The 277,342-nt window shown below is 35.7% G+C and overlaps 8 protein-coding genes across 9 annotated transcripts; 6 read left to right on the forward strand and 2 right to left on the reverse strand.

Moving 5' to 3' along the window:
• The first annotated feature begins 7,007 nt into the window (after positions 1 to 7,007).
• nos1 (nitric oxide synthase 1 (neuronal)) lies at positions 7,008 to 74,939 on the forward strand. The gene is made up of 28 exons (XM_059336785.1): positions 7,008 to 7,551; positions 11,107 to 11,925; positions 17,722 to 17,824; positions 24,517 to 24,654; positions 32,186 to 32,331; positions 34,156 to 34,318; positions 35,115 to 35,206; positions 41,004 to 41,145; positions 41,232 to 41,371; positions 44,247 to 44,421; positions 46,228 to 46,329; positions 47,449 to 47,643; positions 48,850 to 48,935; positions 50,748 to 50,892; positions 51,841 to 51,945; positions 53,432 to 53,490; positions 53,592 to 53,708; positions 57,210 to 57,384; positions 58,511 to 58,649; positions 62,196 to 62,274; positions 62,458 to 62,651; positions 64,602 to 64,771; positions 66,755 to 66,965; positions 67,942 to 68,029; positions 68,519 to 68,640; positions 70,409 to 70,557; positions 71,775 to 71,969; positions 74,817 to 74,939. The coding sequence occupies exons 2-28, from the start codon at positions 11,201 to 11,203 to the stop codon at positions 74,937 to 74,939; spliced, it is 4,278 nt and encodes a 1,425-aa protein (XP_059192768.1). The 5' UTR covers positions 7,008 to 7,551; positions 11,107 to 11,200.
• Positions 74,940 to 82,231: 7,292 nt separating this feature from the next.
• lrrc74b (leucine rich repeat containing 74B) lies at positions 82,232 to 104,225 on the forward strand. The gene is made up of 10 exons (XM_059336786.1): positions 82,232 to 82,427; positions 84,825 to 84,984; positions 86,336 to 86,478; positions 90,156 to 90,288; positions 92,684 to 92,890; positions 94,968 to 95,077; positions 99,046 to 99,161; positions 100,460 to 100,538; positions 103,113 to 103,208; positions 103,301 to 104,225. The coding sequence occupies exons 1-10, from the start codon at positions 82,329 to 82,331 to the stop codon at positions 103,415 to 103,417; spliced, it is 1,260 nt and encodes a 419-aa protein (XP_059192769.1). The 5' UTR covers positions 82,232 to 82,328; the 3' UTR covers positions 103,418 to 104,225.
• A 1,480-nt stretch (positions 104,226 to 105,705) lies between these two features.
• nipsnap1 (nipsnap homolog 1 (C. elegans)) lies at positions 105,706 to 124,138 on the forward strand. Its single transcript, XM_059337888.1, has 10 exons — positions 105,706 to 105,861; positions 109,219 to 109,346; positions 111,018 to 111,063; positions 112,306 to 112,400; positions 113,642 to 113,712; positions 114,742 to 114,882; positions 121,025 to 121,056; positions 121,658 to 121,752; positions 122,232 to 122,315; positions 123,559 to 124,138. Exons 1-10 carry the CDS (start codon positions 105,785 to 105,787, stop codon positions 123,621 to 123,623), a joined length of 834 nt encoding a protein of 277 aa, XP_059193871.1. The 5' UTR covers positions 105,706 to 105,784; the 3' UTR covers positions 123,624 to 124,138.
• A 2,453-nt stretch (positions 124,139 to 126,591) lies between these two features.
• castor1 (cytosolic arginine sensor for mTORC1 subunit 1) lies at positions 126,592 to 161,923 on the forward strand. The gene is made up of 9 exons (XM_059337186.1): positions 126,592 to 126,961; positions 137,784 to 137,854; positions 144,410 to 144,603; positions 145,821 to 145,956; positions 149,246 to 149,369; positions 150,545 to 150,661; positions 150,906 to 150,988; positions 153,067 to 153,161; positions 160,870 to 161,923. Exons 1-9 carry the CDS (start codon positions 126,816 to 126,818, stop codon positions 160,939 to 160,941), a joined length of 1,038 nt encoding a protein of 345 aa, XP_059193169.1. The 5' UTR covers positions 126,592 to 126,815; the 3' UTR covers positions 160,942 to 161,923.
• An 18,541-nt stretch (positions 161,924 to 180,464) lies between these two features.
• spring1 (SREBF pathway regulator in golgi 1) lies at positions 180,465 to 189,816 on the reverse strand. The gene is made up of 5 exons (XM_059336307.1): positions 189,190 to 189,816; positions 186,708 to 186,864; positions 184,832 to 184,983; positions 183,423 to 183,536; positions 180,465 to 181,024 (listed from the first exon to the last, which is right to left on the reverse strand). The coding sequence occupies exons 1-5, from the start codon at positions 189,283 to 189,285 to the stop codon at positions 180,941 to 180,943; spliced, it is 603 nt and encodes a 200-aa protein (XP_059192290.1). The 5' UTR covers positions 189,286 to 189,816; the 3' UTR covers positions 180,465 to 180,940.
• Positions 189,817 to 190,345: 529 nt separating this feature from the next.
• rnft2 (ring finger protein, transmembrane 2) lies at positions 190,346 to 207,090 on the forward strand. The gene is made up of 10 exons (XM_059336302.1): positions 190,346 to 190,464; positions 190,597 to 190,674; positions 192,961 to 193,475; positions 194,902 to 194,978; positions 196,192 to 196,292; positions 196,603 to 196,756; positions 201,953 to 202,102; positions 205,282 to 205,347; positions 205,467 to 205,568; positions 206,543 to 207,090. The coding sequence occupies exons 2-10, from the start codon at positions 190,628 to 190,630 to the stop codon at positions 206,675 to 206,677; spliced, it is 1,347 nt and encodes a 448-aa protein (XP_059192285.1). The 5' UTR covers positions 190,346 to 190,464; positions 190,597 to 190,627; the 3' UTR covers positions 206,678 to 207,090.
• Positions 207,091 to 213,792: 6,702 nt separating this feature from the next.
• fbxw8 (F-box and WD repeat domain containing 8) lies at positions 213,793 to 254,605 on the forward strand. The gene is made up of 11 exons (XM_059336298.1): positions 213,793 to 214,488; positions 216,381 to 216,485; positions 218,141 to 218,305; positions 220,722 to 220,810; positions 226,519 to 226,676; positions 227,234 to 227,430; positions 228,432 to 228,674; positions 243,659 to 243,786; positions 250,330 to 250,503; positions 251,800 to 251,916; positions 254,192 to 254,605. The coding sequence occupies exons 1-11, from the start codon at positions 214,042 to 214,044 to the stop codon at positions 254,355 to 254,357; spliced, it is 1,989 nt and encodes a 662-aa protein (XP_059192281.1). The 5' UTR covers positions 213,793 to 214,041; the 3' UTR covers positions 254,358 to 254,605.
• Positions 254,606 to 254,700: 95 nt separating this feature from the next.
• On the reverse strand, positions 254,701 to 274,823 carry tesca (tescalcin a). 2 transcript variants are annotated; one of them, XM_059336306.1, is made up of 8 exons: positions 274,688 to 274,823; positions 270,937 to 271,006; positions 269,699 to 269,779; positions 267,379 to 267,518; positions 259,977 to 260,038; positions 256,215 to 256,322; positions 256,079 to 256,126; positions 254,701 to 255,993 (listed from the first exon to the last, which is right to left on the reverse strand). In XM_059336306.1, exons 1-8 carry the CDS (start codon positions 274,752 to 274,754, stop codon positions 255,901 to 255,903), a joined length of 669 nt encoding a protein of 222 aa, XP_059192289.1. In that variant the 5' UTR covers positions 274,755 to 274,823; the 3' UTR covers positions 254,701 to 255,900. The 2 variants fall into 2 exon arrangements, with proteins under 2 accessions (XP_059192289.1, XP_059192286.1); XM_059336303.1 differs by lacking the exon at positions 274,688 to 274,823 and having other exon boundaries at positions 270,937 to 271,480.
• Between the last annotated feature and the right edge of the window lie 2,519 nt (positions 274,824 to 277,342).

Below are 277,342 nucleotides of genomic sequence, written 5' to 3' on the forward strand. Positions count from 1 at the left end.
GGGACAAAGAATGGAGAAGTTATAACAATCTCGTGTTTTATGGCGAGACGCCATATTTTGCCGCCATGCCACGCCCACATAGTGTGACCGACGGTAAAGATTTATACAACTTTTGATCCCAAAGGCCTTGTGATGGTACTGACCAAGTTTGAAGTCAATTGGATAAAATCTGTAGGAGGAGTTCGTTAAAGTATGCGACCTGGAAATGGCCAAAAACGATGACAAGTGCGATATTCAATCCAAGATGGCCGTCTTCCTGTACGTTTTCGAGTATGGGTTCTTGAGGCTTTTTGGTGTGTCTTCCCATGATACACGTATGTACCAAATTTCGTGTGTCTACGTGAAAAAAACCTATATTGTGAGGATGTTTTGAAAATTTCAAGGGGGCGCTACTGAGTCATTTTGCAAGGTCCATTCCCGCGAATACCAGAATACGTAAATTTCAAATCTGATTTATGTATATTCCAAATTTGGTGACTTTTTGAATATGATAAAGCCCCCAAAAAGGCAATTCATTTGGGAGAAGAATAATAATAATAATAAAAAACGGACCAATTACAATAGGGTCCTTGCACCGTTAGTGCTCGGTCCCTAATAATAAAAAACGGACCAATTACAATAGGGTCCTTGCACCGTTAGTGCTCGGTCCCTAACTAGGACTGCGCGCAGTACTGAACGGGCCCTCGCAGTACGCGCGTGTCGGGGCATGCTGCCGTCAGGGTGCGTGCGTTACAGGGGCCAGTCTATACCACCCCTACGAATTTCATTGCCTTAAGTCTTATGGTCTGGGCACAGTGGCATTTTTAAAATTAAACTGCCGCCAGAGCGCCACCTAGGGGCCGATCAATAAAACCTTCAAGGGTTATTGTCAAGAGGGCATTGACAATAAGTATACCAAGTTTGGTGTTAATCCGACCAACCGATGTAGAGATATAAATTACTTCAATTTAAAGAGCGCCACCTAGTGGTCATCGGCCAAAATTTTGCAGCGAGCCTCAGGGGCTCATGGGGAAGTAGTAACCTGAGTTTCATGTCATTCAGACACACCAATGTGGAGATATGCAACACTTTGTGTTTTGTGTTGAAAATAGCCCCACCTGCAGGAAGTTGTTATTTAATAACTTGAGTATTCTTTGGGTAATCAAAATTATTTTAATAACTTTTTGTTATGAGGGTCCATAGATGCTGTGTGCAAAGTTTGGTGCAGAACGATGAAATTACCTAGGAGGAGTTCGAAAAAGTAGGTTTGCGACATTTCGCGAATTTGCGAAAAAAAACGGTAGGCGAAAATGGGCGTGGCTTATATCACGAGATTCAGCACGACTCAGTGAACGCGTGGATATAAGTTTTTTGAATGTGCGATAAAGTATGTGGGAGTTATTTGCCTAAACGCGCTTTCCTTTATTATAGCGCCACCTAGTGGTGGAAATTCAGGATGACAATAGATTATAAAATTTTTCACCATGTGTGACTTATATTTAAAGTTTCATGAGTTTTGGGGTATGTTCAGGCAGTGAAATATGCGATCATTTGGGACAAAGAATAATAAAAATAATAAAAAAAATACTTCAATTTAAAGAGCGCCACCTAGTGGTCATCGCCCAAAATTTTGCATCGAGCCTCAGGGGCTCATGGGGAAGCAGCAACCTGAGTTTCATGTCATTCAGACACACCAATGTGGAGATATGCAACACTTTGTGTTTTGTGTTGAAAATAGCGCCACCTGCAGGAAGTTGTTATTTAATAACTTGAGTATTATTTGAGTAATCAAAATTCTTTTAATAACTTTTTGTCATGAGGGTCCATAGATGCAGTGTGCAAAGTTTGGTGCAAAACGATGAAATTGCCTAGGAGGAGTTCGAAAAAGTAGGTTTACGACATTTCGCGAATTTGCGAAAAAAAACTCCAGGCGAAAATGGGAGTGGCCTATATCACGAGATTCAGCACAACTCAGTGAACGCGTGGATATAAGTTTTTTGAATGTGCGATGAAGTATGTGGGAGTTATTAGCTTAAACGCGTTTTCCTTTATTATAGCGCCACCTAGTGGTGGAAATTCAGAATGACAATAGATTATAAAATTTTTCGCCAGGTGTGACTTATATTTAAAGTTTCATGACTTTTGGGGTATGTTCAGGCAGTGAAAAATGCGATCATTTGGGAAGAAGAAAAAAAAAAAAATAAATAAAAATAAATAATCATTCGAAATACAATAGGGACCTCGCAGGTCGTTGCCTGCTCGGGCCCTAATAAATAATCATTCGAAATACAATAGGGACCTCGCAGGTCGTTGCCTGCTCGGGCCCTAATAATCATTCGAAATACAATAGGGACCTCGCAGGTCGTTGCCTGCTCGGGCCCTAATAAAAGACGCTGAGGGCCAAACAGGAAGTGGGGAAGATGTATAAAAAGAAACCCATGTCATTTTAACCAGGGAGTCTTAACTCTGGGCAATGTGCGACGTAACGGGGCTAAGCAGGGGCTTTGCACAGTGATCCACATGGTGTGTGGCTTTATGAGAGGGCAGATGGTACCACTCAAGCAGGAAGTGATTGACATAATGACATGGCCGACCGTGGAATGTGGGTGTATGTGTGTCCTGAATGCATGTGTCTAAAGATACATCCTTAAAGTGGATTCAAAGAAGTCTCTCTCTCTTTTTTTTTTCATTAATTCCTGCTATTTTTGTGCATTCGTGCGTGTATGCGCGCGCATTGGTGTGATATCCAGGAATTGCACTCTGTTTTGTCTGCATGTCGACACATCAAGTGATAGCTGATGCAAGGCAAAGGCCAGCTTCATCTCACAGACCATGCATGAATAACAGCACACACTTTGAACTCTCTCGCCGTGCCGCTAAATAAACGTGAGGTTCAGTTGTGCTCGCCGGCTCCATATGTAACCACCTAAAGTCTGTGCGTCATCTGCTAGATAACACAGAACACAAGGAGGAGGACTCCACTCTCAGCCGTTATGATAAATGGAGGTAATTATTTTTTTCTATTCTGGGGAGAACCTTAAGAACTGCTGGGGGGGAAGAAAAAAAAGGCTCACTTAGCGGTCACATGCAGAGAAGCGGAGCAGGAATGTCTGGACTGACACCATTTGTTACCTCTTGGGTACCAAAGTTGTTTCTAGTGTAATGGAGAATTGAGCCAAATTTTAGTAATTGGTGGTTGAAGTCAAGAGGGAGACTGCCACTTATGATGATTACACAAGGTGCTCTGTGAGCAAAAGGTCAAAGTGTGTCCATCAGCTGTCACATGTGACCCACAATCCATCCTCCGTCACACACTAAGTGCATGTCTATTCACTGGTTTTTATGCACATTTTAGTTTTTCGCTTTCAAAAATGCAGTGGAAGCACTGGAACGTCGTAATCTTGCAAAAAATATAAAGACTAACATTATTGTAAACACATTAATAGCAATTAAACAAGGCATGTTGATGAAACAGCATGTTTTTTTTGTAACTCAAAGATACAAAAATAAGCAAATAAAATCATCACATATGTCCAACCTAGTTTCCCCAATGCAAGCCACAAATAATTTTGAATCTCTCCATTTTTGACCCACAAATTCATGTATAAATTTGAATGTTTCTGAACCTCTGTAACACGTGATGTCCACTGATTTAAACACGATGCAAACATGTTACGTTACCACCAAAACCACTTGGTTAAGGGTAGGTTTCCAACAATAGGATGTGAGCATCTGGCGTCCTGGGTTTGTTTATGAGGGGCCATATAGGTCATAATTCATTCTGCATACACAAAAAAATACCTCACATGCATGAAAAATACCTCTCACATTCACAATTTTACCTCACATTCAAAATTTTACCTCTTAAATTCTCAAAAATACCTCTCACATTCACACAATACCTCTCACATTCACAAAAATACCTCATACATAAAAATACCTCTCACATTGACAATTTTACCTCTCACATTCACAAAAAATACCTCGCATACATAAAAATACCTCTCACATTCACAATTTTACCTCTCACATTCACAATTTTACCTCTCACATTCACAAAAATACCTCATATTCACAAAAAATACCTCTCACATTAAAAAAATACCTCTCACATTCACAAAAATACCTCTCACATTCACAAAAAATACCTCACATACACAATTTTACCTCTCACATTCACAAAAAATACCTCACATACACAAAAATACCTCTCACATACACAAAAAATACCTCTCACATTCACAATTTTACCTCTCACATTCACAAAAAATACCTCACATACACAAAAATACCTCTCACATACACAAAAAATACCTCTCACATTCACAATTTTACCTCGCACATAAACAAAAAATACCTCACATACACAAAAATACCTCTCACATACACAAAAAATACCTCATACACAAAAAATACCTCTCACATTCACAATTTTACCTCTTACATTCACAAAAATACCTCTCACATTCACAAAAAATACCTCACATACACAATTTTACCTCTCACATTCACAAAAAAAACCTCATTCACAAAAAATACCTTGCACATAAACAAAAAATACCTCACATTCACAAAAAATACCTCACATACACAATTTTACCTCTCACATTCACAAAAAATACCTCATACACAAAAAATACCTCTCACATTCACAAAAAATACCTCATACACAAAAAATACCTCTCACATTCACAATTTTGCCTCTTACATTCACAAAAAATACCTCGCACATAAACAAAAAATACCTCTCAAATATATAAAATGTATTTCTCTGATACTGAGGATGGCTGTGTTAACCACCCCAGAGTAAAACATTTATTATTTTATATTAAAAATATATTTTGAATAAGATCTTGCCTTGTCATTGTATACGTCAACCAAAAGAAGCAGTTACGTTTCCAAACAGCGAGGTGCTGCCATGACGAGGGAGAAAAAATATGATAAAGACCAAAATGATGTGATGATTACAAAATAACACTGAATATGATAACCACTGGGAGGTTTTTTAGAATAGATTTATCCTATTTTTAAGTGGTTTTATAGACTCTGCAGCTATTCAATTGCTTCTAACATCGCAGCTTTTAAATAATGGCCTCAGCATGGGTCGGCATCCCACAAGCAACAAGTAAGACAAGAAATAAAGACTTTAACAACTTGTTTAAAAAAAAAAAAGAAGAGTATTTTATGAATGGCTTTAAGTGGATCTGCTTGTGTGACAGAGGTTTGCAGGCTGCAGGAGGACTGTTTGTGTGTGATTCATTGTTGTTTTTTTTCTTGTGCCACACAAGGAGCTGAACTTGCAGTTTTACCTTGAATGTCAAAAAAATGTAGGAACAGAAGCAGTAAAAATAAAGTCTGGCCAGATCGGATATGTCAAGTGCACTTCTAAAAAAAAAAAGATGAAAGTACAGAATAACCTGTGGCTTACATAAAAACATAAAAATCCAAATATTACGCACAAAAAAACAATATTAAATCATCCCATTTCTTGGAAAACATAAAGAAAAATTGTCATCACCAAGCTCTCTGTATTCAACTTCAAACAAAAGTTTGAAACTGCTGTTTTACTTTAAAATGCTTTTTTTTTTTGCACTTTAAAGTATTTTTTATTAGTTTATTTTATTACCGTACGTCTGCAGAATGTATTTCAGAGCTTGAGGTCTTTGCTTTTGTAAACTGAACCACATAGACAGACTTGAAATCACTTACTCATCACAGTTTCACAAACCTGCCTGGACCTCTCCCTCCTCTTTCAACTATAGTTCAATTTAATGCATGCATTTTTCCCCCCTTACCTTCCTTATATTTTACTGCCAATACAAGTCTGGCTAAACTACCTTTTAACTTGTTTGCATATAAAAACAAAGGAAGCTTCTGTTTAAAGAAACTCAGCACAAATTACCTGAAGCCACAATTTAAATAAAACCTGTAACTCAGAATACCTGCTGTCTTTTGTCTTTCCAGGCTAAAAAAAAAAAAAAAAAAAAAAATCCCTAAAAGCTGGGCTTTAACCCATAAGAACCCAGATCCAGTAATCCTTAAAGGAAAATTTGGGGGATATACCACAGACCAAGTGGACCACATAGAACACATAATGATGGTTTTTTTTTTATTATTCTACCCCTAAATGTCAAAGATCTGTGAAGTGACATATATGATACATTGGGTGTTTATGGTCTTTATGTTTAAGATATTTCTTATTTTCAAATACAAAAACTAGACACATTTTCTCCTCACAGAGACACAAATTTGCCTTTTTCTTTGCATCTTCACAACATTTATCAAAATTGTGACATTAATAGTGTTGTTTAACAAAACATTTTTTGTCAGATTTGTTTTTAAGTCACAAAATAAGAATAAATCACCACTATTTAAACCACTATTTTCCGCTTTGTTTGCATCTCCATAACATATATATATATATATATATATATATATTGTGACTTTAATTTGTTCAGGAAATATGGTCAGTAACAAAAATAAGCTTTTTGAAATTAGCTACTTTTTCACATTTCTGTTCTGAAAATGGGTAACACTTTATATTAAGCTCCTTGTAATAACCATTAATTAACAAGTAATAAGGCCCTTGTAAGTCCTTACAAGATGCTTATTAACATTATTGTGTGTTTATAAGCTTATATAAGTGTTAATAATGGCATTATAAACACCCATGACCCACCCATTATGTCTTTGCCATGCCTTTATTCATCTTATTTTGTTTGCTTATTGATATTAAAATATACTTTATTGCTCATCTATTATAAGTTAACTATAAGTTAACTATGCTTGTTGCAACTACCGGATCTAAAGCGAGAACAATGCCTTATTACTTGTTAATTAATGGTTTATAAGGACCTTATTATAAAGCGTTACCAAAAAAATGTAATCACTTTTGTGTTCAAGCCTCTGGCTTGTTGTTCATTGTCTTCTTGTGCTCATTATCTCTGTGCTGAGCAACAGGAATTTGGCACTAGTAATGGATTCCTTCTCACAAATGCCAAGCTTCTGCCAAGGTATTTGTAGTACAAGCCGTGCTGTTTAGTGTAGCAGTGTTTTATTGAGTTTACATTACAGATCAGGGCTGAAATCTTTATCCCCTGCAGACTAATCCGACTTAAACAGCGAGTTCAAAAAGATCACAACTTTCTCTGTGGTACAAGTGGCATCTCCTCTTCTCCTTGGCTCCCTCTGAAGGCCTACAGTAGGCTCCAGGAGGAGTGTGAATGTGCAGAGACTCTGCTGTTGCATGCTGAGTGATGACGATAGCCGAAACCCACCCACAGTTGATTTAAATGCCCGCGCACGGCTCTCTCCCATCTCGTCACTGTGTCTCCCGTTGCTCTGCATTTATAAGGCGCCCCGGTGCGCGGAAAGGCACAAGCATGCCTCGTCTCTAGAGAGGCAGAGCGCGGCGTTCACACTTGGAGACGGCTTTTTTTTTCTCTTTTGGATGAGAAGACTTGTGCTGCTGCTGCTGCTGAAGAAGAAGAAGAAGAGACGCGGGAGCGCAGGAGTTTTACCCCAAGTTCACTGCAGCAGGTCGTAGTGACAGCAGCGACCTTGTTCTCAGGGGTGAGTTGGTCATTTTTTATTCATTTATTCTTCGTTTTTTTTTCTGTGGAGAATTACGCTGCGCGCTCCCCTGCTGGATGAGGATGCAGATTATTGAGCATGGATGGAGCGTTCCTCAACTAATGTGCAGACCTGTGGCTAACAAGGATGCATGTTATTTAAGAAAAATATATTTTATTTAAGTTTCCAGCCTTATTGGTGGTGTTGTAATCTATATTTTAGATGCAAAAAAAGTGTCGGTAGAACTTGTTGCTCTGGGAAATATCCATTAAAATCCAGCTCGATTGGAACATCTTGTGCATTTTTGTCGATTGCATTGAAAATGATGCAAACTGACACAAAAATATGCATTTTAATGATTCGCTTTATCCTTTTAAAATGTGCTTTGCATTTCCAATATCCTATTCTGGTGAAATAAGAATATGGATGTCCAGTTTTCTTTGCATTTTGTAACTGTTTTTCTCTTGGCAACACGCAGTTCTGTAGCTGCTATGTTTGGAATTGGCATGACAAGAGAAATCTCAAAGGAGAATCTTGTTTTTTTAACGTCAAGTCACGTAGACATGTACAGGAATCTGATTTTATCTCCTTAATTAGACAGAGTACAATAGTGGATGTGTGAATTTGAAACCTGTTAGTGAAAGTTATGTGATTAATAACCTGTTAGACAGGTCACACTGACTAGACAGACTGGTCAGGAGATAGTATGATCACAATAAAACTGGAAAAACTGGATTATTTTGTATACACAAGGCTCCTGTATAAGACATGATCTCACAAATAGCTTGTTATGGGATGCATATTATAAGCTGTGTGCACACAGTAGGAAAACTAAATAGTTCAAAGTTTACAATAAGAAGAAAATCTAACTAGATACCACAGAATAGCTAACAACAAGTAAATAAATTATATTTTTTACGTTTTGATGCACAAAGGTGTATCTGCATGGGTACAATTTTCCTTTTGAATCGTCTATTTAGCTCTAAATCATCAATAATTCACCTTTGCTTGCTTTAGCCGACAGCCCTGTAGTTAATATTTATAACATTATGATAGAAAAATCATCCAATCTAAGCCAGACACCTCAGCTCCCCCCCCCAAACCAAAAAAATCTTCATTATAGTCTTCATATTCAGAGCACATTTCCATCAATATTCACACCCGTTATTGGCAATTTCTGATCTTCGTAGGGTGCAGCTACAAAGAGTGAGGATTAAAGGGCCGCTTACTTAAGTTATTCCTGAGCCTCAGGTCACTTCAGACACTATTTATGAACGTGCGACACTTTTTTTTTTTTTTTTTTTTACCACCTAAAGCCACGGACTTGAGACCTGCCGACCCCTTCTATGTGCCATTTTTATTGAACATTTCCATCCCTGGCTCAGTGGAAGTTGGTTTTAAATCGCCTTATTTAGTTTCTAGAGTTAAAAAAAACAACATGAGTTGCAGAAGGAGCAGGAATACCAAAGTATGAGTGTGAAAACGGAGCATTGAGAGGCTGCTGTGCAGGCGGAGCGCTGACCTTGGTGCTGAATTGTTTGCTGCTCCGCGCAGAGCAGAGCAGAGCAGCCTCAGCTCTCTGTGTGTTGTTGTTGTTGTTGTTGTTGTTGACATACTGAACGTTTCGAGAGACGCATCCCAGATGTTACGACTTCAAAATGACTCATTTGGAGGAGCGGAGGCTCGGTTGCATGCTCTGTTGTTTCATCAAAAGTTGAGTTGTTTTTACGCAAAGTACATCATTTCACGCGTAAATAAGTGCACATGAAGTGTTGGTGTTCTTTTCTGCACTCTGAGTGCACTTAAGTACAGTGTTAATGGGGACATTGCTAGTAAAAACCCGAGGGTCAGCTCTTATTAGCCCTGTTTATGCTCATTATTACAAGCCAGACAAATTTTATACATGATATGCATGGTTTCAAAGGCTAAAATCTAAATCAACCAGACACTTTTTGGAGGCTGAATGGTTAAAAAATGTAGAAAACGGAATCTTCCCTTCTCTGGAGGCAACCAAAGGTGATTGAAATACTCAAGTCAGAAAAATGCATTGAAACGAGCAAAATAAAAGTATCTAAATGCTCATTATTACAAGCCAGCCCACTTTTTGGGAGCCTCAATGGTTAAAAAATGTAGAAAACTTGATGTTTCCTTCTCTGGAGACAACCAAAGTGATTGAAATACTCACAAGTCAGAAAAAATGCATTGAAACGAGCAAAATAAAGGTATTTAAATGCTCATTATTACAAGCCAGCTAATTTTTATACATGATATGCATGGTTTAAAAGGCTAAAATCTCTCAACCAGACTCTTTTTGGAGCCTCAATGGTTAAAAAATGTAGAAAACTTGATGTTCCCTCTGTGGAGACAACCAAAGATGATTGAAATACTCACAAGTCAGAAAAAAATGCATTGAAACGAGCAAAATAAAAGCATCCAAATACTCATTATTACAAGCCAGCGCATTTTCTACATAATATGCATGGTTTAAAAGGCTAAAATCTCTCAACCAGACACTTTTTGGAGCCTGAATGGTTAAAAAATGTAGAAAACTTAATGTTCCCTTCTTTGCATGCAACAAAAGGTGATTGAAATACTCACAAGTCAGAAAAAAATGCATTGAAATGAGCAAAATAAAAGTATCTAAATGCTCATTATTACAACCCAGCCCATTTTCCTACATAACATACATGGTTTCAAGGGCTAAAATCTCTCAACCAGACACTTTTTTGGAGCCTTAATGGTTAAAAAGGTAGAAAAACTTGTAGTTCCCTTTGTGGAGACAACCAAAGGTGATTGAAATACTCACAAGTCAGAAAAAATGCATTGAAATGAGCAAAATAAAAGTATCTAAAGAAAAAAATGATTAATTATGCATGGTGCGCCAATGATATTGGGCTATATTGTTTATTAATCATTATCATTCATGTATTAACATGTCAACTGCTTTATATACTGTAAAGTTGTTTAATCTATAATTATGCATCATAATGCAATGAAAACATGTTTCTATTTCTATTCAACTGTTTAATCTGCTGTAACTGTAGCTTCTAAATGAACATATCTTAGTTGAAAAAGTACAATATCACCATTATTTGAGTACAAAGTTGCCTAAAATTGGAATATCACAGAGCTTCACTCGGGTAGATACTTGACACAAGTGTAGAAAATAGCACTGGCTCATTAGAGAAGCCAGTTCTGAATGCTGTGTACCTGTTCCAGTATCATGTAGTGCAGCTGAGCCATTATTTGCCTTTGAAACATTTCAGTTAGATACAGCGCTTAGTCACTGTGATGCCAATATTGAAGATCACAGAGGTACGAGCAGGTCTGATCACTTGGATAATAGATTTTTCACGTCCAGGATGATATTTTGCATCCGTAGCTGCACAGCTACTTAATGATCTGTGTAATATTACACTGTGCTTCAATGACTCATATACCCTCTTTGACTTATGTTAAATCAACACGCTATAAACAAATCATGCAGGGAAGTTAATTTCCTGTAAAACTAATACAACTTCTATTTCCCCTCCTCCTCCTTCTGTTGCTTTTCAGAAACATCCCTGGGGACGCACACATATACTCACACACCCAGTCACACACACACACACACACACACACACACACAGAGTCAAACACACACAGCACCATGGAGTCGGAGCCCACAGTGTGCCAGCTGCAGCCCAACATCATCTCAGTGCGTCTTTTCAAGAGGAAGATTGGAGGTCTGGGCTTTCTGGTGAAGCAGAGGGTGTCCAAGCCGCCTGTGATCGTGTCCGACCTGATCCGTGGCGGCGCGGCGGAGGAGTGCGGCCTGGTGCAGGTGGGCGACATCGTCCTGGCCGTCAACAACAAGCCCCTGGTGGACCTGACCTACGAGCGGGCCCTGGAGACGCTGAAGAACGTGTCCCCCGAGAGCCACGCCGTGCTGATCCTCCGCGGGCCCGAGGGCTTCACCACCCACCTGGAGACCACGCTGTCCGGAGACGGGCGCCAACGCACCGTGAGGGTCACGCGTCCCTCCTTCCCGGCCTCAAAGTCCTACGAGCACTGCTCCCCTCTCAGCCCGTTCAGCCCCGGGCAGCAGCAGCAGCAGCATGTCAACAAGGAGCCCCAGCTGAGGGCCATCGAGAACCTGTCCTCGCCGTCCATCACCCAGTCCATCCTGCAGAGGGGCGGCGTGCAGGTCCAGGACCCCCTGCTGATGAGGGACGGGAGCCGCGGGGCGCTCCTTTGCAACGGGCTGGAGGAGAACAACGAGCTGCTGAAGGAGATCGAACCGGTGCTGCGCCTCATCAAAAACAGCAAAAAGGAGATCAATGGGGAAGGACAGAGGAATGCTGGGAGGAGAGACGCCGAGATTCAAGTGGCCTGGTAATTTGTGATGAGATACTTACCTTATTGTTCCCCTCCATAGAGTATAGAGTTAGAGCCAAGTCTCGATTTAGGTTGAAATGAGAAGAGAGAATAACCAATAAAAACCCACAGAAGACACAAAATGACCAAAAAAGACACAAAAAAGACACAAATGACAAAAAGACACAAAATAACTAAAAAAAGACACAACAACAGACACAAAATGACCAAAAAAGACACAAAAAAACATAAAAAAGACACAACAACAGACACAAAATGACCAAAAAAGACACAAAATAACTAAAAAAGACACAACAGACACAGGAAAAAGACACAAAAAGACACAAATGACCAAAAAAGACACAAAATGACTTACAAAGACACAAAAAGACATGAAAAGGATTTAAAAATCGACAAAATAGCCCAAGACGCCATAGAGTTAATCTCATCAAAAACAGCAAAAAGGAGATCAATGGGGAAGGACAGAGGAATGCCGGGAGGAGAGACGCCGAGATTCAAGTGGCCTGGTAATTTGTGATGAGATACTAACTTATTGTTCCCCCAGTTGAAGTGTCTTTGTGCTTGTTCCCCTCCATAGAGCAGTAGTTCTCAACCTTTTTGAGTCGTGACCCCCAATTTAACATGCATGTTGTCTGCGACCCCCGCTCACTGAACACAATCTCACACACACAGTTCAGATCACCCAAAAAAGAAACAAAATGACCACAAAGACACAAAATGACTAAAAAGACAAAAAATGACCAAAAAAGACACAGGATGACCAAAAAAAGACACAAAATGACTAAAGGAAGACACAAAATGACTAAGAAAAGACACAAAATGACTAAAGGAAGACACAAAATGACTAAGAAAAGACACAAAATGACCAAAAAAGGAAACAAAATGACAAAAAAAGACGCAAATTGACCACAAAATGATCAAAAAAGACGCAAAATGGCCAAAAAAAGACACAAAATGACCAAAAAAAAGACATGAAATGACAAAAAAAACCCTGAAATAACCAAAAAAAAGACATGAAATGACCAAAAAGACTAAAACACATGAACACTTTAACACAGTGGAGACAGAGCTGACTTCCAAAATGATTTGGGGACCCCCAGAAATCATCTCGCGACCCCAATTGGGGTCCCGACCCCAAGGTTGAGAATAGCTGCCATAGAGTTAGAGCCCAGTCTGGATTTAGGTCAGGGACCTGTCAGCCAGGCGGTTATTGGCTTACACAAGAGCCTACACCTGCTCCTCTGATTGAGAGGAAGTCCCCCCACTCATTTCTCCACCCTGCAGTCCCTAAACTACCTGACCCAGCTGCATTGCATTAGCAGCAACAGACAGGCTCCCATTCACCTAATATGACTCAGTGTACAGTGCCAAGTAATTACTGTCTGCACGCCGGTCTCTAGCAAACCTCAATTAAGATGACATCTCTCACTACATTCGTCATGACCATTTTGCTTGCTATTCTTCTATTACTGGAGCTCTGTAGTTCACATAAACTTCACATTGCACAATCAGTGTAATCAATGTTTTAATCAATGTGTGATATGAAACTTTCTCTCCCTGTTTGGGTTATTAACCCTCGGGAGTCTCCAAAAGCGCCAAAGCGCATGGCTTCTTCATCACATCCAGACGTAAAAACAAAGCAGACACAAAAAGACTAAAAAAAGACACAAAATGACCAAAAAAGACACGAAATGAGAAGATAGAATAACCAAAAAAAACTCCACAGAAGACACTAAATGAGAGAAAAAGACACAAAATGACCAATGAAAGACACAAAAAAACTAAAAAAGACACAACAACAGACACAAAATGACCATTAAAGACACAAATGATAAAAAAGAAGACACAAAATAACTAAAAAAGACACAACAACAGACACAAAATTACCAAAAAAAGACACAAGAAAGACACAAATGACCAAAAACGACACAAATGACCAAAAACGACACAAATTGACCAAAAAAGACACAAAATGAGAAGACAGAATAACCAAAAAAACCCACAGAAGACACAAAATGACAGAAAAAGACACAAAATGACCAAAAAAGTACACAGAAAAAACTAAAAAAAGACACAACAACAGACACAAAATAACCCAAAAAAGACAAAAAAGACACAAGAAAGACACAAAATGACCAAAAAAGACACAAAATGACTTACAAAGACACAAAAAGACATGAAAAGGATTCAAAAATCAAAATAAACAAAAAAGACACAATATCTCAAGACTCCATAGAGATAATCTGCAATTATTACTTTTGATTTTCCATAAAATGAATAGCATGTATCAGTGTTTTTGCCTCAGTTTGATGCTGCTGTTCACGTCTAAATGTTGGGCTTCACATTAAACAAAGTATTTGATTCACTAGTATTGCAGTCAATTTCCATATTAATGTGACATAATTGACCCCAATTATCACTCTGCCACACGAAGCTTGTCTCAAACTTATCATTAGACAATTTGTTATCAGCTCGCAAGAGAGCAGAACCTCTTCCAAACAATCCATCTGGGTTATGGAGGTCAGGTGCAGCAGTGATTCACATAGAGACGTGTGAAATTAGCAACATGTATATTCAACACGTTTTCCTTTCAGCATCTAATGATGAAGATTGTTGCGCTTAGATTGCTTTTGGTTTGTTTTAAGTGTTGACTCTGGACCGGCTTTTCATAACTTTTCACAGTCTGAGCCAATATTCCTGCCACGGCTCTGTGTAAATGTTGATATTGGCGTCTCAGTTATCTGCTATTGTACTCCTACGACCAGCTGAAATTAAATCGAGGCTACAGTCTCCTTGAATCAATATGTCATTCTTGACCGATCCATGCACCTCCCACTGTCTTTTATGAATGCACTTTGGGTGATTCATGCATTTAGAAAAAAAACAACCTCAAAGCAGGAAGAGTGAAGTCTTGCTAAAATGGCTTTTCATAATGAGGTTTCAGCATATGCAACTGAAAAACATGTTGACATTTGATCAGGAGATAACTGAGTTTTATCCTCTTGTTAGCTTTGGATGAAGCCTTTATGAAAAGTTGAAATGTTACTGTGGAAAAAAGGCAACATGGTCTCACAGGAATCCGTGAAATAGCCACGGATTTGTTTAACTCAAAATCCATGGAATAGCCACGGAATCACTCAAATTTCCGTGAAACTGACACGGATTTCGCTACAATGCAAGTTAATGACAGTCATATCCCGTGGCTATTCCATTGATATTTTTTCCTATTGGTTTGTTCCAAGTCACGTGACTTCACAACACAGACACAAAATGACCAAAAAAGACACAAAAATGACACAAATGGCAAAAAAAGACACAAATGACAAAAAAAAGACACAAAAAAAACTAAAAAAGGCACAACAACAGACACAAAATTACCAAAAAAAAAAAAAAAAGACACAAGAAGACACAAATGACCAAAAAAGACACAAAATGACCAAAAAAAGACACAAAATTAGAAGACAGAATAACAAAAAAAACCCACAGAAGACACAAAATGACAGAAAAAAGACACAAAAAATCTAAAAAAGACAACAACAGACACAAAATTACCAAAAAAGACACAAGAAAGACACAAATGACCAAAAAAGACACAAAATGACTTACAAAGACACAAAAACACATGAAAAGGATTCAAAAATCGACAAATACATTTTTTTTAAAAACATACAAAGTGATTATGTACATTCACTGAGTGAATATTTAGAAAATAAAACGTATATTTCTCGCTAGAAATGTGATCAAAATCCATTTTTATGCAGAAACTAAGTCAAAATATTAATTCTTTTTTTACTAAAAATGAGAGAACTGTCCGCCATGTTTTTTGTTCTGACCGCCGGGACCTTGAAAGTCACGTGACTTGGAACAAACCAATAGGAAAAAATATCCATGGAATAGCCACGGGATATGACTATCATTAACTTGCATTGTAGCGAAATCCGTGTCAGTTTCACGGAAATTTGAGTGATCCCGTGGCTATTCCACGGATTTTGAGTTAAGCGAATCCGTGGCTATTCCACGGATTCCTGTGAGACCAGGTTGAAAAAAGGATAGCCAAGAATGTCTGTTTTTGTCTGAAATAACCCCTTAAATTATTCCTTGCTGACTATTTGCATGGAATTGATTGCACATTATAACTGACAGCTTGTTTTCGGTGCAGAAGCGGTGACAATTTCACCGATCAGCATGAGACGGAGGTCAGAGTTAATGACGGATGACACGTGCGACAACTCCCGTCGTTTCTACGTGTCTGAACGGCGCCTCTGAAAAGTGGGGATAAATATGCTCGTGCAAATTGCGACAATAAAGATATACAGTGTGACAGGGAGTGTGAAAGGGAGAAGGGATGCCTGTGAGGATTTACAATTAGCATGGACACGTGCTCCTGAGAGGGATGGGAGGGGGTGAGAAAGACAGTGGATGGCGATATGTGTGTGTGTGGGCGTTTTCCATCGGAGGAACGCAAACTTGAAATCACACGCTGATGACTTTGCCATGTTTATTCATGTCTTGTGTGGTTTACCACAGCAGCGGCACAGTGATCTCCCTTCCCCCCCGTCTCTTTTAGACTCCGGATCGTATTGTTACAGCTCAGATTGAGATCTCTCACTGTTCATATCCCATTCCTTTTATCTTTAGAGGCTGAGTGTTCCTCTAGTTAAGTGTATTCTTGCATTTAAAGAAAGCCAGACATCCATTCAATCATCTTTTCTTTGTAGAAATACAGAGAAAAAGCCAAACTAGTGACCTTGTGATGAAAAGCCTAAATGTATTTTGGTAACACTTTACAATAACCATCTAAGTGATGTTTATAAACCAATTTTTATTAACCATTTACAAAATTCTATACATATTTAATCTTTAAATGTTTTCAAGCAATTTCTTAAAGGTATATGAATAATTTTGAAATCATTTACATACTTAATATGGTGTTAAAAATGTTATAACGAGTGTAAAGCTATTAATAAACTAATAATTTTGTTTGTTTATGGTAAAGTAATCTATTTGGCATTTATAAATTATAGTTCAACATTATTACATTTTCTATTCACCATTCTAAATGGCCTATATACGGTTTATAAATGATGATTAAACATTAATAAACTATCTGTTTACCATTTATAAATGGTCTATTTACCATCTATAAATGATGGTTATTGTAAAGTGTTACCTGTATTTTTAATTTCCTGGATGGATTAAGACCCTGTAGGCAGGGAAAGTGCTGTAGTAACAGAGTTTTTTTTTTTTTTTCATTTATTCCCTGAGAACCTAAACAATCAAGGTGTGGCTTTAAATTACACATGCAATGTCAATGCACCTTTTGCAATTAACTTTGAAGTCCCTGTCTCCCACTTGTCACTCGCGAGGGGTTTTTCGTTTAAATTGTTGTGGCTTACACCCACTTGTTTTCAGAATGAAGCTGAAGCAGAGCTGTGGCGAGAAATTGCTGAGGCTGACCTACATGTAGGAGCAAGTTGTCCCACTGCAGACAAGAAACAGTCTGATAGATTCCAGCCAAGCTCCGTCTGCACACCCACGGAGGCCTGAACAGAGAAAACACCTATGGGGGTGTGCAGACCCTATAGAAAATAAGCAGGGATTCCTGATTTAATAGCAGTCTGTAGAAGTCCCTGGTTTATTTATTTGTAGAGATGGAAGAAAATGTGGTTTGTTCACTGTGTGTTTGCATGTAAGTGTGTGGTTTGGCTGGGGTTTTTTAGTATGAAATGAAAAAGCTATTTTGCACCAGATGTGAGTACACACACCTGACAGAAAATTGTGTTTGACCTGCAGGGACCTTGGCGTGGGAAATGGCACTTCTCCCCAGCTGGCGTCAGATAACAACAGAATGCTGGAAAACATGCCGGTGGTGCTGCACAACGCTGACACTGACAAGGTAAAACGAAACAAATGTTCAACCCGTGAAATTATTCCAACTGGAAGAGATCATGTGTGAGCATATGTTTGTGCATCTCTACTCTCTTAGATCAATAACTTGTGGATCCTTTTGTCCGTGTGTGCATGTGTTTGCAAGTGTTCAAGAGCGGGGCCTGCTAAGTGAATCCCTGCAGCTGTATAATGCATGTGCATCCATGACTGCCTCTGCCTCGTTGGCTTTTTAGCCTCGTACAATAATCCACACCATTGGCACTTTCCATGCTTTCAGAAAGCGAGCACGCACATCTGTGTTGCTTCTTTGCACATAGTAGTAAAGCCTTTGCTTAAGATCCCATCACCTAGGCATTAGATCCTTCCGGGGGGGAAAGCTGGTGCAGAATTAAATCCAGCTTATGCCTTCCACACAGAAGGGTCTGGTCACAGGTCTAAGTGTCTGTGACAGGGATAGTGTCGTAATCTGCACATGGTCCGCGTTATCCACCCACTTGTGACGTTGCTCGAGCCCCCATCAATGGGGCCGGATGGACGAATGAATACGTGCAGCTGCTGATCATCTCTCTGCATCAAATGTGGCCCCTGGAGAAATGATCCTCAGCCCCTCAGACCTGTAGAGAAGAGAGCGTTAATGTGCATGCTTGTGAGAATATTTGTGTGTGTGTGTGTGTGTGTGTGTGTGATTATGGCTACCATAGGCATGCTTAGCACATGACATCACATTATTATAGATAGATTATATAGACTTATTTGATAGATAGAAACATATGTTTTTGACTTTCAGATGCAACACATATATATATATTAATGCAGATACCTGCCTGGAAGATGAATCCATCTAAAATATGTTCTCTTTAATTGTTTAGCTATTTTTCTCTGTTTCATTCTGATATCATATCTGTCCAACCTGTACAAGTACAACATGTTTTCTGTGTGTGTATGTGTGTTTGTGTGTGTTATTATGGCTATCAGACCATAGGCATGCTTAGCACATGACATCACATTATTATAGACAGATTATATAGACTTATTTGATAGATAGAAACATATGACATTGACTTTGAGATGAAACACATATATATTAATGCAGATACCTGCCTGGAAGATGAATCTATCTAAAATATGTTCTCTTTAATTATTTAGCTATTTTTCTCTGTTTCATTCTGATATCACATCTATCCAACCTGTACAAGTACAAAATGTTTGTTTGTGTGTGTGTGTGTGTGTGTGTGTGTGTGTGTGTGTGTGTGTGTGTGTGTGTCTGTGTCTGTGTGTGTGTCTGTGTGTGTCTGTGTGCGTCTGTGTGTGATTATGGCTACCATAGGCATGCTTAGCACATGACATCACATAAAATACCAGACTTATTTGATAGATAGAAACATATTTTTGCATTCTTTGAGATGCAACACATATAAATGAATGCAGATACCTGCCCGGAAGATGAATCATCTAAAATATGTTCTCTTTCATTATTTAGCTATTTTTCTCTGTTTCATTCTGAAATCACATTTGTCCAACTTGTACAGGTACAAAATGTTTTCTGTGTGAGTGTGTGTGCTTGAGCACTTGTGCGTGTGTGTGTGTGTGTGTGTGATGCATTCTTGACAGCAGAGATGATGTGTATGTATGATGTGGTAACATACCACATGTTTTTGTCCTGGTAGTGGGTGCTCAGACTGAGGAAACCTATGAGAAATAGTGTTTGGAAGTGGAATCAGTGTGTGTGTGTGTGTGTGTGTGTGTGTGTGTGTGTGTGTGTGTGTGTGTCCAGTATATGCATGTCTACTGACTCATGCAGCAAGAAGTTCCCCTGCAGGCGTTTTGCTAGACACTGATGCTAACTTTGATGGCTCATCGTTAAGTGTATAATTCGATAGACTCAACTCAGACACTGCATCATTTTTTGCAGAAAATTTAAGTCCAAAATTTTGTGTGATTAAATACATGGATTTCAAGTGACCTGTCGATGGCCTCCAAATTAGTTTTCTCACTTTGCTGAAGGATTGTCCATGCGCCTGCAGCTTGAGCCACTGCTGCTGCTGCATAATTAAATGTTAAATAGGCCTGTTGTAAGAGAATATGCCTTCTTTTCCCTACATGCAATGGCTTAATCTTCACTGATTAACCCTCTGAAGTCCATCTATTTATTGAAAATACATGTTTATTTACAGTAATAACTTTATTGATATATCATATGTAGACAAGCTGATAAAACTAGTTAAAAGTGCAATCATAGGAGCTTTCACAGTGTGCCATTTATGTTTCTAGACCATTTTTAAAATGTGAATTTTCTTTCAACAATGAAAACTATTACTATTTTTAATTTACATGCAAATAGACTGTTTTGTTGTTGTATTATTTATTATTTTTCTTCTGTTCCATAGACACTTGTGTCTTTTGGTTGTATTTTTGGTTCCTTGCAGCTTCATACTTTGTTAATTAAAATAAAATGAAAAATCTGATAGCCAAGTTTGTGTAGAGAAAAAGGAGCCATGCATGTGATGTAAGGACAAACAGAGACAGAAATTAATGCATAGGAAGTTGATAAATTTGAACAAAAATCTCCTGGACTTCAGAGGTTTAAGGTAGTTATTAAACCATAAATGTACATGACTAAATCATAGGAGCTATCAGTCTCACTATCTTCTGTCTCTTTTCCCATCAACCCCCCGTCTTGCACTCATAATCTCCATTTCCCATCAGAAGTTTTAATTGATGGGTGAAGTTTTACTGCACAACTGCATTTACCAGAAAGACTTTGGTCATTACGCCCCGTTATGAAATTATCCTCATCAGATTATCTTCAATTATCTCCAGTCCCAGCTCCGTGGATGCTCCCTTCTGTCCCTCACATCCACACCTTGTTCTTGACATTGAGTCCTGATTCATGATGGGATTGATGCTGTAAGTGTATGGGTGAGCCAGCAACCTCCCCCAGCAATATGGACCGCAAATGTGTCGTTAAAATATGCAGGAATTAGAGATAAAGAGACGAAGAGTGATTATCTTTTTGATGTTGTCCCTCTGTTTGTCACGGTCATAGACCTTTCTGCAGAATATCTTTCAGCCATTGTTGTGACTGCAACAGTTGCCATTTCACTTATTGTTCAAAAAATAAATTGGCTATTTATTTCAGACAGCGGTAGACGGAGGCAGACTCATTTGTAGCAGGTGACCAGTGATTGTAGACTGAAGTGACAACTGTTGTGAATGGGTTAATAATGTTTCTAGCTTACTTTGTTAGTCATCTGACTCCTTACAGCATGGGTCTCAAACTCGCGGCCCGCGGGCCAGTTGCGGCCCTCGTGACGATATTTTGTGGCCCCCACCTTGATATGAAAGTTTAATGTGAGTTTTATATGAATGGCACTTTACCGTGTTGTGTGTAGAAGGTCCCTTTATTGCGCAAGCTGGAGCTTTGTTTCACTTATTTCTATGACAACGTTAACAAAAAGAAAGGCAGCTGCTACCGGACCGTTTATTATCTGCCGTGTTGTTGTTACCGGAAGAAGTGGAAATGTTATGTAATGTAATTTTATGTCTCCCTTTGGTAATTTTTTGTCTTTTTTGGTAATTTGTGTCTTCTTTTTTTGGTAATTTTATGTCCTTTTTTGTCATTTTGTGTCTTTTTTAAGTAATTTAGTTTTTTATTGACATTTTGTGTCTTTTTTTTGTCATTTTGTGTCTTTTTTGGTCATCTTTTTGTCTTTTTTGGTCATTTTGTGTCTTTTTTAGTAATTTTGTGTCTTTTTTTTGGTCATTCTGAATTTTCATTCTGAATAATACTTTTTTAGGCGAAAAAGTGTTAAAGTTTGGCATGACATGGGGCCTAAAAAATGACATTTTCCCCATGGACTTACATTATAAAAGAGACATCTGTAAATCAGCATGCATTGTTTTTTAAGGTGCATCAACTCAACAGGACAAACACTTAAGTAGCCCTTATTATAGCCAGAGGTATTTACTTTCCTCTGTCAATGCAAATGAGCCCAAGACCAAGCAGTTGGTGGGCGGGGCTAAAGGAAGCACTAATGTGCTTGCTTGATGGGCACCACTGAGCAATTTTCATTGGAATGAACAGGGCAATGCAGCCAAGCTGTATCCAGTTGTCCCCTTCACAATACCATGATGCAATATTTGGCTTTTTTACAAATGTGAAGATGACATTGTCTAGAGATGTCAGAGATAGTGTATAACGATGGTGATTAGTAAGTCTCTGAAATGTTAAATTACTGCTGATTATTGATTAAACCACTCTGGGTCTATTATTAGTGACTGATGGAGTGAGTTTGGACACAGCCCTTGACAGACCTGCTGCGCTGGTGAAGCTATTATTGGACACTCTGTGTTTGGGTGAGGGGTTTAGGAAAAGGTCAACTGGACAATTGAATTATCACGACACATAATTCTGTCCCTTTATCTCTTGGATCCAAATCTGTCTTGCCCCAAACCGTTTACTTTGTGAGTGAAAGAAAGCAGTAACTCTGACATTTAAAAAATTACACTATTTACGTATAAATAAGAGGGGGAAAAAATGAACTGACATTTACAAGTTGTTCATAAAAATACAGGCTCCACTGAAACCTGCATATGGCATTAATCGAAAAAAAAAGTTTCCTTTTTAAATGTAAATGCCAGAGCTGTAGCTTCCGGTCAGTGAGTTAGTCTAACATCCATACTGCTCTGCTTTTTCTGTCAACAAGCTTTAACTCTCTGCATGTGATTCTCTTCGCCTGTTTGACTGAGAGCTCTTTACGGTCCAATGATCTTTCTTCCTGTCCACAACCTCAGTGATAATGTGTCATATCTGAGACGCTCAGTGGGGGTTACTGCTGTTGGAGCACGAACACACAGGGACTAAGCTCTTTACTCTCAGTGTGTGCAAAAATCAAATTCAATTCAATCCACCTCATTCCTCTCTCCCGTTTCGAGAGGATGCAAAATGACAATGAGACTCAACTGGCGTGACTCCTTTGGCATTCATCTCCCCGGCGAGCTTGATGATTGTGCCACTGTTGTTCAGAAGATGCTCCACTGTGCGATTAACAATGCCGTGGGAGAAAGTGAAAGAGCTTCCAAGGTGTTGGATTGATTACTCTGATCTTTGGCAATCAGTCGGTGCCTTTCTCCAGGAACGCTTACAGTAAGCTTTTGGGGTTAAATTGCAGGCATTCATAAGTCAATAGCTACAATATTGGAAAACCCAGTGAGCCAGGAGTTAGCTTGCCATCAACCTGCTGTTCAATGTTGATTGCCTTTATCCTGGAGTGGGAAATAAAACAGAAATGGAGAGGGGAGACAATGTGTTCAGTTTTTGTGCATATGTCTGTGCTGGAGAGACTTAAGCACAATCACAAACTTATTGTCCTCAAGAGGAAATAGCTGGTTGTCAACAGCAAAAGAATCCAAATAAAAGTCCTGCAAAAGTTCCTTCTGATCTTAAACTTGCCAATCAATGACCGTTTGTGGTGCTCAAATCCACTTCCTCGCAATGAAAGGCTGCGATTCTTTCTATCTCATCACAACCAACTGGTAACACTTTACAATAACCATCTAAGTGATGTTTATAGCTGGTTTATAAACCAATTATTAACCATTTACAAAGTGCTATACATATTTAATCTTTAAATGTTTTCAACCAATTTCTTAAAGGTATATTAATCATTTCAAAATCATTAACATACTTAATATGGTGTTAAACATGTTATAATGAGTGCAACTAAAACTATTAATAAACTATTAATTACAATTGAATTGTTGTTAATGGTAAAGTAACTATAAACTTACATTAATATACCATCTAGTTGTCATTTATATAGTATCTAGTTAGTTAAACATTAATAAATTATGTATTTACCATTCTAAATGGCCTATATACAGTTTATAAATGATGATTAAACATTAACCCTTTGATGCACAACATATTGACCCCCCTTCTAATGCTCATTTCCCATGTTATTTCATGCTGGCTGTGTGTTTCTGTGCTCTATCTTTTGACATCAACTTATCTTATGATTGAATATTCCAAGTATTCTTTAAATATCTTGTTTTTGATAATAACAGATCATTATTTCCATTTTGTCTCTCATACTTTATGAAGAAAAAAGTATTTGTATTATTAAATAGCTAACTACTTGGCTAATTGCTTGCTAAGCTAACTACTTAGCCAAGAAGTTAACTAAGTAGTTAGCTTAGCAAGCTACTTAGCCAAGAAGTTAGCTAAGTAGTTAGCTTAGCAAGCTACTTAGCCAAGAAGTTAGCTAAGTAGTTAGCTTAGCAAGCTACTTAGCTAAAAAATGGATATGGGTCATTTTCCCCCATGTTGTGCTTTAGAAAATTAGTGATACAAAAAGGGATTTTGTTGAAAAATGAATAAAGGAAAACATAAAATTAGGATGTTTGATGATCAAAAACAAACTAATTGAGGAAAACCTGGAATACTGAATGACGAAAAAAATGTATTGCAAAGATATAGAACATAAAAACTCTTACATATCGGAGACCCATTTAGACCCATGTTGTGCATCAAAGGGTTAATAAACTATCTGTTTAGCATTTATAAATGATGGTTATTGTAAAGTGTTACCAAACAACTTATCCAGCTTGCACAAAAGGTTGTCCAAGAGGTCAAAACCTATTAGCACACAAAGTACAAAGGCGTTAAGTAATGATCCACGTGTCTGTCTGCTCTTTCAGCCCCCGGCCCAGGGCAGGACCTCACCCACCAAGTCTCTGCAGAACGGCAGCCCCTCCAAATGCCCCCGCTTCATCAAGATAAGGAACTGGGAGACCGGCACCGTCTACAGCGACACACTCCACCACAGCTCCGGCAAGGTAAGGCATATGGAAATCAGCTCAATTAATGCTTGGATGAAGCCATCTGCTGCAGCATTTACATTTGTCGCTGAAGATTTCATAAGCCGTCCTATAATAGCCAGGATTTCTATGCCGGTGGTGAATCTTATGAAGGCTGCGAGGTGCTATTGTCTCTTAATGCTCTGAAACGCTTCACTGAAAAAGGAAAAGCTGCTGGCAAGTGACCAGAAAAATAGAAACACCTGGATGATGCAATTGTTATGAAATGCAATATAACAGGTCTGCAAAAATAACTTTAAATTCTCTGAGGCTACTTTAGTTGTTTGCGTGTTTACCCCAGGGCTGCAAGTAACTTTCTTTCCTTCTTTATTGATTATTTAGCTGATATTTTCACACTCAAAGGAGAAAAATCAGAATTTTATTATCACAAAAATCTTAAAATTGCTTGTTTTGTTTAATGCTTAGAAGTCTAAGCATTCACATAACTTAACCCTTTGGAGTTTGGGGCTATTTTGCCTTTTCATTCTGCCTGTATGACCTGATTATTTTTTCATTTTGACTTACTGGATCAACATTTTGAACAATAAAAAAACACAAAAAAATTACAAAAAAACACGTTAAACACATAAAACATGAAAAACAAACCAAAAACACACACAAATTTACAAAAAACACACATAAAAAACACAAAGAAATGACAAAAAACAACCAAAAAAAACTGTAAACACAAAAGATTGCATTACAAATGCTAAATGCACAAAGCTAAATTAGAAAAATCTGAACCTGAAGATTTAGTTTACCATTACATAAACAAAGGCAATAAATCCTCACATTCATTTATAATTAGTCAATTTGTTCATAGATTATCCAAAATTGCTTATTAAAATTAGAATTTTGTGTAAAGTCAGAGGCATGAAAAGCTTTCATCGCTGATTATAGGTCAACAAACAAAGGTGACGGATATCAGATGATATCTGTGCCTTTTAATTGTGTCTTAAAGGCACTGATGAACATCAAATACAGTACACTGGTTGACTGGAAAAACATTTAGCCTGCAGACTTACCAACACATAATTTGCAAGTCAAGTAGATTGAAGAATAATAGCACAGCGTGGCGTGCCTTTTCTCTGTTTCTCACTCACTATTCATACATTAGAGAGCTCTTGCCTGAAATGTTGGTGATTCAGCTCGTTACTATCTAACTAGGAATTGCAAAAGAAGGGGCAGGGGGATCTGGGTTAAGCTTATGAAACAATTCGTCTTTTAGAGAAAAATAAAACAAATCAGGAAAGTTATAACAATTTATCAAGAAAGGAAAATGAATATTTGCACCAAATTTCATGTCAGTCCATCCTACTGTTATAGAGACAGTCCTCAGAATTAAAGACAACGGGTCCGTGTCATCCAGAATGACGCACATAAGCATTTTCTGATCGGATATGACAACAAAGTAAGACAATTTTGTAATCTAATGCCACAAACGTCAAAGCTTGGTTGAGTTTAGGCAAAAAAACACATTGGTTAAGGTTAGGCAAACATCATTATATGGTTTAAAATAACTTCTTGATAAAGGTTAGAAACTCCCTTTATAGGGCACTGAAACTGAACTTTTCAACCCGAAAGTGTTATTGGAGGATATTCCAAGACTTTTGTGACTTTTTTTTTCAAAAGGTTTAATTTTTATGCTGCAAATTAAGCTCAATTTAGTTGTTCTTATTATCATACTGATTGGTCAGGTCTCATGGAGAGGCATGAGGACCCCATTACGGATGTCCGCTGAAGTTACCAAATATGGTTCTTCGCCTGATAAAGGGTTATAGTCACAGCTTTGTTAAGGTTAGGGGACCCTCATAACAAACACTTATACCCCTTTTTGACGGAAAAAAACAGTTTCGGGGCTGGTTCGGAGCCGGTGAGAGTGCTGCTTCGCAGTTAGTTCAACTCGTGAACCAGCTCTGAACCCGTTTGCTTTTCCACAGGCTCTAGAGCCTTTTCATTGCGTCACTAGGGGTGTTTCCACTACAGCCCAATACCCGCAATGAGGCGGGTCTCACTCGCCGAAACGCTCCTAATTTGAATATGAGCCGTCCTGAGAGGTCTTTTGACCAGACTTTTTTTGCCCTGTCAAAGAGCAGGGCCTTTTTCTCCAGTGAAAAAGCCTGGTTGCTGAATGGGGAGAATGCGAAGCAGGATGTGATGTAGTATTCGACGCCACAACAACACGCACCATTTGTAAAAGCTGGCAAAGTAGCGAGTAGTCACAAGCAACAATAAACATAAGCCCCTTTCATCATGTGGGTCCGCAAATCCCCAATATATTGCTGGAGAGATCTGTGCCAGCTGCACAGTAGCACAGTGATATCTGTCCCAGTGGCCACTCTCCCCCCTAAAGGGAACACAGCTACTGTTAACGTCTGTAAGTCTCCGCCCATTCTCATTTTAATCACTATGGACGGCGAATACATTCTTATTAACACTGAACGTAAGATGTTAATGTTGTAAGCTAATGCTAGCCCGCTAACGCTAGCACGCTAACGTTAGCATATCAATCACATTGCAGTTAAACAAGTAAAATAAAATGAATGACATGCCTTTTAGTTTGTCTCTCTCAATGGCACCTAGTTGGTCTTGTTGGTCAGATTGCCCCTGACGTTAGCGGTTTCACGGGTTCAAGACCAGCAAAGAGTTGGTGCCGCTCTGGAACCAGTTTTCCAGGCCAGGAGCCGATTGTTTGGCGGCGGAAAACCAAAGAACCGGTACACAATTGGGCATTGATTGAAAAGCCCTATTAGAGTTAGAGTTAGGTTGGAGTTCAGGAACAATCGCGATCAAGAACCCAACGGTTGGTTGGAAACAGCAAGCAAACAGTCGTCTTCTGTTTCAACAGTTACAGATATTCACTCACAACCAAAGCAGCTACAAGGAGTTTTAACTGGTTATAAAACAGTCTGAGTGCTGATACCCCTGATTTAACTTTTGAGGACTACTATCAACAAGATTACTAATGTCTCGCTACTTGCTACAGCTGTTTTGAGCATTAACCCATTTAGGCCTAAAATGCCTGGAAAAATTGCCTGTAAAATCTCTGGGTGATTTTAAAATAACCCCATAAAACCTGAAGTTTTTCTGGAAATTCAACAGAAGTGTCAACGTCTACTAAATAATAGATTTTTCAGCCTCTGTAGCAGATAGAAATGAAATTCAGAAAGAGCTTATAGCTGTTATATCTGAACTCCCTCCGCTATAGTCGTCTTCCGCCATGATTTTAGTTTTGGAAAAGTCCCATGATGCATTGCGACACTCCTACATGTATTCTGATGCATTTCATTGGCCAAGAGACCGAAAATAGTTGGAAAAAACTACAAATACTACAAAACGACGTATCCGCTTTCCCGGCTTTAGTGGTAGAATAACGCAACAGCTCCCCCGGTTTTAATGGTAGAAATGCTTTCCCGCCTTAAATGGGTTAAGTCCTGTTTTTTTGTGCAAACGACTGATGATAACATTCTGCACCCTCATGTTGGATTCAAAGAGCTAACTAAGGCCATGTCCAAGAACTTTGTCTTAAGGCTACAACAATAAAAAAAAGTTTCAGTTTCATGCAAATTTGCTAAGAAAGGGATCTCATACATTTTCATCTTTGCTCATCTATCAACCTCCCCGTCCATCCATTTTTCTACCGTTTTATAATGCAGCCGATGCTTCTCCCTCTCGTTAGTAAGCCGCTCTACCAGGCACAAGGTGAACCCCGCTGTTTAAGCATTCACACCCCAAAACACAGCAGCCATTCGTAAACAGCAAAACAGCAGCCTAATTACTTCGGTGACTTATCGGACACGGGCTGTGCATCCCAATGAATGGCCTGTAATAGCATCTTCAGATTTATTATATATCACAGACGCTGCTGTATTCGAGGATGATCCGTCTTTTTCGAAAAGGACAGCTGGCTGGCATGAATGCCCAGAGCGGTATGATGAGCGGACGTGCTGGAGCACGAGTGATTCCTTTGTTTTATTTTTAACACTCCCAGCTCTACTCATCCATTTCCCCCTTTTACTCTGTCACCTCTCACTGCTCTGTTGTTTTCTTCTCTTATATGGTAACACTTTACAATAACCATCATTTATAAATGGTGAACAGATAGTTTATTAATGTTTAATCAGCATTTATAAACCGTATATAGACCATTTAGAATGGTAAATACATCATTTATTAATGTTTAACTAACTACATCATTCATAAATGACAAATAGATGGTATATTAATGTAAGTTTATAGTTACGGTAACACTTTACAATAACCAACTAAGTAATGTTTATAGATGGTTTATAAACCAATTATTAACCATTTACAAAGTGCTATACATATTTAATCTTTAAATGTTTTCAACCAATTTCTTAAAGGTAAATGAATCATTTCACAATCATTAACATACTTAATATGGTGTTAAAAATGTTAAAATGAGTGCAACTAAAACTATTGATAAACTATTAGTTATAATGTATTGGTTTGTTAATTGTAAAGTAACTATAAACCTACATTAATATACCATCTATTTATCATTTATGAATGATGTAGTTAGTTAAACATTAATAAATTATGCATTTACCATTCTAAATGGTCTATATACAGTTTATAAATGCTGATAAAACATTAATAAACTATCTGTTTACCATTTATAAATGATGGTTATTGTAAAGTGTTACCATAGTTACTTTACCATTAACAAACCATTGTAAATGGTTAATAATTGGTTTATAAACCATCTATAAATATTACTTAGTTGGTTATTGTAAAGTGTTACCAAATTTTCTTTGCTTCCTTTTTTCTTTACTTTGTGTCCTCATGAACAGTTTCACATATTCCTGCACAATTTTCCTCTGCGTTGACTTTCTCTGATGGCGTGTTTGTTGTCTTGTTCTGATCTTTTTCTGTTTTCGTTGAGCGAGGATTGGATTTGTTGGAAGGGACGCAGGGGGAAGTTTATTTTGGACAGACTGCCGGTCGGCGTCTGAGTGTTTGGACAGTGAAAGTGTGTGGTTCAGCGTAGAAAGCCAATTTTAGCAGCGCTGGGGTCAGTGTCAAATTTCCTCTTCGACAGCACGCCTGCGCCGTCGTTCCTGTCGTCCACTCTTGCTCACTCATTCGATCTCTCTCTAAGCTGGTGAAGGCATTTAGGCAAACCAAAGTGACAGCTGACTTCAACTCTAATCATATTAAACTGACCACACAAGGTTGCTCTGAGCAATGAGCAATTTTCTCTCTGCATCTGTCTGTTTTCTTGTTTTCTGTCTTTCCTCCGCGCTCTTTCTGTCTTCCTGTTCTCTGCTTAATAGATGGATACCAACCCATGACTCACTGACTTACTCATTCATTAACATGCGTGCCAGCCATGGGTGAGCGATACAATGAAAGAAATTGTAAAACATTTATGATCTCTTCTATGAATTGAGTTCAGAACTCAGAAAAAATGTCTTTTCTCTGTAGTGGAACATATCATATACAGTATAACTGGAATTTGAAACTGGATGTGATCTACCAGTGGTCTTTTGGCCTTAAAGTGCCTATTGAAATACATTTTTCATGCAAGTTGTCTTTTTCTCAGAAGTGGAACATAACATATATAACTGGAATTTGTAAATGGATTTGATCTACCAGTGGCCCTTTAGCCTTAAAGCACCTATTGAAATACATTTTTAATGCAAGTTGTCTTTTCTCTGTAGTGGAATATATCATATATAACTGGAATTTGAAATTGGATGTGATCTACCAGTAGCCTTTTGGCCTCACAGAACCCATTGAAATACATTTTTCATGCAAGTTGTCTTTTTCTCAGAAGTGGAACATAACATATATAACTGGAATTTGTAAATGGATGTGATCTACCAGTGGCACTTTGGCCTTAAAGCACCTATTGAAATACATTTTTCATGCAAGTTGTCTTTTTCTCTGTAGTGGAACATATCATATATAACTGGAATTTGTAACTGGATGTGATCTACCAGTAGCCTTTTGGCCTCACAGAACCCATTGAAATACATTTTTCATGCAATTTGTCTTTTTCTCTGTAGTGGAACATATCATATATAACTGGAATTTGTAACTGGATGTGATCTACCAGTGGCCTTTTGGCCTTAAAGCACCTATTGAAATACATTTTAATGCAAGTTTTCTTTTTCTCTGAAGTGGACCATATCATATATAACTGGAATTTGTAAATGGATGTGATCTACCAGTGGCACTTTGGCCTTAAAGCACCTATTGAAATACATTTTTCATGCAATTTGTCTTTTTCTCTCAAGTGGAACATATCATATATAACTTGAAATTGTAAATGGATGTGATCTACCAGTGGCCCTTTAGCCTTAAAGCACCTATTGAAATACATTTTAATGTAATTTGACTTTTCTCTGAAGTGGAACATATCATATATAACTGGAATTTATAACTGGATGTGATCTACCAGTGGCCTTTTGGTCTTAAAGCACCTATTGAAATACATTTTAATCCACGTTGTCTTTCTCTCTGAAGTGCAACATATCATATATAACTGGAATTTGAATCTAGATATGATCAACCAGTGGCCTTCTGGTCTTAAAGCACCTATTGAAATACATTTTAATGCAATTTGACTTTTTCTCTGAAGTGGGAATTCGAAGCTGGATGTGATCTACCAGTGGCCTTTTGGCCTTAAAGCACCTATTAAAATACATTTGTAATGCAAGTTGTCTTTTCTCTGAAGTGCAACATATCATATATAACTGGAATTTTAACTTGATGCGATCTACCAGTGGCACTTTGGCCTTAAAGCACCTATTGAAATACATTTTTATTGCAAGTTTATGTCATACTGACACCTCATTGTCTTATATCCTGGAAAAAGTTGTGCAAAAGACATAAACCCTAAAGCATCTTTAGCTCTTTAGCCTAAGATGAATATATTTTCCCACAGAATTGGCACCCAGAAAGTGTTAGAACCGTCTTCTGAAAGAGGTGTAATAATTTTGGCTCACACAAGAAATTTGCATTGGAAAACAGTTTGCTTTTCTGTTGAATTATTCCATCTGAATAAAGTGTAATTTAAGCATTTCTTAGGTCTGTTTCATATCAAGCAGAAAGCAAGACTGAGCCGGTTGATCTAAAATGAATAGAGAGGGAAGGTAATTTGATAGCTCTGCCTTTTGTAAATTAAGAGGATGCCATGCCTCTCTCATTTTGCTTTCAATCACAGCTCGGAGACGTTTTCATAAACTGTCTCTTGTGAGTAAACAGGAATCCTGAAGGTCACTGAAATACGTTGAAGGATTCTTTGTCCATTTAACACCTGTGTTTTGTGCACCGAGGGAGCTGACAAGCTTTTTTCTGTTAGTGTTAGTCTTTGCTTGAAAGTAAACGTTGTGAATATTTGCAGATACATTACCAGAGAGCTGTACAATACGCCAAGATCACCTGGCTCTTCAGCTGCATTTTGGCACTGAAGAAAAACCAACAAGTGAGAATTGATCCCCGAAAAAGCCTCCCTCATCTGTCACCGTATTTGTCTTTTCAGATGCCAATCTGCACTGAAAATGTGTGCCTCGGCTCTGTGATGACGCCCAACCAGCACGTCCGCAAACCAGACGAGGTCAGAACCAAAGACGAGCTTCTTCCACTGGCCACTGACTTCATAGACCAGTACTACACCTCCATCAGAAGGTGAGCACGGCCGGGGACATCTGCAGACTGGAGGGGAGAGATAAAGAACAACATGTGCAGGGATTATTGGGGTTATTTGCATTAAGATACAGTATTTGTCTTTTAATGCATTTAGGCATAAAAGGCCTGGAAAAATGCCTGGAAAACCTCTGGGCGATTTTAAAATAAGCCCCTAAAACCTGAAGTTTTTCTGGAAATTCAGCAGAAGTGTCAATGCTTCCTACTAAATAATAGATTTTTCAGCCTCTGTAGCAGATAGAAATCAAATTTGCTGTTATACCTGAGCTCCCTCCACTATAGTCGTCTTCCGCCATGATTTCAAAGTTCTGGAAAAGTCCCATGTTGCATTGCGACACTCCCACATGTATTTTGCATTTTGTGTCTTTTTTAGTCATTTTGTGTCTTTTTTTTTGTCATTTTGTGTCTGTTTTTGGTCATTTTGTGACTTTTTTTTCATAATTTTGTGTCTTTTTATGTCTTTTTTTGGTCAATTTGTGTCTTTTTTTTAGTCATTTTGTGTCTTTTTTTCGTCATTTTGTGTCTTTTTTTTAGTCATTTTGTGTCTGTTTTTGGTCATTATGTGTCTTTTTTTAAGTCATTTTGTGTCTTTTTTTAGTCGTTTTGTGTCTTTTTTTGGTCAATTTGTGTCTTTTTTTGGTAATTTTATGTCTTTTTTTGTCATTTTGTGTCTTTTTACACTCATGACTTCACTTGAGAGCCTTCTGACTTTAAAATACTTGATACCTTCCCCCATGCCCAAATATTGAATCACTCAATTTCCCATTAAATCCCAGCAAATTCAACACAATTTGGTGAAAAGCACTTAATGACTTGTTTAGAGACTTGTTTTGGACTTGGGTCTTGACTTGGGACTTGAGAAAAAGACTTGAGACTTACTCTTGACATGCAAAACATTCATTTGGTCCCACCTCTAGTAACTAATAACTAATGTCCCTTTAATGTCTGCTGTGAAAAAGGTCTGCAACTTTATTTCTGCCTCAAATCAGCATTTCTTGTTGTGGAAAACATGAACACTACAGGGCAAAAGTTTGGAAGCAAGATCAGATGTCCAAAAAAAAGATTATAGCCTCATTAGATATACTTTGCAACAAAATAAATATGATTATTATATAAAGAGTCACTTATTACAAGACATTTTGACTATAATTATCAGGTCCTTGGGTTTTTATTGCTTAGACTTTGTGTATCCTTCTTTCCTTTATGTATAAATCTGAACTCTTGTTTCTTTACTCAGCTGCTTCAATTGTAGCCATTTCTGTGGTAGTTTGTCAGAGATATGAACACAGTTGAGATTTATTGGGATTTTTGTATCCAAACTCTCAAAAGCCAAACAGCTAAAGTAAATAATGCAAACTGTGATTTGTTTTTTACTTTTGCACTTAAGCTGTGACTCTTCCAAATCTTCTCAACCCTAGAAAACGTATTTTCTTTTGTTAACATTTATTCAGCAATGGTCTGGTAAGATCAATGTATACCTAAAGGCAAACTAAAGTAAATAAAGTGAATAAAACAGAAAATGTAACTTGCTTCCCAATATATATAACCTGTATTGGCCTTGCTTCCAAACTTTTGTATTTACTTGTTTATTTTCCAGTTTTCTCTTTATTTTTGTGTTGTTTATTCTCATCACACTTGTCAAAGAGGGCTGCTTCCATCAATGTGTAAACAAAGCTTGTATGAGAGATAATTGAATAGATGGCAAAACAAAATGGGACTTACAAAAATGGCACATCAAGTACCTTTTTGGTAATCATGTAATCATGTTCTGACTCTGTTGTGTTTGTGGACCTGTCCTGCCTGCAGGAACGGCTCTAAGGGGCATGTGGACCGGTTGGAGGAGGTGACCAAGGAGATTGAAGCTTCAGGAACGTACCAACTGAAAGACACTGAACTGATTTATGGAGCCAAGCACGCCTGGAGGAATGCTGCCCGATGTGTCGGCAGGATCCAGTGGTCCAAACTGCAGGTAATAAACAGTCATACAGTCTGTCTGTGTGGATGGATCCTTCCAGTATTTGCACTTTTTGTATACAATTGAACCTCAGAAGTGCCTTAAACCTGCATTCTTTTAAACTGCCAGCAGGTGGTGGCTCAACTGGTGGCAAAAAGCTGATTGCATAGAAGTCTATGAGAATCTGACCCTACTTCTCACTTGATTTATTACCTCAGTAAACATTCTCATAATGAGTTTATGATCTCAAACATTCGTTTAAGTCTTCATCAATAGATCATGATCTTCATTTTGTAAATTATGGTCCCATTTAAAGTAAAATAAGCGAAAAAGACGACTGTGCTATGAAGACTATGACTATGCTTGAGGGCGTGGCTATCTTGTGATTGATGAGTCACTTCCATGTTTTTATCTTAGAGCCTTGACCCATTTAACAGTATATTTTCAGCTCATGAAAGTAAATTTTATGATTTTAGACACTAGACACTCAGTCAGCTGTTCATTTTTTGACCTTGCTAACCAGGCTATCTATCTGATAACTTAGCTCCACCCTCTTGTCCAAATATGGTCACTTATGTCCAAGATGGTGATGGCCCAAATGCCAAACTCAACCATGGTGCTGTAAAATCCTCTTCTCATACATAGTTTATGATAAAATCAAATATATTCTGGGACTTTTTCCTCAGTCACATACCAGCGAACACAAAAATATACAAACTATATTTATTTATTTATTTATTTATTTATTATCTTTATGCATCACTGTGCATAAACCTGCTTCTGAGTTTTCATTTTCATATTTGCTTTCCAGGTTTTTGATGCTCGAGACTGCACAACCGCTCATGGAATGTACAACTACATTTGTAACCACATCAAGTATGCTACCAACAAAGGCAACCTGAGGTAAAAAAAAAAAAAACATAAACAAACAAACACACACACACTGTTCAACTTTCCACCAAAGTCTTGTTTCCTTACACAGCAAAAGCGGGAGTGTTGATTCAACTCACAGAGTGTTAAATTTAACACTTTTTCTGAGTTTATATAGTTCTCACAGATTCTGAGTTAAAATTACACTTTGAAAAGTGTTAATATTTTATCTTTTTAATAGTGTTAAATATTTAACAACCTTGGTGTTGTTTTATGACAACACATAAGTGCACTTTTAACTCGAAACTGTGTTATTCCTTTTCACTTTGAGTGTTAATTTTTAACACAAAGTGTATTTTCAACACTAAAATCGTGTGCTGAGTTCTGAGTTCTGCTAAGTTCTGCAATATGTGCTGAATTGGCACGATTGTAACGCCGCTATGAAATGTCAGCTAATGTTGCGACCACAATTTTGAGTTAGCATTGATATGCTAATGGCTACTCTTGTAGCTGTAACAAGCTGTATTGTCCCTTGCTGTGAACCCCAACTTAAAGATATAAGTAACAACAACTCTCAAACTTGTTTTTGAGCAGACAACTGGCTTGCTTTGTTGTGCTAACTTACATTATTGCCCTAAATGTCAATAATTTATATTTCCAAGTTTTACCAACTTAACCCTTTGATGCACAACATGGGTCTAAAGTGACCCGACAGGGTTTTTATGTTCTATATCTTTGTAATAAATTATTTTCATCATTCAGTATTCCAGGTTTTCCTCAATTAGTTTGTTTTTGATCATCATACATCCTAATTTGTATGTTTTCCTTCATTAATTTTTGAATAAAATACTTTTTTGAGTCACTACCCTTCTAATGCACAACATGGGTCAAAAATGACCCATATCCATTTTTTTTAGCTAAATAGCTTTTAAGCTAACTACTTAGCTAACTTCTTGGCTAAGTATTTGGCTAAGTAGCTTGCTAAGCTAACTACTAAGCTAACTTCTCGGCTAAGTATTTGGCTAAGTAGCTTGCTAAGCTAACTACTTAGCTAACTTATTAGCTAAATAGTTAGCTTAGCAAGCGACCTAGCCAAGTAGTAAGCTATGTAATAATTCAAAAAACTTTTTTATTTCATAAAGTATGAGAGTCAAAATGGAAATAATGATCTGTTGTTATCAAAAACAAGATGTTTAAGGAATACTTGGAATATTCAATCATAAAATATGTTGATATCAAAAGATAGAGCACTGAAACACACAGCAGCATTAAATAACATGGGGAATGAATGTGGATCATTTTTGACCCATGTTGTGCATTAGAAGGGGTCTCAATATGTTATGCATCAAAGGGTTAAATCACTGTTTTAGGCCAAAGATACAAGTTGGCTCTTTTTACAGTGTAGACACTCACCAGCTCAAAATTATTAACACTGAAAAAAAACAACACTACAGATTTTGCTGTGTATGTTGTTTTCTTTTGTTCAACTCTGCTCGTGTTCCTCCAACTCCACTGCTCCTCTCCCCATCTGTCGCTCCGTGTATCTCATCACCCCTCTCCATCTCCGACTACCCTGACTTGACCTCATGTCCCATCTGTCAGCTCTGCGCTCCGTCTCTTAGCGCTGTATCTGACACTATCTGCTGCCTGTCTGTCTATCTGTCAGTGTCTCGGCACAAATCATTGCCCTGTTGGTGAGGCGGTGGACCTTGCTAACAAGCAGTCATTTGTCAGACCTGCACAGCGCCTGCTCACTTTCTGCCAAGTCCTAATCACATGTGACACCTCATATTTACTTCTTGGATGATGGATAGCTTCTGACTCATTACTACACTTAGCCTGGCCTTGGGAAGGACAGCTCGGATACACATGTTTGATAAGAGCCAGCACGACATCCTCCCTCAGTCTGGCCCGTTTTAACGTAAATAAACACAGACGCGGAAATAAACATATAGGGCTGTTGCAACATATTGCAATAGTTTTGCAATCGTTTTGTTTGTCTAAAATCACCTGTCAACGTTACAAAATATAAATATATTGTAAGGAAGGGTAGTATTGTTTGCAAGCTGAGATTTCCTCGAAAAAATGTTGTTGTGTCTACAGTGCAGGAATTAAGTGTTGCAACTACAAATTGTGAAAATGTTATTAGATTTCCTTTTAGGAAAAAAATAACACTCTCTCTTCAGGCACCTTTTATAAAAGGTTTGTAGTGTAGAACATTATTAGTGATTAACCCATTTAGGCCTAAAACGCCTGGAAAAAATGCCTGTAAAACCTCTGGGCGATTTTAAAATAACCCCCTAAAACCTGAAGATTTTTGTCAAAATGTTCAAATCAAATGGAGATTTCTCAACCTGATAATGGCTTTATAACTAATCTATAAAGCATAAGTAAATGGTCAGTTAAAAGCCATTAAATACAACTTATATCTTCTTTATAAAGGATGCCATTTTTGTGGTACATCAAGTGATACAGTATTGCTGTAAATGAATGTTACTAATATTTTTTTACAGCATGTAGTCAATTTAGAACATGTGATTTACATTATAATTATTATATTCTATATTGTAAGTATATTGTAAATGCTCAAATTGTTTGAGTGGTCAAATAATGCATTGCCTTCTTAAACCTCCAGGACTTAAACATGAAGCAAAACCAGAAGTGCCTTAAATTTGCATTATTTTAAACAACCAGCAGGGGGCGACTCCAGGGGTTGCAAAAAGAAATCTAATCATATGAAGGTTAATGGGAAAATTACTATTTCTTACTCGATTGATTTGCACATTTTTCTAATAAGTTTATGATCTCAATTGGTAGTTTTCAAGTCTTCAATAAAGCATGATGTTCATTTTGTAAATTTTTGTCCCTTTAGAGTAAATTTGACAATAAAACAGGGAATGGCTAGTTTATGATTGGCAAAACCAAAGTCCACATACTTTATACATTCTAGAGACTAATGATGATGTATAAGGACATGTTGGAATATTTTTGCAAAATCAAGATGGTTCATATAGCAAATCTTTATTTTGAAAAATGATTAGCTACTGAGTGATCCTGACTTACTTGACCAACACTTTGGAAATCGTTTACCCAAACTGTGAGGGACTGAGCTGGCAAACAGAGCTGGATTTTAAAGGTTTTATTTCCCCCAAAATGAAGGAAACAATTTACAAAATATGTAACAAAGTCACATAAACATTTATGGGACTGTTAAAGTGGTCAGCAGAAATGTAAACTAAATAAGCTATGCCGTGATAAACATGGGAAACATGTAAACTGGCTGATCAGGCCATTTGTGAGACAAAGGGGTAACACAAAGACACTATGATATATATACTAGTAAAAAAAAAACACAGCACAATTATCCTGTTAGTATAAATATTTTAAGTTCCAACAAATTAATACAGTCTAAAGAAATTAACAGAATCTCTAAACTAGAAATCCTAATCCCCCCCATCATGAGGCAGGACTTGGTACATTCTGACTGACCACTTCCTGTATTCAGAAGCTTTTTTTATTTATTTAAACAAAAAAAACTTTATTAAAGCAACACAATGCAAGACAATACACTAACAATATACAACAATACAAAACACCATCAGGGGGTCTCAACAATACATAGGCAAGTCCTCTTCCGAAAAAACTGTAAAGTTTACATAAATTCAAAGTTTTTACAGCTTTCAAGTTGGAAGATTTCTTAATAGACTCAATACACTGTTTGGTTTCATTTACAAAGACAAGAAAGAGAGGTTTACGATTAATGTAGCGACATTTAAGGATATGCCATCTGGCCAACTGTATTATAAGATTGATGATATAGTATTGTTTTTCCTTTAATTCGCTTTTAAATGTCTTCTAATGTGTTTTATGTATTTTAATCTTGCCCCTGTAAAGCACTTTGAATGTCCCTGTGTCCGAATTGTGCTATATAAATAAACTTGCCTTGCCTTGCCTGCCTTTGCAAAAGGAAAGTCAGTGAACCAAACAGTATATGTTCAAAACACAGGGACAAATGAGGTTCAAACGAAAAAGAAATCAGGTTACAAATATCTTCCCATAATTTAGCCGAGAAAGGACAAGACCAAAATAAATGAGAAACATCTTCAGGGTGTCCTTCACAGAAAGAGCAGTTAGAAGCTGTTTTAGTGGATGCATTTTTGGCTCAAACCTGCAAAGATGTCCCTATAGCAGCAGCAACAAACCCTCAGCACTGATAAATTTAATGAAAATGGAATGAAACCTGTCATTTGCTATGTATATATAAGTGTGATGGTAGACTGGTTTTACCACCAGTTTCTGGAGTCGAGCTTAGTTTCCTGCAGACTGCGAGCACAACTGGCCCAGATTCACAGCAGCTGCTGTCGCTCCTCAGTGACTTACAACCAGCTTAGTCGTATTAACACTTTTACCCGGTCATGGCATTAAAACACCACTGGGATGCAGAACAAACTAAAGGTAGCTAAGCTTTGGCCCGACTACGAGTCCTCTGACATAACATAACTGAATATGCCTCTGGGCAGATTAAGTGCACAATGCCAACCAGCTGTTAACAACCTTTTGATTAATGTTCTTAGATATTCATTAACTCCATCTCATGCTTTGTTGCAAAGCCTCTTACTCTGGAAGCAGCATGTTCAGAAATCAACATGCTATTGATCTAAGATAATGCTGCGGCACAGTCAAGGTTCCTACTGTAGTTATATTGTTTAAGATTTCCTTTATTAGTCTCACAATGGGGAAATTTCAAGAATTACAGCAGCAAAGTGGATAGCAAAAGAATAATAGATAGTAAACAGCAGTATGAACTAAAAATATAAGAGGTATTAGCAAATAAACAAGTAAAACATATAAAGAAATAACAATTTACAGTATAAACCAGTAGAAATATAAAAAGTAGTAACAATTTAAACAAAAATAAAATAAAAAATGTATGAACATTATATACAATACTAAGGAAGGAAATCTTAATTGTTTCATGTCTGTGTTATTCAAAATTATTACTAATGCAATGATTGATAGTTTATTGTTTTAAAGACAATTGCAACTATTCCATTCACAGATGCATGAATCAGGTTGACATAAAATATTAATATAAAATGGAAACGGTACTAAATCATACAAAAGAGACGGAAACAAAAACTAACAAATAATATATAAATAATAAAATAGTGATGCAAAGATGCATAAATGTTTGCAACAATGTGAATCCATCTCACTCAACATTCATGTTTTTTGTTATTCAATTAAATTATTGATTGTCCGATAAAACAATTAAAACTTGATAAAGTTCTTCTTACAAATAAATCAGTTGAAATGTCACGTTTTTTATTTTATTTTGAAAATTTCCAAAACTCCCCAGCTTAACTTCCCATGAAGAGTTCTTGGAAATTTACCGGAAATTTTCCACCCTTTTGAAACCCTAATCACATATAAGCAAATGTTGAATACTGACATTACACATTATTAACACACTTGTTTCTGTTTGTTTTTTATTTTATTTTGAAAATTTCCAAAATTCCCCAGCTTAACTTCCCATGAAGAGTTTCTGGAAATTTACCGGAAATTTTCCACCCCTTTGAAACCCTAATCACATACAAACAAATGTTGAATATTGACATTAAACATTATTAACACACTTGTTTCTGTTTTTTATTTTTTTTTATTTTGAAAATTTCCAATATTCCCCAGCTTAACTTCCTATGGAGAGTTTCTGGAAATGTACCGGACATTTTCCACCCCTTTGCAACCCTAATCACATACAAACAAATGTTGAATATTGACATTAAACAATATTAACACACTTTTTTTCTGTTTGTTTGTTTGTTTGCAGGTCGGCTATAACCATATTCCCCCAGAGGGTCGATGGCAAACACGACTATCGAGTGTGGAACAGTCAGCTGATTCGTTATGCCGGCTACAAGCAGCCTGACGGAGAGATCTTGGGAGACCCTGCTAATGTTGAATTTACTGAGGTAAACAAGAGGAGCTGCACCCTTAAATCACTGTGTTGGCACTGCAAAACTTCTATTTTGAATAATATTCTGCTCTGTGTCACCAGATCTGCATGCAGCTGGGATGGAAGGCTCCGAAGGGCCGTTTTGATGTCCTGCCCCTGCTGCTGCAAGCCAACGGAAACGACCCTGAGCTGTTTGAGATTCCCGAAGACCTCATCCTGGAGGTGCCCATCACACACCCAAAGTGAGTTCTTTCTCCAGCATGCATAACATATACAGAATGTAGCAACACAAGAACAGAGAGGGCTACACACACATAAAAAAAAAAAAAGACATCCACCCACTCACACGTCTCTTAACAGCACTTCTTAAACAATGGGGGACTTTTAAGCCAAGAAGTCTGATTGGATTATTGTCACATTCCAACTGTGCTGAATGTTCCCAGAAAGCACAGCTAGCAGTGCTTTATCTGTTGCTACGCCAGCTTTTGTGGTAACCATGGGGCTTGTTAGCGAGGTTTCTTCCTGTGTTTACTTTACTTTTAAGGAAACTTTTCTTACACTGGTTGATACTGTGCAAAAACCAAGATAAGATAAGATAAGATAAGATAAGATAGAATCTATTAATCCCGAAGGAAATTCTGGTAATATAAGAAAAACAATGAACAAAATAAGTAACAAACACAATATAAAATATAAATATAACAATAGAAAAAAATAAAGTGTTGAAGGAGTAAAGTGGGTGCAGATGACATGGCAGGATGTAATATACAGATATATTGCAAATGATATATTGCAAATGATAATGACCATAATATAGTCTGTGGTGTTGAAAATGCTATTGCACATGATATATTGCAAATCATCACCCTGTTAAAATAATCGGCTAACTCATTTTTTCAAGTTTTGCAGGAAACACAAAAAACGTCACCAAAAGTGTAACATATGACATTTCTTCCTGTTTACTTTACTTTTAAGAAAACTTTTCTTACACTGGTTGATACTGTGCAAAAACCAAGATAAGATAAGATGAGATCTATTAATCCTGAAGGAAATTCTGGTTCCAGATTGCTCCAAAGTTATAAAAACAATTATAAAACAATTACAAAAACAATCAGAATATACGGTAATATAAGAAAAACAATGAACAAAATAGGTAACAATCACAATATAAAATATAAATATAACAATAGAAAAAATAAGAAATGGAAAAAAGTGTTGAAAGTGCAGATGACATGGCAGGATTTAATATATAGATATATTGCACTAACTAATTTTTTTTTAAAGTTTTGCAGGAAACACAAAAAACCTCACCAAGAGTGTAACACATGACATTTCTTCCTGTGTTTACTTTACTTTTAAGAAAACTTTTCTTACACTGGTTGATACTGTGCATAAAGCCCTAATGCCCTTGAGGTGTTAAGCATTAAGCTGCTGTATTTAATACCTATAATCACAGTAAAGAATTGGGTATTACAGCTACACCCATTTTCAAACACACAGACCTATCGCTACAGATCTACGTGCTGCAGAGAGCATTTCTAAACCCCTTGGCACGCTGATCTCCCTGCCAGACTCGCCCCAAAATTGGCATCTCTTGCTCCGTACCCTGCATCAACTGGCCCTCAGCTCTGGCAGCAGCTTGGCACAGGCTGCGACCACCAACAGCGCCTCATCATTACACCAGATTAGACTCATCTCTGCAAATAATACACTGAAAGCAGTGCTATCAACCCTCTCGAGGGTGTAAGGAGTCAGTGGCGGGAGGTAGATTGAGGTCCTGTCTGTCCTGTTGGGCAGTCAAAAGTGTTTTCTTTGTGTTAATGTTGCTTTTGGCTGCACTTTTTGTGTCTCAGGAATAAATATCTGTGCTCCAAAAAGACAAATTATGATTTTAATGACGTGCATTTTGCAAATATTGGACGTTTACCTGACTTCTGTTGGATGCACAGTAGGGTTGTCACAATACTAAAAATGTTCTACTCGATACTGATACTCAGGAAAATATTCGATACGAGATACCATTTTCGATACCACAAGGATAAAGTCAAAAAGTCAAGTCAAAGTTTATTTATAGAGCACATTTAAAAACAACCTCAGTTGACCAAAGTGCTGTACAGTTATTAAAATAGAATAAAATACACAAATAGTTATGAATAAACAGTAAAATAGTAATAAAAACTCAATCCAAAAACAGATAGAAAAGAAAAATAAAAGGGTAAAAAAAGGAAAAGAAAGCCAAGGATTCTTGCCTAGCTGGGACTGAACGCCAAGGAGAATAAATTTTAATAATACATTTATTTTTTTAATAATGTTGTAATGTATTTTTTAATTATTTTTTATTTATATTTTTTATTTATTTTTTAAATAATATTTTAAAGTGCTCAACAGACTGTGGTAGTGCAATAAATACAATAAACAATAACAATTAGAACAATATTTTCGGCTGTGTGTGTTGCTGTTTGGTTGCAGGTCGACTTTTCTCTGCTTCATTCTGGGAAAATAACACTTTAAAGTCACCAACATTTATGTAAACTTATTAACTCTATGCTTATGTAAACCTGGTCTCACAGGAATCCGTGGAATAGCCACGGAATCACTCAAATTTCCGTGAAACTGACACGGATTTCGCTACAATGCAAGTTAATGACAGTCATATCCCGTGGCTATTCCATGGATATTTTTTCCTATTGGTTTGTTCCAAGTCACGTGACTTTCAAGGTCCCGGCGGTCAGAACAAAAAACATGGCGGACAGTTCTCTCATTTTTAGGGAAAAAAAATCAATATTTTGACTTAGTTTCTGCATAAAAATGAATTTTGATCACATTTCTAGCGAGAAATATATGTTTTATTTTCTAGATATTCACTCAGTGAATGTACATAATCACTTTGTCTGTTGGAATAGCCACGGGATATGACTGTCATTAACTTGCATTGTAGCGAAATCCGTGTCAGTTTCACGGAAGTTTGAGTGATTCCGTGGCTATTCCACAGATTTTGACAGAAAATGAGTATCGTATCTGGATACAACGTTTTAGCTACTTTTTACAACCCTGATGCACAGTGAGGGTGAAATAGCTGCAGTTCCCACCTGTTATTCCCTCGTCTGCTCTGCCCAGGTACGAGTGGTTCAAGGACCTGGACCTGAAGTGGTACGGCCTCCCGGCTGTCGCCAACATGCTGCTGGAGATCGGCGGCCTGGAGTTCACTGGCTGCCCCTTCAGTGGCTGGTACATGGGCACAGAGATCGGCGTGAGGGACTTCTGCGACAGCTCGCGCTACAACATTCTGGAGGTAGTGTGTTGTGCCAAAATACAGAGTCATGCACCATTGTAAAGGGGGAGGGGAGAATCAGAAGCACAGATTGCAGAGAAGAGCGTGCATTGTGTCACCAAATGATCCAATCAGAATGTCATTCTTCTTCTAATTGTGCACACCAAAGAAGAAGCTGATTACGAGACTTCAAGGCTACTTGTGCCTTGTTGCAAACACTCATGAATTATGCATTGTTTATGCTTTAAACCTCTGGAGTCCATCTATTTATTGAAAATACGCATGTTTTATTTACAGAAATAACTTTATTCCTATATGATGTGTAGACAAGATGAGAAAGCAAGTTGAAAGTGCAATCATAGGAGCTTTCACTGTGTGCCATTTATGTTTCTAGACCATTTTTAAAATGTGAATTTTCTTCCTACAATGAAAACTATTACTATTTTTAATTTACATGCAAATAGACTGTTTTGTAGTTTTATTATTTATTATTTTTTCTGCTGTTTTTGTGTATAAATGGTGGGGAAAAAAGGTAAATTTCCATAGAAACCTGTGTCTTTTGTTTGTATTTTGGGTTCCTGGCAGCTTTATACTTTGTTAATTAAAATAAAATGAAAAATCTGACAGATTTGTGTGGTAAGGACAGACTGAAAGATGCTAAACAGAGACAGAAATTAATGCATAGGAAGTTGACAAATTTGAACCAAACTCTCCTGGACTTCAGAGGTTTAGTATTGCACCAAAAATATGTATTTATGCAATCATATACTGAATTATTGTATGTATTTGATTGGAGTAGAGAGGCTTTTCCTTCGAATCTTTAAGGAAGATCACAGCGGTACTGTTGTGATGAGCACTCTGGGAAGATTTTTCTCTCAAGTGAAGTGCAAAATTTTGCTTGGAGTTATTTATTTAGTGAATAAATAGAAAACATATTCCTGACCTTTACATTTATCACTGCGGCACAAAAAATGATCACTTTAACAAGTTAAAAGATTAAAAAGAGCGTCACTTTATTGATGCATAGATGTTGAAAATCAAGCAGAAAATTGTATTTCTTTTCATTTTCAAGCACAAAAAACTGCTGAAATGAGGGACCACCTGTTTGAGGCATTAAAACATACTTGAACCTCACACTTGACATTGACTTTCCTGTTCACTGCAAAAAAACGGAAAGTTGGGTGAACTCAAAATGTCAAGGCAACAAACGTCGATAAAATTTTAAGTTGGACAATTAAACTAAATATTTTAAGTTTTGTTTTTGAGTTTGCTCAACTCTGAATTCAGATTTTTGTCAACTCAACTGTAAATTGTACTAACTTATAATTTTACATTGTAATTATTTAATCTTTACTTCTGCTATGTGCTGAATTGGCCCGATTGTAACGCCGCTATGAAATGTCAGCTAATGTTGCGACCACAATTTTGAGTTAGCATTGATACGCTAATGGCTACTCTTGTAGCTGTAACAAGCAGCGCCGCTAGCGTCAGTTAGCCACTAGCGTCAGTTAGCCGCAAGCATCAGTTAGCCGCTAGCATCAGTTAGGCGCTAGCTTTCGCTAATGACCGAATTTCACAACAAAGAAATAAGAGTTATCAGAACTATTGTCCCTTGTTGTGAACCCCAACTTAAAGATATAAGTAACAACAACTCACAAACTTGTTTTTGAGCAGACAACTGGCTTCCTTTGTTGTGCTAACTTACATTATTGCCCTAAATATCAATAATTTATATTTCCAAGTTTTAGCAACTTAAATCACTGTTTTAGGCCAAAAAATACAAGTTGGTTTTTTTACAGTGTTGTATTTTCTTTCTGTGTGGTGCAGGAGGTTGCTATCAAGATGGCCTTAGACACCAGGAAGACTTCCTCCCTCTGGAAAGACCAGGCACTGGTGGAAATCAACATTGCTGTTCTCCACAGCTTCCAGGTAGCTTCATCTTTATGTGTCATCATTTTAAATAAATACTTTACCAAAAACAGATGTTTTGAATGTCAAACTCCCCGCCCCCCTGTGAGCAGACTCTGAAAAGTTTGCTTTGTACCTCTGAGGATGGCAGCTGAAGTCACCTTGATTTCTCAGCACTTTAAAGTTTTATGGAGAAAAACATTTATGCAAACAGCTCGGTCATTTCTGCAGCAGAAAATCATCAAAAAAAACCATCTCAGTATGCTCAGTATGTCCAAGCAATTACATTTTTGCCAGAATATGGCTAAATATGTCTGTCTGTAGTGCAGGCAACATCTTAGTCACTCAAAAGTTGCATCAAATGTAAGCAGGCATAAAAAATGTTATATTTGGCCATGAAATTGCTCCAATTCGATCTAAAAAACGGCATTTTGCAACTTTAAAGATATAGTATGCAGGATTTTACACTCATATATATGCAAAGAAAGTGGGCCAATTGCGGACCTCATGACGATATTTTGTGGCCCTCACCTTGATATGATTAATTTAATGTGAGTTTTATATGAATGACACTTTACCATGTTGTGTGTGTAAGGTCCCTTAAATTGCTTTTTTTGCTAATTTTGTGTCTTTTTTTGGTAATTCTGTGCCTTTTTTTAGTGATTTTATGTCTTTTTTTGGTCATTTTGTGTCTTTTGGGGTCATTTTGTGTCTTTTCTTTGGTCATTTTGTGTCTTTTGGGGTCATTTTGTGTCTTTTCTTTGGTCATTTTGTTCCTATAATTTTGTGTCGTTTTTAGTCATTTTGTGTCGTTTTTTTAATAATTTTGTGGGTTTTTTTTTAAATAATTTTGTGTCTTTGGTAATTCTGTGCCTTTTTTGGTAATTTTGTGTCTTTTTTTTAAATAATTTTGTGTCTTTTTTGTCATTCTGTGTTCTTTTTTGGTCATTTTGAGTCTTTTTTTGGTCATTTTGTGTCTTTTATAAGTAATTTAGTTTATTTACTGTCATTTTGTGTCTTTTTCTTAAGTCTTTTTTTGCTCATTTTGATACTGCCTCCAGCGGCCCCCAGGTAATTTGAGTTTGAGACCCCTGTATTAGATGCATAAATAAGTACATTTTTTGTGTTCTTTTACTTCAGACATGCAAAGTGACCATAGTGGACCACCACTCAGCCACAGAGTCCTTCATGAAGCACATGGAGAATGAGTACCGGGTGCGGGGAGGCTGTCCCGGGGACTGGGTCTGGATCGTCCCTCCCATGTCTGGAAGCATCACACCGGTTTTCCACCAAGAAATGCTCAACTACCGCCTCACCCCGTCTTTTGAGTACCAGGTGAGAGGCTGTTATAAAGTAATCAAGTGCTTAGAGTGCTTTGTAGCATCTTCCCTCAGGCTGATTTCACCACAAAACCACCAGTGATATTAATATCTGCCCTGACATTAGTTCCAATAAAATGTTATGCAATTTGTGGTTTGTGTTCTTGGCAGAGGGCACCACCATAATTATAGACGTGCACTCATGTTTACAAAGCGGTTAGTTGCTAAGCTATTTTAAGGAAGCCATTAAGGTAAATTAAAGTCGGAAATCATTACCTGGAGGGAAAGTAGGCCACGTTAGAGGAACGTGTGCGCGGCAGATTGTGAATTGCAGCTCTTTGAATACACTGAATATCCCAGATGATGTCTCAGCATCTCGGCATGGATTTTAACCCTTAATAGGGCACTCATATATGAAATACTTGCAAATTATTGGAATTGGAATATTGGAAGATTTTGCATACTGCCAGAATGTGAAAAAAAACAAACATACGGACCCGGGGGAGGGGGGTAGTATTTTGAGAAAAAAAGTTTACGAGATTAAAGTGACAAATCTACGAGGAAAGAAATATGCAGATTTATGAGATTTAACCCTCTGGAGTCCACGAAAGCTATTTGGGCTGTTTTGTTCATGTCTTTTCGTGTCTTTGTAAGTAGTCTTTTTGTGTCTTTTTTGGTCATTTGGTGTCTTTTTTTTAATCATTTACTGTCTTTTTAGGTCATTTTGTGTCTTTTTTTAGTCATTTTGTGTCTTTTTTTGGTCATTTTGTGTCTTTTTTTGTGTCTTTTTGTGTCTTTTTTTTGTCATTTTGTGTCTTTTTTTTGTCATTTTGTGTCTTTTTTAGTCCTTTAGTCCAACATAAAATGTAATTTTGAATCTTTTTTTTTACTTTCAAAACACTATCATGCTCAATTAAAAAATGTAAATGCAACAAAGGTTGCAAATATAACATATAAGAGGGTTCCATCCAGTTCTAACATTTTATACTAAATATATTTGAGCTTGTCTCCAGTTTTACTTGGTATATCATCATCAAACTGAAACTGGCCTCATGGAGTTTACAGCCAGAACTTTAGAGGTAAATTTACAGTAGGGCTCCACGCTGCTTTGTTTTCTAGTCTGGATGTGATGAAGAAGTCTGGATTTGGTGCTTTTGGAGACTCCAGAGGGTTAAACAAAGACAACCTCTGAACTTTATTTTTTTTGTCCCATATGGAAAAGACTGATCCCTGGAATACCTACGTGTGGAAAGGAGTCAATGGGACGCCCACGAAGAAGAGAGCCATCGGATTCAAGAAGCTTGCCAAGTGAGTGTGCAGCCATGCAGAAATATTAGAATAAAACAAGGTTAAATTAGTGATTTTTTATTGCATTTCTGTATTTATTAGAGTCAAGGTTAAGCTGCAGCCTTTAGTCAAAGTCAGAGATAATTTACTGTAGCATGTGTGTAGGATAAGTGACTTCCAAATAGTCAATTTCCTGACAGGAGTTAGACACAAGGGAAGGAAGCTGGAGTACTCAGCGGTGAAATTCATTCAATCAACCCCTCAGGGAGTAATCAAAGCTTTGTAGGTGTTTTGTCTATGCATGCACTCGTGCACGTTCGGCTATTATATTATTATTGCCTCGAGGATGTAACAAGCCAGATAATCACAATTGTCATCTGTCCCCTACCTTGACATAACGCACTGCAAAACAGAGGTGTCTAAAAACAAGATAAAAACACTAAATCTGAGGGACATTATCTCGCTGCATGGACAGATAATTCCACTTGACAAGATTTCTCAAATTAAGATTGTTAAATCTAGAAATAAGCATGTTGAGCACTTAAAATAAGAAATTAACTCTCAAAATAAGATAAATTATCTAACACTTGTAAATCTAAAGTTTTTTTTATCTTGGTAAGAAATCTTGGTAATTTGTAGGGGCAGTTCATCGCTGCTTACAGCTTTAATTTTAATCTTGTTTTAAGAGTTAATTTCTTATTTTAAGCGTACAACATGCTAATGATTTAATAATCTTAATTTAAGTAATCTTCAGACTTTCAATCAATCAGACTTTATTTGTATAGCACTTTTCATACAAGAGAGATGCAACACAAAGCGCTTCACATAAAAAAGGAGAAAATAACAATAATAATCATTAAAAAATAACGAAACATGGAAACAAGCAAACACCATCTCAACATGGAGCAGTGAGGAAACACTGGAGGCAGGTTAGAAATTAATTAGATTAAAAAAATAAAGTAAGATAAGATCAAATAAAATAAAATAAGATAAAAAAATATATATACAATAATAAAAAATAAAAAAGTAAAAGTCAATAATAACAATGGAAAGTTAAAAATATATATAACTTTAAAAAAAAAGTAAGATGAGATCAAATAAAATAAGATTAAAAAACTATATCTAATAATAAAAAATAAATTCATAAAAAAAGTAAAAGTCAATAACAACAATGGAAAGTTAAAATATATATATAAAAAATAACGAAACATAGAAACAAGCAAACACCATCTCAACGTGGAGCAGTGAAGAAAATAATTAGATAAAAAATAAAGTAAGGTAAGAAAAAATAAAATAAAATAAGATTTTAAAAAATATTTAATAATAATAAATAAATAAATAAATAAAAAAGTAAAAGTCAATAATAACAATGGAAAGTTAAAAAAATATATAAATTTAAAAATAAAAATAAAATAAAATAAAAAAATCTAGATAAAAAAGATAAAACAATAAATAAATAATTAAGAAATAGAGCATGATAAAATATATATACCTATAGAAATAGACTAATAAATAGTAGCAAATAATTAAATAAATAAATAAATAAATAAATAAAAGAGAAGATGTTATAACACTAAGATGCATGAGAAGAAAAATCTCTAAAAGTGAAATTATCTGTCCATGCAGCAAGTTAATTTCCCTCAGACTTAGTGTTTTTATCTTGTTTTTAGACACCTCTTTTTTGCAGAGCATGACCCTCAATATTAAATCAGACTTATCAATGATTAAAGGTTGCGAACTTTGCCCTCAAATGTATTGTCTCTGGTTGATTCAACTCCTCAATATTTCCCTGTGCATTGATGATTCCCACCATATGCTTCTTTCCCTCTGCAGGGCTGTGAAGTTCTCGGCCAAGCTGATGGGCCAGGCCATGGCCAAGAGGGTGAAAGCCACCATTCTGTTCGCCACAGAGACGGGCAAATCGCAAGATTATGCCAAAACTCTCTGTGAAATCTTCAAGCACGCTTTCGACGCGAAGGTACGCTTGCTCCTACCTTGCATCATCTTATCCGAAAGTTGGACCCGAGCTCATGTGTCATTGTGGAGACGTCTAATTGAAAAATGAGGAATTCAAAGACATCATTCCTATACACACACACACACCACCCTCCTCCTTTCCTCTCTCTCTGTGGCTGACGAAGCCAAGCAGATGCCAGCTGAGTGCAGGCGACGAGAGGGCAGGAGAAGAAAGTGTGTCTTTTGTCACATTTTCTTCTTCTCTCATGCAGTAAAGTGCCGCGGGTCGGAAGGGAAGATTTAACCACCGAAGCGTTGAGCAGTGCTGTAGTTTAAGACAAGATCCTGAAGCACCCCTGGCTGTGCAAATCTGTTAAGAAAAATAGAGAAAAAAAATGCTAAACATGCTGCTCTCAATCATACACTGCATGCTCTTCCTCCAGGTCATGTCTTAATTTTCCCTTCCTGTTTTCCCAGTGTGATCAATCATACAAGAAGAGATTCGTGCATGCAAAAGTGTGTGGATGTGTGTGTGTGTCACCGAGGAGTGGGTGTCTGGAGATGGATTGCAGGGCAGATGCAAGCGCCCCGGGCCAATCTTTACTGTCGTGGGGCGAAAGCCTGTTTCCTCTTCATGCCTTTTGGTTGTGTGTCTTTGTGTGTGTGTGTGTGTGAAAAGCAAGCGAGTCCTGTGGCAGACAAACACATTCAGGATGAGTGGTATGCATCGTGGTTGCTCATTGTGTGGCAACAGCGTATTATCATCTTGTTAGAGGCGAGGACAGAGTGGTCATTACAACCTCCTTCTCTGCCAGCGGCTGTGTGTTCAGGCTTCATTTACACGCTCAGGTCATCCGTCGTGTGGAGTGTGTGTCTAGGAGACGAGAGCCAGATTAAGGATACACCATGTAAGTGGAGGATAAGATTCCCTCTACATAATGCTCTTTGTTTTGTGTGTGTGTGTGTGCAGGTCACGTCGATGGATGAATATGACGTGGTGGATCTGGAGCATGAGACGCTGGTGTTGGTGGTGACCAGCACATTCGGAAATGGAGATCCACCTGAAAATGGAGAAGTATGTACTTTTTTTTTATGGAGGTGGGAATCAGCAGAGGCCCCACAATACGATTTTATCCCGATACTTGAGTCACAATACGATATTATCGTGACTAGTGCAGTGCCCGTAGGAAGTTTGTATTCGTATAGTGCAAATTGTATTTTGTAGGTAATGCTAATGCCTCTAGTGTAACCTTAAATAACACAGAAATGCTATCTTTCTCTCCGTATTATGCTTAGCTGTCAATAAAGTAGCAGTAGCAGTTAATAAAGTTTTGGTTTTATTGTTTTCAATGGATCAAACTGATGCAGAAGAAAGGGCTTAAATCTCTGCTTAGCATGCTAATTGTGAGATAGCACATTACGCAGTATGCTGCACTAAAAGTACATTAACATGAACCCAATTAGCTGATATACTATAATGTATGTAAGTATTTCATATCAAATGATTATTGGCATTACGCTAAGCAACATGAATGTCATCCCTGAATTACATAGTAATGCAACATAAGAAGTTAATTAAGCTAAATCTCCGCTTAGCATGCTAACCGCGAACAACAGAATTTGCACATTACATGCAGACAGCTACAACGTCTGCAACTCCATAAAACAAAAATAGCTCATAAGAGTTTAATTTAAGAGCTGATATCTAGACATTTTTCTTGGTTTTCTATATCTATATCAAAAAAACATGGAAAATGTCTAGATATCAGCTCTTATGAGCTATTTTTGTTGTTATCATTATATTTGTCCAAACAAATGTACCTTTAGTTGTAAAATGAACAAGAAATTGGAGTAAACAAGGGTGGTCTAATCATTTTTTCCATGACTGTATATGACCTTTGCTCCTATTTTTATATAACTTTTTTATATATATTTGAGCTTCTGTTTAAGCTATTTCTATTATTTAATTTTTAATTTAATTTTTATTTTTTATCCATAAAATCCTGGTTCTACAAGGAACCAGAAGTTTGATGTGTTGACCTACTAACAAACACTGTGATTACCAACACCCCAGTTCGAAATACCTCTTTCAGTTTAGTTTTCATCCTTTGTATATTTTTATTATTATTATTACCAATAAAAGTGTTCTTTTTTGTTTTTATTCTTATTACACCTGACTTATTTTTTAAATTAAATTAAATTTTGTTGTTTATTTTTTTATTTTGAATGTTCCTCTTTCAATTTAGTATTATTATTATTATTATTATTATTATTATTATTATTACTGTTCTTTCTTGTTTTCCTTTGTGTGTTTTATTCTTATTACACCTGACTTATTTTTTTAAATTTAATTTTGATTTTTTTGATTTTGAATGTTGCTTGGTTGAGATTAGTATTATTTTCATTGCATTGCACGTTTAATTCTCTAATAATAGAAGAGAACAAAGTCATTTATAACCAGAAGTTTGATGTGCTGATACTGAAGGCTGGTCTAATATTTTTTTCCATTCCTGTATATTAACAAGCACACATCACTAACTGCTCTACTTTGGTTGATGTAGAAATTTGGAGGTGCCTTAATGGAGATGCGCCACCCAACAAACAACACAGAAGACAGAAAGTGAGTTCAGACCCTGCATGTGTTTGTGTTTGTACATTTCCATGTTTTTCTTTGAGTTAAACATCCGCATGTCTCATCTCTCTCTTTCTCCTCGTGTCCAGGAGCTACAAGGTCCGTTTCAACAGCGTGTCCTCCTACTCCGACACTCGCAAGTCCTCCAGCGACGAGCCCGACGCCAGGATCCACTTCGAGAGCACCGGACCTCTCGCTAATGTCAGGTAAACAAAACCAGACCAGGGGAAACCAAACAGTCAGAACATGAGACGCTGTGAATATATTATCTAATGCAGTGGTTCTCAACCTACCTGGGGGTTTAGACTCCAGAGGGGGTCGGGCAGTTATCTCTGGGGGGGTTACAAAATGGTTGTGGAGAAAAAAAAACCCAAATAACACATTTTAGACTGGGGAATGTTTTTTTTATTTTTTATTTTTTTATTAATTTAAACAAAACACAACATAAATCACAAATGGACAAACACAGTAAAAAAAAAAAAAAGAGAAAAAGAACAACAACAAAATGACAAAACCAACCTAAATAAATAAATGAATAAATAAAATAACAATAATGAATAAGAACTTTAACACATTAAATCACATTAAAACTAGGGGAATGTTTTTTTTATATCATATTGTTATATTGTTTTTTTATATTATATTGTTATTATATCATGTCATATTCAGTGCTTAATTTGTACATCAGGAACACAGAGAGGGTGCTGTTACAATGGGTTAGGGGCACAGAAAAAGTCACAAAACGTGTCAAAACTGTCATCACAAACAAAACATTTATTTACATTTAACCCCTTAGTAATTTTTATTTCAAAGGCTGTAGTGGGCTCTTTGAATCTACAGCTAAGATCAGAAAGAACACTCCAAATAGTCCGACGTGTCCCCATTCTTCTCAAATCTGGTCCTAAGACGTCTGACAAAAGCATCAATTTTTTTCCACATGCTCTCTATCATCATAGGTATTTATTTTTTGATAGGAGCCACTTCATCAAGATTGCAAATCGGACATGGCAGCCATATAAAGTCTATGAGAACCAGTATATCTTCCAAGCCACTTAGAAGGTCAATGCTGTCAAAATCTACATTTTCTGGGTCAAGGAATCATTTAAAGCTATATGTAATATTTTGAGAAAAAAGTTTATGAGATTCAAGTGGCAAATCTACGAGAAAAAATGCGCAGATTTATGAGATTTAAAGTGGTGAATCAGCGAGAAAAAAGTTGCTTTTTTCCACTTTTTTTCCTCGTAAATCTGACTTTTTTTCACGCAGATTTGCCACTTTAAATCTGCGACTTTTTTTCTTGTACATTTGCCATTTTAATCTAATAAATTTGCAACCCCCCCTGGGTTTGTATTTTTATTTTTATTCATACTTAATATGCCCTAATATGCCGTCATAGTCAAGTTCTCCTGGTACAAGTCAATGAAGAATAATTCTGTTTGTACGACTGTTTCTTGCAGATTTTTTATTTTTATTTTAAATTTTTACATTGGAGGTCAAGACCAATAAAGTTAATATTATTATTTTATTATCATACCAATTGGTAGGCTGATCTTTGCTGAATAGCTGGAAGAAATCCATGTGGTTCTACGACCAAACAGAGAGACATGAGGACCCATTTAGATATCCACTGAAGTTACCAAATACAGTTCTTCTCCCGATAAAGGGTTAAAAATGTGTCGAATCCTGTTCTCCACTGTACGTAAACATGTTGCTTTGCAGGTTGCAGCGTGTCCGTCATCATGATCTACTCCAGAATTTAACTTTTATATGTTTCATTTTCATCCTCAACCAGAGTATGCCATGCATGAATGAATGTTGACTTTTGTGAAAACTTTTTAAAAATCCTGTTGCAGTGGACAGTTTGCTGAGCTGTTCAGGAAGAGGAACCCACATAAATGTCACCCAGTCTTGCAAAAAGTGAAGTGAGTTGATCTGTTCAAAGTGAAGCTGCAGTGTGAGGCTCTTGGTGAAAATCATCCTCCATCTAACCAAAAACCAAACACACGTATTAACATCCACCGAGTGTTTTGATTATTTCTAAGAGGGAAGAAAGGGCAAAATACGGTAACGCTTTATATTAAGGTCCTTGTAATAACCATTAATTAACAAGTAATAAAGCCCTTGTAAGTCCTTACCAGATGCTTATTAACATTATTGTGTGTTTATAAGCTTATATAAGTGTTAATAATGGCATTACAAACACCCATGACCCACCCATTATGTCTTTGCCATGCCTTTATTCATCTTATTTTGTTTGCTTATTGATATTAAAATATAGGTAACACTTTACAATAACCATCATTTATAAATGGTAAACAGATAGTTTATTAATGTTTAATCATCATTTATAAACCGTATATAGGCCATTTAGAATGGTGAATAGAAAATGTAATAATGTTGAACTATAATTTATAAATGCCAAATAGATTACTTTACCATAAACAAACGTAATTATTAGTTTATTAATAGCTTTACACTCATTATAACATTTTTAACACCATATTAAGTATGTAAGTGATTTCAAAATGATTCTTATATCTTTAAGAAATTGGTTGAAAACATTTAAAGATTAAATATGTATAGAATTTTGTAAATGGTTAATAATAATTGGTTTATAAACCAACTATAAACATCACTTAGCTGGTTATTGTAAAGTGTTACCAAAATATACTGGTAACACTTTACAATAACCATCATTTATAGATGGTAAATAGACCATTTCTTAAATGGTAAACAGATAGTTTATTAAAGTTTAATCATCATTTATAAACTGTATATAAGTAATTTATAAAGGTAAATATATTATTTATTAATGTTTAACTATCATTTATAAATGGCAAATAAATGGTATATTAATGTAATTGATAGTTACTTTACCATTAACAAACAATTCAATTATAATTAAAAGTTTATTAATAGTTTTGCTCTCATTATACATTTTTAACACTATATTAAGTATGTTAATGATTTTTAAATGGTTCAAATACCTTTAAGAAATTGCTTGAAAACATTTAAAGATTAAACATGTATAGAATTTTGTAAATGGTTAATAATAATTGGTTAATAAACCAACTATAAACATCACTTAGATGGTTATTGTATAGTGTTACCAAAATATACTGGTAACACTTTACAATAACCATCATTTATAAACCGTATATAAGTAATTTATAACGGTAAATATATTATTTATTAATGTTTAACTATCATTTATAAATGGCAAATAAATGGTATATTAATGTAATTTACCATTAACAAACAATTCAATTATAATTAAAAGTTTATTAATAGTTTTGCTCTCATTATACATTTTAACACTATATTAGAAATTGGTTTAAAACCTTTCAAGATTAAATATGTATAGAATTTTGTAAATGGTTAATAATAATTGGTTTATAAACCAACTATAAACATCACTTAGATGGCTATTGTAAAGTGTTATCAAAATATACTTTATTGTTCATCTATTATAAGTTAATTATAAGTTAACAATGCTTTTTGCAACTACCGGATCTAAAGCGAGAACAATGCCTTATTACTTGTTAATTAATGGTTATTAAGGACCTTATTATAAAGCGTTACCCAGAATACTAACATGGGCTTGGTTGCAGGGTTTTACAAACGTCTGTTTATGTTTTGCTACCTGCCTCTCTTTCTTTCTTTCTATCTGCGTCTCTTCCTTCATGAGTGTTTGTGTCTCTGTTTAGGTTCTCAGTGTTTGGCCTTGGCTCCAGGGCCTACCCACACTTCTGCGCCTTTGCCCACGCTGTGGACACGCTGTTTGAAGAGCTGGGGGGGGAGCGCATCCTACGCATGGGGGAAGGAGATGAGCTGTGCGGCCAGGAGGAGTCATTCAGAACCTGGGCCAAGAAGGTTTTTAAGGTCGGTGTCTGAGGCGAAGGGGGGCTTCGTTTGGATCATTTTCTTCATCAGAATGCTTGATTTTGAGGCGGTTGTTTTAGTAACTTTAATATAAAAATGTTTGAGATAGAATCTACTTATTTTGATCACATTAAATATAATATTTATGTGTTTGTAATTCTAAATCAAGAGAATTTTGAATGAATCCAACACAATAGATTTAGTCAGTTTTTAATTGACAGGCACTTCCTGTTAAGTTGTTATTAACTCAACTTGTAACGTAGTTAGATTTAATTAAAAAAATTGCGTGCAATCTGTTGCCTTAATTTTATTGAGTAGCTAGTGTTTATCTTTTTGCACATCAAACCATCTTTTTTTCCAACTTGAAGTTCAACCATGTTGCCAAAAAAGTTGGGATTGTTGTTTGAAATTAAAACAGAATGCAATAATTAGCCTATACTTTGTGACATTTATTTTTATTAAAAAAAGGGTTCTAAGGTTCTAAGTATATTTTATGCCCAAACCGATTAACTTATTTGCTGCACTTTTCTGTATTCCAAATAAATGATAATATAATATAATATAATATAATATAATATAATATAATATAATATAATATAATATAATATAATATATATTTAAATAAATTACATTTAATATTTATTATCCACTAAATTAAAATGTCTTATATATTATAAGTGTTTTATTAATTTTAAAAATAATATAAAATATGAATTAATTAATATTACTGTTGAATATTTATACGTATTTATTATATTTTGTAATAATGAAAAATATATATTTATTTTATATTCATTACTATTATTTTATTTTATTTTATTTTGTTCATATTTTAAAACATGTATTAACATATATTTTAGCGCATTTTAATATCCCAAAATTGAAGCATCAAGTAAACTTATTTTGTATTTTTTTTTCAAAAGTATTACATTAACCATGTGCAAATGGATGTATACTACACACACCTACATGAATTGTACTTCAGTGTATCTTCTTCTTTATACATAAAATGGAAAAATACCTTCAGTGAATCTGTTGTTATTGTTGTGTGAAAGAGCAAGGTTTTCAAAGGGACTTCTGAATAATGGTGATGTTCTTTCCCGTGCTTGTGTTGTTGCACGTCAAGGCCGCCTGTGACGTGTTCTGCGTTGGCGATGATGTGAATATCGAGAAGGCCAACGACTCGTTGATCAGCAACGACCGCAGCTGGAAGAAGAGCAAGTTCCGTCTGACGTACACGGCCGAGGCCCCGACCCTCACAGAAGGTAAACCACAGAAAACCTGCAGGAGCCCAGTGATGCACTGTGGATGGCGTCTTGATGTTAAACAAATATTCCAAATTTCAACCTTAGACAATATTGGAGGATATTACATGCAGCCAGAATGTGTAAAAAAAAAAACATACGGACCCGGGGGAGGGGGGTAATATTTTCAGAGAAAAGTTTACGAGATTAAAGTGGAAAATCTATGAAAAAAAGGGGCAGATTTATGTGATTTAAAATGGTGAATCTGCGAGAAAAAAGTTGCAGATTTACGAGAAAAAAGTGGGGGAAAAGCAACTTTTTTGTCGCAGATTTGCCACTTTAAATCTCTTAAATCTGCAACTTTTTTTCTTGTAGATTTGCCACTTTAATCTAGTAAATTTGCAACTTTTTTCTAGAAATATTACCCCCCATTTTGGATATCCACTGAAGTTACCAAATATAGTTCTTTGCCCGATAAAGGGTTAAAGGGCAAAATAAGTGCTAGGGTTCGAGTTAGGGTATAATGTATAATGTAAGGTTAGCAGCATCATTTATTTATTTATTGGATCTCCATTAGCTCCAGCACATTAGCATAGCTATTCTCCCTGGAGTCCAAACATTAAATCAAATTGTCCATTCTCCGAGATCATCAACAACACAAAAACAACAACAACAACAACAACTGTCAATATAGTCACAACATATATACAATTATAGACACTGACAAACATGTGTAACAAGGAACCTGGTCTCACAGGAATCCGTGAAATAGCCACGGATTCGCTTAACTCAAAATCCGTGGACTAGCCACGGAATCACTCAAATTTCCGTGAAACTGACACGGATTTCGCTACAATGCAAGTTAATGACAGTCATATCCTGTGGCTATTCCATGGATATTTTTTCCTATTGGTTTGTGTCCAAGTCACATGACTTTCAAGGTCCCGGCGGTCAGAACAAAAAACATGGCGGACAGTTCTCTCATTTTTAGTGAAAAAATCAATATTTTGACTTAGTTTCTGCATAAAAATGGATTTTGATCACATTTCTAGCAAGAAATATATGTTTTATTTTCTAAATATTCACTCAGTGAATGTACATAATCACTTTGTATGTTGGAATAGCCACGGGATATGACTGTCATTAACTTGCATTGTAGCAAAATCCGTGTCAGTTTCACAGAAATTTGAGTGATTCCGTGGCTATTCCACGGATTTTGAGTTAAGCAAATCCGTGGCTATTTCACGGATTCCTGTTAGACCATGTTGATCACAAGACATGACGCAACACTTGTACAGTACAATTAAGAGTCCATACACAACATTAAAACACCATAGCATAACATACAAACAGATACCAAAAAATAAATAAAAATAGATAAAGGAAAAATCGGCCTCACAGGATAGGAAGATTGTTTATACAGTTTAGCTACTGCAGCTGCAACATTAAAAGAAACTGTTGAAGCAAAAAATTATACCTAAATGTGTCTGCTGAGGGCTGGTCGGGTTATTGATCAAGAGCTGAGATTTGTGGCTCTGTAGTGGAAAGAAAAATGATAATAGGATGAGATTTAAAGGACCCTTGTAGCCTTGAGGTCTTGAGGTCTAGTGTCCAAAATGTTGGACCAGATGTGAAAAAGACCAGTCACTCTGCTCTCTAATTTACATGAATTAATTAGGAGCTTAATATGAGATAAAGATTGTAATCTAGCTTGACTCTGGGCAGCATGATATTAAATCTGTTATAAGGCTGAACTGTGTCTGAACTGTGTCAGCTCTGGACTTCTACACTTATTAATAAGTATAATTGTTAAAGGAAACTTTTGTATTTTTCAACCTGGACCCTATTTCCCTACATTTTTGTTTCAAAGTGACTAATGGGGACTAGGGATGGGAATAATTAATTGGTGATCAATGAATGGTTATTAAGAATTTGATCGATAACGTGGAATTTTTAATCGATCTGCGTATTTTTTAAATTTTGCTTTTATCTTTGACTGCGTATCAGTACTCACTGAACTGAAACACGGCCGAATACAGGAATATGTAAATCATAAATAAATACAGAATGCATCAAATTCCAGAAGTGCATATTTACAAAAAATTTAATTTCATCAATTTGAACATAAAAAATATTGTCTTCAGTTTTTAATGGCATACATGTCAAAAATAGTTAATTATCGCGACCTGTTTTATACATTTTTTAACTTTTATTGTAATCAGAGTTGTAATTGTAAAATTGCGTCGAAGGATTACATCACAGCTCATTTTCATGGCTGCAGGACTTTTGCTTAATAATGTCTCCATTATTTAATTGGACATTAATTAACAGGAAAATAAGATTTAAGCTAAAAAAAAAAAAAAAAAAGTAATGCTGTCTAATACAACAGCACTGCAACAAATCCTTCCTTCTTGAAGGTTGTAATGTTCTGTGTTGAAACTGTTTGGATTCAACTTAATTTCGGAAGTTGCACTTTGTGGTGCTTTTGAACTCTATTGCATTATATAGAGTTGTTATTTTCTTTGTGTCCTCGACATAAAGGAACAACACAATAACCTGAGGATTAAACAAAGGATTTCTTTATTTAACAAAACTGCCATTAACCAAAACTTTGGAGTTCTGGCCCAAAAAAACAAAAGAATGGAGGAAGTCTGACTCAGAATCCGCCCCAAACTATAATCACAACAATGTTTCAACTAAACTTGAAACAAAACTGTAGCCACCAGACATCCACCCTTAAAAGAAATGAAAGAAAAATAAGGTTAAAAAGGAAGCATCAGGAGCAACTAGGAGCGAGAGAAAGCAGAAGAAACAGGCAGTGATCAAAATAAAAACAAACACCTGCAATAAATCATATAAGCATATTCCCATAAATGATAAACTCATCCTTGATTAAAAGCAGATCATGTCTTTTCATAAAAAGATTCGGTAACATTTTATATTAGGGAACACATATTCTACATAAATTAATTAATTAATTAATTAATTAATTAATTAATTAAAAAAACATTAATTAGTTGCTTATTAGCATGCAAATAAATAACATATTGCCTCTTAATTAGTCATTATTAAGTATTTATTAATGCCTTATTCTGCATGACCTTATTATACAACCAATAAGCCATTAACTAAGAGTTTTCCCTCAATATGTTACTTATTTGCATGCTAATAACTACTAGCAACTAGATTAGGGAACACATATTCAACATTAATTAAAGTATTTCAATAACCTATTATAATTCTTGTTTCATTGCCGTGTTGTGCCTTTGTTTTGTTTTTCTAGTTTCTTGCTCTGTATAGTTATATGTTCTTTTTTATTTTTATGTTACATTAGGGAATCCCACTATTCAAGCCCCATGAGGGGTTTTTGGGGTTTTCCTGGCATGTCTTTATTTTATTTCAATATGTATATGGAATATATAAATTGTATTATTGTTGTTGTTATTATGTTATTTTCTTTCTTTGAAAACTGTGCCAAATAAATCAAATCAAAGTGTTACCAAAGACTCTTGTAGACCAGTTTCTAAATAAAATATGTGATGTAATTCTGTTTCTGTCTGCCAACAGCATTGAACACTATTCACAAGAAGAAGGTTTACGCAGCAAAGATGCTCGAATCGCAAAACTTGCAAAGTCCTAAATCAAAGTAAGTATGTTCTGACACATGAAAGAGAGAAATAATTAGAGTCACTAAACTGAAATAAGATCAAATTGATCTAATGCACTCTGCTTGTGTCGTTATTCCTTTGACTGTGGTGTGTGTGGACTAAACTGAGCAGACTGAAAATGTTGCAGCGCCGTTCCCTAATTCTCTGATCTCTTTTTACAGTCGCTCCACCATATTTGTGCGGCTCCACACAAACAACCACGACAGGCTGAGCTACCATCCCGGCGACCATCTGGGCATCTTCCCTGGCAACCACGAGGACCTGGTGACAGCTCTCATAGATAAATTAGAGGACGCTCCACCTGTCAATCAAATCGTGAAAGTGGAGTTCCTGGAGGAGAGGAACACTGCCCTAGGTGGGTGATTTAGGCTATTAGCGACGTCACGCTACTTTACGAATGCGGTAGGCGTGCAGCCGGGAGCGTCGCAGGTTGGAATCTGGGCAGGATGTCAAAATCAAAACATGAATAACAAACCGCCTCTCTTGCTTCAACAGACAACATGAAGTCACACTTTAGCGAGGTAGCTGCTGCGTGCCCAGAAATGCTTCAGTTGTGGTGACACCATGTGACATAAGTGAGATTTTCACTGTGACTGTGAAGCAAGGTGCTTCTTAAACACAGCATGTGGGCTTGGTCAAACTTTACCTTGACATATAAAGCTCTTCATGGCTTATTAAACTTTCTGCAGTCCTCTCAAAAAATGCTTTTTCCTATCACACTAAAGCGGCATCTATGGAAGTAAATCTGTGTCATCGGAGTTTGAAATAAAAAAGTTGACGTTGAATTTCTAGCACTGAATATTTATGCATTGACATTATGTATCTGAATGTTTTTCAACGTTAAAATTTCAACTGCAAAAAATTCAAACTCAAAAAATTTAGATTTTCACTGTGACTGTGAAGCAAAGTGCTTCTTAAACACAGCATGTGGGCTTGGTCAAACTTTACCTTGACACACTGATTATTAAACTTCCTGCAGTCCTCTCAAAAAATGCTTTATCCTATCACACTAAAGCAGCATCTTCCAGGGCTGAAAAGTGAAGCCAGCGCAAAACTGCAATGCCTCGACTGGCCACTTGAGGCTGGCTGCAAAAGCGAGCAAATCCTCATAGACGCCCATGTTAAAATGCCCAACTTTACAGCAGAAATAATCATGTTTACAGCCTGGTACCAACAATGATTTTGGTCACTGTAGCGAATATGTTGCTACGTGAGAACTGTGAGGGAGGTAAATTTTTAAAGAACCCACCCATTAAATTTATATTAAGGCTTAAAGTTGTGTTAAATTAAGGGTTAGGCATTGATTGACAGGACCTCACTGCTAGCTAGCAGCTGCATTCAGCCCACTTCAGATTGTCCCTGCTCCACCTCTTTGCCCTTTTCTTGGGTTAACCAAGATTGTGACAGCCAGAGCAACACTGTGAGCTTCATTTCAGCTCTTCAGAACTTATCACGGAGATTATTTTCAGATTTTAAACAGTCGATGGTCATGCTAAACTTGATCGTCTGCATGGATAATTTGTGTCCCTGCAGTCTTTTGAACTTTCAACTTGTTGTATTAAAAGTAATCATTTTTTAAAATTCCCATTAAGGGGTTTGTGCCTTTAAGATCTGCTTGTTTTGTGACTTAATTGTGTCTTATTTATGATTTGAACTACATGTGTGTAGGATATATCCAAAACTACCCTAATTTTTTTTGCATTTGCAAGCTAAAATGCATGCAGATATTTCTTAAACTTTTTATTAGAAAACTGTTACCTAGTCTCCTTTTACCACTATTTCGAACTCAACCGAGTAAATGGTTAGCAGTAAATGCTCTGCTACGTTAACCAGATAGTCGCAAACTTTATCTTTTTGCCATTTGGAGCAGGACAGATTGTGAAATATGATTTTATTAGTGCTTTAGCAATGCCTGCTACACCTAGAAAAGGTCGTAAATTGCAAAAAAAAATTGCTAAAAAAAGATAAAACACTGTAGATTACATGAGGTTTTTCCTCCTTTCGAGGTTTTTCTTCCTTTCTTCTCCTTACATGTGCTGTATTTCTATCTCTTCCTCCCTGTCTTCCTGTCCTGTTCACCTCTGTCTTATTGTTTGTGTGTGTTGTATATGTTTGGACGGGATGATGGCTCTGCATTTCGTTGCTTTGTACTTGTGACATGTGCAATGACAATAAAGTTGAATCTAATCTAATCTAGATTAGAGGGTGGCAGCAGATTTGGGTGATAACTTTCTATGAGTTTATTTCCATAAAAGGGTATACAAAATCTGAATTAATGCATCTTTCACCTTCTTCTTTCCTGCAGGTGTGATCAGTAACTGGACAAGTGAGACTCGTAGCCCTCCCTGCACCATCTACCAGGCCTTCCAGTATTTCCTGGACATCACCACGCCACCGAGCCCCGTGCTGCTGCAGCAGTTTGCTGCTCTGGCAACCAATGACAAGCAGAAAAAGAAACTAGAGCTCCTCAGTAAGGTAAATTCACTTAGTGTTCGGCGTTACCATTAACACTGACCTTTAGAGTTATCGAGCTGCTGCTGCACTGAGCGCTTAGCTCGGTTCGTGACAAGACACATAAGGGATTTGCGGTGTACGTGCGTAGGCTACATCCAAAAATAGGCTCTCCCTCTTTTTGCCATTTGCGAGGCAAATGTATGCAGATATTCTTTCACTTTCTATTAGAACACTTTTCGAAGCGAGGTTCTATAAAAAGTTGCCATGTGTTTAAGGCAAAACAATCGCTAACACATTCATCATGTTTGCCATCAAAATACGGGAGAGAGTTTTCTGTTTCTGAAAGCCGATTTGATGCACTTTGCACCGACGGAAATATGTACAGCAGAGGTGAGCTGGCGCCAAATTAAAGCCGTTGATCGTTCTAACCCAGAGCCATTCCCCCTCGCAGTGCCTCCCACAATTCACTCTCCATTTTTGTCAATGTGTGGAAAAGGCTGGCTGAGGCCAAGCAGTGAGTCATATGCTCATCCATCGAATCATTGTCACCAAAGCTGGAGGGAAAGATGGAAGGCTTCAGAAACAGTACAGTAGAATCGGCACTGCAGAGCATTTTTTGTTTTATATGCCCTAAATATCAGGCTTATTTCACAATGAAAGCAGGATTTTCAGACTTTTCTAATCCCCCTTTTTTCCTCATATCAAACATTAGACAACAGTCAAGCTGTCATGTTGGTCTAATTACTGTGTTCTTGCTTTAAAGTTCATTAACAATATCTCAATAAATGAACTATATCAGTCCTTGAAAAGGCCAACAGCCCCGTCTGTGCATCAAGGTTAAATAAAAAGACCAAAAGTACTTTTGCTGTTAAATGTTCACTAATTGTACATACAGAGCTTCAAACAGCGCTTCAGGCTCAGAGAGAGAACCACACCAGGCTTCTTCATGGTCACTGTGTCGCTCATTAGCAGCTTGAGAACAAAGCAAAAAAGTTGGTAACATACCAAAGTTTTTTAGCCTGGTGGCTTTGCTCTAAATTCATCACATCCAAATGTCAGTGATGACACACAAAAACAGTTGGGCAGTGAATGGAGAATGGCCGCCTCCTGCTCTCCACCCAGACATGTTTACAGATCTAAAAGAGGAAACAGAGGACACCTGGTTTCTCAATAACTTAATAAATATATATAGAATAGAATATATATTAGAATAGAATAGAATATATATATTAAAAGTCTGAGAATATATATTGAAACCTGAGAATATATATTGAAATTTGAGATTATATTGAAGGTTTTAACCGAATTCTCAGTTTTCCAATGTATATTCTCAGGTTTCTATATATATTCTCAGACTTTTAATATATATTTTCAGGTTTCAATATATATTTTCAGACTTTTGATATATATTCTCAGGTTTCAATAAATATTCTCAGACTTTAAATATATATTCTCAGGTTTTAATATATTTTCTCAGGTTTCTATATATATTCTCAGACTTTTAATATATATTCTCAGAATTTCAACATATATTCTCAGATTTCAATAAATATTCTCAGACTTTTAATATATATTCTCAGGTTTCAATAAATATTGTCAGACTTTTAATATATATTCTCAGGTTTCTATATATATTCACAGAATTTCAATATATATTCTCAGATTTCAATAAATATTGTCAGACTTTTAATATATATTCTCAGGTTTCTATATATATTCTCAGATTTCAATAAATATTGTCAGACTTTTAATATATATTCTCAGGTTTCTATATATATTCTCAGACTTTTTATATATATCCTCAAGTTTCAATATATATATTCTCAGGTTTTGAATCCATATATATATATCAATTTCCTGAACGGCATGCCATATATATATATATATATATATATATATATATATATATATATATATATATATATATATATATATATATATATATATACCTGCACTATACACCTTCACTTTTATCCCACCTTTTCTGTCTCTGTGCCATCCCAGGGCTTGCAGGAGTACGAAGAGTGGAAGTGGTACAACAATCCGACCCTGGTGGAGGTGCTGGAGGAGTTCCCCTCCATCCAGATGCCCTCCACTCTGCTGCTCACCCAGCTGCCCCTGCTGCAGCCTCGCTACTACTCCATCAGCTCCTCTCCAGACCTGCACCCAGGAGAGATCCACCTCACCGTGGCTGTGGTCTCTTACCGAGCCAGAGGTAAGGACCCTGCTACCCATTTGGGGCTCTTTTTCAGCACTATCTAATGTCTCTCCAAGGATTTTTTAAGGCTGCGTGGGTGTAGCTGCAGGTGGTTTCATATATTTCTGCCGACTGCAGGATGAACTTTAGTGCTCCCATTAGGCTTTTGAGGGTTTGAATTTGGTCTCTTTTTTTTTCACTGGCATTTTGTATGGCCACTTTTTCTGCAAAAACGCATAATAAACTCTCTCATACCCTGCAGTGTCTTGTAAAACTGTATTTAGCAGTAAGCTATTACTCAAAAAGCAGCAATGAGTGCATATCCTGTATATATATTTTGCTTCAGTTCGGTTTATGCCGTGGATAAAAGGCACTGTGGCTGTGGCTCTTTCAAGGTTGCTGCAAAGACTCGAAAAGTCAAATGACTCAGCCTCTCTGAGAACCCTCGGATGGCTCAAAGAAAATTGATTGGAAGTTATCTTGGAAAGCCAGTCTGCTTCATGGGGCAACCAGACCACGACTGTAATTACAACAAACATAGATTTAGAAGCACCTCAGGAAGATGCTATATCTGCACACCGATTCTATTTAGAGATTTGGACACAAACACTAATAAGAGAAAACACTGCAGGTATCCCAGTCCGTCTGACAAAATGCATTGTTTCAATTCAAGTGTAAGAACACTGTTCTTTATATGCAATTAGCATCTATACTATCAGCTGGTCAAGCAGCAAAGATTACCAGATGCCAACGCTACTATTTTCTCTAACATATAATGTGTACTTGTGCAAACATATTATCATGATTGTAAAGGCAGCGGTTGAATAGCTGTAATTTCCCTTTAGAGAAAGAGAGAGAGAGAAAGAAAGAAATGGCCCTAGCCTTGGAAGACGTGTTACGGCCACTCTTCTCCTGTTAGTTTGTGCACGTAAAGAGAGTGGGAGGTGGAGAGAAAAAGGTAAAGTGCTCGCTTGCTAATAATCCTGCTTTTCAGATGGAGCGGGACCTATTCACCATGGAGTGTGTTCGTCGTGGCTCAACAGGATAGAGAAAGGGGAGATGGTGCCGTGTTTTGTCCGGAGGTAAATATCACTAAATTTTGGAGACTGCAGAGGAAGTAGTAGTGTGGCGTGTTAAAAAGAAAGTTTGACATTTTTTGGGAAATGAACTAATAAACAGCTCATGTCTCTTTGGTAAATATGAAGCTAAAACCCAACAGCTGGTTAGCTTAGCATAAAGAGTGGAAACAGGCACTTGGTTTGACAGAGGAAGCAGTATTGTGGCAAGATAAAAAGAAAGTTTGACATTTTTGGGGGAAAATAAGCTAATATACAGTCATGGAAAAAAATATTAGACTACCCTTGTTTTCTTCAATTTATTTTTATATTTTGGTTTAGTTTTAGTTTTTCAAAACAATTGTGAGTGTTAGAGGGGCTGCTAGATGTTTTTTTTGTTACCATTGGACAGGTTTGGCTGTTTCCAGTCTACTTTAAGTGAATTTCTCAAGCTTTGCGGTCCCTTTTTTCGACATTTTAACCTAATTTATTCTTTTGTCTTTTGCATTACTTTAGTGCTCCGTCATTCCAGCTTCCCAAAGACAACCAAGCTCCTTGTATCCTGGTGGGTCCAGGAACAGGGATCGCCCCTTTCAGAAGCTTCTGGCAACAGAGACTATATGACCTTGAACACAACGGTTGGTTTTCTACCCATTCCTTAAAGATGCATTTATTACTACCTTTATATGAGGATTTGCAATGGATTTACACAGCTGCACATCAACCTGCAGACAGAATCTTCAATTTGACAGCTGATTATAATAATATCCAGGACTAGGGCTGGGCGATATGGACCACCAGTCATATCCTGTTATATATTTAGGCTGAATACCAATATATGATATGCAGTCATGGAAAAAATGATTAGACCACCCTTGTTTTCTTCAATGTCTTGTTCATTTTAATGCCTGGTACAAATGAAGGTACATTTGTTTGGACAGATATAATGATAACAGCAAAAATAGCTTATAAGAGTTTAATTCAAGAGCTGATATCTAGACATTTCCCACGATTTTCTTGATAAAGATTTTAATTATTATCAAGAAAACCATGGAAAATGGCTAGAAATCAGCTCTTAAATTAAAGAAAAAGGGTGGTCTAATAATTTTTTGCATGACTGTACATCCAAATATTTTTACCGCAAAGTAAGAGCAAATGTTCAGTCAAAGTCAAAGCCAAATATGACATGTCACAAGTAGTTTTATTGAAACTGTATATTTAAGTGAACATAAATACTGTATTACAACAGGGGTACCTTTTTTTTTTTTTTTTTTTTTAAATCAAAGCCCCATAAAGTTCACATTTAAATAAAAGAAATATCTTAAATAAAAATAACCTATGAAATAAAATAGGCCAATATTTATTCTGAAAAAAATATATTTATGTGAGAAAAGAATAACAAACATTACAAAAGAACTAAATATGACAAACCCTAGATAGGGCAGCATTTATATATAAAAGAAAAAAAATTGAACTATATCGACCTGCTGTCCCCGCGACCCGGCCCCGGATAAGCGGAGGAAAATGGATGGATGGATGAATGGATGGATAAATGCGATGTGGTCTAATTCCATATCGCATTTAAAATTTTATCGATACATTTTTTTATATGGAAATATTGCCCAGCCCTATCCAGGACAAGATGATTAATTTACTTTTGAGTGATAATGGAGTTGAGACTTGAGATTTAGATACGACCTGAAACAGCACACTACAAAAAAAGAAAAGTTGGGTGAACTCAAAATTTCAATGCAACAAACTTCAATAAATGTTTAAGTTGGACAATTAAACTAAATATTTTAAGTTTTGTTTTTGAGTTTGCACAACTCTGAATTCAACTCAACAAATGAATTTTTGTCAACTCAACTGTAGGTTGTACTAATTTATAATTTAACATTGTAATAACTTTTAATCCTTACTTCTGCTAACTTCTGCAATGTGCTGAATTGGCACGATTGTAACGCCGCTATGAAATGTCAGCTAATGTTGCAACCACAATTTTGAGTTAGCATTGATACGCTAATGGCTACTCTTGTAGCTGTAACAAGCAGCGCCGCTAGCATCAGTTAGCCGCTAGCGTTCGCTAATGACTGAATTTCACCGCTTTCCCGCATTTCACAACAAAGGAATAAGAGTTAGCAGAACTATTGTCCCTTGTTGTGAACCCCAACGTAAAGATATAAGTAACAACAACTCACAAACTTGTTTTTGAGCAGACAACTGGCTTCCTTTGTTGTGCTAACTTACATTATTGCCCTAAATGTCAATAATTCATATTTCCAAGTTTTACCAACTTAAATCACTGTTTTAAGGCCAAAAAATACAAGTTGGCTTTTTTGCAGTGCAGACCATTACTTCTACAACACCACTCAGAGCAATAAAATATCTATGCCCATTATCTTTCAGGAATCGAGTCGTGCCCCATGATCCTGGTGTTTGGCTGTCGGCAGTCTGAGATGGACCACATCTACAAGGAAGAGACCATCCAGGCCAAGAACAAAGAGGCGTTCAAGGAGCTCTACACGGCCTATTCCAGAGAACCCGGCAAACCAAAGGTACAAGCACCAAATTGTCGATAGCTGCCGATGAGTCAGCTTGTCACAACTCTCGTCGGGCTGCTGTGTGGGTTTGAAATAAAATCAGTGTAGAGAAAGGGCTGAATAAAAACTCCTGCGGTTATATTCTGGAGTAAGATCACTCCGATTGACATCATGTTTTTCTCATCTCACAGTTTTCTACAGTATTTGTTTTGTCGTCTTTATTTCTCTGCTTTCTTTGCTGTTCTGAAGGATGACTTGTTTTGCAGTGATGTTCAACGACTGAGTTTAAAAAAAGAACAAAATCTACACTCAAGAAAAAGCAAACTGGGTGTCTGTTACCTTATCCTTAGTCTGACATGTAGCTTCTACTAAGTACAATTATGTTTTGTGTTTGAACAGTTTTAAAACATGTAGTTTTAAAATGCAACACTTTAAAAGAACCTGGTCTCACAGGAATCCGTGGAATAGCCACGGATTCACTCAAATTTCCGTGAAACTGACACGGATTTCGCTACAATGCAAGTTAATGACAGTCATACCCCGTGTTCTTCGGTGAAAATATGCATTGCGACACTCCCGCATGTATTCTCATTTTGTGTCTTTTTTTAGTCAATTGTGTGTCTTTTTTGGTCATTTTTTGTCTTTTTTTTGTCATTTTGTGTCTTTTTTAGTCATTTTGTGTTCTTTTTTTACTCATTTTGTGTCTTTTTTTGTCATTTTGGTTTTTTTATTTCATCATTTTGTGTCATTTTGTATCTTTTTTTTGGTCATTTTGTGTCTTTTTTTAGTCATTTTGTGTCTTTTTTTTTGTAATTTTGTGTCTTTTTGTGTCTTTTTTTGGTGATAATTTCAAAGTTCTGGAAAAGTCCCATGTTGCATTGCGACACTCCCACAAGTATTCTGATGCATTTCATTGGCCAAGAGACCGAAAATAGGTGGTAAAAACTACAAATACTAGAAATGCAGTAATGCTTTCCCGGCTTAAATGGGTTAAAGAGGAACATGATTCTGTGAGATTTTTTGTCATTCCACAGCACCGCACCTTGATAAACAAAAGAGAATTTGGCAACATACAGCCTTTCAGCTCGCAGTTTGCAAATTCAACTTCATTTCACTTCAGTTCCCATCTCTCACCAGTCTGGGTTTTTTTCCACATTGTCTCCTTTCCTGTACTTTTCTCACACTTGATTTCTTCATGCACACTCATCATTCCTCCTCTGCCTCCCTGTCAGAAATATGTACAGGATGTACTGCGCGAGCAGCTGTCAGAGACGGTGTATCAGTGCCTGAGGGAGGAGGGAGGACACATCTACGTGTGCGGGGATGTTACGATGGCTGGGGATGTTCTCAAGACTGTCCAGCAAATCATCAAGCAGCAGGCCAACATGACCCTGGAGGACGCTGGCTTCTTCATCAGCAAGCTGCGGGTAAGAGAGAGGCTAGTAACTGGTGCAGCTCATGACAATGTTCACCGTGCGACTGTTAATATTTTAGCTTTTGCATGGCAGAAAAGGCAAACACAAGTAAGTTTTATGGTAAACTGCCCAGCAGATTTTCACATTTCTTGCCTTCAAACAGATATTTTGTGCAATGGTATAGATAGAAAGATCAGGGGGTCACCACAAGCAACTTTATATTAAAATTCAGCATAAAGAGTAAACCAGAAATCGTAGGAATCATCCTGTTGGAACCCTTAAAAGACTTCTCCACTGATTCAGTACTGCACAACAGCAGAAGCAGAGATATTTGTTTTTTCATTCTATGCATCTTTCTTGTCAAAACGCACCACCTCATTACCCACAATGCAACTTGAACGCTGACTTACTGTTCCATCTGACTCACAGTTATGTTTCCTCCAGTCTTTTATTTTGGAGAAATTGATGGAAGTTTGCAAAACCAAAGCATGAAGACTGCCTCTTTGTGTCACATTCAACATTTAGCTTTCACATTTAACTGTGCTGCATTAATATTTTGGCTATTCAATGCTTTTATGGGCTTAAAATTGTACTTTTATTTGTACTTTTACTTTTGATACTTCAAGAACATTTTCCAATCCAATCCACTTTATTTTTATAGCACATTTAAACAACAAAAACGTCTCCAAAGTGCTGTACATAGAATCAACAATAAAACAAACATTTCCATATAACAATCAGCAATAAATAATAAGTGTATACATCTAAAATGATGCTATAAATAAAACAATACAATCAAACAGATAAACATAGTAAAATAAATAAAAGACGTAGTTAAAAGTAGTAAAAGAAATAAAAGAAATAAAAGACACAGAGGACCACAAAACTCACGCAAAGTTAAAACGCCAAGGAATAAAAATTAAAATGATAATAAAATATCCATATTAATTATTTTATTTCCATATAATAATTATCGTGACAGGCCTAAGTACTTTTACTTAAGTAAGAGATCTGAATACTTTTTCCAAAACTGACCAGGGGTTATGTGTCAGACTTTTTCTCAATTGGACCCCAAACTGTATATTAAAGATGGACGACATGACAGCTCCCCAAAAGTGAAGCCAAAACATTAAAATCCCCCCCTGGTGGCTGGCTGCAGTATAACACTTAATGTTAGCAGATGGGGACATTTGTGTTAATTTCTAATAACTTCATAACAATGTTCACCATTAAACCTCCCCTGAACAGCCTAGAGCAGGGGTGGTCAACCTGTGGCTCCAGAGCCTCATGTGGCTTTTTAGGCCGCCTGCAGGGGCTCCCCGTGGCTGAGACAAAAAAAATGATATACATATTTTTACATTAAAATGTTCATTTATCAATGGTGTAGACCAAAAGCTATTTGTATTACTCAATTGTAAAATTGTATAGCCTTTTTACAGCATATTTAAAAAGTTTTGACATTTAAGTCAACTAAAATGTGCTTCATAGCTTACGAAAGTCTCCGGCCCGGCGCCTTAACCTTTACGTTTTGACAACTTTGAGTTTAGTTTTCAGTTCCCCGATATAGACTAGTTTTTAAAATTATATTAATAAATGCTCAATATGACTATCAATAATTTTGGTAGGCTAATTTAGACTTATTAGGCTGTTTAATTTTCACTTTAGGCTCAATATAAGGTTTGTGGCTCCATTCCGCGATTTTCTCTTTTTTTTTGGCCAACAGTGGCTCTTTAGTTAGTAAAGGTTGCCCACCCCTGGCCTAGAGTGTCAGGGAAAAGAGGCTCACAAGTTTGAATCCAAACGAGCTGTGAAAAAAGTGAATAAGAAGTGCTCTCCAGCTTTCAGAGCTGCCCTCGTGCAATGCAATCAACACCCAGTTGAACGGGCGAGGCTCTACAGGGCAGCTTCTCCACATGCACGTATGTAACCGAGTGCTAAGCACGGAGCTGCTGAAAAACAGAAGGCGTGTTGAGTCAGTGTTTCCTGCACAAATGAAGGTTAAAAAAACACCCCCGCTGGCTTATTTTCATTTGTGAACTCAAGGGTAACAAGGCTATAAATAGAAGAGTGACACGTGTCACCAAGCCCACTATTAACACACTTACCTGTGTGGAATACAAACGGAGTGAAGAGTTGTTTTTCAGCACTGTTCAGTGAATCTGTCACAGGCAGACGAACACTCAGTAAACATCTGTTCATCTACAAACGTTTAATCATAGTGCGAAGTCTCAGTATTCTGTAATATAAGAGTAGGTGAAAAAATACACAAACCAAAGAATGTCTAAGAAGGAAAACACCAAAGATATATACAGTCAAAGAAAAAAATATTAGACCACCCTTGTTTTTTCTAATTTCTTGTTCATTTTAATACCTGGTACAACTAAAGGTACATTTGTTTGGACAAATATAATAATAACAACAAAAATAGCTCTTAAGAGTTTAATTTAAGAGCTGATATCTTTACATTTTTCATGGTTTTCTTGCTAATAACCAAAATCATTATCAAGAAAACTGCGGAAAATGTCTAGATATCAGCTCTTAAATCAAACTCTTATGGACTATTTTTGTTGTTATCATTATATTTGTCCAAACAAATGTACCTTTAGTTGTACCAGGCATTAAAATGAACAAGAAATTGTAGAAAACAATGGTAAATTAAATTATAATATTTTCCATGACTATATAGTAAGACCGTTGCTTGCTCTAACAGAAAAAGTTCACTCCGGCTGTTTATATAATCTCTTATTTCTTTCTTGTTTGAAATCAGGCCTGTCATTCACTGTTAAACAATACACAAAACAATATTGACCTCATATTTCCGTCCCTGTCTCTTTCTTTTCACCGTACCACCGTGTCCAGGATGAGAACCGCTACCACGAGGACATCTTCGGTGTCACCCTGCGCACCTACGAGGTCACCAACCGGCTTCGTTCAGAGTCGATCGCCTACATTGAGGAGAGCAAAAAGGACTCAGATGAGTAAGTGGATTGTGTCTTTAATTTCCAGCATTGTCCGTAGTGAGCGCTATCACTTTAACCCTTAATAGGGCACTCATTGAAATACTTGCAAATTCCAAATTACAACCCTAGAGAATATTGGAGGATATTACATACTGCCAGAATGTGTAAAAAAAGAATGAATCTGCGAGAAAAAAGTGTTTTTTTTTTCACTTTTTTCTCGTAAATCTGCAATTTTTTTTGCTCAGATTTGCCACTTTAAATCTCTTAAATCTGCTGCTTTTTTTCTTGTAGATTTGCCACTTTAATCTAGTAAATATGCAACTTTTTTCTTGAAATGTTACCTGAAGTTACCAAGTAGAGTTCTTAGCCTGATAAAGGGTTGAGGCTTTTCCTGATTGCAGATTGAGGTTATAAAAGCACAAAAGATCCCTTATGCAAGTAAATCTGCAAATTTCATGGTAATATTCTTAGATTAGAGATATCTTGCATGCAGTGTTAATATTTTAGCTTTTGCATGGCAGAAAAGGCAACCACAGTAAGTTTTATGGTAAACTGCCCAGCAGATTTTCACATTTCTTGCCTTCAAACAGATATTTTGTGCAATGGTATTGACAGAAGGATCAGGGGGTCACCACAAGCAACTTTATATTCCATTGACTCCTTCCTCCTTTCATAAATAATTCTATGCATCTTTCTTGTCAAAACGCGCCACCTCATTACCCACAATGCAACTTGAACGCTGACTTACTGTTCCATCTGACTCACAGTTATGTTTCCTCCAGTCTTTTACTTTGGAGAAATTGATGGAAGTATATATCTAAAAAACAAGATATAAATAGTTCATCATAAAATGTGGATTGAAACTGAAGATAATTGTCAATTCATGACTTCTGGCAGAAAACTACAATGCTGACGCAGGCATAATTTGGATATGGCACCATTGACAGGCGACCAAATAAAGCAAATCTTGATCTTACAGATTTTTCTTGACATTTGAGATAATATAAGTACACAACTCAACAATATATATACCATAGCTCTAGTTGTTTTTAGGCCATTTTTTAGACCCTTAAAGCTATTTTTTCTTAAACAAAATTATTCCAACTTTATGGCAACCATGTATATAAAAAAGTAGAAACAATATGTAGAGATAATTTGAGTTTGACACCAAGGGTCTACATTTACTCCTTCTTCCTTTCATACATAATTGTGTCTTTAATTTCCAGCATTTTCTGTAGTGAGCGCTATCACTTTAAGGCTTTCCTGATTGCAGATTGAGGTTATAAAAGCACAAAAATCCCATATGCAAGTAAATCTGCAAATTTCATGGTAATATTCTTAGATTAGAGATATCAGCAACGATTTATATTAAGGTCCTTGTAATAACCATTAATTAACAAGTAATAAGGCCTTACAAGATGCTTATTAACATTATTGTGTGTTTATAAGCTTATATAAGTGTTAATAATGGCATTACAAACACCCATGACCCACCCATTATGTCTTTGCCATGCCTTTATTAATCTTATTTTGTTTGCTTATTGATATTAAAATATACTTTATTGCTCATCTATTATAAGTTAACTATAAGTTAACTATGCTTTTTGCAACTACCGGATCTAAAGAGAGAACAATGCCTTATTACTTGTTAATTAATGGTTATTAAGGACCTTATTATAAAGCGTTACCGAGATATCTTGCATGCAATGTTAATATTTTAGCTTTTGCATGGCAGAAAAGGCAACCACAGTAAGTTTTATGGTAAACTGCCCAGCAGATTTTCACATTTCTTGCCTTCAAACAGATATTTTGTGCAATGGTATTGACAGAAAGATCAGCACAAGCAACTTTATATTCCATTGACTCCTTCTTCCTTTCATAAATAATTGTATTCCCTCCTTCACTGGTTCATTGTTAGTCTTTTTGTCTGTGATTTTAGGAGGCGTGGTAACGTCTGTTGTGAACACACATAAACACATAAAACCAGGATCACTCACTTGACTCGTCTGTAACACCACTGATCCGCGTGGGATACTTCAAATCTATGATTCATTTTCTTATTTATCCTTTTTTTTTATTTAACCAGAGATTCTTCTTCTAAGCCACTCAAATTTGCCAACTGGTTAGCTCGTGTGTTTTATCCTTATCTCAGTCGGGGAGATTACGAGAGCAGCTCTTTTTCTCCCGAGAGATGCTCGTATCAGTCGTCCGACTCCAATCTGCAACCTGTAGTTGTGTTGGTGACGCCGATGTGTTATCACCCCTCTCTTCACATGAAAACAGAGTGGGTAACCATAGAAACCCCGCGGAGAAGGGCCTTTAAACTAACAGGATTAGAGTGAACGCGAGTGGGTCTGTTCCATTTCTGTTTTTGTTTCCATCGTCATTTGTGCACATTCAAGATTAGACACTTCATAAACCCTTGCCATGAGAGCAAAACAAGGGCCCTACATATCCACTATGGCTCATTAAGCACCAACATAATGCATCACAGACGATGGCTCCTGTGTGGATTGTCACTTGAATTTCACATTTGGCCATCAAAGCCCCTGTTCGCTGGATGAGTAATGACTGTAACATCTCTATTTCCATGTCTCTGTTCCTCTCTGTCTTTCTCCTTCTGTCTTCTCTCTTTCTCAGGGTTTTCTGCTCGTAGGTCTGTGAATCCGAAGCTCTCTGACGACAACCAGTCTGGAGGACACAGCAACACTGGTTAAAAAAAACATACTGTGCCAATTTTTGTACTGTAAAAAAAAAACACACAGAAAAACATGAGTTTCTTTTCTTTTCTTTTTTCTTTTTTATACCACTTTAATGTTTTCGTTGGGCTCTATGCGATTTTGTCTGTAGCAAGTTGGAAATGTTCTGTTCTCTGAGAAATCTGTTTTGCTCGTTGATGATACTTCCAAAAAGTATAAATTGATCATTTTGATTCATAATGTGTGCACCTAGTGTAATGACCTGCCTCATTGTGAATGCATGACCAAGACAAGAATATACTCAAGAAATATAATATACTCTGTGTTATTGTTACAGTTAAAAGGCTTTTATTGAGGTTTTATATTTATGAGGAAAGACGTGTGGGAATTGATAACAAAAACTCACAGACATTTATGAAGTATGAATTAAGTCGACTTTCAGGAAAGATTCAGGGCTGGGAGAATCAACTGGGCTCGTGTTTTTTTTTATTTATTAAAGGCAAAGGTGGTTTAAGGAAAAGCTCAAAAAAGGGCAGAGATAATTGAAAGATGTACAGGCATGCAGATAGAAAAACTGAAAGAGTGATTTTTCTGTGCGCATTGTTGACAGGTCGCCCTGAATTATGAAAACAGCGATTCTGTCACAGCCTCGACTAACATATTATCTAGCTCTTCACTGGCAGTCCATCAAAATGCATCAGCCTCTGTGCCAGCTCTCTTTTTAGTGGCCTGTCCATTCTCTCCCTAACATCATAATGTTGTGTGTCCCAGCTGGTGCTTGCCCAACCCACAGCAGCTGCATAGGAATGTGAAGGGGCAGCCACTGAAGAAGTCTGAACCAGTGCATATTAAAAATAAACTCTAATTAATGGCACGTCTCTCAGATTTGGAAATATCCAAGTACTGGTGGCTATAATAAGAGATAAATGACATGTCAAGTCGTAATCATAGTGGAGGGACACGGTTTTGAGAAATAATTTCTTGAATTGTAGATGATTGTTCAAGGATTAAATCATTTTGATTTGGGGGGAGGAATTATTCTCTTTCCTGCCGAGAGTTGGATGAGATATTGATAACACCCTCGTGTCTTTATTGCATATATGAAGCTACAGCCAGCAGCCAGTTAGCAGGCATTCAGACTGAAGAAGCCTTCAGGAGGTTGTGTTGGTGGGGGCATCTTGTTTTGGATATTAGCGAGACATGAAATACAATCCTGGAAGTCCAGTTTGAGTGAGCGAGTAACCCTTTTGATGCACAACATGGGTCAAAAATGACCCGCATTCATTCCCCATGTTATTTAATGCTTGCAGTGTGTTTCTGTGCTCTATCTTTTGATATAAACTTATTTTATGATTGACTATTCCAAGTATTCTTTAAATTTCTTGTTTTTGACAACAACAGATCATTATTTCCATTTTGCTTGTCATACTTTATGAAGAAACAAAGTTTTTGTATTATTATATAGCTAATTACTTGGCTAAGTAGCTTGCCAAGCTAACTACTTAGCCAAGAAATTAGCTCAGTAGTTAGCTTAACAAGCTACTTGGCTAACTACTTAGCCAAGAAGTTAGCTAAGTAGTTAGCTTAGCAAGCTACTTAGCTAAATACTTAGCCAAGAAGGTAGCTTAGTAGTTAGCTTAACAAGCTACTTAGCTAACTACTTAGCCAAGAAGTTAGCTGAGTAGTTAGCTTAGTAAGTTATTTGGCTAAATACTTAGCCAAGAAGTTAGCTCTGTAGTTAGCTTAACAAGCTACTTGGCTAACTACTTAGCCAAGAAGTTAGCTAAGTAGTTAGCTTAGCAAGCTACTTAGCTAAATACTTAGCCAAGAAGTTAGCTAAGTAGTTAGCTTAGCAAGCTACTTAGCTAAATACTTAGCCAAGAAGTTAGCTGAGTAGTTAGCTTAACAAGCTACTTAGCTAAAAAAAATAGATATGGGTCATTTTTTACCCATGTTGTTCATTCGAAGGGTAGTGAGACAAAAAGGGATTTTATTTAAAAATTAATAAAGGAAAACATAAAAATTAGGATGTATAATAATCAAAAACAAACTAATTGAGGAAAACCTGGAATATTGAATGATGAGAATAATTTATTGCAAAGATATAGAACATAAAAACTCAGACATATCGGGTCACTTTAGACCCATGTTGTGCATCAGAGCTCACACACCTTTTACTGTTGTCGAATTGGCTGCATTCAAATGAATGAGAGTGATTTCCTTTTTACACAAAAGTCACAATGAATGCCTTAGCTTAGCATAAAAACTTAAAACCTGGAAATGTAACCGTATCACCCTACCACGGCTTTATAACAAATTTGTTTAAACCACTTGCATAAATGTCACTTTGTGGTTTAATAGGAGACTATGTGCCAGACCTTATCTTGACTAAAAGCACAAAGTCACCGCTTCTTTCGAGGTTTAGCGGTGCTGGTAGGTAGATTTTGTTGTATTCTGATAGAGCTAAGTTAGATGTTTCTAGTCTGTTCTGGTCTGTTCTGAGCTAAGCTAAGGCTGCTGGCTGAAGCCTCATATTTACCGTAGAGATGATCGGGAGTATCGTTTCTCATTTTACTGTGTCAAGTATTCCTTTAAATACGACTCTGTGTCTCTGTAACAAAACATTGTTAAATGAAGCAAAACGATCTCTTTCAGCACCCTGCGCTGCCCAGATATTATCTGACAGCTATTGAGCTTTTTAAAAAATTTGCATTTATCAGCATCATTAACTCCTCTGCCTCTTGCCTTACATGAACTCTCTGCCTCTGCCTACTTACAGCACATTCATTCTTTCTTTTGTCTCTCTGCATGATTGTGCGCAACCCTTCGGCTCACATGCCACCCTTTCACTGTGACCTGACACCTGCTCAGTAGCATCAGCATGCATGAGTGTGTGTGTGCGTGTGCGCGTGTGTGTGTGTGAGTGTGCCATAGAAATCATAAGTGTGTGCATGTCTATATGAGTGGGTGTAAAACATGCATGTGCTCAGGTGTATGTTTTTACATAGTTATTCTGTCTCTCCGATATTAAAATAAGCATGATTTTGTTGCTCTGTGAGTCACACAAGCCTGCAAATCTTACAGATGGTGTTTTGGTAAACAGGAAACTGCCCACATGGCTTTTTAGTTTTGATCTCAGCAGGTCAGTTTTGTTGTAATAAGTTCCAGTGAAGTTTTTTTCATTCAGGGACAAGAGGCAGTCACACTGCCGCTGTGGTCATTTGCTGCTTTCCAATGAGTCAGGGTTGTAATTTGAATATAATTGTGCAGGGGCCACGTTGTTTATTGATCACACACTCTGCAGTAACCTGTGGCTTTTTACGTGTCAGCTTCTGAGTCTTGTTTGTTCCCTTTCTTTGTCTCTGATTCAAATTAAAAATTACTGTTAGCATGATTAACGGATTTCAATGTGATTTTCCAAACGTCCCTCACAGCTGCCAAGTTTATTTATTTATTTTTCTGAATTTTTACTGCTGGGAGAAAATGGGCGATTCCCCATGAACCCCCACTTTTGTTCATTCCGGATGAATGTCTCCTCTGTATAATTTGTTTCGACAGATTTAGTTTAATCGGAGTGAGAGCCGTCTAAGAAAATGTCTGTGATGTAAAATGTGCAGCAGGAATACAATTGATACACGATATATAGCTTCTATATATAGCTTCTATAGATATATATTCAAAGACAAAGTATAAAATATAAAGAGTACCACTTTGATCTTTTCTAAGAATGTATTTTGATTATGTAAATGAGCACTATGATTCTGCTTGATTTAAAAAAAGAACAAAAAAAGGCCTATTCTACGGTGTCTCTCGTATCCTTTAGGTATGGGGGATAAAAACGGCAGCGTTAAATAAATGCATGGTGATCTTCTCTCTCCTGTTCATATTTTAAAAGCTCTGTCTATTTACCAGCACTGTGTCAGTCAGTGAGACTGTATTGTGAAGGTGGTCCGGGCCTTTCTCACAGGGCTTTGGATGGTAAAAACATTCTCGAGGGGGGTTTCTTTTTCTGTGTTTGCATATCGCTGCTGCTATGAACAACTCTGATCCAATCAGCCTCTGCTATAATGACCTTTGTTGTGTAATTGATTGAGGATATTCCATTTTAATGCATCAACTGCAAGGACTTTGCATTTACTTACAAATAAAGAGAAACATTTACAGAATATGTCAACACATTTCGCTTGGTTTGTTTTTTCTTGTTTATATAAGAGCCAAGCCGGACTGCCGGAGGTTTATTCCTGCAGCGGGACTTGTTTAAGGTTGAAGCGTTTTAGTTTGAAGGTCAGATTTAGATGTTGATACAGAGTTTTTTTTTTTCTTTCCCTGCAAAACAGAGTTGCAGCAAACAAGCCATTTGCTTCCCCCTCCTCTTGCTGTAAGTGCTGGTCGTCATGGCTGGGAGATTCAGAGCTTAGACATGTCTCTCAGCACCATGGAGACGTGTCAACATAACAAGCCAAACTTCACACTCACAAGCACTCTGATTGGTTCCTGGCTATCAGGAAGAGAAGCACTGGCCTTTTCTAATTAGCCCAAAAAGAAGTGTGACCCTCCTTTTCGAGCAAGATCGGTTGCATGAACACATGCTGCAGTGATTTCAATCTCAAGCACAAATATTTGAACACCACACAGAGTCTGAAACAAGCAAAACAAGGCAGAAATATATTTTTCTCTGTATCAATATATACCCATTACTCAGCGTCAAAGTCATGGTTCATGGGAAGAAGTTGGCCAAGGAGTCACTGCTGCCTTCTGTGCTGGAAGACGATGACGCAGACACAGAAAGTGAGAAGCTGCAGCTGGGAGAGGTAGGAAGCTGACCATCCGGCCAAGTCTGCAAAATGCTCGAGCAAAAGGGAAGTGTGAACAACCAGGTAGGCAAGTACAGATCTGTAGGACCGTGCAGGCAGATATTCATGAAGCCTGAGAGGGAACAAGCAATAGGAGAGGGATTCAAAGCATGTTATTGATTTGAAAGAGCATATTAAGCTTTAGAAATGGAGGTCTTGACCGTAACATCATCTCTAGACACGTCTGAGTACTTTCCCTGCCCCGGGCAGGAAAATACAGACTAAAGACCTGCTATTTTCTTTTTATAGATCGCTCTTTTGACCTGTGTGCGTGCATAAATTTATTAAATAGAGTGTCACCCTGAAAGTCTGTCTCAATTACACTTTTATGTGGTCTAATTACTGCTCCACCGCTCTACTGTAAGTGTCAGAAACACTTTATGAAAGCAGCACATTTTCAATCCAAAACCTGGATAGAAAGTGACGTAGAACATGTGCAGCACCGCTCACATGCCAAATGTTACATTTGAGGAGACTATTTAGTCCTGAGAATAATGATATATGGCACGGCTGACTGGGGAATGTAGTTTAAGATGCCGTAGGGGTAGAAATAAAAGGAGAGGAAGACTAAAACAGCCTCTGGCAAAAGAGGTTAAAGGGAGGTGGGAAGACAAGAGTAGGAGGGAAGGATGTAGTAACAAAGGCAGGGAGGACTAAAGGATACAAGCTCAGAAAGCAACATGGTCTCACAGGAATCCGTGAAATAGCCACGGATTCGCTTAACTCAAAATCCGTGGAATAGCCACGGAATCACTCAAATTTCCATGAAACTGGCTACAATGCAAGTTAATGACAGTCATATCCCGTGGCTATTCCATGGATATTTTTTCCTATTGGTTTGTTCCAAGTCACGTGACTTTCAAGGTCCCAGCGGTCAGAACAAAAAACATAGCAGACAGTTCTCTCCTTTTTAGTGAAAAAATCAATATTTTGACATAGTTTCTGCATAAAAATGGATTTTGATCACATTTCTAGCAAGAAATATATGTTTTATTTTCTAAATATTCACTCAGTGAATATACATGATCACTTTGTATGTTGGAATCATAGACTGTATATAAATAATGCTTTTAGTCACCGTGATGTCACCCATTGGTTTGTGGACTGCCCGTTGGAAGCCTTGAGTTCAGCGTTATACTCGTCGCCATCTTGCATCGCCATCTTGTTTCCGATACGGGGAGCAGACCATATCTGGACTGTGGAGGAGGAGAGGGATCTGATCACTGACTACAGCCTCTCTACACCTCAACCTGACTGAGAGAAGCTGCTGCTAATTCATGTTAGCATTAACTGGAGCATTAACTGGGATGTTAGTTTTGGCAAAAAAAACTAAATGTATGTTACTTACCTGAGAAAACTGAACAGCGACTCCTTGGAGTGTCTGTTAGTCCAACCAAACGCTGAACAAGACTTTTTTACTGAACAAAATGTTCAAATAAACTGTCATTAAGTGAAAATACAGTGAAAGGGTCAAAGTTATGAGACCAAATCGGTAAATGTCCTCTTTTCTGTCTATATAACGTTATATATAACTTTATTGACACATTGCCGTGGATACGCATTGCTCTGCTTCTCTCCTGGTGACGGCTCACCTTGTCAGTGACCTGTCAATCAAAGGTAGCCATGACCCAAATTCTTCTAAATGGGGCCATTATTAGAACTATTGACATCAAATTGTCTTGAAGATCATTTTTAACTAGCGATTGAGACCATAATGTTGTCCCTGAAAAAAAATTCTGAGGTAATAAATCAAGTGAGAAGTTTAAAATTTTGCACTGAAATGAATGGGCAGATTTTTTTTGCAGCCAAACTTAGCGCCCCCTGCTAGAATTTTCGGTGGATTGCAGGCTTTATGCACTTCCTGGTTGGCCTCCCTGCTCAGACAGGGAGATTGCCGCCTGGTTGGAATAGCCACGGGATATAACCGTCATTAACTTGCATTGTAGTGAAATCCGTGTCAGTTTCACAGATTCCTGTGAGACCATGTTGCCTATTTAGTCCTGAAAATGACGATATATTGCACGGCTGACTGTGGAATGTAGTTTAAGATGCCGTAGGGCTAGAAATAAAGGGAGAGGAAGACTAAAACAGCCTCTGGCAAAAGAGGTTAAAGGGAGGTGGGAAGACAAGAGTAGGAGGGAAGGATGTAGTAACAAAGACAGGGAGGACTAAAGGATACAAGCTGAAAAAGACAAGTTAAAATGGTGCATCCACATTGATAGACTCAGTTGTCTAAAGTATAGGTATCGGTTTTATCCTCCTGGCAGCAAATGCATCAAATCTCCTCAGCCAGGCTGCCAGCAGCAGCCAGCTTTGAGGAGTCACGATTCCTTTACTTTCTCATTATCCGCCCAGAAGAGAGTGAGCCGGACAGAGGTCGACGTGCGTGGGCCAAAGGAGCAACACTCAAGTCCTGACGGGGATGTGCTAGACGGAGGTGAAAGAGAGGGTGAAGAGGAGGAAGAGGAGGAGCTGGGAGGAGAGGAGGACTACGACACGGATCTGGAGCTCGGAGGTAAAGAGAGAAGATGGGGTGGGAAAGTTATTACATTTTATGATAAAGGGTGTGATGTTCCCTCTTATAAAAAAAAAAAAAGTGGGGAAATGGATCAGTGAGTCATATGTTTGAAATGAACTATTTTCTGTCTGGGATGATGGTTCATTTTTCTTTCTTTTTTTTTCATTTTCATTTTTATTAATTCTTCTTTTCGAACCGAAAAAATAAACAACATAAACTACAACAGCGTAGGCTAGATCAGTAGTTCTCAACCTTTTTGAGTCGCGACCCCCAATTTAACATGCATGTTGAACAGAATCTCACAGTTCAGATCATTCAAACTCAGTTGATACGACAAACGTTGGACAAATAATGAAGCAGACAACAACTAAAACATCTCTCTGTCTGTGCATTTATATATATTTTTATATTTTATTACTTACTTTTAATCTAAGTCCTTTGCTATAAGTTTAAAGTAATAACTTGCTACTTTGGGATTTGTCAGAAAAGACACAAAATTACCCAAAAAAGAATCAAATCGATTACAAAATGACACAAAATGACTAGAAAAAGACACAAAATGATCAAAAAAATAATCAAATTGATCACAAAATGACACAAAATGACTAAAAAAAGACACAAAATGACGAGAAAAAGACACAAAATGATCAAAAAAAGGACACAAAATTACCAGAAAAGACACAAAATTACCAAAAATCTGCAGTGGGTTCAATTGGATTTACTAAGAAAATTTGAGTAAAATGAACTCAAGATAATTGAGAAAGAATTACATAATATATATATATATATTAAATTTACTTAAAATGTATAAGTCCAGTCAACATAATAAAAATATCTAGATTCAGATACAGTTATTTCGTGCAACCACTTGTCATAGTAAAATTATATTCATTCAACAAAAAACATTTTTTTGAGTGTGTTTTGATAGTGAGTTTTAATTTGATCTTGATCAGAACAAGCACTGATAAAGCCCTCCTTGTCAGGCCATCTGTTAATCCTTTCCCTTTTGCCTTTCCATCTCTAAATGATTTCAGGAAAGGAAAAAAAAAACACAAAACAAAACAGTAACTCCTACACGCGCCTGCCTGCCTGCCCACACATGTGAAGCCCTGTTCTGCATCTTAATGATTTCATCTCAAGGCTTTGTGTCAGGCTTCCTTTTCACCAGAAGTGAAAACCATCTGGTATGAATGAGCTCCCCTGACAGGGCGAAATCAGCCACAAGGGAGTTTGCAATATCACACTCAAAAGGTCCTCCTCCGGGGGAGAAGTGCCACATCTCTCCTTCTACAAAGAGGCATTGATAGCGAACAATTTCAGACAGCTAGTGTCTTTATTCATGTTGCAGATAAGGAGGAGGCGTACGACCCGACGGGCCAGACGTGCTACTTCGAGGCGTGTGAAGCGTTACAGGTGGTACCTGCCTCTTACCTCCTGCGGCACATGAGAAATAGTGAGCTGTCCATGATGCATCGTGGTCTGGGGCCTCAGGTACTTTCATCACAGGTTAGGGATTGCATGGAAAATATTACACTGCAAAAAAAAGAAAAGTTGGGTGAAGTCAAAATTTCAAGGCAACAAACTTCGATAAAATGTATTAATTAATTAAACTAAATATTTTAAGTTTTGTTTTTAAGTTTGCTCAACTCTGAATTCAGATTTTTGTCAACTCAACTGTAAGTTGTACTAACTTATTAATTTTACATTGTAATAACTTTTAATCCTTACTTCTGCTAACTTCTGCAATGTGCTGAATTGGCACGATTGTAACGCTGCTATGAAATGTCAGCTAATGTTGCGACCACAATTTTGAGTTAGCATTGATACGCTAATGGCTACTCTTGTAGCTGTAACAAGCAGCGCCGCTAGCATCAGTTAGCCACTACTGTCAGTTAGCCGCTAGCATCAGTTAGCCGCTAGCTTTCGCTAATGACCGAATTTCACCGATTTCCCGCATTTCACAACAAAGAAATAAGAGTTAGCAGAACTATTGTCCCTTGTTTTGAACCCCAACTTAAAGATATAAGTAACAACAACTCATAAACTTGTTTTTGAGCAGACAACTGGCTTCCTTTGTTGTGCTAACTTACATTATTGCCCTAAATGTCAATAATTTATATTTCCAAGTTTTACCAATTTAAATCACTGTTTCAGGCCAAAAAATACAAGTTGGCTTTTTTTGCAGTGTACATACTGCACACTGCAAAAAAAGAAAAGTTGGGTGAACTCAAAATTTCAAGGCAACAAACTTCGATAAAATTTTAAGTTGGACAATTTAACTAAATATTTTAAGTTTTGTTTTTGAGTTTGCTCAACTGTGAATTCAGATTTTTGTCAACTCAACTGTAAATTGTACTAATTTATAATTTTACATTGTAATAACTTTTAATCCTTACTTCTGCTAACTTCTGCAATGTGCTGAATTGGCACGATTGTAACGCCGCTATGAAATGTCAGCTAATGTTGCGACCACGATTTTGAGTTAGCATTGATACGCTAATGGCTACTCTTGTTGCTGTAACAAGCAGCGCCGCTAGCATCAGTTAGCCGCTAGCGTCAGTTAGACGCTAGCATCAGTTAGCTGCTAGCATCAGTTAGCCGCTAGCTTTCGCTAATGACCGAATTTCACCGCTTTCCCGCATTTCACAACAAAGAAATAAGAGTTAGCAGAACTATTGTCCCTTGTTTTGAACCCCAACTTAAAGATATAAGTAACAACAACTCACAAACTTGTTTTTGAGCAGACAACTGGCTTCCTTTGTTGTGCTAACTTACATTATTGCCCTAAATGTCAATAATTTATATTTCCAAGTTTTACCAACTTAAATCACTGTTTTAGGCCAAAAAACAAAAATTGGCTTTTTTTTGCAGTGTAGAGGGTTTATATTCTTCTTGCTTATTATTATTTTAGTCTGTTGTTTTTATCATTTGGATATCATATCTGAGCTGCCATCTGTAGCCGGTTCAATCTTTCAGTGAGAGAAGCAACAGTTAATTTAGAAGGAAAATTGCTTATTCGACATATTTTTGTCACAACAATGTATCAAATGAAAATGTGAAACATCGCTTGATGTTGAACCTACAGAAAATTATCACCCAAATCCGAAGCTCCTATTGGCTTTTCATTCTTTTCATCATTGAGCTAATCTCGTTTGTGATGGGTAACTTTAACTCCAAATTTCAACACTGACTCTTAATTTCACACCAAAGTTAGTTTCACATCAAAGTTTCACATCAGATCAAAGTTTGGGGTTTGTTTGACAAATTCAGTGCCTCTCCCACACTATGGAATTGGTTTATACCTGAGTTATATTGGAGGAAGCCTGGTGCATCTCATACCATCACAAAGGGGTCGGTATGTGACCAGTTGTTAGTGACACTGGCTGAGTGTTTCTGCCGTCACTTTCGCTCGGGTTAAGGTATTCAAATTGAACCTGCCTTGTTGAAAAAGATCAGAGATCAAAGAATATTTCCACTTCTGTCTCTCTAAAGCTTTTTCAGATCAGCCCAGACCTTTTCTTTCGTGAATGACTCATTAATTCAAAGTCACATTCCCCTCCAGGGGGACCGCACTGATCATGGCCGAGTCTCGGGAGCACTGTGTGAAGTCTAATGCAGCTGAGCTTCAAGGAGTTTTCAGCCGTTTCCCAGGAAATACATCATGCATGTACATATGTTTGCATTGCACTTAACATTTAAGATTGCATAAACCTAGTGCACATATCGATCTAACCGCTACACATTCAGGTGGAGAGTCCTCCGAGTCCTTTGATGAGAGAAAAAGGCTGTTGGCATTGATTTATACGCAGACAGAGCTCGTTATGCAGATGTAAATTTTTATTTACCGCCGGCGAAACATTCTTATTTTTGATCTTAAATGGCAGCTAATGATTTTCACCTTGTGACCTATGCAAAAGCAGCTTTGTTATCCGGTTCTGTTGAGCATTAGACAGCATCGTCAATATATACGTCAAATAAGATGTTTTAGCTCTCATATAAGCCAAAATAAACGCAGACATACATAGATATATAAAGATCTGAGCTGCTTTTTGCACGATTGGACCAAACAGGTAATCCATGATTGCATGATGTATTTAACTTTAATTTAGTGCATGTGTGCAAAACAATGATTTACTTTTTTTTAATAAGTCAAAATAAGCACAGACATACATAGATATATAAAGATCTGAGCTGCTTTTTGCAGGATTGGACCAAACAGGTGATCCATGATTGCATGATATATTTAACTTTAATTTAGTACGTGTGTGCAAAACAATGATTTACTTTTCTCCATATGCTCCATTAAAACATCCTGAACTAATCTGGGAATGTACATCTAGTATTTTCTGTTCTTTTAGGCCTTATATAGGCTGGTTTTAGCCCACAAGTCAATAATAATTAGATGTCTTTTAAGGGCAAATCAATGTGAAATTGCTCTGTGGTTCTACATCTAAGACTGAGTGAAGAGTACATCCACTGCAAATGTGAAAAACTCATTGCCTGAAGCTCTTAGCAACACGGTTTGACATTTTTACAGGCTTCCACTCGTCCATGCTGCTGTAAATGAAAGTTGTAAAAGTAAATCCATTCCTTAACAAGCCATTTCCCGAGGTTTCTGCTCCGGCAACATAATTCAGACGCATTCAATCGGATTTTAAAGAAGTCTTCACCTGTCAATCATAGCCGGTATAGAAGTAAAGTAACAAAGTGCAGCTGCCAAAGGTTCTTTATTTAATGTCTTGCAGATGGATGGGCTTCTAAAATCTTATCGGAAGATACTCTGCATGCATTTAAACACACTCTCCTCTCTCTGATGGGGACGTTTCTGCACTTCGTGTTTTTTTATTTTTTTAAGATCAAGTTAACATAAGGCTTCATGCAGCCAACTTTCTCATTAGCCGTGCTAGAAACTATAATTTTCATGTTCTGCGAGCTTCATTTCTGACCCACGCCTCCACACAGCTCCCTTCTGCTTCATTTGTCTCACACAGGTTTAATATTCCCCTCTCTCTCTCTCTCTCTCTATCTCTCTCTCGCTCTCTCGCTGTCTCTGCCCACCTGCATCAGTACATCTACTTTTTAACTGGAATACAGATAAGAAAATATACTGCAGTGAACAAACAGAAGAATTTCACTTTGAGGGGGGGGGGTTGGTTGTGTGTTTGCAGGGCACCAAAGCACTGGCAGTTCCCCTGGTAACCAACACTTCAATACTGAGGCTGAACCTGCGAGATAATTGGATGGAAGGAATGGGCGGAGCTGCTATAGCCGAGATGTTAAAGGAAAATTGTTACATTACAGGTGGTTTCACTGGGCACTCAAGCATGCACACATTTTCCCTTTCTTTTCCCTCATTGTCTCACTTTTTTTCTATCAAAAGTGCTACGCCTACTCCCACTCGCATGCCGTTCTCACCTCAATTATATTACATGAATCCGGGGACCATGTTTAATATTTGTCAGTCATCTGTGCAGTTCAGGGACCTATGGAGGGATCTATGGAGAATGGGTCCTGTGAGTCATGCAGGCTTTATTCTTAACAGTATGTCATACACCACTATTAAAACTTTCTGGTGTAGGCCCTGATCAAATTTATAGTAAAGCAGATTAGTTGCCAACATATATCTGATGCTGTAGCAGACAATAGCCAAGACAGAATTATAAAAGAAACATCTTTTTCTGAATTTAAAACAAACAAGAGACAACGTCCAGGTCTTAAAGGTAAAGCCAGTGTGGAAGTGCCTCAAACCTGCATTATTTCCAATGACCAGCAGAGGGCGACTTTGTTTGTTCCAAAAAGATTGTATAAAGGTCTATGAGAAAATGCCCCTACTTCTCACTTGATCCAATACCTCAGTAAATATTTTTCTAATTTTGTTTTTTTATCTCAATCAATTGTTTTAAGCCTTCTTTAATACAGCATGATGTTCATTTTGAAGTAAAAAGCCACTACTACGGTGCACTTTGAAAAACAAATTACAACAAAGACAACATGTACCGTGTTGTCTTTGTATTTGTCTTAGAGCTTCGACCTTTTCACAGAGTGTTTTCAATTCATGAAAGTTAATTGTAACATTTTGGTGGCTGAAATCTAATTTCCTGAACAGATTAGTTGCCAAGACAGAATTATAAAAGAAACATCTTTTTCTGAATATACAACAAAAAAGAGACAACATTCAGGTCTTAAAGGTAAAGCCAGTGTGAAAGTGCCTGAAACCTGCATTCTTTCTAATGACCAGCAGAGGGCGACTTTGTTAATTCCAAAAAAATGTCTATGGTCTATGAGAAAATGCCCCTACTTCTCACTTGATCCAATACTTCAGTAAACATTTTTCTAATAAGTTTTTGATCTCAATCACTAGTTTTAAGCCTTCTTTAATACAGCATGATGTTCATCATGGTTTCAAGAACAGCTTAGTTGTCAACATATATCTGATGCTGTAGCAGACATTAGCCAACAAATAATTTTTAAAGAAACATATTTTTCTGATGAAATTAATATACAACAAACAAGAGACAACGTCCAGGTATTAAGAGTAAAGCCAGTGTAGAAGTGTCTCAAACCTGCATTCTTTCTAATGTCCAGCAGAGGGCGACTTTGTTAGTTGCAAAAAGATGTCTGATTGTATAAAGGTCTATGAGATAATGTCCCTACTTCTCACTTGATCCAATACCTCAGTAAACATTTTTCTAATTTGTTTTTTTTTAAACTCAATCACTAGTTTTAAGCCTTCTTTAATACAGCATGATGTTCATTTTGTAAAATATGGTCCCATTTAGATTAAAGTCTTGAAGCAGGGTATGCTTTAGGGCATAGCTACCTCGGGAGTAAAAAGCCACTAATACAATACACTTTGAAAAACAAATTACAGGCTATTTGAATGTAGAGTGTTGTCTTTGTATTTGTCTTAGAGCTTCGACCTTTTCAGAGTGTTTTCAATTCATGAAAGTTAATTGTAACATTTTGGTGGCTGAAATCTAATTTCCTGAACAGATTAGTTGTCAACATACAGTATATCTGATGTTGAAGCAGACAATAGCCAACAGAATATTTAAAAAGAAACATATTTTTTTTTATTGCAAATGAAGAAATATAATACAAGCAAGAGACAACCTCCATGTCTCAAAGGTAAAGCCAGTGTGGAAGTGTCTCAAACCTGCATTCTTTCTTATGACCAGCAGAGGGCGACTTTTGTTGCCAGACTTTTTACTTTTCTAGTTTTAAAATGGTCATTCATTCATTCATTCATTCATTCATTCATTCATTCATTCATTCATTCATTCATTCATTCATGTGCAAACAAAAGAACATAGTAAAATAGCTTTAGTTTTAAGTAATGATGTCAGTCATGGCAATTAAAAGATGTGTTTATCTGAGATTTATTACTTTTCTATTCTTTGAAAAAACATCCAGAATCGATGGCAAGTTTATGGATTTCAGCCAAGTGAAACAAATATTTTGGTTTATTTTGGTTTTGTTCCTTTAAACTGACCGATATATTGAGAATCAAACACATAAAATTAGCTGAATCTACACGTTTGATCCCTAAGTTGCCTCGAGGGTTAAAACAGCTGATATTCAGTATGAAACCCAAACTGAATTGTGTTAAGCTCTGCTGCATTTCATATCAGCTCCTCCTGCCACATATTGTTCCTTTGTCTGGTCTAACCTGTGTGTGCTTTTGTGTCAATCCCAGAGGTAGACCTATCCGACAACAGTCTTGGGGATTACGGGGCCAGAGCCATCGCTGCCATGCTTAAGGAGAACAGCACCCTGGTGAACCTCAATCTGTCAGGAAACCGTTTCACAGACCGCTCAGCTGAACACCTCGGAGCAGCGATCATCACCAACTCCAAGCTGCAGCACCTCGACCTGAGCCACAACGCTCTGGGAGAGCAAGCAGGTAGCACAGCAATTAGTTCTACACAGTAAAGGTCACATGTTTCCTGTGAGACCTCAGCCTTTTTAAAGAATGAAACAGTACCCTTGGTGCCCATTTCAACTAGCCTGATATTAAAGATTTACAAGTGAGATACATATTTTTTTTTTACATAATTTGCATGAGCAGCATCAGATAACTGAACTTAATAAGGACACAGATAATATATGTGTATCAACAGACAAAGGACATTAAAGAGGAACAAGATGTAAATGAGTCCAGTTTGTTTTTTTGCAGGCCATTGTCATACAATAAGTTAGAATATGAATAGAGTATAAAGTATCTTAGAATTCTGCAATTATTGTCAGATATTGTCAAATATTTGTTTAATTTGGCTGAAATCCATAAACTTTCCATCGATTCTGGATGTTTTTTCATTTTCCATTTTATGGTTAATCTAGAACAGGGATCTCAATCTTAAATTACCTTGGGGCCACTGGAGGCAGTATCAAAATGACCAAAAAAACACACAATTACTAAAAAAAAGACACAAAATGACAGAAAAAACTAAATTACTTAAAAAGACACAAAATTACAAAAAATGACACAAATATTACTAAAAATAGACACAAAACTACTAAAAAAAAGACACAAAATGACAGAAAAAACTAACTTACTTGAAAAAGACACAAAATTACAAAAAATTACACAAATATTACTAAAAATAGACACAAAACTACTAAAAAAAAGACACAAAATGACCAAAAAAGACATAAAATTACAAAAAAAGACACAAAATGACAAATTACTAAATATAACTAAATTACTTTTTTTTAAAAACCCAAAATGACCAAAAAGATACACAGAATTACCAAAAAAGACACAAAATTATTTAAAAATACGCACAATTATTTAAAAAAAGACACAAAATTACCAAAAAAAGTAATTAAAGGGACCTTCCACACACAACACGGTAAAATGCCATTGGCCATTTTGGAAAAAAGGGATTTTCTTCTCCATTTAGAGCAATGGAGTGAAAATAAAGTCAGCGAGTTTGAGACCCATGATCTAGAAAAGGGGGGAAAAACCCTGTAAAAAACCCAACTTTACAGTGTCATTGTAGAAAGCATCTGTGTAAGTAAATGCAAAAAGTGATGATAAGTCAACATACATTAAAGCCATAGAAAATTGACCGTTCACCATGACGAGTGCAGAATAATATAATATATCCAATTACTGGTATCTACTTTTATTAGATTTTTTGGGGGAAAATCATGCTCATAAAACGAGTGAGAGTGTGCAGTAATGGTGTCGCCTTATCTATAAGCAGTGAAAGGACAGCAGGCGGCAGCAGATTGTGGCATTCAAAGGTCAAGAACATTTCGCCCTCATTAAAGCCTCTTTAAATTATCATGTGGATGAGCTTTGTGTCAGGCACCTTGTGGAAGAATGGCAGACCAGGATGCAACGAGCATCTGATGGAGGTAATTGAAAATAAATCTGTCTGTGCCAAAAGGGGACACCACCGCGTCTCTCATTGGCATGTGTGCGGCGGCTATGATTCATCCCCACATATTCAATTTTATTTTCATCCTCGTGCTTTTTCTGAGAGCACTCTTTCATATAGTAGAGAGAACCAGAGTGCACCAATCAGATTCATGCTATGGTTTTATTGCTTCTCCGAGCGTCTTTTTCTGTGATTATGAACCACTGAGTGCTGTGCATTATTCTTCTCCTCAAGACAAAGTGGGGAAGTGAGATGATGATGGAAAATAATTAGGAAATAATAAAAAAAAATGTACATAATCTTTTATTGTGTGTAATGCCCGGTGTATCAAATATGAAACAAACAAAAATACATATCTGGCAATAATTTTTTTTTTTAATTTACATTTTGTTAGAGGGCCAAAAATTGATTGTCCATTATTTCTTGGTTCAGGCATTATAGGGTTTTAAAAACGATGATGAAATGATTTATAACAGTTTTGAATAAGTAAGTGTAATTTACTGAGGATTTTAGACATTTTGGGGGTTTTTTAAGATTTAATACTGGAGATTTTTTACTGCCATTTTTTATTTATTTTTACTTTTTTTTCCTAAGGGCAAACCCTGGGTGAGTCTCTGTCGGAGAACACAGGCTTGAGATCTTTAAGTCTGGCCTGGAACTGCATCCGAGGGAGAGGAGCTGTGCTGTTGGCCAATGGCCTCGCGGTAATCCACCTGGAAAGTTTAAGCTTGCACACTATATACATTTATTGGAGCTAATGCAAGACAAAAGAGCATCGACAGGTAATACAGGTAAAGGTTAGACCAGGACAATATTCTGCTGCTAGGACAGCCTCTCATGGAAAGGCTTTCAACAAGCTTTTGGAGCCTGTCTGCAGGGATTTGCTCCCATTCAGACACACAATCCTCAGGGCTGTTGGACACTGAGGCTGGGCAGTAAGACCTGGCTTACAATCCAATCCATCACAAATGTTGGATTGGGTTGAGATCAGGGTTTTCTGCAGGCCAGTCAAATCCTTTAACACCAAACTGGGAAAATCATTTCTTTATGGACCTGCCTTTGTTAACTCTATGGAGGCTATTTTGTCCACTTTTGAATCCTTTCCATGTCTTTTTCATGTCTTTGTAAGTAATTTTGTGTCTTTTTGGTCATTTTGTGTCTGTTGTGTCTTTTTTACTTATTTTGTGTGTGTTTTAGTTATTTTGTGTCTTGTTTTTGTCATTTTGTGTGTTTTTTAGTCATTTTGTGTCCTTTCTTTGGTCATTTTGTGTATTTTTTTTTGTCATTTTGTGTCTTTTTTCATTCATTTTGTGTCTTTTTGGTCACCTTGTGTCTTTTTTTTAAATTCATTTTGTGTCTTTTTGGTCATTTGTATCTTTTTTGTGTGTTTTTTGGTCATTTTGTGTATTTTTTTAGTCATTTTGTGTCTTCTGTGGGGTTTTTTTTGGGTCATTTTGTCTCCAAATTTTGTGTCTTTTTTTGGTCAATTTTGGCAATTATTTCTGGGATAATATGTCTTCCAACAAAAGGTGGTTATTGGGACAGGCCTAACAATTAGCGCCACCTCCTGGCAATACAAGGAAACATCAAACAAGAGCTGACTAACCTTAGAACTCCTGAATATCATTAATCCTCTGGGGTCTATGATCCCGCTGGCGTGATCGGATATTGTGGGGTTTTTTTAAAGCGACGTAACAAAAAATCAGCGCTGCTGTTGACTTCACTCCAAATTACAGACTTGAAACTTTCTCCAGTTTTTTGTTTGACGTTCTGAGGTCATGTAAAACCAAAGATATGATAATTTTAATTTGATAGTACAAAAATATTTATTCAAGTGTAAAAGTAGGATGGGACGAGGCAGGCGTCTAATCATCTAACACTGTTCCTATAAATAAACATGTTTTTATGGTATTTCATAAGGAAGTTTTATTATATTCTAATTTTACCTTTATATGTTCATATTTGTAACCTATGTTTACATTTTCAGGTCTTAAACATTTCATTGAGCATATTTGTAGTTTTTATTGTCATAAATAGTATAATTTTATTTCAGATTTCATGATTTTTGGGTATTTTTGGGCTCAATGTATTAAAAAAAAAGTGGGTTAAAGTGAAAAAATAATTGTCAGATCATGTTGAAGTTGTGCTGTGAAAATACCAAATACCAAACATGGGTATAGTAAATATTATGTGGTATATAAAGGGCAAATATGCTCAGACCCCAGAGGGTTAAATATCATTAATATTTGGTCAGTTATTGATAACAAAGATGCTCTATTACAATCAGATTCAGTAGAATACTACTAGTTTGGCACCAATGATGTAATATTCTTACTATAGCTTGCATTGGAGAAAATGAACACACAGTTTCATCCATTCCTTATGCATTTGCACTTGTGTTTCTGTTTTTTAAAGTCTGAAAAAGGTATTCTCCAAACTCTGGGTACGAATAACAAATTGGCTATAAAAAATTTAAACAAGCCATGGAGGAATTCAAGAACCTGGACTAGTAAATTGACTGTAAAAACAAGATAATGATATATTATGGTGACATTGATTTGAATTGGTCAAAAAAACTTGTGCATTAAGTTTCTGATATGATTCCGTTTTGTTGGTTGGTACTTTATGAACACTGCAAAAAAAGAAAAGTTGGGTGAACTCAAAATTTCAAGGCAACAAACTTCGATAAAATTTTAAGTTGGACAATTGAACTAAATATTTTAAGTTTTGCTTTTGAGTTTGCTCAACTCTGAATTCAGATTTTTGCCAACTCAACTGTAAGTTGTACTAACTTTGAATCCTTACTTCTGCTAACTTCTGCAATGTGCTGAATTGGCACGATTGTAACGCTGTTATGAAATGTCAGCTAATGTTGCAACCACAATTTTGAGTTAGCATTGATACGCTAATGGCTACTCTTGTAGCTGTAACAAACAGCGCTGCTAGCATCAGTGAGCCGCTAGTATCAGTTAGCCACTAGCATCAGTTAGCCGCTAGCATCAGTAAGCCGCTAGCATCAGTTAGCCGCTAGCATCAGTTAGTCGCTAGCATCAGTTAGCCGTTAGCTTTCGCTAATGACCGAATTTCACCACTTTCTCGCATTTCACAACAAAGATATAAGAGTTAGCAGAACTATTGTCCCTTGTTTTGAACCCCAACTTAAAGATATAAGTAACAACAACTCACAAACTTGTTTTTGAGCAGACAACTGGCTTGTTTTGTTCTGCTAACTTACATTATTGCCCTTAATGTCAATAATTTATATTTCCAAGTTTTACCAACTTAAATCACTGTTTTAGGCAAAAAATACAAGTTGGCTTTTTAGATGCTGTGTATCATAACCTGGCCAACTTGCTTATCGTGTTTTATGAAACAGCCCCCTGGTCAGGTATTCATTAAGCATCTCACAGCAGGACAGACAGTGCAGTTCCTGCTTCCCTATCTTAATGACCGAGATGGTCAAGAGGGCTCTAATCAGTAAGACGCGCTGACAGCTTTGATTGATTCGGGTCCTGAGAGGCTGATTACATCAGGATCTATTCTGCTGCTCTCTCACTTTAAATTAAGGTCTCTCTCTTTTGGTCTTAACTTAATCATGTTGGAGAACTTGTCCAACTTTTGCTTGGGTAACACTTTACAATAACCATCATTTATAAATGGTAAACATAGTTTAATGTTTAATCACCATTTATAAACCGTATATAGGCAATTTAGAATGGTAAATATATCATTTATTAATGTTTAACTAACTACATCATTTATAAATGACAAATAGATGGTTTATTAATGTAAGTTTATAGTTACTTTACCATTAAAAAAATATTTAATTATAATTAATAGTTCATTAATAGCTTTAGTTGCACTCATTTTAACATTTCAAACACCATATTAAGTATGTTTATGATTTTTAAATGATTCATATACCTTTAAGAAATTGGTTGAAAACATTTAAAGATTAAATTTGTATAGCACTTTGAAAATGGTTAATAATTGGTTTATAAACCATCTAGAAACACTACTTAGTTGGTTATTGTAAAGTGCTACCTTTGCTTGTTATTGCAATTTAACCCTCTGTGGTCTGAGCCTATTTTGGCCGTTTTTTTTAATACTTTTGTTTTTGCCCTTCATGTACCACATAAAAATGTTTACTATACCCATATTTGGTATCCATTTTTTCTTCACCTATATGATCTGACAATTATTTTTTTTCACTTTAACCTACTTTATCAGCATATTGAGCCAAAAAATACACAAAAATCATGAAATCCGAGTTGAAAAATTATACTATTTACTACAATAAAAACCACAAATATGCTCAATGAACTGTTTTGGAACTTGGAAATATAAACATAGGATGCAAATATGAACATATAAAAAGGTAAAAATTTAAATATAATAAAACTATATACAAAAAGTCCCATAAAACATGTATATTTCTAGGCGTTTTTTTTTCCTTGTTAGCTGCAACTCTTCAAAACAAACTATGTGCAAAATTTCACATAGAGCTACACCAATGCTCAAATATTTTTGTACTATCAAATTAAAACTATCATATCTTTTGGTTTTACATGACCTAGGAATGTCAATGTTGAATGTTTAACGTCACGTGATCTGATCAGTACAGCATGATCATAGAGCCTAGAGGGTTAAAACATTCTTTTCTGTTTTCTAGGGAAACATTTTTCTCAGAACAGTGGATCTGTCATTTAACGGCTTTAGTAAAGAAGGAGCCGCTGCTTTGGGACAGGCTCTGAAAGAGAACACTGTGTTGGAGGAGCTGAATGTGAGGTATGAGCCTTTGTTGTCTTGGTATCTGCTTATCGATAATTTCTTTCATAAATGCACAAATGAAAGCAAATAGCATGTTGAATCCTGTTTGTACTAACTAACCAACACAAAATATCCTTAATGAGACTCCTTGTGGAACCTGGTCTCACAGGAATCCATGAAATAGCCACGGATTCGCTTAACTCAAAATCTGTGGAATAGCCACGGAATCACTCAAATTTCCGTGAAACTGACATGGATTTCGCTACAATGCAAGTTAATGACAGTCATATCCCGTGGTTATTCCATGGATATTTTTTCCTATTGGTTTGTTCCAAGTCACGTGACTTTCAAGGTCCCGGCTGTCAGAAACAAAAAAACATGGCGGACAGTTCGCTCATTTTTAGTGAAAAAATCAATATTTTGACTTAGTTTCTGCATAAAAATGGATTTTGATCACATTTGTAGTGAGAAATATGTTTTATTTTCTAAATATTGACTCAGTGAATGTACATAATCACTTTGTATGTTGGAATAGCCACGGGATTGTCTTGTGAGGTCACCTTGCTCTGCCATTTTTGTAGTTTTACTAATAAATCTTACATTGTAGTACTTTTTTCCTTAACCCTCTGGGGTCTATAATCGTGCCGTCCTGATCAGATGATGTGACGTTTAACAAAAAAACTAGGTCACATGGAGCGCTGCTATCAACTTCACTCCAAAGTACAGACTTGAAACTTTCTCCCAATTTTTGTTTGACATTCCTAGGTCATGTAAAACCAAAGATATGATAGTTTTAATTTGATAGTACAGAAATATTTGAGCGTTGGTGTAGCTCTCTGTGTACAGCTAACAAGGGGGGAAAAAGCTTATAAATATACATGTTTTTATGGGACTTTTTTGTATATAGTTTTATTATATTTAAATTTTACCTTTTTATATGTCTATTTTTTTATCCTATGTTTACATTTTCAAGTTCCAAAACAGTTTATTGAGCATATTTGTGGTTTTTATTGTAGTAAATAGTATAATTTTTCAACTCAATATGTTGATAAAGTAGGTTAAAGTGAGAAAATTGGATACCAAATATGGGTAAACATTTTTTTATGTGGTACATGAAGGGCAAAAAAAAGGCTCAGACCACCATAAACAAAGTTCAGGTTCTTCTGTAAAGCAAAACAAAGCTTGCCTTACATATTTCCAGACATTTGTGCTCCATGGATGAATAATGCCATTTAAAAAATAACACTTTATGATTGCTTCCCTCACACTCCAACACTTATTTTTTTACTGTTCTCTCCATTTGTTTCTCGCCACAGCAACAACCGAATACCCCCTGAAGGAGCTATTCGCCTAGCCATGGGCCTCAAAGTAAACAAGACAATCAAATCCCTGAATGTAAGCTGTTGAAAGATTAGTTCTAGCTTCAAAGGCAATGGGGGGCATCAGTGGATAAAATGGGATAGATAAATGGATCACTGTACTTTGTTTAAATGTCAGCACCCAAGCAGGGTTCCTGAGGACTGTAAACTGTTGGAAACAAGTTACTGATTGAAAAGACGTAATAGTAAAGACTAAGATTGGGTTACAGCCTGAGTATTTAATATTGATTATATGTGCACTGCTGAATAGAAAATAGAGTATTGGGTGCCTGAGAGTCTGAAAACTTACTCTGAAAGGCTACATTAAGGCAGTTGAAGCGATGTGATTAGTTACTTATAGTTTCAAATATACTCTAATTCAGCTATTCTCAACCTTGGGGTCCCGACCCCAATTGGGGTCGCGAGATGATTTCCGGAAGTCAGCTCTGTCTCCAATGTGTTAAAGTGTTCATGTGTCAGTGTGTTTTAGTCTTTTTGGTCACTCCATGGCATTTTGTGTCTTTTTTTTGTCATTTTGTGTCTTTTTTGGTAATTTTGTGTCTTTTTTGGTAATTTTGTGTCTTTTTTTGTCATTTTATGGTCAATTTGTGTCTTTTTTGGTCATTTTGTTTTCTTTTTTGGTCATTTTGTTTCTTTTTTGGGTGATCTGAACTGTGTGTGTGAGATTCTGATCAGTGGGCGGGGGTTGCGGACAACATGCATGTTAAATTTGGGGTCGCGACTCAAAAAGGTTGAGAACTACTTCTCTAATTTACATCAATGTTAATGGCAGCTACAGAAATTGTTGTCACCTGTCTTATTTTGTCTTTTTTCTTTCTCTATCTTGTCTACTTTTGTCTGTTTGGTTTATTGAATATCAACATTAAATCACACAAATGTGTGGCTGTGCTAAATGTAGCCCGGAATAACTAGCTTTTATCTTTAGCCGCTAGTGAGTTCTTAAAGTTATAGTTCAACATTATGTGGATATACTTTATGCTTTTTTCTTTCTGAAACATGCTTACTTAGACGAAAGGATCAATACCATTTGTGTATTGGTGTAAATATGAAGCTCCTGCTAGCAGCTAGCTAGCCTGGCTTAGCATGAAGACTGGAATCAAGGGGAAACAGCTAGCCAATAACAAAATCCACCTAAGCTCATTAATTAGTGCATTATATTTTTTTTGTTTACTCTGTACAAAACTGAACTGTAAAACCAATCAGTGCTCTGATCAGAGGTGCTTTTAGGTTGATTTTGTTACCACTGGACGATGCCAAGCTAACTGTTTCCCTCTATTTCCAGTTTGCGTGATCTTAGCCACTGCTGGATGTAGCCATGTACAGCAACATTATATAGAATTAGCATTTTTCGTGATTTTGCGCGCCCAAAGTTTCAAAGTTTATTTCACTACTACAAAAATGAAAAGCTGTAGGCTACACACACATTTCTTATGATTATATTGTTTAGAGTCGAAATCTAGGCAATAACTTTGCTAACACAGCCAAACATCAAGCAAGTGCAACAACACAAGACATAGCTAGCTAGCTAGCTAATATAATTTACTAGCTTGGTGTCTGTCTTGCAGCCTTTTTTTCTACAAAGTTCTCTTTTCTGAGATTAATTATTGTCCAATTGGTCTTTTAGCCTCATGATGTCATGCCATGATATCTGCAGAAACTGCTAAAAATCTCTTCCATCGGTCCAAAGCTCCTGTACTAGTGGTGTAAGCACCAACACTCCACCGGTGCTTTGAGTAGTCTTGGCAGCACAACAAACTGAGCTAAATAACATTAGCTGGCAGCAGATACAGTTAGCAGCAGTAAATGTTACTTTAGCAACAAGTAAAGTTCACTATACATCGGGAAAATTATAAGTCAGAGAGATTCGAGGCAGAGCAGCCAGATAATATTTTCCCCATAAAATATTATCCAGTTTTATCAAAATCAGTAACATAGCTGGTGCTGTGTTTGTGCTGTAAAGTCACTTCTCACAGTAGTTTGAACCCATTCACCAACTTTACAAAGTGCAAGAGCAGGTACTTAGGGCACAGAAAGGCAATGACTAAGGCACCACTCTTCCTATTACGAGTCCCTGTAGCATCCAAATGATTGTAGCTGCTGTTTGAAGGTAAAATATTTACGTAATGTCACTTTAACTCTGAGTCAAAAAGCAAAATGTTGAACTACTCCTTTAAAAGTGGCTCTGTCCAATAGATAGATAGATGGATGGATGGATGGATGGATGGATGGATGGATGGATGGATGGATAGATAGATAGAGAAAAAGAACAACCTTAGGCATACTTCAAGCAATAAAATATAAAAATACAATAAAAATAAAGTGTCTAAAGAATGTATTAAGTATGTATTAAGGAGTCGAATTCCAGTGCAGAATAAATATGAATATGCAGTATAAAAATGTTGGTGCCGTGAAACAAATAAAAGGAGGATTATTTTGAGATGAAACAAAGGGTTCGAATCAATTTTAAAACACAATAGTAACCCTAACAACTTCTTTTATCACATTTTTAACCCAATGAATCCACAGCAAAGACCTCCTTCTATTGCATTATTGACATATTCTTACGTTAATAATGTGTGTTTTTGGCCAGATGGGTAAGAACCCAATCCAGAACGCTGGGTGCTATGGGATCCTCAAGTCTATACAGGAGAACCCAGATTCAGCCATGGAGACATTAGACTTTTCGGTAAGTCACACATATTCCAACTCTACGTGACTTTCTCCAAATCGTCTCCTTTTCAAACTTATTGACTCGCTTTTCTGTTTCCCTCTCACTAGGACATCACTGTGAACCAGGATTTTGATGATTTGTATACGGCAGTGAAAGAAATATTCCCTGCGCTTACAGTAAATCACGGGGGCAGATTTGGCACATTCAGAAAAGCAAAAGCTTGAAAAGTGTACTGTAATTGCTGTACTTTTATGCCAGAAAAGATGGAAGGAGTCTTGTCAAAGCCCTGTGGACTAAAGGATGGATGCATGCAAGGATATCATTTAAAAAAGATGTCATTAGAAAAAAAAAAAAGTAATGAGAGCATATCCATCTGAATGAAATGTATTTATATCAAATGAAACTTTTTTTAAATACCCAATCAATTAAAAATAAAGATTATTCAGAGATAGTTTGTTCATTTTCCAACAGTACTGTGTGAGAGTTTGAGCTATATGTGTGTATAAGCTATTGAACACAGGCATACAATACAGGTATTGAGTATGATTCTTTTTAGGTATGATCTGATTTGATGTTATATAATGTCAGTGGGTAGAATGATGGAGAGGATCAGAGAGCATCGCATTGTGTATGAAAAGAAGTGAAAGTGGGTTGCACAAAAAGGATTTAAGTACTGCATGACTAGTCTAATAGAGAAACCAGCTTTGAAAGAATGATCCACTGTTAGATAAGAGACCTGTTTACTGCAGCAGGACACCTCAAACAGTGCTAGATACAGTAAGCTGTCATTTGGAGGCATATCCCTCCCACACACCCCCAGTCATTTTACTTCATCTTATTTAAAAAAAAAAACATGAAGTAATATAAGTTATGTATCTCTGTATAAAAAGGCTTAGTCATATGTATAGCCTCGACTTTAAATGCTAAAGAAAGTAGTTAAACATTAATCCTTAGAAGTCTAAGCATTCACATTACTTAACCCTTCGGAGTTTGGGGCTATTTTGTTGGTTTTGGGCTCCTTTTCTTTCTGCCTGTATACAAACCACTTAAAAATCTTTACCATGCCGTGTTGGTATCATTGTTTTTAAGACAATCTCACCTATATGACCTGGTTATTTTTCTCATTTTGACTTACTGGATCAACATTTTGAACACAAAAAACCCCACAGAAAAACACTTTAAAATTGTTTTATTTTATTTTTTTTTACAAAAAAAAACATAAAACATGGAAAACAAACCAAAAACACACACAAAATTACAAAAAAAAATGTAAAAAACACTCAAAACACACCAACAACATAATAAAAATACAAAAAACACACAAAAGTTACAAAACACACACATAAAAAACACAAAGAAATTACAAAAAAACATAAAAACACAAAGAAATTATTAAAAAACCCCAGATAAAAACACAAAGAAATTATATTTAAAAAAAACAAAAATCTCTGCAAAAAAAGTAAAATCATGTGACTTTGAGGTGTTTTTTTTTAATTACCTTTGTTAAAAAAGGGTTGATGCATTAAATTTGACATGGAAACTTCAGGAAAAGCCAAAACTTTAGAGAAAAGTTGACAGCATCAAGTTATATATGTGGATAAGTAAAGTACCTTTAAAATTGTACTTAAGTACAGTACTTAAGTAAATGTACTTAAATGGTATATTCCACCACTAGTGAAAATTCTTGTACTTTTTGCCAGATTATCATCTGTAGTTGTAGTTCCTTTGCAGAGGAAGAGGTTTTTTGTTTTTTTTTAAATAAAAATACATAGAAAAAAAATCATTATTATTATTATTATTGTATGGTGAATGCATGGGGTATTTTTTATGTCTGTTGTTGCTGTTGTGTGGTTATTGATTTGGTCATAAACAAGAACTAACATAAAAAATATGCCCAATAATAATAATAATAATAATAATAATAATAATAATAATAGTAACAACAATATAAATGCATTGTGTATTTATTTATTTATTTGTATTTGTATTGTTGCTCTTTTGTGGTTGACTTTTTGTTTTTTTGTCATAAACGAGACATAACATAAAAATATACCCAATAATAATATTTTTAATAATAAGAAGAAGAAGAAGAAGAAGAAGAAGAAGAAGAATGCATTGTGTATTTGTTAATTTTTTTGTATACTTTTTTTATACCACTTGTTGCTGTTGTGTGGCTGTTTTTTGTTTGTAATAAATAATAAGAATATAAACATTTTTTTTTTTAAAGTAGCCTATATATGTCTGCCTATATGCTAAAAAAATATAATAAAATGAAATAAAAACATAGATGTTATGCAAACCACTGAAGAAAAAATAACATTGCTGTTCACTGCTCATTAAAATGATCTAATTATGTCCTTCAGCTGCAATGTTTAAAAGTTTCTGATTACCAATGAAAGACGCACTCAACTAATCAGGTCTGATCGATTGTGCTGATCGATCCCTGCGTAGCCTACTGCGTCAAAGAGTCACGCGTGTTTTTAAATCTGCGGCGGGGCAAAAAAAAGCATCACCAACCAGCAGCGGGGTAAACATTAACCAGAGCCGTGGGTTTTACGTGTCCAAATCAAGTTTTTACTTTACACAGCAACATGGCGACGAGTAGCTCTGTGTGGTCCAAAGGACGAGAGTTTTACAGGTATTCTGTTCACCTGCACCAAGCAAACAGGTAACGGTAAATCACCTTTTAATGTAGGCTATAGTTAGATAAGCGTTTATTAATCCTCTGGGGTCTGTGATAACGTGGGTTGTTTTTTTTTAAAGCGCCGTAACAAAAAAACGAGGTCACTTGGAGCGCTGCTGTCAACTTCACTCCAAATTACAGACTTGAAACTTTCTCCAGTGTTAAATATGATATGATCGTTTTATTTTGATAGTACAAAAATATTTATTCAAGTGTAAAAGTAGGATGGGACGAGGCAGGCGTGGCATTCTGTAAAAAAAAAAAAAAAAAAAAAAAAAGGGGTCTAATCATCTAACACTGTTCCTGTAAATATGTTTTTATGGTCATTTTTTTATGTATAGTTTTATTATATTTGAATTTGACCTTTCAATGTTCATATTTGTAATCTATGTTTTACATTTTTCAGGTCTTAAACAGTCCATTGAGCATATTTGTGGTTTTTATTGTCATAAATAGTCAAATTTTACTTCAGATTTCATGATTTTTGTGTATTTTTTTGGCCTCAATATGTTAATAAAGTGGGTTAAAGTGAAAAAATAATAGTCAGATCATGTTGAAGTTGTGCTGAGAAAATACCAAATACCAAACATGAGTATAGTAAATATTATGTGAGGGTTAAAAGGCCTGTATAATGTAATTTATGATTAGCTAGACAGCTTTCTAACTGTACATTTTGGGCTCTAACTGTCAAAATTTTGCATTAATCTGCTATTTCCTGAACTTAAACATAATTAAACAGACATTTCTGCCACCTGTACGTTACTTAACATTATTTTAAAGCAAACTTTTTACCGTTTTTTATCGTTTTTTACCGTTATTTTTAACCGTTTTTTCCAGCCAGCATCTTAATAACCCCCATTATGTTAGGCCTATATTTGTCTCCTCTGAAGTGTAACAAATGATATTAGCTAATGTAAAATGATTAAGCAGGGTGACTGTATGCGTGTATTACATTATGCCAAATACCTTTTATGCAAGACATCAGGGTCATTATTAACAAAAACAAACCGGGCAGTTTTCCAAAGCAGCTTTAATCATTTGCTGGACCTCTGAACTTTGTCCTGTAAAGCCACTAAATGTAACCACCACTTGTTGTAAACAGCTTATCAGTGCCTCCACACTGTAGGCTTTGCATTTCCTCTGTGGCTGCCTGTATTAAAAAAAACACATTTCTGGCTTCAACATTACTTTTTATTAAGAGAGAGCCATGGGAAATTCTAATTATAGTTCCCATTTAAGCTGTTGGACCCTAAGGTTATTTAAAAAAGAAGTCCCACTGACCTTGAAAGTTTGTGGGTTTTAAATAAATATATTTTTTGGTGTGAAAGCCTTAGAAAGTGTTTTTTGAAACATGCACAGTATCGCCTCTTAATCCATAAGGAATGCATCCAATTTTTCTCTTCGGGTTGTTCAACAAATCCTGAAATTGAAGTTAATGTTGACATTGATGCAGCTTTGAAGTGGTTATTAAAAGCTATGGAAGTCATTTAAAATGTCCTTGGATTTGATGTGGGAGCTGTTTTTAGCACTATATATAGCTCTATATATGCATATATATATTTTTGAGCGTGCATATATATAGCAATATGCAATTTTTGTTTGTCCCTCTTTCATGGTATAAGTCAGGGGTGGGAAACTGGAGGCCCGGGGGCCGCATACGGCCCGCACCCTCACTTGAAGTGGCCCTCAGTACAACTACATGCATTTGAGCATGAAATCTTAAAAGTGCAGTGTAAAAATGCACAGAATTACTTCTTGCAATAATGTTGTACTGATAAAAAAAGAAATCACAGTAAGTAGTTATTTTTTATTTGCTTCAAACCTTTTGTATTCCTATTTATACTGTTATACATGCATTTGAGCATGAAATATGTTAAGTTGCTGCACTGTAAACATATTAAAAATTGCAGTTTCATCATATCTGGTTAAGTGCATGGTCCTATATGTGGCCCTGTGGTAGTGTAAATGAAAAATTGTGGCCCCCTGCAGCATTTAAGTTGCCCAATCCCTGGTATAAGTGTTTCTATATTTGTGAGTATGCATCTACATATACTTTTTTTTTTATTTTTTTATTATTATAACTTTTTATTAAATTTATTAAATAAAAAAATTTCACTTGCCGCTAAGCTAAGCTAACTGGTTAGCTAGCATGCAATTTACGCTAAATATACGTAAATAAAGTGAAATTTCCTATTGATTAATTAAAATACTCAAATAGTAACTTGTTTGGTAATGATGCCTAATAAACATACTCTCAGATCAGGATGTATAAAACATCAAATTACTTACATATGTGGGCATGAAAAAATCAGGCTACTGCCTCATGCCTGATTGGTCCTCTGGAGCATCTAATTTGCATGCAACAATGTAAGTAACTTTTTGTAAAAACTTTATTGCTCTCTAAAATGTTGAGTGTGATGGTAATGACAGATGTATGAGGGACAGTGATATTTAACTATAAATAAATTGTAAATTGAATAAATATAAATTATATGAATTTAAAAAATGTCTTTTTAAGTTGTTATGAGGAAATGCAAAGTAAAGTTTTAATGAATTTAGCACTTTTTATTGCTTTATTGAAGAGGGGATGTCAAAAAGTCTGGGTTGGGGACAAGCCTAAAACTATGGAATTCTTGCCCATTTCAATTTTCAACACACTGAAAAAGTATTAAAATGTCATCATTGAGACACAGTTATTTTTTTCATAGCTACTACAACCTAACCTTAACAAATACAATAATTGTTTTTCCTAAAAAACATTTTTTTCTTGAAAATCTACCCTGGGGACAGAAAAACTCCCTTAATTGAAGAATCACCCATAAATAAAGTTATTTTTAAAAAATCAGTTTAATCTAATGTAGTAGTATTGCTGGTTGGGTTCTGCCCTGGTTGCTTTAATGGCACTATTGTAGTCCTTTCCAGTTCATTTTCTTTGGTATTTTTCCTTGAAATATAGCCTGAAGGCACAACAGATTCAGGATTTAGTTCTCTGACTTTAAGAGACAATTATTTATGTTCAAACGGTGCCTCTTGGATTGTGACAATAATTCTTAAAGTGAATAATATTCCCATTTTATCCACTCCGGAGTGGGTGAAAAAAACTTTTATGCAGAAGACACAAGCTTTGGTATTCAGCCCACTCACTAATACAGTATGCATGTTTTTTCATATCAAAGAATATTAGCATGACTATCTTTTAGCCCATATGTCACGCATATCTATCATGCTCCTTTTAAGTTTTTTTTATTTTTTTCCATTTTTTTAAAATATGGACAACTTCTCTGTTTTATGTTGTTGCTTTGAGCCTTTGTGAAACTTTCTTTCATCTTGTTTTTTGTGTAGGAGGTTTTCAGAGAACAGTGACAAAAGCTGGTTCCGTTCCTTATTTGTGCACAAAGTGGATGCCAGGAAAGATGCCCACTCCAACCTGCTGTCAAAGAAAGAGACCAGCAACCTGTACAAAATACAATGTAGGCATGAGATCTTTTACTTACTCTCAAGTGGCGCTTTGTCTTCTTTAAGTGTGGGGTTGTGGAGGGCCAAGTGAATGTGATACAGTTGCATCACATTGTAATGAAATGGATTCTGTTCTGAGCCTCAACAGTCTATCATCAATTTGTCTGCGCAGAAAACGACTAAATAATTAAATTCAATCCATACCGGCCTCAGTGACCTCAGAGAAAAGTAACATAGCAGACAAGCACACAGGGTTCGAAAGGCTTGGATTAAATGTTGTATTTTCAAGGTTTAAAAGTGCTTGGATTTTAGATAAAGTGCTTGTAGATGCTTGAATTCCTACTGTCTTTCTCTTGCAATCTGACTATATCCATCTATAGACTATAGATCAGGGGTCTCAAACTGGCGGCCCGCGGGCAAGTTGCGGCCCTCGTGACGATATTTTTGGCCCCCAGCTTGATATGAAAGTTTAATGTGAGTTTTATATGAATGGCACTTTCCCTTTTAATTACTTTCTTTGGTAAATTTGTGTCTTTTTTTTAAATTATTGTCTTTTTTTAAATAATTTTGTGTCTTTTTTAAATAATTTTTATGTCTTTTTTTGGTAATACTGTGTCTTTCTTAAATCATTTTGTGTATTTTTTTGGTCATTTTGTTTCTTTTTTAAGTAATTTTGTGTCTTTTTTTTTTAGTAATTTTGTGTCTTTTAGTAATTTTGTGTCTTTTGGTAATTATGTGTCTTTTTTAAATAATTGTGTGTCTTTAGAAATTTTGTGTCTTTTTTTGGTAATTATGTGTCTTTTTTGGATCATTTTGTGTCTTTTTTTTAAAAAATAATTGTGTGTCTTTTTTTGATAATTCTGTGTGTATTTTTGGTCATTTTGTTTATTTTTTAAGTAATTTAGTTGTCATTTTGTGTCTTTTTTTAATAATTTTGTGTCTTTTTTGGTAATTCTGTGTATTTTTTGAGACATTTTGTGTCTTTGTTAAATAATTTCATTTTTTTCTGTAATTTTGTGTCTTTTTTTTGGAATCGTTTTTTGCTCATTTTGATACTGCCTCCAGTGGCCCCCAGGTAATTCGAGTTTGAGACCCCTGCTATAGATAATCACATGTTCAATGTTAAAAATAATGAGTAGCCTATCTGAAACGAAGACCGTTCCTCCTAAAAGTGTAACACCATCTCTGTTGGTGTGGTTAAGTGAAATCTCCCCCTTTTAGTGCGTAAGTACTCATCTAAAACAGGTGTAAGATACTTTGAAAGCTTGAAAATTTTTCATCAAACAAGTGCAACATACAGTACAAGCAGCAACATGTTACTGGATAATAGTGTGAAGAATCAAGTCTGTAAAGTTTTGCAGGCGACATTAAAACTATTTGTGTGGTTTTCTTTTGAGGCTTTTGAGTGATAACTGTGTCTGTCTCTTGTGGAGAAATCTATCATTCTCTCCGGGCTTTGATCTTTTTTTTTGTGTGGCGTACATCACACCATGTAGGGATTTCAATTTGAACACTCTATCAGCCGTAGCCTATAACCTATTGAAAGCGAATCAGTTTTTGTATATAGAAGTCTTTGCTGAATTGGACTGTGAAATTACTTTGTTGAAGAATTTGATGGTTGCTTGTATTTTTTTTTTTTTTTAAAAAACACCCATTTCTGATAAGTCTCCCTTTTTTTTTTTCAGTTCACAACGTCAAACCAGAGTGCCTGGAAGCATACAACAGTCTAGAGTGAGTGTGTTCACTGCTTTTTAACATTCTCCACCAAAGAAGTTCTGTTTTCAGTCCATTGCTTGTCTTATGGGGTTTAAATTTTATGGGGTTTGCATTAAAAGAAAACTTTTTAAATAATTTTGTCTTTTTTGGTAATTATGTGTCTTTTTTTTTTGGTAAGTTTGTGTCTTTTTTAAATAATTTTGTGTCTTTTTTTTTTGGTAATTTTGTGTCCTTTTTTTTGTAATTATGTGTCTTTTTAAATAATTTTGTGTCTTTTTTAGTAATTTTGTGTCTTTTTGGTAATTCTGTGTCTTTTTTGGTAATTTTGTGTTTTTTTTATAATTTTGGATCTTTAGTAATGTGTCTTTTTTTGGTAATTTTGTGTGTTTTTTTGGTAATTTTGTGTGTTTTTTGGTAATTATGTGTCTTTTTTGGTAATTTTGTGTCTTTTTTTAGTAATTTTGTGTCCTTTTTTTTGTAATTATGTGTCTTTTTAAATAATTTTGTGTCTTTTTTAGTAATTTTGTGTCTTTTTGGTAATTCTGTGTCTTTTTTGGTAATTTTGTGTTTTTTTTATAATTTTGGATCTTTAGTAATGTTGTGTCTTTTTTTGGTAATTTTGTGTGTTTTTTTGGTAATTTTGTGTGTTTTTTGGTAATTATGTGTCTTTTTTGGTAATTTTGTGTCTTTTTTTAGTAATTTTGTGTCTTTTAGGTAATTCTGTGTTTTTTTTTAAATAATTTTGTGTCTTTTTTAGTAATGTGTCTTTTTTGGGTAATTTTGTGTCTTTTTCTAATAATTGTGTGTCTTTTGGTAATTGCCTGGAAGCATACAACAGTCTAGAGTGAGTGTGTTCACTGCTTTTTAACATTCTCCACCAAAGACGTTCTGTTTTCACTCCATTGCTTGTCTTATGGGCTTTACGTCAACAATGCATTAAAAGAAAACTTTCCTTTTATAGAACGTCACATCATAACATTTAGGAAACAATTTATATAAGTAATGCTTTTGAGTCAGGAAGCAGCTAATTAGATTTTGTTCATGATACAACTTTTCAGTTGCCCACATTCACAAAATGGACTTTGTTCCATCGTGTTCCTGCAGGATCGTAAGAGTAATTTAGCGTAAAATTGATGTAATTTCTTTGCTATAACAGCAAGTTGGATAATTGTGGACTTTATGCTCTCCCAGTGCCCTCTAGATGGCCGTTGTGGTGAAGTGTGAAGGATTGTGTATTTTCTTTTATGCTTCCCTTAGGGCCGAGGTGCAAAACAGGCTCCATCAGGACCAGGACTACCCATGTGAGGTGGTGGGGAGCTGGAATACGTGGTACGGAGAACAGGACCAGGCTGGTAAGCAAAGAAAACATAATTAAAAGATGATGAAAACTGTCACCTCTTGTTGATTTGATCACAGTTTGTGCCGAGGACTGTCTCAAGGCCTCATAAACAATCACTTAACACAGTGGCAGCACTTTGGCTGTAAATCTTTTGGCAGAGCATCACAGACAAATGCACAGACACTACCAGATGACTCACTGCCAACACTTCTCCCTCCACATATGATCATTTGCAGTGTTTAACCCTCTGGAGTCTCCAAAAGCTCCAAATCCAGACTTCTTTACCACATCCAGACTAGAAAACAAAGCAGCGTGGAGCCCTACTGTAAATTTACCTCTAAAGTTCTGGCTGTAAACTCCATGAGGCCAGTTTCAGTTTGATGATGATATACCAGTAAAACTGGAGACAAGCTCAAATAGATTTAGTATAAAATGATAGAACTGGATGTAACCCTCTTATATGTTAGATTAGCAACCTTTGTTCACATTTGCAACATTTAAAATTCTTTATTGAGCATGATAGTGTTTTGAAAGTAAAAAAAAGGATTCAAAATCAAATTTTATGTTGGACTAAAGGGTTAAAAAAGACAAAAAACTGACCAAAAAAAGACACAAAATGACCAAAGAAGACAAAATGAGAAGACAGAATGACCAAAAAAACCCCAAACACAAAGACATGAAAAGACATGAAAAGGATTCAAAATGACTAAAAAAACATACAAAAAGACACAAAATGACAAAAAAAGACACAAAATGACCAAAAAATGACTAATAATGGCTAAAAATGACACAAAATGACCAAAAAATGACTAAAAATGACAAAAAAAAGACACAAAATGACAAAAAAAGACCAAAAAAGACACAAAATGACCAAAAAAAGACACAAAATGACAAAAAAAGACACAAAATGACTAAAAAGACACAAAATGACCAAAAAAAGAAACAAAATGACTAAAAAGACACAAAATCACCAAAAAAAGAGACACAAAAAGACCAAAAAAGACACAATAAGAAGACATAATGACCAAAAAAACCCAAACACACAAACATAAAGACACAAAAAGACATGAAAAGGATTCAAAAATGGACAAAATAGCCCAAGACTCCATAGAGTTAATATCCATAAAGAGCATTCAGTGGCATGTTAAAGTGATCACATATTGATGGAGCTATTGTTTCTCTGTGTGTGTGTGTGTGGGTGGCTTCAGCCCTCACACGGTGCTCCAGTGACCTCTGCTGGTGTTTCTGTTGCAGTGCATCTCTGGAGGTACAGAGGAGGATACCCAGCCCTGACTGAATGCCTCGACAAGCTCAACACTAACAAGGTTCACTCAACTGACTTTGATCTCAATTTTGCAGAATTTTAGGTCACATTTAAGCAACAGAAAAACACTTAAAATTAGGGATGCACGATATTATCGGCACGTTATCGGTATTGGGCGATATTTGCTTAAAAATGAACTATAATAAACCAATTAAATAATGCGGTGCTGCTTACTTAATTAAATGCAAAACCTCAGCACCTATATCTGTCATATGTTCGGAATTTTTTATTGTTTGCACATCACCTCTCTGATGCACCTAATAAATGAGTCTGTAGTCATTTCATTTTACTTAATATATTTGATAAAATGTATTAATCATAAATGCGTCTTTGATTTTGAGGCAGTTGTTTAAGTAACTTTAATATAAAAATGTTTGAGATAGAATCTACTTATTTTGACCACATTAAATATAATCTTTATGTGTATGTAATTCTAAATCAAGAGAATTTTGAATGAATCCAACACAATAGAATTAGTCCGTTTTTAATTGACAGGCACTTCCTGTTAAGTTGTTATTAACTCAACTTGTAACGTAGTTAGATTTAATTAATAATATTGCGTGCAATCTGTTGCCTCAATTTTATTGAGTAGCTATTGTTTATCTTTTTTTACATGTTTACTTATTATGTCAATTGTGTAATTGGCCAAATTTGCCCTGATTGTGGGTATTGTTATTGATTATCTCAGGGAGAGCATCATCCAAGTTTTAAGTAGGATCTATCTTTTTGTATTTTATTTGAAATCAGTTATAAAAAGCATCAAATATTTTTCTTATTTTGCACAAGGAATTAACATTACATAACAAATGTGATAAGAGTATGCTCCACAATACTTTATGCTAATTCCACTACATAAGAGCGATGAAGATCTCTGCAATTAATTGTGTGGGAAAAAATATCAGTATCGGTTATCAGCTAAATGAGTAGCAAAAAATCAGCATATCGGCAAAAAAATCCAATATCGTGCATCCCTACTTAAAATATTTGTTTATACTTGTTTTTCACTGACGACATCTTTATTTCTCTTCAGGAGTATATAGAGTTTCGGAAAGAGAGGGCAAAAATGTTGGTTTCAAGGAGAAATCAGCTGCTCCTGGAGTTCAGTTTCTGGAATGAACCCATGCCCAGACCAGGACCCAGCGTCTATGAGTTACGCACCTATCACCTCAAGGTATCCACATATGTTACACATTTTAAAATGGCCTGACCTGCATATTTAAAATATTACTCCTTAGTTTTTATTTGAGTTCTAAGAAACTATGGTTGATTCTCATGAACATGGTACAGCTCATAGCAATAACCCAAGAGCATTGAATACATATTTTCTTTGAGCCTTTATAACATACAATCTAAAGTCACTGTTTAATATGAATTTATAATCTTTTAAAAGAATTTTAAGGTATTTTCTGACATTTTTAGAAAATAAAAAGACACAAAATGACCAAAAAAAGACACAAAATGACCAAAAAAGACACAAATGACCAAAAAGACACAAAATGACCAAAAAAAGACACAAAATTATTTTAAAAAAGACACAAAAGGACCCAAAAATGACACAAAATGACAGAAAAAAACTAAATTACTTAAAAAAAAAAGAAACAAAATGACCACAAAAAAAGGACACAAAATTACCAAAAATATAGAATATATAGAATCTAAAGTCACTGTTTAATATGAATTTTTAATTTATTTAAAAAATGTTACGGTATTTTCTGACATTTTTAGGGACAATGTGAGGTAAATTCATTACCGTAACATATTCTTAAATTTAAAAAAAAAAAAACAACGAAAGGTTTTTGTTTTTTTTTCCTTGGCAAGCACTTAAATATGCTCAAGGGTAGCTGGTATCACCAAAATGTATTTTATTAAAATATACACATTTTTAATGCAAACAATTCTATCATTACAGTAACATTTAACCATTTTTCATCAATTTTCATTCAGATTTTGTTCTTTATAGATTGTCAAAAACCATTATGTTTGATTATATTCTGTTAAATTATACATTTTTAAACAAATGTATATTTATATTTATGAAGTTTATTAAATATTTATTGTATATACGTGTGGGGAAACCATGATATTTTTATCTGGATGCATTACAGTAATGAATTTGTGAATCAAAAATATGTTTAAAAATATAGAAAATATTATTTTAACACAAAACAATGAATTGTGCCTCATTATGGCTATATTGTTCATATAAAAGTGAAATATATTTAGTTTATTACAGTATGTCCTTATAATCTTCACAGACAGAACTTAGACTGGCTTCATGAGAATCTCCCACATGTACTTTCATTACAATGGAATCCAAATGTATTGCCTTTCCACATATTATGAACAACATGCAGTCGTAATCGAAATTATATAACCCTAAGGGTTTACAGATTACTTTCCTGAGAGTCTAGACATAATTAAATTGATAAAGATATGTTTAACATAATCCCTCCGAGTAGACTTTATTGTCCCCAAGGGAACATTTAATTCCACAGCACTGTCCACTGTGAGGCCCAACAGACAAACAACATTCTCAACAACATCACAACAATACAACATATGTGGACCACAGATAAAACTCAACAGGGCCTCTTAGTTAACCCTCTAGATCATGGGTCTCAAACTCACGGCCCGTGGGCCAATTGCGGCCCTCGTGACGATTTTTTGTGTCACCTTGATATGAAAGTTTAATGTGAGTTTTATATGAATGGCACTTTACCGTGTTGTGTGTGGAAGGTCCCTTTAATTACTTTTTTTGGTAATTTTGTTTCTTTTTTGGTAATTTTGCGTCTTTTTTAATAATATATCTTTTTTGGTAATTCTGTGTATTTTTTGGTCATTTTGTGTCTTTTTTTGTAATTTTGTGTCTTTTCAAAGTAATTTAGTTTTTTTTCAGTCATTTTGTGTCTTTTTTGGTCATTTTGTGTCTTTTATGGTAATTCTGTGTATTTTTTGGTCATTTTGGGTCTTTTTTGTAATTTTGTGTCTTTTTTGGTCATTTTGTGTCTTTTTTGTAATTTTGTGTCTTTTTTGGTAATTCTGTGTATTTTTTGGTCATTTTGTGTCTTTTTTGTAATTTTGTGTCTTTTTTTCATCATTTTGTGTCTTTTTTAAGTACTTTAGTTTTTTCTGTCATTTTGTGTCTTTTTAAAGTAATTTAGTTTTTTTTTCAGTCATTTTTGTAATTTTGTGTCTTTTTTTGGTCATTTTGTGTCTTTCTTAAGTACTTTAGTTTTTTTCTGTCATTTTGTGTCTTATTTTTTAGTAATTTTGTGTCTTTTTTTGATCATTTTGATATTGCCTCCAGCGGCCCCCAGGTAATTTGAGTTTGAGGCCCCTGATCAGATCATGTGACGTTTAACAAAAATGTTTTTATGGGACTTTTTTGTTACATTTTCAAGTTCGAAAACATTTAATGCATCTATTGTAGTATATAGTATAATTTGGATTATACTTGGATTTCATGATTTTTGGGCTCAACATGTTGATAAAGTAGGTTAAAGAGAGAAAATAATTGTCAGATCATACAGGTGAAGAAAAAGTGGATACCAAATATGGGTATAGGCAGTATACGGGTATATGGCAGCCATGGCAGCTAGCAGCAGGCTTTTTCCAAAGCGAACCTTTCTGCAGCTCAGAGCTCTGTACCTGCACCCAGAGGGCAGCAGGGTTACATGGTGGTGGAGTGTGTGTGTGATGCTCTGTGCTATTGTGGTTTCAATGTGTGTGATGGCTTTATTGTTAAGTTCTGTAAGGTTGGGTGTGGGGAGACACGATGATTCTGGCAGCGGTAGTGGTTGTGTGTGTCAGTAACAGATAGCATGTTGAAGAAGCAGGTGGAACAGTATAATAATAAAGCAGGTCACAATTATTAAACCCCTGTTTAATTCTACAGTTTTTTAATTGTTTACTGGTATGAAAGGCCACCAAATTGTTACAAAACACCATTTTACTTTTGAAAAAACACACATATCGTCACCCTGTTAAGATAATCACCTAACTCATTTTTTCAAGTTTTGCAGGAAACACAAAAAACTTCACCAAAAGTGTAACATATGACATTTATTGATCATTTTTACTCAAAAAGGATGTAACAAAGGATGACTATTGGCATAGTAATAACACTGTGTGTGAATTATGTAACTTTAGAGAAATAAATGACGTAGGCAATTTTTTTGAACATGCCTTTGTGACTTAAGCAAGATATGGTAACACTTTATTTTGAAGGTGTCTACATAAGAGTGACACAAGCCTGTCAGAAACATGACATGACAAGTATCATGAGCATTAATGTTACTTCAAAGTGTCATTAATGTTCATGACACATCCCATGTCATGTTTATGACACGCTTTTATCCAAATCGACCTACAGGAAAAAAGGGGAACAATCAAGGTGTAAATGTTCCGTTTAATGAACATGTTAAACGGGTTTAAATTAACTGTTTACCATGGCTTAGTTGATATGTTGATCAGTAGAATATCTTGTAGGTTAATGTGGTGGAAAACATTTAAATGCAAGTGTGTCATGTAGCATTTTATATCAGACAGTAAACTCCCTATCAAGTGAATCTGGGAGCCACATTGTATATGTTGCTGAGGAAGTATTGCTATCATTGTCATGAAGAGGTGGGACCCATCTTTGTCATTAAAAGAGGCTGAATTCCTTTTGTAAAACTGCAAATGCATATTTATTCTATGTCTAGTTAGGGCCTCGGGGCAATCGGGGCGAAGCTGGTCCCTACAGCTACTGTTATACTGTGGATTTCTTCTTATTCCTCTTGCGGACGCAATTTCGTCCCGCGAAAAAGTCGCGAAAAACTGCCCAAAATTTTTAAAGTTTTTTTAGATCTCTCTAACAAAGCTATTTTTTCATTTTTCCTAAAAAAAAACATATGTAGATGTTCAGGAAGAACTCAGGACGCTCAAAGTGAAGTCGGATCAATGATAGGTATTATGGTTTTGCCAAAAATGCTTTCTGTTCAAGGCCAGAAATTCCAGTCCACCTCTGGCTGCTGTCACTGTAACAGGTGTCAGTTAATTCTGTTGATTGCTTTGATCTGATTGCCTTTGATCATTGATGTGATTACAGTTACAGATACACACACACACATGCGAGTAAGCGCTCACACTCCTCACATGCATACAGATGCTTCAAAAACACATGTGCGCGCACACACACAGGTAACTTCATGTGATTTTCGCTACACACACACACACACACACACATTTTGAGGTTAAAGGCCATAGTTTGAAATCTCTGAAGAGTCTCATCATAGTGTACACACACCGGCAGTAGCCCCCGTGGCCCTTTCAAAATTTCCCCAGAGGAAATTTTCTAGTTGTATAGTATTATTGTTTATTTACACATGACCTTGAATCATTTTGGGCTGGTTGTGATCTTGACGGAGTAATGCAATCCTCCTCTTATCTCCATTTATCAAGCATGCATATTTTAGCTCTTAGATCAGCTACTGACGTGAAGCGATTTGACTGCATAATTCTTGATAAACAAAATACTGCAGTGCACATCAGTGCCAAGAGGAAGCCTATTGTGTGTGGTATTATTAGTACTATTGACCTAAGACTACCTGTGTGATTTATTCTTACTCATTCATAGTTTGTGTTGAGAAGTGAGCTGTGAGTGTAGAAACACTACATTAATTTCCTTCTTCCCTTGCTCCTCCTGAAGTCCCTGTAGTTTTTCATCCCAGCGAGGGTCTAAGGCAGGGGTCTCAAACTCAAATTACCTGGGAGGCAGTATCAAAATGACCAAAAAAAGACACAAAATTACTTAAAAAAGACACAAAATGACCAAAAAAGACACAAAATTACTAAAAAAAGACACAGAATTACCAAAAAAGACACAAAATAATTAAAAAAGACACAGAATTACCAAAAAAGACACAAAATAATTAAAAAAGACACAATTATAAAAAAAAGACAACATTATTAAAAAAAAGTAATTAAAGGGACCTTTCACACACAACACGGTAAAGTGCCATTCATATAAAACTCACATTAAACTTTCATATCAAGGTGGGGGCCACAAAATATCGTTTTTGGGCTGGTTGTGATCTTGACGGAGTAATGCAATCCTCCTCTTATCTCCATTTATCAAGCAGGCATATTTTAGCTCTTAGATCAGCTACTGACGTGAAGCGATTTGACTGCATAATTCTTGATAAACAAAATACTGCAGTGCACATCAGTGCCAAGAGGAAGCCTATTGTGTGTGGTATTATTAGTACTATTGACCTAAGACTACCTGTGTGATTTATTCTTACTCATTCATAGTTTGTGTTGAGAAGTGAGCTGTCTTTAACCCTCGAGGCCTCTTCAAACACTTTACACCTTAAGGTCCCTAAACGGTCCCTCTCATACAGGTGTCATAAAAATGTGATATATATATATATTTTTTTTTTACTTTCACCGCATCAAACCTTTTAGCAGCTTCCGACCTAACCAGAGATACAAAATGTTTCGTGTTTTTTTTTTCTTTCATTTTTTACGTTTAATGCCCTTTTTGTCATAAGAACCCCTGATTTTCTCAAGGGCAAAAACACTAAATATGCAATATTTTCAAAAATAAGGTGCAAAGTAGAATATTTGGGGTGAGGTTATTACAGCCTTGACTAGGTCAATAATTGATAACTGCTTTTATATCAATCCCAACACACCAAGACCATTTTTATGGTGTTAACCTTTTCATTGCCGTGCGTTTTGCAAGGTAAGAGAACCATTGAAACGCTATGTGATTTAGCTCTGCTGCCTGGTGGTTTGAGGGGGGTCATTGGACCTAAAACCTATTTTCCCTTTTATTTTGAAGGGAGAGGCGTATATGTATTAGGTATTCATAGGAAAACAGTACATTACAGTGTATCAAAAATTTGTGTTTATAATGGGAGTCAATGGGACCAAAACGGGCCTTAAGGGTCAAAGTGTGAGTGTTATGCTGTGTTATGTATCTCCTATTATATAAACCTTGCAAAAGAGGAATTTTGGATTTTTTTAAATTATAATAAAAAACAAACCCTGGCCAAGTTTCATACAGTCAGCCTTTAAACTGGCCGATATATTGAGAATCAAAAACATAAAATTAGCTGAATGTACACGTTTGGTCCCTAAGGTGCCTCGAGGGTTAAACGGAGAGGCGTACCTGATAAAGTGGTTCAAAACATAGCTGCAATAAAAAACTGTGTGTTCTTCCTTCATGTGGGCTCATATTGCACATAGACTTGGTTAGTCTGTGTAAAATAAACAAGTTAAGCCATGTTTAAAACTGTTAATATTTTACCTTCTCACATGTGTTTCAGCCAGGAACTATGATTGAATGGGGAAACCACTGGTAAGTCTCAACGATCTTGATTTACTTAACCCTCTGGAGTCCATCTATTTATTGAAAATACACATGTTTTATTTACAGTACTAACTTTATTGATGTATGATATGTAGACAAGCTGAGAAAGCCAGTTGAAAGTTCAATCATAGGAGCTTTCACAGTGTGACATTTATGTTTCTAGACCATTTTTATAATGTGAATTTTCTTTATATAATGAAAACTATTACTATTTTTAATTGACATGCAGATAGACTCTGTAGTTTTATTATTTATTATTTTTTCTGCAGGTTTTGTGTGTACAAATGGTAAAAAAAAAAAAAAAAAGGTACATTTACATAGACACCTGTGTCTTTTGTTTGTATTTTCGGTTCCTGGCAGCTTTATACTTTGTTAATTTAAATACAATTAAAAATCTGCCATGCATGTGATGTAAGGACAGACTGATAGATGCTAAACAGAGACAGAAATTAATGCATAGGAAGTTGACAAATTTGAACCAAAATCTCCTGGACTTCAGAGGTTTAAAATATAGATGAAATCAGTTGCTTGAGCTTTACGGCTGTTCAGGTGATTATTACCTCCTAAAAAACAACATGTCTTGCGACAGGGCGAGGGCAATCAAGTACAGACAGGAGAACAGCGAAGCAGTGGGCGGGTTCTTCTCCCAGATCGGTGACCTGTATGTTGTTCATCATTTGTGGGGTGAGTATGTCACATTTGTTCATCACCTTGGAGACATTGTTGGGGGAGAAGGCAAACTTTACCACTCATGAAAAGAAATGGTGGCGGAACAAGCTCTCAGTAATGCATTACATGAAAAACTGCTATTTTAAAGTAAAAGCACTGAATGCGTATTTCTTTGTAGAATTTATATAGATGACTGAAATAATAATTACAGGGCCAAAAAATATTTTTTTTCAGTGTAAGTTGGTTTATACCTATTTTGCCTCCTATGTGGCTTACAAAAAGCGGAAACATTTAATTGTGTATCTGAGGTTTAACCCGAACATTTAGATTATTTCTAGTTTTGAGGTAAACGAGGAAAACGATTTTTACAGCCAAAACTGAATTTCGCCTGAAATCAATTTCTTAAGAATATGAAAGCTAAATGTTTTATATGGTCGTGCCGTAAATGTATTCACTTCTAATGTAATATACTGTTTGTTTCCTTGTGTTTAAAGCTTACGGGAGCCTCCAGTCCCGGGAGGAAACCAGGAACTCTGCCTGGCTGAAAGAAGGATGGGATGCAAATGTGTATTATACAGGTAGGGCAAATGCAAAACAACCACATACACACTGTTAAAATAATCGCCTGAGTCTACATCCTCAGTTGATCAGATCATGTGATTTTACCCCTTTAAGATGGCTTTTAAATGGCCTATGTCAAGTGTGTGACTTAAGCGGATTTATTATGCTTAAGTCAAAATAAAATGTGACTTAGGCAATTTTTTTAACCTTCCTTTGTGACTTAAGCAAGATATGGTCACACTTCATTTTGAAGGTGTCTACATAAGAGTGACATGAGCGTGTCATAAACATGACATGGGATGTGTCGTGAACATTAATGACACTTTGAAGTAACATTAATGCTCATGATACTTGTCATGTCATGTTTCTGACAGGCTTGTGTGACTCTTATGTAGACACCTTCAAAATAAAGTGTTACCATATCTTGCTTAAGTCACAAAGGCATGTTCAAAAAATTGCCTAAGTCATTTATTTCTCTTAAGTTACGATACTTTGTGGCCCCCACCTTGATATGAAAGTTTAATGTGAGTTTTATATGAATGGCACTTTACCGTGTTGTGTGTGGAAGGTCCCTTTAATTACTTTTTTTGGTAATTTTATTTGTTTTTTAAGTAATTTGGTAATTCTGTGTATTTTTTTGTCATTTTGTGTTTTTTTGTCATTTTGTGTCTTTTTTGTAAGTAATTTTGTGTCTTTTTCTGGTCATTTTGTGTCTTTTTTTTGTAATTTTGTGTCTTTTTCTGGTCATTTTGTGTCTTTTTTTTGTAATTTTGTGTCTTTTTCTGGTTATTTTGTGTCTTTTTTGTAATTAATTTTGTGTCTTTTTCTGGTCATTTTGTGTCTTTTTTTTAGTAATTTTGTGTCTTTTTCTGGTCATTTTGTGTCTTTTTTTTTTTGTAATTTTGTGTCTTTTTCTGGTCATTTTGTGTCCTTTTTTTGTTCATTTTGTGTCTTTTTTTGTAATTTTTGTCTTTTTTTTTTGGTCATTTTGTGTCTTTTTTTTTAGTAATTTTGTGTCTTTTTTAATAATTTTGTGTATTTTTTTAAGTAATTTTTTTTTTTTAATTTTCATTTTGTGTCTTTTTTTTTAGTAATTTTGTGTCTTTTTTTTGGTCATTTTGATACTGCCTCCAGGTAATTTGAGTTTGAGACTCCTGGTGTAAAGTTACAACTTATAAGTTAGACTTTTTATGTATTTGCATCATTTTCTTTTTTAGATAGAAATTATATTCAACTCCATATTCTTGTGTCTGTCCTCAGTGCCTTTGATAAGAAGCATGGAGTCTAGAATAATGATTCCCACCAAGAATTCACCTTTACAATAAGAAGACGACTGAAAGTGGGAACGTCTCTGACTTAAACTAAATGACCTACTGCCAAAGCAACATGTAGATTCCTTCTTTATCTGCTGGATGATCTGTTCTTCTTTTAAATATGTAAACAACATTTGATTTGCACAACAGCCAGTCAGTCATGGGAAAATAATGATGCAGTGTTTGTGTGCATACATCTTGATAATCCTGAAATGTCCATGTTTCCAGAAGTTTAGGTCAAATAATGAAATGCCAAATTATATCCATTACGTTACTTCCATGTATGTTACGCTAGAGTGAAAAGTACATAATTGTTCAGCGCTAGGTGCCTGATGTTTCCTGGCCTTTTGTTTTTATCATGAATTCTCTAAGTGGACTGTTTGTTTGATGAAGGAAAAGTCTCCACCCAGCCTTTTATGATTGCACTTTTATGACTGGATATGAATCACACTGGATGAGATCACACTGAGTTTCACAGCTGTGACTGTGAAACGCATGTTTGGTAAAATAAAACTTGTCAGACAGCATTAATTTAGATATCTGATCATTTTTGATGATTGAAAATGTAACTGTAAAAGAACTTAGGAGGAGCAAATGTGAACTTCTGGTTTCGAGGTAGTCAATATTTTCAAAATAAAAGTTGACTTAACACACTTTTGTACGGAAGCCCTGAACCGCAAGTGAAGAAATTTTTTTTTGAGATGTTATCTTGTTATTTCGAGATCATATCTCGTTATTTCAAGATAATATCTCATTATTTCGAGATAATACACATATGTAAAAAAAAAAAAAAAAGAATTAAAAAAAAAAAAAATCTTCCAAAATTTTTTTTTTCTTCAGATATTATCTCATTATTTCGAGATAACACACCTATGTAAAAAAAAAAAAAAAATTTTTTTTACATAGGTGTGTTATCTCGAAATAACGAGATATTATCTCGAAATAACGAGATATGATCTCGAAATAACAAGATAACATCTCAAAAAAAAAATTCTTCACTTGCGGTTCAGGGCTTCCGTACTTTTGTGATACCTAGAACAGGTTTAATAAAGACAAAGAATGCCTAAATGGGGAATCTGGAGGTTGGAAGTATGCTATATGGAAGCTAAACTGACCTGAAAAATAACCCATCACACTACCCTGACTGTCAAACTGCAAGTTGTTGTTTTTACATTTCAATTTTTGTATACACGTTTGACATATTTTTGGTCATGTAGTGCAGTGGTTTGCAAACTGGGGGGCGTGACGGCTAGGGGGGCCCAGGGTTACAAAAGGGGGGCGTGGCAAGGCTAAATTGAAATAATTTCATTGTTCTCCAATGCTGCACTGTAAAAAATAATCTGTTTAATTTACGGGAAAATACCGGCAGCTGTGGTTGCCAGAACTTCACCGTAAAAATTACACTGAGTGGGTTTTCTATTCTAAATTTAAAAGTAAGTATCAACAAAAACTGTAATTTAGACTGAATATTCCTGTTATTTTTAGGGTAATTGTGTCATTCATTCACACATCATGGTATTTCTCCATAAATTTTTCATGAAAATGTTATATTTTTACAGCAAAACTGTGTGTTTCTTCCAGTTTATGACAGAAAAAAGTAAAAGTTTTGTGCTATTCTTTGATTTACGGTAATTAAAAGTGTCTAATACAGTGATGTACAATTTTTAATTTTACACCCTATTTCTGATGTATTTGACAGTGTTTTACTGTTATTTCTACAAACATTTTTTACAGTGTGGTAAAAGCTAAATTAGATCATGACTCTACTCGAAATATTACAAATAGTTGATCAGATCATGTGATTTTACCGCTTTAAGATAATGGCCTATGTCAAGTGTGTGACAAAATAAAATGTGACTACATAAGAGTGACATAAGCGTGTCATGAACATGACATGGGATGTGTCATGAACATTAATGACACTTTGAAGTAACATTAATGCTCATGATACTGTCATGTCATGTTTCTGACAGGCTTGTGTGACTCTTATGTAGACACCTTCAAAATAAAGTGTTACCATATCTTGCTTAAGTCACAAAGGCATGTTCAAAAAATTGCCTAAGTCATTTATTTCTCTTAAGTTACATAATTTACACACAGTGTTATTACTATGCCAGTAGCCATCCTTTGTTACATCCTTTTTGAGTAAAAATGATCTATTAATGTCACATGTTACACTTTTAGTGAAGTTTTTTGTGTTTCCTGCAAAACTTGAAAAAAATGAGTTAGCCGATTAATTTAACAGGGTGACATAATGCTAACGGTTACCGAAGCAACACTTGACGTTACCTTGGTGACGACAAGCAGTTTTACCAGGACTCCAAAGCTGAATATTATTCTCTTCATCCGGTGATTGTAGATGTCTGATGAAAAAATAAGTTACACTGTAAAAAAAAAAGATAAACAATAGCTACTCAATAAAATTTAGGCAACAGATTGCACGCAATATTATTTATTAAATCTAACTAGGTTACAAGTTGAGTTAATAACTTAACAGGAAGTGCCTGTCAATTAAAAACGGACTAATTATATTGTGTTGGATTCATTCAAAATTCTCTTGATTTAGAATTACACACACATAAAGATTATATTTAATGTGGTCAAAATAAGTATATTCTATCTCAAACATTTTTTATATTAAAGGTACTTAAACAACTGCCTCAAAATCAAGGACGCATTTAATACATTTAATTAAATTTAATATTTAACATTTAATTAAGAATTTAATACATTTAATTACATTTAATTTAATACATTTAATAATTCAATAATTTAATATGCATTTAATACATTTTTATCAAATATATGAAGTAATATATTAATATATTAAGTAATATATTAAGTAAAATTAAATGACTACAGAATAATTTATTACAGTGTAGGCGATTATTTTAGCAGGTTGACGATATGATATGCACTTTAATTTTAAGGAGGAAAAAAAACATCTTTAAACCGGAAGTTCCGCTCGCACCCTCAAACCTGTAGCTTTAAGAGGAGGGGGCGTGTCGTTTCTGTGGCTGTCCCTTTTATTTGAATATACAGTAGTTCAGCAAGGCTGGAGTCGGATTGCGTCGGATGTTTTTCGCCTTGTGAGACGGTCACAGCGGGACGTGGTGGCTGCTGTCGTCGGTAATGCTCCTCATCCTGGCCTATATTTAACATTTGAATGATATTACACAGCTAGAGAGGCGTTTTCCCCGCCGCATGCACAAACACACAGGAGACTGGACCGACAATATGGACTTGCACATATTGGACCACAGGCTACGGGTCACCAGCATATCCAAGAATGGGCTGGTGAATTTCACACACCCCCTGATTAAACTGATCTTCCTCCGCAACAGGACACGGTAAGAAGACTCATTGATCGGGGTTAGATGTTTGTGTCGCACCGGTGCGAATCACCCTGCTAATCCAGCACGGATATGAGACAACCCACAGCGCCTTTTCATTCACTGGGTGGCCGAGCCATTACTGGGTTATTTGCCTGTGCATGCCCTGCTCTGCCTCCATGAATGATAGAGTGCAATGCATGTAGCTGTTGGGATTTACAGTATAGTTCATAACAGTCATTTAACGTTGGAAATTTTGCAGCCAAAATGTATTTTTTTACAATAGACATAAAAATGCAATCATATGTCCTTATAACCTAGGTTATATTTGCACAAAAGCAAATTTTTTTTGCTGCAGTTTAATTGAAACTGTGCATAAATGCATTAATACTTTAACAGTCATTAACGTTTGTAAATTTAGCAGCCAAAATCTATTTTTTTTACAATGGACATACAAATGCAATCATATTTCCTTATAACCTAGGTTATATTTGCACAAAAGCAAATTTTTTTGCTGCAGTTTAATTGAAACTGTGCATAAATGCATTAATACTTTGTAATCTTTAAAATGCATGCATCAATGTTTGCATTGCATGCTGCTTATGCTGATAAAAACGCCTTATAAAGCATGCAGTGCACCCCCCTTAGCTGTATTAAGGTGGGACCATGTTCCTCCTGCACAAACTTGACCTTTTTACCTCATTTCCCCAAGACCAGCATCCAGTTTGCAAGTTGTCCGGTCCCATGTTGGCATTAGTACCCGTTTTCAGTTAATCCCTGGATATCCTCCCTTTGTTATGTAATTGTTTATTGCTCTGGCTGGCCCACATATTAATGGCTAGAAGAAGAGCTCAACATCTGTCTTTGAGCTGCCCATGATATAGGACAGGCAGTGGCTTAGCCTCTGTCAACTTTCAAAGAAGTTGTAAGCAAATGTCAGGGATGATTCTCCTCCTCTGACTGCCTTTGTGCTCTGTGGCGGCTGAAGTCTAGATAGCACGCTCTCCCTCGAGATTTGCTTATCGTAGCCATCCTGTGAGTATCAGCCACACAGCAGCCCTTTAATGATCAGTTTAAAGGCAGCAGCACTAGCCCCTGTCTGCACGAGGGAATCATAATCCTGGAAAACACTTGCTGTCCATATCTTGTAGGGTTGTCAAAAGTATCTATACTCAAAAAAGTATCGATACTAAAACGTTGCATCCGGACACAATACTCATTTTCAATAATATATATCGATATAAAAGATATATCGATATATTTTTAAATGTAAATGCTATCGATATAGCTAAAAAAAAAAACTTTCTTTATATATAAATGCTGCCCTTTCTAGGGTTTATCATATTTAGTTATTTTGTAATGTTCGTTACTCTTTTCTCATATAAATATATTTATTTCGGAAAAAGATTGGCCTATTTTATTTCATAGGCTATTTTTATTCAAGATATTTTTTTAAAAGTATCGATACTAAAACGTTGTGTCCGGATACGATACTCATTTTCAAAAGCATTGATGAAAAGTGTTATTTTCTCTCTTGAAGTCCCAGAATGAAGCAGAGAAAAGTCGACTTATCAAGCTTGCCTAATGTGCACAGCATGCAAAATATTGTTCTAATTGCAATTGTTTATTGTATTTATTTATTTTTTGCACTACCTCAGACCTGAAGCTTGTTATCATAGTTGCAGTTTCTTTTTGCACAGCTGTTTTTTATTATAAATATTTAACCTGTGGTTCTGTTCATTTTAATTTTTTTAATACTTTATTGCAAGGCTTCTTACTTTCACTAACATAATCAGTCATTTCATTTTCTTTACAATATTGTACCTTGCATTTTTTAACCTTTTTTTCAAGGTATATATTCACAAAGTAAATAACAAAACATACAGTAAACAGACAAACATATATACAAGGCAAACTGGTATTCCCCAAATGAGGATCTCCAAGAAAAAGGAATAAACAACAAACTAACGACACAAAAAAAAATTAAAAAAAATAAAATTAAAGTTTCATGAGTTTTGGGGTATGTTCAGGCAGTGAAAAATGCGATCATTTCGTCACGAGAATAAAAAAAAATAAATAATCATTCGAAATACAATAGGGACCTCGCAGGTCGTTGCCTGCTCGGGCCCTAAAAATAAAAAATAAAAATTTATCCTTGTGGTATCGAAAATGGTATCGAGTATCGAATATTTTCCTGAGTATCGGTATCGAGTTGAAAATCTTAGTATCGTGACAACCCTAATATCTTGTCAACAAACTAACGACAAACAAACTAACCACACAAAAAAAAAAAAAAAAAAAAAAAATGTATCCTTGTGGTATCGAAAATGGTATCAAGTAGAATATTTTCCTGAGTATCGGCATCGAGTTAAAAATCTTAGTATCCTGACAACCCTAATATCTTGTTAACTAACAGAGAGATGAGATTTATTATATCATATCATGTCCTGTCAAACACTTCACATCCACTCACGCCTGGCTGCATCCATCAGCACACATTTGTTTCAGAGTATTGTTTGATCCAGTAGGTTTTGACATGTCCACCAGACAAACTGGAAGTCTTTCACCGCCCCATAAACTACGGCTTAGTTAGTCACTGCAATTGCGTCACTATTTTTTAAGGAACAAGCCAACAGGTAATGAGCAGTTCTAGTGAAAAAAGGTTCAGTGTTTTAGTTCAGTTCCAAAGTACGAGCCTACATTTTCAATTGAATGGGTTTTGTGATGCTTTCAATGTCTGAGGGAAAAAGTAGGCTGGGCCCAGATCGGAGCAGAAAAAGCATGCAGGCTGCACTTCCTCGGCTTTGCAGGCCTGTCTGTTTTTTATCGTGTTGTTATGCATGCTGTAGAGTTATGTCATCATACTGTGCTGTGGATATGTTAGGTCTGGTTTTTCCTGTTATTTTTCTATAGAAGGGCTTTACCCCTGCCCCCCCACTCCCTCCCTCTGGTCAAACTAAAGGCGATGCAGATTGGGGAGTGGTGGTGAAGATTGAGTTCATAGCAACTCAAAACAATGGAGCAAAAACAACCCTGATTGCCTCGCTTGGTTTTAGCCATCTCCCTCTTTCAGGCCCCTGCTATTCATTAGAGAGCAGCTCCCCGAGAATGCGTGCAAAGTGATTTGAAAGCAGTCCTGAGCAGAATTTTAAGGAGGTAATCACTTATAGGAGACGGGCTTATCCCACATTGTAAGAAGGTAGATTTTCCTGTAACATCATCCAACACTGCTGAAGCATGGAGACACCTGTGATGAAGAGGATGAAAGAGGAAATAAAAACTCTTGTTTGATGAGGCACAGCATGCTCACTATCAGCTGCACTGTTAATCCGTCACAGTCAGCAATTTCTAGAAGGGTTGTCAAAAGTAAAGATACTCAAAAAAGTATCGATATTAAAATGTTGTATCCGGATACAATACTTATTTTCAAAAGGATCGATCCCACAACTTATTAAGCAGCTAAACCATACAACCTCAAAATATTGTTCTAATTGTTATTGTTTATTGTATTTATTTTTTGCACTACCTCAGACCTGAAGCTTGTTATCATAGTTGCAGTTTCTTTTTGCACAACTGTTTTTTATTATAAATATTTAACCTGTGGTTCTGTTAATTTTTACATGTTGCATTTTTCTTGTTAATAAAAATATTTCTGTTAAATTTTGGGGTCTTTGTTTTTATCCTTGTGGTATCGAAAATGGTATCGAGTGTCGAATATTTTCCTGAGTATCTGTATCGAGTTGAACATTTTTAGTATCATGACAACTTTAATGTCTAGTCACTCAGACTACGTGTCATCAAGCATGTTGAGGTATTAAAACTGGAGTTGTTCCGATTCCAACACCAGTATCGGAAATTGCTCCGATACTGCCAAAAATGCTGCATCGGTATCGCGGAGTACTGGAGTCCAGGCACCGATCCCAGTAGGGTTGTCACGATACTAAGATTTTCCACTCGATACCGATACTCAGGAAAATATTACCATTTTCGATACCACAAGGATAAAAACAAAGACCCCAAAACTTAACAGAAATATTTTTAACAACAAGAAAAATGCAAAATGTAAAAATTAACAGAACCACAGGTTAAATATTTATAATAAAAAACAGTTGTGCAAAAAGAAACTGCAACTATGATAACAAGCTTCAGGTACTCGATACTTTTGAAAATGAGTATTGTATCTGGATACAATGTTTTAGTATCAATACTTTTTTGAGTATCGATACTTTTGACAACCCTAGAAATATTTTTAACAACAAGAAAAATGCAACATGTAAAAATGAACAGAACCACAGGTTAAATATTTATAATAAAAAACACTTGTGCAAAAAGAACTGTTGAGTAATGAGTATCGTATCCGGACCCGTAACGTTTTAGTATCGATACTTTTTTGAGTATCGATACTTTTGACAACCCTTAATTACTTTTTTTTGGTAATTTTGTGTGTTTTTGGTAATTTTGTGTGTTTTTTGGGTCATTTTGTGTCTTTTTAGGTCATTTTGTGTCTTTTTTGGTAATTCTGTGTATTTTTTGTCATTTTGTGTCTTTTTGAAGTAATTTAGTGTTTTTTCAGTCTTTTTTTTTTTTTTGTCATTTTGTGTCTTTTTTGTCATTTTGTGTCTTTTTAAAGTAATTTAGTGTTTTTTCAGTCATTTTGTGTCTTTTTTGGGGCATTTTGTGTGACGATATGCATGTTTTTTCAAAAGTAAAATGGTGTTTTGTAACAATTTGGTGGCCTTAGTTTCATACTAGTAAACAATTAAAAAACTGTAGAATTAAATAGGGGTTTAATGATTGTGACCTGCTATATTATTATACTCTTCCATCTGCTTCGGAGCTTATGGATGTGGCAATAATCAAGGCCCAGTATCAGCCCGATATATCAGTCTTACTGTACTGTGGATGCAGCCCTGCAGGCTCCACACAGTCCTCTTTTCTTCTCTTCGGCGGCTCACTAACGAGAGCATGGGTTGGAACAATGCCTCAGCTGAGCCAGAAACCCAGTGGGGAGTTTTCCACTTGTCTGCTTCAGCGATCTGTCAAGGTTGGGGCTCTCGCTCCCCTCGTTTAAACAAGACTGCCCCCCACCCACCCACCCATCCCCATGCCTCTCTCTCTCTAAAAACATGCAGGGATTTCAGGAAAAAAAAAACCCTTCCCCATTGTTCTGAAAAAAGAAGAGGCCGTGAGAACGCTACAGATCAGTTCGGAGGAAACTGCAAAGGTAGCAGACAGCTCGGCCGTCCGCTGACGGTAGGGTTGAGGTGGCTGGAGGCTCACTCCTCACACTTCAACAACATCAGTTTGCTCCGCTCTTATCATGTTTCCTCAGCTGGAGCATCAGTTGCAGAAACCCCACCGCCACCGCCACCTACCCTCACTCCCTCAGCGTCACTGCCGCCCATTTCTTTGTGCAGCTGGATCAAAGTCCAGACTCTTGTGTGCTCGGTTTTCATCTTCCCCACTCGGCCGCTCCCCCGCTACCTGTTGCTTCCTCGGCCTTTTTGGTTATTTTCCGTCTCCTCCTCCTTATTTTCCTTCATGCTTCAATAGCTGGAGCTTGTTTTTCAAACTTGCAACATCCAGCGATCACACAAAGGCAGCATGTCACTGCTTCAGAGTGCTGTACAAACATGTTTGATTAGTCAATCGGTCAATCACTGAACATGTGAAATGTTCCCATCGTCAAAATTAACCAACAGGGTGATTCTCATGAACATGGTGCAGCTCATAGCAAAACTCCAAGAGCATTGAATACATATTTTCTTTGACCCTTTATAACATAAAAAACACAAAATTATGTTAAAAAGACACAAAATGACAAAAAAGACACAAAATGACAAAAAAGTATACAGAATTACCACAAAAGTCACAAAATGACCAAAAAAGACACAAAATCACCCAACATGTTGTCCAAAACCAAACCAAGTTCCGTGTTATAAAACCAAATTCTGAAATGACTGGTATTCTCAGGTTGAGTAAGGAAAAATCCGGGGGAAAACACATGTTTTTGTGTTTGTGTCTTTAGTTTAAGATGCTTGTGTATCAAAGGTTGTTCAGAGTTAAGTTGCCAGGATGCTGTTTCAGAGGTGCTTGTCAGATGTTTGAAAAAGATTAGGAAACCCCGGCCCACGCACAATCCTTCTAACACAGGAATCGGCTGTGTCTGACAATTTCTATAACTCAGGGCCGGCTCTAGCCCATTTGGTGCCCAAGGCGAGATCCATTCGTGTTGAACAGCTCCGCTTGCTGTTTCACGGAGGGTGGAACCAGGCTATATAATACAACTGTCTGTCTATATTATTACTAACTTACAAGCAAATTTGCAAAGAAGCACAGCTGGAGACCGCTAACAAAGTTAGAGACAAGAGAGACAATGAAAGTGCAAATCACGCGAAAAATTTGCTTAACCGTGTTAAGCTAGCGTTACTTTATTCCAACCTAGCTAGCAAGCTAATTCAAATGAAACGTCTTCACACAAAACGGCATTTAAAATAAGATGACATAACGTTACCTTTATATTGGGACTTCTCCTCCTCCTCTTTTCTTCTCTTTTGATACTGCGCACCGGAGAGCTTTCATTTTGCAAGATTTATCAAAACATAACGTGTCTGTCACTTGGCATGACCTGACCTCTGACAGTGATCTGACCGTCTAAAGGGGGGCAAGGCAATGACCACACGTCACGTGACTCAGCACCACAAGTGACAAAATGTCATTGTTCATCAGTTTTTTTATTTTGTTAATATTTATTATTTTCAAGACAGAACACAAAGGGAGGGCGACAATGGGCATCGAAAATTATTATTGTTTTGGTTTGTTTCTCCCTCGATGGTGACTGGTGGCGCCCCTCCAGCAGATGGCGCTCTAGGCGACCGTCTATGTCGCCTATGCCTAGAGCCGGCCCTGCTATAAGTTTACAAAATGGACAATCGGGCATTCATACCCAACTTCTCTCTCCTGCTCTTTTTGTCATTCTTTACACAACTATTTATGTCATTTGTCAAGTAAACAGCCGAGTGCATCACTATCAGCTTCTTCAAAAAGAGAATGATATAGCATCTCATCCCTCTCTATGACAACCTGCTTTTCATTATTCAGAGCAACTATTGATAACTAACACATCCAACAGTGATGCACAACATGTCTTAGAGACTCATCCTGTTTGAGCATGACCCGACCCTTACATACTGTGTTTCCTTTGGGCTCTATTTGCCCTCCACTTGTCTGTTTTTATTTGTATGTGTTGATGTGTAGGCTAGGGTAGATGTACAGTAAGGGTAAAGATAAAGTTTTTGTTTCGGGAGACATTTGATGGGTTCCTGGACCTTAGGGCTGGGCGATATATCGGTGTAAATGATATATCGATATATTTTTTATGTGATATGGAATTAGACCATATCGCATATATCAATATAGTTCAAATTTGCGCTATGATCCGTGTTCCAGGCAAACTGCAGCTTTTATTTAAGATCATCTTTTAAAAAAAAGGTACTCCTGTTGTTCTACAGTATTTGTCTACTTGAATAAACAGTTTCAATAGAACTACTTGTAACATGTTATATTTGGCTTTGACTGAACATTTGCTCTTACTTTGTGTTAAAAATATCAGGATATATATCGTATATCGATATTCAGCCTGAATATATCGGGATATGACTTTTGGTCATATCTCCCAGCCCTACTGGACCTCCATTTTTACAAACCTCTATATGCATTTATTCTACAAAGTTCTACTAAGTTTCATCTCTTTTGGAAGAAAATCAAAAGGAACCTTTTATTGCATTTCTGCAACAAGAGATATTTTCTCTGCCTCTTAATAAGAAGCTCAGGGGTGGATTGACGGTAGCTAAAAGCAATCTTCCTTTGACTGTGAGAGTGATAAAGACGATTGAAGTCAAATTAATTTTCCTGTTTGCTTGTCAGTATTCAGTGGTGAAGCTTAGGTGACACATCATATCTGTCTCATCTGTACTTCACAAACAGGAAACCAAACAAGCACAGTTGTCTCTCAGATGGATTTCCCACAGACAACCAATACGCAGCTGTAGGTTTGGCTGCCTTGCAGGTGTAATACAAGAGCGATCGATGTCTTCTCCAAAGACACAGCACATGCGATAAAGGTCCACACATGATCAGCCTCACTGGCAGTATAGATGCTTGGCACACACTACCTGCAGGAAACGGCGAGCTCGGGGAGGTGAAAGGTCAACAGGAAATGAGGGGGGTATTATAACACAATGGGCTGGCTGAGTTTGCGAGCACAGCTGGTAGTTAGTGTTACAGTTTTCTCTCTCCGTCTCTCTCTTTGTCTCTCTCTCTGTGGGGTGATTGTCCCATCTCATGGCAGGGATTACTTTTTGCTGAGTCAGGAGTATTGCGGTCTCACTCAGGCTTCTACTGTAATAGCCTCAGCTGACTGATAGGCAGAGGAAGGGGAAGGTGTATCTCCAGTGAGGCGTTTTAGGGAAACAGGAATATGTGGCGCTTCCTTTTTGGGGATTGAGAAAACAAAAGAGGGGTCATCCATGTAGAAATTGCACAGATCTTCTCACGACCAAAAATGAGTTATACTATACTCAGGGTTGGTACGGGTGCTTGAAATCCTTGAAAATGCTTGAATTTAAATGTTGTATTTTTTTGAGGTTTAAAAAGTGCTTGGATTTTGGATAAAGTGCTTGTAAATGCTTGAAATTCATACTGTATTTCTCTTGCAATCTGACTATATCCATCTATAGACTAGGTAGCTAAGTTGGTAGAGCGTTCGTCCACTGATCGGAGGGTTGGTGGTTCGATCCTTGACCATGGCAGCCCACATGTCGAAGTATCTTTGAGCAAGATATTGAACCCCAAATTGCTCTCGATGCTGCGTTCATCGGTGTGTGAATGAATTCCCAATGGTGGCAGGTGGGACCGTTTAGGGTAGCCTCTGCCACCAGTATGAATGTGTGTGTGAATGGGTGAATTAGCTCAATCTGGAATGTAAAGCGCTTTGAGTGGTCGCAAAGCAACTAGAAAGCGATATATAAGTGCAGGTCCATTTACCATTTAGACTATAGATAATCACATGTTCAATGTAAAAAAATGAGTAGCCTATCTGAAATGAAGACCGTTCCTTCTAAAAGTGTAATACCATCGCTGTTGGTATGGTTCAGTGAAATCTCCCCCTTTTAGTATGTAAGTACTCATCTAAAACATGCAATTTACAACAGGTGTAAGATACTGGAAAAGCTTGAAAATTTACCTTGAAAGTAGAGAAGGCAGACCGATATATTGGCCGGCCGATATATGCGTTCGCTGATCAGTTAGCCCGTTTCACTGAGCCAACAGCAGGCAAGGCTTAGTGCAACATCTGCCATTCTCTGGTGAGCTGCTGCTGATACTGGAAAAAAGAAAAACACATCAAATATGTGGATCATCTGAGGCGCCACCACCTCGATGCAACATACACATTGTTTGCTATCCAACTGTTAATATGTTTTGTTTGTTTTGTTGATAAATGTTTCTTTTTTTGTTTAAATTGGGACTTGTGTAACATTTGTTATCATTGTGTAATTTTTATCATGTAAATGGAGGGAGAAAAGGCAATATCGGGGATCGGTTAAGACTGATGTCAAAATAATCGGTATCGGCATTGGCCTTAAAAAAACCTGTATCGGTCGACCACTACTTGAAAATCCTGAAAAGCCCCTGAACCATTGGTTGTGGAAAGTAAAGTTTTTGTGATTTTCTCATCAAAGAAACAGGAATGTCTCCTAGATAACTCAGGTTCCATAGTTGCCGAACTCATGTAAAATTCACTCTGAGATTGTGAGCTACAAGGTGTAATCTTTAACGTGATGTTAGGTGATTGATTTTTTTCTAACCAAGGTGTTCTTTTCAAGTTGGCTTTAATCCTCATGTTTTCATGAACACATAACTGTGTTTTATTTATTTATTTATTTTTTAAAACTGGAATCTTTCAGTTCTTGGAAGTTCTCCAGTCACCTGACATTGTCTGGGATGAAAATAAACAGGACTTGTTCAAGAACTCTCTTCCTAGCTCTATTATAGAGTTGGGAGTCTACTGCAGAGTCTTGAAGTAAAATAAGTGTCTTCAAAGTAAAAAAAAAAACCAACAACCCTTGAAGCACTCAGGAGTTTGAGTTGAGTATTGAAAGCTCAAAGTCTGGACTGGACACAGAAGATTAAACTCTAACTTGGACATTATTGGCAACTATGATGATACAAAGGTCCAGTCATGTAAAAGGCAGTTCTCAGATCCCAAATGATAACATTTTCTGTCTTTTCTTTGTACATTTTTAATCCCAATGGGCTTAATCTACTGCACCTACTGGTACCTTGTTTGCCATGTAGCAATAAAAAATACACCAAAAACCTGGATTAATCTGGTTAGTCACATTAGACTGCTATTATTTTGAACATTACTGTACATACAACCTTTGAATTCTGAGCCTGAGATCACATTTAGAGCGCTGTTGCCCTGTCTTTCCTTGAATGCAGCAGTTGGTAGCTAAAGCAGTGCCCCAGTTCGGTGCGTTACCCACCATTTGCTGCAGACAAAAGAAGCGACGCTGGCATAATGCTGAGTTTGAGTTTGTGCCCATTGAGTGGCAGCCTGTCCTGAAACCAGTGTGGATTTCAGAGAACCCTATTTATGTGATTCCTGGTAGCTGTTGTTATGAAAATCTGAACCTCCTTTTGTTAGTTTTTAAATGAATAACACTGTTGTTCCTCTCTCTTTCTTTCTCCTTCCTCTGTCCTTATCTCCTCCCTGTCATGTTTTCTCAATCCCCCCACCGCACGCCTCCCTCCATCTCCACTTCCTCTCCTGTTTCAGATGTAAGTTTTTCAGCCTGACGGAGACACCAGAGAACTACACAGTCGTCCTTGACGAGGAAGGATTCAAAGGTAAAACACCCTTGTGCACACATATCTTTCACCAGGCAGGGTTTATCCTACACTCTGACCGCTTTAGTCCCAGTTGTACAACATAAATAGATACCATGAAGTACACACTATATAGTAGCAGCTAGAATACAAGAAATTAATGTATCTTGTCTTAACCATATTTTGTGCAAACAGAATATGATGCAAGGCATGCACTGAAGAACATCAGCCAAACAATGATTTAGGGAAATTACTACAAAAATTTAAAGGGGTACTCCATCATTTTGCACTTAAATATTAGTGGTTAAATATCTGGGTTGTCTTGTATTTGCATTAAGGGATTTTTGGGATATATGGAATTTGGAGCTTGACCCATAATACAAGTTGACTAAAAGTCACAAAATTCTGTTCGATTGAATTAGTTTTGACATTTAAAAAAAAAAAGTTTTTGGAGTGCAAAATGCATTTTCCTTTGATTCAGTACTTCCAAAACCTACCTTAACCCTCTGGAGTCTCCAAAAGTACCAAAGCATGACTTCTTCATGACATCCAGACTAGAAAACAAAGCAGCGTGGAGCCCTACTGTAAATTTACCTCTAAAGTTCTGGCTGTAAACTCCATGAGGCCAGTTTCAGTTTGATGACGATATACCAAGTAAAACTGGAGACAAGCTCAAATATATTTAGTATAAAATGATAGAAGTGGATGTTACCCTCTTATATGTTATATTTGACACCTTTGTTCACATTTGCAACATTTAAAATTCTTTATTGAGCATGATAGTGTTTTGAAAGTAAAAAAAAAGATTCAAAATCACATTTTATGTTGGACTAAAGGACACAAAATGACCAAAAAAAGACACAAAATCACTAAAAAAGACACATCAAGACACAAAATGACCAAAAAAAGGCACAAAACACATGCACAAAATGACTAAAAAAGACACATAAAGACACAAAATGACAAAAAAAGACACAAAATTACCAAAAAAAGATAGAAACAAACAAAATGACAAAAAAAAGACACAAAATGACAAAAAAAGACACAAAATGACTAAAAGAAACACACAAAATGACTAAAAAAAGACATAAAATGACCAAAAAAAGACACAAAATGACAAAAAAAAAAGACACAAAATGACTTTCAAAGACATGAAAAGGATTCAAAAATGGACAAAATAGCCCAAGACTCCATAGAGTTAAGCTTTTTTCTCCTCCAGTCTAATAACACCACTCCCAAAACAAAAAAAAGTCACTTTCTGTATGAACATAACACTAAGCTGAAAGCATGGTTAACTATTAACTGCAACCCCAATTCCAAAACAGTAGGGACATTGTTTAAAATGTAAATTTAACAGATTAGGTATCTTGTCTTTGTATTTAACTGAACGTAGGATGCAAGGAATTTGCAAATCATCGCACTCTGTTTCTATTACATTTTTCACAGCATAGGACTGTGTTGTTTAAGTTGTTTCAGTAGTCTAATAATACTGTATGAGAACCAATATCCATCTAAAAATAAGTTGCATCTCTCTGCATGTCTGTGGTATAGAGTCTCCGAGAGAGCAGGTTGGTGGCCATTAAGGTTCTCTGTGTGTGCAGTTTAGTTGTAGCTGTTTGTCATTGACTTAGAAAGGTCAAGTGCAGCTTCACAGAAAACACTAATTGAATAATTTGTCAGGACTTGAGTGCATTTTGACAGAAAAACTGAAGTCAAAGTCGGCACACAGAAACACCACAAGCTTTTTGGGTGTGGCTGAGAGGGACTTTGGTGGACTCAATAAGATTAATTCCTGCCAGTTTTTCATTATCATTTTTTTTTAGCTGTTTCTGATAAGAATACATGTTATGATAAGACTGTTAATGTGGAGTAAATCAAATATAGCAGTAAAAAGTAGTAAATACTCCAATCACTATATACCTTTTCCATTTATTTTAAACACAACTGTAAATTACCTTTAGTAAGGTTCCTATTGATGTTTTTGTATTATATCGCTTGTTTTTTTATGTTTGTACATTTTCTAGCTGTTGTGATACAATGTTGTGGTGCTTTTATTTTGAAAAGGTGCCGTCCAGTGTGAAACGGGTGCTTTAATTTTGAAAGGTAGCGACAGGAAATAGCAGGTGTAACGGTAAAATTAAAAACGAACGGTAAATAATAACGAGTTCTTCGTAATTCATATAAAGTTGATATAAAGTATGAAAAAAGCTTCTATAGTGGCTGGCTGACAGGACACAAGGTTTGTTAAAGTTTATTTTATTCTGTCATATATATTAGCGGATATATTGGTTGTCTTAACTATAGTAAAAGTGCTTGTTAGCTCAAGTGCTAATGCTAATGGTTGTTAATGTTTTCCCACCTCGTAGCTTTTACGGTGGATTCACAAGGTGACGAATGTCTTATTTTTATTTTCATGGAGATACGATTTTAAATAAATCTTGTGAACCGTCATTCAGCCAGGAATGCTACTAAACATATATTCAAACCACAAAAACAATATAGAGCATGTGTATTATGCAGTAAACCAGTAATTTATTAACTTTATGCAAAAAGCAATACGTGTTTTTTTGACCAGGTTACCTAGGTAACAGTGTATTTTGTGGAACGCGTTTCTTTGAAGGTGGGTATGCATGCAGGCAGATATACGTAAACCGCCTTCAAAATAAAAGCACAGCGGTTGTATTGATTTCTAATTTCTGGGTAACCTCACGGGGCCCGGATGTGGCCCGCGCGCCGCCCAATGCCCAGGTCTGCTCTATTTATTTATTTATTTATTTATTTATTTATTTATTTATTTATTTATTTATTACTATATTTCTATAGCACCTTTCAAAACCAGGGTTACAAGGTGCTTTACAAAGTACATTATCACGGAGGCAGTACAACAGTTAAAACAAAAATAACAGAACATCATCAAAAACAGTGAACAAGCAAAAATAATAGGATACAAAATTAAAATATGTGTAAGACGTTAAAAATCATTGCACAAATGCCAGTCTGTACAAGTGGGTTTTTAAAAGTTTTTTAAAATGATACACAGACACATAATCTAGAACGTACTCTTCTGTCTGACTACACTTCTGGGACTGTGTCACTTTCTGTGTCCATGTTATCTTCCCTTCCTCTCCTCATCCAGTCATTTTGTCTAGTCCTTTTACACAGATGTAGTTGGTAAAGGCATATATCGCCTCGGGGTGCTCTGTTTCTCTCTCTGTCTCCTTTGCTCTCCTTCTAACTGAGTGCCTATTTTAAGAGGTGAAAGCTGGTGTAGCCAAGCCACAAGGGGCTGTCTGTGACAAATTATGCCAACCAGAACAGTCAGGCTCTTTGAAGGAGAGTTAAAGAAAATGAAAAGGGAGTATTCACGGCAGGAGTTAGTTGACATTTTGGTATGTTTTTCATTTAGCTGAATGGTAAACCATAACTCCTCTGGAGGTTTCTGAGACTTTAAATCAGGGGTCTCAAACTCAAATTGCCTGGGGGCCGCTGGAGGCAGTATAAAAATGACCAAAAAAAGACACAAAATTACAAAAAAAGACACAAAATGACAAAATAATGCACAGAATTACCAAAAAAGACACAAAACGATTTTTAAAAAGACATAAAATGACCAAAAGAGACACACAATGACAGAAAAAAACTAAATTACTTAAAAAAGAAACAAAATGACCAAAAAAGACACAAAATTATTGAGAAAGACACAAAATTACTAAAAAAGACACAAAATTATTACAAAAAGACACAAAATTACCAAAAAACACACAGAATTACCATTAAAAACACAAAATTGTTAAAAAGACACACAATTATTAAGAAAGATACACAATTATTTAAAAAAGACACAAAATTATTTTTTTTAAAAAGACAAAATTACAAACAAATAGAAGACACAATTGTATAAAAAAAAACACACACTTGTTAAAAAAAGACACAAAATTACAAAAAAAAGTAATTAAAGGGAACTTCCACACACAAGTGCCATTCATATACAACTTACATTAAACTTTCACATCAAGGTGGGGGCCACAAAATATTGTCACGAGGGCCGAAATTGGCCCCGCAGGCCGCGAGTTTGAGACCCATGCTTTAAATGAAGATGCATCTTTGTTTAGATCTATTTAAGTGACGCACGTAAAAATGTAGGGGTGCACATTTCCCTGACTCATCACTACAGTATCTTTTCTTGACACCTGTTTCCCAGGTAGCTGCCAGCTTCCACTCGTGTCTTGTTTAGTGGCGAAGAGTGAAATATCCTGCTCTTCCATTTTGGCCCACACACACAGTTTTGACTACTTGGTCTGAGGGATCACCCTGTTTGAACTTGACCCCTCCTTACCACCTACTAGGAGGTCTGGGCTAATTAATACATCGGTATCAGGTCACACACGAATAGGTTTTACTTCTGTCTCTGTGCGGTATAAATAGCAGGGGCATTTTAGGTCTCCATGGTGATGTTAGAGAGAGGAGGTGGGGGAGAGGAAGTGTGTGTACATTTTACCGAACAGCAGTCAAGAGGAAGTTGTTTCTTATATCTGCCTTATAGTTGAACATATAGATACATCACCAGTAACCGTTTCGATGAGGTTCTTTGCATTAACTTTATTTTTGTTTCTTGGTTGTTTGTCTATTGTGACAGCTGTTCCTCTGGTGTAGTTTGGCTGTGTTTAGGGTGTTCTGTCATGCTTTTTTTCCCCCCATGAAATATGACTGGATAATTTTGCAATATCTTATTTCATTCTAACATCCATCAAACTATAGTTCTGGCTTTTTAAGAGCTCTGTTGTTTTGTTTGGCTTTGAATACTCGCATATAATGTAAAAGTGGCACTAGCAGTGTTTGCTAGGGTGAGTTAGAAGCCCTTTTTTTTTAGTCTAATGTTTACCAGCTTTAAATCTGCTCAACATACTGTATCAGGGATGGGCAACAGGAAGCCCCGGGGCCACATACAGCCCGCACCCTCACTTAAAGTGGCCCTACATGCATTTCAGCATGAAATCTTAAAAGTGCAGTGTAAAAGTGTACAAAATTACTTCTTGCAATTAATATTGGTCTGCTGTTCTTGCACTGATAAAAAAGAAATTACAGTAAGTGGTTATTTTTTATTTGCTTAAAACCTTTTGTATTCCTATGTATACTGTTAAACATGCATTTGAGCATGAAACAGTAGAAACAGTAGAAAGACAGCGGAGCACCTTCTCTCACAGGCTGCTCCAGCTCCGCTGTCATAGGGACAGATACAAAAAATCTTTCCTGCCACATGCCATCACACTGTACAATAACAAATAGTCTGGTTCATTACATACTGTCTATGCACTTTGTGTTTTTTATGCACACTGTTCATTGCACCTTATTTGTTTCATAGCACCAACGTTTTTATACTGTATATTCATATTTATTCTGCACTGGAATTCTATTCTACTCCTTCTTTAGACACTTTTTATTTTATTGTATTTTTATATTTTATTGCTTGAAGTATGCCTAGGTTGTTCTTTTTACTTAATTGTGTTGTCATTGTCTCTGTGTGTAATGCTGCTGCTACACTGTAATTTCCCACCTTGGGATAAATAAAATCTATCTATCTATCTATCTATCTATCTATCTATCTAATCTATCTAATCTATCTATCTAATCTATCTAATCTATCTAAATATGTTAAGTTACTGCAGTGTTAACATATTAAAAATTGTAGTTTCATCATATCTGGTGAAGTGCACGGTCCTATATGTGGCCCTGTGGTAGTGAACATGAAAAATTGTGGCCCCCTCCAGCATTTAAGTTGCCCATCCCTGTACTGTATCATCAACAAGTTTTGCACCTGCAGATAGAGCTCCTCCTCATGGGAACAGTTTGTTTTCTTATTAGTGCGGCAGTTGCACCATTATTCTTTTTTTGTTAGTATATTAATAAAAAGTTCTTTCTCTAAGTAAAAGGGGCACTTGAGCATTTCACTATTGTACTGGACTTGCAAGATACAGGTAAAAAAAATGGTGAAGCAAACATCAACATATACTGATTTTTTTAAGTCCCTACTGTGGGTCAAGTCCAAAAACACTGCAGCCTACATTTCCCATAAGCCACCTTGTAGAATATTTCATCAGACATCCCCTGCCTGTTAAATATACACAGCTTTCAAACTTAATTCCCCAACTTTATAATGCATGTGTTTTGTCGAATTTAATCATTTAACATGTTAAGCTGAACACAGTTTTCTAAAACTTCAGAAGGCTACAGAATACATTATGTAGCTTTATTCACGGGTTGAGTACGACTGACCTTGTAAGCCTGTGTAAAAATGTGCTAGAATGTACTTTTGAAACAGCATCTAAATTACTTTATTTTATATGTGATTAAGACCTGCTGCACATTTAATAGTCTTTGAAATTCATTTGAAACGATAACCTATATGTCCAAAAATAACTTCGTTTTTCAATTAATTTTAGCCTGTTTTTATCTTCTTTTACCTGCAAATGACAGAATCACCGCTAGTTTTGCATGCTACGCTACCATAAAGCCACTGACATTGAGCCTGTGCCCACTGACTCACTAACCAACTTTTCCTTTCTTGACCCCGCTCAGAGCTGCAGCCCTCAGAGCATCTCAAGGTAGAGAGCTCCATTTGGCTGCCGCTCAACGTGGTCTCCAATGGCAACGCCTCCAGCAGCTCACAGGCTGTCGGCGTGACAAAGATCGCCAAGTCGGTCATCGCCCCTCTGGCCCAGCAGCACGTCTCCGTCTTCATGCTCTCCACTTACCAGACCGACTTTATCCTGGTGAGTCCTGCTACTTTTTACTTTTTACACTGTAAATCAGAGATTCCTGGAGCAATTTTTCAAACTCTGTAAATGTATAAAAAGCTCTAATCTCACAGTGAAGCCTTTCACCTACTGAGCTCTGCCAGACAAAAGAAGCCACAGTGTCTGCATTTTGTCCACTCACCAATTTTGCAGTTAAGGAATTAATTCCCAACTGAGCTGAGGGCACTAAAAAGTTAGTTGATGTATTACATGTGAAAGTGTGAACTGGGCAAAAATAGATAACACCATGACAGATGTTTGTGTCAGCAAGTATATTAATGGTCGATGTTGGGTTTTTTAAACAAAGTATTCCTTTAACTCTATGGAGTCTGTGGCTATTTTGTCCATTTTTGAATCCTTCTCATCCTGCCTGTATACACTACTTAAAAAATGTTTAAATGCCATGTTGGAATTTTTTTTCAGCACAACCTCACCTATATGACCTAATAATAACAGATTTTTTTATTTTGATTTTCTGGATCAACATTTGGAACCAAAAAGAACATTTTGATCATTGTGTGTCTTTTTTTGGTAATTTCGTGTCTTTTTGTGTCTTTTTTGTTCATTTTGTGTCTTTTATTGTGTCTTTTTTTAGTTTTTTTGTGTCTTTTGTTGTGTGTTTTTTGTCATTTTGTGTATTTTTTAGTAATTTTGTCTTTTTGTGTCTTTTTTAGTTATTTTGTGTCTTTTTTTGGGTCATTTTGTGTGTTTTTTTTGTCATTTTGTGTATTTTTTTTGGTCATTTTGTGTATTTTTTAGTCCTTTAGTCTAACATAAAATGTGACTTTGAATCTTTTTTTTACTTTCAAAACACTATCATGCTCAATAAAGAATTTTAAATGTTGCAAATGTGAACAAAGGTTGCAAATCTAACGTATAAGAGGGTTACATCCAGTTCTATCATTTTATACTAAATATATTTGAGCTTGTCTCCAGTTTTACTTGGTATATCATCATCAAACTGAAACTGGCCTCATGGAGTTTACAGCCAGAACTTTAGAGGTAAATTTACAGTAGGGCTCCACGCTGCTTTGTTTTCTAGTCTGGATGTCATGAAGAAGTCTGGATTTGGAGCTTTTGGAGACTCCAGAGGGTTAAAGTGACTGAAACAACATGACATGTGCTGACGTTGTATGGCAAATAAAGCCATCCTTGACTATATGATATTTATGCTTGATGTATATTTTGTGCAGGTGAGAGAGAAAGACCTGTCTGTAGTCATCAGCACTCTGGAGGAGGAGTTCAATATCTACAAGGAGGTGGGAGGAGAGTCTGTCCCTATGCAGTGTCAGGACGTTTCCAACGGCTTCCAGAAGAACGGCAAAGAAGGTAGAGGTCCCAGTCCTGCTTAGGATGCTATCATCAGCTGGTCTCACAGGAGGAAGTTAAGATCCTCTAGCACCACCTGCAGGTTCTTTAAGCAAAGTGTGAAGACAGGAAGTGATCTTAAAACATATTGTGCATTCTAATACCCATACTACTATACTATTTATTATAATTGAGCATATATATAGATATATAATATACACACACACACACACGTATACACACACACACACACACACACACACACACATATATATATATATATATATATATATATATATATATATATATATATATATATATATATACATACACAGTACAGGCCAAAAGTTTGGACACACCTTCTCATTCAATGCGTTTTTCTTTATTTTCATGACTATTTACATTGTAGATTCTCACTGAAGGCATCAAAGGCATACTTTGAGGAATCTAAAATACAAGACATGTTTTCAGTTATTTCACACTTTTTTTGTTAAGTACATAATTCCACATGTGTTCATTAATAGTTTTGATGAATTTACAATGTAAATAGTCATGAAAATAAAGGAAACGCATTGAATGAGAAGGTGTGTCCAAACTTTTGGCCTGTACTGTGTGTGTGTGTGTGTGTATATATATATATATATATATATATATATATATATATATATATATATATTGCACCCTGTGAAGTACTTTGTGCCAATTGTATTGTATGCATACTGCATGCAACAGTACATACTTTGTTAGGGAGCTGGATTACATACTAAACAAAAAAGTGTTATTTGAAACACAGCTAGAGTCACAGGTCACAATTCATTTATGCGATGGAAACATGCATACAAGCAGCATTTTGATGTTAAATTGATCATATTTTTTCATGTTAAATCTAAACCTGGAGTGGAATAAAAAGTACAATATTTGCCTTTAAAATGTAGTGAAGTAGAAGTATAAAGTTGCATATGAGGAAATACTCAAGTCAAGTACAAGGACCTCAAAATTGTACTGAAGTACAGTATCGGATTAAATATACTTAGTTGCATTCCATCACTGTGCATAACTGGTTTTGCAGAAACTTGGGAAAAACATGAGTCATTTTTCTGCAGAAGTTGCTCTGGAACCCGAAGGTCTTCTAAAGTCAGAAATCAAACAACACAAGCGATGTTCTGTGTTATGCATTTTTATATATTACATACAGTATTAAATGTATATGTGCATGTCAGTTATTTAATTTTTACATCTGTCTTTCTGACACAATCGTGATAATCAAACTGTGTGTGCCTTTACGGAGAGTGAAATGAAATATGTATTTATAGCAGGAGGAACCTGCTGTTCAGGGACACCTGTTGTTCTTAACAAAGCCACGTTTAAACAAACATCGCGGTAAATGACATTACATGAAGAAACAATGCAAACAGGCTGGGTCCACAGTAGGTTTCAAACATAAAGGGACATTTGATCTGCATTGAATTCATGCATCCTTTACAGGAAGTTGTTTTTTTGATACAGCACCATGAAGAACAGAACATGCTGTACCAAGAGAGCACATCATGCTGAAAAATGTGTCACAAGCTTTCATATCTTTGCATCTCTTGGAGGCAGCTATCACCCAGCAGCCATGCTGTTTGGTTTTGTGGAATGCAAATGCTCTCTCTGTCTAACTGTGGGCACAATCGTGATCTAAATGCAGCGAACATTACTCAGGGTTCGTACGGGTGCTTGAAATCCTTGAAAATGCTTAAATTTAAATGTTGTATTTTCAAGGTTTAAAAGTGCTTGGATCTTTGGATAAAGTGCTTGTAAATGCTTGAAAATAGAATAGAATGCCTTTATTGTCACTATAGACATGTACAATGAGATTTGAGAGCTGACTCCAAAAAGCAATGCAACAATAAATAAAATATATGTAAAATATAAAAATATACTATTTATAAACATAAACATACATAGGCAAGTAAATTTAAGAAAAATACATACGATATAATGTAAACATAGGCAAGAAAGGGAGGTAAGGTGCACAGTCTTCAATTTAAATTTGCCAGAAGCAGATATGATGCTATGCAGTATTCATAGATATATTGCACAAATTATTGCACATTTCTAGGTATAGTATATTTAAAAAAGAAAGAGATATTTGAAACTGTATTTCTCTTGCAATCTGACTATATCCATCTATAGACTATAGATAATCACATGTTCAATGTAAAATATAATGAGTAGCCTATCTGAAATGAAGACGGTTCCTCCTAAAAGTGTAACACCATCACTGTTGGTATGGTTCAGTGAAATCTCCCCCTTTTAGTCTGTAAGTACTCATCTAAAACATGCGATTTAAAACAGGTGTAAGATACTGGAAAAGCTTGAAAGTCCTTGAAAAATGCTTGAATTTGACCACTGGGTGATTCTCATGAAGCCAGTCTAAGTTATGTCTGTGAAGATTATAAGGCAATACTTAATTAAACTAAATATATTTCACTTTTATATGAATCGACAATATAACAGAAATGAGGCACAATTCATTGTTTTGTGTTAAAATAATATTTTCTATATTTTTAAACATATTTTTGATTCACAATTTCATTACTGTAATGTGTCCAGATAAAAATGTCGTGGTTTCGAAACATAATGGTTTTTAACAATGTATAAAGAACAAAATCTGAATGAAAATTGATGAGAAAAAATGGTTAAATGTTACGGTAATGATAGAATTGTTTGCATTAAAATATGTGTATATTTTAATAAAATACATTTTGGTGATACCAGCTACCCTTGAGCAAGGGGGAAAGAAAAAAAAAACTTTTTTTATTTTTTTATTTATTTAAGAATGTGTTACGGTAATGAACTCAGCTCAAAGTGTCTCTAAAAATGTCAGAAAATACCTTAAAGTTCTTTAAAAAGATTATAAATTCATATTAAACAGTGACTTTAGATTGTATAGGTTATAAAGGGTCAAAGAAAATATGTATTCAATGTTCTTGGATTATTGCTATGAGCTGCACCATGTTCATGAGAATCACCCCACTGCTAAAGTGTACGAACCCTGATTACTGCAAGACTGAAGGAGAAGTTGGAAAACTTGGCAAGCATTTATAAATTAATAAAGTAATTTCCCTGATAGCCCCCCTCTATTATGGTAGTTATGATAAACACTGCTAACTGAACCTAGATTTTAGGCCAGTGAGTCAAATATATTATATAACATGGAAAACAGATGTCTAATCCAGTGAATACACGTCCATAAATCTGCAGCGAAACCAAAGAAAAATCCTCACAACTCCAATCTCACAATCTAACATTGTCCTCGCTCTTCCAGCCATCCTGCCTACAGTTCACCCGGTGCTGATCCCCCAGAACCAGTTCTGTGTCATGTCTCTGGACCCAGACACGCTGCCATCCATCGCCACCACGCTCATCGACGTCCTCTTTTATTCCAACAGGTGAGACACTTGCTCACACTGCTGCAATACCTCTGTGAAACACAAGGCGGCAGCACATGATGCAAACTAGACACCAGCTTGCTGGCTTTCTACAGCCACAGGTCAACATGTCACATCAGTTTAATGTGCACTGTGATTCATGTAAACTTGAATATTGTCACACTGTTAAAATAATCGCCTAAGTCCTTTTTTGTCCAAATTGTTTTTTTTGCCTAAATCATCTCCTCATACGTCCTCAGTTGATGAGATCATGTGATTTTACCCCTTCAAGATAATGGCCTATGTCAAGTGTGTGACTTAAGTGGATTTATCATGCCTAAGTCAAAATAAAATGTGACTTTGGCAATTTTTTGAACATGCCTTTGTGACTTAAGCAAGATATGGTAACACTTTATTTTGAAGGTGTCTACATAAGAGTGACATGAGCGTGTCATAAACATGACATGGGATGTGTCATGAACATTAATGACACTTTGAAGTAACATTAATGCTCATTATACTCATCATGTCATGTTTCTGACAGGCTTGTGTGACTCTTATGTAGACACCTTCAATGTTACAATGCAACATTATGGTATATAACAAATTTTACATAATTTGTCAAAACTTTAGAAAAAAATGGTTGTTTTAAGAATATGTTCTGCTCAATATTGACGAAATGTTCAAAATGAAGAAATACTCCGCTTAAATACACTAGTTGGAAAAAGTTTAATATTCTTTAAAAAAAAAAAAATTTGTGGTTACACCATTTGACATCTTGCCAACCCTTATTTGTCACTGACCCACGTATTCGAAGAAATATGTAATTTACCACAGCTGGGGCGTCCCGGTGGCTCACACTGGTAGAGCGCCTACCATTAAGGCTGAGTCATTGCTGCGGCGGAGCCGGGTTCGAATCCGGCCTGTGCTCCCTTTGCCGCATGTCCTCCCCTCTGTCACCCCCTTTCTATCTGTCACTTTCAATAAAGCATGAAAATTACCAAAAAAATATTCTTAAAAAAAAACTTTTTTACCACAGCTGTAAGATGCTGGAAAAGCTTGAAAATGGACCTCGAAAGTGCTTAAAAAGTGCTTGAATTTGACTTTGGAAAATGTGTACGAACTCTGTGTGTGACTTCATGTATTATAAATCAACCTCTACCTCTTCCACTTCTCTAATGTCTTTTTCTTGGTAGTCCTAAAGAGGACACACAGTCGTCCCCCAGCCAGGACCTGGACTGCATCAAGTTCTTCTCCTTCTCCCTCATCGACGGCTACATCTCTCTGGTGATGGACACGGAGGCCCAGAGACAGTAAGAATCCATGACTACTCTATAATGACCCTCTGTTGCGTAATACAGGCCTTACTACAGAAATTTACCACAGTTTACTCAGTGCCCTTTTATTTGTTGTGTCACTGCTTTGCGGGCGCAGCAGTGTCTGCTTTTGCAAGCTTTTATCTGGTTCTTGCTCTAAGAGGGTATTCCCCTGTCCATCTCTGAAGTGCTCTTGTGTAGGCTTGGTAGAAATCAGTGTTTGATCTTTTTTTTTCTGTAGGTTTCCTGCAGATCTTCTCTTCACCAGCTCCTCCGGGGAGCTGTGGAGAATGGTTCGTATCGGGGGCCAACCGCTGGGCTTCGGTAAGACCACTGAGAATTGAGTAACTTCCCCTCTGCACAGCTTAGAGCACATCAGTCATATGATCTGGCTCAGTTTCCCCAGCTGGGACTGATCCGATTATGTTGGTGTCTGACTGCTGTCATAACACAGATCAGAAATCTTTCAGGTTATACAAATTCTGTCCACTTATGTAAAAAAAATCCATACCTATCACACATAGCAAGCTATTGACTGTTGTGGCGGCTTAGTCTGCATTTTTTTTTTTTTTCTTCTAGTGTGACCCCTCTTACTTGCGCGGGTGCCTCAAGGGTCTATTCTAGGCCCTTTACTGTTCACACTGTACATGTTGCCCCTTGGATCCATTCTCCACAAACATAATGTGTCTTTTCATTGTTACGCTGATGATGTTCAGATTTATCTCCCCTTACAAATGCACTGTAAAGACTCTGTACAAACTCTACTTGCCTGTATAACTGACATCGAGACTAAATCTAAATGACAGCAAGACAGAAGTCATTGTGTTTGGGCGTCATAAACATTACAGCGACTGTGCTGATGCTCTGCCCCCCTCACTGGGTTCAAAAAACTGCTCAGTCATTAAGAGTCTTGGTGTCTCTTTCAACAGTGATTTCAAATTTGACAGGCCAATTGGCTACGTGGTCAAAAGTGCCTTTTTCCAGCTGCAACGTCTGGCCAGGGAAAAACCGTACCTCTCTCCTAGTGACGTTGAGAGGCTATTCATGCTTTCATTTCCACAAAACTGGATTTTTGCAACTCATCGTATGTAGGTTTAGACCAGAGCTCATTGCGACGCCTACAACTTGTGCAAAATGCTGCAGAAAGGGGAACACTTATCCCCAGTTCTGGCCTCTCTGCACTGGCTTCCTGTCCGTTGCAGAATTGATTTTAACATCCTGATGTTTGTTTTTAAAATTTTAAACGGATTGGCTCCAGCGTATTTAGCTGAACTCATACATGTCCATAGACCGACCAGAGCTCTGAGGTCTAAATGAGTCCTACCTGGATGTGCCTAAATGCAGGTAAAAACTAAAGGCCATTGATCTTTTGCAGTGGCTCCTCTAAGCTGTGGAACAGTTAACTGCTGCATGTCCAGAGACTTTGGACATTTTTAAATCTTCTCTTAAAACTAGTTTTTTCTCCCAGGCTTTCGAACCTGTGTGAGAAGAAAGTTGTTTCTGTGTGCTGCATTGTACATCTCATATCATATATTACTGGATGAAATTGTCTTTTTTAATTTTATCTTTGAGTTTATTGTTATTCATTTATGCATCTTTTGGATTTTTTGTTGTTATTCATTTATGTAAAGCACCTTGGTCAACCTTGGTTGTGTATAAGGTGCTCTAGAAATAAATGTGACCTTGATATAAAACAGTGATAAAAGGCATATAGTAGACTGCTCAATGAACAAATGGAAAGGGTTGGGGGGGACAGCTATGCTATGTCAATGAAAGCAATTTGGCTTCATATCACAGGTTTTATTTATCTGCTATTATTGTATTATCACAATAATATAGCCTGGCATAGCCAGACGGCAGATCTGTTTAGTTTCCAGGCTAGAAATGATACAAAATAATATAAATGTGCATGCCTATAAATTCCTGTAAGCATGTCTGTGTGTAATAATACACCTAAAATATGTTTAATCAGCTTTAATTTTTACCAAATGTAATGGCAGGTGTTTTTATCTTCATATTTTGTTTCCCTTACTGTTGCTGCAGATGAGATTTTTTTTTTTAAAAATGTACAAAGTGTTAGTTTTACCTTGCTGTGATTTGCCATTTTTTAAAATAATTTTTAGTTTGTATGAGATTGTGTAGTTTCTGTTTAAATATGTGAATTAGTGCCACTTCTATTGTCTTGTGTTTTTAGTTCTACACTCTGGCTAAATCTCTTGTACTTACAGTTTAAATTTACATGCATGTTGACCTTTTAATTAACAGAACAGACTTAATACAAAGTCACAAGAAAAAGAGGTTCTATATAATCAGGAACTCTATGCAGTTAAGTATCTTACATTTAGCTTAATAACACTTGTTTATGATTGTGTTACTGATATCACCACTTTCTCTGTTTTTAGATGAATGTGGTATAGTCGCTCAGATATCGCAGCCTCTGGCTGACAGCGACATCTCTGCCTATTACATAAGCACCTTCAGCTTCGACCATGCTCTGGTGAGTTCAACATGTTCACGTCATTCATGTTAACACATTGTTGTCATAGATGTCAAAACTTTGATGAATATATGACTCAAAAGTGATAACTCTTAGCTCAGATATTTAAAGATTTCAGGTTTGGTTCTTGTTTCTTAATGTGGGAGACGTAGACAGATAAAGACAAGAATATGTGACATTACCCAGCATTCCTGTGCGTTTTAATCATGAGGAATGCTGACGGAAAATCCATTTCAGGATGTTTTCACTGATCCAAGAGTGTCTGAATATAAGCTCTTATGTTTGGAAGATTAAACAAATTATTCTGCAAGTATGTAATATGTTGCACATTTGTATTTGTTCGTCAGCAAACATAACAAACACAGATATCTTAACCTGACCAAAAGAAGTTGAGAAATTTTTTTAAGCAGATGTCAATTTCTCCTTGAAATCTCCATCCATTTTCCTCCGCTTATCCAGGGCCGGGTCGCGGGGGCAGCTGATATTTTAAAAAATGTGTAAATGTTTTGTTTTAGATTTTTAAAGATGCATTTAATTGACATTATTTATACATTAATAACTGGCCATATTCACGTCATTAATACGCAACCTCCATTGTTGTCATAGATGTCAAAACTTTGATGAATATATGACTCAAAAATGATTACTCTTAGCTCAGATATTTAACAATATCAGGTTTGGTTCTTGTTTTTTAACGTGGGAGATGTAGACAGATAAAGACAAGAATATGTGACATTACCAAGCATTCCTGTGCGTTTTAATCATGAGGAATGCTGACAGCAAATCTATTTCAGGGTGTTTTCACTGATCCAAGAGTGTCTGAATGTAAGCTCTTATGATTGGAAAATGAATCAAATGATTCTGCAAGTATATCATTTTTAAAAAATCTTATAATGCACATGTGTATTTGTTCGTCAGCAACATAAAATTAGGGATGGGTACCTTTCACATTTGAACCGATACGGTACCGATACCCGGTACCAGGGAATCGGTACCGGTACTCAACGGTACCAATTTTCGGTACTTTTGCGTTTGTTTATGGGGTAATAAATGTTAATTTGTTTAATAATAAAATCTATTTTTTTCAATTCAACATATTTATTTCTCAAAATATAAACTTTAAAAAATATATCAAAACAATATAAAATCCAGGATGAGCAGTGCTTTATTGTTGAGCGAACGTGCATTTTGTAACATGAAGGTTGCAGTGTTATCAAAGAATGCAGAGGAGCGCTCTCAGGTGGCAAGTGCACGGAGGAGAAAAAAAAAAAAAGGTTGCAAGTGCACGTGTGATTTGTTGTGATGACGTCGTAGCTGTGCGGCGCAGCACCGGTCAGACAGTATTGTGGGCATAGCATGGTTGGAATAAACAAAGTTGAGTTGGGCTGCTCTGTGAACATATCGAGGATGACGCGGGAGTCCGAGGGATTTAATTTCAGCGAGGCAGTTTGGAGTAAATTGGCAGGTAATATTCCTGAGTTGAAGAGCGGAGTATTAGCGGAGGACCAGAGATGCAGCTGCTAGCTGTTAATGACTGGTCTACAGAAGAATGGAGAGAGCAAACGGAGTAAGGCCAAGCCCGGGTAGAGACATTGGAGAGATAGCAGCTGGCGGCTAGCAGGCCTAGAGTCGGCTGTTCGTCTCTGCGCCGGGTTGGAAGAGGGCAGCTAGTGGCTAGTGGCCGCGGTGAGCAGACAAGACCAGAGGAGGAGGTAAAGAAAAAAAGAAAAAATAGTGCGATCGTCAGCACGCTTGTTAATCAAAGACGTTAAATGAAAACAGGTTGAAATCAATGATCAGTTTAAAGTTAACGCCGTTAAGGTACCGAAACATGGTACCGTTTGAATTTACATGAATCGGTACCTATAAAAGTACCGAATTCGGTACCCATCCCTACATAAAATCATTGCACACAGATATCTTAACGTGACCAAAAAAAGTTGAGAATTTTTTTAAGCAGATGTCAATTTCTCCTTGAAATCTCCATCCATTTTCCTCTGCTTATCCGGGGCCGGGTCGCGGGGGCAGCTGATATTTTAAAAAGTGTGTAAATGTTTTGTTTTAGGTTTTTAAAGATGCATTTAATTGACATTATTTATACATTAATAACTGGCCATATTCACGTCATTAATACGCAACCCCCATTGTTTTCATTGATGTCAAAACTTTGATAAATATATGACTCAAAAGTGATAACTCTTAGCTCAGATATTTAGCAATGTCAGGTTTGGTTCTTGTTTCTTAATGTGGGAGACGTAGACAGATAAAGACAAGAATATGTGACATTACCCAGCATTCCTGTGCGTTTTAATCATGAGGAATGCTGACGGCAAATCCATTTCAGGGTGTTTTCACTGATCCAAGAGTGTCTGAATATAAGCTCTGATGTTTGGAAAATGAATCAAATGATTCTGCAAGTATATCATTTTTTAAAAATCTTATAATGCACATGTGTATTTGTTCGTCAGCAAACATAAAATCATTGCACACAGATATCTTAACCTGACCAAAAAAAAGTTGAGAATTTTTTTAAGCAGATGTCAATTTCTCCTTGAAATCTCCATTCATTGTCCTCCGCTTATACGGGGCCGGGTCGCGGGGGCAGCTGATATTTTAAAAAGTGTGTAAATGTTTTGTTTAGGTTTTTAAAGATGCATTACATTGACATTGTTTGTACATTAATAACTGGCCATATTCACATCATTAATACACAACCCCCATTGTTGTCATAGATGTCAAAACTTTGATGAATATATGACTCAAAAATGATTACTCTTAGCTCAGATATTTAACAATATCAGGTTTGGTTCTTGTTTCTTAATGTGGGAGACGTAGACAGATAAAGACAAGAATATGTCACATTACTCAGCATTTCTGTGCGTTTTAATCATGAGGAATGCTGACGGCAAATCCATTTCAGGATGTTTTCACTGATTCAAGAGTGTCTAAATATAAGCTCTTATGTTTTGAAAATTAAACAAATTATTCTGCAAGTATATAATATGTTGCACATTTGTATTTGTTCGTCAGCAAACATAAAATCATATTAGCAGATGTCAATTTGTCCTTGAAATCTGATATTTTAAAAAATGTGTAAATGTTTTGTTTAGGTTTTTAAAGATGCATTTAATTGACATTATTTGTACATTAATAACTGGCCATATTCACGTCATTAACATGCAACCCCTATTATTGTCATAGATGTTAAAATATATGACTCAAAAGTGATTACTCTTAGCTCAGATCTGATATTCAAAAAATGCTTAAATGTTTTGTTTCTGTTTTTAAAGATGCATTCAATCGGCATTATTTGTGCATTATTAACTGCCCTTTACTATCTGTATGGAATGTAGAATATTTATTGAAAGGTTTATCAATCAAGAATTCTTCTAGATATTATTATTAGTCATGTTAGGGTACATTTTTATGCATCTTGCAATGTAAAAAAAACCCCAACATTTCAGCCTAAAGCACTTTAGGAAACTGGTATATGCTATATGTATATGTTAAACAGTGTGGTTTGTAAATTTCTCAATATTGACGCTGAAACCTCCCACGGTTGCTGCGTAGGTTTCACATCTGAGTATTGATCTTGTTTCCCTCCTTGCCACACGTTGGTTGTCTGCCAAGTCACCATCTCCTGCCACCAAGATTATCTCAGGAATTACCAAGAAATCTTTATCTGGATTTCTTGTTTGCCATTTCCTAGAAACTTATCGCAGAGTGTCTGTCACCGGGTGAATCAGCACACATTGGCATAGACTCACTGGCACTGTCTCTTTACAGTCACTTCACCCTAACCATAAATTAATTTGCGAGTTAGTTTGAGTGTTTTTCCCAAATCCAATAAGGTTTCATCGACTGAACCACATAAAACCACAAATGTGTACTGATGATCAGTCTTGGAATGTAACAATTTTATGGTACTTTACTTGAATATTCCCACAAATGTAACTTTATGGTACTTTTTACTTTCACTGCCACCTTAAGTTACTGTTCAGGTTGAGATTTAACATGAAAAAAACATGATCAATTTAAAGCATAGGTGTCAAACTTGCGGCCCGCGGGCCAATTGCGGCCCTCGTGATGATATTTTGTGGCCCTCACCTTGATATGAAAGTTTATTGTGAGTTTTATATGAATGGCACTTTACCATGTTGTGTGTGGAAGGTCCCTTTATTGCTCCAGCTGGAGCTTTGTTTCACTTGTTTCTATGACGACGTTAACAAAAAGAAAGGCAGCTGCTACCGGACCGTTTATTATCTGCCGTGTTGTTGTTACCAGAAGAAGTAGAAATGTTATGTAATGTAATTTTGTGGGTTTTTTAAATAATTTTGTGTCTATTTAAAATAATTTTGTCTTTTTTTAGTAATGTTGTCTTTTTTTTGTCATTTTTTGTCTTTGTTTTGTGGTAATTTTGTTTCATTTTCTAATCATTTTGTGCATTTTTTGGGTCATTTTGTGTCTTTTTCTTGGTCATTTTGTGTCTTTTTTTTTTTTTTAGTAATTTTGTGTCTTCTTTTGGTCATTTTGTGTCTTTTTTTTGGTTGTAATTTTGTGTCTTTTTTTTGGTCATTTTGATACTGCCTCCAGCGGCCCCTAGGTAATTTGAGTTTGAGACCCCTGATTTAAAGTGATTACACATGTTCATAAATAAAACCACATTAAGGCAAGGCAAGGCCAGGCAAGTTTATTTGTATAGCACAATTCAACACAAGGTAATTCAAAGTGCTTTACATACACATTAAAAACAGCAAGACACAATTGAAAACAGTAAAAACAGTCAATTAAAACAGGGAAATAGAAATAAAAATATAGATAGGATTAAACAAGTATTTTAAAATGTTTTTTAGAAATCAAAAGCTTGTTTAAAACTAAAATGTTATTATTTATTTGGCAAATAACAAACTGAATTAACATTTTTATTCCAAAATTTGAGCTGGCTCACTGGGCTTCTCTGAGTCTGGCGAAGTCTGTTCAGGGATGCAAGTAACTATAATTTGACATCTTAATCAAGAAATAATAATATGTGCTTTACAATATTTACAGGGTTTCTTTTATAAAACAGCAAATTAAAAAATCCATTTTCAGTTTCAAAATACAGTTTGTTAGTTATTCTCATTTTATTTTTATTTCAGTTAACGGACATGTTTTTTCAATTCTAGTTTTCGTTATTTCATTAGTTAAGTTAACTATAATAACCTGGGATATAAACATATCTTCCACCACTGCTGATGATGAATTAGATTATTGCTTAAAAGCGTGTATCTTTCTGCTCTCCCTCCTTTGCATCACTATGAGAAGTATTCATACAACTTTCTAGTCTGACATAGTTGGGCTGTTCAGCCTAGTCACCAAATACTGACCAAAGGTGGACAACATGAATCTTTGGGTATTCCAAGTGTATTCACTGGTTACACACCTTCCTGCAGAGTGATGAGTGTGTAAGTTACTTTCACAGCTTCATTGTGAAATCATTGAGCTCAACATAACCGCCAAGTGTTTTTTTTAGTCACTGAAGGTTGTTGCACTTAAAGATTGTCACGGATTTCTGTTTTTACCGGAACCCTGTTACCATGAGTGGGATCAATGCTAAACCACAATCTGGTCTATTAATAACATAGATTAAATTTAAACTAGCTGTGGCGTCACAGTCGCCTCCGTTTTGGCACTTCTTGGTAAATATATGCAATCACAGGAAGTTGTCTCAGAAAGGACGGTTGGAAAGCTTCCACATATACATTAGACCCTTTTAATCACTCGCAGCAGTTCAAGTCTATGCAATGTCATTGGAAACTGTAGAGGAAATTGTGTTTGTTTAAAATTGCAGCTTTTTTTCCCTCAAATTCGCCACATTATAGTTGGTAATACCTGCTGAGATCATTACTCTGGCTTCTAGTACATTTTAGAACTGATTTTAAAATTCAAATGCTTGTTAGATCAGATTAGATTAGATTAGATTTATTTGTCATTGCACAAAAATAGAACGAAATGCACTCACGTACTGGACTCATAAAAAAAAAAAGCATAATAGTAAATAAGATACAACTCAGTGCCATTGTATGCATTAAAACAGTAGTGTAAATATATAAAGTGCAGAGCATTGTGTTAGGTGTGGATGTCCCTGATTAGTGCTGTAGGACCAGTGGGTTTGATTTCAGCTCTGAGTTGAGTACGGTATAGGGCAGTTCGTGGCCTAGAGGTTAGGAATCGGGCTTGTAGCCGGTTCGAATCCCGGTACTGACAGGTCTAGGACTGAAGTGCCCTTGAGCAAGGCACCTAACCCCCCTGCACAGCTCCCCGGGCGCAGTAATGTGCTGCCCACTACACCTTGCATGGTGTGTTCACTTGTGTGTAAAAAAGGATGGGTTAAATGCAGAGGTTAAATTTCCCCATTGTGGGATTAATAAAGTAATCTTCTTCTTCTATAATGTTTGTGGCATCAACTTCCATGGTAGGCCTTGTGCAGCACAATGTGCTGTCACCTGGAATTAGTTATACGTAATCAATCACGTTTTGGTTGCTTGATGTTTGCTAATGATATCAGCCAGTTGATTTGTTAATCTGTTGCCTTGTAGCTTACTTTCATCATCCTTAGTTCCATCATCCTTATAACGCTAACTTCTTGTAAAGAGGAAGAATGAAAGTCATTTGGAAATCTCTTGTAGTTGCAATTTCAAATAGTGGCGGATATCTCCTTATATGGAACAAGATCATCTGACGGAACGTGTACATATGGGATGATGGGAGGTCACAGTCTGGCTTGTTGTTCTGTGAATTAGTCACTGAAATAATCACATCAATTTATCTTCAAAGGAAGTCAATGGGAAATTCCAGTTAATTGCAATGAATAAATTCATTTCATGAACACACTATGTATGTCATCAGGGTTTGAATTTCAGTTCAGTTTTAACAAAGTCTATTAATCTAGCCCTTGATCACAGCCTTATTGTTTCACAGGCAAGAAAAAACATACAACTGATACTGATAAAAAAAAATGTAATGAACATCGACAGAGATCAGAAAAAGTTAAATCTCTTCCTCGTGCTAGTAGGTCCCCAAGGGAAGTTACATAATACTAATCTAATCTTCCAACTTTGTTGTATATTTAATTGTATTGCGTTGCGTATCATTTTCCACTTGTCTCACTGTGACAATAATATTAGTTTTGGGTTTGTATTGTGCCATTGAAAAAACAATTGGACTTTACATATGGGATGCCACAAGGCTCAATTCTAGGTCTTCTACGTTATTAAATTATGCTGGCTGGTAGGTACTTTCAGGTCACTGTTTTGGTTTTTATGGCAACAACTTTACAGTTCTGGTTCATGCTCGCAGCTCTTTTTGACTTTGTTTAGACCCAACATGCAGCTGTTTTAATAGTTACAGCTCTGAAACCTACTGTACACTACCTGCCCAACATCCGGACAAAGTAAGCAACTACCTGGTGAACAGAAGCCTGTAGTAGCTGAGAAAAACAAGCCTGTAGTAGCTGAAAATGTTTTTCTCAGGAGTTGGTAGGGACGGACTTAAAAAGAGAGTAAAAAGTAAGAAAAGTCTTATTGTGTTCCACATCTGTTGGACATGGTAATAAGCCATGTTATATGAAACTGTTAATATTTTGCATTTACAGCTTATTCTGCTGTCCCAAACTGGCCAAAAAAAAATCGTCTAACGCTGCTTTTAACTTTCTTTGACTATTTTCTAGGTCCCTGAGGAGGACATCGTGAGCGTGACGGGCATGCTCCAGCATCAGAGGAAAGAACCAGCTGCGAGCTGATTTCTGAAGTCTCGTCTGAGCTGGATGATCCTGGCTCAATGTGCCGCCCCCTAACTCCAGCTCCAGTGGCCAAGGGTGGCAGGCCAGCAGGAAAAGAGGCTAACCCTGTGCCTAGACTAGCACTGCATCGCCAGCAGTATTAACTACTACGAACTTGCCATGAACACCAGAAGCGCTTCTCTACGGTGTGCATATACAGTTTGTCTGTGAGGCCTCCTGTCTTACCTTATGCACATCAAAATGCACAATCACTCCTAAACACACACATATCCACACAGACACACACACACTTGCACATCCACAAGCACAAAGTCAGACATTTGATAGACTCTCTTTCTCTAATGTAGGACTGGAGATTGCGTGGTCTGAAGTTAAATTGTTCATAATATTATTTTGATGCAGACAGAAGAACACGGTCATACATTTTACCAGTGTTGCAAACACCGGTAACTTAGTCTTCCAGTAATGTTTATGTCATAATGCCATGTGTCTAAACAACCTTATTATATTTTAAATGAAAGGCCATTTGCAAAGAATTGCAGTTTTCTTTTTTGTGAAACTAAAAGCGTGAAACTTAAACGCAAGGCAGTTGTGAGAATGTTGATCTGAATCATTTCCATGCAAAAGAAAAAACAGAATTTCTATTTTTTTGACAACAGAGCTCACTTGTTTTGGTTTGAGAAGAATGTGCAGGTAGTTCTTGTATATTAAAACTACTACAAATGCTGTCAAGCAGGACGGTAGGCTTGGTCAGTGTTTTTTTTTTTTAAGAGGTCAGCATTTCTTAACTGTAGTATTACCCAAGGTCAATAACACTATGTCTTATTTTTTGTTTTGTTTTTTGTTATTTGCACAATAAACTTTTAATTTAGCTATCACTTAGGTGTTTTCTTTGGTACAATTTTTGTACAATTTGAAGTAAAAGTATTCTGTAAACATTTGTAATTTTTGTGCTGCTTCAATAAAAGTATTCAAATAGGTATTATTGGTTAATTGGGCAATTATTGGCGTGATAAAGTTGAACTGTTTAGACATAAATGTTTATAACACAAGTGCATGTTGCAAAAAAATACTGACCACATGCCAGACAGGTTATATCATAACACCTGTCATGAATCACTTGAATCACATGAGTCAAATATGTATGCATAATAAGTAAGAAAATGACTTCCATTTCTATATAAACTGAAAAAAGTGTGGTGATTAACTAACCATTTTTATTTCACAGATTATTTATTTATTGCATTACAGTGTTTCCCACAGACCAGGTAGCAATGTGTGGTGCTCCACTGACACCTGTGGGTGAATCAAGTGTCACAGTGTGGTGGAGTCGGTCATCGGGTGGATGCAGCGGGCGGCGTTCAACACTTTCTGAAGCTGCCACATGAAAAAACCTGTTTCTATTGTTCTTCAGAGTCTCCTGCTGAGACCACTATAAAGCTACAGCATTTCAGCTCAATCTTAATTCTTTAAAAGTAAGTTATTTAAGAGAAGACAACTAAAAACATTTTTACCAGAACCCTGCCTGGTTTCATTCCTCACCCCAACTAGTTCAATCTTTAGATTCTGTGACAGGAATGATTTGCACAAAACAACTTCAATTGGAGGTTTTTATTTTAAATAATTAACTTAAGACCTACCTCAACCAATAACCTGTTCTAACTGTTTTGGTAAAATAATGTAAAAAATAAGGATACAAAGCCTGATTCAGATTCTGTAGCCTATTTAGTGCACAGCTTCATGTCCTATCAGAACACCTAATTTTTCTTGGCTTCCTGAAAAACAACTCAAGTGCTCTTCATAAGGGACCTCCTTGGGTTCAGGCCCATTTATGGATAGTCTTGCTTGAGAAACAGCAAAAAAAAAAAACACAGACATATCAGAATTAAAATAGTCTACTTTCCCCACTCGTTTTTTTTTTTTTTTTATTTAAAGTCTAAACTTCTCTGTTTCCACCTCACCTGTTGTTTCAGCAGCTGCCTGTCTTACAGGAGCATTTTGTCTGCTGTCCTCTATTTCTCCCTGAGCACCACTGTTTGATGCCTATAGAACATTCAGATAAATCCGTTCCGAGTCCGTTTTTGCCGTGAAAAAAAAACCCACTTATAACAACAACAATAATAATATTCATAATAACTTTAAAAATGTGGTCTATTCTTTTTTATTTGACTGTGGGCATAGTAGTCTACTCTATCCCCTCAAATATTAGGGCTGTAAAGTCCTAAATTCTTTAAATATATCACTTTATTATCATTTTAAACCCTTTTAGGTGAGAAAGTAGCCGTTTAGATCCCCAGTGCGTCGTTAATTTGTCTAAATACCAGCTGTTTACAATTTTGTTCGGACGAATTTGGCGCTACTCAAGCAACGCACTTCCGGTTACATTCACAAAAATAAAACGCCCGTTGCCCTTTATAACTTTAGAATTTGTGCTTTTACTTTGAAAACAGGAAGCGAACCTACCCTCGACGTAGCTAGGTTGAAGCAGCCGCTTTGACTGCTCTCGTCCCGTTAACGGCATTTAAGGAAACCATTAAATATGCCTTAACGTTACCGGAGAGTCTTGACAGCTCTGAGACCGGCCTGGTTCATTGTAAAACATTTATTTATTGATGTGAATGTGGTGTTTTCTGTGTGTTGGCTAACGTTACAGACGTTACAGTTTTTTTAATCCCCTAGAGAGGAAAAAAAAAACAGAATCATTTTGTGGCGGTCGGTCTCTATTCTGTGGCGGTGCTCCACAGAATGGTCTATGTGTGGGAAACACTGCATTATCAGAAAACATGCTATATCCTGATATATATCATTATCAAGACATGAAATGACATGTATCAGGATACAAGATGGTTGAAATCACAAGTACAATTGAATGTCATCTGCATAGAAATGAGATGCACTACTCAACAGATGACGTACCTGAGGGAAAGCATGTACAAGGAAAACAACATGAGACCCAGAATAGAACCCTGGGGTACACCAGAAGACTAATCTCCAGATCTGGAATGAGAGATAAGATAAACTACTCTGCAGGTTTCACCCACTGATTATGAGTCAATTATAGATAGATACAAATGACTGGAAATAAGATATGTTTTAAGGGCACTAGAGGTCGTTTTCGTATATATTTGTGTTTACAAGAAAATGAGACTCACTATGTCATGAAACTGATGGAGGAAACTGTAGGTGAATGAGGGGGGTAATTGTTTTCCATATACCTACGTCTTACCTCTAAAGATGAAGTGGAAATTGTGAGAGAGAGAAAAGGTAACTGACGTAGAAACAGAAAGTATCAAAGAGGAATTTAAAGATTATGACTTAAAAGATTATGTGACGTTAATAAATTACTTTTATTTACATTTTAATGCATTTTATAACCGATTTCTTTGAAGATTTTTTTGAAAATGAAACAACGTGGAGCCTCTAAAGTTCTGGCTTGAAACTCCATACCAGATTTTTTTTTGATGATATTCGGAGATAATGTCAAATACATTTAGTATAAAATATAGAACTAGAGATTATCCTCATTTTACCTGTTATATGTTCTATATGCAACCTGTGTTCATATTTGCAACATTTAAAATTCTGTGTTTTGAAGCATAATTTTCAAGATCAGATTTCATGTTTTCCTTAGTTTCTTTTGGGTTCAAAATTTTGATCAAGTAAGCCAAAATTAAACATTAATTATCAGCACATATAGGTGAGGTAACGCTGAAAAAACTGATACCAACATGGCATGGTAAAGATATATTAACATATATATATACATATAATAATAGTGGTGTAATTTAATGTGTTGATATTTAAAATCTGTTTGTGATGTTTTTGTACACACCCGTCTGGAAGTTATTAGCTGAGGAGGACACAAAGCATGTAAGTCACACCTCTGCTCCACAATGGGCTGAGACGAGCGGCACACATGTCATAAGGTGACTTCTTTTTTCAAAGAAAATGTCATCATGGAATTTTGTACGTGTGTCAGTGTGGGTGGGTGGGTGTAGATGACCAATCACTCAAAATACAGTATATATAGGCCAGGTTACCAGTGATTAGTATGTTATTGCAAAGTTGCATTGGACTTGAGGTGATTTGTTTATCAAGATCTGCTGAATATCAAGAAAACGAATACTCTCACTATGGATTATGAACACCGTGGACTCCTAAGGCTCTCAGGTAAATATCTTTATAATATATATTTAACATGAGATAGTTATTTGATCATCACAGTATCTAGTAATGCAGTTTAGTATTTCGCCACTTAGGCTGAATATCAAAAAGTAGCACATGCAAAATCAAATTTAGTTTTTTTATATATTATATATACAAGCAAGCTGGAATGTTTTTGTTTTAGTTTTAGTAGTTGTGTGAATGTCTAGTCTTTTTTATTTAGATATTTTAATGATTTCCTTTTTCACTCAGAGTGAAAGTAAACAAGCGGCACATACGTAAGCAGCGTTTTTACAGATATGAATAATTTCTCTATTCGTTGTCGTAAAATCTTGTTAAATTCTGTAGTAAACGTCTGCGTCGCTGTTTTAAAAACAGCGACTGCTACCTTTTTAAACTATTTAGCCTAAATTTAAATCCGTCCTACAAGAAGTAGAATTCTTTTGCCTTATATTCTGTGTTGCTTTTTTAAAAAATTATTCACCTGTATCCACATTATTTTTCCATAGTATTTGTCCTGATGCTCCTGGAAGTCATGGTGATGCCAGTTCCTCCCAGCTGTGACCTCGACAACACTATAGAGCTTACAGACCTGTTGAAAGTGGAAGCAGAACAACTTCTGGAGGCATATGTAAGTACCGCAGTATTATTTATTTCTAGCTATGATTATATTTCTGTACACCAGGGGTCTCAAACTCAAATTATCTGGGGGCCGCTTGAGGCAGTATCAAAATGACCAAAAAAAGACACAAAATTACAAAAAAAGACACAAAATTACAAAAAAAGACACAAAATGACAGAAAAAAACTGAATTACTTAAGAAAGACACAAAATGACCAAAAAAATCACTAATAAATAAATATTACTAATAAAAACAACAGAAAATGACCCCAAAATACACAAAATAATTAGAAAAAGACACAAAATAATTAGAAAAAGACACAAAATTACCAAAAAAAGACAGAAAAAAACTAAATTATTTTAAAAAGACACAAAATTATTTTAAAAAAAACACAAAATTACTAAAAAAGACACAAAAATATTAAGACACAGAATTATTTAAAGAAGACACAAAATTATTAAAAGACACAAAATTATTTTAAAAAAATACACAAAATTATGTAAAAAAAAAAAAAAAAGACACAAAATTATTTAAAAAATACACAAAATTATTTAAAAAAGACAAAATTATTTTAAAAAGACAAAAAATTACCCAAAAAAGTAATTAAAGGGACCTTCCACACACAACACGGTAAAGTGCCATTCATATAAAACTCACATTAAACTTTCATATCAAGGTGGGGGCCACAAAATATGGTCACGAGGGTATGAGGGACATTTTTTTTTTTTTTAACTAAGTACACATTTTCTAGTCACTTGATCAGAGCTCCTATTTGAGCTTGATTTGTGACCTATCTGGGTGAACTTGCTGCTGCGGTGCTGTTGACAACATCATCGGCCCATCCCAGTCACTGATACCACAAGATGATTACAAAAATAGCTGTACAACAAATTCTATGCTGAATCAGCAAAATGTGGACATCCCTCTTCATAGATGTGCTGATGTTTCGCCCTAAATCTATCCACAGAGAAAGTCAGATTAAAGCTCCGATTAACTTTAAGGTTGTACATTTGGTGACAGCAAACACTCATTGAGCATCTATTTTCTCAGAATGACAAATTAGTGGAAGTTTAGTGCAGCCAAACAAGCACATGCTTAAATGAAGAAGTCAGTCAATAATAGTTGCAACTGCATAATGGCGGGGTCTAATAAAAATAAATTGCTGCAGAGTTGCTTTGTTGCAAAGAACATTATGAATTGCACAGCCTGTTACTGCTTCACAATAAAAGCTGAAAAATTAAAGCTTTTACTGTGAACTACTATCATGAAGTGTTTGTGTGGTAGAGCTCTGATATGGTGTAAGTAAGTAGTGAGATTTGCATTAACCCTCTGGGGTCTGAGCCAATTTTGGCCGTTTTTGAATACTTTTGATTTTGCCCTTCATGTACCACATAAAAAATGTTTACTATACCCATATTTGGTATCCATTTTTTCATCACCTATATGATCTGACAAGTATTTTTTCACTTTAACCTACTTTATCAACATATTGAGCCCAAAAATACACAAAAATCATAGTTGAAAAATTATACTATTTACTAAAACAAAATACACAAAACTTGAAAATGTAAACATAGGATGCAAATATGAACATATAAAACAGTAAAATTTAAATATAATTAAACTATATACAAAAAAGTCCCATAAAAACATGTATATTTATAGGCGTTTTTTCCTTGTTAGCTGCAACTCTTCAAAACAAACTATGTGCAAAATTACACAGAGAGCTACACCAACGCTCAAATATTTCTGTACTATCAAATTAAAACTATCATATCTTTGGTTTTACACGACCTAGGAATGTAAAAGAAAAATTGGGAGAAAGTTTCAATTCTGTACTTTGGAGTGAAGTTGATAGCAGCGCTCCATGTGACCTAGTTTTTTTGTTAAACGTCACATGATCTGATCAGGAAGGCACGATTATAGACCCCAGAGGGTTAATTTCATGCATAATTTACTGTGAATCCCTAAAATTATGAAGGTTTTTTGAATTTGAGTATGGCAGACTCCGACCCTTGCAATTACAAACCAGTGTGTAGAGAGGTTATTACAGATTATCAATACATTCAGTGGCTATTGCAACTAAATCCTACAATAAATAGTATCAAAAGCATTAAATAACAAGATGACTTTAACTTCAACATCTCTTTCAGTTGCACCGTTTACAGCTAATATCGTAGCATTGTTGCCTTATACCACCAGTTTAAGTTTTTATGTACATTTTCTGGTGTAAACCTATTTATTTTGGTCTGAAGTCATTTATTTTCTGTCCATTTCATGTAAACTTTAATTTCAGATTTCCCTCCCAATAATCCTTTTGACTCATGCTAAATAAAAAATAAAAAAAACCTGCAGTTTCTATCCTGAAATAGCTGCTATTTTGCTCACGTCTGAGTCATAAACCTGCTTTTTTATAATACAATGATCACCTTCAATCTGCACGTTTTTTGGAGAGTTAATCCATGTTTTCTTCTTTTTTTACAGCTCGCTTTTCACTCAGGGAGTGTGAGGAATTGTCCAGAAACAATAGGTGTCCCCAGCTCGGCAGTATCTGGAGGCAGCATAACTGAAAAGCTGCAGGACGTCTACACCAAGAGTGTGCTTTTTAATTGGCACATTTTGAAGGTAGAAGAATATAATACCCATGAGGGCAACGAAACTGTAGCAAAACCTTTGACACAAGTCAAGGGTAACCTCAACAACTATTCACTTAAAATAAAGGCTCTTCTCAAGGACTCTGTGCCACCAACCGAAGCTCCAACAGAGCTCTCCGACAGTGACAGCTTTTCAAAAAGAGAGTATGGATACTGTGTCATATTCAAACTGAAGGAGTGGCTTGCACAAGTGTCTCCAGTACTCGATGAGGCAAAGAAACTGTGCCAAATAGACAACAGGGAAGCAGAACTCCTGTAAAGTTTGAGAATAGACACACTGCAAAAAAAAGAAAAGTTGGGTGAACTCAAAAATTTCAAGGCAACAAATTTCGATACAAATTTTAAGTTGGACAATTGAACTAAATATTTTAAGTTTTGTTTTTGAGTTTGCTCAACTCTGAATTTCTCTGGCACGATTGTAACGCCGCTATGAATGTCAGCTAATGTTGTGACCACAATTTTGAGTTAGCATTGATACGCTAATGGCTACTCTTGTAGCTGTAAGAAGCAGTGCCGCTAGCATCAGTTAGCCGCTAGCATCAGTTAGCCGCTAGCTTCAGTTAGTGACCAAATTTTTACAACAAAGAAATAAGAGTTAGCAGAATTATTGTCCCTTGTTTTGAACCCCAACTTAAAGATATAAGTAACAACAACTCACAAAATTGCCCTAAATATCAATAATTTATATTTCCAAATTTTACCAACTTAAATCACTGTTTTAGGCCCAAAAATACAAGTTGGCTTTTTTGCAGTGCAGCAGAAAGGTGAATTTTAAGATGTAGATAATCTTTTTTTATATTTTTTTTATTTGGTTGTGTGTTGTGTATTTGTATTCGTTGCAAATAATGGCCTTGCATTGAATACTGTTTATTTTGTTATTGCTATTTATGGATATTTATTGTTGTTGTTTAAAAGGTAAAATAATGTAAACTTAACCTCTGTACTGTAGACTTCGATGTAGCTTATACAGGAATTATTGATATATTTATTGAATATTAATTTATAAACTGTTAATGAAAAAATGCTATTATTATTATTATTATTCATTTTATTTATTATTATTATTATTATTATTGATGTTATTTATTGTAGTCCAATGTTTGAGTTAATCTTATTTATTTACTAATATTTACTAATAATTTATTAGTTTTAAGTTATGTAGTTTATTTATTTCCATGTGATGTTTTGCATCATACTGTGTGTGTGTGTATGTGTGTGTTTATAAGAAGCCTTAAATAAATGTTTCTATTTTTTATTTAGTGTGGTTTGATGCCTGCTTACCTTATTCAGTTCAGTATTTTGGACATTTTTTTGTTCTTTTCCTCTTTTCTCTTCAGCTCAAGTTTATTTTCTAAAATTAATCTTATTTCTGAGTTTCACAGTGATACATTTTGCCTCTGTTTTATTACTAGTTTGCAACTAAATGCCACTTTTGCCTGGCAGTTTACCTCTTCAACATCCATTTTCTATTATATTAGATCTATACATATCTATTATATTTTATATTGGGTTGCAACACGACAAAGCATTTTACAGTACAAGCAATTTATATCTGCATAAATTAAGAAATTAGCACAAGTATGATTAAATTTGTTGTTAAAACATGCTTTAAACATTTTTTTATTTCATTTTTACCTCTTTCCGTGGAATGATTGTAACAATGTGATCAATTTCTGACAGATAAAGTGTATATCTTCTCAAAACATTATTATTTAATCTCTTCCAAACATATCACAATGAAAATGAAACCAAAATTAACCCTCTGGAGTCTCCAAAAGCGGCAAATCATGACTTCTCCATCTCATCCAGATTTACCTCTAAAGTTCTGGCTGTAAACTCCATGAGGCCAGTTTCAGTTTGATGATGATATACCAAGTAAAACTGGAGACAAGCTCAAATATATTTAGTATAAAATGATAGAACTGGATGGAACCCTCTTATATGTTATATTTGCAACCTTTGTTCACATTTGCAACATTTCAAATTCTTTATTGAGCATGATAGTGTTTTGAAAGTTAAAAAAAGATTCAAAATCACATTTTATGTTGGACTAAAGGACTAAAAAAGACACAAAATGACAAAAAAAAGACACAAAATGACCAAAATTGTTACGCTAAACACACAAGACACACACACGCTTCTGTTGTAAGTCATTTTATTTTGTGACTAATCTTCTGATGAATAATTCACGGTACTATGACTAACAACTTTATTTGATCACATGTCATAAAAACAAGTCATAAAAATATAAAACCACTGGGTAGTCAATTTAAAGTGATTACTATAAATTAAACCACTTAAAGGAACAGTGCTTAAAAAATTCATTAGACCACCTGTCATAAAAACGAGAAACAAAATATATTAGAAATCTTTCAAAAGCTTGTTTAAAACTGAAATATTATTGTTCATATTTGGCAAATGACAATCTGAATTTACCTTTTTATACCCAGATTTAAGTCAGAAATTAATCAAGTATAACATGTAACCACTAAAAGTCATTTTTCTGTCTGGAATGTAAGTAAATAACTGTAATGATTTTACTTCTTAATCAAGAAATTATACCGTGCTTTACTATTTTTACAGGGTTTTTTTGGTGAAAACTGTAATAATTTTACATCTTAATCAAGAAATTGTAATGTGCTTTACTATTTTTAGTTTTTTTTTGTAAAAACTGTAATGATTTTACGTCTTAACCAATTATTATAACGTGCTTTACTATTTTTACAGGTTTTTTTGGTAAAAACTGTAATGATTTTACATCTTAATCAAGAAATTATAACGTGCTTTACTATTTTTACAGGGTTTTTTTGGTGAAAACTGTAATAATTTTACATCTTAATCAAGAAATTGTAATGTGCTTTACTATTTTTAGTTTTTTTTTTGTAAAAACTGTAATGATTTTACGTCTTAACCAATTATTATAACGTGCTTTACTATTTTTACAGGTTTTTTTGGTAAAAACTGTAATGATTTTACATCTTAATCAAGAAATTATAACGTGCTTTACTATTTTTACAGGTTTTTTTGGTAAAAAAACGAATACTTTTACATCTTAATCAAGAAATTATAACGTGCTTTACTATTTTTACAGGTTTTTTGGGTAAAACAGTAAATTTGAAAATCCATGGATAGCAATAATAATAATATTTTAGCATTAGGTTAAAGAGCTTCTAGATACTGGTGTATTAACCATTACAGAAACATAAAAAATGATATTGGTAATTTAGGACAGCTGTGGCACAAACTGCTGGTCTAATATGTTTGTTAAGCATTTTGCATGCAGCTAAGCATAGTGCAATGCTAAATGTTTTCATGAAAACATAAAAAAAACTTTTTTAAAGCTTTTATGCAAAGGATTGTACCTTTCATCAGTTCACCTGCTGCAATATCATCAAACTCAAACCAGTGATGTGGATCTAGAACATGTAGTTGACATGAAAGGATGTAGTCGAGTGTGGTTGGCGTCACATCTACGCACAGGAAATATTTTGCAAGGAGGGCATCAGAGGAGGAATGATTCAATCGTAGAGTGCACATGTCGTCATAAATGTATGTGACAAAAATTGCAGAATGTTGTTTGTGTTAACCCTGAAATGATGCAAGTTATTTATAGTCGTGTGGATCATGCAAAGTGAATAAAAGCAAGTGATGAAACAACCTGTCTGTTGTCTATAAGGAAATCATTTACAAAATCAAAATTCTAAGAAATGATTCAAGGAGCCTGTAAATGTGACAGTAATATAAAGGTATGCATACTAAATAAAATTCTGTAAAAAAAAAAAGATAAACAATAGCTACTCAATAAAATTGAGGCAACAGATTGCATGCAATATTATTTATTAAATCGACTACTTTACAAGTTGAGTTAATAACTTAACAGGAAGTGCCTGTCAATTAAAAATGGACTAAAAAAATGTATTTTTTTAATTTAATTTGTGTCTTTTTTCAGTCTTTTTGTGTATTTTTTTGTCATATTGTGTCTTTTTTCAGTCTTTTTTGTGTTTTTTGTTCATTTTGTGTCTTTTTTTGTTCATTTTGTGTCTTTTTTCAGTCTTTGTGTGTATTTTTTTGTCATTTTGTGTCTTTTTTCAATCTTTTTATGTGATTTTGTTTCTTTTTGTGTTTTCTATTTTGTTGGATTCATTCAAAATTCTCTTGATTTAGAATTACATACACATAAAGATTATATGTCTTTTTTTGGTCATTTTGTGTCTTTTTTTAATGTATCTTTTTTTGGTAATTCTGTGTATTTTTTGGTCATTTTGTGTATTTTTTGACATTTTGTGATTTTTTTGTCATTTTGTGTCTTTTAAAAGTAATTTAGGTTTTTTTTCATTCATTGTGTGTCTTTTTTTTGGTCATTTTGTGGGTTTTTTTGTAATTTTGTGTCTTTTTTTTGGTAATTTTGTGTCTTTTTTTGGTCATTTTGTGTCTTTTTTCAGTCTTTTTGTGTGATTTTGTTTCTTTTTGTGTTTTCTATTTTGTTGGATTAATTCAAATTTCTCTTGATTTAGAATGACAAACACATAAAGATTATATTTAATGTGATCAAAATAAGTAGATTCTATCTCAAATATTTTTATATTAAAGTTACTTAAACAAGTGCCTCAAAATCAAGGACGCATTTATATTTAATACATTTTATCAAATATATTAAGTAAAATGAAATAATTTCTTACAGTGTACATCAAATTTCATTGGTAGAACTCCAACAGGAATCTTTGTGTAAAATATCCATATATAAATTAAGTTTACTTCTTCAAAATAAATTAATATTTGGCTCACAGATTACATGGTTTAAATATTTGTAATAATAAGTGTAAAATCAGTCAGTAAAACACATTTTTTAAGTAAATCATAAGCAAATTTGCAGTTATATCCTACAAAAATTATATTTACTCAGTTTGTTTAGTGATTTCTACTCAGGTTTGCTATATGGTTAACATAATATTTCAGTTACATTTACTTAATTTATGTGGTAATTGAGCCAATAAGTCAATTCATTCAGACTTGAAAATATTTGATAAATTTCCTTATTACTCATGTTTTGTTTAATCGATTTGAGAGCTTTTAAATCAACTCAATATTTTTAAGTGTAAAAATGTTGCACTGATTGAATTAAGTAATATGCAGTATTAGTTTACTTTGTTCACGTTTGCAACATTTAAGATTCTTTATTGAGCATGATAGTGTTTTGAAAGTAAAAAAAAAAGATTCAAAATCACATTTTATGTTGAACTAAAGGACTAAAAAAATACACAAAATGACCAAAACAGACACAAAATGACTTGCAAAGACACAAAATGACCAAAAAAGACACAAAATTATTTACAAAGACACAAAATGACCAAAAAAGACACAAAATAACTTGCAAAGACACAAAATAACTTGCAAAGACACAAAATGACCAAAAAAGACACAAAATGACTTACAACGACACAAAATGACCAAAAAAGACACAAAATAACTTGCAAAGACACAAAATGACCAAAAAAGACACAAAATGACTTACAACGACACAAAATGACCAGAAAAAGACACAAAATGACTTACAAAGACACAAAATGACCAAAAAAAGATACAAAATGACTTACAAAGACACAAAATGACTTACAAAGACACAAAATGACTTACAAAGACACAAAATGACCAAAAAAGACACAAAATGACTTACAAAGACACAAAATGACCAAAAAAAGACACAAAATGACTTACAAAGACACAAAATGACCAAAAAAATACACAACATGACCAAAAAAGACACAAAATGGCAAAAAAAAATAGACAAAATTACCAAAATTGTTACGCTGAACACACAAGTATTAGTATACAGTATTCGTTTTTGGAGTGTAAGATCATTTACTGAAATCGGAAGTCTTTTTGCAGAATGTGCATAAATGTTTCTGCACTGTCAAGTTATTCAGGATGCAATAAAAAGTGATTCAAGCCTTCGTGACAGTTGTGAAAATACAAATCATCTTCATCAGATGAGATCAGCATTTCCTTCGGTGGAAGTGACAAAAAGCACATGAAAGGTGTTGACCTGCTTGAGGAACACAATCTTGGTTGGTTTTGACGCTTTACTTGTCTTTATCAAAGGATATGGCTGATAGGGGAATTTATCTGCACAGTTTTCACACGCCTCTTTCGAGAGGTTTGCAAATATAATAATGATCATGTGTGATTGGGATTGCATATCGATTCAGCCCTCATCATATTTGAAAGCTTGAGCAGAGTCAGAATGAAATACAGAGCAGGTACGGTATGCCATCATTTAGCATGATTCTTTCTTTTTTTTTTAGCTCTACGGAGTCTTTTTGGGCTATTTTGTCCAGTTTTGACTCCGTTCCACCACTTAAACAATGTTTAAATGCCATGTTGGGGTTTTTTTCCAGCGCAACCTCACCTATATGACCTGATAATTATTGATTTTTTATTCTGACTTACTGGATCAACATTTTGAACCAAAAAGAAACAGAAAAAACAACATAAATGTGATCTTATTGTTGTCGTTGTTTTCTTGTAGTGTGACTATTTTATTAGTGTCTTTAGTGTTTAGCGTAACACTTTTGGTAATTTTGTCATTTTGTGTCTGTTTTCAGTCATTTTGTGTCTTTTTTTGGTCATTTTGTATCTTTTTTTTAGTCATTTTGTTCTTTATGTGCCTTTTTTCAGTCTTTTTGTGTAATTTTGTTTCTTTTTGTATATTTTTTTAGTCATTTTGTCACTTTTTTTATAATTTTGTCTTTTTTTTCGGTCATTTTGTATCTTTTTGTGTCTTTTTTTTGGTAATTTTGTGTCTTTTTTAGTCCTTTAGTCCAACATAAAATCAATAATAGCTCAATAACGAATTTTAAATGTTTCAAATGTCAACAAAGGTTGCAAATATAACATATAAGAGGGTTCCATCCAGTTCTATCATTTTATACTAAATATATTTGAGCTTGTCTCCAGTTTTACTTGGTATATCATCATCAAACTGAAACTGTCCTCATGGAGTTTACAGCCAGAACTTTAGAGGTAAATTTACAGTAGGGCTCCACGCTGCTTTGTTTTCTAGTCTGGATGTGATGAAGAAGTCTGGATTTGGAGCTTTTGGAGACTCCAGAGGGTTAAAATAATATGTTTTTTTAAAAAGCTGTGATTGTGATCTTGCAGGTTTTCTGACGGTGGTGTGCACCTGGATGGTGATTCAGATGCAAAGCTTGGATGCAGGACATGCACCAAGGAAACTTGGTGCAGATTCATGCAATCCCAAAGAACTGACAGACCTCACCAAGAGCCTGGTTCAAGCCAGCTTGACAGCTTTTGTAAGTAATTTACTGTGTTTGTGCATTTCTACTATACAGTCATGGAAAAAAAAAATATTAGAGCACCCTTTTTCTTCAATCTCTTGTTAATTTTAATGCCTGGTACGACTAAAGGTACATTTGTTTGGACAAATATAATGATAACAACAAAAATAGCTCATAAGAGTTTAATTTAAGAGCTGATATCTAGACATTTTTCATGGTTTTCTTGAAAATGATTTTGGTTATTATCAATAACACGATGAAAAATGGATACATATGGATAGAAATAGCATCAAATGACAATGCAAAGGTTTTTTTTTGCCAATTATATTTTTTCAAAATTAATTGGAGCCCTTATTGTTTGCATTAGACCTTTTCCCAAACTGCAATAAATGCTTGCAGCTCTTTGCCCAACCAGTTTATGCACATTTGATCAGCTAACAACAATAAAAAAAATGCCCAAATGAAGATTTAGACTAACTTTTTTTGGTAAAATTTTATTTCTGCAAAGTTTTTGTTACACATACAGTATACATGGAAAAAAAAAAGATTAGACCCTTCTTGTTTTCTCTAATTTCTTGTTCATTTTAATGCCTGGTACAACTAAAGGTACATTTGTTTGGACAAATATAAAGATAACAACAAAAATAGCTCACAAGAGTTTAATTTAAGAGATCATATAGTTATTTTCCATGGTTTTCTTGATAATGATTTTGGTTATTATCAATAAAACCATGGAAAATGGCTAGATATGGATAGATAAAGCATCAAATGACAATGGAAAGGATTTTTTAAAAAGGGATTACTGTAACATTTCTGCAAAATCTACAAAATGTAAAGCCATCATTTGAAAAGCTTACTTATCTTCATAAATAAATCAAAATTATGACAAAGAACTATACAAATAAACCATGCATTACATAGAGTCATGGAAAAAATATTAGCTGATGTCTAGCAATGTTCCATGGTTTTCTTGATAATGATTTTGGTTATTATTATTATAAATATTTGATAAATTTACTTATTACTCATGTTTTGTTTAATCGATTTGAGAGCTTTTAAATCAACTAAATATATTTAAGTTTAAAAATGTTGCACTGATTGAATTAAGTAATATGCAGTATTGGTTTACTTTGTTCACATTTGCAACATTTAAAATTCTTTATTGGGCATGATAGTGTTTTGAAAGTAAAAAAAGATTCAAAATCACATTTTATATTGGACTAAAGGACTAAAAAAGACACAAAATGACCCAAAAAAGACACAAAATGACCAAAAAAAAGACACAAAATGACCAAAAATGACAAAAAGTGATTTACAAAGACACAAAATGACCAAAAAAGACACAAAATGACTTACAAAGACACAAAATGACCAAAAAAAGACGCAAAATGACTTACAAAGACAGTGAGTCAATGTTCCATGGTTTTCTTGATAATGATTTTGGTTATTATCAAGAAAACCATAGAAAATGTAATGAGATAATGAGAAAAAAATAAATGAACTCACTGTCTGTTTCCTCTTCCAGGATAAAGCCAACGGGCCGGACATCGGTACCTGGGCCCCAGGTTTCCCTGAGCTCCGGGTCCACCAGAACACTCCGGTCCAGGGCTCCAAGGTGCAGTGCAGCCTCCTCTTCATGTCTGCAGGCCTGGAGAAGATCCTGGTGGACCAGAGGGACAACCTGAACCCCAACGACACTCCGCTTCACAAAGAGCTCGATAACGCCATCTCCAGCGTGAAACTGCTCGTCCTCTGTCTGAAAGCTAAACTCGGAGGGGAATGCACCCCGAAACCGACCCCGCCCATGATGCCCCATAATCTGTTTGACAGGAAACAGTGGAGTCACACTCTGCTGAAGACAGCCAGGGACTATCTGAACTGGCTGGAGAGCAAACTTGAGGACCAAATTTCAGTGGTGAAAGGGGAAAAAAAGATAAAACGCAAAGCAAAATTTCAGAAGTACATAGAAGGCAGTGGGTTCCTCTTGTAGGGCCAGTTTGATGCAGATTATAGCAGCTATTGTTCAATAAAGAAGGATTTTATCAAGATTTTTAAAAATGCTTATTTGTAGCTGTTAACAGTATTACTCACTTTTCATACTCTGAATTAATGTATGAATTTAATGCATTTTTTATTTTCTATTTATGTTTTTACAGCCTTAAATACAGCCAAGGAAAAAAATATTAGATCACCCTTGTTTTCTTCAATTCTTTCAATTGCTTTCAATTTCTTCTTGTTCATTTTATGCCTGGTACAACTAAAGGTACATTTGTTTGGACAAATATAATGATAACAACAAAAATAGATAATAAGAGTTTAATTTAAGAGCTGATATTGAGAAATTTTTTCATGGTTTATCAAGAAATTGTATTATCAAGAAAACCATGGAAAATCTAGGTATCAGCTTATAAATTAAGCCCTTTTGAGCTATTTTTGTTATCGTTATATTTGTCCAAACAAATGTAAAAATGTAGTTGTACCAGGCATTAAAATGAACAAGAAATTGAAGAAAACAATGATATAATGATATATTTTTTCCCATGACTGTTGATAAAATAGCTGATTAATTCACAATTTTAGAAATTGTGTGACATTTTTGGGAAGTAGGCTTATTCGCTTCCTCTCTGAGAATTGGATGATCAATATCACTCTCTGGCATTAATCTCATCAAACTCCTGAAAAAGGTAGCATCTTTTTTTAATTTTTTTTACAATTTCCCCAAACTGTAAAGCATGGGTCTCAAACTTGCGGTCCGCGGGCCAATTGCGGCCCTCGTGAGGATACTTTGTGGCCCCCCACCTTGATTTTGTGTCTTTTATTAATAATTGTGTGTCTTTTTTAATCATTTTGTGTCTTCTTTGGTAATTCTGTGTCTTTTTTTGGTAATTTTGAGTCTTTTTTAAAATAATTTTGTGTCTTTTTAAAGTAATTTACTTAAAAAAAAAAATATATATATATTTTAAAAAGACACAAAATTACAAAAGTCACAAAATGACTGAAAAAAAATACTTTAGTGTTTTTTCAGTAATTTTGTCTTTTTTTGTAATTTTGTGTCTTTTTTAAATATATATATATATTTTTAAAGTAATTTACTTAAAAAAAGACACAAAACGACTGAAAAAAAACTACTTTAGTGCTTTTTCAGTCATTTTGTGTCTTTTTTTTGTAATTTTGTGTCTTTTTTTGTTCATTTTGATACTGCCTCCAGCAGGTAATTTGAGTTTGAGACCCCTGATTTAAACTATTCCCTAAAAAAAAGCTCCATCAGAAATGTCTTTGTTCTGATAAACTTGCCACATTGTTCCCGTGTGACCGCAATTAATCAAGTTGCCTAATTAAAAGGGGCTCCAATACATTTCCTAATTACGACAGTTTGTTTTCTCAGCCTTCACTATGATTAATTGTTATTCTCCGGCCATCTATCCCTTGTGAGAGCGCCACGTTGCCCGAGGTAGAAAGAGAAGCTGATAGCATCACCTGCAGAGACTCCAGTCACTGACAGATGGACAGAGCAGAGGAGGAAGATAAGTCTGTCACAGTCCCATCAAAGCAATGCAAGACAACAAGACTGTAACAAAGATTAATGTGGGCCTCGTCCTCCTTTAAATGAAGTGATCAATTAATATTCTATTACAAGTTGCAATGTCCTGGATGAGCTTTAAACGAGTCCACGATGTTAAAAAAAAACAGCATTTTTAGACAAAACACAACATTTTGACTGTATTTTCTGTAATAAAACGCTCATTTTTGGCTAATAAAATAAAATCACTGCCTGATCATGCAGCACTATTTCCTTTTTTTGCTTTTTTTTTTTTTTTTAAGCATTTTAACCCTCTTTGTATGCTCTTCGGTCAAATTGATTTAAAAATCTAGAATAATAGTTAAAAGTATTTTTTTCATAAGAAGAAACATAACAAAGTTATAATGTGCATTTTTTTAATGAAAAATAAGTGAATTATCCTCATTGAACCATATTTGAGAACACTAAAGATTGATTGAAATGGTTATTGATGGAGTTATTAATGAAATATAAACAATGTTTATTTGTTTTAGCATATTAATCCTCTTCGTCTGCTGCGGGTCAAATTGATTAAAAAATCTAGAAACAAATAGTTAAAAGTATTTTTTTTCATGAGAAGAAACATTTTAAAATGTAAAGTCAAATTTTAAAAATATCTATGTCATGTAAAATCATTTTTTTTCATATGAAGGTCTTTCCAATGTACATAAAATATTTTAACATGCATTGCGGGTCAAATTGATTTAAAAATCTAGAAAAAATAGTTTAAAGTATTTTTTCATGAGAAGAAACATTTTAAAATGTAAAATCAAATTTTAAAAAATCTGTCATGTAAAACCTGTCATGTAAAACCATTTTTTCATATGAAGGTCTTAACATGCATTTTTTTTAATGAAAAACAAGTGAATTATCCTCATTGAACCATATTTGAGAACACCATTGCACTAAATATTGATTGAAATGGTTAGTGATGGAGTTATTAATGAAATATAAACAATGTTTATTGGGATATTTTAGTTTCTGACACTTTCAAATAACTAAACATGCCTCGGATTATTGCTGTTCCTGAAAAAAAAATCTAAAATAGATTGTATTTTCTTTAAAGCTTCAAAATACATAAATTTTTTTGGGGGCCTTTGATAGCTTTAAAATGATAAACATGAGTTGTTTTGGATAAACTACTCACACACTCCAGTGTTAATTTGCTTTTTACACCCCGAAAAAACAGCTAATGAAAAATATCAGTCACTCTTAAAGAAACAGTACCATTTAATTTCACAGTCACTTTTTATTAAATAGCAGTTTCATATGCATGCACTAAACACAGACGTAATGACACATTCTTTGCTGTTTTTTTTTTGTTTTGACAAAATAATCAACAAAACACAAAACAGCTGTTGTTTAAAAATGAAGCCTATTTAATGACATGAACCGGTTTGAAGCGAATCCTGCTGGATGAGCTGCCTGCTATGTAGACCTGATGATCATCACGGATGAATGTATGAAGCAGTCTATGCACTTATGAAGTGTAAATAATCAAATCACATACAGCATTTGTCCATTCTGAGGTTGGTCTTGGATGTGCTCTTATCTCTGTTTTTGCCAGTATAACGCAAAAGTGTCCAAGACGGCAGTTAATTTAATGAGAGTCTCTTCTCCGAGCACCTTTATTTTCTTTATTTTTATGCTTTAATGGGCCGGCTGCTGCTCCGGTGCTTCCTAAAACCTGGTGGAAAAAGTGAAATCAGACAGGAAGGAGCTCTGGAGGACTCTCTCCGTAGCAGTACTTTGCTTGAGGATTTCTGTAGGTGTTCTCATGTTGAACACTCTGCAAGAGAAGGAATAAAAAACAAGTTAATATGTTTAATTTGTGTTATGAAGCAAGTGTACACTACAGGGCAAATGTTTGGAAGCAAGATCAGATTTGTACAAAAAGAGATCATAGTTTCATTGGTATGCTTTGCGATAAATAAATGTGATTATTATATAAAGCAGGGGTCTCAAACTAAAATTACCTGGAGGTAAAAAAGACACAAAATTACTAAAAAAAGACACAAAATGACCAAAAAAGACATAAAAATGACAGAAAAAAAACTAAATTCCTTAAAGAAGAAACAAAATATAAAAAAAACACAAAATTACACAAAAAAGACATAAAATGACCAAAAAAGACATAAAATTATTTTAAAAAAGACACAAAATTATTAAAAAAAGACACAAAATTATTTAAAAAAAGGACACAAAATTATTTTAAAAAAGACACAAAATTACTTAAAAAAAAGACACAAAATGACAAAAAAACACATAAAAATGACAGAAAAAAAACTAAATTCCTTAAAGAAGAAACAAAATATTAAAAAAGACACAAAATGACACAAAAGACACAAAATTACCAAAAAAGACATACAATTATTTAAAAAAAGACACAAAATTATTAAAAAAGACACAAATTATTTTAAAAAAGACACAAAATTATTTAAAAAAGACACATTACTAAAAAAAGACACAAAATTACCAAAAAAGAATCAATTTATACATTGTTAAAAACCATTATGTTTGATTATATTCTGTTAAAGTATACATGTCAAACAAATGTATATTTATTTTTGTAAAGTTTATTAAATATTTATTGTATATAAGTGTGAGGAAACTAATGAAATTGTGATCATCAAAAAAAATCAAAAATATGTTTAAAAATATAGAAAATATTATTTTAACACAAAACAATGAATTGTGCCTCATTATGGCTATATTGTTGATTCATATAAAAGTGAAATATATTTAGTTTAATAAAGTATGTCCTTATAATCTTCACAGACAGAACTTAGACTGGCTTCATGAGAATCACCCAGAGGTCAAAGTCAGGGCAGAATGAATTTCAACGTATTTATATATATTTTTTTATCTCAAGAGAATCCACGTTTGATATTAAACAATTTCATGTAGAAGATGCTTTTATCCAAAGCGACAAACATCTGAAAGTTCATACAACTCAAGCAGATTCATAAAGAAAACAGCCAAAACTAGATGTTGCCAGTTTTTGACGTGCAGGAAATTGAGGAGACAATCACAGTGAGTCACAGTGAAACGTTAGTGAAAGTGCATATCTTCTAACTGACTCTGACAGGTAGCTGAACAAGTCCTCGGATGAATAATATACGAGTGAAACGCTGACTGAACTCCACTTGTGGTTGTGAATCCTGTCACTCTCAGTTTCAAAATGACGACAATAATGGGACTTTTGTTTGAATCTAATTCTGCAGTAAGAGGAGACAGTGATCGGTCAGAGGTCAGAGGTCAATTTGGTTTATCTCGGAACGCAGCTATTCTCAACCTTGGGGTCCCGGCCCCAATTGGGGTTGCGAGATGATTTCTGGGGGTCGCCAAATCATTTTGGAAGTCAGCTCTGTCTCCACTGTGTTAAAGTGTTCATGTGTTTTAGTCTTTTTGGTCATTTAATTTCCTTTTTTGGTCGTTCTGTTTCTTTTTTTGGTCGTTTTGTGTCTTTTTTTGGTCATTTTGTGTCTTTTTTTTGGTCATTTTGTTTACTTTTTGGGTCATTTTGTGTCTTTTTTTGGTCATTTTGTGTCTTTTTTTGGTCATTTTGTGTCTTTTTTTTGTCATTTTGCGTCTTTTTTTTTGTCATTTTGTGTCTTTCTTTTGGTCATTTTGTGTCTTTTTTTTTTTAATTTTGTTTCCTTTTTTTGGTCATTTTGTGTCTTTTCTGGTCATTTTGTGTCTTTTTTGGTAGTTTTGTTTCCTTTTTTGGTCTTTTTGTGTAATTTTTTGGTCAATTTGTGTCTTTTTTTAGGCATTTTGTGTCTTTTTTGGTCAATTTGTGTCTTTATGTGGTCATTTTTTGTCATTTTGTGGTCATTTTGATTCTTTTTTGGGTAATTTTGTGTCGTTTCTGACAAATCCCAAAGTATCAAGTTATTACTTTCCAAGGAGTCTCTGGCTTGAAGCTGACTGTTACACACTCAGGAGGTCAGAATGGACCTTTAAACTTATAGCAAAGGACTTAGATTAAAAGTGACAATAAAATATAAAAAAATATATAAATGCACAGACAAAGAGATGTTTTAGTTGTTGTCTGCTTCATTATTTGTCCAAAATTCGTCGTATCAACTGAGTTTGTATGATCTGAACTGTGAGATTCTGTTCAACATGCATGTTAAATTGGGGGTCGCGACTCAAAAAGGTTGAGAACTACTGTTGTAACGTACTTGTGAGGAGGTCCTGCACTTGGCCAGGCAGAGCTCAAAGTGATCCTCCACTGCAGTGAAGAGATTCTGGAAACCTTCAGCTGCACGATTCAGGAAACGCTCGAGGAGAGCTTGCTGAAGAAGAGAACACAGATAAGAGAGTGAGTATATGCAACACAACACCAAGCCCAGATTTATATCTGTTCAACTTCTTCCTCTCGTAGTAACTGCTATGTTTAAAATGCAAAGTCTATTATTAACTATGAGAAATACACTACAGGCCAAAAGTTTGGAAGCAACTTAAATTGTCTGTTCACAATGGCTTTCTTAAAAACCAAACAAATTCCTAGTGTTTCATCTTTTCTGAAGCTGAATGAATATTTTATTGTTTTTATCACATTGCTTATTTACCTTTCAAAGATAATCTCTCTTAAAGCTTCACACTTCTCTGTAAATGTATTAAATTGATTGTCTCATTCAGCAGCAGAATGTACACTACAGGCCAAAAGTTTGGAAGCAACTTTTCTGTTCACAATGGCTTTCTAAAAAAACAGTCTGGACTCTTTGGATTTTTGGATGTGTTTACTGCATGATTATACTTTACCTTTTATTGAATTAAACCATTTTCCTCAAATGACCTTTAGGTAAACATTGATGTTACCAGACCATTGCTGAATAAATGTTAACAACAGAAAAGAGTTTTAGTTAGTTTTAGTGTTGACAAGATTAGAAAGAGTCACAACTTCAGTGCAAAAGTAAAAAAAAAGAAAAAAAAAACAGTTTGCATTATTCACTTTAGCTCTTTGGCTTTTGAGAGTTTGGATACAAAAATCCCAATAAATCTCAACTGTGTTCATATCTCTGACAAACTACCACAGAAATGGATCAAATTGAAGCGGCTGAGTAAAGAAACAAGAGTTCAGATTTATACATTACATTATACATTATATATTAAGGAAAGAAGGATACAAAAAATGGTCTAGAGGTTAGGAATCGGGCTTGTAACTGAGTCGCCGGTTCGAATCCCGGTACTGACAGCTACAGGTAGGGCTGAAGTGCCCTTGAGCAAGGCACTCAGCTCCCAGGGCACAGTAATGTGCTGCCCACTGCTCCTTGCATGGTGTGTTCACTTGTGTGTAAAAAAGGAAGGGTTAAATGCAGAGGTTGAATTTCCCCATTGTGGGATTAATAAAGTAATCTTCTTCCTCTTCTTCTAAGCAATAAAAACCCAAAGACCTGATAATTGTAGTAAAAATGTGCTCTAATAAGTGACTCTTTATATAATAATCACATTTATTTTGTTGCTTCCAAACTTTTGGCCTGTAGTGTCTAGTATCTGGATTGGTGTCATCCAGGGTCATCTATTGAAACGTATGCATGTTGTGTTCTTGCAAGATGCAGCATGTGTCACATCCTTCAGTGGAAGTTACCTTATCAGGCTGGAGGCAGCAAGACACGCAGTACTCATAGATGCTGCAGCAGCCGTTGGCAAGGCAGCTTTTACAGATGTACTGTCTGGAGCTGGGAGCGTTGACGTTACAGCAGCCGTTAACCAGCAAGTCTTTCCTCTCACACACGTAACCTGGAAAACATTCACAAAGATAAGCACCACATCACATCAAATTCTAGAGACTGTGTTTTCAACAAAAAAAACTTTTTGTTTCAATTTGTTATATTTGGTGGATCTAGAGGAACTGGAGTGGAGGAATAAAGATAAATATTTACTGAGACTATTACTGGTGGCCTGTAAGAAATCAATAACGAAGAAATGGCTGAAGAGGGAGGCACCTAGTGCAGATGAATGGATTGATATTGTGTACAACATCTTTGTAATGGAAAGAATTACTTTCAATTTAAGAACACAAAAAGAGGTATTTATTGAAAATGGATTACATATGTCTCTTAGGGGTGTGCCATATCGTATCGTTCACGAATATACCGGTATATTTTTTTATGGGTAAAAAAAATGCATATCACGATATTGGCAACATGCCCTACTTCTTGACATAGTGGCATAAGGATTTCCTATTAATTACCTAGACCTTGGCGGCCCGCCAGAGTCTCTTGTGCTGCTCTAACGTCACATTTCAAGCTACTGAAAGTATATCTACACTATTCATAACATAAAGTTATTTTGCGTTGTGTCTCTGCTCAGCAGAGTGTCTGTCACCCGTCAGTCAGTCAAAACCCCGACCCACCTCTCTGTCCTCCTCTGAGACATGCGCACGCATTCACACACACGCACTGAATATACCGAGCTGCGCTTCAAAACAAGCACCTACCTGTCTGTAATGTGTCAGTCCCGTCCCCTCTCTCTCTCTCTGTCTCTCTCTCTGTGCGTCTGTGTGTGCGTGAGCCGATCTAAATACTGTCAACATGTCCTGTCAGAGGTCCAAACGGTCCAAACACACTGTTGCATTGTGCCGTTCGTTAGCCGCGAGCTAACATTAGCTAACAATTAAAGTTGTTTTAATCACAAAAAGCTACTATTACTTCCTGTCGCTATACAAATGCAGCTTTCAAAATAAGAGCACAGAATCCACCACATAAATTACAAGAATACTGTCAAAATAAGATGCCTTAAATAAAACATAGAAGAACCTTTATTCTCCTTTACAATAATTAATTAAAATAGGCAATGATGTGTTTGTGAGGTGTTTGCTCACATTTAGCTCTCAAAGTGGACGAGATTGATCACATTGTACTATAAAATGTACAGACCCCCTAGAAGGTTATTTTTTATTATTATTAGCTAATACTCAAGTAAGTATTTTTTTTGTATTTGGCAACTGTTGAGATTTGCAATTTACACTACATTTAGATTCATGATTGATTTGTATTTTGTTGTACAATTTTTAATTATTTACACAGACTAAAAAATAATTTTATATATATTTTTCAGTATTTTTTAATATCGTCAAGAATATCGTTATCGCGAAAATACTCTGAAATATCGTGATAATCTTTTAGGGCCATATCGCCCACCACTAATGTCTGTACCATAAAACCTGATTTCAGGTAATCTCAGATTGGACTATCAGAATACTTTCATTTCTTTGTACCTTTCCCTTTTTTCTTTTTTTTTTCTGGGTGTTTTCCAATCCCCTTTTGTACGCTTTTACTTTCCCCTTGATATTTTCTGTATTTGTCTATAGATCTTCATGTTGATTGTTTGTTCGTTCATTTAAAAAAAAAGTAAATGGCGAAAAACAAACAAAAGATAAGCATGTACACTGATTAGAGGCGTTGAAAGAGTCTCTCTGCCGTGTTATCACTCTGTGTGTGAGTAACGGCTGTATTACTCACCAAGTTCGTCTGTGAGCAGCGTCTTGCCCTGGATGGAGTTTCTGCACTGAGTGATCTGCCGGCTGCTGTTCCCCAGGTTGAAACGGACTTTCCAGGGGATGCGATGGTCCGAGTCTCTAACCTCCAGGAGCGTGCGGTCCCGTATGGTCCGCTCCTCCTGCGTTATTCACACAGGAGAAGAAAGTCATGAGATGCAATCAAAGAACAAGAAGTTCAGAAAAGGGTCAGAAAACAGGCCTCATGCAAGAACTTTTTCTGTGTTCTTATCTTAGCTTTCTCTTTCACATAAGATTTTGTAATTGGATTTTCAAGCTCAAAATTGCTTCAGCATCGTTAAATATATCATCCATTAGTGAAAAGCTGCACATCTCCGAACACAGGTCTATTGTTAAATTGAGTTTGTGAAAGGGAAAATTTAAAATACAGGAAAACTGGTGAATGCAACATGTTCTCCTAAATCACTCGTAAAAGCCACTTCAGCATTAATTTGTTCCTTTGAGTGGTTCTTGCATGATTAGATTTAAAATGAAAAGATGCATTAGCGCTGGAATATACTAAATATATACTAAAAATCTTGTTTTGATGTCTTATTTGAACTACAAATGTTTTTTCTCTTTATAACCTTTTTTTTCATTGAACAAAAGACCAAGGTTCTCACATGTTGTACATCATCTTAACAAAGCAGCTGTATGAGACCTTAATAAGCTACATAAGTAGTCTAAAAGTGGAACATTTCTAACCCAATCAGATGTTAAGTCAATGGAGGAAAAAAATACTGGCAATATAATCTTTTAGGTAACCTTTCATGCAAACTCGCTAGAAAATTCACTAGTTCCAACTTCTCAACTTCCTGCTGTTTTTCTTTAGTAATCTCTAATAGTTACCTTACTTTTAGATAATTGATTAGACAAAACAAGTAACCTAAATATGTACTTTTGGGGTGTAAGAACTTGTGACAGCAGTGGTTCAAGAGGAAGAGTGGGCCATCCTCTCTTGTCCACGTGTCGAAATGTCTTTCTGACAGCAAAACACTGAACCCCAAATTGAGCAATACCATTTCTTTAAAGGTATCTCATGCATTAAGGCCAATATTGCGAGTTAATAAGCAGGAATGTTTTCTAGTGGTCGACCAATACAGGTTTTTTAAGGCCGATACCGATTATTTTGACATCAGTCTTAACCGATCACCGATATGTGCTGCTGATTCTTTTGAGCCGATTCTTGAAGCCGATATTGCCTTTTCTCCCTCCATTTACATGATAAAAAATGACACAATGATAACAAATGTTACACAAGTCTAAATAAAAAAAAAGCAAAACATTTATTGACAAAACAAACAAAACGTATTAACAGTTGGATAGTAAACAATGTGTATGTTGTTCTAGGCCTCGAGGTGGTGGCGCCTCAGGTGAGTCCACATATTTGATGTGTTTTTCTATTTTCCGGTATCAGCAGCAGCTTACCAGAGAATGGCAGATGTTGCACCAAGCCTTGCCTGGTTCAGTGAAATGGGCTAATTGATCGGCCGATGCCGATGCAAGTAAAAAAAACGCAAATATCGGCCTTATATATCGGTCTACCTCTAAAGCAAACATGCAAAAATTAACTAGTTCCAACTTCTCAACTTCCTGCTTTTTTTTTTTTTAAAGTAATCTCTGATAGTTACCTGAATATATTTGGGTTTTAGATTATTGATCAGACAAAACAAGTAACCTCAATATGTAATTTTGGGGTGTAAGAACTTGTGACGGTGTTGGTCACAATGGTTCAAGAGGAAGAGTGGGAAGAAAAACACTGAACCCCAAATTGATTGATTGCGCAATACCATTTCTTTACACTGTACAATAACAAATAATAACCTGGTTCATTACATACTGTCTATGCACTTTATGTGTTTTTATGCACACTGTTCATTGCACCTTATTTGTTTCATAGCACCAACATTTTTATACTGTATATTCATAATTATTCTGCACTGGAATTCTATTCTACTCCTTCTTTAGACACTTTATATTTTATTGTATTTTTATTGTATTTTTATATTTTATTGCTTGAAGTATGCCTAGGTTGTTCTTTTTACTTAATTGTGTTGTTATTGTCTCTGTATGTAATGCTGCTGCTACACTGTAATTTCCCAGCTTGGGATAAATAAAGTATATCTATCTATCTATCTATCTATCTATCTATCTATCCATCTATCCATCTATCTATCTATCTATCTATTCCAATATTGCAAGTTAATGAGCAGGGTTGTTTTCTTTCAGGCAATAGTGGGTTTACAGGATTTTTTTCAACAATGTGCAGGAGCACCTTGATCTGTCAGATGATGAGACAAAAACACATATCCCCATCTGGTCATTTTAAAAACAACCCTTCTCTCTCTGTAATATAAAATCACATGCACGGAGGATTTAACCCAGCTAGCATGTACCTGGTGGAGCAGATATTACCTTTTGCTCTAGTGCAGTGTGTGTTTCTGTACCTGTTTGAGAGTGCTGGTGAGAAAGTAGATGAGAGACAGTCCGAAGACTACTCCCAGCACCCAGCGCTTCCTCAGTAGCCGCCGTAGCACCATCATAGCATGGCCGTCTCGTGTTGATGCACGTGACAGTCCAAAACATCAAACCCTCCAGGTGTCACCACGTGTTATTTCCCACTTATATGTGTATCTCTGTGTGTCTAGGTGACGGTGTAAACGTTTACTTCGCTTTAAACACACGTCGTTTGGTTTTCAGAGTCAAGACAGACGCCTTTTTAACGTAGCTAACCCATGTTGCAGGTTTAACTTGCCCCACAAGTACGACAAAGGCGTTAAATATGACACAGAACCGTTAAAACCGTTAATTAACGTTGTTTCATCATAAAAACGTGCTTTGTTAGCCTGCTAGTTAGCTGTCGTTAGCATTAGCTGTCTGCCTTAGAAAACCGACACACTTATGATAAAAAAAAACACACTATGACAAAGACTAGTGACACAGTTTCGCCTCAGTTGAAGAAAAATAGTATTTAGTGTCCAACTTTACGTCTAAAACAAGCAACTTTGATGTTTATTATCCAGCGAAATCTGACATCCACCATCAGCAAAACAAACGTCCGACACGCGGAAGTGACGTAGAGGTGACGTCATACAGGATGTGTTTGGAGATTCTTTTTCTTTTTTTTAATTTTTCTTTATTGTTTTTTTTCCTTTCGTTCACATACAAAAATAAAGAAGATACATGTTCATTTATGCTTCAAATCAACACGAAATAAGAAAAATAAAAGCAATAAAATTGTGTTTGGAGCTGGACCATAACATCTTCTCTCAGAATTGTAAAAGACAAAAAAAATACTATTTCTTCAATATTATGACCTGATAAATGTATAACCTTAATTTCTAATAGCTATATGATTTTTTAAAAATCATTATCAGTGAATGCACAGACTTTATGTACTTCGTATTCTCTGCGTGACCAATGAATGTACCTCTTTTTCTTTTTTTTCATTATTATTATTTTATTATTATTATTATTTATTTTTTTTTTTTTTACTACTATTTCTCCTGATCAATTCTTTGTTTCATGACATTTGTTTCTTGTAGTCCCTTTTTGTCCGACCTCATGATTGTAATGTTCCTTAATTGTCAATAAAGATTTGAAAAAAAAAAACAACAGAAAAAAACCCATCGGAGCATCTTGTGCAGCAGCATCATCAAACCTAGCTAACCCTGACACTAAATATGCCGAAATTTGAGGTGCAATTCACTGAACTAATTCAGGTAATGTTGTCTATAATGTCATTCAGCTTATTCTCTAACGAATAAAACACACAAAAAGCAGAATAGGTGGAGATATGAGCTGTTAGCTGCCAGTCAGACACTGTTGATGTTGTTTTTTTTGTCATTAACCAGGGCTGGACCATGTGGTGATGAGCGGTATGCCATGCAGAGGAGACACAGCAGCAACACGGATGGCATGCCCTCAGAAAGGTGAGAAGAATATCTACCAGAGGCAGCACAAGCCCCTTTGTGGATGTATTATATTGACACACTATGCACTCAGTGTATGTGGGATGTTTACATGCATACTGGGACTGGGGCTGTTTTTTATGTTTTGCAAGGCCTCAGATCATATTTCTACAGTTTACAATATTTAAGACATGGTGAGGTTCTGACTTTTTAGCATTTTGGAGAATTTCAAGCCCCATTTGTGACCTCATCACCAGTGGTCGACCGATACAGGTTTTTTTATTTCAAAATTATTTTTTGGGGATTTTCCTTGGATGCATAATTATATCAGTTGTCAGAGCACACATCAGTTTATTCAATGCATCCATAGACTAGGCAAGTACAAAATAAATTTATATAAACACCAAAATTATATTGTCAAAATATACAAAAACAAAACAAATAGAAAATAAACAAATAAATGAATGAAGATAACCACATATGAGAAAATATTTTTTTTTTTAAATAGAAAAATAAATAAATAAATTGTAATCATAAAATGGAATAAAAGGAAGATGAGACACACATACAATCAGACAGGAAGGGACAACATAAAATAGAAAGAAATAATAATATAAAAATGATCATAGTGTGTTTACTAAAAGTCACGTTTTTTTTTCATTGCCTAAATAAGTAATCTAAAAGTGGAAAATTTCTGACCCGATCAGATGATAAGTCAGTGGAGGAAAAAAAAAATGGCAATCTAATATTTGAATCTTTCAAGTAATCTTTCAAGCAAACTCACTACTAGAAAATTCACTAGTTCCAACTTTCTGCTGTTTTTCTGCTCTGGTAGAGTGGTCGCTTACGGATTGGGAGGTTGGTGGTTCGATTCCCAGACCGTGACAAAGTATCCTTGGGCTAGATATTTATATTGAACCACAGACACGCTGCATCTAAGAATGAATGGATATTTACTGATGTGGCAGGTGGCACCATGTAGGGCAGCCTGGGCCACCAGTGTGTGAATGATGATCTGTAGTGTTAAAATACTTTAAGTGGTTGCTACGATAGTTCATTTTCAAGCCAATATCGGCCGATACCGATAATGTGCCGATAATATCGTGCATCCCTAGTATGTTCTAGCAAAGAAGAAGAGTACAGCAGAGTGTCGTAGTCTATGGAAATGGATAATTTATGATGTCGCTCAGGTCACAGAAACACCTTTTAAAGATGAGGAGTAATGTTCAGAGTGCTGAAGTCCCTTATCTTGTTTAACATGAAACGCAAAGTCAGCTCTGACCTCCACCCTGTCCAAAACTAGGACAAACCGGAGCTAGGTCTTATCTCAGAGCATCACTGTCAGACATTACTAATGCTCTTGTGACTAAACAGTAGAAAAACCCATCAGTCAGGCTCCTCACTCTTGCTGGGAACGGAGCCGTCTCAAAACAGCAGACTGTTCTAGCAGATGACTAATGCCCGTGACTTTGAAATAAGATGTCAAAACAATCCTTTTTAATGTTTGGGTGTCCATATACTTTTGGCCATGCAGTGTATTTAGTTCCCCATGCAGGATGTAGCAGATGTATCTCTGAAGATACTAATCAGCCTTCCCCATTCAACAAAATCTGACATGAAAAGAAAATATCATCACACTGTTAAAATAATCGCCTTATCATCCTCAGTTGATCAGATCATGTGATTTTACCCTTTTAAGATAATGGCCTATGTCAAGTGTGTGACTTAAGCGGATTTATTATGCCTAAGTCAAAATAAAATGTGACTTAGGCAATTTTTTGAACATGCCTTTGTGACTTAACTTGTGCTTTCCCGGCTTAAATGGGTTAAGCAAGATATGGTAACACTTTATTTTGAAGGTGTCTACATAAGAGTGACATGAGCGTGTCATAAACATGACATGGGATGTGTCATGAACATTAATGACACTTTGAAGTAACATTAATGCTCATGGTACTTGTCATGTCATATTTCTGACAGGCTTGTGTCACTCTTATGTAGACACCTTCAAAATAAAGTGTTACCATATCTTGCTTAAGTCACAAAGGCATGTTCAAAAAATTGCCTAAGTCATTTATTTCTCTTAAGTTACATAATTAACACACAATGTTAATACTATGCCAACAGCCATCCTTTGTTACATCCTTTTTGAGTGAAATGATCAATAAATGTCATATGTTACACTTTTGGTGAAGTTTTTATGTGTTTCCTGCAAAACTTGAAAAAATGAGTAAGGCGATTATTTTAACAGGGTGACGATATGGGGATTTTATTTTATTTTTTGCTTCCCCACTATTTTCCACTCAGGAGCCGAAGCCAAACCCTTGGATCGGAGAGCAGCCTGGACGAGGGTGGTGTGTTTGACTGCCTGAAGCCCGACTCCCCCGCCTCACCCCAGCAGATCTTCTCCGGCCTGGTGGGCGTCCCCTCCAGCTCTGTCTCCTCTGCCCAGTTCCAGGCAGCCGGTTTAGTCCTGGGCTCTCCCCCGGAAGTTTTCATCCAGATGACGGCGTCGTCCAGAGAAGAAGGAGGCCCCCACCGCACGGACGGTGGAGCTTTCCACCCTCGGCCTCCCCCCCACCACCATCACCACCACCACCACTTCCACCACCAGCCCCTGCAGCACAGGACCTCCTCTCTGCTGCAGCAGGCCACCACGGCAGCCGGCTCGGAGAGGCACAGCTCCAGGGAGGAGGCGCAGGAGGACCCGTCCACCCCGGCCCCGGCGCTGTCGGAGCTGAAGGCGGTGGTCACGTGGCTGCAGAGAGGCTTCCCCTTCATCCTCATTCTGCTGGCTAAAGTCTGCTTCCAGCATAAGCTAGGTACGACAGCTTGTAGGATAAAAGTGCAGCTTGTGGTGTCTAATAGTATCATACTTAATAATAGGGGTGTGACGAGATCTCGTGGCACAGGATCTCGCGGGATTAAACTCGACGATATTTCTCGTTGCGCTAAAAATCAGTCTCACGAGATTTGTGAGTTATCCAAACTTCTATTTGTGACCCGTGGGGGCAGTAAAAGGAAAAGAACAGTGGCGGTTCTACACAGGGGCCTCCAGGGGCCACTGCCCCTGAAAAGAAGCCCTTGGCCCCTGCTGTGGCCCCTGTGTCAAATTAATAATAAAATGATCAATTTATAGCAATGAACGACGGAACAATTCTAACCTAATTTTTGTTCAAACAATATTTCATTGTGCACAAAAGGAACCCATAATGTGTACATTGTATAATAGTTTAATTGTGCAATAAAAGCTAAATATAAAGATCATTCTCACTGTACTGCACTTCAAAATAAAAAAAAAGTAATTGTGCACAAAAATGAGAAATGTCATTGTCGTACAAAAACTGTTAATGGTCAGTCTCATTGCTTCAATCAATGTAGTTCTTCCAAATATGAGACTTTTAGCTAAAATTTGAATGCATAAATATCATTTTTGACAATTTCTAATGTGACCCTCTGATTAAACACTGGCCCCTCCTTGGCCCCCACAGTAAAATTGGTCTAGAACAGCCACTGGAAAAGAAAAAGAGGAGAAGCAGCAAGCAGCCAGAATGACGTTGCAGGGGCCGGCGGCTCGTTAAGAAGAGTAAGAACGGATCGAATCGGCACAGTCCTGCTAATAGGCTAACCGTTAGCTCTGTAGCAGTACAGTGTGTATGTGCTAACAGGCTAACAGTTAGCTCCGTAGCAGTACAGTGTGTATGTGCTGCTGCTGCTGCTGGAGGTGTTCACTTAGCTATCGCCGGTTAATTCAAGATCGCTATGTTTATGATAATTAGCCATGCTGCTTTGTTTTGATCAGCTGCTGATGTTGTGCAGGTAGCGACGGCGGCCACAGTTGCATCTCCCGTCTTTAATCGTATGCGATCATGGTTGAAACTGTCGCTAAGCGATTACGCAACAATCGAAAACCATAAATCACCTCCAGAGTCTTGAAAATCCCTCTGGGTTTTTTTTTTTTTTTTTAATCTTATTATAACTTTTATAAATTTGAGTTTTAGTTTCAATTTATGGAAAAGGCAGTTTTTCAAAAGCTCATGCTTACATCATGCATTTAAAGAGTTAAAATAAAACATTTCAAAATGCAACTCGGTTAAATAAAAGTCTGTTGGTCCAGTCATATATTGTGTCTTTGTAGTTTTCTTAAAATCTCGTCTCGTCTCGTGAGCTGAGAGTATCGTCACACCCCTACTTAATAATAATCATCAGCAGGATAAAGTGTGATGATGTTGCACTTCTCTCCTGCAGGTATTGCTGTGTGTGTGGGCATGGCCAGCACATTCGCCTATGCTAATTCCACGTTTAGGCACCAAGTGTCATTACGGGTAAAAATTACAGTATTTTACTGCTACACTTGTACTTGTACTTGGTTTTTAAAGACAGTGACATATCTGATATTTTCTGGTGTGAGCTCAAACTAATGCTGATACTGAGGCACATTTAGTCTCAGGTAATAGTCAGGATAAGTTTTTCATACATGTCTATATTAAAGGCAAAGGCTGGTGTTATTTAATAAATTTTCTCATTGTCAATAGATCCCATTAAAAGGCCAAAACCAATATTAACCAACTTCCCTATTTTGTCTGAGGTTTTCTACTGAAAACGTAATTTAAAAAAATATGTAATATATTAGCAAGTATGTATAATACAGTTTATACAAAGTATAGTTTCCTTTTTAGGAAAGGCAAAAAGTTTGGATGCTGTGTAAAATTTAAATCAAAACAGGATCTTCAAATTCACAATTCGGAGTGAATTACAGGATTACGAAATCAAATGCAAATCAATTTGAACATAAAATATTCAGTCTTTGTACAGTTTTCAATTGAATATATGTCAAGAAGGATTATCAAATCATTGCATTCTGTTATATTTACATTTTAGACAATGGCTTTATTCTTGGAAACCAGAGCTCCTACAACAGCAGGGTACTTTAGTTTTTTATCATATATTACTTAAACAGCAGTATAAAGTGCATTTATTTGGGACTATTTTCAGCCACGGATTTATACACATTTGGTATTATTTACAGTAGTGATGTGGTGCATGATGACGTGACTTAAAGTAAACTGCAGGACTCATGTTCATGGGAATGAAGGGCACATTACTCTAAATCGTTGATGTGTTTTTTAATAGTTTTGAGCCACAAAACTACACAGACAATACTTATTGTATTGTAAGATGAATCTATTATTGGTATTGGAATTTTCTTGGAATTTGTTAGCTATAAAACAACACATCAGTCTTACCTTTATAAGGTATGTAAATGGTTAGAAAAGGTTGCCACAATGAACCAGCAACCAAAAATGCAACCAAAAATTGTTCTTTATTGTTGAAAATATGAAATGCCCCAGAGCGGTCCTTGCAAAGTGATGCAGGTATTTACACACAAGCTCACAGTGAGACAGACTAATTGAGCAACAGGCATTTTTTAAATTTGCAGCTTTATAGCAAAACAAATTGTGTGTAATAGATTTCTAGTAATGTATTGTAATTCTTTATTTAAATGTAAAATAGCTGTGTTTCTGTTCTTGTTCCCAGGCGGAACGCTCTGTATTTGTTGCTCTGTGGATCGTCCTGTTCCTTGCAGGGAACATTGTGTATATCTTCTACACATTTAGTCACGAGGAGCTGCACAACAGGTAGTGTGCACGCAGGTATTATTTACACTAGCTGTGTTTTTTTTGTCTGCCATCTTATTTTTTGCATTTACTTTCTATATTTTCCATTCATTTTAGTGCCGTGTAAGCCATTTTATTTTGACTTCCATTTCCTTTAGGGAGCTTCCTGTCCTTGTCTGGTCTTGTCCTGTGAGTATTTTGTGTTTATTTCATTATTTTTTGTTTTTTTTACATTATGTTTGCATTTCTGTTGCTCGTCATTCTACCATCCTGAGTGAAAAAACAACCAGCCCTCCCTATAACAACTCCTCTGCATGTTTGTTTCTTCTAGCCTGATATTTGCCAGGCCCAACCTGAACAGCTTCGACTTCTTCGATCTGATCTGGGCCGTGGGGATCACTGATTTTGTCCTCAAGTACTTCACCATCGGCCTGAAATGCTTCGTCCTCTTTTTGCCCAAGATTCTCCTGGCCTTCAAATCCAGGGTAAGAAGTCTAAGAAGTCTCCATTCATCCCTCTAGAGCAGGGGTCTCAAACTCAAATTACCTGGGGGCCGCTGGAGGCAGTATCAAAATGACCAAAAAAAGACACAAAATTACTAAAAAAAGACTGAAAAAACACTAAATTACTTAAAAAAGACACAAAATTGCCAAAAAAGACACAAAATTACTAAAAAAAGACACAAAATGACCAAAAAAGACACAAAATGACCAAAAAAAGACACAAAAACACTAAATTACTTAAAAAAGACACAACATTTTAAAAACACATTAAATTATTTTTAAAAAGACACAAAATGACAAAAAAGACACAAAATTATTAAAAAAATACACAGAATTATAAAAAAAGACACAAAATTACCCAAAAAAAGAAACAAAATTACCAAAGAGACACACAATTATTTAAAAAAGACACAAAATGAGCAAAACAAAAATCACAAAATGACTGAAAAAACACTAAATTACTTAAAAAAAACACAAAATGACCAAAAAAGACACAGAATTATTATTTGAAAAAAAGACACAAAATGACCAAAAAAGACACAAAATGACCAAAAAAAGTAATTAAAGGGACCTTTCACACACAACACGGTAAAGTGCCATTCATATAAAAATCATTAAACTTTCATATCAAGGCGGGGGCCACAAAATATCGTCACGAGGGCCGCAATTGGCCCGTGGGCCGCGAGTTTGAAACCCATGCTCTACATTATAATCTGACTCATTATTAGATCTTCATCTGTCTGGGGTGAGTGGGTGGAGAATAAACTATCTACTGCTGTAGTCGGAAATGCATCTAACCTGAGTTAAAACTTCTGGTAAAGTGCCATATTAATGCTTATCCACAACATGACATAGACCGTTATTCAGCTACAGGAAGTTTACTGACAAAGTTGTGAAACTTGGTAGATAATAATAAAAAAGAGACCGAGAGTCTGCTCAGCTATGATGAAATACTCCACCGAGTGAAGAAAGTGCTAAAGGGTCACAGTGTGAAACTGTTTTGTATTCATAAGGTTTTAAATGGTACTCCTGGTGCAATGTGGGTGTCTGCGTACGTTGTTAGTCTGGCCCGAGGCAACACAATATGACTGCAAACACACACACACACACGCACAAGCTGTGATTTTCATACAGGTGCAGCTCTTATTGCTGGTGTGTGTTTGTGTGTTAGATAGGAGGGGGGGGGGGGGTAACAAAGTATTAGGATTACATTTTCCACTGATAAACAGAGCTGCAGGCCTATCGGAACCACCGCAGCCAGCAACTGAGCTCATTTACCCTCGAGGGGGTTGCACGGGTGAGGTCATCACTCCCTGGAGCTGGACCATTACCTGTACCCTCCTCACACACACACACACACACACAAATTCTTGTACTTCTATCTTTGTGAGGACCCTCATTGGAACAGTGAATTCCCTTGCAAGGTTATAATAGTTTTGGATTTTTCATTAGTTTTAGTTTTAATCTTGTTGTGAATTTTTGTTTTCAAATTCAGTTAGTTTTAAGAGTGAGTTTGCTAGTTTAAGTTTAGTATATATGTTTTTAATGCTTTAGTTTTAGTATAGTTTTTATTATTTTTAGTTTTTTGTAATGGGGTATTTGTAAATTTTGCCTTTATTTCCTTTGTCTCATGCACCTTCATTATGTATGAAAAAACTTGACAAAGACAAAAATGAACGACATTTTCTCTAGTTTTGTAACCACACAATACAGTTTCAGTTAATTATCATTATCATGTAACCTTTGACCCTTAAAACAAAGTCTGAAATCTAAAAAAAAAAGCCTTTAAAGAAGTGAGGACCGGCTGAAATGTCCTCACTTTGCAAAAATGTCCTCACTCTGTTGGTTAAAAACGTGTCCCGGTCCTCACTATGTAGGAAGTACAAGAACACACACACACACACACACACTATAAAACAGATTTTAACAATGATGGGATGAGTTTTAGGGAAGCCCAGATTGTATCTTCTCTCTCTTCCACTATAGAGACCAAACAGTCTCCGTCTCCTCTGAACTCCATGAAGTCACGTAATCAGCCGTCTACTTCGTTAATGCGTCCAACCAACCACGGATACACTAATGACCTGATATAATCACCACCGCCAGCGCAAGTCTGCACAAGCACCAGCAGGCACGCATGCACAAGTTCCATGACGGCTTGGTTTTAAAGGCTCATATCTGCTGCTTGAATCTTTATTTACTGTTTGTTGCCTCAGCCATCGAGGTGCAGGAGGTGCTTTGGCTCATGCAGCTTAGTTCCTAAATTTGGTCTTCCTTGTATTGATTTGTGTTGTTTTTTTGTTTTTTTTGGGAGCTGCTCTACATGTCTGTTGTGCCGGCCTTATGCAACATGTGATGCTGAAGGCTTTGTGCAGCTGAGACAAATGTTGGTCCAGCAGGGCTGCAAGTAATGATTATTATTTATGACTTTCTTGTTGTTAAGATCTCAAAAATGAGCATCACAAGCTCTCCAAGGTGATGTCTTACATTTATTTCTTTTAAATTATTCTTATTTCATTTGAACAATGGTCCAAAATCAAAAAAATTAAATTTGCAGCAATTTAAAATAGAGTTGAACCACTGAAGGTGTATAGTTTTTACCTGTAAACCTACCGAATTGATTGTATTATTAATTGTATTATTAAAGTAGTGAAACTTCTGTTTTGAAAGCATTGGAAATTTTTGAATGGCAGCAAAAAATAGTGAAAAAATCACACCTGTGGTCAAAAAGGACCCCATGACATTTTTAGGACATGTAGAAATAAAACATTAACAACTTATTTGTTTCATCTTTAGGAGTACTCAAGACCAACACATTGATATATAACTTTTTTTCATTATTATTAGTCAGGTTTAGTCAAATATACAAAATTAGGCCTCATTTTCAAGTGTGACTATGTGTGACTATGACGAAAATGTTGTATTTTTTTTTTGTGGGTGGTTAAAATACAGTCATGGAAAAAATGATTAGACCACCTTTTTTCTTCAATTTCTTCTAATCTAATAATAAGAGTCTGATTATAATGTAAACCATGGGTCTCAAACTTGCGGCCCGTGGGCCAATTGCGGCCCTCGTGACGATATTTTGTGGCCCCCACCTTGATATGAAAGTTTAATGTGAGTTTTATATGAATGGCACTTTACCGTGTTGTGTGTGGAAGGTCCCTTTAATTACTTTTTTTTTGTAATTTTGTGTATTTTTTTAATAATTTTGTGTCTTTTTAGTGATTCTGTGTCTTTTTTTTGGTTATTTTGTGTCTTTTTTTAATAATTTTGTCTTTTGGTAATTCTTTGTCTTTTTTGGTCATTTTGTTTCTTTAAGTAATTTAGTTTTTTTCAGTCATTTTGTGTCTTTTTTGTAAGATTGTGTCTTTTTTTGGTCATTTGGTGTCTTTTTTTAAATTAATTTAGGTTTTTTTTCTATCATTTAGTATCTTTTTGTATAGTAATTTGTGTCTGTTTTTGGGTCATTTTGATACTAGGTCTACCAGGTAATTTGAGTTTGAGACCCCTGATGTAAAGTTATATGTTTCTCTGTGCAGTTGTAAGGAGGATAAAGAGATCAGACGGAGTAATGAAACCAAATAAACAGGAAACTCCTTCAACACGGCCTGCAGAGGAGCTTACTCAAACTCCTTGGCTTGTGTCCAAACTTTAGATTTGACAGTTTGTGCGTGGGCGTGATGGGCTCGGTGGGAGACGAGGCTGAGGGGACAATAAGGAAGATGAATTAGCCACTAGCAGAGGCCTTCCTCCCTCACCAACCTGGCTGCTGGTGCCTCTTTAACCACACTCATCAATCTTTGTCAGCCAACATCCAGGAAGTCATTATGCAAGCTGGGATGCCACGGGGGCCAACGGGGAATCAAGTTTGCCTTCATTTCGGTCGCTTTTGTTTCTCAACCTCCTCCCAATTCACTTAACACACTTTGTAGCAGTCAGAAGTTCATTTCTTCTCTGATTATTTAGGGAAGGGGTGCTTTTACCGAATTTCCCTTCGGGGATGAATAAAGTAATCTATCTATCTTTTAAAGGCGGCTAGCGAGCCCCCGTCGTAATTCTGTGTCTTTTTTTGGTAATTTTGTCTTCATTTTAGTAATTTTGTGTCTTTTTTTTTTGTGTCTAAGATTAATAATAATCTTTTTTTAAATAATTTTGTGTCTTTTTTTGGTCATTTTGTGTCTTTTTTAAGTAATTTAGTTTTTAAAAAAAAATAATTTTGTGTCTTTTTAATAATTTTGTGTCTTTTAAAAAAAATAATTTTGTGTCTTTTTTTTGGTCATTTTGTGTCTTTTTGAAGTAATGTGGTTTTTTAAAAATAATTTTGTGTCGTTCTTAAGTAATTTTGTGTCTTTTTTAAGTAATTAAGTTTTTTAAAATAATTTTGTGTCTTTTTAAAAAAAATAATTGTGTGTCTTTTTAAAATAATTTTGTGCCTTTTTTTGGTCATTTTGTGTCTTTTTTAAGTAATTTAGTTTTTTTCTGTCATTTTGTGTCTTTCTTTAGTAATTCTGTGTCTTTTTTAAGTAATTTAGTTTTTTTCTGTCATTTTGTGTCTTTCTTTAGTAATTCTGTGTCTTTTTTAAGTAATTTAGTTGTTTTAAATAATTTTGTGTCTTTTTTTAATAATTTTGTGTCTTTTTTTAATAATTTTGTTTCTTTTTTGGTAATTCTGTGTTTATTTTCAGTAATTTTGTGTCTTTTTTTAAAATAATAAACTAGCCCCCGTCGGGCTGGGTTTAAAGTGGGCGCTGGGTAGCAGGTGGAAAGAGCCGCTGCCAGTTTCCCTTGCAGTGTGGGGAAATTGCCTGTACTGCTGTGAAACTGCGGCGCTCTGGACAGCAGCCATGTTTGGGCTGGAGGCATGCTGTTTTAAGCTTTTAATACCGCGCTGCTCTTGACTAGATAGAAGAGTGCCCCGAAGCTGTTGAGCTCTTTCTGCTTTTTGGACAGTTAGCGAGCGAATCAAAGAGACACAACACACACACATTGTCTCAATTTAGCATTTCTCATTCGGTTAAAAGTTAGTTAAGGACCCCTTTTGTTTTGTTGTTTCCTCTCCAAAAAACACAGCCTGCAGAAACAGAACAAATATTAAGTTGGCTCGTCCACAGGGGGAGAAGTTATTCTAATTGTGTGTCTGTGTGTGTGTGTGTGTGTGTGTGTGTGTGTAATCAGGGTAAGTTCTACCTGCTGATCGAGGAGCTGAGCCAGCTGTTTCGGGCCCTGGTGCCCATCCAGCTGTGGTACAAGTACATCATGGGAGAGGACCCGTCCAGCAGCTACTTCCTGGGAGCCACACTCATCATCATCTACAGCCTCTGCAAGGTAACCAGTGCCCCGTGGCCAGGATTAATACTGTTTTTGTACTTTATTGCTTTGATTTTTGGATGGCCCTATTGAACAAACTTATTATAAGGGCAATTATAGGCTACACACAATGTTGAAGCATGCATCAGAATTCATTATAACAGATTGGGACTCGGGTCTGACGGCAGATGGAGGAAATATAAAAGTGAATATTGCTACTTGATGAAACTGTTGGATAGAGGTGTGAATCAGCCGAGGCCCCATGATAAGATTTTATCCAAATAATTGAGTCATGATACGATATTATTGCGTTTTTGCCATTTATTATTATAATTTTTTTGTGTCTTTTTTAATGATTTTGTGTCTTTTTTGGTAATTCTTTGTCTTTTTTTGGTAATTTTGTGACTTTTTAAAATAATTTTGTGTCTTTTTTGGTAATTGTGTGTCTTTTTTTGGTAATTTTGTGTCTTTAAAATAATTTTGTGTCTTTTTAAAATAATTTTGTGTCTTTTTTGGTCGTTCTGTGTCTTCTTTTGGTAATTTTGGGTCTTTTTTTGGTAATTTTGTGTCTTTTAAATAATTTTGCGACTTATTTAGTCATTTTGTGTCTTTTTTGGTCATTTTGTGTCTTGTTTTGTCATTTTGTGTCTTTTTTTTAAGTAATTAAGTGTTTTTTCAGTTGTTTTGTGTCTTTTTTTAGTAATTTTGTCTTTTTTAAATAGTTTTGTGTCTTTTTTAAGATTGTTATTTATTTTTTTGGTCATTTTGTGTCTTTTTTAAGTATTTTTTTTTCTGTCATTTTGTGACTTTTTTTGTGTAATTTCGTGTCTTTTTTAAGTAATTTAGGTTTTTTTTCTGTCATTTTGTGTCTTTTTTTTTTTTTTGGCCATTTTGATACTGCCTCCAGCGGCCCCCAGGTAATTTGAGTTTGAGACCCCTGCGTTAGAGGGATGTCAGTGGGGCTTTAACCTCATAACGATCTGAACCAGGCGGTGGGGGTCAACAGTCAACTGGTCAACAGGAAAATGTGGCGGGGCAGGGAGGTTAGGTTACCAAAATCATTCTGAATCATCTTCAACATTATTATCCTCCCGGTTTTGGAGTTGGTTGCCGAGCGTCAAAACAGGCAGCGATGGTTTTAGAATAACAATGGATGTGAAAATGATGAAATCCCCCTCAGCTCTGCAGAAAGAGAAGGTCACAGCGAGGTTGGTAACCAAACAGGTGCAAAAAAAAGGAACTTAAAATTATTTTTCTAGCCTTATGTGTCACGATATGGCATGACAATCAGGAATAGTGAAACTAAGTGTTGCAGCGACCAAACTGTAAAATATTGTTCTCATGTGACAATAATAGTCCAGACTTCTTTAAATAAATACGGCAGTGATTCAGCGGATGCAGTTGTTGATGATGGGGCTTGTTCTGCTGAATCGGGCGGGCGGGCGGGCAGCTTCCTGGGTGTGTGTGTGTGTGTGTGTGTGTGTGTGTGTCGAGGTGCAGCTCTCTGGTGTTTTCCAAGATCAGGCAATATGAGCAGTGTGTCAGAGTCGGAGCAAGCAGATGCTCAACATTCATGGTTATCACGCTATCTGTGTCATACGGGGCAGTTTAGAGATGAATGGAGAATGTATAACCGGTTACAACTGCTCAGAGAATTGATCACTTCTTGTTCATGGGAACTAAATCAATGTGATGATGAGCGATGATGATGATGATGATGATGATGATGATGATGATGATCCACTGGGGAGTGTATCTGGAGAAAGTGTTCACTTGTTGCTGTTTAGGAAGTTGCATAAACATTTGGGGATTTCAGTATCTGTTGACTGATTTGGTGGATCGCCATGACATCTTTATATGCTTTCATGACCTCCAGAGGTTCAATCCATACTGACAGTGATTCCAATGCATGCAGGGAAGTGTAATTGCATTAACTCGCTGCTCTCTGTCATTTAACCCATAAGAACCTACGGTGACACGGGTGTCACAAACATTTTAAATGTTCTGGTAATGTTCATGTATGTTTTCTCAAATACATAAGTGTGTTTTTCCGTGTTCTACGGCTACAGTAGCTTGCTGAGAAGCCATCAAATGAGGCAGTGTTATTTATAGGTATGATATATGTTATGGAGATGAAAACAAAAATGCAAATGATTATTTGTCTTTATTTATTATTGATTTATTATTATTTTGTTACTTAAAAAGAAATCTGAAAAATATCTTTTTTTTAAATGTAATAATTGTGTTCTATGTGGTTGACTTGATCTGTGGTAGATCCCCTATAATTTTCCTTTAAGAATAACTGGTTCTGGGTTGTTATGGGTTAATGTTTGGAGAATATTTCATCTACAGTCCCTTTTTGTCTTTCCGTTTCTTAGGCCTCTTCAAATTCCTCCACTCGAAACCATTTTTCACCTCAGGAGTTAAGATGCTCTGTGAATAACTTTTATCTTTTATATCATTTTTGAGACTAATAATCTGATTTTTAGAGGGTGAAAATTCATCGATAACCGATAAAAAAAGTTTTTTTTTCATTGCAGCTCAAAAATGTACCATATATGGGCAGCCATATGGTACATTTTTGAGCTGGAATGAAAAAAACATTTTTTTATGTTGATGTGCACCGATTTTTCCCCAAATTTACCCAGAGATCTACTTTCTCAAACATAAAATCTTATTAAATAATATTCTTATACATTATGGAAACAACGTATTACATTGTCAGCCAATTGTATAAATGATAAGTGAGAAAATAAAAAATAAATAGGAATAAAATAAATAGCTAAATAAACATCATTACTGTACAGTGTCAGTCAATTGCTGACTATTAAAATAATAATAATAATAAAAAAAGAATAACTAATACCATTTCTAAATCATGCCAAGCAACATTTTCTGCATTATGTATTGTGTAAAAAAGTTTTCTTAACTGAACATATCGGACAGCCTATACACTGATTCAGATATGCCTTTAATAATATGCCTTTTATAGGCCAATATCTGCTGATAATATCAGTCAACTGATATATTTCTCATAATTTTGCCACTTATTAGCAACTCTTTGCACAACGTAACTTTATGAAGTGTCTAATAGTTGCCTGCAAACATTGAGTTAAGACCAAAAGAAATACAGGAAGGGGTGGGTAGTTGCAATTTATTGTTATAATAAAAACTGATTGTGTTTTATTGTTTTTCAGTCTTTCGACATCTGTGGACGTGTGTCTGCCATACGCAAGGCCTTCGTCATGCTCTGCAGCTCCCAGGTCAGATTTATTTTGATCTTTTCACAAGTAAAACACACACAGATATGCTCAGTTTGCACTGGCATTTTTAGAATCAGTTGATGATTCAAATTTCTCTCTTTTTCATGTGTCTTTTCCAGAATTATGGCGTGAGGGCGGGCAGTCAGCAGTGCAGCGAGGCGGGAGACGTCTGTGCTATTTGTCAGGCTGATTTCAGAGACCCAGTAGCTCTTCTCTGTCAGGTAAGGACCCGGTAAACATCTTAGTTAAAAAACAGTTAAAAACAAACAGAAATAAATTAAAATTAGCAAGAGAAATAAGGTTGAGAAACTGCGTTTTACTGCCTCCAGTGGGCTGAACCTCTGACCACAGCCAGCGTCACTGTTGCATCTGTAATCACAACTCACATTGATGTCACAGTGTACTGACACACCCTAAAGTACATTCACTGTCACTGCAGAAACGGTCAGAAGTTATCTATTAGAACAGGGGTCTCAAACTCAGATTACCTGGAGGCCGCTGCAGTATCAAAATAACCAAAAAAAGACACAGAATTACTAAAAAAAAGACACAAAATGACAAAAAAAAGACACAAAATTACTGAAAAAACACTAAATTACTTAAAAAGGACACAAAATTTAAAAAAGACACGAAATTATTTAAAAAAAGACACAAAATTATTAAAAAATACACAGAATTATTAAAAAAAGACACAAAATTACCCAAAAAAAGAAACAAAATTACCAAAAAGACATACAATTATTTAAAAAAGACACAAAATGACCAAAATAAAAGACACAAAATTACAAAAAAAAAGACACAAAATTAACAAAAAAAAGTAATTAAAGGGACCTCCCACACACAACACGGTAAAGTGCCATTCATATAAAACTCACATTAAACTTTTATATCAAGGTGAGGGCCACAAAAAGACCCATGATCTAGAGGTAAAGTTGGAGGTTTGTACAGGTTAAAATGATCATTTCTACCCTTGTCAATGCCTTTACTATATTTTCGATTCATTTTGGAACTCATTTCATGAATAAACATTTTTTTTTTCATGGAAAACAACACAGACATTTTCTGGGTGACCCCAAACTTTTGAGCGCTAGTATGTACTCGTTATTTAAAGCTGCAAAAAAAGATAATGTCAGCCGTGCACTTTCTGTTTCTCTTTTGCAAAAATGAAACGTGTGCACACTGTGTCCCCGTGCAGCACGTGTTCTGCGAGGAGTGCCTGTGCTTGTGGTTCGACCGGGAGAGGACGTGTCCGCTGTGCCGCTCCACCGTCGTGGAGACGCTGCGGTGCTGGAAGGACGGCACCACCTCGGCTCACTTCCAGATCTACTGACAGCACGAGACCAACGCCTGCAGACGTGTGATTGTGCTGTAATGCGAGTTAGACAATGGTGTGTCATCTTTTGCTGTTTATCTTTGTGCGGTTGCTCTTTAACCCTTCATCGGGCGAAGAACTATATTTGGTAACTTCAGTGGATATCTAAACTGGGTCCCCATGTCTCTCTGTTTGGTCGTAGAACCACATGGTTTCTTCCAGCTGATCAGCAAAGATCAGGCTACCAATCATATGATAATAATGTAATAATATTTTTTATTACTTTACTTTATTGGCGTTGACCTCCAATGTAAAAATGAAACATTTAGGAAAAAAATCTGCAAGAAACAGTCGTACAAACAGAGTTATTCTTCAGTGACTTGTACCAGGAGAACTTGACTATGACGGCATATTAAGTATGAATAAAAATACAAACCAGGAGGGGAGGTAATATTTCGAGAAAAAAGGTGCAAATTTACTAGATTAAAATGGCAAATCTACAAGAAGAGAAGCCACAGATTTAAGAGATTTAAAGTAGAAAATCTGCGACAAAAAAGTAGCAGATTTATGAGAAAAAGTGGCAAATCTACAAGACGAAAAGTCGCAGATTTAAGAGATTTAAAGTAGCAAATCTGTGAGAAAAAAGTTGCAGATTTACGAGAAAAAAGTGGCAAATCTACGAGAAGAAAAGTCGCAAATTTAAGAGATTTAAAGTAGCAAATCTGCGAGAAAAAAGTTGCAGATTTACGAGAAAAAGTGGCAAATCTGCAAGAAAAAAGTAGCAGATTTATGAGAATCTGCTAATTTTAATCTCATAAATCTGCAACTTTTTTCTCGCAGATTCACCATTTTAAATCTGCAAAAAAAATTCTCGTAGATTTGCCACTTTTTGCCACATTTATCTCGTAAACTTTTTCTCAAAATATTACCCCCCTCCCCCAGGTCTGTATGTTTTTTTACATTCTGGCTGTATGTAATATCCTCCAATAACTCTTGGAATTTGCCAGTATTTCAATGCGTGCCCTGTTAAGGGTTAAAATCAGGGTAAGCATAACTGCAGTTACACAGGATTTAATTTGAGATATTCACATCCAATCTGGTGGTAGAGGCCACATGCACAAACCAAATTATCACGGTAAACCAAATTATCATCGCATCACTTCTTAGAAACAAAAAGCTTCAACTTCAGCTTCACAATCGGACTATTATCATACAATCACAGCAGCGGTTACATTTTTGTGTACATGTAGACTTTGTCAGCCACTTTTAACTGTTCACATTTTATTTTACACTAAACACACAATACAAGAATGTTACATTATGATTTAGTGCAGCGATAATGTAAATAGCACACTCTATTTGGGCCAAATTTGGCGCCTTTTTTTGTAATCTTTATTATTTTTGTCAGGTCTGCATATTGTCTCTCTAGTACTCTTTTTTTAATTGATATTCAACATTTTGATTTGGTACTTAGTTTTGCAATATTTATTTATAAATGGGTTGTTCAGTTTTGCAATGAACACAAGTAGAAAATCAGTTACTGTCAGTAGGGGAAAAAAGTTTTTGCATAGCAACAATAAGGTTATTTAGATATTGAGTAATGGACGTACGGTGGTGTGTGCAAGCGAAGCGTCATAACGTTTTATAGATTTGTATCTCGTGGTGCAGACATAGTAAGATTTGACTTTCTGTTCATTTCCACCTGAAGTTTCATTGACAGTGAGAGCTCATGTTTGGTAATCTTCCATGTTGCAAACTTACTTTCATTGCTATTATCTTTGTTAAAATGTTAAGTTCTTGGGTTGCATAATGGACACTATGACTTTATTGCAGAGTGCACTGCAGTGTGGAGGTTTTAAATTAAAGCACTTTAGCTCACCCTGTCAAGCGTACTTCTTGTCTCATTGTAAAAACACCTGCAGAGAAGTTCCAATCAAATCAGCTTTATTTATATCGCACTTTACATTCAAACACAGTTGATGCAAAGTGCTTCACGGCAAACACACACAGGGAAAGAAAAAGAAGGAGACAAAGACTAGAAAAGAGGAAAATCAGAGTTAATACAAATACAAATAATGTGAAAGGCACAGGTTACACAGGGTGATAACACAGACAAACAGAGAGTTCAGGAGAAATACCTGAGATAATAAAGTGAAGTACAATTAAAAGCCAATGAGTAAATGTGCATTTTGGGATGACTTAAAGGTCTCAATAGTGGGGGACAATCTATGGAAGCCCATTTATGCCAGTTATAAAGATAAAGATGAAAACTTTGTTTTTGTTGAGAATTTTTTGTTGAAATTATGGGATAAAAAGGCAGTTTTTTTTAGATAAAAAGTCAAAATTAAGAGAAAAAAGTCACTATTATTAGGTAAAAAAAGTCGAAATTATGAGATAAAAAAGTCAAAAATTGAGACAAAAAGTTATTATGAGAAAGAATGTCGTAATTATGAGATAAAACGAGAAATTTTGTTGAAATTAAGAGATAAAAAGTCAAAATTTTGAGATAAATTGAAAATGATGAGAAATAAAGTCAGAATTATGATAATTATGAGATAAAGTCAAAATTATGAGATAAAGTCATAACTATGAGAGATAAAGTCAAAATTGAGACAAAAAGTTGTTATTATGAGAAAGAATGTCATAATTATGAGATAAAAAGCCAAAATTATGAGATAAAAAGTCATAATTATGAGATAAAAAGTCGTTATTATGAGAAAGAATGTCATAATTATGAGATAAAAAAGGCAAAATTATCAGATAAAAATTGAAAATTATGAGAAAAAAGTCAATTTTTTTAGATAAGCACATGTGTACTTACCAACTCATGATTTTCTACTTTTTATCTCATAATTATAACTTATTTTTTCTCATAATTATGACTTTTTATGTCATAATTTCAACTTAATAATAACTTTTTTTTAGAACTGGTGGAAATGGCCTTCCATAACAATCAGATGGTTGGAGGAAACAAAAAGATGATCTGATGTTTTTTCAGAAAGATGTTTCTGGTCAGATGATCTCAGTTCTGTTTTTAAAATTTTATTTTACAATTTTAAATTTGTGCAAATATTTGAAATTAACCACTTTCATTTTATATGTTGATTACACTTATTGAACCAAGCAGAAGATGTTTCATCCTGAAAAAATACTTTTTTTCATTTTCTTTTTTTTTTGTTGAGATTTTTAAACTTTGAAATGGGCCAATTTGACCTGCAACATAACAGGAGGGTTAAATGAGGCAAATATGGATGAAATATGTATTAAAACTCTTGCTGCCTTGAGAGAGGACAAAAAAATATTGGCTAATATAAATAATAATAGTTGATATAATAATAGAGTCAGGAGGATGTGAATTTATTTCAGAAAGATTTTTATTAATTTACTAAAAATCCATATGAAATATTGAATTGGTATAAATAGCACACACTTTATAAAAGACAGTTTGAGTATTTCTGCTTTACATCACACCTTGATATATCAGAGAAAAAGCTTATTTTCCAGAAATCACAGACAGCACACTGCAAAAAGAGGTGTGTCTAAAAACAAGATAAAAACACTTAATGTGAGGGAAATGATCTCGCTGCATGGACAGATAATTTCACTTGACAAGATTTTTTAAATTAAGATTATTAAATGTAGAAATAAGCATGTTGAACGCTTAAAATAAGAAAGTAACTCTTAAAACAAGATACATTTTCAAACACTAAATATAAAGTTTTTTTAATCTTGGTAAGAAACAAATAATTTGCAGTCCACTCTGCTCGGGCCACTTAAATTTAAGTGAATATAAGTTAATTTATCTTGTTTTAAGAGTTAATTTCTTATTTTAAGCATGCTTATTTCTAGATTTAATAATCTTAATATAAGAAATCGGTAACGCTTTATATTAAGGTCCTTGTAATAACCATTAATTAACAAGTAATAAGGCCCTTGTAAGTCCTTACAAGATGCTTATTAACATTATTGTGTGTTTATAAGCTTATATAAGTGTTAATAATGGCATTACAAACACCCATGACCCACCCATTATGTCTTTGCCATGCCTTTATTAATCTTATTTTGTTTGCTTATTGATATTAAAATATACTTTATTGCTCATCTATTATAAGTTAACTATAAGTTAACTATGCTTTTTGCAACTACCAGATCTAAAGCGAGAACAATGCCTTATTACTTGTTAATTAATGGTTATTAAGGACCTTATTATAAAGCGTTACCAAGAAATCTTGTCAAGTGAAATTATCTGTCCATGCAGCAAGATAATTTCCCTCAGATTTAGTGTTTTTATCTTGGTTTTAGACACACCTTTTTTTTTTGCAGTGCAGTAACAGCATAGCTTCCTATGCACAGGTCCTGTATGTTTTATTATGACAAGAAGCCACTTATAACACTGCCCCAGACAGATAATGCTAATAAAGCACGGGAGGATGTGTAAACATCATCTAAACACTGTAGAAAACATCTATAAAAACATTCATCCTCTGAGTATTTACATGTTCACACAGTACAGTATAGCTTATGTCAGGGATGGGCAACTGGAGGCGCGGGGGCCGCATACGGCCCTCACCCTCACTTGAAGTGGCCCTCAGTATACAACTACATGCATTTGAGCATGAAATCTTTAAAGTGCAGTGTAAAAATGCATAAAATTATTTCTTGCAATTAATGTTGGTCTGCTGAAAAAAAAGAAATCACAGTTTTTTATTTGCTTCACACCTTTTGTATTCCTATTCATACAGTTTAAATGCATTTGAGCATGAAATATGTTAAGTTCCTGCACTGTAAACATATTTAAAATTGCAGTTTCATCATATCTGGTTGAGTGCACGGTCCTATATGTGGCCCTGTGGTAGTGTTGATGAAAAATTGTGGCCCCCTCCAGCATTTAAGTTGCCCATCCCTGGCTTATGTAAAACAGTGCATTATGAAGCTGGGCTCTATTCCAGTGCATTGTCTCAGGATTGCTGCACTAATTGTTGCCTTACATGGATTTAAAGGTCTAACCCCTTTGTGGTGGATGCACTCACGCTGTGGGAGGTGAGAATTCAAATGAGCCCTATTACTAAGCTTTTCCCTCCACTGTACCAGGGGAGGATTACATCACCGCTTTGCAACCGGGATGACAGAATGGGAGAGTCACGCAGGGGCAGCAGGACGTGCAGGGCTGCTGAGGGTTCAGTGTGTCAGCTCGTTATGAAGCTCAGAGTGCATCCGCAGCGGGCCTGAGGAAGTCTTCACCACACAAGGAGTTCAGTCAAAGTTCCGACCCACAAACACGCATTTAAATCCTCCTCTGTGGGGTCTTTTACTCGCTGCACACCTCCATCCCGGACCGCATCCTCCAGCTCTCCTGCAGCTCTTTGCTTTTAGTGCAAATGACGTGAGCCCGTTCCTCGTGCATGGTCCTAAAGCATCCATCTATGTAATATAACACATGCACCTAATTAGTATCAAACATCCATTAAAGAAATATAGTTTTTAATTGGTTACAGTGTAAATAAATGCATTAGTTTCTTTATCAGGCGGCATTAATGTGCGTTTAGTTTCTAAACCCTTCCACTTTAACAGGGTTTTTAAAAAAAATTAAACTATAGAAAGATAGAATATTTTATCCTAACACAAACCTACTGGCCCAAAGTACACCAAAATTTAAGATATTTGATGATATAGGCCTTTAGACAAAACAAATGAATGACAGAAAAGAAAAGAAAAAACAACATTTCCACTTTATATCGTTGATTATTCCTCTTAAAACAATGTAAATGAGAATTTAGGCCATATAAAGCGTATTTCCCCTGTGCTTTATGTGCATAATTATTTATGTGCTAATCTAAGTCTTTTTTTGGCGTCACACAAACAAATATTTGTGTGCTTTCCTGTAAAAAAATAAATATACTCATAGGACATGGTTGTACAATTAGAGCAATTAAAAGCAAGTATCAAGTTGTGTATAATTGCATGACGTTTGTCTGTTGTTTTGTCTTCTGATAATTATAAAGTTTACAGTGTTGTGGCGTGCACACATTTCCAAAGTTTTAAGACGACATGAAGCACTTTTATTTTTTAATATTTTTACACATTTACATTTTTTTTATTATTATTATTTTATCCCAAAAATATGAAAGCCCAAGAAAATTGAAGCAGTAGAAGTTTTCCCCACCAACAAACAAAGACAAAATAGTACGGCTCAAAAAGTAGCCTGCAATTTTCTCTGACACGTTAAAACTAAATAAAAAATAGTTAAAATATCTTATGATAACTAGGTGTATAAATGTATTCTTATGCAACACTTCCATATAAACTCACGCTTTGCATATATAAAGAGAAGAAATTTGCATATCTTACATTTTTGCTAATACCTAAACTATTTCCCTCTGCATGTTGGAGGTCACAGCACACTTACTCCGCAGGTGACGTGACTGTTTACTCACCTGTTGCTGGTGTTGCTGCCTCGCGCCCTACAGGTGTCGCCTCGCGACGACCAGCACGAGCACGGTGAAGTGTATTGCAGTGCACAGGAAGCTCTTCAGGTGGCCTGTCCCGGTCCTCACCACCACCACCGTCCCTCTGCTGCCCCCGCAGCCGAAGCCGCTGCCCTCCTCCCCGGCCGTCCAGCTCTTCTCCAGCTGGTCCCCGATCCTCCGCAGGCGAGACGCGAGCAGCTGCGCCACCGAGCACGGCGACGGTCTGCGGCCGCTGCAGGTGGAGTCACCGGGCAGGAGCAAAGGCTGGTCTATCGGCAACCAGCACATCTCTCTTTCTCACAGAACAACCAGCCTCTCTTTACGTCTGGAGGATATATAACCCTCCTTCTCTTCTCTCATCAAACCTTAACTGTGTTTGCGTCCCTCTCCCTTTCTCTCTCTCTCTCTCTCTACTGTATTATTCATTACAGTGTCACATGGTGTGGGGGTTTACATCATCTTTTCCCAAAAGAGAGATGCAATGGTTAACTCTTGAATCTCTCCTGTCTGGTTTGATCTGAGGAGTCTTTTGTTGTTCTGGGACATTCTGTTCTCTCCTGTTGTTGTTTTTTTTTAAACTGTAAAATATATTATTTTTAAACAAAACCACCCCACTTGCATTAAATATGAAATAAAAATATTTATATTAACATTAATTGCGAGTCATGGTCACAAAAAAACATAAATCACCCCCAGAAAATGCGCGTCTATAATAAAACTGCGGAATTAAAAAACCCGCGGAACGTATATATGGAGCGCTGTCCCTCTCCGGACTGTTTATGCGGACGGACGTGTGTTTGTTTGGTTTTGCGGCGGCGTTGAGCTGAGCTGTGGCTTCTCCGACTAAAAATAAAACCTACAACTCTGCTCAATAAACACCGTGAAGTTATATTTTATCAACGATGATTGAGAAATATGGCCGAGGACGAACTTGCTGCGTTCAGGGAGCGTTGGAAAGAAGAGTTAACGAGCAGTAAAGAGAAGCAGGGACTTGTTTGTGCTCCGTCCACTTCCTGCAGCCATTCAGGACAGAAAGACTTAAAAAATAGCTACTTTGAAGACCTAAAAAATCTCAACTGTAGTTCTGAAAAACCAGAAGACACTGGTTGCACCGCTGGAGGAGAAGAAACAGCTGCAGCAGAGTCAGAGGACCAGCCCGAGTATGTGTCCATTGCACGCAGTCTGCTGGACGGGAGGACCAGTCCTCTGCTGGACAGGATTGAGCAGGAGAGGACCAGGAGGAAGAGACAATATCACAACACCACCAACGCCTGCAGAGTGTCCCTGCAGCAGCAACAACAGCAGCCTCAGAGAAAAGTCAAGAAGGACGAGGAGCTGCTGGATCAACTCATTCAGGATCTGGTATGAGGATGTTAATGCTTACAGGTGCATCTCAATAAAGTAGAATATCATAGAAAAGTTTATTTGTGTCAGTATTCCAATTCAAAAAGTGGAAATAACACATTATATAGATCCATTACTAGGGTTGTCACGATACTAAAATTTTCAACTCGATACCGATACTCCGATAGAGCCGAGTGTCATCTGCATAGAAGTGATAGGAAAAGCCATGTGAGCGGATAACCTGACCCAGAGAGATGGTGTAGATAGCGAATCGCAGGGGCCCCAGCACTGAATCCTGGGGGACCCCTGTGGTGAGGCAACTTACTTACCTTCTAACTAGGGTTGTCAAGATACTAACATTTTCAACTCGATACCGATACTCAGGAAAATATTCGATACTCGATACCATTTTCGATACCACCAGGATAAAAACAAAGACCCCAAAATTTAACAGAAATATTTTTATTAACAAGAAAAATGCAACATGTAAAAATTTACAGAACCACAGGTTGAATATTCACAATAAAAAACAGTTGTGCAAAAAGAAACTGCAACTATGATGACAAGCTTCAGATACTCGATACTTTTGAAAATGAGTATTGTATCCGGATACAACGTTTTAGTATCGATACTCAAAAAAGTATCGATACTTTTGACAACCCTAATCACAATAAATTAGAATATCATAGAAAAGTTTATTTATGTCACTATTTCAAAAAGTGGAAATAACACACTACATAGATCCATTACACACATAATTAAATTTAATTTCTTCTAATTATAATGATTATGGCTTACATTTAATGAAGACCTAAAATTCAGTGTCTCAAAAAATGTTTAATATTACAAAAGGCCAATTTCAAGTATGTTTAATATGGAAATGTTGGCCTCTGAAAAATATGTCCATCTATATGCTTTCAATACTTAGTTGGGGCTATTTGACTATTTGACTTGAACTACTGGTAATTGACTTTTCCATGATGTTCTAATTTATTGAGATGCACCTGTATATGGATAGTGGTTGAGAACACTCAGCTCTGCATTTATTGTTTATTGTTTTATTTGGATCCCCATTAGCTGCAGCACAACTGCAGCTATTCTTCCTGGGGTCCAACATATAATATACAGTACATACAACTTCAGTGAAAACAAATTTAAAGAGGTAACAATGGGAATAGTGAAGAAAAAACAAAAATAAAACCAAGAATGTAAAAGATAGCAAAGCTTCACAATCAGGATCTTCTATACATTCTTTACATTTTGTATATTTAATACACTATCGCTATATTCATTGTGCAGTAGTTAATATACCTAACTAACATCCATCCATCCATTTTCCTCCGTTTATCCGGGGCCGGGTTGCGGGGGCAGCAGGCTAAGCAGGGCATTCCAGGCGCCCCTCTTATTAATAGTGAATTAATAGTAATAATTTCATATATATCCATTTAGGAGATGTTATTTCAACTTTACATTTAATATCCATTACTTAAAGCTATATTTTATATATAATTTAATACTATATAGCTGTGTTTATTACGTAGTAGTTAATATTCTTTACTGAACCATATTATTCTATATCTTTAATGGAGTTCATTTATTAATAACAATTTCATAATTAGTATATGTATCCATTTAAGAGATGTTTTTTCAATAATAATTTAAAGTCTTTTGTGGTAATGGTTTGTTCAAAATGTTTGGGACGTAGGTTGTCAAGCAGTCATGTCTCTGTACGTTGCTGTTATTTACTGAAGTTTGTCTTTATTATTAGTAGTGAGAACTTTCCGCTGGCTGCATGTCTCGTCGTGTAGTTAAGATTGTCTGAGCTAAGATGTAGCTTGTTGTATAGAACATACGGCGTTCTGGATATGGAAACATTTCTTAATGTGTTTTGCATTGATTTCTTTTTGCAGAATGAAGTCAACGACATTCCCTTCTTCGATATTGAGCTGCCGTACGAGTTAGCCTTGAAGATCTTTGAGAATCTCAACTGTGCTGAGCTGGGCAGGTGTGCTCAGGTAAGCTGCAGCAAGAGCTTTGCATTAGAACATTTGAAGAAAAAAGAAAGAGGCTGCCAAGAAAAAAACCCCGCTGGTGAAAGGGTTCAAACAAAATCACCAAACTGCTATAAAAATAGCTGCTTTAAACTAGATCCCAATGTGGCATCAAAATAAATCATTCTTTAAATCAGTTTTAGAGGCAAATTTTGGTTTTTAACATGCTTTCCATAGGGCTGCAATACATTAGTTATCCTTTACAGAAACTGGAAGGTACGAGTATCATCCGAGTATCAAGATAAAGGAATAATTATCTATAGTTCTCTTTCTCTTGTGGGTCCAAAACAAAATTTTGAGTCTGTTCTGTAAATAGTTTTTACATGTTAATATAAAGCTTCAATATAGACTTCTGACTTGGTCCAAACCACTTCCAGTTTAAACACCTCCTATTCCGAGTAGCCTGCAAATACAGGTAATGTTGTAGCTGGTCATTCTTAATAAACAAGCTCTATTTTGGTGTGTTTTTATGCATTCTGGCAGGTTATTTACAGGTGCATCTCAATAAATTAGAATATCATAGAAAGTTTATTTATGTCAGTAATTCAATTCAAAAAGTGAACATAACACATTATATAGATCCATTACACACAGAATGAAACATTTCATGTCTTAATTTATTTCATTTCTTCTAATCATAATGATTATGGCTTACATTTAATAAAGACCTAAAATTCAGTTTCTCCAAAAATGTTAATGATACAAAAGACCAATTTTTAAAAGTATGTTTAATATGGAAATGTTGGCCTCTGAAAAGTATGTCATCTATTCACTCAAAACTTGGTTGGGGCTATTTCACTTGAACTACTGGAAATGGACTTTTCCATCATATTCTAATTTATTGAGATGCACCTGTACATCAAAGTCAAACAAAAACCCCAGTGTGAATCATTTTGTTTTTCAATCAGAATAAGCCATATTTGGCTGTCGGGTTGTAGGTTCAGTTTGAAGTTAAGTAACAACTTTCTAAAATGACAAATTAAATCCATTAGAACAGGGGTCTCAAACTCAAATTACCTGGGGGCCGCTGGAGTTAGTATCAAAATGACCAAAAAAGACACAAAATTGCTAAAAAAAAAAAAAGACACAAAATGACCAAAAAAAGACACAAAATTACTATTAAAAAAGATGCAAAATTATTTAAAAAAGACACACAAAATTATTTTAAAAGAAGACACAAAATTACTATTAAAAAAAGATGCAAACTTAGTTAAAAAAGACACAAAATTATTTTAAAAAGACACAAAATTACTAAAAAAAAGACACAAAATAACCAAAAAATGACACAAAATTACATTTCATAACATTACCACTTCTCAAACTTACTCTCTTTCTGTCTCTTTTGTCCCGTTCCTGCACAGTGACCACTCTGTGCAGCAGGTTTTTAGAGTTCTCCGTTACTTTGCACTTCCCTGAGCATGCAGAATTGCTTAGACCAGCATTAATTCCTGATGTGACTTTAATTGGGAAAGAGGAATAAATCACATTTGGTGTGGCCGACCTACAGCACATGCCGCATCTGGCAGCCGTCCAGGCTCGTTAAGCGCAGATAAATTAAGTGATGCAACCTGGTAATGTATGCTGACTCAATCCGCTGTTACTGTCCAATCTCCTCCCAGGTGAGCAGGGCGTGGAGAGTCCTTGCAGAGGACAGCGTTCTGTGGTTCAAGATGTGCACGGGGGAGGGTTACCAGCAGGACGCCAGCGTGTCTGACTCCCCCTGCTGGAAGAGCACGCTGCGAGACTGCAGGAACTCGGCCAAGACTGTGCGCTCCAACTGGAAGGTGGGCTCGAGCTGTTCCGCTGTGGTGAATCAGAATCACTTCCTTTTTCTTTTCTTTTTCACCCAAATTCAACACAGGCAAACACTGGAGTTTGTCTGAAATTGGTACAGAACGTACAGTACAACAATCCAATCCACTTTATTTATATAGCACAATTTTAGCAAACACAAGGTTTCCAAAGTGCTGCACAAACAATAGATAGATAACACAATACAAAGAGATGTAGTAAACAATAGTAAAATGCAATAAGATAAAATACATTAAAAATGGGATAAAAATAAATAAAATAAAATATAAAATGTACTGCCCGCACAAAATAAAATATGCATGTATACAAATAAATAAAAAAAAAATCAATGATCAACAATGGTTGAATAAGGAAATAAACAACATGCAAAATGGGATTTTAGCAACATTACAATTATGGAAAGGTTGTGTTCTAGTTTTATAATGGAAGAAAAAAACAAACAAAGACTTTAATTTTTTTTTTTTTAAACTTCTCTTTATTGGGGTTTTTTCTTTTGTTCACATACAAAAATAAAGAAGGTACATGTTCATTTATGCTTGAAATCAACACGAAAGAACAGAATGATAGTAGAAAAAAATGAAATAAAAGCAATTTTTAAAAAATTAAAACAAACAAAAACCTAGGTGGAGTCAAAATCAAATATCAAAACAAGTGTTACAAATAAAAGAAATAGATTTAAATAATAATATAACTTGGAGGATGTCAAGTGTTGTAAAATTTACAGTTGATTTGTCATGGGATTATATTTAGTATAATAGTCCATAAATGGCTGCCATATTGTGTAAAAGGTATTTAACTTACCTCTCAGGGTGAATTTAATTTTTTCTAATTGCAAATGTTTCATTACATCATTCATTAAAGCTTGATAGACTAGAGCTGAATGATAGTAGAAAAATAAAAGCAATAAAAACAACACAAAACAAACAAACCTAGGTGGAGAGTCAAATCAAATATCAAAACAAAAATAAGGTTTACAAATAAAAGAAAGAGATTTAAATAATAATATAACTTGGAGGATGTCGAGTTTTCTAAAATTTACATTTGTTAATTTTTCATAGGATTATATTTGTTATAATAGTCCATGAATGGTTGCCATATTGTGTAAAAGGTATTTATTTTACCTCTCAGGGTGAATTTAATTTTTTCTAACTGCAAATGTTTCATTATATCATTCATTCAAAGACTTTAATTTTGAAAGCCAAGCACTAAATAATTTAGTTAGATAATTAAATGAGTGTTCTACTTAGTGATGGCGAGATTAAGTTTAATAAAGCATTGAAGCTTCCAGCAAATTGGTTTGCAAAAGGTTTAAATCTTGCTCACAAATGGTCAAAATATTTGTGCAAGCAAAGGCTTGGGAATATTGTCAACAAGGGGAAAAAACAAAAGTTATATTTAATTAATTTACATCAATATTACGACGAAGTATTAGGGCCACATTTAGAAAAAAAAAAATAATTATGAGATTAAAGTCTTAAATATTGAATTAATTACCAGAATAAGGTAAAAAATATTTAATTAATTACAAGAATTAAGTCAAAAATATTTAATTAATTACGAGAATAAAGTTGAAAATTAATTAAATATTTACAACTTTAATCTCATAATTAAATTATTTTTTTTTCTAATTGTGACCCTAATACTCCATCGTACAACATAGTATCTATTTTCTGATAAGCATGCTATGATTGTATAATATAACTACATAATTAACTTTTATTGTCTTGTGAGTCGTGCATCAAATGTTTGTCAATCAATCTTTTTGCTCAATAATTCTTTCATGATGTAATAATGGCAGTAAGGCAGAAATTTTTGTGTTCTCAAACTGGAAAATTGCATTTCTTTAACCAGGCTTCCTAAACCAGTCACATAGCTTTGTGTGTCATCGATGACATCATAGCTCTAAATCAACACAAGTCTCATTACGCACTTCACTCTGAGCTTGTTGGATTTCTCAACACGTCCTTTGAAGCCTTTGCACGGCATGTAAAATCACCAGTTCTGCTTTCAGTTACACATTATGTTTGTGTCATGGAGGAACTGTGTTTTTGTGTTTCATATTTTTATTGATGTGTGTACAAAGAAAAACAGAGGGGCATACCTATATCAGGGTACATTGGTGTTGACATTAAACATGTTGTACACATCTTTAGATTTAAATTGTATAATTTTAAGAACAAACAACGCTCACATAAAACCAAACCAAATAAACCATACAATATTTAGATATTTAGACATAGTCTGTATAAAATTAATAAACTGACCACATAAACATAACAGATAAAATACATAAATAATAGTAAAAGAGAGAGGGGAAAGAGGAGGAAGTAAAAAAAAAAAAAAAAAAAGACAAAGAAAAAACGGTGTTTTTAAACCTTCTCTGTCCAGAACCGAGTGGGATCCATCAGCCAGCTGCAGTTCGAGCTGGGGAAGGTTCTCTGTGACGTCAGCTCCTGTGACAACTTCGTCTTGGCTGGGTGAGTTTTTTTAAAGACTCCAACTTACTTTTGATGTGCATTTACATGAGCTGTAGCTTTGGATCCTCACACGTTCTGAAATCATCTGCATCCTGTCATATGAATGTCAGTGTAACTCTTGGCTATAAATCTTCCTCTTTATGACTGGGTGTTTAATTAAAAACATGTCACATGAGACAAAAGGTGTTTTATCACTGATTGATGAAATTGGAATTGACAACAAAACTTACATTTACATTTAGTCATTTAGCAGACGCTTTTATCCAAAGCCACCTACAGGAAAAAAGGGGAACAGTCGAGGTTTAGTGTTATAAGAGACATTAGTGCAGCATAACTGCTAGTGACAATTTTTTTAACCCATTTAAGGCGGGAAAGCATTATCGCATTTCTACCATTAAAACCGGGGGAGCTGTTGCGTTATTCTACCATTAAAGCCTGGAGAGCGGATACATCATTTTGTAGTATTTGTAGTTTTTTCCACCCATTTTCGGTCTTTTGGCCAATGAAATGCATCAGAATACATGCGGGAGTGTCGCAATGCAACACGTTGATTTAAAAAAAAAAAAAAACTTTATTGAAAATTTGGACAAATAAACTCAACTTCTCATGAAAGCCACAGGTATAAGCTCTCAAATACCACCAAGAAAAGACACAAAATGACTAAAAAAAGACACAAAATGAACAAAAAAAAGACACAAAATGACCGAAAAAAGACAAAATGACAGAAAAAAAGACACAAAATGACAAAGAAAAGACACAAAATCACCAAAAAAGACAAATATAATGATAACAACAAAAATAGCTCATAAGAGTTTAACTTAAGAGCTGATATCTAGACATTTTCCATGGTTTTCTTTATAATAACCAAAATCATTATCAAGAAAACCATGGAAATTCCTCCTCTCATTATTTTTTTCTCCTACCTGACCCCAATCCTCTTCTGTACAAATTCCTTGAGTAGGACATGATCAGTTTTTTAAACATTTAAAGGTTGAAACGTGATGCTTCACAGTGTAAATAACAAACAGTTGCGTCCTGCAGAATGAGCAAAAATAGATTCTTCTTGTGAGTCATTATTGAGTTAATCTTGTGATTCAGTTTTCAGCTCATTGATGCGTACTGTCACTTATTGTTGCTTATTTTTCTACTCTCACTAATGCTCACTCTAGAGTCTAAACCAGACCCTGAAATATTTGAGACAGTGATAGATTGTGAGGTCCCACAGGAGCGCTGCAGCGTCTCCAGGGATTGGCGTGATTAGATTCCCGTCGGTCCTGCTGCGTCTCATCGGACTCATCGTGTGTTTGCATCTTCTCAGGTTAGCAGATGTAGCACACGGTGTACCAAAACAGTCCTGAGAGATAAAGCACTTTGCATATACAAACATACTCTCAAATCCTTCTTTTTCCGCAATTACTATTAACAAATTCACAACATCAATACCTGTCCCGTAATTGGTGCTTAAAGGGTGATTTGTCTAAATGAAAGTACTTGACTTTGTTTAACTGAAAACAAATCAATTGCAGTAATCAAGAATAATTTAATTGCATCCGGAAAATCTCGTTAGAAAAACCTGTGCGGCTGCTGGAGGCCGTATCAAAATGACCAAAAAAAGACCCACAATTACTATAAAAAAGACACAAAATGACAGAAAAAAAACTGAATTACTTAAAAAGACACAAAATGACTAAAAATAGACACAAAATCACAAGAAAATACCCAAAATGACAAAAAAAATACACAGAATTACCAAAAAGACACAAAATGACAGAAAAAAAACCATAAATTACTTAAAGAAGAAACAAAAAGACACAAAATGACCAAAAAAGACACACAATGACCAAAAAAGACATAAAAAGACACAAAATTACCAAAATAAAGACACTAAATGACTTACAAAAAGACACAAAATTACCAAAAAAAGACACAAAATGACTGAAAAAACACTAAATTACTTTAAAAAAGACACAAAATGACAGAAAAAAACATAAATTACTTAAAGAAGAAACAAAATGTTTAACTGAAAACAAATCAATTTGCAGTAATCAAGAATAATTTAATTGCATCCGGAAAATCTGGTTAGAAAAACCTGTGCAGTGAGATTTGGCATTTGGGAGGCAACAGGAGACGCCGTCTCATTAACCCGGCAACTCTCGGAGTCACACGGTGACACAAAATCTGTCGAGGCTTCGCATAAAGATCACAATCGTAATCTGTGCACAAAGTTTCCTGCACGTAAAAGTTTTGCTGAATTACTTTGGATGAGATTCAGCTGCATCATCCTGTTGATATTCGGCGCTGAGGTGATGTACCAATTAAGAGTGTATTAAGTGTTTATTCCTATTGTTTACTTCCTGCCAAACCCTGTGATGCCAAGTCACACACACACACACACACACACACACACACACACACACACACACACACACACACAGATGCACACCCTCTGCTGCCACACTTGCCATCAGTGTGTCACACGCTCTAGCTGCGAGGCGGATACTTGCTCAGACATGATGGTATCTGTGGAGGTGGTAACGCTGGCAGTTTGTTGTCTCCCACAGTGAGAACTCATTGACTCCAGAGAGGAGGGAAAGGAGATGAAGGGGGTCCAGATCAGATCAGAACAGACCAGAAGTCTTCAGAGTGTGAGGGGGGGTTTTGGGGGGTGATGATTATGGGGATTCAAGGGGGAAAAAACATAATGAGGTGAGGCTGCACGGGAACTTCAACTTGTAGTATTTTAACCCTCTAGAGTCCATGAAAACACCTGCACATGACTTCTTCATGACTCAAAGACATAAAAATGAAGCAACATTGAGTTTTGCTAAAGTTCTGGCTTGAAACTCCATACCAGATTTTTTTTAGAGATAATGTCAAATATATTTAGTATATGTATAGTATAATATATATATGATAGAACTGGATATAACCCTCTTATATGTTATATTTGCAACCTTTGTTCACATTTGCAATATTTAAAATTGTTTATTGAATATGATAGTGTTTTGAAAGTTAAAAAAAAGATTCAAAATCACATTTTATGTTGGTCTAAAGGACTAAAAAAGACACAAAATGACCATAAAAAGACACAAAATGACTAAAAAAAGACACAAAATGACCAAAAAACCCCACAGACGACACAAAATGACCAAAAAAGCACCAAAAGACACAAAATGACATGAAAAGGATTCAAAAATAGACGAAATAGCTCAAGACTCCATAGAGTTTAAGGTAGTAATCTGCTCTGTTTCATATCAGTCTTTTCCTAGTCTTGGGTTTGGATCATATCAAACGTGTTTGATATTATCTCAAGTCACAGTGACGTAACACAATCACCAACCAATAGATGAGCGGGGAAAGGTCCCCGGTTCCAGACCGGCCAGTAAAACCACTAACACAGGAAAAAGGAACATCACAAGTACAGAGTACAGTGATGTACAGTGATGTCATATATTTAGATTTTTGGGGGCGCTGTTTCTTAGTAAAGAGAACAGTATAAACAGTACAAACAATGATTAATTATCAAAATGCAGGTCTGGTTAATCAATAAGAAAACTCAATATTGTCAGTTGTATACCTAATGATGGAAGCATCTGAATGATTCAACATTTTGTGGCATTTCAGTTTCTTGGCAAGAAATTATTCAAATGATGAGTCAGTTAATCATTCAGTAAATAAGTTTTCATGGCTGATAAATTGTTGAATGTTGTTGAATTTCAGTGTTTATTTCCAGCTTCTCAAATAAGAAGATTTGGGGGTTTTGAGGCTGATGTTCACACACAACAAAATATTTTTAAGATGTCACCATGGGACAAGAAATTATTTTATTATATAATTTATTTTATTAAATTATTTATTTTTTTAAAATCATTTTTTAATATCTTATTATTATTTTAATATTTAAAAAAAATTAAGATGTCACCATGGGACAAGAAAATATTGTATTATTTTTTTTATAATTTTATAAAATCTTATTTGTTCAATTTAAAAAAAAATATTTTAAGAAATCACCATGGCACAAGAACATTTATTTATTTATTTATTTATTAAATCTTTTTTAACATCTTGTTATTTTTTTTAGACATTGTTATAAATAATCCAATTAATTGATTAATGAAAATAATCTCTAGCCATAGATTGTGCAGTATATGGCTTCAAGAGAAACATTGTTAGAAGAAAGAAAAATTACACCTTAAAAGACATTTAACATGATTTCTATCCTCAGAAAAATTGTCAATTGTATACTCAATTAGTCTCAACTGTTTTATTACTTTTTTTAATAGCAGAAATAATGCCATTTGACTATATGCACATGTGTAAAAAGATGCACCATGCAACGCAGCAAGTAATAAAAAAAGTATTTTAACTTAAATTTTCTTTGTAAGGGAATACTTTGATCATATATGAAAAGTTTTATAAGTGCATAGGAGTCCTCGACGCCTGCAGAGGATAAACTTTCACTTCCTGCAGCTGATCATCCCCAGTAATACGGTTCGAAATGTTCGAAAAGTATTGTTCCGCCCAAACAACACCCATGTAATCCTGCAAAGATCATGCACCAAAAGATTTCAGAAAAACAAAATAACAACAAGTCACAAGAAGTGTGAGAGGGGAAATGATTCAGCGGTGAGAGGGTGACGTCAGGTATCCTCCAGAAGACAAACATGTCAGCCAGTCAGGGAGAAATGGGCAAAATGATGCTGCTGCAGTCCTCAGACTTTTTGTACAAAGCTGAATATTTTGAATTATGGATGTTTAGTGATGTGTGTTTGTGTCTCAGGTACACGTCTGGTGATGTGAGGCTGTGGGAGTCAATCATTTTATCATATCTTTTTTTATATATATTTAAAAATGTCACCATGGGACTAGAAAATATTTTTATATATAAAAAAAATTAAATCATTTTTTAAAATATCTTATTTTTTAGTATTTAAACATTTTAAGATGTCACCATGGGACAAGAAAATATTTTTTATATAAAAAAAATTAAATAATTATTTAAAATATCTTATTATCTTTTTAGATTTCTAATATTTTAAGATGTCACCATGGGACAAGAAAATATTTTTTATGTAAAAATAAATAAATATATTTTTAAAAATATCTTAGAAAACAATTATTTAATTTTTTTAATGTTTAAACCATGGGACAAGAAAATATTTTTTATATATTTATATTAAAAAAATTAAATCATTTTTAAAAATATCTTGTTTTTTAATATTTTTTATATTTTGAGATGTCACCATGGAACAAGAAAATATTTTTTATAAAAAAATATATATATATATATATTTTTAAATAGCTTATTATTTTTTAATGTTCAAAAATTTTAAGATGTCACCATGGGACAGGAAAATATTTTTATATATGTATATTTTAAAAAAATATATTATTTTTAATATTTAAAGATGTCACCATGGGACAAGAAAATATTTTATTATTTTATTATTTTTTTTAATCATTTTATAACATCTTCTTATTTTGTAAATTATCCAATTAATTGATTAATAAAAATCATCTCCAGCCATAAATTGTGCAGTATATGGCTTCAAGAGAAATATTGTTAGAAGAAAGAAAAATGAGACCTAAAAAGACAAACATGTCAGCCAGTGATGAAGAAATGGGCAAAAATTGTGCTGCTACAATCCTCAACCTTTTCTTACAAAATTTGAATGATGTATGTTTAGTGGTGTGTGTGTGTGTCTCAGGTACACGTCTGGTGATGTGCGTCTGTGGGACACGCTGCACTGGGACTCCACGGCGTCTCACCTGAAGACTAACAGCCTGTCTGCCAACATCGTCCCCAGGCCTCATGTTAGCCACGTCCAGGTCAACGCCACAGTGGCTGCTGCTGCTTATGAAGATGGTGAACAATTACACAGCACGTACACGAATATAATCATCTTATTTTCAGGAATTATAAGGTTTTTTAATCATGGGTCTCAAACTTACGGCCCTCGTGACAATATTTTGTGGCCCCCACCTTGATATGAAAGTTTAATGTGAGTTTTATATGAATGGCACTTTACCGTGTTGTGTGTGGAAGGTCCCTTTAATTACTTTTTTGGTTATTTAGTGTTTTTTTGGTAATTCTGTCTTTTTTTTGGTAATTTTGTGTCTTTTTTTTGGTAATTTTGAGTCTTTTTTTGGTAATTTTGAGTCTTTTTTTTTGTAATTGTGTGTCTTTTTTGAAGTCCAGGGCTGCAACTAACAATAATTTTCATCATTTATGAACCTGCTGATTTTTCTCTACATTCACTGATTACTTGTTCTGTCTGTAAAATGTCAGAAAATAACAACCAATGCCCATCACAGTGCAAGATGACGCAATTAGACAGCACAGAAATATAATCATCATATTTTCAGGAATGATTCAGTTTTAACCGATCTAACTGTGTCTGTGTCTGACTGTCTCTGGTCCAGGCTGTGTGGACGTGTGGAGCACAGAGACGGGTGGAGCGCCCCTCCACCACTACCAGAGCCCCGGGAGGCTCCAGGCTCTGGCCCTGAGCCCCGACAGCCCCGTCCTCGCCTCCGCCGCTGGGCCCGACGTCCGGCTGGACGCCACGGACGACCGCGGCTACTGGAGGACGATCCGCCAGGCTCGTCTGCCCAAAACTGTATGTCAGAGAGTCAGACACGCTCCGTACTCCTGTTACTGTGTTAATTAATAGGCTGTGCCTCACACATTTTACTCTTGTGCCTGTTTTCTAAAAATGTCTCAGAATGATGGAAGCATCTGAATGATGATGATTTCAGTTTTTCTGGCAAGAAATTATACAAATGATGAGTCAGTTAATCATTCAGTAGATCAGTTTTCATGGCTGATAAGTTGTTGTTCATTTTATAAGAACAAATGCAGAATTACAGCATTTATTCCACATTTACATGATTTTAAATTGAAGATTTGGGAGTTGGTTTGATTTTTGGGGTTTTGAGGCTGATGTTTACACAAAACAAAATATTTTAAGGTGTCACCATGAGACAAGAAAATATATTATTATTATTATTTTTTAAATCATTTTTTAATATCTTATTAATATAAATATTTTAAGATGTCCCATGGTCCAAGAAAATATGTTATTATATTATTTTTTCTAATTTTTTAATATCTTGTTATTTTTTAATAGTTTAAATATTTTGATATTTTTTTAATTTGTTTTTTAATTTTTAGACGTTTTATAAAGTATCCAATTAATTGATTAATAAACATAATCTCCAGCCATAAATTGTGCAGTATATGACTTCAAGAGAAACATTGTTAGAAGAAAGAAAAATTACACTTAAAAAGATATTTAACATGATCTCTGTCCTCAGAAAAATTGTCAATTCTTTACTTCTCAGCTGTTTTATTACTGTATATTTTTTTTTGCAGAAATAATAACATTTGACTATATGCACATGTGTAAAAAGATGCACCATGCAACAAAATAAATAAATAATTTAACATGATTTCTATCCTTTTAAGACCTGATTTATGACATCTAAGGTTCAGACTACACCACAAAGGCATTAAAGCCGTGTACATACTTGTTGTATGTGAGTACATTAAAGTGTGTGTGTGTGTGTGTGTGTGTGTGTGTGTGTGTGTGTGTGTGTGTGTGTGTGTGTGTGTTGGCAGGTGGAGAGTCTGGTCCTGGTGCCGGGCCGGGAGCAGCAGTGCCCACTGGCAGCTCTGGCAGCTGGAGACGCTGTGTACCTGTTGGACCCTCAGGAGGAGAAGGAGGAGGAGGAGCAGGAGGAGGCGACACGGACGCTGCACTCGGTCTACGGTCATCCTGTCACCTGCCTGGACGCCTCCCACTCCCAGGTTGCGTTTGGAGTGAAGCGATCGGGCTGGGCCATGCACGACGGAGGAAACAAGGTGGGCTCAGTGTCTCTGCACAGTTTATTCTAAATGTACAGTAGTGTTCAAAGTAATAGCAGTCCAATGTGACTAACCAGATTAATCCAGGTTTTTAGTATATTTTGTTTGAATGCCACACTGCTATTTTTTCACAGCCTTAAGAGCGTGCATCTTGTTGGTTTTCTGAGAATCTACTGCACCTACTGCAGCAATAAAAAATATACTAAAAACCTGGATTAATCTGGTCAGTCACATTGGACTGCTATTATTTTGACCCTTTTTTTAAATAGCAAAGCCATTAATGGATGATGGTGCAACATTTTAATGGATTTTCATCACCAATTTCCTGCATAACTGAGACTTATTGATACGTTGTGTATTTAATCAAATACAAGAATAGACACAAAATTACAAAAAAAACACTAAATTTCCAAAAAAAGACACAACATTTTTTGAAAAAGAAACAAAATGACACAAAAAAGACACAAAATGAAAAACCTAAATTACTTAAAAAAGGGCCACAATTGGCCCGCGGGCCACGAGTTTGAGGCCCATGCTGTATATTAACTCACATAAGCCAAAACAGGAAAGATTTATGTATAAGCCAGTTATTAAGCCGATAATGGCATAAAGCCAAAACCTCTGTCCTCACCGCTCTCTTGTCTTCGGAAAAGAAAACACAAGCCGCTCCATCTGAGCAAAACAGATTATTCAGCTCCCACAATTTTCCATTTTTTCATTATGCACCTGTTGAGAGCACGAGTGACCTTGTTAACTATTTTGGAAACCTTTCATATGAATTATTAAAGTCTGGCTGCAATTTATTTTCTCTTTTACAATGCAAACTAAAAATCCAGCTGCAGAGATCCAACGCTGCGTCAACAGTCGCTGTTGTTGTGTTCAGGTTTATTTGTCTTGCGGAGACTTTGCCGTTCCAGAAAGCACAAAGGAGGCCTTGATACAGCTCCATCACTTCCATTAACATACAAACACGAGATCGCTCCGTATACATAGATAGAGTGCTGTTCACAATGGAAACATAATCATCATCACAATATTAATTAGCTCACTTTTGTTTGGACTCAACTAGTTCGGCCTTCCAAGGCATTTATTTTTCATCTCGAATGGTCAAATTCAAGCATTTTTCAAGGACTTTCCAGCTCAATTTTCAAGCTTTTCCAGTATCTTACACCTGTTGTAAATTGCATGTTTTAGATGAGTTCTTACATACTAAAAGGGGGAGATTTCACTGAACCATACCAACAGTGATGGTGTTACACTTTTAGGAGTACTAAACTATTACTAAAAAAAGACACAAAATGACCAAAAAAAGACACAAAATTACTTAAAAAATGACACAAAATGACCAAAAAAAGACACAAAATGACAGAAAAAAACTAAATTACTTAAAAAAAGAAACAAAATGACCCAAAAAAAGAAACTAAATTATTTTAAAAAGACTCAAAATTATTTAAAAAAAAGACACAAAATGACCCAAAAAAGATACAAAATGACCAATAAAGAAAAAAAGATGAGTACTTACATACTAAAAGGGGGAGATTTCACTGAACCATACCAACAGCGATGGTATTACACTTTTAGGACTACTAAGATATTACTAAAAAAAGACACAAAATGACAGAAAAAAACTAAATTACTTTAAAAAAGACACAAAATGACAGAAAAAGACACAAAATGACGAAAAAAAGACAAAAAATTATTAAAAAATGACGAAAAAATACACAGAATTTCCAAGAAAGACACAAAATGACAGAAAAAAACTAAATTACTTTAAAAAAGAAACAAAATGACCAAAAAAAGACACAAAATGACCAAAAAAAGACAAAAAATTACTAAAAAATGACGAAAAAATACACAGAATTTCCAAGAAAGACACAAAATGACAGAAAAAAAACTAAATTACTTAAAAAAAGAAACAAAATTACCAAAAAAAGACACAAAATTACCAAAAAAGAAAAAAGATGAGTACTTACATACTTAAAGGAGGAGATTTCACTTAACCATACCAACAGCGATGATATTACACTTTTAGGAGGAACGGTCTTCATTTCAGATAGACTACTCATTATTTTTTACATTGAACATGTGATTATCTATCTCGTTTACAGCCAGAAATCTAGAGGTAAATTTACAGTAGGGCTCCACGCTGCTTTGTTTTCTAGTCTGGATGAGATGAAGAAGTACTCCAGAGGGTTAAACTCTTCGGTGATGTGAACTTTAGGTGCATTGTAAACATCTCTGCATGCATTTCATGTGTGTAAACGTAAACTGGGCCTCTTGACAGCGTGATCACTATCACTCCCCTTAGACCCCTCGGGTCCCCTTAGACCCCTCGGGTCCCCTTAGAAATAAAAGTCATGTACCTGCAGGGGATTAGTTTATAGTACAAATAGCTGTCCCAAATAGTGATATGTCCTCCTTGGGCCCTGCTCCTAATTACTACAGCCTTTAAGGGTATTTTGATAAACTTTAGTTCCCCGAGCTGCATCTGTTTGCTTCTAATAATAATGTGTTACCAAGGACCCCATGCACCTAATTGACTCTTAAGCCTTTACTTAGAAAGCACAAAGAGCCATGAGACGAATGGTTCTGCTGGGATCAGGCGGCAGCTACGCAGCAGTCATTACGCTTTAAAGCACTTCATCAAGATAGTTTTTGTCAATGTTAATGGACACAACAGAGGAGAAAGAAAGCTGCTGCTGCATCCAAAGATTATTTTTTCATTAAAAAGCAGATGTTAGTTGCTGTGGCGACCGGCCAAGAGGAAGCTTTAAAACAGCGAGTACCGCCCGAGCATGCTGTGTGTGTGTGTGTCTACGTGTGTGTGTGTGTGTGTGTGTGTGTGTGCAGCAATCTGTTTGTTATTGACAGGTTTTTGGCAAAGCTCCTCCACTGACATCACCCTCTATTAGAAAGACACACACTGATTCAGCTGCAGCACTAAAGCACCACATAGTGGACCGAGGAGAAAGTAGCAGTGAGGGGTAATAGTGGGGCGGATTAGCTGAACAATCGTTCACTTTGTGATAAAAGCATGAAATTTGGTAGATGTGTTGGTGAATATGTTTCGAACAAATCTGGATATTGGGCCACCTCAAAAGCGCCCCCTAGTGGCCGTGGCAGGCATTTGTTATACAAATAAATCAATGATGAATAAAAACTGCCCTTTTAATAATACCAACTGGTGATGAATTGTATATTGTTGGAAAGCCTGATTAGTCACCTTTACAACGAGGTACAGCTTGTAAGGATCGTGCATTCATGGAATGAGCAACGGGGCTAAACGTGTGGGTAGCAACCCCCAAAAATGTGCATCCCCTGTGGGGCGGATTAGCTCAATAAATCACAAGAATTGTTTATTTTGTGATAGAAGCACACAATTTGGTGGATATGTTGGTGGATATGTTTCAAACAAATCTGTATATTAGGCCATCGCAAATTCGCCCCCTAGTGGCCATAGCAGTCATTTTCTTCGTTAAAATTACAAAAAATATTTAAATTATTTCTTAAAATATTTAAAAAATTTAAACTAAATATACAAACGTAAATTAAAAAATGCAAATACCCATATTAAATTAACAAAAATCCAGTTAGACACTCTTTCAGTTATTTTTCCTGCCCCACCACAATCGGGCTAGCCATCGAGCTAGCTAGCAAATGAGCTAGCTAGCATTTGCTTCCTGGGACAAGCAGTGCAGTGGACTGTCCATCAAGGTATGTCTAAATATTTTATTTCACCTGTTATAATTATGAATAAAATATGCTATGAACATCATAAAGGCTAAAGAGAAAAACAATCATCATGGGCCTTGGCCGAAAAGTAAATTAGCAAGATAGCAAAAATAGGTACTTAAGCTAGCTAGTTAGCTTGGAACATGTATCAGTGGCTGTTGGGTGTGAAAGCTTAATAAGACACTGTTAAATTATGTCCTGTGGAATGTGGACATCCCTCTCTGCACACACACACACACACACACACACACACACACACACACACAGGCACACACACAGTATATGTAATGTCTCCTTTGCCCATGTGGTTCTTTTTTTCTTTTTTTAAATGTATTTTATAACTCCATCACAGTTAGTCAGGCGGCTTAGGACCAGATTTGAGAAGAAAGGGACACGCCGGACAAAAGCACCAACATTTTTCCACATGCTCTCTATCACCAAAGGTTTCAACTTTTGGTAGGAGCCACTTCATCAAGATTGAGGAGATGGCAGCCATATAAGCCATAAGCCATAAGTCTATGAGAACCAATATATCTTCCAAGCCACTTAGAAGGTCAATCTTGGTGTCAAAATATACATTTTCTGGGTCAAAGAATCATTTAAAGCTATTGAGAATATCACTGGATGACTCACTGTAAATAATTTGTTGATCAAGATCTGACATGAGATGAAAGCGTACCCTTGATTTTTTTTAGCAGTGTACATGGCAGCTAATCCACACTCTCCCGTGAACATTGATTCCAAACAGTTTCAACTCAGGATACCCTGCTGCAGCACTTGAAGCGAGTTGCCCAGTCTGAGTGAAAATGAACATATCTATTTGATCAAATAATCATCTAGTGATATTCTCAATAGCTTTAAATGATTCCTGGACCCAGAAAATGTATATTTTGACACCAAGATTGACCTTCTAAGTGGCTTGGAAGATATAGCATTTCTCATAGACTTTATATGGCTGCCATCACCGCAATCTTGATGAAGTGGCTCCTACTAAAAATTGAAACCTATAATGATAGAGAGTATGTGGAAAAAATGTGGTGCTCTTGTCCGGCGTGTCCCCTTTATTTGGCTAAGCCGCCTGACTAAGTCACACACCTCAGTACAAGGATTTTGCCAGAAAGAGTAACCTGCTACAAGTAACCCTAGTAGAATTTTTAAAATGTATGATTTTTTTCTCTGTCTAAAAGTGTTTTGTTTTTATTGTTGCAGGTCATACAATATTGAAAATTATTTTTTCTTTTTAAGGAGCAACAGAAGAATACAAGCCAAAGAGGAGGCCGTAGCCTGTGAATGGGAATATCAAGACCTAATAAAATGTTATACAAAGTTAATGTTCTTTTCTATTAGACTGTAATAAAGCTTTTGTCACTTTAACATGTCTCTAAATTATATTTGTGGTGCTGAAAACGTGAAACAGCAGCTGTAGGGTAGGCAAAGCATTCCTCGCCAGTAACCACCAGCGGCCATTTTTAAAAATGGCCGCTTTTAAATGACCATTTTTAAAAATGGCCGCCACAGCCATCATAATTTTTTTTGCGATGGCCCAATATCCAGATTCATTAAACATGTATTCAGCAATGAGTGTACCAAATTTGATGCTTTTATCACAAAATGAACGATTGTTCAGCTAATCTGCCCCACTACACAGGGGGTGCACATTTTTGGGGGGTGCTACCCACACGTTTAGCCCCGTTGCTCATTCCATGAATGCACGATCCTTACAAGCTGTACCTCGTTGTAAAGGTGACTAATCAGGCTTTCCAACAATATACAATTCATCACCAGTTGGTATTATTAAAAGGGCAGTTTTTATTCATCATTGATTTATTTGTATAACAAATGCCTGCCACGGCCACTAGGGGGCGCTTTTGAGGTGGCCCAATATCCAGATATGTTCGAAACATATTCACCAACACATCTACCAAATTTCATGCTTTTATCACAAAGTGAACGATTGTTGTAAAATATTGAGCTAATCCGCCCCACTATAATAAAAAAACACAGCCTCACCTTGTTATCTGTCTATAAAAGCAAGAAGTGTGTGTGTGTGTGTGTGTGTGTGTGTGTGTGTGTGTGTGTGTGTGTGTGTGTGTGTGTGTGTGTGTGTGTGTGTGTGTGTGTGTGTGTGTGTGTGTGTGTGTGTGTGTGTGTGTGTGTGTGTGTGTGTGTGTGTGTGTGTTCTTGTTCTTCCTACATAGTGAGGACCGGAACACGTTTTTAACCAACAGAGTGAGGACATTTCAGCCGGTCCTCACTTCTTTAAAGGCTTTTTTGAGATTTCAGACTTTGTTTTAACTGAAACTGTATTGTGTGGTAACGAAACTAACTAAAATTATAGTGAAAATGTCCTTCGTTTTCGTCTTTGTCAACTTTTTTTATACATAATGAAGATGGATAAGGCAAAGGAAATAAAGGCAAAAATACCCCATTACAAAAAAACTAAAGCTAAATGAAACTAAACTAAAAAAATAATACTAAAGTAAAACTCACTCTAAAAACCAATTAAAACTAACTGAATTTGAAAACAAAAATTCACAACCCAACTAAAACCAAAACTAATGAAAAAAATTGAAAACTTTTATAAGTGTGTGTGTGTGTGTGTGTGTGTCTAGTTCATATCTCTCTGACCGTTAGTCAGACAGACTGACCTCAGATTATTTACTGACATCTTATAATAAAGACAATATGAATAATCAACAGATAAATCAATAATGAAAACACTCATTAGTTGCCACACGCATCCTATTATTGCTGACATTTGTATTTCTGCTAATATTTCAAAGTTTTTAGTATTTTTTTTGCATTTTTTTCTGCACATGTGTGCTGTTTCACACTGAGCCGTCAAAAGTGAAAAGTCCCTAAATCTGAATTCCAAATTTCAAGCTTTCCAACTTTTTCTTTTCCTGTTGTTGAAGAATTTTGTGGCACTTCGGCCTCATTTTCTTTCAAAACGTATACAGTCAATAGTCCTATAAAACCAAATGAAATCAGCGTACAAGTCAAGAGTAAAAGTTATGAATAACATTTAGAACATTTTAGATTCAATTCATCTTATTTGTAATAAAAAGAAGCTCGAAAAGTCTTTTAAACTTTGTTGTTGCCATAGTGATCTCAGCCCAAACTAAATTCTAAATCATGCCAATTCATGATTAGCATACCTCTCTTACTAATTAAAAATATTCCACAAATGTAATTAACCTGTCTGTCACTCTTCTCGCAGCAATTTCATACTGCGAAGAAGACAAAACATGAATAGACTGTTTGTAAGAAAACATATGCTTCATTAAAATCTGTCGAAAAGGCATTCAAAAAAAGTCATCTCACACCTCTGTGTCTCACAGGAGTGAAACATTTTTAATTTACAACATGTTGACTTAGATGAACTCAAACACATTGTCTCGTTTTTGTGAACTCCATCACCGAGTTTGCTGCAGTTTTGTCTCAAAAATCCGACAGAAAAAAACGCAACAGCTGCTTTGTGTTGATGATATAAAAGATTCTTTATCATGTTTTTTTGGCACTCGTTATCATTTCGCTTGTGGCTTTGTCTTCGAGCATTCCCCAGTCTTTGTCGGTGTTGTCAGCAGGTGTGTGTGTGTCTTTGAGTGTGTGTGTGTGTGTGTGTGTGTGTGTGTGTGTGTGTGTGGTCGGAGCCAGTCTCCAGATCCTCATTACTACTCGCCACCTTCTTGCCAGTGGTCCGGGGGCACCCAGGCACCCACCCAGCTCATGGCTGGGCATTCAGCACGAGCTGGCACCTCCACTGGCAAACCACCCGTCCACTGCAGTGGATCCACCACAGAGCAGAGAGAAACAAGTGCTGTCAGAAAACCTGTCCTCCTCTCATTGCCTCGAGTTCAGAGGGCTGCTTGGACTCATACACTGCAAAAAAATGCCAACTTTATTTTTTGCCTAAAACAGTGATTTAAGTTGGTAAAACTTGGAAATATAAATTATTGACATTTAGGGCAGTAATGTAAGTTAGCACAACAAAGGAAGACAGTTGTCTGCTCAAAAACAAGTTTGTGAGTTGTTGTTACTTATATCTTTAAGTTGGGGTTCACAACAAGGGACAATTCTGCTAACTCTTATTTATTTGTTGTGAAATGCGGGAAAGAGGTGAAATTCGGTCATTAGCGAAAGCTACCGGCTAACTGACGCTAGCGGCTAACTGATGCTAGTGGCTAACTTATGCTAGCGGCTAACTGATGCTAGCGGCTAACTGATGCTAGCGGCTAACTGATGCTAGCGGCTAACTGATGCTAGCAGCGCTGCTTGTTGCATCTACAAGAGTAGCCATTAGCGTATCAATGCTAACTCAAAATTGCGGTTGCAACATTAGCTGACATTTCATAGCGGCGTTACAATCGTGCCAATTCAGCACATTGCAGAAGTTAGGATTAAAAGTTAATACAATGTAAAATTATAAGTTAAAAAATTCAGAGTTGAGCAAACTTAAAAACAAAACTTAAAATATTTAGTTTAATTGCCCAACTTGAAAAAGTTTGTTGCCTTGAAATTTTGAGTTCACCCAACTTTTCTTTTTTTGCAGTGTAGAAGGCAGAATGAATCGTTTGTTGTACAATTTGTATGTAGATGGGACTCGGAACGAAAGAAGATGGATCAGGGTTCGTACGGGTTAGGGGTCTGATGATACTCTTAGCTCACAAGACGAGACGAGACACGATATTAGGTTCATGAAAACAAGACGAGATTTTCAGAAAACTACAATGACACAATATATGACTGGACCAACAGACTTTTATTTAACAGAGTTGCACATGCATTTTGAAATGTTTTATTATAACTCTTTACATGCATGATCTAAGCATGACCTTTTGAAAAACTTCTTCTTCCACAAATTGAAACTAAAACTAAAATTTATAAAAGTTCAAATAAAATATATAAAAAATAAAAAAAAACCCAGAGGGATTAATGAGACTCTGGAGGTGACGTATGGTTTTCGATTGTCGCGTAATCGCTTAGCGACAGTTTCAACCATGATCACATATGATTACACATGGGAGACGCAACTGTGGCCGTCGTCGCTAACTGCACAACATCAGCAGCTGATCAAAACAAAGCAGCATGGCTAACTAGAAAATTTCCTCTGGGGAAATTCTGAAAGGGCCACGGGGGCTACTGCTGGTGTGTGTACACTATGATGAGATTCTTCAGAGATTTCAAACGTACGCGCGCATTTGTGTGTAGCGAAAATCGCATAAAGTTACCTGTGTGTGTGTGTGTGTGTGTGTGTGTGTGTGTATGTGTATGTGTGTGTAATTAAAATCACATAAAGTTACCTGTGTGTGTGTGCGTGTGTTTGAAGCATATGTATGCATGTGTGAGGAGTGTGCGCACTTACACGTGCGCGCGCGCGCGCATGTGTGTGTGTGTGTGTGTGTGTGTGTGTGTGTGTGTGTGTGTGTGTGTGTGTGTGTGTGTCTGTAACTGTAATCACATCAAAGATCAAAGGCAATTAGATCAAAGCAATCAACAGAATTAACTGGCATCTGTTCCGGCTCAGTCACAGCAGAGGTGGACAGCCTGGAATTTCTGGCCTCGAACAGAAAGCATTTTTGGCAAAACCATAATACCTATCATTGATCCGACTTCACTTTGAGCGTCCTGAGTTCTTCCTGAACGTCTACATATGTTTTTTTTCTCAGAAAAATGAAAAAAAAGCTTTTTTAGAGCAATCTAAAAAAACTGTTCCATCACCCTTTTTTCCGAAATCTTCCTGCGTTTTTAATATGGGAGCCAATGAGGCTGTTGGTGCATATTGGTGGATCATCTGTGCGTCGTACGCCCAAACTATAATTCTGACAGCTTTACCAGAGGATTGGACAAATTTTCCTACGTTTCTATGTATAAATTATTTCTGTAGAGTGGAATTTGGTGCCTGGAGCGCAGTTTTCAAATTTATTTTTTGACAATTTTTTCTCTCCCTCTACACTCTGGTGATGATGTCACACACTGTGACACGAACATTCCGTGCAATACACACCCATTATAATCTCAGAATTTCTCCAAAAATGATCATGGTCTTTGAACAGGGATTGATAAAAAACTATATGACCTATCGAAACGTGGATTAATACACCGATACACAAGACTTGTGTCTACTGTTTAAAGTTTAAATGGAGTCTGTAGGTGAAATTATGCCAGAGAAGTAGACGTTTAAAAATCTCCAATTATTGTTCTTTTTCGCTCATTTTTTTTCGGCCGTCCCATTCATTTCAATGCAAAATTTTGGGCAGTTTTTCAAAAATTTGGATTCTGTAGAGAAAAGTAATAGCACACCGATCCCGATCAAACCGCACGTTTTGATGTATAATTTGTAAACTAGTCCTACAACTTGAAGAGTTGTAGGACTAGAAGCGGGACGAAATTGCATCCGGAAGAGGAAGAAGAAAAAATCCACAGTATAACAGTAGTACCGAGCACTGGTCCCTACAGCTATTGCTGTATGGCACCAGTGCTCGGTGCGATTGCCCCGAGGCCCTAATTATCATAAACATAGCGATCTTGAATTAACCGGGATGCTAACTGTGCAGTGTCCGGTGCTTGTTGTAAACAAACAGAGATCGCTAAGTGAACACCTCCTGCAGCAGCAGCACATACACACTGTACTGCTACAGAGCTAACTGTTAGCCTATTAGCAGGACTGTGAAGCTTCGATTCGTTCTTACTCTTCTTAACGAGCCGCCGGCCCCTGCTACGTCATTATGGCTGCTTGCTGCTTCCCCTCCTTCTCCTCCTCTTCTTCTTTTCCTTTTACTGCCCCCACGGGCGCTAAAACAGAGCGTTTCATACAGAGGGTGAATACAGGTATATTCAGACAGACAGTATGAGAGAAATTAAGTGTTTTGTTTTTTTTAACATTAAAGCATGTGAACATGTTCTAGTGAAACCTGAAATACAAGGATGAACCTGAAATGAGCATGAACATGTCCCCTTTAAAGTCATGCATGTTGCTGTTTCAGAAAGTTAAAGTTCCAGTATGTGCCTTCAGAACAGTGCATGACACCGGGGCGTCTCCTTTCTTTATTTATCCATCTTGCTGTTGTTTAATTAGTTTGGGCAACAGCCAACCGCTTCTAACCACAAACCACTAATGAGCCGAGCAGAACAACTAAACTACTTTGTGATTCACTTTTCTTGTTCCTTTCCCACTAGCTTTTTTGTTTGTCCGGGGAGAAATCAAATTTTAACTGTGCACAAGCTTCAAACACACAACACAATGCAACCGTTGTATACTTTGTGCAAGTTTGAGCCTCGGCTGTTTCTCTGTGGGAAGAGTTGGAAATGCACTCCCGAATGACATCAAACCACAAACCTGCCATTATCATGCATCTGGTCCAATGTGCTAATCTCTGTTTGTCCACATGGTGTCTGAACCAAATGTAGCTCTCAATCCATATTTGTTTCAGTTGTGGGTGTTTGTGTTTGACAGCGATGGGGAATCATGGGCCACGGAAAGCCAACAGTCTGCAGATTTCACTCCATCCTTTCATTTCTCCTTCAGCTGCTGAGTCCACTTGTTAGTTTTGGTCTCTACTACAGATGGGAATAATTAATCGATGATCGATTAATGGTCGTTAAGAATTTGGACGGTCACTTGGAATTTTTAATTGGTCTGTTTGTCTATTTTTTTAATTACATTTTATCTCTGATTTATCAGTACTCACTGAACTGAAACACCCCGTCAGAACATCAGAAGCCTTTATTGTCATTGCACAGAGTAACAAGTACTGCTGCAATGAAATTTGCCATCAACCCGTCCAAAACGTATAAAACGCACATACAATATGACACGGCAGAGCGTTCAGTTCTGCAGCTGTATGTGAATTAAAATTAATTAAGATTAATGCTGTGTTCCAATACCCATACTTCCCGTACTCACTATACTTAGCTTGAGTACGCAGGGTGTTCCGATTCTGATCGCGGTGAAAAAATGTGTACCTAAAGGATCCGGATGTTGCCCTCATAACGGTCAAAACGCTGAGTGTGGAATGATGTACACCATACGCACTCAACGGCCGCCATCTTGTCTACGTAGCGGAAGAGGCGGAGCCAGGCAGAGCCGCTCAGCTCTAAAAAAAATTTTGTAATGGCGGCCGGCGACGCCGGCGCATTTTCCACATTTGCTGCGTTAATGGAGCCATATTGCCTGATTGTAGAAGTAAAGATTAAACAACACAAAGGATAATTTTTTCGCCATTTAAAGCCGGAAGTTTTTTGCGGGTGACGAGCCGCGGCAGCCGTTGCGAGGGTCATTTCCGGTAAGTGCACCACGGAGTATTAGATTTGGAACAACACTCACCTGCTGAAATCTGCGTACTTAGTAAGTGCGGATAGTGTACTGCGTTTAAGTGTACTCTTGGAAGTATGGGGATTTGAACACAGCATAAGATTTCCTTTATTAGTCCCGCAACAGTCCATGCAATGTCTAGTTATCAGCTCTTAAATTAAACTCACTCAAACTTATTTAAACACAAAACACACTTATATATGCAAGTCTGATCAAAATTGACAGGATCAAGTCTCTTTTGGTCCTTTCAAAATAAAAGCGTCTATCAAAACAGGCTTTTGCATAGTATATATATATATATATATATATATACATACACAGTACTATGCAAAAGCCTGTATATATATATATATATATATATATATATGTATATATTTGTTTTGTTTTATTTTTGTTTTGTTTTGTTTTGTCCATCTATGAATGTTTTTCTACATACTGGAGTATGTAGAAAAACATACCGATTAATCAATTAATTGATCGTTAGCATTATAGATGTTGGAGTTGGCAGGTTTCATCCCTAGTCTCTACTTTCTGCAGTGAAATCAACCGGTGGAGTGAAAACCTTTCGCCACTTGGCCCTCCGAGCCCTGCAGATTAATACAAACCAAATGGTGCACTTTGGCCAAATGTGTTACAACAATACAGCCAGCGGCAACATAAAAGGTTTTCTCAAAAGTGCAGCAATAATTGCCAAATTTTTTCATCTTTTATAAAAGCAAAGAGAGTAATTACATTAACGTCCAAGTACAAGCCGCCATTAAAGTTTCCTTTGTCTGCAAGCCTCAAAAGGGCTCCAGCAAGTGCATTAACCTAACAACTCGTCCATAGCCACGCTGATGATTATTCTTCCTCACTACATGCTGCTGCAGTCTCTAAACAGCCCCCTTTATAATCACAAAGCGGCTCCTTTCACATCCCTCAGCGACATTTCTTCATTTTAGTGGGCGAGGTGGGCGGATATTTAATAAAAAATATCTTCCCGAAACTGCAACGATTCATCGAGAACAGCAGGCTGAACCTCATTTCTGCCTCCCCCCTCCTCCCTTTTTCTCAGCTTGCCCCCTCTCTTCCGCTGTCCAAATCCTATCAAGCTGTCATTTCAAAGTCCGGTGTGATTTGGGCTTTGCCCCGGGGTGGTGCACAATTAAAGCTCTACTTGGCCCGAATAAGGGACACACAAAAAACTGCTGGCGCCTCCTCAAGGCTTACATCATGCCTCTGTTTTCTTCTCCGTCAAACTTCTTTATCTGTTGTCGCTGTCTCTCCATCTCCACCTCTCTCTCTTTCTCTCTACCTTCTGGCTCTCTCTTTCCCTCCCTCTTTCCCTGGTTTAATTTCTTAATCGTTTTTAATTATTCAAAGACAATTTTGCCTGGCGGTTATCCTGTTTGTTCTCTCTCATTTGGATGAGAAAACACCAGCCGCTAATTGACCAATTAGGCCAGCTCCAGATGACATCATTGTAGTTTGAATGAAGAAAGTTTGTTGCAACCATCGAGACAGATGCAATGGTGTGCTTCTCTGAACGTAAATGAAAAATGCCCCGAGGCTTGTTTTTATTTTTGTTTTTATTATTTTAGCCCAGATTTAACTCTTAAGTAGTGCTTTGCTTTTAATAACCTGGCAAAGCAGCACTTCAGTTCGCTCTGCTTTTTTTCTTTTGTGCAATATGTGATATTCAATGTTGTCAGGTCTTTTGAAATGTGTAGTTTAAAAATTTGCATTTTTTTCATAGAATCATCAGGTAGGGAAGAAAACTAAGTTTGCCCAGAAGATCTTTATTTTATTTATTTTAATTAATTAATTAATTTTTTCTCTCACTCTGTTTTTTCTACCTATATCAACATTATTATTATTATTATTATTATTATTATTATTATTATTAAGTATAGTAGTAGTAGTAGTAGTATTGTTTTTAAGTGTTTGCCATCATTTTCTAGGCCTAACCATTATTCATCATTCATCCTTTATTATTTATTAATTAATTAATTTTTTTCTTTCACTCTGTTTTTCTACTGAAATAGAAGTCCCTTCTCGTCCTTTCAAAATAAAAGCGTCCATTATCAAAGAAGGCTTCTGCATAGTCCTGTATATACAGTCATGGAAAATATTATTAGACCATTGTTTTCTTTCATGTATTGTTCATTTTAATGCCTGGTACAACTAAAGGTACATTTGTTTGGACAAATATAATGATAACAACAAAAATAGCTCATAAGAGTTTAATTTAAGAGCTGATATCTAGACATTTTCCATGGTTTTTTCTTGATGATGATTTTGATTATCAAGAAAACCATGGAAAATGTCTAGATATCAGCTCTTAAATTAACCTCTTATGAGCCATGCACTGAAAAAAAAGAAATCGCAGTAAGTGGTTATTTTTTATTTGCTTCAAACCTTATTGTATTCCTATTTATACTGTTCTACATGCATTTGAGCATGAAATATGTTAAGTTACTGCTCTGCAAACATTGAAAATTGCAGTTTCATCATATCTGGTTAAGTGCACGGTCCTATATGTGGCCCTGTGGTAGTGTCGATGAAAAATTGTGGCCCCCTCCAGCATTTAAGTTGCCCATCCCTGGTTTATATGCTAAATTACTTACTTTTGAAAATTGCAGATATTCAAACTTGCATGAAGCCTTGCCATGTGTTGTGAGTTTCTAGATTGGCTTTTTTTTTTCAAATTTATAGGTATATATTTAACCCATTAGATTTATTACATCCCTTAAAATCAAGAGGGCTTTGCCACCCCCTGTGGACCTTTGGCGCCCCCCTGGTTGGGAATCACTGCTCTAGAGGGTTAATTGTGTTTAAAAAGAGCTGCAAGGTTGACCAAATATCCATATAAACACCATCAAAAGTTTGGAATCAACTCTTAAGACTGACATTTTTTTTTTAACGAGTGATGTTTACGTGTGTTCCTTCTCATCAGATCCATGTCTACAGCCTCGAGACGTGCAAACCTGTGGCTTGTGTCGGCGACTCGCTGGGAGATTTCACTTGCATCAACCTGAGAGACAGCCCTCCACACCTGCTGGTGTGTGGAAACAAAGACAGAAGGTAGAACACTTGACAAAAAACACACACTTACACACTCTCTTAGACGGATCGACACTCTGCGATTTATGCGTGCATCACAAATGATTGAAATTGAGCCAAGAGTTTAAGAAAAGGAGTGTGTGTTAAATAGTTTTCCCCGCAGGGACACCTGATGAAAGAGGCAGGAGAGCCGAGGCTCCGCTACGTGCAGCGGAGAACAGGTGTTAAGCAAGTGTGTGAGAAGACGAGGCTCTATTCAATTTGTGCATTAGTCACACTTCTCAGTCTCTCCGTTGCCTTGAAAAACAAAGCGTAGTAAAAACCACAAGACAAAGGCATTGACAAACGTAGATGTGAGACGTTTTATTCTTTGTGTTTGAATGGAGATGTCCGTCCATTACCTGGGAAACTATACAAGAAGGAAAAATCTGGCCGTCTTGATTCCATCCAGACACGACACACACACGTCCACGCACGCACACACACTTGCCACATCGCTAACCTGGCTCTCCAGATGAGGAAAGACACATAAAAGAGCCATTCTCATCTATTCTGCACTTGTTAGCGGCTGCTGCGGTGCATGAGCTGGCAGGAAAAGGAAAATCCCTGGCACGTCTTTGTCCAAAGCTGCCCCTGCTGTTTCTATTCAGCACCAAATCCATCTGGCTGTTAAGTAGTTGGCTTAAAGCGAAAGACAGACCACATCATATTGTTTAGATGTTTTTTTTCTTACTAGTTATGACTCCTAGCAACTGTACAAAAACATGCTCCGTTTAAAGGTGTTTCTTTCTGTGCCAGAAGGAGATGTTCAGCATTGTTTTTGAATGAAAAATTTGGAACGGTTGTTTACTCGCCAGAGCATTGTTAGAGTCTTTATCCAACTCCTTTCTGCTTTACTTCTGCTTTCTGATAGTTTTGTTCAGATCCACACAGCAGCTTGGCTCGCCCACTTTGGTCCCAGCTGATGCTGGAGGGGAAAGACACAAAATTATTTTTAAAAAAGACCAAAAAAGAATTACCAAAAAAGACACTAAATGACAGAAAAAAACTAAATTACTTATAAAAGAAACAAAATGACCAAAAAAAGACACAGAATTATTAAAAAAAGACACAAAATGACCAAGAAAGACACAAAACTAACAGAAAAAAAACTAAATTACTTAAAAAAGTTTGAGTCCATTAGGACGTCAGAGCTTTTAGGTCTCTGAGCGGTCAGTGAGATACTTGTCGTAGTCGTCAGTGTAGGTCAGGGGTCTCAAACTCAAATTACCTGGGGGCCACTGGAGGCAGTATCAAAATGACCAAAAAAAACCACAAAATTACTGAAAAAAGACACAAAATGACCAAAAAATACACAGAATTACCAAAAAAGACACAAAAAAGACACAAAATGACCAAAAAAGACACAAAATGACAGAAAAAAACTAAATTACCTAAAAAAAAAAAAAAGAAACAAAATGACCAAAAAAAGGCACAGAATTACCTAAAAAGACACAAAATTATTTTTAAAAAAAGACACAAAATTATTTAAAAAAGACACAAAATGACCCAAAAGAGACACAAAATGACTGATTGTTAGAGTCTTTATCCAATTCCTTTCTGCTTTATTTCTGCTCTCTGATACACAGCAGCTTGGCTCGCCCACTTTGGCCCCAGCTGATGCAGCGCACAGTCAAAGACAAATGAGTGAGACAGAGGGACAGTCGGCCATCTTGGCCCTCTGACAGCGTGGCTGAAGGCCAAAGCCTAATGCATCCCTTCTTTTTGTCCAAATGAGTTTCGTCCCTCTGTTGGGTTTTTTTTGTGAGATCCAGGAAGCAAATGAGGGGTCTTGATAAGGGCCGTTTGGACGAAGGCCACATCTGTGTAAACAGGGAAAGAAACCGGCCTAAGAGCAAAATTGGATCCAGTGTCAGAGGGAAGAAATAGTGAGTGTCATACCTGTGGCTACTGGTCACTCAAAGCTCCACTTCTGGAGTCCAGCCACCAGAACACTTGAAATCTTGGATGCGTTTCGACTTTTTCCTGCCAATTTCAAAACTTTAAATGTCTTCAAACTGATTTTTATTCACACTTGTAACGTGGCTCCAGGGAGGGCAGTGTGGATATGCTGGTCGGGGTCCAGCACACTGGGAATCACTCAGAAACAAAAGGATAGATTGGGTAATTTTGAACAGACTTTCATGGTCCTCAGAGGAGGAGTTCTACTGACTTTGGTGATAACTTGATATATTTCTTACTCGGTGAAAAACTGCAACATCTATTAAAAAGTTTGGCACATTCAGACAACACGGGCACGTGCGTGCGTGCGTGCGTGTGTTTGAAGCGTGTGTGTGTGCGTCTGTAACTGTAATCACATCAAAGCAATCAACAGCATTAACTGACACCTGTTAATGAAAGAGTGACAGCAGCCAGAGGTGGACTGGAATTTCTGGCCTCGAACAGAAAGCATTTTTGGCAACACCATAATACCTATCATTGATCAGACTTCACTTTGAGCGTCCCGAGTTGTTCCTGAACGTCTACATATGATTTTTTAAAAGAAAAATTAAAAAATAGCTTTGTTAGAGCGATCTAAAAAAACTGTTCCGGATTGAGGATTGTGAGGGAGAAGACAAATTTTCCTACGTTTCTATGTATAAATTATTTCTGTAGAGTGGAAATTTTTTCTCTCCCTCTACACTCTGGCGATGATGTCACACACTGTGACACGAACATTCCGTGCAATACACACCCATTATAATCTCAGAATTTCTCCCAAAATGATCATGGTCATTGAACAGGGATTGATAAAAAACTATATGATCTATCGAAACGTGGATTAATACACCAATACACAAGACTTTTGTCTACTGTTTAAAGTTTAAATGGAGTCTCTAGGTGAAATTATGCCGGAGAAGTAGACGTTTAAAAATCTCCAATTATTGTTCTTTTTCCCCCATTTTTTTTCGGCCGTCCCATTCATTTCAATGCAAAATTTTGGGCAGTTTTTTGCGACTTACATCGCGAAAAATGCGTATTCTGTAGAGAAAAGTAATAGTACACCGATCCCGATCAAACCGCACGTTTTGATAGTAGCGGGACGAAATTGCGTCTGGAAGAGGAAGAAGAAATCCACAGGATAACAGTAGTGCTCGGTGCAATTGCCCCGAGGCCCTAATAAATATGAATAGAAATACTTGTATTTTAATAATAAATACTAATAAAAAACCTGTATTTTAATAATAAATACTAATGCAAATACATGTATTTTAACAGAGAAGAAATTGAGAAAAGCTAAATTTATGTTGTTGTTTTTTCACCTGTTGTGGAAAGTGTATCGTATTCCAGCCTTAAAATGTGTTAGAATCTTGAAGGTATCTATTCGTATGGAAATCCAAACAAGAGCTCTTGGGCATCATCCAATCACAGGTCTGCGTCAGACATAATCCTCAGTGTATCATGATTAATGTCTCGTCCAGCTCTAGGAAGCTAACCAGAGTTATCCGAGCCTTTCCAACACTTCTCTTATTAGGCAGAGCTCCTCCTGATTAATGAAGAGGAGTCTGGCCACTGACAGCTCACTGAAGACAGAGCCGCCTCCAACATTAGATTTATGGCTCCCTGCGGTCTGCCAGTAATACTCAGTCCTCATTGTTTAAACGTGTGCTTCCATCACGTAACGCCACTAAACGGGCAAAACTAACCGCGGACAACAGGACCGTGGTGCCCATTTAGCCATTTAACTCTGATTCTTGAAAACATTTGTGGAAGCGGAAATGAAATCTGTTCGAGTCCCCAAAGTGAATTTGATTATGGTAATGAAGTCTTGGAAGAAGGTGGAGGCTGGATGGAGTCATGTCCTGGAAGCTTTCAGCTGCAATAAAGCCTCAATGACAACAGATGGAGCTGACGCTCCCCTGGGCCCCACTGCTCAGGAAACCAGCAAGAAAAAAAACCTGCTGCTAGAGCCTTTTACACTATAAATACTATTAGAAATACTTGAATTTTAAGAATAAATATTACTACAACTAATTTTGTTTTAATAATATTGCAAATACTTGTTATATGTTAATTCTAATAATAAATATGAATAGAAATACTTATATTTTAATAATGAATACTAATACAAATACTTGTATATTAATAATAAATAATTATACAAATACTTACATTTTAAGAAATAGTTAAACAAATACTTGTTTTTTAAATAAATACTAATCCAAATACTTATATTTTCATAAAAAATACTGATAGAAATACTTCTATTTCAATTATAAGTACTAATACAAATTATTTTATTTTAATAATAAATAACAATGCAAATACTTGTTTATATATGTTAATTATAATAATAAATATAATTAGAAATACTTGTATTTTAATAATAAATACTAATACAAATACTTGTATATTAATAATAAATAATTATACAAATACTTACATTTTAATAATAAATACTATTAGAAATACTTGAATTTTAATAATGAATACTAATACTTGTATTTCAAAAATAAATACCAATACAAATAATTGTATTTTAATAATAATTACTAATACTTGTATTTTACTAATAAATACTAATTCAAATAATTGTATTTTAATAATAAATACTAATACAAATACTTGTATTAAAATAATACAAATGAATAGAAATACTTGTATTTTAATAATGAATACTATTATCAATACTTGTATTTCAATAATGAATACTAATACAAATACTTTTATATTAATAAGTAATTCTAATAATACTTATATTTTAATAATTTGTGGAGAAATAATTGTATTTTAATAATAAATACTAATACAAATATGTGTTTTTCAATAATAAATACTAATACGAATGTGTGCATTTTAATAATAATTACTTGTATTTTGATAATAAATACTAATAAAATACTTGTATTTTAATTAAAAAAATCAAATATTTTATTCATACATAGTAATACAAATACTTCTATTTTAATAAAAATAGTAATCATATTGTCATTAAAAAAATCATATAATACATATATCTTTAGGGTGTGAATGGAGTGAAAAAACAATTATACAAAAATATTCATTAAAATAAATACATTCAGTACAAAAAAATAAAGAAAACATTTTTCATTAAAAGAGAATAATTAATCCATTACATTAAAAAAAGTAAAGTAAAAAAAAAAAACGAACCAAGTCAGCAAAACTGCATTTAAAACAGCGATTTTAAAGCGGAACCATGATATGAAAGACTGTCTGACGGCAGTTTGTGTTTTCATCATGATTGGTAAAATCCTCAAACTAGTTCTCCATTCGTCTTAACTTTGTGGAGAGATGTGAAACTTATGCAACATTTGAATATTGGCCTCTACTGCTTACAGTCTTGCTTGTAGAACTGTACTTCCTCCTGCTGTTTTTTTCTCACATCCTTCAAAGTGTTTTTTGTTTTGTTTATTAAGATTTTATTTTCAGTTTTCCATCCATTTGCCACACTTACCTTATATCTTCTCTGTATTATAAGTTAATTATCCAGTCAAAGTGGTGACTAAATCCTCCTGAAGGAGATAAAATAATGAGATATTTGAGTTCAGCTCAGGATAAATAAGACTGGAACTCAAGCTTGCATTGGCACATCTGCTTTAGTTTGTATTTGTCTTCGCTCTCTTGGCTGAATGTTAAAAAAAAGTTGCTCCAAAATTGAGAATAGTGTCCTTTTGTCTGTAAATGAATGCACTCTTTGACAAACTGTACTCTCTGTCTCTTGTGCAGTCTTGGAGTTCTCCGCCTCTGTAAGCAGGAAGTGATATCCACAATTACCATGCTTCACTGGAAATGACTGCTCCTATTGTACTCACTCCACTTCTTATTCTTTTAACTGGACTGCTTTTAAATCACTCACAGTGTTAGAATAGTCATCCTAAGGAAATGCAATTATAAAACATCATTATATTGGTTTCAAATCAACCGAAACAACCTCTGGTCTATGAACAAATAATCGACTAATGCTACCTTTACATCAGAAGACTTGGAAAAACTTTGGAATTTGGAATTTTTACGTTTTTACATTTTTACATCTATTTTTGGTCATTTTACCTCTTTTCTAGTAATTTTAACATCTGTTTTTGGTCATTTTGTGTCTTTTTTAGTCATTTTAACATCTATTTTTGGCCATTTTGTGTCTTTTTTTGTCATTTTTACATCTATTATTGGTCATTTTGTGTCTTTTTTAATCATTTTTACATAATTTTTGGTCAATTTGTGTCTATTTCGATAATTTGATGTGCTTTTTTGATCATTTTTTTATATCTACAGTCATGGAAAAATTCTTGATAATAACGAAACCATTATGAATAAAACAATGTTGTGTTACATCACTGCGACAAACCCAAGACTAGGAAAAGACTGATATGAAACTGAGCAGATTACTACTTTAAACTGAATGATGGAGATGACGGGAGCGCCGTGACTCCAGTATAACTCCTCGTTTTACTAAAGACTTTCTGTTTTTAGTCTGGGACTGTGGACATCTTTTGGTGTAATCCCAGCATTCATTGCATAACACATTTCTCTGTTCATTAATATTTCTTCCCCTCTGCTGTGTTCCAGGGTGAGGGTGTTCGATGTCCGAGCCGGGACCTCCGTGGCGTCCCTGTACGCCCACCACCTGGGCGTCACCTCGGTGCAGGCGGACGACTGGAAGATCGTGAGCGGCGGAGGAGAGGGACTGGTGTGTGTGTGGGAGATGAGGATGGGAGCCAAGCTGTGGGAGATGCACAACAGGTGGGATAAAAACTTATGTCTATGATTTCTATCTATCTATGATATGATTTCTATCCTAAATTTGAAAATTCCACCCTCTTTTTTTTTTTACTGTTTGTGCATTATATCATTGTGTGCAATATATACATGGTTTGTCTTTTACAAAATTAATCCTATGGTGTTATGTTGCGGGTCAAATTGACCCATTTCAAAGTTTAAAAATAAGTATTTTTTCATAGAAAGAAAATGTAAAAAAATAATCAATGTCATATAAAACCATTGTATGTTATTTGTAGGTCTTTTCAATGTATATAAAAAAGTTTTAACATGCATTTTTTAATGAAAAACGATTGAATTATCCTCATTAAACCACGATATGTGAGAGGTTAAGAATACCATTGAACTAAATATTGATTGAAATGGTTAGTACTCAACTCAACTCAAACTTTATTTATAAAGCACATTTAAAACATCCGGGGTTGACCAAAGTGCTGTACAGATATTGCAGTTGCAGGAAATAAGTTAAAAACTAAAATACTAAAATACATAAACACAATGCAATAAAATATAATGAAAATAAAATAGAATAAAATTAATTTAAATACATTTTTTTTGCAAGATGTCCACTTAAATTAAAAGCCAGGGAGAACAAGTGTGTTTTTAGGGAGGATTTAAAAACCTCAAAACAAACTATTTTTTTAAACAAACAATAACATTTTAAAATCTATTCCAAAAAGCAACCGGGAGTCAGTGCTAGTACTAATGGAGTTTTTTTTGTTTATGACACTTTGGATAATTAAACATGCTCCGGGTCAAATTGACCCCTGAACATTATTGCTGTTCCTAAAAAAGGAACATAACAGAAGGGTTAACCTATTATTTTTACTTATTAACATCTTTTTTATTACTTTTGCAAGGTGGATGCAACAGAATTTTATTCTACTGTCACTTGCTCTGTGAATAGAATGAATAAATGAATCTTGAAACTCTCAGCAACTCTGTTAGACTGCACAAGTCTATTTTATCGTCAAAGAAGAAACAAAATGACCAGAAAAAGACAGAATTACCAAAAAGACAAAATTATTTAAAAAAAACACAAAATTATTAAAAAAGACACATTACCAAAAAAAAGTAATTAAAGGGACCTTCCACACACAACACAGTAAAGTGCCATTTATATAAAACTTACATTAAACTTTCATATCAAGGTGGGGGCCACAAAATATCGTCACGAAGGCCGCAATTGGCCCGCAGGCCGCGAGTTTGAGACCCATGCTATGATCTTTACTGAAGGTGTTGTTTGTGTCTCTGCTGCAGGCATCCTGTACGGCATGTACGCTTCAACAGCAGCACCCTGGTAACAGCCAACATCCCCGACGACAAGTCGCCACGGGGGGCCTGCATCACAGACGATGACCTCACAGCTCACCGCAGGTCACTCCTCTCCCTCCCACACTCTTCTTCTGGTCTTTTTTTAACCTGCAACTCTTTTCAACACTCCCATTTCACACGAGTCTCTGAGTCAGAAACACTCCGTCTCTGTACGTTAGGTTTTATAGAAGCAACCTTGTAACATTATTAAAGGGACTCGTTTGTTTGTATGTTTTGGGAAATAGACAAGATTCATACCATTCTCATGTCTGTGAGGTAAATCTGAAACTATAGCCTGCAGCTATTTAGCTTAGCATAGAGAAATACAAACAGGAAACAGGGGGAAACAGCTTGCATGATAATGGTAACAATAAGAAAACTCCCTACTAGGAAGCTCCAAATTCCAAACCTTTATGTCTTGTTTGTTTCATCTGTTAACCCTCTGGGGTCTGAGCCTGTTTGCCCTTTATACACCACAATATTTACTATACTCTTTGGTATTTTGGTATTGGTATTTTGGTATTTTCTCAGCACAACTTCAACATGATCTGACTATTATTTTTTCACTTTAACCCACTTTATTAACATATTGAGCCCAAAAATACACAAAAATAATGGAATCTGAAATAAAATTTTACTATTTATGACAATAAAAACTACAAACATGCTCAATGAATTGTTTAAGACCTAACAATGTAAACAAAAAATGCAAATATGAACATATAAAGGAAAAATTAAAATATAATAAAACTATCCACAAAAAAATTACCATGAAAACAAGTTTATTTATAGGAACAGTGTTAGATGATTAGATCCCAGACGATTAAAGAAAAACATAAAGTGACTCCCTTTCACTTATAATGGAAGACAAATACACATGACCTCCTGTAAGAAACCAGTTAATCAGTGACCTTTAAAGGTGTATTTAATCCTCTTAGCTAAGGTTGGGCTGTAGCTTCAAATGTCCTACAAATCTTCCCACATTACTCAAGGTAACGAAAAAATGTGTTTCCCCATTTCCTTTAAATGGCAATATGTTGCTGCTCTTTACAAAGTAATTAGAGTACCTTGTTATTACAAATGGGACTGTTGTTGAGATGCCTGGAAGCCTCATCCTGCAGCCTCATGCTTGTCATAATTTTTACACTTTCTCAAAATTAAATTGGGACGACATCTCTCAGCCAACCTGCTGCTCCTCTCGGGTGGATTTTTATTTTATTTATGCCCACAAACTCAATGTAACCCTTAAACCCTTTACTGTAATTTCTGGTAATTATGATTTCATAATATGTATCCACAGACCATAATAGGGCCTCTAAAAAAATGTTTTAGGTATTAGGTAATAAAAACGACACTTTTTTTGATAAAAAACAACTTTTATTTCTCTCCAAATTTTGGACTTCCCATTATATGATGTTTTTCCTCTTATTTCTGCATCAACAGACTACAATTGACCAATTTTAAGTATTTTTAGTCCTCTTAAAATTTGACAATTTTTGACAAAATTTACATGCTGTAGTATGACTAGACTTTTTTTTCTTCCTCGAATTTTTTACATCTTATAATATGGTGTTTTCCTATCATTTCTGCATAAATTATGCTCCATTAGGTATCAACAAACTTTAATTGGATAATATTTTACATTTGTAGACATTTTAGAATTGGACCATTTTTGACAAAAATCAACATTTTGTATGACTTTTTTTGGAGTGGATCATTTTTGGACATCTCATAATATGGTGTGTTTCTGTCATTTCTGGACATATTATGCTCTAATATGTGTCAACAGACTATAATTGGGCCATTTAAATTATTTTTAGGCATTCTGAGATTTGACCAATTTTTACAAAAAACGACATGCTATAGTATGACTTTTTTTTTGTGGGGGTCATTTTTGGACACCTCATAATATGATGTTTTTCTGTCATTTCTGGCCATATGATGCTCTAATATGGATCAACAGGCTATAATAGGGTCATTTTTAGGATTTTTAGGCATTTTAAGATTTGACCATTTTTGACAATAATGACATGCTATAGTATTACTTTTTTGAGGGGGGCTATAATATGGTGCTTTTCTCTAATGCATTTCTCTCTGCATAAATTATATATTAACATATATTAACACTATAATAGGGTCACTTTTAGGCATTTAAAAAAATACTGAATTACTAATATACTTGTACTATGACATTTTTCGACATTTTGACGCCATACTATATTGTGACATTTTTAATGATAAAGCTGCATTTTGCTGTTCAACAGATATGTCAGTCTGTCAGTTTTATGCTCCATCTCTGCTTAAGTTCCTTAATCATATAAATGTTTTTAACTTCCAGACACAGGGGAGTGATCTGCCATTATGACTTCTCTGAGGACGCTCTGTCTCAGGACCACATCCTGCCCATCTGCAGGTCCGACTACATCGAGTCTTCCGGCTACAACTACAACATCGGGCTGGCCGTGCCGTACGACCGGCTCTCTGGCTCTCATCCGTCTCACTGACACACAGCTTTCTGAACGGACAATAGAAACTTTTACCATTTATCAGTTTGATTCTCCAAACTGTATGTTTTTATTTAATTAGTTTCCCTTTTTCATCTTTGTCAAATCATGCTTTTTTGATGTATTTTATCTGTAATTGTTGGTATTTGTACAATGTTGAAGCTGACCAGATGTTGTAAAGGATCACAAAATTGTAAACAAATACTATTTTAATTGATATTTGGCTTCCTGTGCATCATTACAGCAATAAAAAAAAAAGATATTTCTACCTCATTTACAAAATTCAATTATTTTGGTACAATTTTCATTATTTTCTTAAAAGAAAATCATACACAAGCATCTGTTTTATAATCATTTCTTAATTTATTTTGTTCATTAATACAATTCAGTACAAAGTCTTAATAATTAATCTCAGGAAAAGTGTTGGATTTACTCACTACCGGTTAAAAATAGTGCAACTTATTATTTTCTTAAAAGAAAATCATACACATGCATCTGTTTTATAATCATTTCTTAATTTATTTTGTTCATTAATAATTAATCTCAGGAAAAGTGTTGGGTTTACTCACTAGTGGTTAAAAATAGTGCAATTCATTATTTTTTTTAAAGGAAAACCATACACATGCATCTGTTTTTATAATTATTTCTTAATTTATTTTGTTCATTAATACAATTCAGTACAAAGTCTTAATAATTAATCTCAGGAAAAGAGTTGGATTTACGCACTAGCAGTTAAAAAATAGTGCAATTTATTATTTTCATAAAAGAAAATCATACACATGCATCTGTTTTATAATCATTTCTTAATTTATTTTGTTCATTAATACAATTCAGTACAAAGTCTTAATAATTCATCTCAGGAAAAGTGTCTGATTTACTCACTAGCGGTTAAAAATAGTGCATTTTCAAGGCAGAACAGCAGCAGTTAGTTACAAAGAGTCTCAGAGGAGAAGATAAATTCAACCTCCAACTATTCTGGAGCTGCAGAGGAATGGTATGTGCCTGCAGTCTCACTCTTTGGATGTTAGCAATAACAGAGAACCCTCAAAAGCCAGAGCAGCCACTGAGCACCACTGATGTCATCGAACATGTGAAATTATTTGACTAAAGTACCAAGAATCCTTCACATTACATGCTGGTTACATAAAGATTTGCAGTATAAAAAGCAGGAGAATGCAGAGAGGTAGTGTGTTAGTTTGAAACCTGATAAAATTATTAGGAATTTGGCAAAAGATGGGAAATATGTGACACTAGCTACTTGTAAGATCACAATTCTTTCAAACAACATTCTGCAACTGAAAAAGAAGTTCAAAGTGAACTATTAATAGTAATAAATGTCCTTTGACTTCCCAATACTTCCACTCTCTTGTCAGTCTTAATAATTTGTATAAAAATGTACGTTATTAGGTCTATGATTTATTTTCCCTCCATCCATCCAAAAATATTAGTGCAATAAAAAGTGTTTCGTTCCATTTAAGGACTCTGCTGAAAGTGGTTCTGCTAAAAACAGCAGCAACATAAACATTTCTTTAAAACAACAACTTCAAGAGGTTTTTTTCCCACAGCGCATTGTTGTAGTGTCTACATCCAAAAAGCGAATGTGCATCCTGGACTCCATTTCAAGCCCTTTTAAAATCTGTTGGCAGAAAAAAACAAAATGCTAATAAAGTAAGTGTTAAAAAGAGACATAAAAGCCAAAATTAAAAAAAAAAGGTGCAAACCTGTTCAAAATGCTCAAACGTAATTCCTTCATAGAAATCTTCCGGGGCCTGAAATGAAGAAATGGATGTGTTACTTTGGAGAAAATGTGACTGTGAGAATGTATGGTAACAGTTTAGTTCTGGGGAGTTCTGTTACCATGTGGGGGACGTTTGTGCTCGCCACTTCCAACATGGCAGCATCTGCTATCGCCTTGGCAGCTTCCTGTCCGATGGCGCCGCTCTTTGACAGAAGCTCCTCCACTACCTGGGGCGAGAACAATGTTGTTAAACTTTAAACCCTCATGAAGCAACTTCCATGGATTAAATTTCTCCGTCGCTCAGAGATCGCTAAGTGAACACATCCTGCAGCAGCAGCACATACACACTGTACTGCTACAGAGCTAACTGTTAGCCTGTTAGCACATACACACTGTACTGCTACAGAGCTAACTGTTAGCCTGTTAGCACATAATCACTGTACTGCTACAGAGCTAACTGTTAGTCTATTAGCACATACACACTGTACTGCTACAGAGCTAACTGTTAGCCTATTAGCACATACACACTGTACTGCTACAGAGCTAACTGTTAGTCTATTAGCACATACACACTGTACTGTTACAGAGCTAACTGTTAGCCTGTTAGCACATACACACTGTACTGTTACAGAGCTAACTGTTAGCCTGTTAGCACATACACACTGTACTGCTACAGAGCTAACTGTTAGCCTATTAGCACATACACACTGTACTGCTACAGAGCTAACTGTTAGCCTATTAGCACATACACACTGTACTGCTACAGAGCTAACTGTTAGCCTATTAGCACATACACACTGTACTGCTACAGAGCTAACTGTTAGCCTGTTAGCACATACACACTGTACTGCTACAGAGCTAACTGTTAGTCTATTAGCACATACACACTGTACTGCTACAGAGCTAACTGTTAGCCTGTTAGCACATACACACTGTACTGCTACAGAGCTAACTGTCAGCCTGTTAGCACATACACACTGTACTGCTACAGAGCTAACTGTTAGCCTATTAGCACATAATCACTGTACTGCTACAGAGCTAACTGTTAGCCTATTAGCACATACACACTGTACTGCTACAGAGCTAACTGTTAGCCTGTTAGCACATACACACTGTACTGCTACAGAGCTAACTGTTAGCCTATTAGCACATACACACTGTACTGCTACAGAGCTAACTGTTAGCCTGTTAGTATGATTTTTTTTTTGAGGGGGTCAATTTTTGACATTTTTTTCAACTTTTTTGACGCCAACTTTGCAAACACACTAGCATTATTGGCTTACTGACTGCCACAACTGATAGAGTTTGGACATTTCTACCTGTGTGTGTAATTTATAAATAAAGAAATTATGTTTTTGCTGTGATTCCATGTGTCGCCTCATGTTATTTTTCAACTTAACTTCTAGATCATAGTAATAGTATGTTTTAATATGGTGTTTTTCTATCATTTCTGAAAATAATATGCTCTAATATGTATCAACAGACTATAATTGACCCATTTTAAGCATTTTTAGCCATTTTAAAATTTCACCATTTTTGACAAAAAACAACATGCTATCGTATGACTTTTTTTGAGCGGGTCATTTTTGGACATGCCATTATATGGTGTTTTTTCATTATTTTTGGGACAAACTATACTACCACATGTATCAACAGACTATAATTGACCCATTTTAAGCATTTTTAGCCATTTTAAAATTTCACCATTTTTGACAAAAAACGACATGCTATAGTATGACTTTTCTTTGAGGGGGTCAATTTTCGACATCCCATAATATGGTGTTTTTCTGTCATTTCTGGAAATATTATGCTCTAATATGTATTAACAGACTGTAATTGACCCTTTTCAAGCATTTTTAGGCATTTTAAAATTGCACCATTTTTGACAAAAAACGACATGCTATAGTATGACTTTTTTTGAGGCTGGTCAATTTTCAACATCCTATAATATGGTGTGTTTCTGTCATTTCTGGAAATAATATGCTCTAATATGTATTAACAGACTATAATTGACCCATTTTAAGCACCTTTAGGCAAATTGGACCACTTCTGACCAAAAACAACATGATAATTTTGGACCAACTATACCACCACAAGTATCAACAGACTATAATATAAACATTTCTAGCATTTTAAAATTTCAAAAGTCATAAATAAAGTCATACTATAGCATGATGGGGGTTGTTTTTTTTCAATTTTTGGACACCCTATGATATGGTCTTTATCTGTAATTTTTGGAGAGATTGTGCTGAAATATGTATCAACAGAGTATAATAGATCAATTTTTGGCATTTTGTGGCCTTTTAAAAAAAATTACTTTTTTGACATTTTTGGACATACTTTAGCACAGATGGGCAAATTAAGGCCAATGGTCAAAGGGAAGTTTGTCCAAAAATGCAAAATAACGCTTTGGAATAGAACGTACATCACGGTAATACTATTGTATGTCTAAAAATGTAAAGAAAACACCACATTATGAAAAATAATGGAAAATAAATGCCATAGTATAGTATGTCAAAAAAAAATGGTCAAAGTGAAGTTTGTCCAAAAATACCAAGAAACGTTTTAGAATAGTCATTGATTTTGGTAATGTTACATTATTTTAAAAAATATCAAGAAAACACCATATTATAGTATGTCAAAAAAACGGGAAAAAAAACCAAAACAACCAATCAGACAAAAAAAACACCATGTTGAAAAAGTAAAAAAATGGTCAAAGTGAAGTTTGTCTAAAAATGCCAAGAAAAGCTTGAGAATAGCCTGAGATCATGGTAATCATATAGTTAGTCCAAAAATATATATTTTTTAAAAACACCATATTATAGTATGTCCAAAAATAAATTAAAAAAAACAGTTGTATAGTATGTCGAAAAAGTAAAAAAAACAGAAAAGGTGAAGTTTGTCCAATGATGCCAAAAAAGTTTTAAAATAGCACGGTGATCATGGTAATGGTCATAGCCTGTAAGCATATCATTTTGAAATTTGCTTAGTTAGTATAATTAAAACATTTAAAGGTGTGTTGACTTGTTTGGCTGATTATTACTCATCAGGCCTGCAGGGTGTGTGCTGACTGCTTGATTCACTCTGAGTGACCTAACTAACTTTGTTGCATCTGTTCGGTGAGACAACTTGAGACTCATCATTTTGGAAATACATGGAATTTTGTGACTATGTGTAATTTCCAGATTAGCTCCATTATGCTTCAACCTGAGCAATATAATCAGCCAGAAAACTGTAAATCTATGGGTGCAGAGGGCATTTAAAACATATTGCTTAAAGGGGAACTACGCCCATTTTTAAAATCCAAACATGTTATTTCTTTGGCAATCCAAAACATAAACAACTCTCTTGCAAATCCAAAAACTACAGTGCTACAACTCAAATTTGTCATGTCATCAAGCAGACATTGGACTGGAAAAGTTGTTATAAAGGACACTGAGAGCACACTGGGTGTATTTTCTGCTTAAACGCTACTAGACCATGGAAATAACATATTGAAATTCTTAATTTGGTTTATGTGGTTTGGAAAGGGATTTCTAAATTAAAAAGACAGTTTGCAGAATCAAACCGTTAAATTATAGCCATTTGGATTAAATGTTTAGGAATAATTGAGCTAAATCAAATTAATTTAACTTGACAAAAAACCTTTTAGTGAAACTGCTTTTTTTTCAGGGTTAATTGCTTTAATTTGCTTTTACTTCAAATTTATTTAGACTCTAGGTGGTGTTTTTTATGTCGTAAAAAAGATAATAATGTGGAGTCTAAATTGAAAGTATTTGATAGGACGATCTATACTATTACTATTACCAGACTGATAAATAATGCAGGTTTACATACACCTTTTACCTTGTGCATAAGGACAGATGAGGAAGTTTTCTTACCTTCCTGTACTCCACCAGAGTGATTGTGCCGTCATTGTCTGTGTCATGCATGTTGAACAGGACTGGGAAGACAGAGAGGAAGAGTTTAGGTTAGTGTGATTTCTAAGGAAATTTCTGTCATCAAAAAAAAGAAAAAAAAAGACTATTACTACTAGACCAGAGGAAGCTGTGATTAGAAGATGCAGAGACAATAACTTTTGAGGGGGTCATTTTTGGATATCCCATTATATGATGATTTTCTGTAATGCTCTAATATGTATCAACAGACTATAATTGACCCATTTTAAGAATTTTTAGTCATTTTAAGATTTGACCATTTTTGACAAAAAACGACATGCTATAGTATGACTTTTTTTTGAGGGTGTCATTTTTTGACATCTCATAATATGGTGTTTTTCTGTCATTTCTGGCCACATAATGCTCTAATATGGATCAACAGACTATAATAGGGTCATTTGGTCTGGCAACATTTTTAGGCATTTTAAAGAATTTTACTTTTTGACAAAAAACAATATTCTATGACTTTTTTTTCTCTCCAAATTTTGGACATCTTCTTATATGTTTTTTTCCCTTTCATTTCTGCATAAATAACATGATAATATGCATCAACAAACTATAATCAACCCATTTTAAGCATTTTTGGGCATTTTGAAAATTTGACCATTTTTGACAAAAAACGACATGCGAGAGGGTCATTTTTGGACATCCCATAATATGGTGTTTTTCCTGTCATTTCTGGCCACATGATGCTCTAATATAACATCCGTTTATATGTTTTTATTCTTTAATTTCTGCATAAATAACATGCATAAACAAACTATAATTGACCCATTTTAAGCATTTTTAGGCATTTCAAAATTTGACCATTTTTGACAAAAATGGATATGCTATAGTATGACTTTTTTTTTGAGGGGGTAATTTTTGACATCACATAATATGGTGTTATTTAATAATATAGTCACTATTTTTGGACGATCTATACTACCACAAGTATCAACAGACTATAATTGACCCATTTTAAGAACTTCCTGTACCCCACCAGAGTTATTGTGCCCTCATTGTCTGTGTCATGCATGTAGCGGAAGAGTTTAGGTTAGTGTGATTTCTAAGGAAATTTCTGTCATCAAAAAACTAACAATAAGACAGGCTATTATGACTAGACCAGAGGAAGCTGTGATTAGAGGAATGTTGAGATGCAGAGATAATAATTAGGCCTTCAGGCCACATCAGAACCTCCACTGCTGAATGTAAAGAATCACTCTGAGGCAACAAACAGCCTCTAAAATGTCACTTCTTTCCTTCACAGTGACATTTACCAGATTCAGCCCCGTGTCAATGCTTCATGCTAACAAGGGAAAACACCAATTTACTTCCTTCGGGAAACAACCAGTGACATTTTGACTGTTCTACTTTTAATGTCACATTTAAAAAAAGATCCTGAAGTAGACATTTATCATTGTGAGAGCAGGGAGAGAAACAAAAAGACATTCTAACACAACAGAGGAACACAACTCAGATAAATGGTTTGTGTGGAAATAAATCACTGGTCATGATCAGTCTTAATTACCAGAGAACACTACAAGCCTTGTCTGTTTCGATATCTTATCTCCCTTATCAAAACCTTTGTGCTTTGTTTTTAATCCCACCAATAAAAAATATCTCTCAAACTCGCGGCGATGTGATGGTTAGTTTTGATAATAAAGATAGAGCACAGCATGGGTCTCAAACTCGCGGCCGGCGGGCCAATTGCAGCCCTTGTGACGATATTTTGTGGCCCCCACCTTGATATGAAAGTTTAATGTGAGTGTTATATGAATGGCACTTTACTGTGTTGTGTGTGGAAGGTCCCTTTAATGACTTTTTTTGGGTAATTTTGTGTCATTTTTTGTAATTTTGTGTCTTTTTTAAAAATAATAATGTTGTGTCTTTTTTTTATAATTTTGTGAATTTTTTGGAAATTCTGTGTCTTCTTTTGGTCATTTTGTTTCTTTTTTTTTTAGTAATTTTGTGTCTTTTTAAAATAATTTTGTGTCTTTTTTCGAAATTCTGTGTCTTTTTTGGGTCATTTTGTTTCTTTTTTAAATTAATTTAGTTTTTTTCCGTCATTTTGTGTCTTTTTTTTAAATTTTGTGCCTTTTTTTGGTCACTTTGTGTCTTTTTTAAGTAATTTAGTTTTTTTCTGTCATTTTGTGTCTTTTTTTAGTCATTTTGTGTCTTTTTTTGGTCATTTTGATACTGCCTCCAGCGGCCCCTAGGTAATTTGAGTTTGAGACCCCTGGTCTAAACTTTTAGTAATGTTCTTTAAAAAATCACCTAATTAAAAAAAAATGAAAAAAGCAGCTTATCTTCTGGAGAGCACATTGCCTTTGTGTTCTTTTTTATAAATCTTAAATCATAACTCCACTTTTTCTAAGAGGTTTTGAGAATTAATCTAAAATTAATCTACCTTCTCTTTTCCCCTGACATTTCCTTTAGCAGCGTTAAACAACAGAGTAGAGAATAAGCAAATACTACAGTAAACACATTTTTGGCAGAGGAAGTGGAAGTAGTATTCATATCCTGTACTGGAAATTAAGTGCTGACTATTCACAGATGATACTTCTTTTTTTTTCTCCTCTTTTTTTAATAACAGGTCACAAGTCCAAAAGGTCAGAAACGGCTGGTTTAATCTTTAACAATGCATTGTATTTTTTTTATCATAAGTTGTGTAAGCTTTTAATAAAAGCAACCATAGCTGAGAAATAACTGTTTGCAGTAAAAGAACAGTATTTACTTTGAATTGTAGTAGCAAAGAAGTAAAGAACAAGTTCCTCAAAAAGTACAGTACTAGATGAACTTATTCACTGCTGACATCAGCGGTTTTTATACACTTGTTTACGTCTGCAAAACAAATCCCTCTTTAATCAAATAGAAACCAAATTTAGTAAAAGATTTGAGTTTCTTGGTCTGTATTTCTTGTGAATAACTGGTGAAACCGTTTCAGTGATCTAAAACATGAAATGGCAGGTTTGTTGACATTCCAGTAGAGACAGTAAAGGCTTTTTTCAGGTTCACGGTTGTTTTTGATTTTACACAGAACTGCACAACACGCTGCACACACAACTAAAAATAAAAACATGCAAATCAAAAGAGGAAAAGAGCAAGAAACAATCCCTCAGTCACTCTTTTTACAATCCAAAAGGTAAAAGTTATGTAATATGTACCATATTATGCTCTAATATGTATCAACAGACTATAATTGACCCATTTCAAGCATTTTAAGGCATTTTTAAAATTGACCATTTTTGACAAAAAAAAAAAGACATGCTATGGTATGACTTTTTTTTGAGGGGGTAATTTTTGGACATCCCATAATATGGTGTTTTTCTATCATTTCTCACTATATTATGCTCTAATATGTATCAACAGACTATAATTGACCCATTTTAAGAATTTTTAGTAATTTTAAGATTTGACCATTTTTGACAAAAAACGACATGCCATAGTATGACTTTTTTTTTTGAGGGGGTCATTTTTCGACATCTCATAATACGGTGTTTTTCTGTCATTTCTGGCCATATGATGCTCTAATATAGATACATTTTTATAGATATAGATCAAGATTTTTTTTTACATTTTTAGGCATTTTAAAGAATTTTACTTTTTGATACCAGCACTAGATGAACTTATTCACTACTGACAGCAGACTTTTTTTTACATCGTTTACGTTTACGTCTGCAAAACAAATCCCCCTTTAATCAAATAGAAATCAAATTTTTCTTGGTCTTGTGAATAACTGTCACAACAACAACAGTTTCAGTGATCTAAAACATGAAATGGCAGGTTTGTTGACATTCCAGTAGACAGTAAAGGCTTTTTTCAGGTTCACAGTTGTTATTTTACACAGAACTGCACAACACGCTGCACACACAACTAAAAATAAAATCATGCAAATCAAAAGAGGAAAAGAGCAAGAAAGAATCCCTCAGTCACTCTCTACAATCCAAAAGGTAAAAACATTTTTTTGCACTGTCAGAAAGGGCCGTGGCTACAATTAGAGACACACCTCACCTTCAACAAATAAGTTGACTAACTAGTGATTATGCATGGCCAGATTTACCTGCTTGGACGCCCTTAGGTAAAAAATTAGCACTCCTCGCACCTGCACTTAACACTGCAAATCTTGTTTTTATCTTGTTTCCTCTGTGTACGTGCAGCTAAGCACTCTGTCATAAGCTTTGGGTGAGGTAATCTCAAGTGTATAAACAAGTAAAAGCTTTAAACTAAGTGATTTGAATGTGTTTGAATGGGATCTATTATTAAGCCAATCAAAGGGCAACAGAGGACATACCCAAATTATATTTTACAGCGACAGAGACGATGGCTTCTGACCACTTTATTTGCTTTAATTTGAGTAAACAAATGTGTTCAGGAATGTGTACGACATCAGTTCAGCATTTACTGATCTGAGCATTTTCTTAGGGTCCCTATCTTCTTAATTACTTATCTATCTACTTATCTATCTAGCTCAGAAATATGCCTTATGCCTAGGCGGCAACCTCCTGTTCTGAGCAGGGAGGCAAACCAGGAAGTGCCTTAAGCTGCATTCTACCGAAAAAGTGTGGCTGCAAAAACATTTCTGTCCATCCATTTCAGTGCAAATTGAGAAAACTTCTCACTTGATTTATTACCTCAGAATTTTTTTTAGGACAACAATATGGTTTTAATTGCTATTAAAAAATCTTCTTCAAGATAATTTGATGTAAATAGTTCTAATAATGGCCCCATTTAGAAGAAAATAGATTATAAAGATTTGTATGATTTGGGGCGTGGCTACCTTTGATTGACAGGTCACTGACAAGGCGAGCCGTTATGAGGAGAGAAGCAGAACAATGCGTATCCACGGCAACATGTCAGTAAAGTTATATATAATGTTATATAGATGTAAAAAAGGACATTTAGCAGTTTGCTCTCATAACTTTGACCCTTTCACTGTATTTTCAGTTAAATATTTTAAGTATTTTCAGTTTTGTTCACTAAAAATGTCTTGTTCAGCGTTTGGTTGGACTAACAGACACTCCAAGGAGTCGCTGTTCAGTTTTCTGAGGTAAGTAACGTACATTTTGTTTTTTGTATTTTGCTAGCCAAAACTAATATCCAGTTAATGCTCCAGCTAATGCTAACATGAATTAGCAGTGACTTCTCTCAGTCAGGTTGAGGTGTAGAGAGGCTGTAGTCAGTGATCAGATCCCTCTCCTCCTCCACAGTCCAAATATGGTCTGCTCCCCGTATCGGAAACAAGATGGCGACGAGTGTAACGCTGAACTCAACTCATATATATGTCTATGCTTCCAACGGACAGTCCACAAACCAACGGGTGACCTCACGGTGACTACATCCATTATTTATACAGTCTATGCTTGTGCCTGTGCAGGGAACCAGGCCTTGGTTGGTTGCTAATTTGGCCAGTTGTTAATCCCGCCTTGTTAACAGGCGACTTTCATCTGCACATGTGTGACACTCCTTCCCTAACGTAATGTAAAATGTGCATTACTTAATCCAGAAATACTTCCTGGAAACTGGTTATAATCTAATGATATAATAATATCCGTGGTTGAATTTGGGTCACGACTCTGTGGCGACAAATGATCCCATTCCACTTGTGGCAGTCTGGGTTGTGAAGCTGCTGCTCCGTTTCTGCTCCCAGCCAAACCGTCAATACCTCCAAGCCTCTCAGTGTGACGGTTTTACATGGAGGGAGGGGTCCGGTGGCACCATGCAGCTATAAATCATCACACTCTTCATGGACTGTCAGCGCTGATTGAAATAAGAAACCCACAACACTGATTTGTTATCTCCACTGAGTGTTGCACCATTTTTACTGGTATTTTGTCCTTGTGGCACACGTAAATAAAACACGGAAGACTTAAGGCCAAACTCGCGGCCCTCGTGACGATATTTTGTGGCCCTCACCTTGATATGAAAGTTTAATGTGAGTTTTATATGAATGGCACTTTCAGTGTTGTGTGTGTAAGGTTCCTTTAATTTTGTGTCTTTTTTTTAAATAATTTTGTGTCTTTTCTTAATAATTTTGTGTCTTTTTTGGTCATTTTGTGTCTTTTGTAAGTATTTTTTCTGTCATTTTGTGTCTTATTTTAGTAATTTTGTGTCTTTTTTGGTCATTTTGTGTCTTTTTGGGGTCACATCTCTTTGGTAATTCTTTGTCTTTTTTGGGGTAATTTTGTGTCTTTTTTAATAATTTTGTGTCTTTTTTGGTAGTTCTGTGTCTTTTTGTTATTTTGTGTCTTTTTTTTAAGTAATTTAGTGTTTTTTCAGGATTTTTGTGTCTTTTTTTTTAGTAATTTTGTGTCTTTTTTTGGTAATTTTGTGTCTTTTGTAAGTATTTTTTTTCCTGTCATTTTGTGTCTTATTTTAGTAATTTTGTGTCTTATTTGGTCATTTTGATACTGCCCCCAGCGGCCCCCAGGTAATTTGAGTTTGAGACCCCTGCTTAAGGCTAAAGGATAATACATAGTTCTGTTTCTTGAGTTGGCAAGAACAAGAAAAAAGTTAGTTTTGGCCAGGACAATGAATACTTCACGAGACACTCAAGTGCAGAACTCCTGGGAAGTCGTCATTGGCCCCTCCCATATATGGAGTTAGATTTGTGCCAAAGAGTTCAAACAACACTTTTTCAAATTCAAACAAAAAAATATTAATCAAAAAATCCAAAAGCAAAATTCAAACTAAAAATCAAAACTTGCAATCAAATTATTTGTGTAATTGCAAAAGAAGCCTTTGAATAACTGTTTTTTTGCTTGTTTGCTACTGGTTTTGCATTTGTGATTCTTTTTCATTCATTTTGTGTTTGCTTGTTTTTGTTTAAATTTTGTGTTTGTTTGTTTGTTTTTGTTTAAATTTTGTATTTGATATTTTGATTAATATTTCTTTTGCTTGTTTTTGTTTAAATGTTGTGTTTGTTTTGTTTTTGTTTAAATTTTGTATTTTATATTTTGATTAATATTTTTTTTGGCTTGTTTTTGTTTAAATTTTGTGTTTGTTTGTTTTTGTTTAAATTTTGTATTTGATATTTTGATTAATATTTTTTTTGTTTGAATTTGAAAAAGTGTTGTTTGAACATTTTGGCACAAATCTAACTCCATACTCCCACTGCAGCACACGTCAAATTAAAATTTCTGACCAATCACACAATAGTTCTCGGACACAACACAAGAAAAAAGTTCCGCCCAGATGATTCGCAAGAACAGAGAAACTTGTTCTTGTCAAGAACAAATGTCTCAGTTCTTGCAGCGTAGCCTTTAACCTTTAGTCCTAGACTGCTCCTACGGCTGAGAATCTAAACCAACAGGTAAATCTGGTTCTGTCTACCTAACCGTTATTAAAATGAAGTGCAGTGTCTTACAGCGAAGCTTCTCTTTTCTCATAGCTTCCCTCTCCTCATCCGTCGTCTTCAAGGTTGGAGGCCGGAAATGGGACATGACCATGAGGAACTGCTCGAAGCAAATCTCCTGAGAGGAGCCCACCTCATCCTGATGCTGGTTCCTGGGTCAGAGAGAGAGGAAATATACATTTAGACATCAGAATTTAAAATTCACCCAACGTGGCTTTTTGAAAGAAGACACCAACATCACTATTTTCTAAAGTTTCCAAGTTCTAAATCGATCAATTCAAGTCTTGATATTTGCTTTAAAAGTATGATTTTTGGATCTTCAGCTCATGACAACCTTTTTTATTTTATTTTCTAAAGTCCTGATATATTTTTGCACTTGGTCCCTTTATTTTCTCACTTTGCACATGACTTGTTTGCTTGTGAAGACAAGTCACATGGACTCACAAACAGCTTGTTTATTGGGCAGTCAGTTTTGTGGTTAGCCCTGTTGGCTTCCCAAAGCCAGTTTTAAATGTCAACTGTCTCTTTACATCCATAAAACACTCTGTTAGATGTTGTTTCCTTTTGGTAATGGACAGATTAGGGTACATATTTTGTTTTCCACAAACCGCACCGCATTTAATTTGGATGAAGAATAAAAATCCACATTATCAGCCATCTAAATGCAATAAAGGTACTTTCTTCTGCTCATGTTTGAATGGAATTGTTTTCATTTAGCTAAACAAATAGAGGCAAAGCACTAAACACTCATGAGTTTAATTAAACCTGGCTAAACATTCCTGGGGTTAATGCAACATAAAACTATAAATTTACAACTATCCATCCATCAATTAGCTCATCAATTAGCCCGCCTCGTCCCATACTTTAAACAAATGCTAATAGAAATACTTTTATAGTAAGGATTGCTCACTACACTTATTCAATGGCAGGAGACACAGATAAATTAGCCCTTTAAAGGAATAGAACCACTCTTGTGTCTGTAAGCTAAATATGAAGCTAACATGCTGCTAGCAGATAGTTAGCTTAATTCAGCATTAGACTGGAAGCACAAATTCCTATTTACAGCACTACTTAACTTCACAAGTGAACATGTTACATCTTGTTTGTTTAATTTTTACAAAAACAAAAGTGCAAAAAACAAGTTGTGGTTAGCTAGCCCTCTGTTTTCTTTCTTAGTCTTTATGCAAAGCTACGCTAACTTGCTGTTGGCAATAGCTCCCCATTTACTACTTAAGATCACTACTGAACATGTAACATCTTGTTTGTTTAATTTTAACAAAAACAAAATTGTAAAAAAACAACAAGTTGTGGTCAGCTAGCTCTCTGTTTCCTGTTTTCAGTCTTTATGCTAAGCTATGCTAATTTCCTGCTGACAATATGTCCCCATTTACAGCCCTATTTAAGATCACTAGTGAACATGTTACATCTTGTTGTTTAATGTTACATCTAGTTTGTTTCATTTTTACAAAAATAAAAGTGTTAAAACAAGTTGTGGTGAGCTTGCTAGCTGTTTCCTCTCATTTTCAGTATTTATGCTAAGCTAAGCTAATTTGTTGCTGGCAGAAGTTAACCATTTAGGCTAATGTAGAGAAAGGAGCTAACTCTCAGCAAGGAAGGAAATAAGCATATTTTCCATAATGTGAAACCATTCCCTTAAATAAAGATTTAATTTATAGTATGAGACTCATAATAAAAAGTACATAGAGAATTTCATTTCTGCTTGTGGAGGAAACAGGAGGAAACTGCTATCATAGTGACAGCAGATATAGGCTGATATCTTATATTTAATATTAAGTGTAAAAGTAGGATGGGACGTGGCAGGCGTGGTATTTTCTCAAAATTGAAAAAAAAAGGGGTCTAATCATCTAACACTGTTCCTATAAATAAACTTGTTTTTATGGTAATTTTCGTGTGGATAGTTTTATTATATTTGAATTTTACCTTTATATGTTCATATTTGCAACCTATGTTTACATTTTCAGGTACGAAACAGTTAATTGAGCATGTTTGTAGTTTTTATTGTCATAAATAGTATAATTTTATTTCAGATTTCATGATTTTTGTGTATTTTTGGGCTCAATATGTTAATAAAGTGGGTAAAAGTGAAAAAAATAATTGTCAGATCATGTTGAAGTTGTGCTGAGAAAATACCAAATACCAAACATGTGTCTAGTAGATGTTTTACTTTTCACAGATTATATAGAAGGGGTTTGGTTATGAAAGTGTTTTGAATATATGCAAAACTATATCATTAAAGTGCTAATGCAATCTGATAAAATGGCCATAAGCCTCAGGATGGACAGACAGAGTGGTGTGATGTGACTCCACTCACCTTTTATCAAAGAACGCTTCAATAATCTGCTTTCTGATTGGGTTGTTGGCGAGCGCCGGTATGCTGTCCAAGTTTTCTCTACTGCAGTGCGACAAGAGAAAGTCCATTATTTATGGGAAGTAATGCACAGTAACTCTGTCTGGAGGTAATGTGTAAATAAACACCTGCTAGGTTCAACATTTGTTCCCTGTTTCTTTTTAAAGGGAAGGAACTTGTGCTCTATCACTACCAGCATGCCACTCTGACAGTTTTATGTGTGTTTACACATGAATGAGTGTGTGTGTGCAGTACGTCAGCTCTGTGTGCCTGACATGTGTGCCTGACACAACATATTGGATTTGCGTAATGTGTTTGTGTGTGTGTTAGTTAACTCTCAAACTAAGTCTTGGACTATTTTGTCCATTTTTTAATCCTTTTCATGTCTTTTCGTGTCTTTTTTTGGTCGTTTTGTGTCTTTTTTTTTATATTTTGTGTCTTTTTTGTCATTTTGTGTCTTTAGTTGTGTCTTTTTTCATTTTTTGTGTCTTTTTTGGTCATTTTGTGTCTTTTGTTGTGTCTTTTTTTAGTTATTTTGTGTCTTTCTTTGTCATTTTGTGTCTTTTTTGGTCATTTTGTGTCATTTTGTGTCTTTTTTTTGTCATTTTATGTCTTTAGTTGTGTCTTTTTTCATTTTTTTTGTCTTTTTTGTCATTTTGTGTCTTTTTTGGTCATTTTGTGTCTGTTGTTGTGTCTTTTTTGGTAATTTTATTTCTTTAGTTGTGTCTTTTTTCAGTTTTTTTATGTCTTTTTTTTGTCATTTTGTGTCTGTTGTGTCTTTTTTTGGTCATTTTGTGTCTTTTGTTGTGTCTTTTTAGGTCATTTTGTGTCTGTTGTGTCTTTTTTTTTTGGCAATTTTGTCTCTTTTTTGTCATTTTGTGTCTTCTGTGTCTTTTATGGTCATTTTGTGTCTTTTTTTCTAGTCATTTTGTGTATTTTTTGGTCATTGGTCTTTTTTTCTAGTCATGAAGAAGTCGTGGACTCCAGAGGGTTAAACCCGTGTGTGTCACCACCATATGTTGCTCATTTGCGTTTGTGCTGAAGATGCCAGAAATTCCCACAATTTATCTCTCCAACCACCACGCAGGTGGCATTTCATCTTTAATGGTGAAAGCAAAAGCCGAATGGTTTCCATTAAAAACCATATGCAGCTGGCGAGCAGAGCTTTGCCACATGTTCAGATTTGCTTTTAAACATTTTACCTTATTGTCTCTTCATTCCCACTCAGCTGCTGGAATCGTTTGTGAAGGTTTTTAATCTGCTCCAGTGAAACTGAAAAGAAGAAAACAACAGGGAAGTATGTCAATGATTCACCACAATTATTACACATCTTGCACTCCTTAAATAGTTTTTTAGGGACGTCAAACATGAAAATAAACACAAGATTCTTCTTCTTAAATAAGATACAATCACTCATTTCTTGATTTTCTTTTAGCAGCACACTGGGTTGTAATTAAACAGACTTATTTTTATTAAAACTCTGAAGTCCAGCAGATTTTGGTTCAAATGTATCAACTTCCTATGCATTTATTTCTGTCTCTCTTTAGCATCTTTCAGTCTGTCCTTACATCACATGCATGGCTCCTTTTTCTCTACACAAACTTGGCTATCAGTCAGATTTTTCATTTTATTTTAATTAAAGTATAAAGCTGCCGAAAATACAAACAAAAGACACAGGTGTCTATAGAAATGTACCTTTTTTTAACCATTTATACACACAAAAGCAGCAGAACAAGTAATAAATAATAAAACTAAAAAACAGTCTATTTGCATGTAAATGAAAAATAATAGTAGTTTTCATTGTAGGAAGAAAATCATATTTTAACCTATGGGGGATATACAACAGACCAAGTGAACAACATAGAACACATTTATGATATTTACATTGGGCGTTTATGGTATTTATGTCTATGATATTTCTCATTTTTGAATGATAAACTAACATTTTTGAATGATAAACTAGACACATTTTCTGCTAACAAAAACACAAATTTGCCTTTTTCTTTGCATCTCCACAACATATATTAAAATTGTGACATCAATAGTGCTGTTAGACAACAAATTCCATTTCAGATTTGTTTTAAGTAACAAAATAATAATAAATAAATAATAAATAAATATAAATAACACTGCCTCATTTGAGGGCATCTCAACAAGCTCCTGTAGCTGTAGAACACTGAAAAACACACTTATGTACTTGAGAAAACATACATGAACATTCTTATGGGTTAAAAATGGTCTAGAAACATAAATGGCACACTGTGAAAGCTCCTATGATTGAACTTTCAACTGGCTTTCTCAGCTTGTCTACATATCACATATAAATAAAGTTATTACTGTAAATAAAACGTGTGTATTTTCAATAAATAGATGGACTCCTGAGGGTTAAACTGATCAGGTGCAGCCTTACTATCAGTTTAATGGCACAGCAATCACCCAGTGTTCTACTGGGATTGTCTTTTTATGCCTTTTTAAAGGATTCTCTGAATCATTAACTCACTGTGTGGACTAGTGACCACACACTGAAAGGAGTACACAACTTAATCTGGCTCCACCTGTTCCCATATCAAGGCGGGTTTGGCATTTTCAATTGTTTCGGCAAACACTTGTGTTTATTTTGACCTTTTTTTTTCCCTTTACCGGAGGCTGCAGAGTGGATGTTTGCAGTAGCTACTGTAGCTTCTGAGTGGAGCGTGTATGTGCAGAGACTGTCTTGACAGACAACAACAAACTTGTTTCTGCATGAGGCTAAGAGTGGGTGGTGACTCTATTACATGTGCAGACAACAGATGCAGATGCTACACAAGATTAAACCTCTGAAGTCCAGGAGATATTGGTTCAAATTTGTCAACTTCCTATGCAATTTCTGTCTCTGTTCAGCATCTTTCAGTCTGTCCTTACATCACATGCATGGCTCCTTTTTCTCCACACAAACTTGGCTATCAGTCAGTTTTTTCTTCTTTTTAAAAAAAATTAAAAGTGTAAAGCTGCCAGGAACCCAAAATATGCACAAAAGACACAGGTTTCTATGGAAATGTACCATTTCTTTTCTTTTTATACACATAAAAACAGCATAAAAATAACAAATAATAAAACTATAAAACATTCTTTTTAGTTATTAAAATGTAATTGAGGGACATCAGTGAATCTGCAATTTACTTGTATTTTCATAAAAAATAAATAAGTGGTAACACTTTCCTAGCTTTCCTAACAAAAACTTGCCTAGCTTTTTTTTTAAGTAAATGTCACTCCAATTTTTTTCAATGTATTTCTCCATTAATTTTAACTGAAAACTCAAAAGTTTTGTACTATTCCTTGTTTTACGGTTATTAAAAGTGTCTACTACGGTGATATGCAATTTTTAATTTTACACCCAATTTCTCATGCAATTTGACAGTGTTTTACTGTAATTTCTACAAACATTTTTTACAGTGCAATCCATTGTTTTCTTCAGTTTCTTGTTCATTTTAATGCCTGTTACAACTAAAGTATAAAGCTTGCAGGAACCCAAAATATGCATAAAAGACACAGGTTTCTATGGAAATGCACCATCATTTTAAAAAAAAAAAAAGTAATAGTTTTCATTGTAGAAAGGAAGATTCAAATTTTAAAAATGGTCTAGAAACATAAATGTCACACTGTGTGAAAGCTCCTATGGTTGAACTTTTAACTAGCTTTCTCAGCTTGTCAACATATGATATATAAATAAAGTTATTACTGTAAATAAAACATGCTCAGTGTATTTCCAATGAATAGATAGACTCCAGAGGGATAACCCTTAATAGGGCACTCACTGAAATACTTGCAAATTCCAAATTTCAACCCTAGAGAATATTGGAGGATATTACATACTGCCAGAATGTGTAAAAAAAACCTACGAAAATAATATTTTGAGAAAAAACTTTATGAGTTTAAAGTGGCAAATCTACGAGAAAAAAATGTGCAGATTTACGAGATTTAAAGTGGTGAATCTGGGAGAAAAAAGTTGCTTTTTTTCCCCACTTTTTTCTCATAAATCTGCAACTTTTTTTCTTGTAGATTTGCCACTTTAATCTAGTAAATTTGCAACTTTTTTCTCGAAATATTAACTGAAGTTACCAAATATAGTTATTTGCCTGATAAAGGGTTAACTACAATTACATGGACCGCTTAGCCAAATATGACAGAAAACAAACAACAACAGAATGTGGTTTGAGCTGTAACAAGTATCAGCTTGTGAGTGCAATGAAATATTTCATCAGAGTCTGAAGAACAATCCCTCCCTGAGCTCAGAGAGGTAAAGGGGTCAATGCCCCACCTTGAGGAAATGAAGCCAATAAAATAGTTCAAAGTCTCTCTCATACAGAATCAATAACGTTGGGCTCAGTGTGGGGTGCAGAACTGATCCTCGCTACTCAAACTCTGCATGCCACTGCATGCAAACATTTCATGTTCCTGCCGATTCTAAAAATAGATCTACACACTTCTGCTGTTTCTGTCTGCTTTTTGTTTCATTTCTTTATCTAACTTGTACACACACATACAGGAGGGAAGAGGTACAGGACGACAAATAAGGTGTGTTAGAATTATTGGTGCAATACTAGAAACATAACTTTTTTTTTTTTTTTTACATGCAAAGTATCCACAAGTCAATGTTTGTGTCATTTATTATAATAGCAGTCATTTATGGTTCTCTGTGTGGCGTTTCCGATTTGAATTGACCTCGTTTATTTATCTACGCGGGATTTCACTTTCTAAAAATGTATTAATAGTCGTAAAAAACGTCCTGTCACACGCTGGTACAGTAATCAGGTTTTTATTTGTCCTGTCATCTGTATCACCTTTCATTTCCTTGCCAAATGTGTCACCGCCGCCGGATTTACACACCTTTTCAACTAAACAAAGCTTTGCACTGAATGCGCAGTTATAATGTTTCGAGTATAAAAGTAACTTGAGAGGTTTTTGCCTACTTACATCCAGTTTTAGTCATCAGGTCCTGGTACTTGTTGTGGCTCTCGGAGCGCGTCTGCGAAGCTCCCATCGCTGCTGTTCCACCGGTGCGTCAGGGCGCATAATCTGGTCCGACTGGCTCAACTTTCCTGCGCCGCCGCTGCTTTATTGCGCTGCTGTCGGCGGGTCAATGCAACTGTAGGTTGCTGCTGCTGCTGCTGCTGCTGCTGCAGGCGTCCTGCAAACATCTGGCGTCCTCAAGGTCCTAAATCCAGCAGCCTGGGAATAAATGATCCGCTGCCTTCCACTTTCTCAGTTTTTTACTGCAGTAAACAGTGATTTTGCATTACATTAGTAAATATACAGTCATGGAAAAAAAGTATGAGACCATGGGTCTCAAACTCGAGACGATATTTTGTAGCCCTCACCTTGATATGAAAGTTTAATGTGAGTTTTATATGAATGGCCGTGTTGTGTGTGGAAGGTCCCTTTAATTACTTTTTTTGTAATTTTGTGTCCTTTTTAAATAATTTTGTGTCTTTTTTTAATAATTGTGTGTCTTTTTTGGTCATTTTGTGTCTTTTTTTAATAATTGTGTGTATTTTCTTTTATAATTTTGTGTCTTTTTTGGACATTTTGTGTCTTTTTTAATAATTGTGTGTCTTTTTTAATCATTTTGTGTCTTTTTTTGGTCATTTTGTGTCTTTTTGGGGTCATTTTGATACTGCCTCCAGTGGCAGTATCAAGACTGTTAAAAATCGGTTTAATTTACAGTAAAATACCGGCAGCTGTGGTTGCCAGAACTTCACCCTGAAAATGACAGTGAGTGGGTTTTCTACTGTAAATTGAAATGTAAATATCAGCAAAAACTATTAAAAAAAAACTGTTTTCTACAGTTTTTCAAAAGTTTTGTACTATTCCTTGTTCTACGGTAATTAAAAGTGTCTACTACTTTACACCCAATTTGTCATGCAATTTGACAGTGTTTTACTGTAATTTCTACAAACATTTTTACAGTGTTTGTTTTCTTCAATTTCTAGACATTTCCATGGTTTTCTTGATCATAACCAAAATCTTTATCAAGAAAACCATGGAAAAAGGCTAGATATCAGCTCTTAAATAAAACTTTTAACTTAAATTAAAATTAAAATGATTATTATTATGATTTTTGTTGTTATCATTAATCATCATCCAAACAAATGTACCTTTAGTTGTACCAGGCATTAATATGAACAAAAAATTTGAAAATAAAAGGGTGGTCTAATATTTTTTTCCATGATTGTATGCTCATTTAAATAAATCAGAGAAAGGCTAGAAAAAAAACTTGAAAGGCTTTATTTTTTTTTTGTAGTGTGTAATTTCCTTCAGAAGCTCAGAATATTTGCTGTTTCAGTTGTGTACTTATTGGTTCTTTTTGTTGTTCCATTTACAGCTCAATGACACTGATGAGCCATGACATCCTACATGTTTCACTTGTAAATATACAGGAAAATAACAAACAAACAAGATAATCTAGAAACGTGAAAGTTAAACTTTCATAAGTGCATGAAACTTGGTTAAAAGATGGGGAGATAAAAGTCAATTTACAAAGTATCTTTATGGTGTTTTGTGTGGCACTGTAACTATATGCTGAGGGCTTGTTAGACTGGTGCTGGGTGCAGGGAGACTGGGGGAGCTCTGGGTAAAGGAGCATTCCTCGGTTTTAGGTAAAAGGAAGATTTACAGTATTTGGATACCCATCCAGAACTTACTCATCCACTTAACTGTTTACTTGAACTCTACACTGCAAAAAAAGAAAAGTTGGGTGAACTCAAAATTTCAAGGCAACAAACTTCGATAAAATTTTAAGTTGGACAATTAAACTAAATATTTTAAGTTTTGTTTTTGAGTTTGCTCAACTCTAAATTTAGATTTTTGTCAAATCAACAGTAAGTTGTACTAACTTATAGTTTAACATTGTAATAACTTTTAATCCTTACTTCTGCAAAGTTCTGTAATGTGACGATTGTAACGCTGCTATGAAATGTCAGCTAATGTTGCGACCACAAATTTGAGTTAGCATTGATACGCTAATGACTACTCTTGTAGCTGTAACAAGCAGCGCCGCTAGCATCAGTTAGCCACGAACATCAGTTAGCCGCTAGCATCAGTTAGCCGCTAGCATCAGTTAGCTGCTAGCTTTCGCTAATGACCGAATTTAACCGCTTTCACGCATTTCACAACAAAGAAATAAGAGTTATCAGAACTATTGTCCCTTGTTGTGAACCCCAACTTAAAGATATAAGTAACAACATCTCACCAACTTGTTTTTGAGCAGACAACTGGCTTCCTTTGTTGTGCTAACTTACATTATTGCCCTAAATGTCAATAATTTATATTTTTTAAGTTTTACCAACTTAAATCACTGTTTTAGGCCAAAAAATACAAGTTGGCCTTTTTGCAGTGTACATTCTTTTTTCTTCAGGGTGTTTTTCTGATGCATTATTCTGGGTTTTCATGCTTTTTCCAAACTCAGCTTCATTAGTAGATTGATGGATGCTGCATCCTGTATGATAACCATCAACAACTCCATAGTTTGCGCTTTGTTTTTACAACAAATACAGTGTAGTAGTTAGATGCGTCTTTGCTGCACATTTCCGGACTTTTTTGGTCTTTTTCAACACTTTTCCAAACATGGAA

Source organism: Centropristis striata, chromosome 7 (genome assembly GCF_030273125.1).
Source record: "Centropristis striata isolate RG_2023a ecotype Rhode Island chromosome 7, C.striata_1.0, whole genome shotgun sequence".
Taxonomy (NCBI): domain Eukaryota; kingdom Metazoa; phylum Chordata; class Actinopteri; order Perciformes; family Serranidae; genus Centropristis; species Centropristis striata.

Excerpts from the sequence above, each read along its gene's own strand:
- nipsnap1 (XM_059337888.1), top strand. The coding sequence starts at position 105,785 with ATGGCGACGAGTAGCTCTGTGTGGTCCAAAGGACGAGAGTTTTACAGG. Across the intron at positions 105,862-109,218 it reads CACCTGCACCAAGCAAACAG|GAGGTTTTCAGAGAACAGTG; the intron begins GTAACGGTAAAT and ends TTTTTTGTGTAG. Across the intron at positions 114,883-121,024 it reads TACGCACCTATCACCTCAAG|CCAGGAACTATGATTGAATG; the intron begins GTATCCACATAT and ends CATGTGTTTCAG.
- lrrc74b (XM_059336786.1), top strand. The coding sequence starts at position 82,329 with ATGGTTCATGGGAAGAAGTTGGCCAAGGAGTCACTGCTGCCTTCTGTG. Across the intron at positions 82,428-84,824 it reads AGAAGCTGCAGCTGGGAGAG|AAGAGAGTGAGCCGGACAGA; the intron begins GTAGGAAGCTGA and ends TTATCCGCCCAG. Across the intron at positions 95,078-99,045 it reads TGTTGGCCAATGGCCTCGCG|GGAAACATTTTTCTCAGAAC; the intron begins GTAATCCACCTG and ends TCTGTTTTCTAG.
- spring1 (XM_059336307.1), bottom strand. The coding sequence starts at position 189,285 with ATGATGGTGCTACGGCGGCTACTGAGGAAGCGCTGGGTGCTGGGAGTA. Across the intron at positions 184,984-186,707 it reads GCTGCTCACAGACGAACTTG|GTTACGTGTGTGAGAGGAAA; the intron begins GTGAGTAATACA and ends AATGTTTTCCAG. Across the intron at positions 183,537-184,831 it reads GCTGCCTCCAGCCTGATAAG|CAAGCTCTCCTCGAGCGTTT; the intron begins GTAACTTCCACT and ends TCTCTTCTTCAG.
- tesca (XM_059336303.1), bottom strand. The coding sequence starts at position 271,151 with ATGAGTGATTGTATCTTATTTAAGAAGAAGAATCTTGTGTTTATTTTC. Across the intron at positions 267,519-269,698 it reads GAAGCGTTCTTTGATAAAAG|GAACCAGCATCAGGATGAGG; the intron begins GTGAGTGGAGTC and ends TCTCTGACCCAG. Across the intron at positions 256,127-256,214 it reads GCACAAACGTCCCCCACATG|GCCCCGGAAGATTTCTATGA; the intron begins GTAACAGAACTC and ends TCTTCATTTCAG.
- fbxw8 (XM_059336298.1), top strand. The coding sequence starts at position 214,042 with ATGGCCGAGGACGAACTTGCTGCGTTCAGGGAGCGTTGGAAAGAAGAG. Across the intron at positions 218,306-220,721 it reads CTGTGCGCTCCAACTGGAAG|AACCGAGTGGGATCCATCAG; the intron begins GTGGGCTCGAGC and ends TTCTCTGTCCAG. Across the intron at positions 250,504-251,799 it reads CTGTGGGAGATGCACAACAG|GCATCCTGTACGGCATGTAC; the intron begins GTGGGATAAAAA and ends TCTCTGCTGCAG.
- castor1 (XM_059337186.1), top strand. The coding sequence starts at position 126,816 with ATGCACAAACACACAGGAGACTGGACCGACAATATGGACTTGCACATA. Across the intron at positions 145,957-149,245 it reads CCAGAAGAACGGCAAAGAAG|CCATCCTGCCTACAGTTCAC; the intron begins GTAGAGGTCCCA and ends TCGCTCTTCCAG. Across the intron at positions 153,162-160,869 it reads TCAGCTTCGACCATGCTCTG|GTCCCTGAGGAGGACATCGT; the intron begins GTGAGTTCAACA and ends ACTATTTTCTAG.
- rnft2 (XM_059336302.1), top strand. The coding sequence starts at position 190,628 with ATGCAGAGGAGACACAGCAGCAACACGGATGGCATGCCCTCAGAAAG. Across the intron at positions 193,476-194,901 it reads CTGCTTCCAGCATAAGCTAG|GTATTGCTGTGTGTGTGGGC; the intron begins GTACGACAGCTT and ends TCTCTCCTGCAG. Across the intron at positions 196,757-201,952 it reads TCCTGGCCTTCAAATCCAGG|GGTAAGTTCTACCTGCTGAT; the intron begins GTAAGAAGTCTA and ends GTGTGTAATCAG.
- nos1 (XM_059336785.1), top strand. The coding sequence starts at position 11,201 with ATGGAGTCGGAGCCCACAGTGTGCCAGCTGCAGCCCAACATCATCTCA. Across the intron at positions 53,709-57,209 it reads GGACCTCTCGCTAATGTCAG|GTTCTCAGTGTTTGGCCTTG; the intron begins GTAAACAAAACC and ends GTCTCTGTTTAG. Across the intron at positions 64,772-66,754 it reads AACTAGAGCTCCTCAGTAAG|GGCTTGCAGGAGTACGAAGA; the intron begins GTAAATTCACTT and ends GTGCCATCCCAG.